At 51.7% G+C, this 285,795-nt stretch overlaps 3 protein-coding genes and 1 long non-coding RNA gene across 14 annotated transcripts; 1 reads left to right on the plus strand and 3 right to left on the minus strand.

The window, feature by feature from the left end:
* Nucleotides 1-403: 403 nt before the first annotated feature.
* On the minus strand, nt 404-24,972 carry ULK1 (unc-51 like autophagy activating kinase 1). Of its 3 annotated transcripts, none has more exons than XM_058531208.1 (28): nt 24,674-24,972; nt 24,066-24,158; nt 23,945-23,986; nt 14,973-15,005; nt 14,597-14,633; nt 13,577-13,750; nt 13,422-13,495; nt 13,037-13,138; nt 11,948-12,006; nt 11,773-11,855; nt 11,216-11,266; nt 10,781-10,869; nt 9,769-9,850; nt 8,878-8,938; nt 8,587-8,676; nt 7,898-8,023; nt 7,138-7,286; nt 6,945-7,031; nt 6,262-6,530; nt 5,407-5,600; nt 4,916-5,025; nt 4,659-4,802; nt 4,315-4,508; nt 3,903-4,075; nt 3,700-3,818; nt 3,160-3,317; nt 2,210-2,345; nt 404-2,134 (listed from the first exon to the last, which is right to left on the minus strand). In XM_058531208.1, the coding sequence occupies exons 1-28, from the start codon at nt 24,782-24,784 to the stop codon at nt 2,079-2,081; spliced, it is 3,096 nt and encodes a 1,031-aa protein (XP_058387191.1). In that variant the 5' UTR covers nt 24,785-24,972; the 3' UTR covers nt 404-2,078. The 3 variants fall into 3 exon arrangements, with proteins under 3 accessions (XP_058387191.1, XP_058387190.1, XP_058387192.1); XM_058531207.1 differs by having other exon boundaries at nt 9,769-9,922; XM_058531209.1 differs by lacking the exons at nt 14,597-14,633; nt 14,973-15,005; nt 24,066-24,158; nt 24,674-24,972 and having other exon boundaries at nt 9,769-9,922; nt 23,945-23,967.
* A 9,170-nt stretch (nt 24,973-34,142) lies between these two features.
* Nucleotides 34,143-39,088, plus strand: LOC131398635 (uncharacterized). The gene is made up of 3 exons (XR_009216950.1): nt 34,143-34,660; nt 35,253-35,317; nt 38,987-39,088. It is a non-coding gene; the product is annotated as an uncharacterized LOC131398635 (long non-coding RNA).
* Nucleotides 39,089-50,846: 11,758 nt separating this feature from the next.
* MMP17 (matrix metallopeptidase 17) lies at nt 50,847-71,604 on the minus strand. Of its 5 annotated transcripts, none has more exons than XM_058531215.1 (11): nt 67,663-69,414; nt 66,976-67,147; nt 61,469-61,601; nt 60,714-60,843; nt 59,966-60,249; nt 58,861-59,037; nt 57,570-57,669; nt 55,644-55,726; nt 55,395-55,547; nt 52,410-52,667; nt 50,847-51,822 (listed from the first exon to the last, which is right to left on the minus strand). In XM_058531215.1, the coding sequence occupies exons 3-11, from the start codon at nt 61,506-61,508 to the stop codon at nt 51,494-51,496; spliced, it is 1,554 nt and encodes a 517-aa protein (XP_058387198.1). In that variant the 5' UTR covers nt 61,509-61,601; nt 66,976-67,147; nt 67,663-69,414; the 3' UTR covers nt 50,847-51,493. The 5 variants fall into 5 exon arrangements, with proteins under 5 accessions (XP_058387198.1, XP_058387194.1, XP_058387195.1 ...); XM_058531211.1 differs by lacking the exons at nt 66,976-67,147; nt 67,663-69,414 and adding exons at nt 62,685-62,912; nt 64,903-66,200; XM_058531212.1 differs by lacking the exons at nt 66,976-67,147; nt 67,663-69,414 and adding an exon at nt 71,395-71,604.
* Nucleotides 71,605-87,670: 16,066 nt separating this feature from the next.
* SFSWAP (splicing factor SWAP) lies at nt 87,671-170,536 on the minus strand. Of its 5 annotated transcripts, none has more exons than XM_058531217.1 (19): nt 169,997-170,536; nt 167,293-167,462; nt 166,578-166,709; nt 162,199-162,284; nt 156,170-156,395; nt 154,817-154,929; nt 153,703-153,838; nt 135,149-135,389; nt 134,077-134,208; nt 133,384-133,477; nt 132,204-132,375; nt 124,174-124,404; nt 122,836-123,026; nt 106,293-106,558; nt 101,663-101,818; nt 100,182-100,307; nt 90,019-90,180; nt 88,461-88,533; nt 87,671-88,062 (listed from the first exon to the last, which is right to left on the minus strand). In XM_058531217.1, exons 1-19 carry the CDS (start codon nt 170,212-170,214, stop codon nt 87,997-87,999), a joined length of 2,991 nt encoding a protein of 996 aa, XP_058387200.1. In that variant the 5' UTR covers nt 170,215-170,536; the 3' UTR covers nt 87,671-87,996. The 5 variants fall into 5 exon arrangements, with proteins under 5 accessions (XP_058387200.1, XP_058387199.1, XP_058387204.1 ...); XM_058531216.1 differs by having other exon boundaries at nt 90,019-90,183; nt 169,997-170,535; XM_058531221.1 differs by lacking the exon at nt 169,997-170,536 and adding an exon at nt 167,859-168,446 and having other exon boundaries at nt 90,019-90,183; nt 167,340-167,462.
* Between the last annotated feature and the right edge of the window lie 115,259 nt (nt 170,537-285,795).

Below are 285,795 nucleotides of genomic sequence, written 5' to 3' on the forward strand. Positions count from 1 at the left end.
CAGCGGGGGCGGCTGGACTCAATAGGTAAGAGGAGTGGCTGTGGGCGAGGCCAGGGCAGCGGGCCCTTCGCGCTGCAGGGGTGGAAATGGCGCTGGTGCCCGGGAGGTGAGTTAAACAAGGAGTCTTCCCCTCCGGTGTACACAATCCAGACAACAGAGAGGCAGGCGTCCCCCAAGTGCCTGGGTGAGCGATTCTGCTGGGACACAGGCCGGGGGATGGACACAGCCCCAACCCACGCCTGAGCTCACAGCCTTGCCCTGGGGTCTGCTCCCCAGGCTGAGCCCGGCTGCCCCAAACTCTAGGTGCTGCTGCAGGACCCGGGGTGGGGGCAGAGGTGACAAGAAAGGAGGTGACAGAGAAGGACAGAGACAGTGACAAACCAACCATCAGTGACACCAACGCAACAATTCCAAAGGTTTATTTCCTTAAATTGCTAGTACACAATTTAACACGAACGGGGAAAATCACACGAAATTCCTTTTAAAGCAGACCAAGCCCCAAGCGCTGCCTAGTGGAGAACAGGACCAGCTGGCGGCACCCGAGCCTGGGGCCCCAGACCGACCTGGGCACACGCACACACCACACAACGAGGACGGGAAGCTACGCAAGGTCCCTCTTGCGGCGCCAGCCTCCCAGCGCCCGGGATTCCAGTCGACTGTAAAGCAATAAATACGAACACATTCTGTGCAGCGAGGAAAGAATAGTCACCGCGTGATGAGAACAGACACAAGTCACAGGGCTTTTCTAAGTCCAAGCACAGTGGTGATATTTCAAGTATTGCAGAGAAACACCCGGGCAGACCTCTGTCTGAGGTATAAAACCCTACACCCCTTGCCATGGGTGCCTGGACTCACACGGGCCTTCTCTGCACTCTTGGGGATCCACTTGAGGGGAGCAGACGGGGAGGGTCCCCATGAGCCTGGAAGGCAGGCCTCCTCACTTGACCCCCTTGATGGCGGCCAGGACCTAGAGGGGGCAGCGGGGGTTGGGGGAGGGGGGGCGGGGCACTCTGACATCAAAACCTACTGTGAAAGCTGGATGGGGGAGGTTTTTGCACAAACACTCCCCTCACCTGCCCGCCTCTGCAGGGCGGGAGGGGGCAGCAGGGGCAGAGCTGTCCTAACAGGCTGGAAGGCAGGACAACCAGCCACTGCAGACGCATAGGCACCTGATGCCACCCACCTCCCACGCCTCGGCGTCCACCAAGACGCCGAGGCCCAACCCTTCCAAACAAAACGTCCTCAATACCTTCGAGTTTTCTTTTTTGAAAAAAAGGAGGTGCAAAAAATAAGACACATTTTAGGAGTAAACTGTGAAAGGCTGCAACGTCTGCTGAGTTTAGAAAGCTCGGTGCTTTGTACTGTCCAACCCTAAAAGAACATTTAAATACGATGGCTGTGTCTCCCCGAGAGAGGGTCCCGGGTGTCAGGCACAGCACACACACGTGCACGCCCATACACGCTCACAGGGCTATTTATATATATACGTGAATATAGATATGTACACGCGCCTTGTAGTGCAACAACCAGGACTACAGTCCTGGCTCAAGTCCGCCTGCATAAAGTGCTGGGTGATTCACAAAGCTGGGTGGCTGGTCTTGGGGAAGGAGAGGGGGGGAGCCAGGAGGCCACACCTTTTCCTGGGCGGAGCCACTGGGCAGGTCTGGCAGCTTTGGCTTGAATGGGCATCACCTTCTCAGGGCCTCTGCTTGTCCTCAGTGGGGTGGGGGGAACCACGCATCCCCACTTGCCATGAAGGCAGCCGAGGGGGAGAAGTTTTGACTGCCGCCCGGGAGCCGTGCCCATCAGCAAGACCAGGGGACCGGCCTGGGTAGAGGTTCTGTGCGAGGCCTCCAGTGCCCTGAAGTCCACTGTCACGGAGCCCAGGGAACAGGGACACAGCTTGAGGCCTGGCTCTGGACGCTGGGCAGGGAGCCTCAGTCCTTTCCTGGGCACCAGTGAGCAGTACCAAGGCCACAGGATATCCCCTCCAGCCCGGCCAGCATGCCGCCCCCACCCTGCGGGATTGGCAGAGAAGGTCCAGCAGCTTGGACATGGCAGGCCGGGCCTCTGGGAGGTCAGGCACAGATACCGGTCAGCAGGGCCGAGAGTCTCCGCTCAATGCACAGCTTGCCTGCAGCAAGGGAGGGTGCCGTGAGTGGGCCGCCAGTACCCCCTCCCCGCCCACAGTGGCCCAGTGGGCACTCACACTTGGCAATGTTCTCCACGTCCGCCTGGTCCGTGAGGATCTGCTGCAGCCCCTCCATGAGCAGCAAGGCCTTGTGGTAGCGCTGAACACAGTCCTCCCGGCGGTGGAACATCTCGTCCAGGGCGGCCGACTGGACCTGCTCGGGCAAGGGTGGAGGCTGGGAGGGGGAGGACCTAGGGCTGACCGCACCGAACACCCACGTGTGGCTCTCATGTTGGGGGAGACAGATGATGGTGCAGGAGGTGTGGGGGCCGCCCGTGTGATGCAGATGCTCGTGTGGCCTTGGGTAGCCAAGGGGTTACAGATCAGACAACCGGCCAACTTAAGACAGTCAGGGCCACCGGGCAGAGCACCCCCTCGTCTGCATCGTCACTATTAGTGCTGGTGTAACTTACCAGTGGTCGCCCCTGGGGGAGGGCGGCAGGAAGAGCTTAGGGGCTTGGAAGCAGACTTTTCCCAAACACTTGTTCAGACTGTGCATTTTTACTACACAAATGAACGTTCTCAGACACAGGCACTGCCTCAGAGGCAGCACTTCTTGGACAGAAGGACTCCAAAGCAACGGAAGCAGAGTGCAGAGCAGGCCGGGGGCCCCTCGGAGTCCCCCATGCCAGCAAGCCGGGCTGCCTGCGTCCGTCTCCTCTGGAGGCCGCCCCGCCAGCTAAGAGGCTTGAAAACCAGGCCTCTCACCTTACAGCTAGGGGAACTGAGTCTCAAGAGGCGTGTGGCCAAGGATGCCCCCTGGGCTGCAGAGTGCACGCAGTGGGGCCAAAACCCAGGCAAGCTCCCAGGGCTCTGGAGGGGCCTGGACGGTCCCATCTGTTATTGTTGTCTGAGGGGCAATGAGGTGTGATTTTTCACCCTGGGAATGATGCCCCCAAATCCAGCCAAGCTTCAGCCATCAACTTCCCCCTGCCCGCACCTCGGCCCCGCCCTCCCGCCTGACATACTGTCTGCACCGCGTGGCTGAAGATGAGCTTCTCAGCAGTGACGCTCTGGATGCGGTCCAGAAGCCGCTGCTTGTCTAGGAAGAAGCGCTGCAGCCGCAAGCTCAGGCCTTGGCAGGACACCACGCTCGCCTTGTACAGCTCGTTCAGCTTCCGCACCACTGCAGGGGGTGTGCGGCCACCATCAGCTCAGCCCATCCCAAGCAGGGGCACCAACAGGACCAGCAGGCAAAAGGCCCTCAACACGTCCCTAGGGCCACCATCCGACCGACCCCATCTCCTATGTGCTCCGCTCCAGCGACACACACTGGGTCTTCCTTTCCCCAAGAGGCACCAGGGCCCTGCCACAGGGCCTTTGCACCTGCCCACCCATGGGATTCCGTCACTGCTCCCTGACCTAGGCTGGGCCTATTCCAAGTGACCTCCTCAGAAGAGCCCTGCTGTCTCTCTCCCCGTGGTCACCTGTCCCACCCTGGCTTTCTCCTGCGAGTTCACCATCTCCTGCTGCCAACGCTCCTGGGGGCACGAGCTGAGTACACTCACCCTGCTTCACGGTGGACGACAGGCAGAGCTTGCCGGCCCGGATCTGGTCAATGGCGGTCTGCAGGCCCGAGGAGAGCAGCTCGGCCACTTTCAAGTGGAGCACCAGCTGCTCTGCAAAGCTGGAAGGCAGCAGACGCGTCAGGTGGCTTGGAGGCCCCGCACCCCAGGCCGCCTCCCCGCCTGGGCCCCGCCGCTGCACCCACCCCCACTCGCGGCTCAGCAGGCTGATCTGGTCGGCCACCATGCTCTCCTGCAGCTGGTACTCGGGCCCCCCGGCCGCCTCGCTGGCGCTGCCCTTCAGAGCAGCAACCTCCAGAACGTGCTGGACAAAGACGAGCGTGAAGCGCAGGCTGTGCAGGATCTCCGTGTGCTCTTGCTGGGGGGAACCAGGGCCAGTGAGGAAGGGCCTGGGCCTCGGCTGTGGGCACTGGTCAGAGTGCTGGACTCGGGGCGGGGGGGTTGTCCACAGACCCGACAGGCCTCTGCCTGCCCCTGCTGCTGCAGAGCCCACCCCTCCACAGTCCCCCGGCCCAGCTGCACCCAGAGGCACATGTGTTCCAGCCAGGGGACAGCAGTGCCACCAGGCCCCCTGCCTGCCCCAGCGCCAGCCCTCACCTCCATGAGGGTCTCCTCGGGGAGGTCAGGGGCCTCGAAGGTCACGGCCCCCTCCAGGTTGGCAGTGACAGGGTCGGCAAAGCTGCAGCAGTGGCCAGGCGCAGGGACCTCGGGGGCGGCCTCGCTGCAGGCCCCGGGCGCCAGGTGGCGGGCGGAAGAGGAGCCAGCTGAGCTGAGGGAGCTCGAGGAGCCCACTGCAAGGAGCGGTCAGTGAGCGGCAGCCCCCCGATTCAGGACATGCTCCCACCTCCCGCGTGAACCGCAGCAGTACCTCCCAGCTACTGACCAGCTGGCATGTGCCATTTACTCGCTGCTGCCTGCACAGGCCCCGTGGCACTCCTCACCTGAGAACAGCCGGGCGCGGGGGCCCTGGGGAGGCGTGGTCCCGCTGGGGGGCGAGCCCACAGTGAACACCACAGGCGCAGGACTGCTGGCGCCCCCAGCACGGGCGCCCGAATGCAGGTTCCCTCCGAGGCCAGCAGAAGGCGCTGGTGGAGGGGCAGCAGGAAGACAGGCTCAGGGGCCTTCCCACCACCACTCCCATGGCCTCCACCCAGGGAGACCCCCGCCCAGGAAGACCCCTGCCCAGCTCCCTGCGCACCGATCTCCATTGGCTTCTCCTGCAGGCTGTCTGTGCTGCCCGAGTCGGGAACCTGCGTCCCAAACGCAGCCTTAAGGAGCAGATCAGTGAGGCGGCCGGTGCTGAGGGACCTGCAGGGTGAGGAGCAGCGATGACCTGCCCTGCGGGTCCAGAGGCCTGGGCACTAGGTCCTGGGGGCCTGGCAGTCTGATCAGGGGCTCAGCCCGGCCCGCCCACCACAACTCGACCTGCCGAAGCGCGCACTGCACGCCAGGCACATACAGCCCCTCCCAGGTGCTGGCTCCTTGGTTGTCCCGCCTACCCCGGGGCAGGTACTGTCACCTTCTGACCAGACAAGGAAGCTTGGGCTCAGAGGTCTCTGAGGGAGCGAGGTGCAGGCCAGCCTCCTGCCCAAGTCCAGGCCCGCTCCCGGAGTACTGGCGCTGGCCCCGGTCTCTCCTCCCACTCGGGAGCATGTGACAGGCAGTGCCACGGGAGTCCCACCCACTCACCTGCCGAAGGGGCCCTTGGTGTCCTCAGCGGGCCGCAGGCCGGGGCCCAGCTGCTGCCCCTGGAAGGGCCCTGCCTCCGAGAGGTCGGGCAGCGTCCGGTTCCGAGGCGGCGTCATGACCACGCCCTGCCGGGCCAGGAGGGTCAGCAAGTTCTGGGAGCTGGGGGTCTTGGGGAAGTCGAAGGTGGGCATGGCCTAGGAGGAGCAGATGGGGTGCTGAGAAGGCTGCCCCACCAGTGCCCCCACACGATGACATCAACAACCTGACAGAGCCCCACACCACAAACCCCCAAACTTCCACACCCCAGGTCTTGACAGCAAAAGCGGGGGACCTGTGCATGGCCGACTCCACTCTGTGCTGGAGAAAAGCGCTGCACGCACGTGCATGCGTACAAACACACGGCACACCTGTGTGCACCTACGCTCTCATGGCAACACCGCCAGGTAGCTACTGGTTCTGGCCCCATTTCACAGACAGGAAAACTGAGGCAAAGGGCTGAACTAGGTAATTTCGGTGGCAGCCCGGGCTTTCTGGGGCTGGGGACTGCTGGGCCAGGGTTGGGACACCTCTTCTGTCCGGGACCAGAGAGCAAATGCTTTGGCTTTTGGGGCCAGTCCCTGCAGAGGAACGGGGCCACCCCACATGTACACGGCAGACTCGTGGCACTAGCCGTCAGCCAGTGCAAGAGGTCTCGGCACTGAAGGTGGACAGAGCCATGCCGGAGCGGTTGGCCTGCCTCTGGATTTCTGGGTCCCCATCTTCTATGGCTGAGCAGGTAGGTGGGAAGGGGGTCCTCAGGACAGAGCCACCCTCTTTGGTCCAAGAGGGCACCCACCTGGAGCTTGGGCCCATTACCTTGGTGGGGGAGCCCAGGATGGGCGGCAGGGGGTTCCTCTGCAGGAAGTCGGGCAGCTTGGGCGAGCCGCGCAGGGGCCGGCAGGACTGCAGCCCGTGGGACGGCTGTGGGGGGCTGGCCTGCGGGTGACCGAACACCGCCCCCAGCGGGTCTGTGGGGGGCTTAGGCAGCTTGGGGCGGACGACGTGCAGATCGGACAGGTTGGGCGCACTGTGCAGGCGGCAGCCCAGCCCGGCAGCATGCAGAGGGTGCTCGGGCACGGAGGAGCCTGGGACAGTACAGGACGGGCCCGGTCACTGCCGTCCTGGGGCGGCCCGGCCCAGCCCACACCACCAACCGTGAGGGTGTAGAGAAGCCCTCATGGCTGCTCATTATTCCCTCTTCCCTCACGGCCACCCACCCGCTGCACCATGCATCTGAGCAGACAGGCACAGATCACACCCTGCCGCAGATCACACAGCTGGGAGAGGAGGGGGCATCTGAACCCTGCAGTCGGCCTCCATAACCTCGGCTCAACTGTGTTTACGTGGACGGTCTCACGGGTTTCCCACCGTCCTTTAACTTGTGAGAAACGGTGGTTGTGAGAACAGTAAAACAGCCCCTGCCCCAAGCATGGAGGTCAACCCGTATCCTCCAGACTCCCCAGCTCCACCCTTACGGCTGGGGCCGGGGCTGCACCCACCTGGACGAGGGGACCTGGCACCTCGCATCTCCGCTCCTTGTGGGGAGGGCGCCCTGCTCCAGCCCGGCTGCTCGGGGATGGTTCCAACTTCGAGGAAAGAGGAGTTGCCAAGGTCATGCCCGGGTGAGAGCGTGCCCTCCCTGCCCCAGCCACCCAGTCCAGAGGCTGCGGCCCCAGCGGCTTGAGGGCTCACCTTGTGGAGACGGCGTGTAGGGCCGGCCCCCTCCCAGGGAGAGCTTCCTGGCCAGGGCGGCTCCGTGCTCAGCGTGGGATGGGGGCGACGGACTGGCCCGTGCAAAGCCCAGGGGACTGGTGCTGCCCGACCTGCGGATGGCGGAGGACCTGGGACAGGGCCAGGCACAAGGAGGTAAGGCCCCCAGCCATGCCCAGTGAGGGCCACGCCCAGGCCAGATGGCTCAGCCCCTCAGTTCAAATGAGGGGCCTCACCAGGGAGCCTTCGGGAGGGTCAGACCCCTCACCCTCCTGCCTGGAGCAACAACTAGGAGGGGGGAGCCCCAGCGTTTCCCCCGGGGCGCCCTCAGGCCTGAGGTCCCTACCAGGACAACCACTAGCCCACAGGGCCTTCTGTGAACTACAGAAAAAACGCTCTCTCCTCAAGTCATTTACTTCTGTCTGCTGACACTTGCCAAAATCAATATTGGTTTTGTAAACTCAAGACACTTTACTGACCTCTACCAAAACGCTGTCACGATAAACCGAGAAGCCCAGTGTGTCTGCACAGCCAGTGGTGGCCTGAGAGCTATGCACTGCGCAGCCGGCACAACTGTGCATGCACCACGACCCGGCCCCTAAGTGGGTTCTAGAAGGTTCTCACCACAGTCCTCTAGGACATGCCTGGCCACCAGGGGGCCCCCTGCACTCACCGTGGGGTCTGGTACTGGGGCCCCCTGCACTCACCGTAGGGTCTGGCACTGGGGTGCCCCTTCACTCACCGTGGGGTCTTGTACTGGGTGGGCGACTGCAGGTTCTGTTCTATGCGCTGGTAGTTCTGTACCTGAGTGGGGACTGGGATTGGGACGGATGCACCGTATCTGCTGTTGGAGAACAGGCCAGCCCGGCTGCAGTGGGTAGAAAGAGGTTGGGGGTCACTGGAGACAGGGTGCTGGGCTGAACCCCAGGCCCAAACACGCTGGGGCAGAGGCCACCAGAGCCGCCTGCTTCCTCATCTCTGCACACGCCCAGTACTGCTGCCACGCAGGCACTGGGGACTGTTTGCACCCCACCCCAGCCACTCTCTGCCCTCAGGTGACTTCTGGTTGGGACCAGCCAGTGGGACACATGGTAGGAGGTCGGGTCGAGGATGGCAAGGCAGGGCCAGCTCCTGCCAGCTCTGGGAGCCCGTGTCCACTTGGCCCTGCAGGCTCAAGGTTGGTGATGATGCCGGGCCCTAGGAGTTCCTGCAGCTGCGCCCCCCTCGGTCTATGTCTCCTCCACCCAAGTCCCTTCTTCTGGTCCATCTATGAGGACCTTCTTCTGGTCCATCTATGAGGACCTGGTGTCCAGCCAGGCCTGAATGAAGGCAGGGTCTGTCTCAGGGCTCGGGATGCCATGACACCGAAGGAAGCCCTAACTCTGGCTCTAGGCCACTTACGGCCCCTCCCCAGCCTGGGCGCCTGCTTACCCTGAGGGGCTGGGGGAGCTACTGCAGGGTGGTGAGGGAGACGGGGTCCGGCCGTGGCTCTCCAGGCCAGCTGAGGCCACCAGCGAGCTCCTGGTGGGGACAGAGCAGATGGGCAGGGTTGCACCTTCAGTCCGAATGTGCGCAGACCACGGCCCCTCCCTAGGACCCCGTCCTGCACTGGGCACAGCAGACCTGGCCCTACCCAAGTCATCTGACCCAGGCAGAGCGAAAGAACAACCCGGAAGAGCCAGTGCTCCCTCCCCAAACACGAGGGGCCAGGCCAGGGCTTACCCACTGCACATCAAGCTGTCCGGCAAGGGCTTGGCAGCGGCTGCCTCGGCCCCCAGGTCACCTGTGGACAGGAGACAGGTGAGGCTGGGCCCAGCGCGTGGGCACTGTGGGGCCCCAGAGACCAGAGCTCTCCTGTCCCCACTTCTGTCACTTGTACTGGGAATTCCCTTTGCCTGGCTGGACCTCAGGGCTCTCAAGGGAGACCCTGGGATCCCCCTCGCCAGCCTTCAGCCAACACTAGGCCGTGTTCCACAGCTCCCAGTCAGGGCCTGACCCCTCCTCCAGGACCCCTGGGTCCCACATCTGCCCGTCCCCCTCTCCCGGGGCTCTGTCTTCCCGTTGCCCTCCTGGTGCCACCTGAGGCTGGGCAGGGGCTGTCCTCCCCTGCCGGAGCCCAGCTGACGGGCTCAGCACGAGTGACCACCATTCCCGGCACACACCAGGGCCCGCTCCAACCAGCCCAGGCCCAGGAGTCTGGACGTGCCCAGGAGCAGCAAAACCAAGTGACAAGAGTCTAGGGTCACGAGCAGAATGAGGACCCCAGGACAGGGCTTTGGAGGAGGCCAGACCAGCGCCAGCAGTCTGAGCACCTTCGCTCAGCAAATACTGAGTGGGCAGCAGCTCCGCCCTTGGAGCAGGCGCTGTGATAGGTGCTTTCAACATGCAAGGAGGGCAGATGGGCACGGGGCGGGCAGTGTAGAGGGCACGGCCTGGGCCCACAGACTGCCTGTGACCACTGGCAGGACTGGACATTGACTGTGGCCAAGCTGACCTGGTGTGGAAGCTCCTAGAAGCCCTTCCTGAAGGCCCATGGGTGGAGACAAGTCTGCGACCAGTACACATGTGGACATGGGGTCCCCCCGCCCACACACACCCTGGCAGCCCCCGGACCTGGAAACTGGGCCGGGACCATGACGAAGTCATCAGTGTCACAGGAGGAGTCCTTGCTGCTGCCGCCTGAGTCCCGGGAGCCCTGCAGGAAGCCGGCGGTGTCGGCTGGGGAGGTCAGCGTCTTCCGTAGCTGCTGCTGCATCTCCCCCAGGGACTGGGGGTCAGAGGGGGCACTGAGACTCAGCCGCAGGGCCCGCATGAGACCAGGGCCGTGGGGGCGGAGAATGGGGCTCGGCACCTCATTCTCCCCGTGAGCCACTCTTCCCCTTTCTTCTCTGAGGTGCTACACGCCAAGCCAGGCCTAGACCACACGGGGACAGTTATGGGATGGAGCCACCACGCCGCCCAGGGCAGAAGGAAGCACTCGGCTTCCACAGAACTCCTGGGGAGAGCCCCCTTCTCCATCTGTCCTGCAAGGGCCTGGACGGGGTGGTGCAGCGGGGACATGTGCAGAGGGGAAGGCTGCCGGTTGACGGCCCTGCTCTGCGCTCAGCACACGGGGTGTCTAGAACACCTGCCTCAGACGTGGGCAACGGCCATCCTCTCCACCACCAGCCCGGCCCTGGCCCCCGCCTGGCAGGATGGATGCACAGAGGGACGGGGGTTTGAGCCCTGAACCCTGACCCCCCGACCTCGTACACACCCCTGGCAGACCCCGCCCCACCCCTGCGCTGGGGTGCAGGGGGACATGCGCTGGGGGGCGGCCTCCTTGAACACAAGTCTACCGAGGCCTGTGTGTCTCCACACACCTGAGCTCAACGTGCACAAAGGCCCTGAGGGACGTGGACTGGTGGCCATCAGGTCGGCCTCTGAGGTGCAGAGGGGGCTAGGAGGGCCTTCCCCTATTTCTAACGCTTCGACATTTCACAGGCAGGCTGTGTCCATCTGCGTCTTGATCCGATCAGACAACACAACAGAAAGAAAGGCAGTGCCCTGACTGAGGTCCACACGGCTCTGAACCCCAGGGGAGGGAAGCCCAGAGCCCAGGGCCAGCCCCCAGCAGGTGACTCACCGGTGGGGAGGCCAGGTGGGAGGTGGAGCTGCTGCTGGAGCTGCTGCCGGACCCCGAGCTGGGGTACGAAGGCACGGGCACAGGCGGGGCTGGTGGAGGGGGGAGTCAGTGTGGTCGCTCTCCCTCCGGCCCTGCAGACCCCACCCCACAGCACCCGACCCCATGCTGCAGACAGCTGCTGCCTGGGCCCCTCAAGACAGAGAAACCAGGGATGGGGAGCGGAGGGGAGGGCAGCTCACCACCCCACATCCCTGCCCCCGCCCCCGCCCCTGCACACCTGCTGACCCAGTCAGCACAGCTCTCGAGTCAGCCCCGGGGGGCGATGGCCCGGGGCCACCCTGGGCTGGAGGAGGGCTGAGGAGCCAGTACCCCACCTCCCGGGTGGTCGCAGCCTGGGGTGGGGAGGGAGGAGCCCAGGACGCTCAGGGGACTCACACTTCTTCACAGTGGCGCTGGCATCAAGAAAAGGGTGATGGAAAAACTCATCTGCAGGCGGAAAGAGGGTGAGCGATGCCTCAGAGGGCTGTGACTCCAGGGGTTTTCGGGGTGAAGGAGGGCCCCCCAGATTTTCCCTAGGGCCTGTGCTCCAGCTGGCTTTGGCACCCATCCTGGCCGGCACCACGCCACGCACAGAGGGAGGAGACAGACCCCAGCTGGCGGCTCCTCCACACATCTGCCCCATCTGGCCCAGGCCAGGCCCCACCCACCTGCCTGATGGTGGTTTTCCCAGCAGTGCTTCCCAATGCAAAACCGGGGGATTTACAGCCGTGCTACCGGGAAAGGAGCTGTGGGCACCCGGGAAACCCACTCTGCCGCCTCCAGCGTGGCCCTTGGGAGCTGGGAGCAAGCAGGATGTGGAGGTGCCAGGAACACAGCTAGAAAGACCCCTGCCCCAAATCAGTGAGCTCTTCAGGACTGGATGAGTGGGGAGGGGCTTCTGGGGGTCCCGTCCCCATGCCTGTCAGGGTGGCCAAGCCAGGCCGGGTGCTCACCGAAGTCCATGCGGTCTTTGTGGTTTCGCTGCAGCAGAGCCAGGAGCAGCTGTCTCAGGGGGGCTGAGGTCTCCCGGGGGATGCTGGGGTGGGGCCAGAAGACAGTGTTGACAGGGCACCCTGGCGGGGGGATTTGCAAGGAGCAGAGGCCTGGGCCAGGGGTAGAGGCACTTACGTGGGGACCAGCGTCTTGTTCTTCTCATAGAAGAGGCGGAGGTCTTGGGGGCTGCTGGCCTGGTGGGGAGACGACGCATAAGTGCCCCACTGCTCCTTGCAGAGCCTCATCCCCTGCGGTCTCTCGGCCAGAACTGCCAGCCCGGACTCGCAGGCCCTCACACACTTCCTGGGACGGGCGCTTCCCTCGTCCTCCCACATAGGCTGTGGAGCCGTGGGGACTGCACAAGGGCAGCTAGGCAGGCTGGAAGCGGGGCAGCCAGGCCTCCGTCCACAGCCTGGCATGGGTGCACCCCGGGGTCTGGTGTGACTGGTTGCTTGCTTCTTGAAATTAATGAGTAGCCCACGTACCCCACCCCAGAAAAGGGCCCCAGAATCAGCTCGCCTCTCCCAGCGGGCATGGTACCCCATGCGGAACACCTGGCACACGTGTGTTCATTCACTTGTTCACTCACTGAGCACTGCTGTGTGCCAGGCACGGGGGTACAGCTGAGAGCGAGACAGCACCCGGCTCTCCTGGGGCTGATGTGCCCCGGGGAACAGCCCTCCACAAGCTCACGCAGGGAGGATATGATAGGCGTGGAGGGAGCGAATGGGGCCAGCCTAGGTCACCAGGCAGTCAGAGACGGCTGTGGGGCAAATGGGCAACAGCTGAGACTGCCAGCTCAGGCCATGAGGTCATTATAGGGTGCACAGGCCTGCAGTGTGGGCTCAGAGCCCTGGGCCCTCTGGACTCCCACTGCACAGTGGGCCACTGCTTTCCAAATGTGAGGCGCATCCCAGAGCTTGGGGTCCTGACACCAATTTAATGGGTCATGCCAGCATTAAAATGGGTGGGAGCGAGGCCATGAAACTCAGTTCAGACGTACACAGATGCTCCCGGAGACAGCGGGGACTCTGGCCGCAGCCCTGAAAGGACTGCCCAGCAGGGAGCTGGGAGGCCCCTTCACTCTAGTGAAGGAAGCTGCTGCAGGACTGTCATGACCAGCGGGCATGCTGGGAACCAGAGCTGAGCGCCCGGTGGAGGGTGCGATTTGGCCAGCCAGCCCAGGCCCGGCACTGGCCCACCGCTGACCTGGGGCTCACTCACCTGGAAGGGCGCCTTCCCCGTCAGACACTGGTACACGATGGTGCCGATGCTCCACAGATCTGCTTTCCCGTCGTAGTGCTGGGACATGATGACTTCAGGGGCCTGCATGTGTTAGAAATACAGGTCAGTGCAAGAATGGACAGAGGGCACACTGACCAAAGTCTGGTGTCAGCCAATCAGAACAACGCCAGCCAGGCACCAGCCAATCAGAATGGACACCAGCCAGGTACCAGCCAATCAGGACAGACACCAGCCATGTGTCACCCAATGCACAGCCGTGGCAGGAAACATCGGTACAGCCACGCAGGCGGCCACCCGAGGTGGGGCCACAGGCTGGGCTCAGCTCCGGACACGGGGCAGCAGGGGCTGGGGGCAGTCCACCTACCATGTACATGGGGGAGCCGCAGAGCGTGGCTGCCATCATGTTGCTCTGGAGGTACCGGGCGAAGCCGAAGTCGGCTGCGGGCGGACAGACGCATGAGGAGGCGGCCTCCCGGCCTCCCGGCCTCCCGGCCCCGCCCCGCCGGCCGCTGGCCTCACCGATCTTGACGCGGATGTTGTTGGGGTTGGTGCGGCGACCGCTGGGGTTGGAAAGCAGGATGTTCTGGGGCTTCAGGTCACGGTGGATGATGCCCTTGCTGTGCAGCAGCCGCATGGCGCCCGCAATCTGCTGCAGGAAGAGCCGGATGGTGTCCTCGCTCAGCGTCCGCATGGCTGCAGGGAGACAGGGCTCAGTGGGCGCAGCGCACCCAGGCCCCTGGGCAAGGGACTGCCAGCCCAACAGGACAAGGATGACGCAGACCCCGCTGGAGAGCCTCCTGCCCAGCACTGCTGCCACACCATGCCCCCCGAAAACTGCCCTGGAACCCTGCCCCCTGCCTGAAGCCCCTGCGGTCTCCAGGCCCCATCACTCACACCGCAGTGGGCCACGTGCTCCTGTTCACCCCAGCCCATCTGCTGCCAGCTCCATCTGGAATCCTCTGCCCCTCATGCCACCCAACTCCGACCTGCTGTGTCTCCTCCCCACTGCCAGCTCTGTGCTGCTGTCCAACCACCTGCGCCTTTCTGAGTTCATTACTTCTCAGGAGCTGCCTCCCCACTACTCAAGGAAAGCACCACGGCCAGCAGTTTTGCGATGACAACTCCCCGCCCCCGACCCAGGTGCCCAGCCCTCAACGCGTGAGGGGCAGTGAATACAGAGGATGCTAGCCTCCACCTGCGGCAGGGCCCTGGGGAGACCCGCTCCTCTGCGGTGAGCCAGGCCTCGCTGAGGACTCAGAGTGCTCAGGACGGGCCAGCACCTTGCAGAACAGCCAGCCAGATACCTCAGGGACCCTGCAGGTCTGAGGGGCCACATCCCAGCAGACCGCACGGGGCCCCGTTCAAGAGGAGCCCTTCCAGACCGAGGCCACCCTGCGAGGCTGTCTGTGACGGGGCTCTGCTCCCCCTTCCATCTTCCCCAGCAGGGGCCAGGGCGACAGGAGGACCCGCTGTCGCATCAGGCATGGGTCAGGGTGAGCCTGGGTGTGCAGCCAGCCCAGTCCTGGGGCGTCCACTCACTGTGCAGGTAGTCGGCCAGGTCCCCGCCGTTACAGTACTGCAAAGGACCAGTGACATCTCGGTCAGGAGCCAGGGCAGACCCTCCAGCCCTGCCCAGGTCTCCCCACCGCCCTATGCTTGGCCATCTGCTCCCTGCCCTGGGCACATGGGTGCCCTGTGTCCTCCCCGGGGTAGGTGTCCCCTGCAATCTGTGCTTAAGAGGTCAATGGCGGCACTTGTCACCGCTCGGGCACCTGCCGTGACCACCAGGGCTCCTGGTGCTGAGACCCTAAGCCCACAGACATGTGGACAACTCCTAACCCCCAGGTGACAAGGGGCCCAGGAGCCAGGAAGGCCTGGCCTCCCTGTCCTCACAGCCAGGCCTGCAGGGACTCACCTCCATGACCAGGTAAACGGAATTGGCCATTTCCTGCAGGACACAGAAGACGCAGTGAGAAGTGGAGGGGAGGGCGCCCTGCCCCTCACTCCAGCAGCCCTCTGGGAGGCCCATCTGAGCCCCAGAGTGACCTGAGCACCCAGCACCCACAGGTGCCCTCCACACACCACCTGAGCTACAGGCAGTAGAGGCCAGGGAGTATGGACATCACCTGGCCTGGAGGACCCTGGGGCCTGCGCGCCAGTGCTTAGACTGTTGGTTAGTGGCCAGGAGATGAAGACGTCTGAGAGCCCAGTGGGCTCTGCTGTTTTGTTTTGTTTTTGAGGCTATTTGCATGTGGGCTTGAGTGACAGGAGCAGCAGCCAATCAGAACACTCCATTTGCCAAGTCTGGGGAAGAGGCTGAGGTCACCAAAAGGTGTCAGGAGTCAAGCATGAACCCTGCCTCCCAAGGGCTCAGCTTGCTGTTCTATGAGGGGCAAGTCCTGGCCCAGTGCACCCACAGGGGCTGGGGGTGTCCAGGCCCCCAAGAAGGGACATGGCCAGGGTATAAGGGCCTTGCCCCTCAGGCTGCAGAAACTGCTCGGCTCCTGGCTCCAGAATCAAAGATGCCAACAAAATTATTAGTCTGTGCTGCCAGCCCAGTGCCAATCAGCAGCACCAGGCCAGCTTCTGGCTCGGCCCTCAGTCACTCATGGCCTCAGGGTGCCGCTGGCATCCTCAGCTCTGTTGAGCCCCATGAAAGTGAGATGGAGCCAGGAGCCCAGGCCAGTGCACAGACGCCCCACCGCCAACAGTCAGCGCCTGCCCGGCCCTGCGGCACCTGCAGACTCCACTGCAGCAGGGCACTTCCTCCTCAAGGCAGCTGGTGGGAGGTGCCATTGAGATCCCAGGTCACCATCGAGTAAACTGAGGCCCAAGAAGCCAAGTCAACCAGGCAGGCAGAGTCCTAACCTCTCTGCCTCCTGCCAACAGTCCCCTCAGCCCTTCCCCAGGTGGAGTCTTCCCTAACTGAGGAGAGGCTGTGCCAGCCAGGAGCAAGGACTCCAAACTCCTTCAGCACCAGCACATGGCTGGGCCTTGGAACCAGAGGACCTCCCCGGGCCCCGGCACAATGCAAAAGCCCCCATCCACAGGCAGCTCCAACTTCTAAGCTCCACGGTGCAAGGGATAAGTCTGGGAGCTGGCCCCAAAGCTCTCTCAAAGCAGTGTGGGGCCCAACGCGGGGGGGTGGGGGAGATGGCACAGGAGACGTTTCTAGGTGGCCTTTGGGGGAGGGCACCTGAGGCCTAGACACAGAGACCTGACCCCCAGCAGTGGGCCACTGCCTTCCACCCCTGCTCATGACCCAGGGATGCCCCGACCCCCACCTGGCAGGACAAAGGACCTGGCTCAGCCACCCCGCCCCCAGGAGGTCGGGGCCTGGGCTTAGACCCACACGCAGTGGACAAGGAGTGGGGACACTAAGTAGATGGGTGACACCTCGTGTTTAAATGTCAGCCCCCCGAAACAAGAGAAGCCCCCCACACCTCCAGAGCTTCACCAACAGGGGCTCTGTGTCCAGGGCAGGGACACCTCGGGCAGTGAGTTGAGGAGCGGAGTGGTGTCTCGGGGTGCAAGGCCAACACAAACCCCTTGGTGCCAGCTGGGCACGGCGACAGGCAGGCCTGCTCTGGCATGCCTCCACCCTGCATTCCCAGGCCCGTCACTCGGGGCGTGTCCCAGCAGGGACACAGAAGCTTTCCAAAGTGCCTAGCCGGCCTTGCCTGGGAGGGGCAGGCCTCGGACCCTGACTGGTCCCGGATCCCCACACAGCAGAGAGAGAGAGAGCAGAGGAGCCCGCCTCAGCCTCGCCTGCCTGCACAGCCTTCCAGGGCAGCTGCCACAGAGAGATAACACAGGGGCAGGTACCGGAGAAAACCCAGTCACATGGGACGGCTGGGCAGGCTGGGGCCAGAGGGAGACAGAGAGACCAGGATGGAGCGAGATCACGATGGGGGGAGGCAGAAGAAGCCTCTGACAGCCAGGAGGGCAGTGGGAGGCTCTCAGGCAGAGGACCCAGCAGAAGGCAGAGGGAGGTGCCAGAGATAAGGACCCAGAAAAAACCCAGGAGATCGCAACACCCACTCCCCGTGACACCCAGGCCACCTGCTCCCTTGCCTGCCGTCACCCTGACTGCGGCCACCTCTGGTGACACGCTGAGTGTGCTCCCAAATTTACTCCTCACCAGTGAGCTCTGGGGTGGGAGAGGGTGGGGGGGGGCACTACGAGCACTCTTGTCTTGAGCAGCCCAGAAAGGCTGAGCCCCCTGCCCTGGACCACACAGACAGAGGGGCTGAGCCAGGACTCAGGCCCAGGAGCCTCAAGCTCTAGCCCGTCCTCCTGGCGGTTGGCACCCTGCTCCCTGGGAGAGCCCCAAACTCACCCACGGAGCCAGGACAGGCAGGACAAAGTGACAAGGACAGATGCAGCAGGCATCCCTGCTGAGCATCCCCAGGGAGTCGCCCACCAGGACTGGCAGGCACCCCAACACCATGCGTGGGCTGTGTGGGAAAGAGCAGGCTGCAGGCTGGAGGTACGACCACTGCCCTGCCCACTTCTCCCTCCAAATGCAGGGGTGCCCCCAGAACCCACGATACCCTCCCGCAGACAGGAGGTCCCTGAGGCCTAAGTAACAACAGAGTCCCCTTGGGGCCTAGGAACCCCCAAAACCTCCACCCAGGGCATGGCCCCTGCTCCACCCCCATCCCCACACTCCAGCCAGGGTAAGCTTCCAAATGCAATATCAGGTGCCCTCCCGCCCAAGACCCCAGCCCACGGTCCCCCCAGGGCACCCCAGTCCCCACTCAGTCCTGCCGCTGGCTCATGGGTCCCAGCCCCTCCCTGCAGGAGGTCACAGCTCATTGTCACTTCCCCAGAGGCCTCCTTCCCTGAGATCCCCCTGAAGCCTTCCTGGCACCTCACGGCCCCTCAGTGAGCAGGGGAAACCAGAGGCTCTGGGATGCACGGGGCTGTGGGGGTCCAAGCTCCTCTCCTTCCTCTATCTGTCCCTCACCTGGGGCGGGGGGTCACTCAGCGTCCACCTGGACCCGGGGTCAGCCTCATCCCCAGCAGGCCCTCCCAGGCACAGAGCACAGTGGGGCTGGGGCCACATCCACTTGCCATCAGGCATTCAGGCCGGGGAGACCCAGGACACGCAGACTCAGGGTTCCCCACCACCCTGGGACAGAGGACAGCTTCAGACAGCCCCTTCGGGCTGGGGGGCCTGTCTCCCTGCCTGTGAGCTGGGCCCGTGGAGGCGCTCAGAGCGGGTCAGCCTTTGTGCGCTAACTCCCCCAGCCAGCAGGAGCCCAGACCATTCCCAGACAAGGTCAGGAAAGGTGTTGAGGGCTGGGAAGCAGAGGTTGGCTGGAGTGTGTCCTCAGCCTCCCCTCATGCCAAGGCCAAGCCAAGTCCCAGGAGCTCCCGGCAGCACTGGCACCAGCCCCGGCAGGGACAAGAAGGTGGGGCTCAACCACACTGCCAGCAGCACATCTCCCGGACCCTGGGCAGGGTGCTGTTCCAAGGAGGTGCGTGCACAGGCCCCTCCCCCCTCAGGGCCCAGTCGCCCCGTCCATCTGGGGCACGCAGTCACTGCTGGGTGTCCCCAACCCCTGTCCGGGGGAAGCTGGCTCTCTGGGCCCCCCAGGGGGGAGGGAGACGCCAGCACGGCCTTGGTGGCCACAGCTGACCTCCGCCTGCCCAGTCTGCCGGCCACCCATAACCCAGACAGCCTCAGGGTTCATTTTTGTTGGCTCCTGCAGGGGCTAACTTTGGTTTTCACAAGCTCCCCTGGGCAGTGAGCGAGGACCCAGCTCCAGGCACCAAGCCACCTCCTTGGGGGTCAGTCTAGATTCAGTGTAGACACTTCAAAGGACCAAACCAGCTCCCTGAGGGTCTTAATGACCACCCGCTCCCAAGAGGGCTCACCTCCTGGGGGAGGCAGACGGGAGCTCCTGGCTGTGTTCTTGCCCTCAGGTGGCAGGTTCTCAGGAGTCTGTTATGTTATTAACATGTACATACAAACGCGGCCAAGGCAGGAGCACGGGCCCACCAGACCCTGCGTCCTACAGTGAACACCCAGGGGCCCCCTCATCACTTGGCCCATAGTCAACCCGCAACCCTAGGACTTGGCAGGGCCGATAGATCTCAAAGCCTATGTAAGGGGAGGAAATGGGGCACAGAGAGGTGCTGCAATTCTGCTCCAGGCACACAGCCGTCAAGGGAGGGGACTCCACTGTGCAGCAGTGGAGGGAGCGATGAACCACAACCTGTGCACCTGCGGCGGACAACTAGGCACAGCCTTTAAACGGAGGAAGAAACAGAGCCATCTCTAGGTGGCGTGCCCACAGGCCCTGGGGACAGGGCTGGCCCGGGCATCAGGGCAGGTGATTGGGGCAGCCCTGCACGGGCGGCTGGGCACGTAGGAGGCCACCCCGCCCCGAGGCGCTAAGGTGCTTTGCTTAATAGGATCCCAGTTTCTACCTGGTGGGGGGGGGGGGGCAGGCAGCATTGACCTAGTTAACTCATTGGGAGCCAGCCATCCTGGCTCCAGAAGGTGGCAAAAGCCACAGCTGAGGCCAGCACAGAGCCGCCCACAGGAGCAGAGCTGCTCCTGCCCCCAGGCTGGACTCTCCTGGACAGCTCCCAGAAGGGAAGGGACACCCTCCTTCCTGAGGAGCCTCCTTCAGCTGCCCATTGTGTGCTGGCGGCATCCTGGGGGCCCGCAGCCCGGCCTGCCCCTGGCCTGCTCCAGGAAAAGCAGGGAACACTTTCAGGGCCGGGGAGCATGAGCTGGTACAACCCCTTGGAAAACAGAGAATCTACACATTCCTCCACAAAACCCACGAAGCCCTAGTTGGTGTGCAGCCCGGTGACACTGCAGATCTAACATGCACAATGCCCACGGCAGCTCTGTCCCGGGCACTGTCTCAGGATGGCCCAGGACAGGATGCCACCCACAAGCAGAGACACAGCACCCCAGCATGATGCTGAGGGCACGCGAAGACAGGCCAGATGGGCTGTGGGTGTCCAGGGCCCAGGTGCAGGAGCACCAGCCAGGAGCAAGTCCCCACAGATGGCAGGACCCAGGGTCCCTCCGGTGGGGAGGAATTTGAGGGGTGGGCTTCAGGGGCTAACCAAGTTCTACTTGTCACCTGCCTAAGAGTCACATAGGTGCCTCTTTTTTTTTTTTTTTTGAGGAAGATTGGCCCTGAGCTAACATCTGTTGCCAATCTTTCTCTGTTCTTTTTTCTCCCCAAAGCCCCCAGTACATAGTTGTATATCCTAGTTTTAGGTCCTCCTAGTTCTTCTATGTGGGACGCTGCCTCAGCATGGCTTGACGAGTGGTCAGTAGGTCTACGCACAGGATCCGAACTGGCGAACTCCAGGCCGCCGAAGTGGAATGCACAAACTTAACCGCTGCGCCACCGGGCCGGCCCAACAGGTGCCTCCTTTATCAAGCATTTTGTAATCTGCGTTTTACACTGTCTGGTATGTATATACTTCAAAATTTAAGTTAAAAAATAGATAAAACAACAATAACACAACTTTGCAGGCAGTTTCCAGAACTGCCCGGCCCCTCAGGCCTACTCACAGGCCCCTGCCTTAGAACCTGGTCCCAAGGGGCTTCCGTGCTGCCCGAATCCCACCCACCCTCAGGCCTAGCCTGGCAGCCCTGTCCTCTCAGGGAAGGGGAGCATCTTGGGCTCACGGAGCCCATCACCAAGAGCCAGGACTCTGGAACAAGCCAGGCCGAGAGCTGACACCGTCCTGGAAGGCCCCAGAGTAAGGGGAGGCCCCTCCCCTCGACTGAGGTCCCCACGCTATAACTCACAAGGAGCAGGCTCTGTCTGCCCGCCTGCCCGGGGTGAGTGAGTCACGTCCAGCTGTAGGAACCAGCTGGACAGCGTGCTGGCCTTGGGAGGGGGAGGGTGGAGGGTCACTGTCAGCAAGGCCCGTGACCATCAGCCCTCCTCCCAGGGCATGCTGGGCAGGGCTGGTCCTGGCTGCACAGTCTATACCCCGATTCCTGCGATGGCCACTGTCCCTGGACAAGAACACATCCAGACACCGCACAGCACACTGGGCTGAGACCAAGGGCCACTCTTCTACCACTCAATGGAAGGCCCGGGGCCGCCACCTCCACAAGGGTCTGGGGGCCTCAGAACAGACACAATCCAAGGGGCCCATCTCCCAGGCACCCATATTGGCTCGACAAATGTACGTATTCTGCACGGCCCCAAAACAAAACCACCTCAACAGACAAGAAACAACCTGAGGGGGAGTATTTGCAACCTATCAAGAGAGAGCTTTCCTTAACATATAAATAGCTCCTACAAATCAATAACATTTATACAGTACTTACTATGTAGTAGGCACAGATCTAAGCACTTAACATACATCGACTCAAGTTGTCATCACAACTACCCTACAACGTACGTAGGTGTATTGTTATTATCTGCCATTTTACAGGTAACACTGAGGCACCAAGAGGCAGAGTAATCAGCCCAAAGTCGCACAGGTAAGTAAATGGGGGAGCTCGCTCAGGGCCCATGCCAGTAACCACAGTGCCATCCAGCCTCAGTAAAAAAGACCAACAGGACCATGCGCCTAGGACAGGAGGTATCCCTAACACTCACATGCACATGGAGAGATGCTGAGCCTCACTCACAGCAAGTGAGAATCAAAACCATGAGAGACGCCATCTTCCACCCTCAGACGGGCCAAGATGACAAGATAACCCACCTCCTGGCCAGGACAAGGGGAGACAGGCCCTCCCGCACGCAGTGCCTCTAGGAGGCCCTGGTCCAGCCTCAGTGGACCACAATTTGGCAACTGTCCCAAACGGAAAGCATGCATTCCTCTTCCCCAGGGATTTACTTCTAGGAATCCACCCTGCAGATACACACGTGGCAAAGGTGAGTGCGAGGACAGTCACCACCACACTGCTGATGTGGCAGAATCCCAGAATAACCTCCTGTCCCTCTGCGGGGGGGTTGGCGAAGTCAGATATGGAATATGGGGCAATGGAACACCAACCAGCTGCAAATAACAACCACAGCAACAACTGCAATAGCAGCCGACACTCACACAGTGCTTACCATGACCAGTTTCAACCAAACAACTGCATGGTCTCTGTTTTACAGAGGAAGACATGGAGGCACAGAGAAGTTAAGACACTCGCCCAAGGACACACAGTTACTTTTAAGTGGCACAGCCAGGACTGGAACCAGGTCGTCTAGCTTCTGAGTCTGGGGCTCTGGACCACTGTGCTTAGAGGTGGTAACCTTGAAGAAGGAATCCGCAGGTAATTTTCTTGGGAAGAGAGGGGGGTCAATTCTGACTTATGGACTGAGATAGTTACATGGAGTGACACGGAACCTTCTCCAAGATACATGCTTAAGTGAAAAAAGCCATAGTGCAGAACAGTGGATGGATGGTGTGGCGGTGAGGAGTATGTGAGAATGTGCCCCTGTCCCCAGAGAGACGCAGAAACAACCAGCATAGATGTGGGTGCCTCTGGGGAGGATGGATCCCCACCGGACACGGGATAGGAGTTACTTTTTCCTCATCCCCTTTTGTACTATTTCATTTTTCTTTTGAACCAAATCATTATCTATTTTTAAAAGCTATTTTTCCTGGGCCCCGTGTGTGTCTCAGACAGGAGTCTAAAGACTCAGGGAACCGCCCCGCATCCCGAGGGGTGAGAGCACCAAGCCCCAGCGGAGGTGCCTGCCCCTGGAGGGGAGAGGCCACGCTGCCTCTAAGCACTTCCTCTGAGTAGGAGAAGCCTCGGGGCTGCCAGGTGTGTGGCCGGGATAGACAAGGGGAGGAGGAGGGACAAGGGAGGAGAGGGGAGGGGAGGACAGGGAGGAGGGAGTGAGGAGGAGGAGCAGGGGGGAGGGGGCTGCCCTCCTGGCCCCAGGACAGTGTCTCCTGCCTGGCTTCCAGGTATTTGCTGTCACACTGACCTGGGCCCTGCCCAAGTCACCCCATGTCATGCCACAGCCCAGCTCTGAAGGGGGAGGGAAAGGCCAGGGGAGGAGGGAGGAGGCCACCAAAACACAGACAGCCGGGCGGGAACTTCCCCTCAGTCAGGGGCTGGTCCCGTGGCCTCAGTAAACAGGTTTCAAAACCATTAGTCAGCACTTTGGCCCACAGATCTGCCGCCTCAGGTTCCCAGTCCCCAAACTGGGCATCCAGGGTCCCAGGCCCTTGCCAAGGCTGGGCGCCACGGCCCTGAGGGCTGTGGGTGGAGCCAGCCGCGGCCTAGGCCTAAGGTGGCCTCACCAGACAGGCGACTGCCTCCTCCTGGGGTGGCCAGCCCCAACTGCCAGCAAGAAGGAATCTCCCTCGGCCCCTCCCCTCCCCCCGTCTGACGCAGGGAGAGGCTGGCCAATGCCAGGCCGTGGAGCAATGTCAACAAACAATCGGCCAGCCCAGACAGGTGGACCAGGCCGGCAGAATTGCCCCGGGCCTGCTCTGGAAACAGGGCTGATGGTCAGAGCCACTGGGTCAGACACCCCTGGAGGGTCACGCTGTAGCCAGACCTCACCCGGTCAGAGTAACTCACCCTGCCCCACGGTCCACTGCTGGCGCCTGTGGCAGTCAGGCAGCAGCGAAGCTGGGAACTCGCCCCACGTGCCCAGAGGAAGCCCAGGCCCCAGGACTGGGCCCAGGACAGGGTCTCCAGGGCCCGTCAGGTCTCGGAGCTGGGCAGGCCAGACACCCATCTCCAGGTTGGGGGGCCCAGCTCCTCCCTCCGACATGAGACTGGCCCAGAACAGCCCACTGCCCACGAGGGTCTCCAGCACTGGGCTAGCCTGGGAGGCTAGCCTGGGACCCACGCCATCAGGGCCTGCGGCTGTGCTCTGGCTAGCCTGAGGGGAAGGCACCCCCTCCCCACACACCGCAGCACAGCCCCAGACTTACCTGGAAGTCATACAAAGCGACGATGTTGTCATGTTTCAACTCCTAGGACAGAAACCCAGGTTCCCGTGAGTGAGGCGGCTCGCCCCCCACACTCTCCCCCGTCCCTCCACCGCCAGCTCACCTTGAGGATCTTGATTTCTTTCCCCAGCAGCGTCTGGGACTTGGCAAGGTTCTTCTTGTTAATGCACTTGACCGCGACCTCCAGGTCGTGCTTCTGAAAACCAAGCGCCCACGTTCCTCAGGGGCCGGGAACCCCTCGAAGGCCGCCTCAGACCAGGTAAGCACCTGGCTGTCCCAGTGGTGGGGGTCGCCCGGGGGGATGAGAGGGTCCCCAGAGTGTAGGAGTGGGTTGGGGGGGTGGTTCCTGGGGGATGGGAGGCTTCCAGTAGTTGGTGGTGTGGGTCCCCGGGGGGGGGGGGGGGGGGGGGGTGAAGGTGTCTCCCCGGAGGCTGTGAGTGTCCCAAGGTGTGTGGGTCCCCGGGGGGTGACGGGTTCCAGGAGGATGAGGGGGTCCCTAGGGTGTAGGTGTCCCGGGGCCTGAGGGGTCCCAGGAGGATGAGGGGGTCCTTAGGGTGTGGATGTCCTGGGGCGTGAGGGGTCCCCCCGGGAGGATGAGGGGGTCCCCAAGGTGTGGGTGTCCCGGGGCGTGGGTCCCGGGGAGTGAGGGGTCCCCGGCGGCGGGGACGCGGGGTCCCCTCGTGGGGCTCCGTCCGGTGCGCGGCCCCTCACCTCGCGGTGGCGCCCCTTGAAGACCACGGCGAAGGCGCCGTGCCCGATCAGGTCCTTGCGCGAGAACTCGAACTTGCCCACGGCCTCCAGGCCGCCGCGGCCGGGCTCCATGGCGCGGGCGGGCGGGCTCAGGCGGCGCGGGCCGGGGGCGGCGGGCGGGCGGCGCGCGCCATCGGCAGGCCCGGCCCGCTCCCAGCCCGGGCCGCTGATCCGGCTCCGGCTCCGACCGAGATTCGGATCCCGACCCGACTCGGACTCAGGATCCGAATCGGGCTCCGGACGGGAAACAAAAGAGCCGCGACCGCCGGGCCCCAGAGCCTGAGACGCCGGCGCAGGCGCAGTGCGTGCCGGGCGGGGGCGGAGCTGGGGACGGGCCTGGCAGGGTGGGGGCGGGGCCAGGAGGGCGGGGCCTGGCTGGCGGCCGCGCTTAGTGGGTGGCGGCGCCGGCGTTGGGGCGGGGCCTGGTGAGGATGAGGCGGGGCCTGGAGGGGGCGGGGCCTGGGCCGGCGGGGGCGGGGCTGAGGTGGGTCCAGTTGGTTGGGCCGGGCCAGTAGCGGGCCCGCCCCTGCTTGGGTTGGCGAGGGACTCGAGCTGGCCGCCGGTAGCTCCCTGGCGGGTTCTCCCGCTGCAGCGTTGCCCCACGTCCGTTGTCTGCGCATCCTGGGGGTGCACGTTTACCATAGCCGTCATTAATACCTGGGACGTGGCGTGTGTGTACCCCAGAGCTGGGGACTGGATAGAATAAATTCTTAGCAAGAGCCCTTAGAAAGGGCTGTGTTAGAGGTTATGCATTTAAAACTGCATTCCATAGTAACAAATTGTCCGCCAAATTGCACCAAAACCTAGGAAATAGCCCACAAGTCCATCAGAGAGGAAAGGTGACAGAAATCATAGTGCATCCTTTCTTTCTTTCTTTTTTTTTTTTTGAGGAAGATCAGCCCTGTGCTAACATTTGCCAATCCTCCTCTTTTTTTTCCTGAGGAAGACTGGCCCTGGGCTAACATCTGTGCCTATCTTCCTCCACTTTATATGGGATGCTGCCACAGCATGGCTTGACAAGCAGTGCGTTGGTGCACACCCGGGATCCGAACTGGCGAACCCTGGGCCGCCGCAGGGGAGCACACCGCACTTAAACACTTGCGTCACAGGGTGGCCCCAGTGCATCCTTTCTATGGAGTAATACACAGCAGATTCTTAGAGACAGAATTAAACATACATGTGCTCAGATGTAAAGTGCTGCAAAGTTTATAACTAAGCAAAAGCAAGGTGCGGAACAGTGACCTAGGCTACAATTTGTCATTTTAGAAAGTCACTGGAGGGCCGGCCCCGTGGCTTAGCGGTTAAGTGCGCGCACTCCGCTGCTGGCGGCCCCGGTTCTGAACCCCGGGCGCGCACGGACGCACTGCTTCTCCGGCCATGCTGAGGCCGTGTCCCACATACAGCAACTAGAAGGATGTGCAGCTATGACATACAACTATCTACTGGGGCTTTGGGGGAAAAAATAAATAAATAAAATTATAAAAAAAAAAAAAGTCACTGGAGAGGTGTGTGTGTATACAATACCTACGTGTGTATATAGGTTTATGTACACGTATACATAGATGATACATAGTGCTATTCATATACGCATGCACAGTGTCATTATAACCACTGACCCACTGCTTACCAACTGCCAGGCAGTGGTCCTCCCATTTATTAACTCATTTATTCCTCACACTGATTCCATGAGGTACTTGCTATTATATTCCTGTTTTACAGATGAGAAAATTGAGGCCCAGAGAAGCTAGGTAATGTGACCAAAGTCACACAGCCAGCAAGAGAAAGAGCCAGGATTCTCATTCACAGGAGAAAGTGTGAAGAGTTGGCTGCTTTGGGCGAGTCAGTCCTTTTCACTGTATACCTTGAGTACTAGTGTGAATTGTGCTTATTGCATTAAAATATTGCTTTTGCAAATGCAGAATTCTAAACAGTCCTCCTCCTGGCCACCCCCAGCCTTCATTAATAGCCCTGGATGGTTGCACCAGCCTTCGAACAGGCTCTCTGCACAGGGACCTCCCTGCTGCCTTAACAGAGCGGCTCAGGGGCTGCACGGCCTGATGCTCTGCAGGGAACCGACTCAGGATCTCCTGGGAGCACTTCCCCTGCATCCAGTCCCTCCTCCAGGCCCCAGGACATGCAGGCTCCCTACTCTGGAATGGGGCCAGAGGCCATGAGAGCTGGAAGGGACAAGGAGCCTTCTGGCCCACCACCCTTGTTTTCCCAGGAAGAGCTCTCCCAGTGCCCCATGGTCAGCCATAGGATCCCGTCCCCCCTCCCCCCCACCCCCCGAAGTCCTCATCCAGTCCCTCGTTTACTCAATGAGTGTTTATTCAACACCTACTGCACCCAGGCACCTGCAGTTGCCACAGGGAGAAAGAGAAAGTCCTCTCCTTTAGGAGTTTCCGGTTCAGTGGTGGGGGTATAATTGCCCAAGATGGGCAATAATTGCACAAATGAAGGTAAAATTGCAACTGAGGAGAGGGCAAGGGCGGAGAACAGGTGGGGCCAAGGTTGCTAGAGGGAGCCCGATGCCCGGAGATACGCCAGCCTGCAGGAGCCCAGCCCAGCCCAGCCTGGGAAGGAGGTCTTCTCTCTAAGCTCAAGGAATGACCAGGCAGAAGTTAGGAGGGGCAGATGGAGATGGGATGTGCCTTTGGAAAAGATTACTGAGCCCCTAAAGGAGGAAGTGATGGGAGGCTAGGCGTGTCCAGGCCCCCACCCTGGGCTGCTTAGTTATCTCGCAGGTTCCTGCCCTCCTCTGTTTAACACTGCCAACACGCCTGTATGTACAATCAGTCCTCCTTATTCAGATTCTATATCTGCGAATTTGCCTACTCGCTAAATTTTATGTAACCCCCAGATCAGTACTCACATGCGTGGTCATTCACGAATATGTGCAGAGTGGCCAAAAACTTCAGTCGCCTGAGGTGTACATTCCCATCAGTAGATGAACCAGGCGACCCTCTGCTTGTGTCAGCTCTCCTACCGTAAACAAGTGTCTTTGTGGTCTGTTTAGCGTCACGTTTTCATTTTTGTGCTTTTTGTTGTTGATTTCACTGTTTAAAATGGCCCCTAAGCATAGAGCTGAAGTGCCATCCAGTGTCCCTATGTGCAAGAAGGCTGCCATGTGCCAACGGAGAAAATGCGTGTCAGATGCCCTTTGTTAGGCGTAAGTTATTGTGCTGTTGGCGTAGGTTCAATGTTAATGAATCAACAATATAGATTAAGTGAGGTGTCTTTAAACAGAAACACATAAAACAAGGTTATGTACCGAACAGTTGACAAAAACGTGACACAGTGTGGCAGAAACCTAACCTGTATTTCCCCTGGAGCAACAGTTCAGTATCCACTAATTCCATGTCTGCGGCTATGTTGTAGAATATAAGGACCATGGATAGCCAGAATCGACTGCACTTGCTATTTGCACACAATGCTCTTTATGGGAAGAAACTCTTACGCCCACATCAACCCTATGAGGTAGGTTCCTAGCACTCTCACTTAATGGGAGAAGAAAGTGAGGGCCAGAAAAGTGAAGTATCTTGCCCAAGGTCACACAGCTAAGAAGTGACAGCTCTAGGATTTCAACTGGCCAGTCTGGCTCCACTGGAACCACTCGCTCCTTGTCCTCCGGGAAGGAGCAAACCTCCCAAGGCAAGGACTGAGTCCTGTTCATCTCTGACCTCCATTGCTCAGCCTAAGGCCCAGGAGGCAATAAAGAAACTTGTTGAAAGGAGGTTGAATGAAGAGGAAGACCCCCCCAACACACGTGAAAAACACACCACCTTCCATGGAGATGCCACCCACCCACCCAGACAGGGCGCCAGTACTGCTGCGACCTTCAACAAAAGCAATGGTGAATGGGTGTCGTTTCTAAGAGACTGGTCGTGGCCACCCAGAGCCTTAGCCAAGAGCTCTGAGGGTTCTGTGATCAATTAGTAGTGTCTGTCACAGGGGCTGGAGGGTGTGGGGTGGTTCCTGTGCCCTAAAACAGGTGGATGGCCACATTCTTGTGTCATCATGACTTCAGTGGTGTTGAGTGTAATTTCAAAAAGTTGGAAACTAACTCTTATACAAATATGGAAAAAACCTGGGCTGGAGGATTGTTCAATTCATTAAGGAGAGAACCAGCAGGACAGTAAGGTGTTTCCTAGGTAGAATTTGAGGAATCTGTTATTTATAGAGATTTGAAAAGAAGAATGTTAGAATAAGATTGGTCGGTCAGATACAAAACAGGTTATTGTCCTCCATGACAAAACCTTAACCTTTGATGATGAAGGAGAGGAAGACTATCCTCGACCCACTCTGGGTCCTTTCTGGCTGGGCTGCAAATTAAATTGACATGAGACCGAACAGCAGGAGAAAATCAAACAAAGCTTTATAGCATATATACATGGGAGAGACCCAGGCAAAGCTGGGATACTCGACAAATGGCGGAGGTATTCACCGCAAATAGCATATTCATGTAGACAAAGGAGGCTGTTGGGGGTGGGGGAGTCAGCTATGGGAGATGACCAGAAAGCACAGTGATCAAGAGTGTGCAGGTTTAAGGCCTCACCTTCCGCACTGATAAGAGTTTCTAGAGATAAGGTCATCCCCGCTCCTTCCTGGTACAGAGAAGATATACCTTTACCAATGGAGTTTCCCTTAAACAGAACTTTGATAAGAATGGGTTTAGCAAGGACCCTCCCAGTCTATTGCTTTTAGGCAGTTTGGGGGAAGGTCAAATGTCCTTCAGAGAAAATAATCAACATAAAGAGAACATATTTTGAGGTGGCCAATTCTGATCTCCCACAATGATCTTTTCTACCTCAGAGAAATCATTTGTCCTCTGCTTGACAAAAACTTGCAAGTTAACATGGAGAAAACATTACAGACCCAAAACCTTCCATCAGTAGTCAACAGCAAGGCAAAGACAGGTGCAGACCCCTGCATCAAGGATCTGAAAACACGGTGACAAATCCAGCCCTCCACTTGGTTTTTTCTTTTTTTTAATTGTGTTAAAATACATAGCTTAAAAATTGCCATTTTGGGGCTGGCCCAGTGGCATAGTGGTTAATTTCGCGTGCTCTGCTTCGGCGGCCCAGGGTTCACAGTTTCCGATCCTGGGTGAGGACCTATGTGCCGCTTATCAAGCCATGCTGTGGCAGGTGTCCCACATATAAAATAGAGGAAGATGGGCACAGATGTTAGCCCAGGGCCAATCTTCCTCGCAAAAAGAGGAGGATTGGCAACAGATGTTAGCTTGGGGCTGATCTTCCTCACACACACACACAAAATGGTTAACATGGCAATTTTTTTTTTTTTTTTGGTGAGGAAAATGTTAACCTCCATGTTAACCATTTTTAAGCCTACAGTTCAGTGGCATTAAGTACATTCACATTGTTGTGGAACCATCACCACCATCCATCTTCAGAGCTCTTCTCATCTTCCCAAATTGAAACTCTGTCCCCATTAAACACTAACTCCCACCCTCCCTCCCCCAGCCCCTGGCATCCACCATCCTACTTTCTGACTTCACGAATTTGACAGTTCTAGCTCCCTCATATAAGTGAAATCATGCAGTATTTGTCCTTTTGTATCTGTCTTTTTTCACTTAGCATAATGTCCAAAAGATTCATCCATGTTGTAGCAGGTGTCAGAACTTCCTTTTTTAAGGCTGAATAATATTCCATTATACTGATAGACTACATTTTGTTTATCCATTCATCCATCAATGAACACTTGGGTTTTTTCCACATTTTAGCTATTGTGACTAATGCTGCTATGAACATGGGGGTGCAAATATCTCCTCAAAATCTCGCTTTCAATTCTTTTGGATATATACCCAGAAGCGGAATTGCTGGATCATGTGGTAATTCTATGTTTAATCTTTTTTTTCTTTTCTTTTTCTTCTTTTTTTTTTTTTGGTGAGGAAGATTGGCCCTGAGCTAACATTTGTGCCCATCTTCCTCTACTTTGCATATGGGATGCCGCCACAGCATGGCTTGACAAGTGGTGTGTAAGTCCACACCTGGGATCTGAACCCATGAACCCAAGGCTGCCAGAAGTGGGGCATACAAACTTAACCACTATGCCACCAGGCCGACCCTATGTTTAATCTTTTGAGGAAACTCAATACTGTTTTCCACAGCAGCTGCACCAATTTACATTCTCACTGGTGGTGCATAATTTCTTCACTTCCTCACCAGCACTTGTTGTTTTCAGGCTTTTTTTAAAATAGCCATCCTAGTGGGTGTGAAGTGGCTTCTCACCGTGGTTTTGATTTGCATTTCCCTAATGACTAGTGATGCTGAGCATCTTCGCACGTGCTTGTTGGCCATTTGTTTATCTTTTTGGAGAAATGTCTATTTAAGTTCTTTGACTCGTTTTTAACTGGGTTGTTTCAGTGTAGTTCTTTATATATTCTGGATATTAACTCCCTGTTTTGGGAAATAACGTTGATTGAAATCCAGCCACATTCACTTGCTTATTTATTGTTGGTGGCTGCTTTTAAGCTACATTTGCAGAGCTGAGCAGTGGCATAGTGGCTGTGTGGCCTGCAAAGCCATACATACCACCTGGCCCTCTACAGAACAAGTTTACTGGCCCCGGCCTCGAATTGCTAAGTAATCCTTGGGTGGGCTTGTTCAGTGATGCTCCCATACGGGTGAAAGAGCGTGCTGCTGTCCTTACCTGCAAGTTTTGGATCATTTTCCCAAACAGTGGTCGCAGATACAAGCAAAACCCTAGGATTAGTCTCCATTCCTCTCTGTATCAGCCCAGTCCACAGTGCCCACAGATGGATCCACTCCTCAAATACAACTGAAACACTGCTGGGCCTGGGGACAGTGTCGCCTCCTCCAGCCCTGACCCCTTCCCCCATGGTGGGCTGCCCAGCTGAGAGCTGAGTGGATGAACCTGCCCGAGTCCCTCCAGGCGTCGGGTGGAGCCTGGGGAGTCATCTAGTCACCTAGATTCTGTGCCTCGGTCACCTCCCCTGGAGAACGGGAGTGTTGATGCAGAGGATTCAGTAGAACAATGTGCCTGTGCCAGCCTCTCCAAAATGACCCCACACCTCCCTGCCCCAGGGTTGAGCTAATTCCAGCCCTGGGTGCTGTGAAGTGTGGGGTGATCTCATTCTGGAAAGATGTTTGTCCTCCTCTACAGGACTTAAGGCAAAGCTTTTCAGGGCCCAGGGCTGGATCTCAAGGGCTTCAGACTTTGTTTAAACAACAGAAGGGCTGGGCCCCACCTTTTGCCTGGAGCCAGTATTGGTTCTGAACTCTCCTAGAGAATTTAGAGGGAGGGGTCTGGGCGGGAATTTGCCTCCTGGCTCCCAGAAGGTTGGGGTGGTGACAGCCCAGGGGTTTGGGATTCAAAGGAGGCTCTGGGCCAGTTTCAATCCCTGGTGGCCTCTGGCCCCACCCGCCCTGGCCTGGCAGCCAGCCCCTTCCAGCCCCAAGCCCAGAGGGAAGGGCTCCCCTGTGTCCCCCTAGACACAGAAAACTGGTAGTTTTGTAACACTAAACATAAACTTACTTTCAACCCAGCAACCCTACTCCTAGGTATTCACACAAATCACAGGTGGGAGATGTTCATAACAGCTTTATTCCTAACAGCCCAGAGCCAGACACAAGCGTCCACCGACAGGTGAGCTGAGAAACAAACTGTGGTGCTGCCGCATGTTGGAACGCTCCCCCAAGCGAGGGGGCCTCTCAGCCCTTTGTGCAGAGTGGAGGACACAGACGCCAAGACCCTGCTGGAGGCGCTGCCCACGTGGGCTTCACTCATCAGCGGCACAGAAAACAGCTCAACTGGCTTGCTGCTTGTTGCCTGGGGTGGGGACTGACTGGGACGGTACAGGAGGGGACTTCGGGAGTGACAAAAATGTTCCATGCTGATGGGGGGATAGGCACGTGGGTGTATACAGTTGTCAAAACTCACTGAACTCTACTCTTAAAATGTGGCATTTAATTGTGTGTGAATTTTACCTCAACAAAGTTAATTTTAAAAAGAGGCACTGGGGCCAGCCCGGTGGCGTAGCAGTTAAGTTTGTGTGCTCTGCTTTGGCGGCCTGGGGTTCGAAGGTTCGAATCCCAGGTGTGGATCTATACACCGCTCGTCAAGCCATGCTGTGGCAGCATCCCATGGACAAAACAGAGGAAGATGGGCACAGGTGTTAGCCCAGGGCCAATCTTCCTCAGCAAAAATAAATAAATAAATAATAATAAATAGAGAAATAAATAAATAAAAGAGGCACTGACACGCTATGGCATGGATGAACCTGGAAAACATTCTGTGAAGTGAAAGAAGCCACACACAAAAGGCCACATCTTGTATGGTTCCGTTTATGTGGTGATGGGGTTCAGGGCAGGCCGCCCCAAGATGTGCCACTCTGGTATGTGGATTATTTCAAGCTGAAGACAATAAAGGCTCAGAAGACTCAGAAAGAAACTTTGACCTCTCCCTCCACTAACTGCCTAAAAGGATTTAAGATAGAAGGCCTGTCCCCAGGGCAGGCCATCACCATAGATAACTCTGGGTATCCATAGACTGGGAGGGTCCTTGCTAAGCCCATTCTTATCAAAGTTCTGTTTATCAAACATTTACATTTGTAAGGGAAATCTCCATTTGTTTTTTTGTGTGTGTGTGTGAGGAAGATCAGCCCTGAGCTAACATCCACGCTAATCCTCCTCTTTTTGCTGAGGAAGACCATCTCTGAGCTAACATCTATTGCCAATCCTCCTCCTTTTTTTTTTCCCCAAAGCCCCAGTAGATAGTTCTATGTCATAGTTGCACGTCCTTCTAGTTGCTGTATGTGGGACGCGGCCTCAGCATGGCTGGAGAAGCGGTGTGTCGATGCACACCCGGGATCTGAACCTGGGCCGCCAGTAGCGGAGCGCACACACTTAACCGCTAAGCCATGGGGCCCGCCTGGGAAATCTCCATTTGTACAGTTAGCTCCCTCTCTATACCGGGAAGAAGGGGGGATGACCTTATCTCTAGAAACTTATCAGTGCGGAAGGTGAGGCTGCATAATGACCTTACTGTGCTTTTCTGATAATCTCCCATTACTGACTCCCCCCCAACCCCAGCATCCTCCTTTGTCTTTACCTAAATCTATTTAAGAAGAGAACCTCCGCCATCTTGTCAAGTTACCCAATGTGTCTCTCCCATGTATACATGTTATAAACCTTTGTTTGATTTTCTCCTGCTATTATGTCTCATGTCAATTTAATTTGTAGCCCAGGCACAAAGGACTCCAAATGCGTAGAGAATAGTCTTCCTCCCCTTCAGTAGAATGTCCAGACTAGGCAAATCCATGGCGACAGAAAGCAGGCTGGTGGTTGGCAGGGGCTGGGGGAAGGGGGATGGGGAGTGACCACTGATGGGAAGGGGTCTCCCACCGTGCCCAAAGGTGCAGCGCTGGGGGCTGGTGGGCGTGGCCCTAAGAGGCACATCAGGTGCCGATGTCCAGTGGCGGTGAACGAGGAAGCCCTCCTTGAGGGCCTGGAGGGAGAAGGAGCAAGTGACCACTAGGTCCAGGGGCCCCGGCCTCCTCCAGCATCTTCCCAGCCCCCGGGGGCTCCAATCCTTGAACTTCAGCAGCGCTGAGTGAGGCCCAAGCTGGCCTGGAGCCTGCGGCCGGCCAGACTGGCTCCTGCAGAAGTCATTAGTGGGGTGCCCCAGAGCCTCTGCACCCTGCCGGGTGGGTGACTCAGCCCGATATGAACGGTATCCACCCCGCTGATGGATGACAGACAGTCACGAGCCTTGTAGGACATCCTAAAGGCGTGAGAAGCCCCTCCAGGCTGAGTCACCGCGGAGCCTGGGGCAGGGACCAGGGCCTGGGCTTCCTCAGGGCTCTGTCTGAGCCTCCTGGCCCCAACTCCAGAAGCTTGATATCCTGCTTTCCCAGCCTGGCAGAGCTGGTCTCCCTCTTCACTCCCAGCCTCCAGTGGCGCCCAGGTGTGTCTCCCCACGACGCTGCCTCTCGCTGTCCTATCACAACCTGCTCTCCTCTCCCTCCTCCGATTCCACCCACCACGCCCCCTGGTCCAAGCCACTGTCCTCTGTGCCTGCACCACCCCAGGACCCCATAACAGTCCTGCCGCCTCCTGCATTAGCCACGCTCCTCGTGCAGTGCCGTCCTCCTCTCTCCATCCCGCCACCCCACCAGCTCGTCCTGGCCCAGCCTCAGGTCTTTGTGCTGACAGGCTCTGGGTTAAAATGCTGGTTTCAGCCCCAAAATCACCTCCTCGAAAGGCTATCCTTGACTGCCATTCCATCCAAAGAAGCCCCTTCCCTCCAGTCACTCTCTAACGACAGGTGTCTTGGACCAGTGAGCGCAATCAGGGGTCTGTGGACTTGCATGGGAGAGACAGCCACATCTTTATTTTCCCTAACCTCTGCTCATCTGCTCCAAGGTGGTTAAGATTAACCTCACCCAAAAAGATTAGCAGCTCCCCTCGGCAGCACAGCCCCTGGGTTATTTTCCTGGTAACATATCCTTATGGGAACTCTCCTTGTTGATGTCTTATTTTCTGGCTCCCTCCACTAGTGTAGAAGCTCCAAGACGGGCAACTTGAACCTGTTATCACCTCAAAGGGACTCAGGAGACCTCCGGTACGTTGTTGTTGAGTGAATGAATGAATGAATGAATGAGGCGCAGGGGCTGGGCATCTCTAGGCATCCACCTTCCCATCCATCCCTGGAGACCCTCCCCCCGGCTGTGGGAGCATGGCCCCCTCTTCCTGCTGAAGCCCCCTCCGGGCCCATGCCCTCTTTTATAAGGGGACACACACACACACACACACACACACACACACACTCACAAAGGACAATTTACGTGGTTCACAGCAGTAGTGTTTATAAAAGTAAAAAGTGGGGCTAGCCCGGTGGTGTAGTGGTTAAGTTCACATGCTGTGCTTCTGCGGCCTGGGGTTCACAGGTTCGGATCTGGGGCGCAGGCCTATGCACTGCTCATCAAGCCATCCTATGGCAGGCGTCCCACATATAAAATAGAGGAAGATGGGCACGGATGTTAGCCCAGGGCCAGTCCTCCTTAGCAAAAAGAGGAGGATTGGCAACAGATATTAGGTCAGGGCCAATCTTCCTCACACATACACACAAAAAGTAAAAAGCTGGAAAAAACCCAAAACCTCAATTATAATATGGTTCTGCAGTGGAATATTATACAGTAGTGAAAAGGGACAACTGCCAGCTTCCTGCAACAACAAGGGTGCTTTTCACTGACATAATGCAGAGTGGGAAAAAGTGAATCCCAGAAGATGACAGAGAACGTGACACCCTTTGCACAAACATGAAAAGAATTCAAACTCGACCTTACGTTGGGATGCACACGTGGTGAACACATGGAGTATTGTCCACATGCACTAAAACAACAATCCAACGAGGGTGAGGGAAGACAAGACAAAACCCAGGACGTGGTCCCTGGGACAGGATAAGAAGCGGGGGACAGAGGCACGTGGAGGTTATTGTCGACACTCTAGTTCTTGAGTGGGTTGGTGAATTCACGGATTTTCATATTATAAATAAAACAAAATAAGTCCAGGCTGACGATGACAGCGTATGATCCTCCATGAAGTTTGGTTAGAATTTTTAAAAAGGACAATTTGTATAACCGTGTGGAGACATATTTTTATTTTCTCATACACTGGCAGCCTCCAATGATGGCAAGTCAGAGGTCACACATCGCACGGTCCATTTACATGAAACATTCAGAACAGGTAAACCCACAGAGACAGACAGGCTGGTGGTTGCCAGGGCCTGGAGGAGGAGGCAGCGTGGGGGAGGGACTGCTCACGGGTGTGGTGTTTATTTCCTGGTGATGAGACTGTTATGGAACTAGACAGAGGTGCTGGTTGTGAATGTTCTAAATGCCACCGTATTGTTCACTTTAAAAGGGATAATTTTGTGTTATGTGAATTGCACCTTAAAGAAAATAGAAAGGCCTCGAGGGGGGTTCTGGCTTGGAGAGAGGGGCCCTGAGGGGCCTGGGAAAGGACTGATAACCCCGTTCAGGCTCTGCTCTGAGTGCTCCACAGGAACTAACTGCCCCCACCACGACCCCACAGGTGGCACTATTGCTGCCCCATTTCACAGGGAGAAAGCTGAGGCCTGAGCGGCTCAGAGGCACACACTCGTACGTCTTGGAGCTCAGCTGTGAACCCAGCATCTGCATGTGACAGCCCTCCTCGAGCGAGTGAAGTGTCCTGTGACAAGCGGGGTGACCCCCCCGACACCTCACATGCCTCCACCCCAGGCTGCTTTTCCAGTCACCCTGGAGGCAGGCGGCTCAGACAGTACTCCATTTCTCTTTTTTTTCTTTTGTGAGGAAGATCAGCCTTGAGCTAACATCCATGCTAATCCTCCTCTTTTTGCTGAGGAAGACCGGCTCTGAGCTAACATCTATTGCCAATCCTCCTCCTTTTTCTCCCCCTTTTTCCCTAAAGCCCCAGTAGATAATTGTATGTCATAGTTGCACATCCTTCTAGTTGCTGTATGTGGGACGCGGCCTCAGCATGGCTGGACAAGCGGTGCGTCGGTGCGCGCCCGGGATGCGAACCTGGGCCGCCAGCAGCGGAGCGCAAGCACTTAACCACTAAGCCATGCGGCCAGCCCCCGTGTCCTCCCTCTTAAGGACACTTGTCGTTGGATTTAGGGCCCACCCTAATCACTATGACCTCAAGTTAACTAAGTACATCTGCAAAGGCCCTATTTCCAAATAAGGTCACCTTCTGAGGTTCTGGATGGACGTGAATTTTCGGGGACACTATTCAGCCCAGTACAGCACCTAATGCACGTGGGAGATGCTGGTTTCTGCCACCAGTGTCTCCCTCTTGGGTTCCATCCCCAGCCTGCAGCTGGTTTCCACCACAGCCTCTTCTGTCTCTGCAGGCCCATGGTTCTTTAAAAACCCAAGTGGGGACGAGCGGCTCCCACTGCACTCAGCGTAGGCATCCAGGTCCCTATGTTCCTGGATGGACATCGTCTGCCTCCTTTTCCTGCCTTGTGATCTTCCTGGACACATGTGGCACGCTCCTGCCCCAGGGCCTTTGCACTTGCTGTTCGCACACCAGGAGGGACCTGTCCTCCCCCAGATCTCCCTGACTCCCCCTCTCCCTTAGGTCCTGACCTCCCAACTTAGAATTGTGATTTCCCCCTGCACACCCAATGTCCCTTCCCTGTCTTATTTCCCTCTAGGGCACCTATCACAATCTAAACCTCATGTTTTACTTATTGTGGTGTTTATTGTCTCCCTCACTGGAATGAGAACTCCATGATGGGAGGGATTTTCCAGAACCTAAATTGGCACCTGCCCTCAGGAAACCCTCAGTGGGTATTTGCTGTGTGAATGGTCACATGCCTTCTCACCTCCAGACCTGATGATGTAACCATCATTATTCCCTCTACATCAGTCAGCATCCTGGCAGGAACCAGAATTCCTCTCCGGAGGGTTTCACTGGGCATTAACGAAGGGGCTCCTCACAGAGCTGTGGGCAGGGAGCTGGGGCCTTGCAAGACCTAGGTGGTGGGGGCGGGGGTGAAGGGAGAGGAGGGGAGGAAGGGAGGTGGGGCGGTGGGTGGAGGTGGCGGGGGAGGGAGGTGGGGGTGAGGGCACAGGCAGGAGCCCTGTTGTAGAACTCACAGCTGGGAAGGCAGAGGGAGTGGGGGCTAAGTGCCCCTCCCACCTCCCCCCGCCCACCCTCCCTTCTCCTACCTGTGCCTCTGATTGGCCAACCCTGGGGCAGGGGTTGGGGGGGAGGTGGGAGGCTGGGATGAGTTGGGGGGGAAGCTAGGGGCCACAATGCAGCCCGAAGAGATCAGCCTCCAGGCCCAGAGCCTGGCCCGCACATTCGCCCATTCGTTAGTCTGGGTGTGGGGGGCACAGAGAACTCGCAGGACAATCATTTCAGGGGAGAAATCAGAGGCTGGGGGATGAGACGACTCCTCTTGCCCTGGGCAGAGCTGAGGCTCAGATGGAGGCCTCGTGGCTCCCGGTCGCTGCCCTCGGCCACCCACTGCACGGCCCCCCCAGGGACCCGGGGAGCCTCCAGGCTAGGGAGCCCGTGTTGGAGGCAGATTCCCGACTCGCCCTGTGTCATGCGGCGGCAGCGCAGGCTCTCTGAGCAGCCACACCCACCACACTCAACCTCATCCCCAGGCTGTGGCCCGGTCATCAAAGTGGGTGTGTTGTCAGGGGTCAACTCTCCCAGCCTTTTTGGGCAACTGACTTTTATCCTTTTTTAATTGGTTTCCTCGCCTGTAAAGTGGGGCCACAACGCTACGGGGATATTTCCAGCTTCCCAGGTTCTGGGCATCTCGTGGGCTTGACCATCCTGCCCTTTTGTGTCAGAGCCGGCGGTCAGCAGGAGCAGCATGTACCGCTCCCGGAATGCCGGAATGCAGCTCCTCACAGCTCCTCCTGAGCTGTGTGCCCCCGGCGTGCAGGTGTCGAGACGGCCAGACGTCCTTGGAGCCTGTCCCCTGAGAGCCCCCAGGCGGCCCAACGAGCAGTTAGCTGGAGCAAGAAACAAACCTGTGTGGTTTCCAGTCGCTCAGCTTTCTGGAGCTGTGACTGCCGCGGAACCTAGCCCGTCCCGAGGGATACAGTCAGGAAATCGCGTCTCGAGGACTGAACGGGTTGGCTGATGCAAGGCTTAGAACAGCGCCCAGCACACAGCAAGCGCCCGACAAATGATTCATAGATTCCGGCGGTCACCCAACAGGAATGTTTGTGTGCGCATTTGTTCGTTCATTCATTCAGCTCCTTCATGATCTGGCTCCTGCCGGCTTTTCCCACCTGCCTGCTAACCACTCCTCCAGCGGCTCCCCTGCCCACCCACACCGGCCTCCACGCCGCCCCTCACACGCGCTGGGCCTGCGCCTCGCTCCTGCTGGGCACACTCTCCCCCTAGAACTTTGCGTGGCTGGCTCTTCGGTGCCTTTCAGGATTCCGCCCTTTTGTCCCCTCCTCTGAGCGCCGTCCCTGGCCACCTAAACCCAAGGCTGCTTGCCCAGCTGTTCTTCATCATTTCACCCTGGTCTCCTTTATTTAAAGTACCTGTCACAGGACAGTCTGTCCCCACTGGTCATCAAGTTAAAGGCATGGGGAGAAAACAGGGGATCTGTTGTAGATTAAAAGACATTTACAAATGTAACATGTGGCTCTGGATCGGGTCCTTGTTTGAGCAAATCCACTGTAGAGACGTTTGAGGGGAATGAGGGGGCACACTGACTAGGGTGGTATGAAGTGACACTAGGGCATTATTGTTAATCTTGTGAAGTGTGACAGGGATGTTGCTGTCATGTAGGAAAATGTCCTTTTTCTTTTTTTATTGAGATATGGGACATATTAAAATGTCCTCATTCCTAGGGAGAGGTACAAAGTGCTTAGGAGTAAGATGTCACGTCTGTACTTTACTGTGCAATTACTTCAGCCAAGACAACAATACATGAAGCAATAGGCAAATGCTAACAATAACTACGTGTGGGGGCTGTGTATGTGGCTGCCCATTCAACCATTTTCTCTTCTAAGCTTGAAAATTTTCACATGGGGAAAAGAAATACCACGCAAGAGAAATAAAAGAGAAAAGTACTTATTGTTGTTGGACGTTCCTATCTGTTTACTTTAAAATTCTTCCTTATTACTATTGAATACACATCAAATAACGTGTGTGGCACCTATGGACGGCATAGTTAGACAAGGAACAGCCTGACCACTTCTGAGACGAAGAAGTGCCACATGCCCGAGAATGCCCATCTCTGTCCCTTCCTTCCCATCCCGTCCTCTCAACCCTCTAATCAGAGGTTACCTGTGCCTGAATTTTGGGCTCATCATTCCTTTGCTTTAACTTTTAATTGAGGTGTGTGTACCTTACACGAAGTTAGCACGCTAATCTTAGGGCACGGGTGTGCACCTTGTGGACCCACCGCCCCACTCAACACAGAAAGCTCTCGGAGCCCCGTCACTCCCGACGCCAGAGCCGCTATCCCGGCCTCTTTCTCCACAGGTCACGGCTGCCTGTCCCTGAACTTTATGCAGACGGATCACAGAGCTCACTCTTCCTGTCTGGCTTCTCTCAGGAGGCGCTACATGTGTAAGACACACCCACGAGATCGCATCATCCTCTGGCTTTTGCAAAACCATCTTCCCATATACAGAACACGTACACGTGTTTGTCTATGCACACACGTGTGTCTAGACACTGTACCTTTCAGTTTGCTTGTTTCTGAGCTTTATGAAACAGCATCCCAGCCGGCCCCGGGGCTGAGCCGTTAAGTGCGCGCGCTCCGCTGCTGGCAGCCCGGGTTCGGATCCCGGGCGCGCACCGACGCACCGCTTCTCCGGCCATGCTGAGGCCGCGTCCCACATACAGCAACTAGAAGGATGTGCAACTATGACATACAACTATCTACTGGGGCTTTGGGGGGGGAAATAAATTAATAAAAATTATTAAAAAAAAAAAAAAAGAGCATCCCAGTGCAAAAGAAACACAACACATCAGTGTAAGAAAGCGTGGAACCCACTGGTAGAGGTAACTATATAGACACACACCTAACCCTGTGGTGGTGCTGGGGAGTCGCTTTTAATTCCAGTATAAAAATTACAAGACAAAGTATTAAAAAATAACTATAACCAATAAACATGTTAAAAGATACACACTGTGAACAGACATAAATGGTGACAGTACCATAGAATGTGTGTGTGTGAGCTAACGTGTAGGGGTTTTGTATATGGCTGGACATAAGTTATCAGCTTAAAATAGACTTTTATAACTATAAGATATTTTATGTAAGTCGAAAAGTAACCACAAAGGGTACCTCTAGAGTTACACAAAAAAAGAGAAAGGAATCAAAGCATATCAACATTTAAAAAAATCAACAAGCACAAGGAAGATAGCAAAAGAGGAGAAGAGATTACAAGATTAACAGAACGCGAGGAACTTCCAAGCAATAGTAAATCCTGCGCTCCAGGTAACGACTTTATCTAATTGGATAACAACTACGTACACGTCAATGTAAGTGGATTAAACTCCCCAATCAAAGGACACAGAGGGGCTGAACGGATTCAAAACCCAGACCCGCCTCCATGCTGCCTTCTGGAAACTCCCCTAAGACTTAAGGAGACACACAGGCTGCAAGTGAATCACTGAAGAGCATCCCCAGGGAAGCGACGGGGGTCGGCCACGCACAGCGCTGCTTCCGCGCTCCGGGCTCTCCTTCCCGCATCGTCGTCTCCCAGCTGTTCTACTGGCAGACACGCAAATTCCTTCTTATCCACAGAGGGTCGATTATCTTCCCTCCGTCCCACAGAAAAACAACAGATTTTCCTGCATTGACATGTTCATTTAAATCTTCTTTATTTAAAAAGGTGCTGTTTTTATTTTCTTTCGAACTTGCTAACATCTGCCTGGTTCCCTCCCTGAGAAAACTTTGACCACCTGTTCATTTTTACAGCTCTGTGAGTCAAGATTTTTCCTTTTTTGGATCATCTTTTATCAATAGCATTCCTTGTGTTTTGCGTCCTGCTTTTCTTATTAGATGCTGTGTTGACGAGACCCGTTCTGGGCTGTTCTGTGCAGCAACAACTCCTTCTCCCTGCTGCGAAATATCGCCCTGGGAATCTAGACCAGAACAATCCATCCTTTCTTCTGACGATGGACAGGTGGGTTATTTCCAGATTTTTGCTGTCAGGAACCAGCTGCTACAAACGTTCTCACTCAGGTCTCCTGCCATCCCCCCGAGCTTCTCTGGGGGTGTATCTAGGGGTGAGTCTGCAGAGGGGCAAAGTGTGCAAAGGTCCACCTTTACATTATCACGCCAACTTCCGTTCCAAAGGGGATGGAGAGACTTACACATCCACGGGGGCTCCCCTTGACCCCTGTCCTCCCCCTGACGTTGGCGTGTGAGAGCACGTGCCTGTGGGGGTCGAGTTCACCACTGTTCCCTGTGCCTGGAACAGCACCTGGAACAGAGTAGGCACTCCACAAACTGCAGTGAATGAACACACGGACGAGTGTCTGCTGAGTGCACGGAGCCAGCATCTCCTGAGACCTCGGACACCTCTATTCTGTGCTGGGCAGGAAGGAGAGCAAAGCTGAGGGGACCCTGAGCCCCAGACGTCTCCAGCTTGGGGTGGGGAGGAAGGATGGTGCTCCTGCCCTTCCTCAGTCCTCCCCTCCCCTCGTTCCTCTGTCCTGCCCAGCACGGGAGCACACAAGGCGCTCACAGCGGCCCCTTGGTGTGTACTGTGGATTAGGAGCGTGGAAATCAAATCTCCTGCTTGGCTGATTGGGGGTCTCTTGGAGGTGACCCGAGGCTGTGCCACGTGGCGCCTGAGGGGGATCTGGCCTTCTCACGGGGGCTGCTCACCGTGCGCATCTCAGACACGCTAGTGGTACTCTGACGAATGGTGTCCGGGGAGGATGGTCCTGGATCATCCCTGCCCCCAATGTCACCTTCCAAGTGGGGTGTGGCGTTCCAGGACTGCAGGAAGTAACACAGGCACCTGTTCTGGCCAGCCGCTCCTGAAAACGGCCTGCCTTCCAAACACAGAAGCCTCGTTCTCCGAACCCCTCGGAAGGGCACCCTCTTACTCTGCGCTAGTCCCCTTGCTGATGGGTGACGGACTCTGGCACCGGCTCCAAATCAACCTAAGACATGACTTTCACAGGGGCGGCTCCCGAGCCCCAGAGCATCCAACGTCCTGCAGGCGTCTGTTCGGCTCTGTGCTCCTGGGGGCTCTCACACCCCCTTCCACACCCCAGCCTCAGCTGGTGACCCCGAAGAACCGGGTCCAGCCCAGCCACACTGCTGAGTCCACACTTGGGCAGCCCTGCACTCACCTGGGACGGGGGGTGGGGGTACTCACCCTCTAGGACCCACCTCGGGGCCTTTGTGGGAACCCCTTCCCTCCCCTGAAGACAGCCCTGCAGGCCTGGGGTCTCAGACCCAGACGCCTCCAGGGACATGGCAGGCGCGTCTGTAGGACTACCAAGAGCGCAGGGAGTCGCACGAGCCCAGGCAAGGGCATTCAGCGCACAGACGCTTTCGAACAGCAGACGAGACCACCGGGCAGGCAGAGGGGCGTGTGGGAGGATGAGGGGCTTTGCCCTTCCAGGGCTGACCCAGGCTGGAGGAGGAAACATATCCCTGCACCTGCACCCCAACACTCATAGAGCAGAACGCCCTCCCCCGCTGTGCTCCGAGGGGTGTTCACTAGATGGGAAGCCCACTACAGTTCCTCAGTGGAGCCAGGGCTCCTGCGTATGCACCCAAAGCACTGGAACCCGGACGCAACACAAACTTGAACACGACGTCCCCGGCAGCTCTAGTTACAACAGCCAAAAGGTGGAGACAACCCAGATGTCCATTAGCAGATGGGTGGACAGACAAAGTATGGCACGGCCACACAATGGCATATTATTCAGCCATAAAAGGGAACGAAGCACTGATTCACGATACGACGTGGGCGAACCTTGAAAACACGTTACGTAAAAGAAGCCAGACACAGAATGACAACGACTGCAACATTTCCTCTGAGATGAGGTACTGAGAACAAGGAAATGCAGAGACAGAAAGAAGAGCCGTGTTTGCAAGGGGCGGGGGAGTGATGCTGAGGGTCACGGAGTTTCCTTCTGGGGAGACACACATGTTCCAGAATTGGACAGAGGCGGCGGCTGCAGAACACGGTGAATGTACTCAACATGACTAACGGTAGATCTCACGTTCTGTGCACCTGACCGCAGCACAACCGTGGCATGAAATGAAGATCTGAAGTGAAACAGAGAACAAGTAGAGCCCTGTCGGGAACGCACAACCACCGAACCCAGGCCACTCTCCACCGCACCACAAGCTGAGGGGGAGCTGGGGTGCGCCTCTCCTCCCGCTGCGAGGGGCCGGCTCAGAAAGACACAGACACTCAGTCCAGCGCTGCCCCTAATGCCCAGCTGCGCGTTTCCACCTGCAGGGACATGTGGCCTAGTGGATGCCACTTGGGCTCCAGTGTGGTGCCTGCCGCGGGGACCGTCAGGGTGTGCTTGCCCATATGTAAGATGTGCCCCTGCCAGCCACTCTCTCCCTGTCCCAGCCACGATGCAGTAAGGTGCAGTGGCGTGCGCGTGGGCCTTGGGTTCCAATCCCAGCTCTGCCTAGTGCAGCCCTGTGACCTGGGAAAGCTATCCCGACCTTTGGCCTCATTCTGTTTCCCAACCCCCCAAGTTCACTCAGCCTAAGGCCTTTGCACTGGCTGTTCCCTCTGCCTGGACGCTCCCCCCAGGCCTTTCTCCCGCCAGCTCCTTCCCACCATGCAGATTTCAGCTCAAATGTCACCTGCTCCAAGAAGCCCTCCAGGACACCTAGTCTAAAGGGCCCCGTGTGCACACTGACCCGATTCTCTGCGCTCGTCCCCATCTACAATCTCCTGCTTTCTGGATAACTTGTCCACTCCCTCTCTTCTGCCTCTGGAACAAGAGCTTATGCCCATCTGCCGGTGTCTCCGAGTCCCTGAGACTCCAGGAAAGCCCTGTCCTACAGGAGCTTGGGGTCCAGGGCTACTTGCTCTGGGGCCGCTGACAGGGTAGGCAGTGTGGGTCTCAGGGCCCAGCATCACTGATGCCACTTTTTTTTTGGGGGGGGGTGAGGAAGATTGGCCCTGGGCTAACATCCGTGCCCGTCTTTCTCTATTTTACATGTGGGACACTGCCACAGCATGGCATGACCGAGCCCTACATCGGTCCACACCCAGGATTCAAACCTGCGAATCCCAGGCAGCCAAAGCGGAGCATACGAACTTAACCACTACGCCACTGGGCCAGCCCCTGATGCCACTTCTGACTCACAGAGCACTTCCCACCTTTTCTTCCATGATTTTTGCAACACCCCACGCAGGTGAGCTCAGCAACACTCTGCATTCCATCAACTCCGACGCCATCAGTGGAAAGATCCCCCGTTAGTCTATGAGCCGCTGGAAAGGACCAAGTACTGGTGGGTTGAACTTCGACCCTCTGTCAATTTTAAGACACATCCTGATTTCATGTGAAAAAACTGACTCAGTGAAATGCAGTCACAACACTCACAAACCATCTTATCGCACCTGCGCCTTGGGGCAGTGCTCACAGAATCCCGCCCACCGGGCAGGTAGTTTATCCCCAGGTCACAGATCAGCAGTTGAGTAATTTGTCCGAGTCACACAATGAAAAAGCACAAGAGGGCCAGCCCCGTGGCTTAGCGGTTAGGTGCTCGCGTTCTGCTGCTGGCGGCCCAGGTTTGGATCCCCGGCGCACACCAACGCACGGCTTCTCTGGCCATGCTGAGGCTGCGTCCCACATACAGCAACTAGCAGGATGTGCAACTATGACACACAACTATCTACTGGGGCTTTGGGGGAAAAAAAGGAGGATTGGCAGTGGATGTTAGCTCAGAGCCGGTTTTCCTCAGCAAAAAGAGGAGGATTAGCATGGCTGCTAGCTCAGGGCTGATCTTCCTCACCCAAAAAAAAAAAAAAACAAAAAAAAAAACCACAAGAGCAGATGTAAACAATGGCCTGGCTTCTCAGACCCACCCCTAGGCCGCTGGAGAGCAGGGAGAGGCAGGCTCAGACACGTAGTGACTCGCGGGGCACCACACAGCAACGCGTGCCAAAGCCCCAAGCACTTCTCAATGGAGCCTGGAGGGGGCAGCTGGAGGCCGGAGTGGGGGTGGGCCCCGGGAGGGACAGAGTCCAGGCTGAGCAGGACAGCCATGCTGCAAGATGGCAGGCGATTGCATCAGGGTCCACACTGCTGTGGCCTGCAGCTTCCTGTGGCCTTCCTGGGTGATGCAACCCTGGCAGACGCCACCTCACGGGGCGTGCTGAGGGCCAGCCCAGGAGCTCCAGAGTCTACCTCGAACGGGAGGGACAGGTCTCAGCCCTGGCTGCCCTGAACAGACCCCAGGGGCTCCGTTCTTTCTGGGGCTCCTGTCTCGTGACAAGAACTGTGCTCCGCAGGGTGCTCACTAGACAGGAAGTGCACGACGGCTCCTCCCACGTACCTGTGCACCTGAAGAACGGGAGCCCCACTCAGCACAAACTTGTACACGTCCTGCTCTGGGACACTTGTCACGCAGTCCCAGTTGGGCTAATGCCCTGGGGAGAGCAGGGAGTGGTGCTGGGGTCGGTCTGCTTCGGTTTCCTCTCGTTTCTCCAGATGCACCAGGGTCTTGCCACTCTTTGTAGACTCAGGGTGGGCAGGCACTGCAGAGCCAGCAGGGCCCAGTTCCCAGGTGAGGATGGAGGCCGGCAGGCAGACAGCATGCCAGAGACGCCCTGGGAGCTGGGAGGACATGGCCGGGCCCTGGCTCCGGCTCATCACACGTCACACGTCACCTGGCTCAGTCCCCAGATCCCTGGAGGAATGGCTGCTCGTCATCCTTGGGATTCCAAACTGGAGCATCCAGCAGGCTGCCACCCCACAGCCACACCCCCGGGCCCAGGGCGCAGGGCGAGCCACACTAGTTGGAGCCGGACCCTCAGAGCATGACCAGCTCCCTCAGCGACCAAACGCCTGAACTTCCCAAACTCGCTGCCCCTCTCCAAGCCTGTTTCCTCATCTGGAAAATGCAAGTAACCACATTTGCAACCTTTAGGCCCACTAGGAAGATTCAAAGGAGCTTCTATCTGTAAAGCACAGAACTGGACCAATAACCGTATTATCATGACTATTCTGTAGGCTGAGAGTCCCCCAGAGCCCCAAAGCCCCCACAATCTGTCCCCAAGAAAGGTGGTGGGAGGGGGTCAGCGTGGCCAGGATCTGGGTCTGCCGGGGTCCCATCTGTGCCACCGTCTTGGTGCCGTGGCCTACTCTCCCTGTACGTCAGGGACTGAATGTCGGTGTCCCTCCAAAGTTGGTATGTTGAAGCCCCAACCCCAAGAGGATGAACTAGGAGGTGGGCTTTCAGGAGGTGATTAGAGACAGATGAGGTCATGAGGATCGTGCCCCATGACGGTATTAGCATCCTTAGAGGAAAAAGAAGAGTCTAGCACTCACTCTCCATGCCACCTGAGCACAGCCAGGAGGCGGCCACCTGCTTGCCATCAAGCGGCTCTGCTCTCATCAGGAACCGAACCTGCTGACACCTGATCTGGACTCCACCCTCCAGGACTGTGAGAAATCAGTGTCTGTGGTTTAAGCCCCATCTGCGGTATCTGTTATGGCCGCCGGAGCTAAGACCACAGGCTGTTTCCCCACCTGTAAGATGGCAGCTAGATTGGACATGTCCTGCCCGAAGTCACGGAGTGGGTGTGTTCTGTAAACTCGACACCCACACACATGGAGGTGTGTGTTTGCTCTCGAGGCTGAATCACGCTGAGGTCAGCCAGCACCTGGGCCTGCTCGCTGACCTCGCCTGAGGTCCTTGTCCTCCCTGCTGTGGCGTGAGACCTCTGACCTCCCTCTGAGGGGTCTCTCTGGGCCTGTCACCATGGCTCCAGGCCTCCCCAGGGGGCCCATAGTTTCTCCAGATAGAGCCAGCACAGCCGGGGATAAAAATAGACTTTGCCTGAAAATCCAGAGTTTCACATGACATCTCCAGGTGCTTAGGCGGTGACTCACCTTAAAATGGAAAGACTGTGTAGGATCGTTCTGTGACACTTCTGCCAGAGGTGCAGAAATGGAATCTGACCATGAGGACACTTCAGGCCGCTGACACGGAGGGGCGGTCCACAGGACAGCCAGGCCCCGACCTTCACAAGTGCCAAGGTAGTGGAGGTCAAGGAGCCCGCGGAGCCGGGCCAGGCTGGGGGACAATGAAATCAGGACAGCTGGGCGCACATGCGACCCTGGGTCGGGTCCTTCTCACAGCGGGTGATGCTGGGACAAATGCAGACACCTGAGGGGATGTGATGTGTCATTATTTCTTGATCTGACCTGGGGAGAAAGTCCTGGTTTGCAGGAAAAACATGGAAAAGCCCCCCGGCGGGGGGGGGCATCAATGTGTTCCCAAATGGTTTAGCTGAAAAAAAGGTTCCGGTTCTCTACCTCCAGCTTCCCTGTAAACGTGAGATCATCTCACAATTTGAAAACACACACGGATACAAGAAACGGGGTCAGGCACAGAGCGCCCGTGCGAACGCTCGGGCCCCTGGTGGAGGCTGCTGCTGCTGCTGCTGTTACTGCCCGTTTGTCCGTGGTAACCCGACAAGCAGAATCACCACCTCTGGGCCTCCTGTCGCCTCCCTCACCGACACAGAACTGCTGGGAAAGTTTATAAAAGTGTTTAGCTTTAACACACGGTAAGACCACCCCCCACCGTGAGAGCGCCTGGGTTCTGCAGACCTGGTCCAGGGCAGGCTCTGCCCCCGGGGCTTTGTGCCCAGGGGACCTGGGGACACTTGCTGGCCTGTTTCCCCAACTGCACAAGGGCCCAGGGCAAGCTCCCCCCGCAGGCCTGGAGAACGAAGCGGGACCACACCAGGGGCGCCCTGGATGAGAGGGAGGCAGCCTCCCTCTCCCTCCGTCCCCCTGGGAGGGACCCCCAGTCCACCATATCTGGTCTGACAAGCAAAGGCCCCTCTCGGCTCCAGGGACGAGACAGCAGACAGATGGATGTGAGATGAGGCTGAGCACAGCTCAGAGAGCACAGGGCCTGGCCAGGAGCCTGCCTTGCCATGGCTGCTCCTCCTGGATGGGCCCTGAACCTGGTGGGGTCCTGGGCCTGCCTCTGCTACCTGCCGTCAGGCAGGGGTGGAAGCATTGAGCGGTAGGAGCCTGTGCTCTCCTAAGGGAAATGGGAGCGTTTCTGTCGCTCCCTGGAGCTAGTGGGGGAAATTCGATGATAACTTCCCGATATGATGTGCAGGGAGTGAATCCCCACGCCTCACAGCCCCTACAAGCCCCCTAGGCTCGTCCCGCTCTCCTCCCCACTGTTCTCTGACCGTAGGGCCTTCTGCAGGGGCAGGCCCATCCCACCCAGGACCTTTGCACCTGCTGCCCCCTCCTCGGCTGCCCCTCGTTCTGATGGCTGCACAACCAACCCCTCCTCCCTCGGTTTCTCCTCATTCTCCGCTCAGGGTAGCCTTTCCAGAGGCCCCTGGGAAGCAGTGGTTTGCAGATTTTCCCTGCATCACACTTAGGAGTGGGGGGTGGACAGAGACAGCCAGCTTCACCCCCAGTGCTCCAACCAGCAGGCCTGGGGAGGGGCCCAGAAGCTGCTTTTCCACCAGCTCCGCGTGACACGCGAGCTGCTGGCCCGGCACCCCGCCTGGAGAACCCCTGCTCTAGAGCGGCCCCAGCAGGCGCTCTCTGCCCCACTTACGGCTGTTGCTCTCCCTCCACTGTTCTTCCTCCTCACTGAACCCCACTTTGCTGCAGGAGCTGGAGGACCCTCCCCAACCCTAGGGAGGGCGCTGATTCATTCCTCTGGCCCAGAGGTTCTCAACCCAGGTGGCCCCACCCGGGGGGCATCTGGCTGCGCAGTGCCGGACAAGGAATGTTGCCCCCCCCCATTGCACATACCCTGGAGACACACTGATACGTCACTCCTGCCAGCGAGAGCAGGCTGGCTGGGGCCTCGGGGAAAGGTCATCCCCTGATAGCGGCGGGGGTGGGGGGGACACGGCTCCCACTCCCTGCTCTCTGGGTGGGAGGGCGCGGCTGCCATCCTGGACTCAGCCAGGAGCAGAGGAGCAGAGGGATGGAGCAGCCGCCTCCCTGCATGTCTGCTGGGCGGCACTCTGGGGTGGCAGACGGTGTCCCGGGGGCCTCGCCCAGGAACGGGAACTTGTCTCATTCTGCACGTCTCGCACTGAGAGCAGGACCTGCACACACAGGTAGGCGCACCATCAATGAGCACTGGGAGAACGTGCCAGAGCCTCAATTCTGAGACCTGACCTGGCCTGACCCTGCCTGCGGGCAGGAGGCTCACGTCCCCGTTGGCCTCCGCTTGCCCATCTGTGAAATGGGTGTAACAACCCGGGGACCCGGAGCAGTCGAACAGGTGCGGACAGGAAGGTGTCAATGGAGGTGAGGAGAAGAAGTGACACGGCGCAGGCCTCCTGGATGTCCCCTCCACCCGCAGTGCATGTGAGTCTGGGGGACACCCACTCCTCGGCCCCCCAGGGGCGCATCAGGGAGCTGAGCCTGAGCCAATAGGAAGCAGGGAGAGGTCGTGTTTGTCTGAACGCATCACAAGGGGAGACTGGCTGCGCCCCAGCTCGGGGGGGGGCTCGTCTGGGTGTTGGGGGCTGCGCAAGGCAACCAGCAGCCCACAGGACCGGGGGACCAGGGTGGGCAGCAGCGTGGACGCGCGATGGGGCTGGCGATGCCGGCCGGGAGCTGTAGCTGTTCAGCTGGCCTGGCCTGGCCCGACTAAACGTCCTCCAGCCCTGCCCACCCTCGGCCCGTCAGCGAAGTTCCGTGTGGTCCAGTCGCTGGAAGGACAGCTCCCTGGCCCCAACCCCGGCCTGGATGGAGCTGCCCCAACTCACAGGCCACGGGCAGAGGAGAAAAGAAAGGGCGGTGGGTCTCCTGCGTCTGTCCCGCAGCCGGCACGGCCGACCTGCCCGAGGAGCAGCGCCCTCTGCTGGCTGCGTCCCAGGCCAGGAGGCTGGGCCAGGCGGGCTTTGCTCAGCGGCTGGTAGTGGCCGGGTCCCCAAGGCTGTGAGCGTCACTGCTCTCCAGGACCTCCTGCCCCGGGCGCTGGAGGGCGGGGGCCCTAGTCCCTGGCTTTGCGGCCCTGGGCTGTCTCGCCCGTCTGTCCCCTCGCAGGGTCTGTCCTCTCCTGGGCCGGCGCAGGCTGTCATAGCGCCAGGGCCTGGGCCACTGTCCACAGCAGACGGGGCGACAGCAGCAGCATGACGGCCAGCAGTGGGCCGGAGGCCCCGGGGGCAGGGGAGGCGAGGGAGGTGCAGGAGCAGACCTCGTAGCCGTTCTGGCGGCTCCGGTCGTGCTGTCCCGGCCGGGCGTGGGTCCCCGCCTCCCCATCCGCGCCCGCGCCCTCGGCGTCAGCCTGCGACTCTCTGCAGACCAGCCAGTCCTGGGCGGTGGACCTTGGGTACCCGGGCGCCACCTCCAGCTCGCTGTCCAGCACCCTCCAGTACTCCTTGCCGCGGAAGAAGTACGCGGCGCCTGGCGGGGGAGAAGGGGAAAGGTGGGCTGAGCTCTGGCGCCTCCACCCCGGCTGGGGAGGTTGCCGCATGGGGGTTTCAGGCTAGACAGCAGGAGGGTGAGGGAGCAAAGAGCTGCGGGCCGTGGGGAAGGTGAGGGTCGGTCTTTGTCTCAGCCCCTAGAGCCCGTCTGCGGGCACCCAGAGCGCTCAGGCCTGGGAAAGCTCAGGGGAGCCGCCTGGAGGCAGGGGCACAGCTGAGATGACCTCTCAGTTTCTTTCCTCCCTGGATATTTACGGGGGGCCTACTACGTGCCAGGCTGCTCCAGGTACCGGGGATGTTGCTTTGAAAACAGAGCAGAAGAAACTTCCCGCCCAGGGAGCTGCCCCCGTGGGGCGGGTGGTGTATTCCACGCCGTGAGGAGGGGCAGCGAGAACGTGTGCGCAGAGCCCCGCAGCAGGGGAGAAGGGGCCGTGTGGGTGTTCTGGGGCCCGTGAGGCAGGTGCAGAGGCCCCGGGTGCGTGTGAGGCCGCAGGAAGCGGATCCCCAACCCCTCTCGAGATCCCCACTCTATGGCGGGGGAGACTGAGGCTGCCCTGTCTGGCTCACCGTCTGACCAGCGCATGGCGTCGTCGAGCGTGCTGGGGATGCCCCTCCACGGGGGGCTCTGGGCGGGGTGGCCGGGGTCCATGCGCCGCATGTGCTCATCGTAGCGCCAGTACAGCTGGTCCTTAAAGAAATAAGTCTTGTCATTGTGGGCCCAGGAGAAGGCGGCATCGACGCCGCCCGGCGGGAGGCCAAAGTCGGAGACGGGCCGCGGGTATCCTTCCTCTACGTTATTGTCCTTAAACACCCAGTATCTGTCTCCTGGGGGAGAGAAAGAGCCGTGGGCCGGGGCTCTGCCCACCCCAGGGGTGGGGGCTCCAGCCCTCGATCCTCCCCAGTCAGCCACCCGATGCCATCGCCCCGCACGAAACCCCGGGGGCCTCGTGAGAATTCATTGAGCACCCACTCTGCGCCTGCACGGGGTCCTGCCACTCGGGGACCCGGGTTACAAAATGGCAACCGCTCCACAGACAGGGAAAGCAAGCCCCAGGAGAGTCACCGCCTGCGAGAAGGCACTCTGCTCTGCTCTCCTCATCCGCTTCCTCGACCCTCGGGGCCAAGAGCATCCTCACAGGCAAAGACAAGAAAGGCTTCGGTCAAGGCCTAAGCAGCGCGGGCGGGCACCCTCATCAGACTTCGCACAGGAGCCCACGCTTAGCGAGCACCCAGAACTCCAAATCCGCACGTTACACTTTCAAACAACGGTTTGATTAAGACGCCCTTTGCGTGTATCCTCCACGTCGTGCTCTGGAAACACTGTTACGCTGCACTGCTACGGAAGGAGCGGGGGAAAGAGAATTAGGTTCACGCGGGTGTCGTCACATCCTCCCCTCTGCTTGGCAATAACCAACCTTGTTACTTAGAAAACAAGCAAACAAAATGAAGTAAAACCTTTAAAAGTCCTTGCTGGACAAAGGACCGGAACAGACATTTCTCCAAGACAGACACTCAAATGGCCAATAAGCACAGGAAAAGATGCTCCACGTCACTAATCACCAGGGAAATGCATATCAAAAATACAATGAGATATCATCTCACACCCATAAGGACGGCCACTATCAAAAAACAGAAAATAGCGGCTTGCCTGTGGTGCGGTGGTTAAGTGTGAGCACTCTACTTTGGTGGCCCGGGATCCCCGGGTTCGGATCCTGGGCGCAGACCTACACACTGCTTGTCAAGCCATGCTTTGGCAGTGTCCCATATACAAAATAGAGGATTGGCACAGATGTTAGCTCAGGGCCAATCTTCCTCACCAAAACACACCCCCCAAAACACACAGAAAATAGCAAGTGTTGGTGGGAATATGAGGAAATTGTGCACTGCTGGTGGGAACGTAAACTGGTGCAGCTGCTGTGGAAAATAGTTTGGCAGTTCCTCAAAAAATTAAACAAAGAATTACCATAGGATCCAGCTTCTGGGGATATATCCAAAGGAACTGAAAGCAAGGTCTCAAAAAGATATATTTGCACACCCATGTTCACAGCAGCATTAGTCACAATAGCTCAAGTGTGGAAGCAACTCAAGTGTCTGTCAACAAATAATAAACAAAATGTGGTCCATCCACACAATGGAATATGATTCAGCCTTAAAAAGGAAGGAGATTCTGACACCTGCCACAACGTGGATGGACCTTGAAGACATTCTGCGAAGTGAAATAAGCCAGTCACAAAAGGACACTGTACGATCCCACTTACGTGAGGACCTAGAGGAGGCAAATCCACAGAGACAGAAAGTAGAAGGGCAGGTGCCAGGGACGGGGGGGGGCGGGGGGCGGACGGGGAGTTAGTGTGTAATGGGAACAGTTCCCATTTGGAAAGATCAAAAAGTGGAGATGGACGGTGGTGATGGTGGCACAACAATGTGAATGTAACTAATGCCACTGAACTGTACACTTAAAAATGGTTAAGATGGTAAGTTTTATGCTATGTGGTTTTTACCACAATTAAGAATAAAAAGAAATTTAAGAACCCTTTGCTGGAGACGGGCGACAGCTGGGGTGCCTGTGAGCTGGGGAGGGGTGAAGGCAACGACAGCTCACCTGCAGACCGCCCGTGTGAACATGACAGGGGCTGCAGGCTCTCCCCGCAGCAGGGGCGCGGGAGTGTGGGGTGACCTGACGCGGGCAGCCCGACCTGCTCAGCTGACGCTGTCACACAAAAGCGCAGACGCCCGGTGGCAGCGTGGGTCACAGCAGTAGGTGGCTTCACTCTGGGGAGTTACAGACCCTGTCACCCCAAAACACAGCTGCCTGGGCACGTGCGACCCAGGACGGCTTGCAGCCCCCAGGTGCCCACAGATGATGCAGGGCTGTCTCCTGCTGCGGGCTCGGGCGGCCCGCCTTCTCTCCAGACAGCACGCTCCCCGGGAGCAGCCTTGGCCCGGCCCAGCCCTGGGAGAAGGGATGTTGAGGGTGGAGTGACGCCCTCCTGCAGTGGACCTGCCATCCTGGACTGAGATGTGGGAGTTGGACGTGGTGTCCCAGTGCACTTAGAATAAATCCAGCTCCTTCCCACAGCCCCTCAGGGGCCGACCTGCACGTTTGTCTCGCCGCCTCGCCCCTCACTCGGCTCCAGCCTCACTGTCCTCTTGGAAGCTGTTTGCATTCAGCTGGACTGTTCCTGCCTCAGGGCCTTTGCACTGGCAGTTCCCTCACGTCTACCTGAAATGAACTTTCTCATTACTCGTGGGTGCTAATCGTGTGGCTCCCATGTGCAAGAGGGCGGGATTTTCAACTGTTTTGCACACTGTGTGTGGGCAGTGCTACCACAGGGCGGGGCACAGAGTCAGTGCTCAATAAACTCACGTTGGTCGAGCGCACAAATGAATGAGCTGTTCTCTGCTCTGTGCTCTGAGCAAACCACAGGGCAGGCCTCCATTGCAGATGCAAGCTTTAGGGGTCCAGGGAGCGCAGGCTATGGCCCCACCATCAGCGATGCTGGCAGAGTGCCAGGGAGGGGCTGCTGGAGCATCCAGGTGGGGGCTGCCCACCTTTGAAGAAGACGATCTTGTGGTCCCTGGTTCGCTCATAGACGGCGTCCACGCTGTCCAGACGCAGCGGCAGGCCCCGCCAGAAGCGGTGCATCTGCGCCGGCTGCAGAGACACCAGGTGCCGGTCCCGGGTCAGCCGCCAGAAGTACTTGCCTGGGGGGACAGGGGGGTGGGGCTACAGGTGGTGGGTCTGGGGCCCAGGGAGGGGCCGCCCTTCCAGGCACCGGCTCCTGGACCCCAGGGGGTTACCTTTGAAGAAGAAGGCCTCGCCTCGGATCTGGGCCACTGCGTCAAAGTGAGTGCTGCACCTGTGGGGCACATCCTTCCTGGGCCTGGGGGGCAGAGAGAGCCAGGTGGGCTGGGGGCAGCCCCTCCCCCAGTACCGTGGGCAGCTGGGCTTCGCACAACCTTGGGACGAGCATCCTTTTTTTTTTTTTAATTTAATTTAATTAATTTATTTTTTCCCCCAAAGCCCCAGTAGACAGTTGTATGTCATAGTTGCACATCCTTCTAGTTGCTGTATGTGGGACGCAGCCTCAGCATGGCCGGACAAGCAGTGTGTCGGTGCGCACCCGGGATCCGAACCCGGGCCGCCAGCAGCGGAGCGCGCGCACTTAACCGCTAAGCCACGAGGCCGGCCCTGGACGAGCATCCTTGAAGGAGCCCCCACGTCACTGCCCGAAGGCTCTGGGACTCACAACAGTTGTGTCGAGAGAGAAAGGGGGATTAAAACGAGTCCCTTTTCTGTGGTTGGCAAAGGAGGACACTTAGCCAGGCGGGCACTGGGCGCATTTGGACAAACAGCTCTGCACACCGCTGGTGGAGCGTGAGCGTCCGTAACATGGAGAAGCCAGCTGGGCCCCGTCCACTGAGATGCTGGATGTCCCTGGCAGGAGCCCCGATTCCGGGTCTGGAGCTCTGCCCCCAGAGGACTCACAGCAACAACATTCGTGATGACCAAAGATCAGGAACGAATTAAACGTCCCCTGGCCCGACACAGGACTTAGCCACAGAGCAGGGCACGGGCGCTGGGCAGCACGGACGCGGCTCTGAGAGAACCTGGCGTCTTCACACAGACACGGGGCCTCCCGGGCCTGAGCGCCAGAGGCACAGAGCAGAGCGGCACACAACGTCTCCCCACGTTTGTCATCTGCACACTCAGTGTGCTCACACACGTGCAGAACTTCTCCGGAAGACACACGCAGAGGTCTGCCCCTTTAGCATGTGCCCACTGGCATCTGTTACCTATTCAATAACTAAGTGACACGCAGAGCAACAATAAAGCCAGCCTTCTCGAGACCCCACAGGAAGTTCACCATGTACCATCAGCGAGAAGAGCATAAAGCCATCCCACTTTTGGAAAACCAAAACCAAACCAAACACATAAGCCTAAATATAGAGATTTTTGCTGTTTTTGTGTTTAGAGTTTGTGTGAGCCCGCAGGTGGCCAGGAGGCGTGCCAGGCTGTTAGTGTGGAGGTGGAGGAAGGGACAGGGAGGTCCTCCGCAGATTCTGTGGCACTCGGTCTGCTGAGGGGTCTCTGCCGCCTGGCGAGAGGAGGTGGGCTCTGACTGCTTTAACCAAAGGGCTCGGGGTGAGTGACTCCGCAGCTGGGTGCTAAATGGCTGGCAGCTTCCACCCGGCTCAGGACAGTGTCCCTCCCAGGACACGTGCTCTCACCCTCCAGCCTCATGCACAGGCTGAGGACGGGTGCCCGGCTCACCACCCCAGCTGAGCCCAGCCTTCGAGTCAGCCCAGCCCAGGCACCAGACCTGAGTCAGGGAGATTCCAGCCCCCAGCGAACATCCCCAGCACTGGAGCAGAGACCAGCCCCTCGCCGTGCCCTGTCCGAATACCTGACCCTCAGAATCCACGAGCCCAACGACACGGCAGTGGTTTGACCCCACTTGCCAGGGGTGCTCGTTACACAGCAGGAGACGGCTGGGGCAAAGGGTGAGAGAAAACCACACATTTGAAGTTCATCCCCTCTGCCTGGTCTCGGGCTGCGGCGAGCAAGCATCCCCGCCGCTGCTGAAGGAGCTTAAGGGAAGAAACCACCACTCGGGCTCAGCTAGCCCACAGAGCTGTGCTCCTCTCAGAAGAGCCCGGAGCCCAGGACTCGGAGCCACTGTTGGGGACAGTGCTGCACGTAGAGACAAGGGGCCCACGGCTTACGGGGTGCTGGACCGATTGTCGGGGGGCTCTGGCAGGAGGGGAGGCTCCTCAGGCTCCGGGGTATCCGGCTGTGCCGTGGGGGACACGGACTCCCGCACGCCTGTGGAGACAAGGAAGCTGCATGAAACCGAGGCACATCCGCCTCCCTCCAAATCTCACCCCACTTCCCGGAGGCCCCGGGATGGACGAGGCCACCGGGCAGACAGACACCGCGCATGCTGTGAGGTCAGGCTCCGGGCCACAGCCGCGAGCAGGACGGACTCCCGCCCCAGAGCCGAGCACCACAGCGTGAGTAAAGACACAGGTGCCTCAACGAGGTAGATGAGTATTTACACACAGCCCACAATTCCACCCCGGGTACAGACCCCACAGAATGGAAAACAGGTGTTCAAACAAAACCTTGTACGTGAATGGGCACAGCAGCATTACTCACAACAGCCGAAAGGTGGAACAACCCAAATGTCCATCAACGGATGAATGGATAAGTAAAATTATTCAGCCGTAAGGAGAAATGAATTACTGGGGCATGCTGTGACGTAGGTGAACCTTGACAACGCAATGCTCAGTGAAACAAGCCAGACACAAAAGGCCACCTAGCGTGTGATTCCATTTATAAAAACGTCCGGAACAGGCAAACCCACAGAGACTGAAAGGAGACTAGTGGTTGCCTGGTGGGGGGAATGGGGAGTGATGCTGATGGGGATGGGGTCCTTGTTGGTGGGGGGGTGATGAGAATGTTCTGGAACTAGAGAGGTGATTGTGCAACACTGTGAATGTACTGAATGTCATTGAATTGTACACTTCAAAATGGTTAAAGGGCCGGCCCAGTGGCATAGCGGTTAAGTTCACATGCTCTGCTTTGGCGGCCTGGGGTTCACAGGTTCGGATCCCGGGCTTGGACCTACACAGCGCTTGTCAAGCCATGCTGTGACAGCGTCCCATATAAAGCAGAGAAAGATGGGCACAGATGTTAGCCCAGGGCCAATCTTCCTCAGCAAAAAAATAAATAAAATGGTTAAAATGGTAAGTTTTACTACAATAAAAGTCTGCAGGTATCAAAGCTCTATGACAAGGCCAGCAGGACCCCAGGTCCCAGGGAGCCCGGGCAACAGAACTGGCTTGTTCATTCCACACACCGTGGAGCAGCTGGTGTGAGCTAGGCAGGGTCCGTGCGCACCGCGGTGAGCGAGACAGAGCCACCCTCCTCCTGTGGGGTTCTGTGCTCGAGGGCCCCGGGATTTCTGAGCTGCCCTCGGGGTGACCCACGCCTGGCTCTGGGGGGAAGACTCACCATACAACTGCCAGACGCGCACCCTGTCCTCGTAGGGGAGCCTGTAGCGCAGCGGGTCGCCGACCGGGCCCTGGTAGTAGGGCTGCATGATGGAGCTCGTGGCCGCCACGTGGCTCAGCCCGATGGCATGGCCAAACTCGTGGACGGCCACCGCGAACAGGTCCATGCCATGGGCATCTGGGGACATGAGGAGCAGTGAGGCAAGGGAGGGACGGCCAGCCCTGTCTGGGCCCGGCGCCCATAGGGGGAGGAGTGATGGACGTGCCGTCCTGGCTGTGCAGGGGGCCCCGGTCCTGGACAGATGGGTTCAGTGAGTCACTCAGGGCTCGTCTGGTTGCCACCAAGGCCCCACGGGGCCTGCAGGGGCTTCTGGGGGCCTGGTCCTTCCCTGACTGCACGTGCCACTCTCGGCGGGGTGCCGGCCTGTGCCGTACAAGCCACAGAGTAAATATTTTAGGCCTTGCCGGCTATCTGGACCCCAAGTTAGAGGGGCCGTTGCAGGCTCCCCGCACCCTACAGTGCTGAAGGGATTTCCTGGCCCCCCGGGGATGGGCCTGGGATCCCATCACAGCAGAGAGCCCACAGGTCCTACAGGGTCACTGCTGGTTTCTCAGGCCCACCGGGCTGGGCTGCCCAGGCTGGTGTGTAAACATCTCCCTGCCCAGCTTGACCCTGGGGGCCTGTGCCATCTTGGGCCAGGAGAACTTGGCAGAAGCAATGATGTACTGGGGCCTGCAGAAGCCCTGCTTCTGCTCCCCGCAGAAGCTGAGAAGCCATGAGGACAAGCCGGCTCGGTCAGTCAGAGGAGACACACGTCACGTCCCCCATTGTCCCAGACGTGTGAGCGCAGCCAAGACCAGCCCTGTGGGGTGCCCCTGCCCCGGACGGCCGGGTAAGATCGGCCTAACCTAGAACTGCCCGGCTGTTCTCATGGGCGAGACAGACACGCACGGCTTTAGGCTACGGGGGTTTGGGTTCATCAACAGGATGTGGCGGGTTTCTTCATCTCCAGGGGCCGGGGTGGCTCCCCGCTACACGGGGGGGGGTCTGTCAGTGCCCCCGGGTTACGCAGGGTCCCCACGGCTCAGCACCAGCCCCCGTGCACCTGCGGAGCGGAAGGTCCACTCCTCGTCGTCGTCGAAGTGGGCGTCCCCTGCGGTGTGGTGTTCGCCCGGGAAGAAGGCGTGGGCCACGGTGCCTCCAGGGCCGTCAAAGGGGTAGCGGTCGTTGTGGTCGGCCGTGGAGAAGTCGATCTGGATGTCGGCGGCGCTGCCGGCCACCTCGTGGAAGTCCAGGGGTGCGATGTCACTCCAGACTTTGAGGGCATAGTGCATGAGCGCGCGCACCGTGTCGCGGCCCAGGGGCGAGTCCCGCGGGAAGGTGCGGACCCTGGGGCGGCGGGGTCAGAGCCAGTGTCAGGTCACCCGGACAGGCAAAGGGCCCCCACCCCGGGCTGAGGGGGCTCCCCGGGGTGGAGCATCGGGGACCTTATTTGGAAATAGGGTTTTGCAGACGTACTTAAGGCAAGGATGGACAGGAGATCATCCTGGATTGGGGTGGACCCTAAACCCAGTGAGTGCACCCTCACAAGAGACAGAAAAAAACACGCAGACCCCCACGGAGGCGGCCACAGGAGGGCGGCAGCAGGGACTGGAGAGACGTGGCTGAGGGCTGCTGGCAGCACCAGGCTGGAGAGGCCTGGGACGGACTCTCTCTCAGAGCCTCAAAGCACGAAGCCCTGCGACACCGGGTCTGGGATCTGGCCTCCGGAACCCAGGATAAACTCCTGTCGCCTAAGCCCCTGGTTTTCAGGTGTTTGTTTTGGGAGACCCAGGAAAGCCCCACCCACCCACCTCCACGACAGGTTCCTCTTGTTCCACCGGGTCGGGGCCGGAGCCTGGCGCCTCCTTCGAGACACGGCCGCGGCCGGGAGGTCCGGGAGGGAACAGCGAGGGGTCTTCATCAGGGCCAGGGTGGCCTCATCTGTAGGGGTGGGTGGGGGTCAGAGCCAGACCCAGCTCCCATCCACCCTGACCTGGGATTGGGATTCCCTGCAGCTCCCAGAGGGCTGGCACCAAGCTCAGGTCCAGTCCCCCTCTCCCTGCGTGAGGTCCAGGGGGGATGAGCCCAGGCCTCCAGCTACACCAGGCCCCAGTGCCAGGGGGACAGACGATGCAAAGGGTCCATCAGACAGCCATGCAAAGGGTCTTTACAAAATCGGAATTTGTTGCCAACGTGTAGAATGTGGGGTGCTCAGAGAAAAGCCCCAGGTTTCCGCTCCTCTCGAAAAGCTGGGAGCCCTGGCAGATCCACCCGATAGCTGGCCTGCCTGGCCCCGTGGGCAAGGAGTTTGAGACCCTGCCCTGGAGTGTGGAGACGGCATCTGGGTGCGGCTGGCATGTACCCACCACTGCGCCCAGACCTGGGGGTGGTGAGGGTGCTGCCAGATGGACTCCACGTGGCGGGACTCCTCCGTCCCGCCCCAGGGCCGTCCCACCCCACCCCCACCCCCGTGGGCAGGCTGGAGGGGGCGCAGAGCCTCAAAGGGGAGGGGGAGACCTTAGGAGAAACCAAGCCGCCTGTCTCCCGCCGTCCCTAGAGGACTGACCCAGGAAGCCAGTGGCCTCCAGGCCTCCGAACTGCTGCATGGCAGCGACGGCCTTGGACAGCTCCTCCTGTGTCTGCAGCTGTCCTGTTGTGGGGTCCGCCGGGGGCAGGTAGCCGAACCTGCTCAGCCACTCCTGTGGGCAGAGAGCAGAGTGAGGGGCGGAGGTGGGGGGCTTGGCCCCACATAAGAGGAGTCTGCCCCCGGCCCACCACTGCCGTGGGGGCAGGCCTCTCCCAGCCCTGATCAACGCCCCAGCCTCAGCCCCCATTAGCCCACACGGCACCTCCTGTCCCTTCCTTAAGGTACTTTACAGGCGGCTGTTGGAGATGTGTCTTCCTACACCCCATGCTCCTTAGATGCAGTGAGCTTGTGCAGCACACAACCTGCACAACTGCTCCCGGCAGCCTGCCCCACCTCACACCTCCTGAGGCAGCAAAATGCCCAGGGGTGCTTAAGAAAGTGAAATTTAAAAAGCTTTGCAGGGGCCGGACCCCTGGCGTAGCGGTTAAGTGCGCGCGCTCCGCTGCTGGCGGCCCGGGGTTCGGATCCCTGGTGCGCACAGACGCACCGCTTGTCAGGCCATGCTGCGGCCGCGTCCCACACAAAACAGAGGAAGACGGGCACAGACGTTAGTCCAGAGCCGGTCTTCCTCAGCAAAAGGAGGCGGACGGGCACAGATGTTAGCTCAGGGCTGAGCTCCCTCACACACACACACTACATAAATGAATTAATTAAACAACAAACAAACAAAAAGGCCTGTAAACGTAGCCAGTGCCAAACTCAGGCCCTGGGCTGACCTGCGAGGCAGCGGTCTGGGACCCAGGCCGAGCCCCAGGCTGAGAAGGACAACGGGCTCACACTCGGCTTCAGGAACCCGGTCCTGAGCGGCACGTTCACGGCGCGTGAGAGCCCGGACTCTGCAGCCAGGCGGCCCGGGGCCAGACCCCACCTGGCCACCTCCCTGCCGTGCCCCTGGCGCAAGGCACTCAAGCCCTCCGGGCTGCTTCCCTGCCAGCGCGTGTCGGGCGGACGAGAGGCCATCATGAGCCGGCACACGGAAAACGCTCAGATCAGCACCTGACTCAGGGGGCACCGTCAGGGGACAGCTCTGCCAAAAAGCCCCCCAGCGGAGGTCCCCAGGGCCAAACAGGAAGCAGAAACGGAGGGCAACCCTTTACCACAGACACGAATGGACCCCTGCCCAAGCCCCAGTCACCTTTGCCATTCTTTGGGGGCGCCGGGGGACAGGGAGGCACCGACGCCGCCCGTGGGGGGCCCCCACAGGCTTCAATTCCTTCAACTGCCAAACGGCGCTTGTGTCCACCGCCCAGACTGTGACGATCCCACAGAAAGCACTCTGCTGTGTGTCCACAGCGCAGGGGGGACCCATGGGTGGTGGAAAGCAGGATCTCCAGGATTCCCTGAGACCTGCCCGCCTCTGGACCTGCCTTCAAGAAAGGCACCAACTTGCAGGCCTATTTTTTTTTTTTTTTTTTGGTGGACAGTAAAAAAATTATCTTGATTCATTTATGCCGCCTGCAGGGCCCCCAGAAGCTTGAGAGTTTGCAACCCTGCGTGCAGACTCCAAGCCCAGGGGATCTGCCCCACAGGGGGCCAGCGGGCGCTGGGTGGGGAGGGGTCCACCCTCCTGGAACTCCCAGGGGCCTCAATTGACCAGGAGGGGCCGCCTCGGTGATCGGTATACACCTGCAGAGAACAAGCCAGACTGCTCCCCTCCCAGGAAACACTGCTCCCTTCCCGGGGTTCTCTGCTCCTTTATCCCCTCCCCAAACCCTGACTGGCCCAGACCCTCCTCCAGCCCTGACAGGAGGCCCCCAAGAGTGTGTGCAGAACTGGCGGACCCTGGAGACCCCCTTGGGTCTGGGGGCGCCCTAAGCCTGTCCGGCAGGACTGGCAGCTGGAAATGACTTGCTCCTCAACTAACAGCGACCAAGGGAGCCTCTCAGGTGGACCCTCCTGATTGGAAGGGCAGCTTCTCCCCAGGGGCCTTGGGAGCGACCCTATGCTCAGACGAGGGGGTGTTGGCCTGGACAGGCCCGCCTCCCCACCCCGGGCTGCCCTCCCCGATATAGGATCTTGCCCGGCCCTGAGCACCCTTCTTCTGGGAGGACCCCCTTCATATCACTTCAGACGCATTAAAATGCACCCGCATCAGTCATCAAGGGGTTTACTGAGTGTGTCCCACGGTTAGTCACCGTTCTAGGCACGAGAGATGCCCAAGATAGCACACTGTGTTAAACATGAGTATTTGCGCCTATATGTTTTTTTGAAAAGCTCTACAAATATTTGATAGTTTTGAGTCTGTAGTTTTCTTTCCGAATGTCAGAAAACACACACACACGTTTTAGCAGCCCTTTGTTAACATTACAGACCTGAGCTAAAGAGCCCTGGTGCCTCATGGTTATAGCAGCCCTGCTACCCAGCACCTCAAGGCTGCCTCCTCCAGGAAGCCCTCCGGAGTTTCCTTAATCATACATGATGAGGATGCCAGCAGGTGCTTACCAGGAAAGTCCCTTACTAGAGAAGGGGCCACCCAGGCAGCTGCCTTACCCCACTCAGGCCAGTTGGGTCTGAGACACCCTGGGCTGTGACGCCATGGATAACAGCTGGGTGTCTGCACTGAGCAGCCCCTCGCTCCTGTCCTGAGCAGGGCTCCATGGAGTTCACAAAGGAGGAGCTGCTCTCTCTGGTCCCTGGGCAGCCTGGCCACAGGGCTACCGGGCTACACGTGTTTCCAGCTTTCAGAGACCTCAACAGCACCTCAGCTGGTTTTGAAATGTCTGCCAAGGTTGAAAAGCAGGAGGTTTTACCTGCAAGTCTGAGCGGCGGGCCTCCGCGTCAACGTGCAGACCATGGGGCAGAGCTGACGGCAGGTGCCACCTGGGACAGGCCCTGCTCCCCACAGTCAGCGGCCACTGTTACCCGCCCGGGCCCTGGGAGCACGGTGGTTTGCAGCCCCTGCAACCAAATCTGAGGGGCTGGCCGGGTCCCCCACCTCCTGCCAACCTGCAGGCGTGGGACCAGGGTCTGCGCTCTCCATCTCAGACATCCCACCTGCTCCTGGTGCAGATCCCCCTCTCCCCACGACATTAGCATCACAAAACCAGTCCTTTTTCCTCACAACCCCTGCCCCTGTGGCCCCTGCAGTCCTGGTGGGCTTCTGGGTCGATTACTGGACCACCAGAATGGGAGGGTGGCAACTATTCCCCAGCTCAGAAGGGGAAATCCTAAGGCGTGTGACAACAAGACAAGCCCCTGGGAGTTTAGGGGGATGCTGGCAGCCACTGGCCCTCAGGTGGACACATGGATGGACATACATGGCCTGCAGGGCATGGGGCCCCCTCCCAGCCCTGAGTCTTCAGCGGAGGCGAATGTGTTGGAACAAGAAGCCCTCATCCCTCCTGAGAAGGCACCTCAGCCCCGGAGCCTGGAGGGAGGGGGCATCTAAGACGACAAGGGCTCTCTCTCCACGTGCCAGCTCATCCAGTCTCAGGAGGATGTAGGAGAACTCCCCAAAGGCGGAAGTTCAGTTTTCTTTCCTGGTAGTTAAATTAATACATTTTCAAACATCAGAGGAGGCTAATGGGGTGAGAAAGATGGGAGTGTTGACCAGAGACACGAGAAACCAAGCTGAGAACCGTCCCCACGGCTGGGGAGGCGGGGGTCCCAGAGACAAATGCGGCCCAACCCCCGCTGAGGCCCCCGGCCCCCACCACGGTGGTACCCCGCAGACGGCCCGGGGGGCTGGGGGGGGGGGCCCAGACCACCCTCCCAGGGATCCCCAGCACGCCCCCCTCATACCTACAGAGCCTGGGGGGTCCCTCGGCATGCCGGGCGTGCGCCCACCGGGTCCTCGCTCCGCCGTTGCCAGGGCAACCGCGTCTCCAGGGCAACGAGGCTGCGCAGGCGGAGGGCGAACCTTCCAGAAGGCCGTGGGGAGGGGGCGGAGCCGCCGGGAGGGGGAGGGGGAGGGGGAGCCAAGCCCCAACCCCGCAGGAGCCACCCAACCGCGATAGTCCCGAACAGCCAAGGAGATGCTCTCTTCCTCCTCCCTAGGACCCCCACGTACTGCGCCATTACTGCAGATGGGGAAACTGAGGCCCGGCAGGGCGGGTGCGCGGCCCATCCCGCAGATGCGGTCACCCCCAACCCTTCCCACGCGGCCCCACCCTGGCTCATCACCGGGTGACACACTGTGCCCCTGTTTACAGTGAACGATCTAACGCACAGACGTACAACTCCCTTCCAGGAGATTCACAGGGAGGTGCAGCGACCCCTGGGAGCCCTCCTGATGATTCAACATCTCCGCGCTGGTCCAGCCCCCAGGGGGTCGGCGACGCTCCGCGGATGGTGGGTGCACGGCCGCCCCGCGATGCGCTTCACCACGCCGGGAAACACGAAGCGCCCGCTGTGCGCAGTGTCCCTCTAGTCCTCGCCACAGCCCCACGTGTCACGGTCGCCCCATTCACAGGTGGGGAAAAGGAGGCACGGAAGAATTAGCCCCAACGTGCGCAGGACCCGAATGAATGAAGCCAGCCGCGACCCCGCACACACGCTGTCCCCTGGCGCATCCGTGCTGCCCCGCGAGGGGCCGCCCTGGCCTGGGTCTCCGGCAGCCCTCCATCACAGTCCATCTCTAACTGGGCTCCGCCAGCCTCTGCGGGAATGGAGAGCAGGTGCCCCTAGCCTTAGCCCCACCGCACAGATGGGGAAACAGGCTCAGGCGCCACAGCAGAAGGCCGGCAGGCAGCGGCTTCAGAGCATCCCCCTGACCCAAATCACAGCATAAGCACAGCAGACCTGGGCGCCCTGGCAGGCGGCCCTCTGCACCCTGCCTGCACCTTCCCCCTCAGTCCCTCGCGCACACAGGGCACCAGGGACGGAGCTGTGGTCTGGCTCGAGTCCTTGTCTGACCTGCTGGGCCACACGGCCTCTAGAGACCCTGAAGGAAGGAGCTGGTGGGGCCTCGGGTCCCCTGCATCCCTCTTCTTCTGGGGCTGCTGGCAGCTGGGGTGATGCCCGCGCCCCAGGGTCTTCCCCAGAGGGACACCCCAGAGCCCCCTCTGACAGTCCATCGTCCATCCATCAGACACCCTGACCAGACGCTCGCTGTGCCAGGTGCTGGGGGCAGAGGAGACCTGGGGACATTTGCCCGCTGTCCATCCGGGAGCCGCCAGTCCCACGGAGAAGACCAACGATAAAGAAGTGAGCACAGAAATAAGTGACAGATGACAGTTACATCACAAATAACAGTTAAGATAAGCGATCCTAACAGCAAGGATTACTGAACGCTTTCCGTTCACTAACCTGCTCAGTGCTCCCGATGCGCCTGAGGGGAAAGCTGTGTGAGCGCAGGGTGTGCCGTCTGCCGCGGTGGTCACACAGCAGGCGCTCAGATAACTGCTGAATCAATCTTATGAGGTGGGCACTATTATCCCCATTTTACAGATGAGGAAACTGAGGCACAGAGAGGTTAGGACACTTACCCATGGTCACACAGCCAGTACGGGGCAGAGCTGGGATTCACACCCGGGCTGTCTGGCTTCAAGGCCTATTCCCTTAACTGCTGCGCCATGAGGGAAGTGAGAGACTGGGTGGAGGGGTTCCTTAACTGGGTGCTCAGGGAAGATGTCCCTGGGGGTGACATTGGGCCAAGACCTGAAAGATGAGAAGGAGCTGGCCAGGTGATGAGCCATGGGAACGGCAAGTGCAAAGGCCCTGGGGCAGGAAGCAGCCTGGGAAGTCCAGGGAGCAGAAAGGAGCTGGTGGGACTGGGGTACAGGAGGAAGGGATAGGAGAAGTAGGAGGGCCCCTGGGTAAGAGGAGGGGGTTGATTCTATGCATGTGAGGAAGCCAGGCTCTGCATCCTGCCCAGACCACTCTGTCCCATCCCTTCTGAGAGCTGGACAGTGCTCAGGAGTGACCCAGCAGGCTCTCAGCTAATGGGAGGCGGGACAGACGTGTCCGTTACCCTTCACGTGCACGGCACAGACCCTGCACCCGGAGCATCTCCACGGAAGCTCAGAGCATTAATGAAGAAGCAAATATCACGTATGCTCACAGCACCCTTGAAGTCCCGCAGGAAAGCACTGCATCCCAGAGCACCCTGCCGAACCCCCATCCTCTCCAGCCTTCTCCCCATTCCTCCCCCTTGGAACGGGAAGGCAGCTCACTTCCTGCCAGACGCTGCTGCAGCAATCCAGAGGCGGCAGCTCTCGTTGCACAGATGGGGAGACCGAGGCTTGGCACTCAGGGTACAGGCTGGTAAGCAGCAGCCTGGGATCCACACCCGAGGGCTGGTTCCAGAACCCCCACTGTGCCAAGAGCCCACATGAAAGGGAAATGACGCGTCCTAAGCCACCGGGTGGGTTGGCTCGCCCACTGAGTCCGAGTCCACACTCCCGGGCTCAGACCACAGGCGTCCAGTGCAGTCCTGCCCACACCACCCTGACGCCCACAAGAGGCCACAGAGGCTGCTCAGTCATTCTGATGCTGGCTCGGGCGCCAAAGGCCAGGGGTGCTCCAGGGCATGGCCTCGATTCTGGACAACTGGCCTCCGTGTCTCGCAGGCTGGTGGGGAGGGGTAGGATGGGTCTTAGGACCTTCACGCGGAGGGGACCTCAGAGCAGAGGGACACACAGACACTTTCCTTGCCTCTTGCCGGGTGCAGGGCGAAACCACCGCACCGGTCAAGCATTCCTGGTTCTCGGTCTTGGCTGAGGGTGTGCGGGTGGGTTTCCGGGACTGCAGCTTTGAGAGATATTCCCCAGCCAGATCCTGATCGCACGGAGGGCCCACAGGCTCGCCTGGGTGCTGGTGCTGAGGAGCAGGCACCCAGAGGCCACTGGCTGAGGGCACAGTGAGGAGGATGACTGTCACCCCTGCCACCTCCCCCATCCCCCAGGAGGGGGTCTGGCGCTCACCCATGCTCCAAGGTCCTGGCTCCCACCCGTCATCATCCGGCCCGAGGCCTCCTGGGCACTGAGGGCCCTGCCTGTTCCCGGCCGCCCTCACACACAATCTCAGCCATAGACCACCGCCACCGTCTGGGTGTCAGAGATCAAATGCCCCGCCGACAGCCGTGTGGGGCGAGGCAGTGAGAACTCACAGACTTGCCGCTGGGGGTAGAAACCTCGTGGACACTTTAGAAGACGGCTTGGCAAACCTGCCCACATGCGACGTGTTAACCCCCACGCCTGTCACCAGGCTTCCCTCTTCCAGGGCCCGATCCCCCACATCCTCACGCCTCGGAACCAGGAGGTTCTGCGGTGCTCCTCGCCACAGCAAAATATGAGCACCGGCCCGCACGTCCGCCCGGGGCCCGGGGAAAGGATGTGACACCCGTGTGATGAAATGCGGTGGGACCAGGAGCAGACACAAAGGACCAGGCAGCTCCAGAGGGTCCGGTACAGGATGTTCTCTGGGACAGATTGTGAAGGGAAGTGAAACCACAGGTGCACACCGCCGGGCACCAGGCTTCATCCCTAAAAATAAAGGACTGAACCCCCATGTGCTTTACGTGCCCAGACAACCTCCGGGAGGATCCGCAGGAAACGCGGGAGGAGCGGGGCAGACTGAGTTTCCCCTGCAGACCCTTCCGTAGGGCATTACCTACCCAGAAACAGAATAATGAAGACTCCGGCCCAGAAGGACTTGCAGCTCAGCCGACAACCCCAGGAGGCCCAGTGCCTACTCTTTCGTCCCACTCCCCCGCAGCCTGAAAGCCCACCATTTGATAGGCCCCGCAGGCCTCAATCTGGTGCTTTGTTCTCCAGCTAACACTCTCAGGGTGGGCTGGGCTGGGGGAGCCCCTCCCTGGGCCAGCCAGTGCTGGAGACCCACTGGGCACAGCTCTGTCTGGCAGAAGCTAGGTCACACTTACAAAGGGACCCTTCTCCTCGCTGGCAGCCCCAGACCTGAATATCCAGAGTCAGTGGCCGCCCCCCCCCCCCCCAGGGCCGTCTGGGGAGGGGGAGGGAAGGGAGTTCCCCCTCCTCCCCATAAATCCCTGCCTGTCTGCGCCTTCCTGCACCTCCGGGTCAGATGCTCTGAGTGTCATTTCCCTGAAGGCCACCAGAGACCGCCCTCCGCCTGCAAACCCAGGGCAGTAGGCAGGAAGGCTTTTCCCACACCAGGCGGGAGGGGTCCCCGCCTTCCCTGGGTGGGGGCCTCTCCGGTAGGGGCAGCATCCTCTGTTCTCTACCCACTGGGCCAGAGGCCAGGGCCCTGCTGTCTCTGGGGCTCCAGGCAGGGGAGCCACGTCCCCTGCCCAGTGCATCCCACAGGGTGCGGGGCCAGGTGACCCCCCTGGGTGCCAGGGAACCCAGGGGAGCAGGGAGAGGAGGCAGCCCGCAGGTCCAAGCTGGGAGAAGTGTGCCCGACTGGCTCTCTCCGGGAGGGCAGAGAGAAACTTCCGAACTGCACCAGATCTGATAAACGAACTTGGCTGGCCCACTGGGAGCTCCATCCCCTGCCCGTGCAGGCGACCCCCATTAGCCCTCTGGGCGGTGCCCCTGGGAGCTGGAAGGTGGGAGCCCTGGGTGCTACTGTCACTCACCCCAGACCTGGAGACACATGCCCTGAGAGCGTGCACCCCAGAAGGGGATCCGGGAAACCCTCAGCCACAAAGGGGCCCAGAGGAGGTGGATAAAGGCATCCCATTTTCAGGGGCAGCTTAGCCAGGAGAAAGCCTGCTGTGGGGTCCCTCAGGCGTCTAGATACACACAGAAGGGACTGTGGCCGCGCCCTCCCAGATGGCTGCCAGGGGTGGGGCAGCCGGGCAGGGGTGGCCAAAGCCTATGTCTCATCCAAGAACCTTTGGCCAAGTCCTGCCAACCACGCAGCTGCAGATGTCACCCAAGTGCCCGCACCCGAATGCCTCCGCCTGCCCAAAATCCTCCTGGAACTCTTGAGCGCCACTGGCGCTGGGAGAGAAGCACCCCCAGCACCCCTTCAGGAGACCGCCGGTGGAACGTGGGGCGGGGGCGGGAGGCCAGGCCCTTGGCCCGCGGCCCTGCATCTGAGCCGAGTGAGGGCAGCTAAGGGGAGAGAGCCTCAGAAGGAATAGGCTTAATCCACTGGCCCCCTCGCGTCCTCGCCTGGCCTCCCGAGCCTGGGGGTGGGGGCCTGGGGGCGGCGATACCCAGAAAGTCTGATCTAAATCTTCCAGGTCCAGAGGCGGCGGCTCAGAGCCTGGCGGGCTGAACGGGGGAGGGGTTGTGGGAAGAGGCCACTGCCCCGCCCCCCAGGACGGTTCCCAAGCCAGTGAGACAGCTGGTGCTGGGGGAGGGGGCACGGGGGAAGGCGGTGGGGCTGCATCTGAGCCTGGGAATGGGAGGGGGCCCATCATGCTCAGGATACGACCAAGACGGAGGCAGAGCAAAACTGGCCGCCCTAGCGGTGGAAAGGGACGGAGAACAGGGCTAAGATCCATGCCCAGTGGGCAACTGGGGGGCCGGCTCCTTGCTCTCCGACACTCAACGCAGCAAACTCGAGAACACACCAGCTGTCCCGGGCGACCACACTCCGCAGCCCCAGCTTATTCCCTGTCTGTAAGGGCGCGCCCTCCCTCCCACCACTCCCACTGGGAACGCACGCGGGGCGCACTGCCTGAGGACCCCCCTTCGGGGCCGCTCCAAGCCGGGGACGGGGGCTCTGGACAGGCGATTTCCCCCCCCTCCGCGGGCTCCTGCGGCTGCGGGGCGCTCCGAGCGCACGGAGCCGGGAAGGAACCTGGCGCCTCTGTCCCAGACCCGGGTGCGCGCGCGTCAGTGCTCAGCCTGCGCCCCAGCCTCAACTTTCCTGTCCAGGAAATGGGTCCAGGGCGCCCCAGGTTCCCGCAAGCGCCAGGCGCCCTGATGAGGTCCTGCCGCCCGTGAACCCCCATATCCCGGCCGCGCACTCACCACTCCCACGCTGAGGTCCTCGGCGCGGGGCGCGGGTGCAGCGCAGCCCCCGCGGGCCGCCAGCGCGAGCAGCAGCAGCGGCAGCGGCGGGAGCCGGAGCCGGGGGGACGGCGGGCCGGGCCCCATCGCGCTCTCAGGGCGGTCGGCGAGGCCGTGGAGATCCCGCGCCCCTGAGCCTGTGCGCCCCGGAGCCGGGCGCCCGCTCTCCTGCGCCCCGCGCCCCCGCGCCCCGCGTCCGCGCCAGCGCGCGCCGCCCCAGGCCCGACTGAGCCGGGCGCCCGCCTCCCAGCGGCGGGCGGGGCATGCTAATATATGCTAATGAACGCGGCCGCGCTCGCCGCCTTAAAGGGCCCGCGCCCCGCTGCGCCCGGGCGTGAATGCTCGGACTCCACCTCGGCAGCCCCGTGTGTCCGTTGGAGGAACGGGGCCGCGGCGGCCCGAAGGAAGGCTCTGGCCGAGTGTCCGCGGGCGGGCGCAGAGCCCGGTGGTCCGGGCTGCTCCCCGGGGAGCGGACCCCGGCTCCCCGTCCGTGCGCACGCGGACCCCGCCGAAGCCCGGATTCACGGTCACCGCTGGCGACCCGAGCGGCCGCCGCAGCGCGCCCGGCGGACGCGTGGTGGAGCCCGTGCGCCGCGGGAGAAGGGGGTGGGGGCTGGGCGGGAGTGAGCGGCGGGGCCCGGGGGTGGAGGGGGGAGGCCGTGGGGCTGGGGGTGGGTGAGAGCGTGGGGGGCGGGGGGTGAAGGTGGGTGAGAGCGTGGGGGGCGGGGGGTGGGTGGGGGGTGGGTGAGAGCGTGGGGGGCGGGGGGTGGGTGGGGGGTGGGTGAGAGCGTGGGGGGCGGGGGGTGAAGGTGGGTGAGAGCGTGGGGGGCGGGGGGTGGGTGGGGGGTGGGTGAGAGCGTGGGGGGCGGGGGGTGGGTGGGGGGTGGGTGAGAGCGTGGGGGGCGGGGGGTGAAGGTGGGTGAGAGCGTGGGGGGCGGGGGGTGGGTGGGGGGTGGGTGAGAGCGTGGGGGGCGGGGGGTGGGTGAGAGCGTGGGGGCGGGGGGTGGGTGGGGGGTGGGTGAGAGCGTGGGGGGCGGGGGTGGGTGGGGGTGGGTGAGAGTGTGGGGGCGGGGGCCGGGGGCCCCTGCCGGAGCTCGCGGAGCTGCTGGAGGAATCTGAATATGTGGGAGAGGCTGGGGCACGGGGGCTGGCACGGGCACTGTCGGGAGCACGAGTCTGGGGGGGGTTGTGGGCGCAGTTGGGGTCAGCGAGGGCGGAGGGTCTGCGGTCACCGAGGGTGTGGGCAGCAGGAGTGCTGATCGCTGACGTTTGATGGGAGGTTAGTGTGGGGCACGTGCGCAGCGCGTCCCATATATAATCCCATTCCCTTTTTACAACATCTTATGGGATCGAAACTATTTCCATTTGTCAAACGAGGAAATTGAGGTCCAGAAATATTAATTTGTGGGCGATCACACAGCCGAAGGATCTTGGGTGGGTGTGGGGGCTGGAGGTTCAAATTCAGACGCCCCCACACCTTGTATTGGGTTTCTCACTCTGCTCTCCCTCCCCCGCCCCTTCAGCCGCCAGTCACTGCTGGTGCTGTGGGGATTGAGGTCCCAATTCTACAGACAGGGAAACTGAGGGCGGGCACTTCCACTGGACCCACAGCCCCAGTCTAAGGGGAGTGGTGGCTCCTCTTCCAGCTGAGGGCTGGGTCCCCGCAGAACCCCTGCCTCGCTGTCCTGCCCAGCTGTGGTCTCTTTATCCTCCTGCTGTTGCTCTCAGAGCCTCAGGGACCCCTCTGGAGCATGGAGATTCTGCGCTTGCTTCAGAAGACAGTTATATTCACCGATTGACATCAGCGCGGTGAGGCACCCTGACATGCAGTGACCCTTCACAGGCACATCCCCGAATTTTGCTCAGGTGCGTTGTGGCAGACGCCCAGCTCAAACTGGCTCTAGTCAAGGGAAAGAAATTTATGAGCTTGTTAAACTGGGACATCCCAGAGCACACTGACCAGGCAAGGCTGGATCAAGTCGCACAAGGATGCGGTCAGAACACCGTGTCTCTCTTCATCCCTGTGTTGGCTTCGTCCTCAGGCGAGATTCCTCCAAATGGCAGCAAAGATGGCGCAGGGTAGCTGCACCTGACATCCTTCCAGCTTAGCAAGCCCAGCTGCAGACAGACTCTTTCTCAAGCCACAGCCCCGGGGCGTCTTTCATTGGATGGTACGGATGGTGCGTCCATCACTGAACTGACGGAACTGAGCCGAACTGCCTGCCCTGACAGCCGAAGAAAGGGCTTTTCTAAAGGAAACTGGGGGTGCTGAAGCCAGAGTAAAGGAGGATGGGTGGCAGGCAGGGCTGGATCAAGGGGCTCAGAAGAGACGCTGGTGCAGTCGACCCTACTGTGTAGCAGAGTTCTTCCTGCATGTGAGGGATTTGAGAGGGGACGCTGGCTGAGGGACTGTGGGGGGCGCTGTGGAGGGACTAATATGGAAGGGTGGTGAAGAGAGACGGCCTGTGACAGGGGCCCACAGACAGGCCATGGTTCTGCCCAGATAGGTCCAGATGGTGCCTGGTGAGTGGTGCGGAACCAAGGATACTTGGCTGGACGTTGGGGATGTGTCACTTCATCTTGGGGGCTGGGTGGCACCACGTGGCTGTTGTCCCTTCAAGCCTGCCACTGAATTCTGGCGTTTGAATGTGGCCACGATCCAAGTGCTGATGAGAGGCCACTTTTCACCCGTCAGATGAGCGATGTTGAAAAGCCGTATGTTGTCATGCGCCGAGGAGGGTGTGGGGAGCGGGGACCTTGGTGCTGGAGGGAGCGCCAGCTGGTGCCGCCTCCTGGGAGGCCACTGGGGAGCAGCTATTAAAATTTAAAAAGTGTGTTTTTTAGGCTCAGCGTTCTTGGTGTCTGCCCTAGAGAATCACGCCCATCTTTGCACAAGAAGGCTAATGCGGATGTAACAGTAACAAAAATCAGAAACTGCCTAAATGGCCATCGGTGGCTGACTGGCTGACCCAGCGCCATGTGTACTGTTGGTCGTGCTGGCTGTGGCCAAGGACGCAGGTGGGGGTGGGAGTTCCTCTGCACCCTGTTTGCTGGTCTGTGATTCCTGGAGTGGGGTCATGTCCCACGGGAGAAATGGGCACCTCTTCTAAGACCCACAAGGTGCTATGTGAGCTGGCGGCTGCCCTGGACTGACTGGGATGTACCCGAGAAATGGAACACCACGTTGAAGTTAGAAAGAACAGACTAGATGCTGGTGTACCCGTGGGGCTACTCAGACATATTGTTGAGTGAAAAAATTGAGGAAAAAAGCAGAAAGCAGAAAAAAACCCACAAAACTACGTATTTACATCTATCACGTGTACATACACACCAAGACATACATCTATGTCCTCTCTCCTGAGCCCCTTCATCCAGCCTTGCCTGCCGTCCACTGTCCCTTTCTCTGACTTTAGCACCTCCAATATCCTTTAGAAAAATCTCCCTTTGTCCGTGTCAGCCCAGGGGGGTTAGTGATGCTGAGCCCAGCCCCTGGAGCATGTAACCCAGGGTGGGCCAATCGATTGTTTCCATCCCCCGGCCACATGCTTGGTTCAGGGATTGACACACAACCCACATCCTCCAATGAGAGACGGCCCTGGGGCTGTGGCTTGAACTCTTCGAGTCTCTCTGCAGGTTGAGCTGGCTAAGCTGGGAGGACGTGGGCTGCAGCTTTCCTGGGCCGTTTTGTGTGTGTGCGCGCGCGCGCGCGCGCGTGTGTGTGTGTGTAAAAGCAGGGGAAATGGTCTGGAGGAAACCCACCGAAGCACCCGGTGCTGACGGCAGGCCCGAGCTCCGCCCGCGTCCCCTGGGAGCCCTGCCCACGTCCAGGCGTGACCGCTGCAGCCCTGCACACGGCCTGCTCCCAGCGCTGCCCCTCCCGCCGCGGCACCTGCTGCTCTCTGTCCCCAGGGCCTCAGGCTGTGGACATCTGTCCATCCCGGGCAGTCCTGAGCTCGAGACTAAAAGCGGGGGGATGCTCCTGGTCCTTGGAAGTGACCTATGCGGTCCATGGACACTGGCCCTCGCACCTCCTGCCCTTCCCAGTCCCACTGTCCAGTGGGGTTCTCTGCGGGAGCGTCCTCGTAAGTCACCGTCGCTGGGACCAGGACCCTCCACTTGGGGTCTGCCCAGGGGACCCGGGCAAGGACCGGTGGGGCCCAAGGCCTTCACTTCTCAGCAGTGTTTTACCTTCTTACCAGGAGCAGCTGTTCCTGGTTTGCTTGTGTAACTGAAAATTGATAAAAATGAGAGCGAGGGAAGTGTATGTGTGTGTTGGATGCGAAAGGTTGACTTGCTCAGACAGGATCCTTCTCCAAGACGGGGCCCCGCGGGGAGGTGGTGGCCCTTAGACCAGGCCCCCGAGCCTTCACTGGAGCATCGTCGTGGGGCACGGGCCTCGTGCCTGTGGGGCCGACACCGGTGGGGGAGAGATGAGTCAAGTAAGGCCAAGTGGGGGGTGATGGCCCCCAAAGATGCCCGATCCTAGTGGCTGAGTCCGTGAACGAGTTCCCGTACGCGGCCAGAGGGGCTTTGCGGAAGCGCTTCAGTTACAGACCCTGAGACAGGGGACTGCCCTGGATGGGGGACCAGGGTCGTCAAGGGTCCCTGTAAGGGGGAGGTGGGAGGAGGGAGGCTCTGAGTTGGGGGAGGAGGCCACGTGACGATGGAAGCAGAGGCTGGAGTGATGCGGCCGGGGCCGAGGGACGTGGGCGCCTCTAGGAGCTGGAAGAGGCGAGGAGCAGGTTCTCCCCGGAGCCCCGGAGGGAGCAGCGCGGCACACACTGGGCTTTCAGGCCAGCAGAACTGACTTCGGACCTCTGGACTCCAGAACTGCGAGAGGATAAGTGTGTCTTGTTTTACACCACTATGTTTGTGGTCATTGTTAAGGCAGCACAGGAAACTCACGCCTCTTGTGTCAGATGGTGCAGCATGCAGTGGGGACGCAGGGGGTCGAGAGGGTCAGGTGGCACGCGGCACTAAATGGGACGGTCAGTTTAGCAAAGGCCTGCGGGAAGAGCGGTCCTGGCAGAGGGGGCAGCCAGGATCTTATAAGACGACGAGCAAGTCGTCTTGTAAAGACACCAGTCCTACTGCACTGGGGCCTACCCCAACGACCTCATTTTACCTTAATCACCTCCTTAAAGGCCCTATTTCCAAATACAGTCACGTGCTGAGGTGCCAGGGGTTAGGACTTCAACATATGGATTTTGGGGGACATAGTTCAGCCCATAAAGGACACCCAGATGGAAGGTGAGGGGGTAGAAATCAAAGGTGAGGGGTCAGTGGGGTGAGGTCTGAGCATGTAGGGGCTTGTGTGGGCAGAGTGGCTGTGAGGACTGGGGTGCAGGACGGCTGGCTTCCACGGGCCCCACTCATTCAGCCGCCTGAGCTACAACTCTTGGTCCTGGAGCTGGTCCCTCTGCCAAGCATGTCCCCACAACCAAGCTGTGTCCCCAGGGAGAACCCCCAGCCCCTCCCCCTCCCTCACTGGAGGAGCTGAGCCAGGGCCTCCAGAGACAGCATTACAAGGAAAACCAGTTCTGGTTCAGAAGACGTGTAGTCACCTCTTGGTATTTGAAGACAAGACATTGTAACTGGTGGGATTGGCTGTAAGGCATGCAGGCTGAGTCTTGTCTTCCACCGTCTTCCATCCAGAACGAGTCTCTGCCGTCCTCACCCCCATGGTCTGTGCAGGAGGAAGAATTTCAGGCACCTCAGAGAAATCTGGCTTAAGAGGGAAAAATCAGGGACGTGGCTTCAGGCATGGCTGGTTCCAGGGGCTCTGTACTCAGACTCTCCTTTTCTGGGCTCTGCTTCCTCCATTCAGCTGCAGTTTCTTGTGAGGCGGTGGCCTGACCACTCCAGGCCTATCCTTGCCCAGAAGAGAAGTCCCTTTTCTAACATTTCAGAGAGGGGCCTGGGATTGTCTTACTTGGGTCCTGCGTTCTTCCTGAGCCCATCACCAGGCCAAGTGGAGGTGAGTTCTGATTCGCTGGCTCGGGTCTTGGGCTAAGGGTGTGTCAGCCCCACTCCCACTGCATGGGCTGAGCGGGGAATGGCCGGCACTCCAGAGGAAAATTTGGGTGCGGGTGCCAGAAGGGGTAGTTGGGGCGACACAGGCAAGACCGCGGATGCCACTGCACCCCCTCCCAGCCTTGTGCAATTACTGCGCCCCAGGCTCTAATCTTTTTTTTTTTTGTGAGGAGGACCAGCCCTGAGCTAACATCCGATGCCAATCCTCCTCTTTTTGCTGAGGAAGATCAGCTCTGAGCTAACATCCATGCCCATCCTCTTCCACTTTATATGGGACGCTGCCACAGCAGGGCTTGACAAGCAGTGCATTGGTGTGCACGTGGGATCCAAACCTGCGAACCCTGGGCTGCTGCAGTGGAGCGCGCACACTTAACCACTGCACCACCGGGCCGGCCCCTCAGGCTCTAATCTGAGGGTGTTCAGACCGAGCTCAGTGAATTCTCTTGGCCACCCCATGCGGAGGCTCTGTGCTACTCCCAATCCAGAAAGAATGGAAACTGAACACCTACGTCTGCACAGAAACCTGTGCATGAGTGTCCCTTGCAGCATTATTCATAACGACCCAAAAGTGGAAACAAGCCAAACGTCCATCGGTGGATGCATGGATAAACAAAATGTGGCATGTCCACACAATGGAATATCATTCAGCCCTGAAAAGGAATGGAGTGCCGATGCATGCTGCAGGGCGGAAGACCCTCGAAGTGGAAAGACCAGATGCAAAGGCCGCGTAGTGGATGATTCCATTTATAGGAAACAGCCAGAACAGGCAGATCCGGAGACAGTGAGTGGATTGGCGGCTGCCAGGGCCTGGGGGAGGAGGATGGGGGGTGACTGGTAGTGAGTAGCTGGTTTATTTTGGGGTGATGGAATCTTCTGGAATTCGATAGTGGTGATGGTTGCACAACTCTATGATTGTACTAAAAACCTCTGAACTGTCTACTTTAAGAGGATGAATTGTGTGTGTGAGTTACTGCTTAAAAGGAGAGAAGGAAACGCAAGGATGAGGGGTAAGGGGTGTGCCCCAGGCCGTGCGCGCCCAAGTCTGTGCTGCGTGACCCTGCTCATCGGCCCCGGCTGCGTACGGAGCAGCTGCTCGCGGCGCTCGGCGCTGTGAAGCTGACAGAGCTGAGTTAGTGTGCCACTCAGTCTAAGCCGTGCGGCGACTTCTCACGGCCCTGAGGGAGAGGGCTGCCAGCACACGGACGTGCTGCTCTACCACTGACGGCTTTTCTTTCCAGCTTACTGGGACAGCTTTTCTAGACTTAGCGAGACCCAGATCTCCATCACGGATCCCTGTCGAACGTACAATAAAGGACCTGTGTCAGTGAAACCCACTGGGGAGGTGCTCGGGAAACTTCACGCGCGGTCAGGATCTGCGCTCTGCGGCCGACGTCCCCGCGCCAGCGGAGCCCAGGGACGCGGGGTGCTCTTTCTTCAACAGTTCACGGAGCAGCCGAGCCGGGCTGAGGGGTCCGGCTCTCCCACGGCATCCGACTCAGCCTCAGAGCCAAAGCTGCTCCTTGACGGTCTCTGGGGCTTCCTTCCAAGGCCCCCGAGGCGGGGTGAATGGTGTCCCCCAAATTCACGCCCACGCAGAACCTGAGACTGTGAGCTTATTTGGAAAAGGGTTGTTGCAGATGGAATTAAAGTTAGGGATCTGGCAAGGAGACCATCCTGGGTTATCCGGGAGGGCCCTCCAGCCAGTGACGAGTGTCCCTAGAAGAGAAGGAGAGAGGCGCAGAGGGAGGAGGCCTCGGGGCGAGGAGGCAGGGAGGGAGCGATGCAGCCACGAGCCAAGAGCGCCCAGGAGCCAGAGAGGCAGGAAGAGATTCTCCCAGAGCCTCCAGGAGGAACCAGACCTGGATGCCTGCATCTCGGACTCCTGCCTCCAGAACAGAGAGGGTAAACTCCTGCCGTTTTCAGCCCCAGTTTGTGGTGGTTTGGGCCAGCCGCCTAGCATGCTGACACACCTCCTAACTGTCTCTCTGCGCCCACCCGCCTTCCTACAGGCCGTTCCCTAAGCCAGAGCCAGGGCGACCTTCCCCACATGTGAAGGGATGGTCCACCTGCCTCACACCCATAAGGGGCTTCCCGTTGCACTCGGGGGACAAATCCCAGCTCCTCACCCTGGCCCATGGGTCCTGCCCCACCCCAGCCCTGCCCAGTCCCCTCGTCCCTACCTGCTCCCCAATCCAGCCGGAGGCCCCGACCCACCTCCTCTCCCTCTGCCACTCCAGGTACATTCCTGCCTCAGGACCTTTGCACCTGCTCCTCACAGCCCCCACAGCCCCATAGCTCCCTCCCACAGGTCTCTGCCCATTTCACCTCCTTACAGGCACCTCCTCGCTCCACCCTCTCTGCAAAGCACCCCCTGCTCTCACCCCCGCACTGCCTTTGTTTCTCACCTGCCATCTGCTGTGTCCTCATCTGTTCACTCTGGTCTCCTTCAAGGCCAGGGGGCCTTGCTGTCCTGCCCGTGCCGTCTCCCTAGCAGCACTATGAGGGTCTCAAAGGATCCTCCACCTGCGAAGGGAGCTGACTCAGCCCACTCTCAGGGTGGCGAGGGGCCGAGCCCAGCATTTCCTGGTCTCTCAGCCCCTCAGCCTCCCTGCTCCATCCTTCAGCGTTGGGGGTCCCCAGCAGCTGGCTCTGGGTCGCTCTCCTCCCTCTGCACACGTCCTCCCTGGCTGACCTTCATCGCTCTAGATGCTCTGGTTCCCAGCGACATGCTGCCAGGCCTAAGGCCCCGGCCGGCCCAGCTCTGGCCTGACTCCTTTGGCCACGCCACGTCAGTGGACACCCCAGTGTGGGAGCCACAGGCCCACACACGCTCGTGTCTGGAACCGCAAGCGTGCCCTCCTCCCCACCCCCTGCCCCTGCTCCCTGACGCCACAGTGGGGTTACCATCCACCCCGCAACCCAAGCCAGAAACCTGGGTGTCGTTATTATTATTATTATTTTTTTTTTGGTGAGGAAGATTGGCCCTGAGCAAACACCTGTTGCATCAATCTTCTTCTATTTTGTGTGTTGGACGCCACCACAGCATGGCTTGACGAGCGGTGTGTAGGTCTGCACCAGGGATCGGAACCCATGAACCTCAGGCCACCAACGTGGAGCACACGAGCTTAACCACTATGCCACTGGGCCAGCCCCTGTCATTATTATTTTTGTAGAACAGCTTCATGTGTCTTTATCCTAGAAGCGCTCATTCAGAACAAGTTTGTTACAAATAATGAGAAAAGGAAATAAATCTCTCCATCTTGACTTTACTAGAGTCAACAAATATGTCCTTCGTAAATTTTCAATTCCTTAGTTTCATCTGTTTTTTGCGGAGGAAATAATCTCCTGTCAATTCACAGGACGTGTTGGATAAGCTTTGGAGCTGCCATGGGAAGCCTCATGGTGGGGTGGTGGGCCTGGCAGCGGGGACACGGTGCCCACCTGGCGCTCTGCGAACGGTGCCGCACGACCGTTTCTTACCGCGTGGGCCTGAGGCCGTGGGCACCAAGCGGAATGGCGCTCCTGTTCTTTCCCAGCTGGACTCCCGGGTCCTGGGCTCCCAGCAAGCTCGGCGAGGTTGGCCGGCGCGGGCGCCCATCCTGCAAGCCGATGGCTCGCATTCAAACAGGCATTCCTGGCTCCTGGCTTTAGAAGCCACGGTTTTTGTATTTGAGTTTTTTTTCTTTTCTTCTTCTTTTTTTTTTTTTAAATAAACTTTAAACTTTGGGACAGTTTTGCAGTTACAGAGTTCCCGTATACCCCATAGCAGTCTCCTCTCTTAGGAACGTCTCACATGACTGTGATGCATCTGTCACTCTGAGCCAACCAACAGGGACACATTATTGTTAACTAAAGTCTGCACTTTATCAGACTTCCTCAGTTTTCCCTAATGTCCCTTTTCGTCCCAGGATCCATCCAGGGACCACGTTACATTCAGGCGTCGTGTCTCAATGGGCCCCTCTGGGCCGTGGTGGTTCCCCAGACTTCCCTGTCTGATCCCTGCTCAGCGTTCTGCAGAATGTCCTCCCCTGGGTCTGTCTGGTGTTTCTCTCGTGATTCGCGCGGGGTGACGGGTGGACGGGTGACAGAGGGGCAGTGTCCTTCTCGCCCCCCCTCCCAGAGTGCCCGCTGTCGACCGACTCGTCACTGTTGGTGTTGACCTTGATCACCAGCCGAGGAGCGCTGCTCGGGCCCCTCTGTACAGCTGCTGTCCCCCCACACTGTGCTCTTTAGGAGGGAGTCACACAGTTGGGTGGGGCATCTGGCATCTGCTTGAGGGCGGAGGAGCCACATCCATTGTTGGGAATGCCTCCGCAGGGGAATGTGTCTCTTTCCCCGCATTTATTATTTACTCCATCTTCTGTACCCGCATGGACTGGGGGTATTTGTTCTATACTTTGGCTCACAGCCCGACACGATACTCTTGTTGATTGCCCCGTGCTCCAGCTCGGCCGTGGGGGCTCCTTCCATGGGCTCCTGGGTCCCTTCCAGACGGCCCCTCAGGACCGTGCGGTACCGTGAGACGCTCCCGCTCACCCGGAACCAGCCCTTTCTCCAAGGGTCCCTGGGTCCTCTTACTGGAGAGTGGAATTAGAAACCAGATCTGGGTGGGTGTGCTGGCTGCTGCTGCGGTCTCATTGGTCCGCTGAAATATGTGTGTGTACCAGCCTCCTCCGTACACGCACCCTTAAGTGTTTCCACAGCTACAGTCAGCTCAGCGTGGGCTCTCACTGACACCCCAGCTGAAATCCATCACTACGTGGACCATTCGGCTTCTCCCCTTGCAGATCTGGGACCCTGGGAGGCACTTGTGTCTCCTCTCTCTCCGTCTGTCTGTCTCTCTCTCATCAATCACCGAGCCCCGGAAGTCAGCCTCCTAAGGCCCTCTGGGACCCGCCCCTGCTCTGCGTCCCCTCTCCCCCAGGCCCACCGTTGCTCTCGGAAGAGACTGTGCCGTGGGGTCTCCCTGCTTCCAGCCCTCTTTACCCTCCCCCACAGGAGCTTTCTGAGGCACAGATGTGAGAGTTTCATCATCATCCAGCACACGCACTGAGCGCCACCCCCCCCAGCAAAGTCTCTCTGCTCAGGAAGCTGACGTGATCTGGCTTCACGCTGGGCTAGAGAGCCGCTGGCTATCGGAAGTTAGTTTCTGCTTTTGCACACTTTTTCGAGAGCTGGATGGACCCTCTCTCACCAAGGCACTGCGCCTTTTCTAAGTTAGAAAGGGCACAGCCCGGCCTGGTCTCCGCCGCGGTCGGGCCACCCACCGCACGGTCTGTCTGGGGGAGACCCAGGCAACTGGATTCTGCAATTTGAATGTCAGAATGAACGAGAAGCCGTTGGCTGTGCTTTCTCAAACCCCCAATTCAATGTGTGACTTTCCTGCTTCTCTAAACTGCCGCCACTGAGTGATCAATCAACTCGTCATTCAGGCAACTTCCTGCAGTGGGAGTGAGTTGGGGCCCATCCCTCCGTCCTTCCGAGCTGTTTGTTTCCTTTTTTTTTTTTTTTTGTGAGGAAGATCAGCCCTGAGCTAACATCCGATACCAATCCTCCTCTTTTTGCTGAGGAAGACTGGCCCTGGGCTAACATCCGTGCCCATCTTCCTCTACTTTGTATGGGATGCCACCACAGCATGGCTTGACAAGCACTGCGTCAGTGCGCGCCCGGGATCCGAACCTGCGACCTCTGGGCTGCCGAACCAGAGCTCGCACACTTAACCGCTTGTGCCACCAGGCTCGCCCCCTTCTGAGCTGTTTGTGACAGAAAGATGGTGCCGGCTGTCCTCTCCAGCGAGCTGTGGGAAGCCCGAGAAGCCCGGGGAGACCTTCCGGGTTTCCTGGACCACAGGGCGGCCACCCTGGTGCAGCCCTAGCCTGCTCGCAGGACCCAGGTTCTGGACCCGGCCCAGGGGCAGGCGTCATCCTTGACCCTCAGTTTATGGAGCGGGGTGAACTGGCTCTGGGAGGGCCAAGCAGCCTGTGCACCTTCCTTGGGCAGCAGCACCCCAATTTCCTGTGGAGGTTGGCCTGCCCCACTGGCCATGTCCACTCTCGCCCAGGGACCATGGCCGTGCTGCGCCCAGTGAAAGCCCCCGCTGGGCTTTGAATCCTGCGAGTCGAGAAAGACCGAGACGGCCTGCCGCTCATTTGCTCCACTTGCCTGGAGGTTGTCGGCTGGGCCCCTCCTGCTCCAGCATCTTCCGGAGCTGCCCAGGTCCCACTCGCCTCCCTGGCCCAGTGCCCAGTGTCCCTCCACCCCAGGGAGCCGCCCGCTGCCTCGCCATGACGCCACCTTGGGCCAAGTCAGCTGCTCAGGACCAGGGAGCTAAGGGACAGCGTGCACACCCGCAGCAGGCACGGGGCAGCGGCCAGGGCCCCGCCCTGCAGATCTGATGATGCTGGAGGGGGCGCACGAGGTGAAATCGAGGGCAATCTGGGGAGTGCGGACTTCAGTTAATCATAACGTCTCCATACTGGTCCATCCTACCGTCAGAGGTGACAGCTGGGGAAACTGGGTGCCGCAGGTGAGAACTTTTTCTACTTCATGATTTTTCTATAAACCTAAAATTGTTCTAAAAAAAGCTATTATAAAGAGAATCAAGGAGCTCTTTATGTACAGACACAAAAGTAGCTCCAAGACGTAGAAAAACATACGAGGAAGTGGGCACGGAGCATACCACTCTGTGTGCAGAGATGTATGTGTGGGGGGGACAGAGAAGGGAGAATGTACTTTCATATTTGCTTGTATTTGTAAAAAAGAACTGGAAGGATGCACAAGAAAGTAATATTTAACCGTGAATGAGCTACTTATTCAACACAAACACCCCAACATTGCTGGAAACTGTCTGTGAACCGGCGCTCAGGTTGCGTTTCCAAGCTCTTTCTCGGCAGCCCAGTCTCCCTCTGCCCAACTCTGCCCCCACCCAGTGGTTTCTCCAGTCCGTTCTCTCCCTTGCCTCTCTGTTCTGGACGAGGAGCCCTCCCCAGCAGCTCCTGTCTTGTTCCGGGAATCTGGTGGAGCAGCTGGCCCCTCGGCTCGCAGGAGGTCACGGCGAGTTTAATGATCTGGACACAGGTCACATTCAAGAACGAGCAGGGCACGCCGATCTGAGCAACACACCATCCCCAGGATCCAGAGGCATTGAAGCAAAATAGCCTTACTGAAAACAGGTGGGAATATGTTTTGGAGAAGAATTTATTAGCACATTTTAACAGCCTTAGAAATGATTCATAAAACTACTGCAAATTCATTATAAGAAAAGAATCTTTTTAAAGGGGAAAAACTATTTACACAGGGTTGATGGCAGCATCCTCATAGTGAGAACACAGGAAGTCGTCCAGTGTCTAACTAGAAGGTGGTCCATCCAGGGGGCACTCAGACCTGGGAGACAGGGGGTGGTGTGCAAAGTTACCCCTGAAATCTCTTCCATTGCCCACAAAGCACAACTTTCTGGGGTTAATGAGTGTGGTCATCAGCAGTAGTGTGGGGTGGATAATGTGTCATGTACACAGAAACGTGCATCATACACACCGAGAAAGTCCAATTTTCCAGCATTTTTAGTTGCAGGAAGTGGGAGTGTGCTGGGTTCACAAGGGGACTGTGGAAGGTGGAAGGCCGCCCCTGTCTGTTTCTGTCTGGGACCCGGCAGCTGAAACGGAAGTTATGGAGACTGCAGATGGCGGGTCTGTGCAGCCAGAGTGGGTGTGGGGCCCTGGCCTGGGTGCCTCCCTGGACATACAGCTGACCACGCAGAATTCCAAGGGACAGAGGCCAGACCGTGGGTCTCTTCTCCATTTCCTGTTGTGGTGATGGTGGTCACCAAAGTCTCACGGACCCCCAAATAAAATCCACGACACGTGTCTGTCCCGGTGAGCTCTCACCCTGCTAATGTCTGTGGAAAAGTCTGCGTTCCCTTATGAAGCCACAAATGTTGCCTTGCAGCACCGAGTCACCCTGCCGTGCTCCCAGGACACCTTGGAAGAAGGCTCCGTGAGGCCAAGTGACATCCCCGGCACACCTGGCTGCAAACCAAATGTGCAACGTGTTAGATGGGACCCTATGGCCTCCCGAGAGAAGCCCACAGTCTACTGCCAGGGGCTCTCTGTCAGCTCTTTCCCGCAGCCGCCCCCCAGGGACAGCCTGGGAGGAGGATGCGCACCGTCGATCGACACCCCCCCGCAGCGCTCGGTCAGTGGCTGTCCCGCTGCCGTCTAGCCCCAAGAAATTACTTCCCCGTCAAGACTCTCATTTCTGGTTCACAACCCATCTCCTTCAGAGGAAGTGACACAGGCAAACAATGGCCCTGCACACAAACAGCGAGGGTGTGCAGGAGCCGGGGAGGCACGCGCTGGCATCGGCATGCCCAGCCCCGTCTAAAGACAAAAACAGGAGCCGTGAGGAAGACGCAGAGCTACATGAGAAAAGCACCTTTTGCATGCTAAAAAATTATAAGCAAAGTCGAAAGAGAAGCGACAAATTGGGAGAAAATTATTCACAAAATAAATAATACGGAAAGGGCTAACTTGCTGACTACGTGGAGGGTGCTTACCACGCATAGGAAACCCAGCGCTAACCAACAGCCAAGCACAAGGCCAGCTCACAGGAAGGACACAAGTGGACCTGTAAATATAAGAGAAGCTGCTCCACCTTACTCATCATTAAAGAAATGAAACTAAAATGGGAGAACTCTTCATCGTTCTGATTCAGCAAAGATAAAAATATTTGAAATCGCACTGCACTGGCGAGGATGCAGCAAAGGCACTCAAGTCGGCTAAGAAGCCTTACTGGAAGGCAATTTTTTGCTTCAGAATTGAAAGCATACGTACCTGTGACCCAGCACTTGCACCGCTAGGGATTTACCCTGCAGACTCAGCGGTCCGTGTGTGCAAGGAGCACGTCTGCACGAGGACACGCATGCGCTGTCACTGGGGCGCCGGTGGACTACCTCCCAGTGCGTGCCCAGACAGGAGGGCAGCGCGCCCGCCCGTGAGGATGCCTGCAGCACACAGGCGCCCGGCACGTGCTCCAGGTGTCTGTTGAGTGGACGATGACGGCCATCATCAAGGACGTGGTGGGTCCCTGGTGCTGACATGCAGCTGTCTCAAAGGTAAACGCGTAGGATGAAGTGCCGAGCTGGATGTGCGGTAGCTACGCCTGTGCGGAAAGCAGGTGTGTCTAGCTGTGCGTTCACAGGTAGTGATTTGCACGAGCATACATTTGGAGGGATCCTCGGCAGCAGGGACTGTGGGCCAGAGCGGGCAAGGCGGCTTCTGGCTCTCTGCTCTGCACCCGTGCATGGCACCCTCGGCCCCTTCCTGCCCAGGCCCACCTCTTGTGGCCAGCATCCTCTGGGGCCTCCCGACTCCCCCACCTGCCTGCCCGCAAACGGTTCCCAGGGGTGTGTCTCCCCAACCACCTTGACTGGAAGGGGCTCTCAGGAAGGAGTTTACTTTATAAGACGGAAAACTTAAAAGTTCTGATTTTGGGTTTTGGTAAATTGGCAGAACTGAAAACAGACCCTGACGCTGACACAGGGGCGTTGTGTAAGTGAGCTGCACAGAACCTTCTTGCTGTGGGGATGAAGTCACGGCTCTGGACTTCACATCCCGGATAAGCCGCAAGTCCTTGTTTAGTGTTTGAAACGGCGCAGTCCAGGACCAGCATCTTACGTGCCGACCTGGGCACTGCCCGTGCTGCATGCACGACGGACAGAAAGACCTCAGCGGCCCGAGACTCAGGCGACACAGCAAACCTGCAGGGGGGTCACAAAGGGTCTTTCTGATGTGGGGACGTCAGTGGGGTGAGCTGAGTAGGGCTCCCGTGAAACGATGGCATCATTTAGCACCATCTAGCCGGGTAAACTCTGAGGATGTCATGGACGCTAAGGACAGAAATCCACTCGAAGGGCTTAGTCCAGGGGCGATGCCCAGACTGGCCTGTGGGGCCGCCTCTCCTGCTCCGCCTGGGCTGAGCGATGGCCCGGCTCCGCACCCCCAGCGCAGGGAGCACCCCCCAGCAGCACAGGGAACACCTAGCTCTGACGGCAGCCGGAGGTGGGGGGATGCTGGATGGGTGGACCCATCTGCTGTCCCATCACCATGACGTCCACGTAAGGCCGTGTATCAGAGGAAAACGACACACACACTCAGAGTGAAATGGGAAAACACACTCACAAGCCAAACAAGGAAGAAACCGCCCACAGTTGCTAGCTAGAAAAGGTGTTTTCCTCTCATTTTATTTGATAATACATTTTCACAGAAACATGATATTATTTACAAATATACAGGTAAGAGACTGCTGGTCAAAAATCTTAAACTGAGAATGTCATCAAAAATTAATTTACAAAAACCACCAATTGTCCAAGGGAGTCCCCGGGGGGAGAATCTGGACGGTGTTCTGTGACGGGTCTGTGCAGAAGGAAGCTTTGCGGTTCTTCCAGCTTCTGGAACCTCAGACACATGGAGCCCCGACCGACGCCCACAGTGGCCCACACTCAGTGGCTGGGCTGGCCCATGCAGCCGCCCGGTCTCAGGAGGCACTGGTCTGCATGTTTTTGGAAGCTGCGAGCATCGCTCTTACCTTGGCCATGAGGTCCTGTGCAGGGAGAGACATGGGGTGTCTACAGGCTTCCTGTCAGGGCCTGGGAACCAGACAATCTACGCAGTGCGGTGATTTATGAAAATGTTGGAGGAAGACTCGGGAAGAGGCTGCGTGGCTGGGAACACATCCCAGGGCAGGGCTCCGCTCCACATCCCCCCCTGCTGGGCCTCAGGTGCTGACAGGTTCAGGCCCGGGAGGAGTAGGGGGCAGCCCTGTGCCTGGGGATGGTGGGCTGGTTCCAGGTCATGGCCCAGGGCAATGCCGACACCACGGGCCCTCCAGGCGGCCAGCCCAGGACCCCTGCCCTGAGTCAGTGTCGATGAGATGAGGGGAGGGGGTGAAAACGAACCCCTTTATAAAAAAAAAGGGGAAGACAGACACTCCCATTTTACCTGAGTTATTTTGCTCTGCACAGAAGATACAATCGCTGAAGAGATCTGACCGTCTTTTTCCTGAGAAACCCCCCTAATGCAAACAAAGAGAGATCAGCAGCTTAAAAAATACTTAAAAATCTAGAGATCTTTAAAAAACATAGAAAAGTACAATGAATAACAACATAATAAACATCCTTACTCCTGACTCCTTAGAACTAAAAAATAACATTTTACTATATTTGTTTCCAGTGTCTTTAAAAAAGAAATCAACATTATAAATATATATTTTACTTTTATATTTTGTTAAAACACACATTTGAAATATTTTATAAAATGCAACCTAACTAAAAAAGAATATTTTCACATAAATATTATATAAGACACATTTTAAAAAGAGACGAAGAAATGGAAGCCCCCGAAGGCTGGAGCCACGCTCCCAGAGCTGTGACCACGAGTGGGCACTTCTGGCTGGTTTTTAGGACTCACGCATGCGTGGACATGACACAATCAATTGTCGGGGCCTGCAGGCCTTACATTCTACCTTTAAAGAAGCTATGTCTTAGATTCCAGTCTGTCTCAAGTGAGCTGTGGTCTCGGCTACTCACACGCCTGCACTTCCAATTTTGGGGGAGCCTGTGATTCACACAGATGAAAGCAGTAGGGCTACAACCGAGAATGAGTGGGCTCGATTCCCAGACGGTCCACTCCTGACCCCTGCCCAGGCTCCGGGTGGATCGGGGGGGCGGGGGTCCTGGCTTTCTGAAACTGGAACTGTCAGGCAAATGCCTCCTGACAACCACGGGTGGCCAGTCAATGGACAGCCCACGATGCCGGCATGGGGACCCGCATCTGTGCTGCTGGCCAGGCTGGCTGTGCGCCAAGCAGGGGGACCTGGACATCACCTCAGCCCGTGTGGTCGGGAAGCGACAGTTTTGCCCTGCTTTTAGTGGCTTGGAGTGAGCCATGTGTGGATGGGGAGTTCCGGGTCCCCATCACCTTGGACCCCCAGTGCCTGGCTCTCTCCCTCCGTTATGATCATGCCAGGCTCCACGGCTCCCGGTGAGGACAAAGGCGCCATCCTCGGGTGGTTTGAGAACCAGCAGTTGGAGAACGGCTGCTGTCACACTGAAACACGATTTCCCAGCTGGTCAGACAGAGGGAAGTCCTTGCCTCGGCATCTGAGAGAGGCACGTCCACACACAGGACCCTGCGTCTCGTGGGGTGGCAGCGGCCCATCCCACGCCCGCTCGCATCTCTGAGGTTGGCCCATGGACAATCACAGAGACTCAGGCCAGTCCATGACTCCCTCTGCCTGACGGGAGGTGGGGGGGTCAGCCCAGAGCAAGGGGCAAAGGCGGTGGCTTCCAGATGGTGCTCCCAAGGCCGGGCCCTAGTTCTGACCACCCTCGGTGTCTGCCCTCTGCTCATTTAGTGCCCAGCCGAAACGTGGATAAGGGTGTGGGGAGCAGGGGTCCCCAGGCCTGGGCCAGCAGTCTGCTAGCTTTCCCCCTTCCGGGCTCTCCCCCATGAGGAGCACCCTTGTGGCCCAGAAGTCAGGGTGGAGCTGGGGGGCTACCTGGAGCGCTCCTGGCTGGAGCCCCGACTCTCCACGGGAGAGATGCTGGCCGAGTGGGCCGAGTGCCGGCGTGTGGCCTGCCTGCTCGGGGATGCTGACTGAGCCCCTGCCTTGGACTTGGTCCGCGACCGCGAGCGCCTCTTCTTCTTCTTCTCATGGGGGCTTCTGGAAGGAAAGCGGTTTTAGACAAGGGCACAGCACTGGCTCTGAAGAGTTTTTGGGTAAGTGTTTTCCGAGGGACAATTTGGCGATTTCACCTTTCTATACACATTAACTCCTTTTTAAAGGAGTTAATATATATATATATATATATAAACACACATATTTATATATTACATATATACACAAATACCTGTGGGATTTAAAACATGATCAGCACGTTATCTGCATTTAAAATACCTAAGATAAGCAACCAAGTGCTGTTTATACTCTTGTTCATTTATGCTGACTTAATGAGAATTTCCAACAAGAAATGGAAAATTATTAAAATTAAGTTCTGCCTGTGCAAAACCTCAGCGTTTCCCTCTGACCCAGTCTGCAGGTGTGACTGCTGAGTGCGTCTGCATGTCCACCAGAGGCCCCGGCACTGCCCACAGGGGCCTCGGGGCAGCTGCGCCCTGCTCTCCCACCAGCCTCCTTGGCGGTCTCACGGAAGCCCTGCTGGGCTCTGACCCTGCCCGCCCTCCCCTCCCACACATTCCTCGTCAGCAACATCCCCCCGCCTCCTCCCCCTCCAGAGCCACAGCCTGCGCGTCTCCTCAGCCCACCCGCCTGCGGCCCGGACAGCCTGACTCTCCAGCTTCCCGAAGGTCCCCCTCCACTCCACACCCACCCTGTGACCCCTCTTCCCACTCCCCTAAACACATAAAAAAATACCGCAAGACAAAAAACACGTTTTCAGCTCCACTGCCCCTTGCCACTTGGTGGTAACAGTGATGTGTGGTCCAGACAGGCAGAGCCCCTTCCTCCTCTTTTTGAAATGCCCCACCCCCCGACAGACGCCGAGGTACCAGTCTGCACTTCGGTTTTAACTGAATATTTCCTGCAGGCTCTCTGCATGGATGTGTCACCGTTAATTTAATTGGCCCATCTTCTCTCCCTCCCTCCTTCCAGGCCGCGTCTTGCCACGATGCACCTACAGGATGAACCCTTGCTGTGAACTGCTGGGCCAAGGGACAGTGGAGGCCACGGCCAGACGGCCTCCCTCGGCTGCCCACAGCCTCGCTGACGAAGTGCTACCGAACTGTCCGACTTGCAGATCTGCAGGGTGAACGACAGGATCTTGCTGCAGTCTGAATCTGCGTGTCCTTCACTGCTCTGAATACGAACGTCTAGGGGTCACCACTTGCACAGCTCAGACTCCTCTCGGCTCCTTCAGGATTCTGTGTGGCTCGCAGGCCCTTCCAACCTGGGAGACACCCCAGGGCCTTTCCACATGCCCACTTACCCCCAAGACCAGTTCAACTGTCACCCTGGGTTTGGATCTCAGCCCTGCCACTTATCAGGGCTGTGTGACTTCATGCATTTCCTTGGTGCCCTCCCCGTGGTCTGCAGAGTGTGGGCTCCATGCAGGGCGCGTGCTAACCCCCATCAGTGCCGGCCCTGAGCAGCTGATGGGGGCTTAGCGTTTCAGTCCAGGGTCCCTGTGTTGTTCTTGTGCAAAGGCAGACTGGCACCAGAAGAGCAACCTGACGCTCCAGCACGGCGAGGCATGGGCTTTCTGGCTCTGCCTCCAACGAGAGGGAACTGGCCCGAAGTGGCAGCAGCGTGGTAACAAATTCAGCTGCGGTAAGGTGTCCCTGGTGAGCTGGGGCCATGGGCAGATGGTCTGACACACTGGCCAGGATAAAGAGAAGCGGTCCACTGATGGAGAGGCTGTCCTAGTGCTGGATACACAGATGTGGAAACCGCATATGACAGGCGTATTTTCTAAATTGCAAAAGTTTTGTGCAATTTTTATGTCTATACACATATGCTAGGATTTCAAATGAAGCAGCAAATAAATAAAATATTTCGTAGCATGTGACATAAGTCCAAAATGATTTAGGTTCCAAATCTGGCTAACTTTCTGTGGCTTGTTTCCTAAGTGAATTACTTAAAGGTAGGTTAGCAATCCTTGAGTGTAAATCAGGTTCAATTTTACTACAACTTGATCTCATGTGACAAGTTTCTAAGCTTTTGATTATGCAATTCATTCATTAAAAAAAAAACACTGAGGTGCACTTTACATCCAGTGAAACCTAAAGGTCTTCAGGGCTGTTTGCTGAGTTTCGGCAAGCACACACATGAAGCCCAGGTCCCTATCACAATCAGGACCACTCCATCATTCCAGAAAGTTCCCTCACTGCTTTCAGTCATCTGCACCTCCTTCCTACAAGGTTCTGATTCCTATCACATAAATTAAAATTCATATAAGCAGAATCACACAGTATTAATCCTTTGTGTCCAGTTTCCTTTGCTCAGCAAAATGTTCCTGAGATTCTTCCAAGATGCCGGCTGCATCACCAATTTGTTTCTTCTCCCTGCCAAGTAGTACAACCTACTGTCATTTGTTTATGCTTCCTCCTGTTAACAGACATCTGGGTTGTTTCCAGGTTTTGGCAACTATGAATCAAGTTGCCGTGGGGTCAGATGTTGAACTTCACCATGAATAAATACCTGGGACGAGCACAGCTGGGCCATGGAATTTCCCAAGTGGTCGCACCTCTCTACATGCCCACCAGCCACCACGTCTCCGCGTCCCAGGCGCTCGCACCCTTGCCAACACTTGGTAATGTCTGTCTTGTTTATTTTGAGCCATTTGTGTCAGTGTAAAGTAGTATCTCATTGTGGTTTTAATCTGCATTTCCTTGATAGGTGGCTAAGGATGCCAAGCATCTTTTCATATGCGTATTGGCTATTTAAATACATTCTCTCAGGAAATGTCTGTTAGGTCATCTGGCCCCTTTCTACTCGGGTTGTCTTTCTGGTATCAGCACAGGCCTTTGTCAGAGACACATATTGCAAACATTTCTCCCAGTCTTGGGCCTGCCTATTCATTTTCTTAACTGTGCTTTTGCGTGAAGTTTTAATTTCAACGAAGTCAAATTTATTACTTTTTTCCTCTTATGGGGGGGCGGGTTCTGTGTCCTAAGGAATCTCTGCCAACCCCGAGGTCATGAATATATTCTTGTTTTCTTCCAAAAGCTGAATCGTTCTAGTTTTCATGTTTAGGTCTCTGCTCCATCTTGAATTAACGTTTGTGTATGGTGTACAGGTCACTTTTTTCCATTCTGATAACCAGTTGTTCAAGCAAGTTTTGTTGAAAAGACTCTCCCTTTCTCACTGAATCGCTTTGGCATCTTTGTCAAACATCATCCGGCCACATAAGTTATGTGGGTCTTTTTCTGGACTTAATTCAGCTCCATTGCTCTGTTTGTAGGCCCTTATGCTCTGACCGCACTATCTGTGTCTCTCCCCACTCTACGGAGTATAACTGACATACAACATTGTGTAATGTAAGGTGCATAACCCCTAGTCTTGGTCACTGTAGCTTTCTAGTAAATCTTGAATTGGCGGTGAAAGTCCTCCAACTTTGTTCTTTTTCAATTGTTTTGGCTCCTCTAGGTCCTTTACAATTCCACACTAGTTACAGAGTTTCAGTTTGCCAATTCTAAGCCTGTGGGAATTGTGACGGGATTGCAGTGGACCCAGAGATCGGTTTGGGGAGAAGAGACATCTAAATAACACTGAGCCTTCCAACCATGAATGTGGCTCTCTCTCCACTTCTTTAAGTTCTTAAAATTTTTTTCTAAAATGTTTTCTGGTTTTCAGTGCAGAGAGGTCCTGCAATCATATTTTGTTACATTTATCCATAAGTAGTTTGTTTTTTTGGTACTGTTATGAATGGTCTTGTTTTTAACTTCATTTTTCGATTGTTCTAGGTTAGTATAGAGAAATAAACTTACAGATTCCTTAAGGTTTTACATAATTATGTAAAAAGACAGTTTCACGTTTTCCTCTCCAATCTTCATGCCTTTTACTTCTCTTTCTTGCCTTGTTTCTGATCTCAGGGGCAAGCGCTCAGTGTTCTCCAATAAGTGTGATGTTGGCTGTAGGTTTTTCAAAGTGGCCTTTATCAGATGGAGGAAGTTTACTTCTATTCCCACTTTGCCAAGAGTTTTTTTCCCCTTTTTTGCTGAGGAAGATTTGCCCTGAGCTAAAATCTGAGCCAGTCTTCCTCTATTTTGTATGTGGGTCCCCACCACAGCACGGCTGACGAGTGGTGCAGGGCTGCACTTGGTTGGTTAATGAACCTGGGCTGCCGAAGCAGAGCAAGCTGAACTTGACCACTAGGTCAAGGGGTGGGCCCCCCTTTTTCCTGTTTAATGAATCGGTGATGAACTGTGTCGAATGCTTTTTCTCCATCCATTGAGATGATGTGATTTTCTTCATTTCTTCAGCGAATACAGTGAATTACAATGATTGGTTTTTGAACACTGAAGAACCTTGCATTCCTGAGATAAATCCCACTTGGGCATGATGTATTACCCTTTTAATAAATTGCTGGACTCAATTAGCTAATATTTTGTTAAGGATTTTTGCATCTATGTTCTTGAGAGTATTGGTTTGTGAATACACATGCATACACGTGTGCATGTACACAGGCACCCCCATACATGCGTGTGTGAGCGCGCACACATGCACACACACACACACACTCTGTTGGTCTGCTTTAGGAATCAGAGTTATGATGGCCTCATGAGATGAGTTGGGAAGTGGTCTATCCTCTGTTTTCTTTCAAGAGTGTCTCTAAAACTGGTATTCCCCCCCACCCCCCAAAAAAACAAAACAAAACTGGTATCCCTCCATTACTGAATGTTAGAATTTACTGGTGGAAGCCGTCTGGGCCTGGAGTTTTATGGGAAGATTTCAAATTATAATTTCAATTTCTTCAGCAGATACGGGGCTATTCACATTGTCTCTTTCTTCTGCTGTCAGTTTGGTAGTTTCCTTCTTTTAAGGAATTTGTCCATTTCATCCAAACTGTAATATTAACTGGAATAAGATTTATTTCCTTATTATCCTTTTCATGTCTGTAAGGTCTTTCATTCTTGCTCAATCTTAAATAAAGATTTATCAATTTTCGATCCTTTTCAAAGGGCCATCTCTGGTTCCACTGTTGGTCTGCTTCCTGCTTCCTGTCTCCTGATGGCTCACCTTTATTAACCCCTGGCTTCTAGTTACTCTGGGTGCAATTTGTGCTTCTCTTTCTAGCTTAAGATACAAGATTTGATCATTGTTTTCAGACCATTTTCTTTTCCTACTATGAACATTTAAAGCTACTAATTTCCTTCTAAGCATAGCTGTACCCCATTATCATTCATTTCAAAATATGTTCTATGTTCTCTTTTGATTTCTTCTTTAACCTATGGGTAATCAAAAAATGTGTTAACCTCCAAATATTTGGGGACTTTCCAGATATCTTCTTATAGATTTTTTTTTTTAAAGATTTTATTTATTTATTTTTTCCCCCAAAGCCCCAGCAGATAGTTGTATGTCACAGCTGCACATCCTTCTAGTTGCTGTATGTGGGACGCGGCCTCAGCATGGCCAGAGAAGCGGTGCGTCGGTGCACGCCTGGGATCCGAACCCGGGCCGCCAGCAACGGAGCGCGTGCACTTAACTGCTAAGCCATCGGGCCGGCCCTAGATTTTTATACTTAATGCCGTGTGGTAAGGGCACATACTCTGTGTCATCTGCATCTTTTGGAACTCACTGAGACTAGTGAATGGCACAGCTGGGTGACTGTCCCACGTGTACTTCACCAGAATGTGCATTCTTCACTTGTGGGCTGCAGGGCCTCGTTGGTTAACGGTGCTGCTCACATTTTCTGTATCCACACTGTTTTGTTGTCTACCTTTAGTTCTGTCAGTTTTTGCTTCAAATATTTTAAAGCTCTTATTCAATGCACACTTTTATACTTTTTTTGGTGAAGATTAGCCCTGAGCTAACATCTGTTGCCAATTCTCCTCTTTTTGCTGAGGAAGATTGGCCTTGGGCTAACATCTGTGCCCATCTTCCTCTACTTTATCCATGGGACACCTGCCACAGCATGGCTTGATAAGCGGTGTGTAGGTCCACGCGCGGGATCTGAACTTGCGAACCCCAGGCCCGTGAAGCGGGGCCTGTGAACTTAACCACTACGCCACCGGGCTGGCTCCAGGTTTTGCTTTTTAATGCAGTCTAAAATCTCTGTCTTTTTACTAATGTTTTTAGTCCACTTATATTTAATTTAATTATTTGTATGAATGGTGTTAAGTCTATAATCTTCTTGTTTTCTATTTGTCTACTTGTTCCCCCCACAACTTTTCTGCTTTCTTTTGAATTAATAAAGTATTTTTAAGTCTCTTTCTTATACCCTCTATTGGCTTTTCAGCCACTTTTTTTTAGTGGTTGCTCTAGAGAATTATGATATGCATCCTTCAATTATAAAAGTCTATTGTGAATTAATAACACTTTACGTATAACATAAGAACTGTACAACAGTCAGGAAACATTTATCACAGACAGGAACCTATTCACTCACTCAGCAAATATGTATCCATGTGCCTAGCACAGTGCTAAGAAGTAGGAATTTAACGGCAAAAACCTCATAACTAATCATTTATTATTTACTGTAATTTTATAACTGGAAAATCCTGTTGAAGTGTGCTGTAATATGATTTGGTCAAACATTCTTATGAAAAACACTTTTACGATGTACTAAAAATACTTTTTATCAGTGTTGTTGTTTTATGTTTCCACACTGTACCAAATTTTCCTCTTAAAAATATTCAATATGCGCATATCTTGATTTCCAAATACTCCCTAAAAGGAACCAGAAATGGCAGACCCCAGGACTGGGCAGGGAAAGCACCAGCTAAGACTGGAATGTCTTGTTGTGCCAAAAAACAATAACATGCTCAAAGAACAATGGGGCCAAATGTGAGATAACGTCACCATCAAATAGAATAATAATGGCACTGGATTACTACGTAACAAATGAAAACACAAAACCCCAAACCCCAAAGTCCATAGTGATACTAAAACAAAGTGGGGGGGTCTTCTTTAGAGAAGGAAGGACAGAATTAGAAAGCCACCACCTGCCATCACCAATGTAAGAACTGACTCAGGCATGAGTGGATGATGAGACCAATGAGAGGAAAGCTGCTGGGAAGAGGACACTCACAGTCTCACAGTGCCACCCCACAGGTTACCTATTAGTTCAATGATGAAAAGGTAATATTACGTGGCAGATGCAACCTTAACCAAGGAATCAACCTCAGCATCACTGGTAATGGGCCAAACAGACACTTGTGTGTCTCCTGGTGTGAAGCAACCACCTATGCAATGTTCTTGCCAAAATACTGAACATGACCCTAGCCATGAGGACACAAGACAAATCTAGACTGTGGGATCTTCCATAATACAGCTGGCCTGCACTTGTCAAGGCTATGAAATACACACCCAAAGGAAGGACGGAGGGAAGATGGAGGAAGGAAGAAGGAAGGGAGGAAGAAGGGAGGGAGTGAGGAAGAAGGGAGGGAGGGAGAGGGAGAGAGAGAAAAAGCAGATGTGGCACATTGTTGAACTGAGCTAGAAGTTATACGCATATGAGTGTTCACTGTACTATTTTTTGACAATAAGTTTAAAATTTTCCAGTAAGTTAAAAAATTTTCAAAATCACAAGTCAATGAAAGCAGCACTCAATGACCAGCTTATAGAAATGATCCTTCAAATCTGGCAAGAGGCACTTTCCCCTGGTCTGGGGGACCTGATAGGATTAAAGAGACCCTGACATGGTAGATGAATTAGTTTACTTGCCACCACACTGAAGCAAAGACCCCTCACCCACTCTGAGTAGAAAGATGGAGGCGACACAGTCTGACTGCTGGGTTAACATAAACATAATTCAACTGCTAAGAGATCAAATTCTGGACTGACAGACAACTCTGGGTTTATAATCAGGACTACAGAATCAACCAGCAGAGGCACACACATTCACCTCTACCGGGATCCAGTGACTCCACCAGTTCACCGCTCCTCAGAGTCAGGCTCACAGGTCTATTTCCTCTCTCAGGGAGGCTAGCTCGGCACTGTAGTAAACTGAAATCTTAACTTCTTTTGTCTGACGTATTAACGTTCCAGTGATAACACAAGTTCTGACAGTTCCTAATGTAATCACCGTCTTATCCTGGGATATCTCTTGTAACGCAAAGGTTAATTTGAGGGCAAAGCAAGAACTCTTCTGTTAGGAGAGATCTTTTGCTATAAGGAATTAATTTTAGACCCTGCCCTTTACATATACCAAAGGTGATAACGACTTTCAAATGTTAAACAATTACTCGCTTAAGAAATAAAATTTAGGGGCCAGCCCGGTGGTGCAAGCGATTAAGTGCATGTGCTCCGCTGCGGCAGCCCAGGGTTCGCCAGTTCGGATCCCCGGCGTGCACTGACGCACCCCTTGGCAAGCCATGCTGTGGCGGTGTCCCATATAAAGTGGAGGAAGATGGGCATGGATGTTAGCCCAGGGCCAGTCTTCCTCAGCAAAAAAAAAAAAAAAAAAAAGAGGAGGCTTGGCAGATGTTAGCACAGGGTAGATCTTCCTTACAAAAAACAAAAAAAAGAAATAAAATTTACAATGGACTTCAATTTTCACCACATTATCCTGGAATAGTCAGGTGTGCTTAGGGTAGGACTGCGAAGGTACAAAATGTGATTTATAAACAGACAGAGTGAGTTTGCACATGAAGCCTTCACTGAAATCTACAGGCTTCAGTTCCTTTGCTGATTTTTCTGTTTTAAGAAGAGATCACATATCATCAATTAATGGAACTATCATATAACTAGCCAGAGTGCAGGAATACTTTTCTGTTAGAAACACCTCTTAGAACTGCTCCTGTTAAGGGTGTTGCTGAGAAGGCGCATCTTTGAAGCTGCTCGGCTTGTGTCTCTCGTAGACGGGCAGTATCGGGCGATTGCTGGGTGCACTTGTCTAAGAGCAGTGCTCTTCACACTTATATTCATGATCTGTCCTCTGGAAGGTTCTGGAACCCCAAGTGTCCTGACCCATACACTCTCAGCAGCACAGTATTATGAAATCTGAGGCTACAATCGCATCTTGCCTTTTCTGGGTGCCTCAATCACCAGGGCAGGGATGCTCCTTGTCTACCCCTCAGAGCCAGGGGGGCCCGTGTTAACTCCCGTGCAGGGCACAAAAATGAAGAACGCCTCATTTTCCAGGAGACTGGAAACACACAAGCCAAGTGGTGTAAAGCAGTCAGGTGGCACCACCCACACTGGAAGGAATGATTCCCAGACAGCACCCCTCAGCCGAGAGGGACACACCTGTTGGGGCATGAACGGAAGCTGCTGTCCACTGCTGTGCTCCCGGCTCAGGGTCCCAGTGGGCCCCTGAGAGGCACAGACGGCCCAACATGTCTTCTCAAGTCAGCAGTGGTGCCAGGACTTTCAGTGCGAGAGGTCAGCCACCCGCAGTGCCTCAGAGTTCTCTCCCTGGGAGGGAGAGTGGGGACCCTGGCTTGTCGGGTGTCAGAGGCCCGGACCAGAAGCGACAGCTGGGGCTGCTGCTTTAAGAGACATGGGAGCCGGCCTCCCTCACTCTCTTCAACTAAGACAGGTCTCTCCCAGCGGTCAAGGGGTCAGAAGACAGACCCTCTCCTTGCTCTTAGGCCCCATGAGGACTCTGTGGCCTGGTCACAGTCACCTGCCCCTGGGCAGCAGCAGGGATGCACTTGAGACTCGAACTTCCAATTTTCCTTGTCATTTGTCCCTTCACTTCCTTCTTCGTCAGCAGGTAAAGGGTAGGGCGCTGTGTGTGTGGGTCCAGAGGGGCAGCTAGACTTGGGGACTGGTGCTGGGTAAAATGTGACCCCAAGCAAGGCTCTGCAAGATCCCCAGTGGGACCACCCGCCTCACAACAGACGGCACCCCACTTCCAGCACAGCGGACCCCCACTACTTCTGAGTTCCAACAGTAAAGAAAAGCAGCTAAGAGGACTCAGTGTCTGCCAAAGCAGCCGTCTCCCCTGATGACAGCTCTGTTGTATAAATGTGTGCGCCAAGCCTTCAAGCTCCCTTCCAGCAGAGATTTTGTGTCTATGAAAACTCAGAGACGCCTACCTGGACCGGGTCCGCTTCCTGCTGACTCCAGGACTGTTACTCATCCGGTAGGCAGTGGGGACACTTCTTTCTTCCCTCCGTCTCTCGGGAGAGTGAGCTCTTCTCCGAGGGGACCGGGATCGTGACCTGGGGGGAGGAAGATGAGGTGTTTAGCTCTGTTGTCTGGTCGGCAGGAGGGAACCTCTACTGCTGAGGCAGCGATCAGGCCTTGTCTGAGTCTGCGGGGTGCCGGACAGGTGCCACGTCTGTCCCCTTAGAGGCTCCCCCTCGGCCTCACTAATCTACTGACACAGAACTGACTCCAGGCTCAGAGGCAGAAGTACTCCTCTCTCTCCCATTCCAGAACACTCATCACACCAACGCTAAACTTTTAACCAGTGCACAATTCATTCTGAGGCTGGAGCTATGTGTTGCTGGTCCAAATGTTCAACAGCAACTCACTCTCCACAATGCGAGGTCTGATTATGCAATTCATGGCCAACAAAGGCTGGCTGTTTCTCTCCCTTCCTCTTGCCTTTGCCCATTTCATCGCCCTAAAAAATTCTCAGCTCATGGACCTTTCTATCAGAATCAGGTAAGGAAAGGCAATGAAATTCAAGGGAGTCGTTTCTACTTGTTTTGAATCCTGGCACAGGAATAAACTAAAACGTAATGAAGTTGGAGGATTACCTGGACATTTCTCCTATTCACATGAATCCTACGGCCTCTGAGCATGAATACCAGGCTGTAGGTCTACTGGCATGAAGCCTAAATCTTTAGTCCAATTCACAACACGTCATTCTCATGATAATTTAGGCTAAATAGTTTAAGTTTATAAGATTTCTTGGATGCAAAGCCATCCATTAATATTTTATTCTTCCTCCCCACGTGCCTGGAAAAAGACTCCTTCTATTCATGCAGTGACATGATCCACACATGGCAACCAAGCCCCCATGGAGAGCCAGACTCAGAACTCAACTGACACTGGCCCCTAAAGGGGGCAAGGTCCTTTAGTGGAGGGTCCCTTAACGTTGGGTTAAGGACTCATTATTTTAGTTTTTTCTTCATTCAGTGAAATTATTGTTTTGGGAAGACCTGCAATAAGCAGGAATCTGGAAAAAAAAACAATTTCTTTTCATTCTGTTTCTATGACAACCCACTCAAAAACAATATAAAGAAGAGCAGTTTGATTCTGCCATTCACAATAAAGTCTACATTGAATCATTTTAATTAAAATAAACCCCCCAAAACAACACACACTGTTGTTCCAAAGATCAGCTTATAATCACATTCCACCCTCTTGCGTCACAGAGAAAACCCTGCGTCATTCCTGAAAAATAGCATAGCCGTGGAATGAACCTGCTCCAGGATAAACTACCATCAACTTTCGGGTCTTCTCTAGCATTACTGCTTTTTAGCTTATAAAATGGTTTCGATTTTTTTTTTCCAGACCTTTCCTAAGATTTATATAACAGATTACAAAGGTGAGGTCAGTCAGACACCTTGACATTTTACCAGGTTTTCCCTCAAAAGAGCTCCAGGAGTCAAATCTGCTCGTGGTCGAAGCTGCCTGATAATTGTCTTGCTCTGTTGCTGCTGCCACTGACGAGCTGCTCTGACAGGGCTCCGTGCTCAGTGTCTCTGGGGAGGCTGTGGGTCTGTGATATGGAGGCACACACTTCACGTTCAGAATAAAATGTGCTGGGCTGGGTGGTACTAGAACCCTGAAAAAAGCTCTGCTTAATCAAAGCTATAGCACCTATGGAACGCTTAAATGCAGAACTCTACAATAAACTCAAAATCAGGAAAATAAATTAGTTTTTAATGCCTGCAAATTCATAACTTTGAAATACAATACCATCTTGCAGTGGCTATTCATTGCAGTGAAGTGGCTGTTACCAGTAGATTTCAAGTTATCTGGGAAAAAAGCCCACCTCAGAAATGGGAGCAGTAAGCTACATCAGATCATTCTTAGGGTGTATTTTAATTAAAGAAGCTCTAATGCTTTTATTCTGTTAATTAGGCTCTTAATAATGCCACCACAACACAGTGCAAGAAACAGGAATTCCACTTTATAAGTAAATCATCTGTATAATGTGACCAGAGGCCTTCTTAAAAAGAAGATGAAACAAATTGAATTAAAAATTTTTCAAGCATAATACAATTCAGATATTTTTTATTGAATAACCATAACGGTTTGCTTTTAAATAAAGGCATAATGAGACTTTTTATCTGAACGATAGTGATATTTATAAATAGCTTCTTTTCACCAACATTGAACCATTTCATCTAACCCACTTCCTCCATTCCTGTGCATTTAGGTCTTTCATGTAACTGAACAAATGAACAGGTGACCTAGCAGCAAGGATCTGGTACTAACCAGCCTTAATAACCAAGAGGCCCCCAAGTTTTAGTTTTTCTCAAGTTTGAACTATGGACCAAACTTTACCCACAAATCCTTCCTAATTTCCTAAGGGGCAGCTGTCTCCAGCGGCTATGTCTGGGCGGGTTAGGAATGACTCCACACCAGCATGCTAACTTCACCTGCCACCTCGTGGGAATGTCCAGCCTCCTAATCCCGCCTTTAAGGAACAGGATCAGGAGATTAAATCAACCGCCTTCACTGGTTTGCTGTGTATTTTATCATGGGGAAAAAAGTAAGGAATCACAAATTTCAAACTAAAACACGACCCCAAATGTGTCTGCTCGAGTTCTTTTTGAATGTTAATATAACTATTAAAAAGAGTCATGTTAGCCCGCAGCTCCTACTTCCCAACCCTCCCCAGTGAAAGCCCTCACGGAGCTAACTTCTACGAAACCACGTGCACCCTCCACACAGAAAACCTTAAAATGATGAAATGCAATGTTCTATCTAGAGTTTCTCTCCATTTAGACATCCCTTAAACACTGACTAACCAATGAAACGAACACCAAAGTTGATCTTATCAAAAGTTTTAAAAATAAACTTAATCTTAGGCTTTAGTCCTTTAAATTTAGTTTAAAAATACCTAAACCATTAAAACCAAATTTTAATTTTAGGCAGTAAAAAAACTGCATGAGTGCTTCTTCATTCTATTAAGGTAGAGAACCTAATGTGATATAAAAATAGAAAACAACAGGAAAAAAAAGTCTTATACTTTAATCAATGTTGAATCAAAAGACACTAAATACTACCTTGTCGTAATCACTACGCTTTCTGAGAAGCAACATTCTGATTTCCAAAACTAAAGATTTTTCTATGACTAATTCACCCTTGCAGGTCCCGAATCATCTATAATTTAAACATATTGGATAAATGGCACTTCAACCATACAAACATCATGTATATTAACACAAAAATTATTTACGATATAAAAGCCTTCCTAATCTTCTTCTACATTTTAGACAGGATTTAGTAATTCATCCTATTTCAACTGTAGTCTCCTCCACCAGCAGAGATAGTAACAAGTGTGTATTTCGCTTGGAGCTGGCAGTAGTCTTCCTAAAACAATGGATTAAGTTGTGTCAGGCCCAAGAAACAAGTCTGATATGTCCTATGTAGATATTATGTCTGTAAGGGGTTATCTATCTGAAAAGACAGATAGTTAAAGAAAAAATTATGACAGTATCATAAGTAGCTTCAATATTTTGGTTAAAATTTAATTATTTTTTACACTTCAACAGTTCACATTGCTGAGAACACCAACTCTCTCATTTTATAACTGTTGCATTCTGAACCCACTTAGACCCCTGGAAGTGACTAGTGCTGGCAGAGCTTGGACTGAGCAAGCAGGTCTGCAGCTTAGAAAAACGTAGTCTTACCAAGTAAAGCACAGACGGGCTCTTCTCAGAAGGAAGCGCTGAGGCAGGACTCCACAAGGTGGAGGTGAGGACCCACCAGCTTATCTGGCTTCTGTCCTCATGGCCCCGAGACCACAGTAAGGCTGGTCTCTCTGCCTTTGACCCTGAGCTCAGAGGTGCTCTTGTTTCAAGGCGCAGCTTCGTCATGTGCTAGCTTTCAAGGCAAAACTTCATGCGCAAACACTTTGAAGGTTTTATTTCATACTATTTTTTAAATTTTATAATAAACTTGCACTTTGCCTTGACAGTTTATCTAAGCTGCAAAATCAAACACCAAAAGTCTGACTTATTGAGTGAACTTAAAAGTCAGCCGATTTAACTCAACTGAAAGTATCACGTGGATACCACCTCAGTGATTGAAATTAAAGTCGTGAGAGTTATGAAAATACTCAGCTCTGTTGTCAACTAAAATATTTTAACTGTAGATCAAATTAAGGTAAAATTGGTCATCTACCATGACAGTAGAACTCACACTCAGAAAATTTTTAACTTAATTTTTTTACCTGAAAGTTACAAACTAAGGAGTAGGATTTGCTTCTTGCACTTGTCAGCACTGAATATATAAAAATAATACAATACATTTGTATATAAAAATATGTAACTCTAAATCTATTCTAAAATAAAAAATTAAAAAGTATTAAAATAATATATAAAATAACCCTATATTATACTCAATAAAAAGCACATAAAACCTAGAAACTTAAAATACCAAGTGTTAGATGAACACTTCCAGTTCTGAACAGAACCATCTGGGAAAGTCTGTGGCCATCACATCATCTCTCCTATAACTGAGCAGATGGGACACACTTCAACACCAGAAATCCACCTCCACTGTGTCTGCTGGACACACTCGACATTAAAGCGAAACTCACTTTTCACACTAAAGAGCGGATATGAGTAGCCTTTAGAGTTACCAGGCTCCCAGAGTGGAGATTTATGAACGAATTACACCTTTTGTCTAAGCCCTGGAATAAAGGACGATTGGGAAGAATTTTACTGGGCATCTTATTACTCAGAGGGCCTGTCTAGGCCTGTATTATTTATTTCCACTACATAATGTCATAAGAAACTTTTTCAAATAAGAAATTTTAAAAAGTTTTGATATATACATAACAAATTCCTGGGGGCTTTCAAAAATCGAAAATCAAAAAAAGTCAGCAAAGTTGTTCATTTAATTGAAAAACAAGTTTGTATGTGTGTGTGTGTGTGTGTCTAGATAGAACTTCTAAAGAACCAGCAAAAATGCAGATAGCCAAAGATCACATTTATTTGTCATGGAGGCAAATCCAATTTCAGTATAGACAAGTCAGTGTAAACCCTTATCGAGCCTTTAAGGTCTGGTCTGGGTAAAACAGGGAGAGCATATTGTTTTTAGGATATATTCGGACAGGCAAACGGGTACAGGTATGCTCTTCTTTAAACATAAAAAGTACAGGGCATCTGCATTTTTCCCATGGAAAGGCAAGAACTTATACCAGTTATAGAAGAAAAACTAGACCAACAGTACAAGAGCTGTGCTAGAGAGAAACTGTGGAAAGTCCAGTCAACAGTTAGCAATAAATCAAAAGCAAGTTTTAAAACTACAAATTTGCTTTTCCGAACCTCCTATAAGCCAGTTACTTAAAAAAAAACCCCAAAAAAACCCCCGCTTTACTAAGCAGTAAATTCTGTGACCCTTAAAGGTTTTCACGTTTATTATTTCTGTTGTCTGAAATGTTAAGCTGCTTTCTCAAAAACTGGCTCCTCAGGAAGGCAGCTTTGGGTTAAACAGCGACTCTTGGTGGGAGGTTTGGAGAAACAAATTAATTGAGAAAATGGATTTGTACCATTGTGTTTCATTCTATACATGCACTTGTGGATGCTGTGCAGAAGGTGAACGTAGCTGAAGTGGTAAAGATTTCTTCTGCTTTGACATTTACACATTCAAAAGGAATTAGCATGAAAAAGTCCACTCATGCAAACGAAACAAAAGACCCCCAACCCTGTGAATTTTTCACACATTCAGCAAACGTGCTAGGCTTGCTTCCAAGACCTGTTAAAATTTAAATAAATCTATTTTTAAAAAACCTGGCAGTAGTTGATGAGCTTTAGAAAGTTAAGTAAAAAATAAAAAATATCTTGAGAAGATCTTATTTGGGTCTGCAGGATGCATCTCTATCTGAACACACAGGCAGGCCTGTGCTTACGGGGGAGCTGTGTTAGTTAATCTCTGCCCAGCTCGCTGGCTACCGGCTGAGGGAGGCTCAGTGCCCACATCAGACCCCCAGTCGCCAGGGCGCCCTGCACACCCACCTCGAGCGCCTCGCTGTCCGATAGGCACTGGGCAGACAATGCTTTGCTTTTGAGTGGGATCTAGACCTGGACTTGGATGACGAATGGTACTTGGGAGAGCGTGATCTTGTTCGAGACCGTTTTTTGTGCTTTTTCTTCTTCTTCTCTTTCTCTTCTTCTCTCGGTGGGTCTTTGCTTTTGCTTGAGGGCCCTTCTGGGGGTTTAATGTCTAAAGTTGGCAGAGGTCTGCCTCCAGGCAATAGAGGACAGGGCACAGTGCTGGCTTCCTGGGAACAGAAGCAAACATCTCGAGGTTAACTGTGAAAATACGACATTTTAAAATGTATATTTATAAAATTTCAACATTGGGGCCCTCACATCAATAATGTACCAGCATCTCTTAGAGAGGACTGCATCTCTTTCTAGGGCTCTAAAAGCATCTCCCCGGCATCTCAGGGGAAAATGACGGCTCCTTAGATACCAAGAGAATAAATGCCAATCTCTCCCGCGAAGTCTTCTTGGGCTGCGGCTCCTCACCAGCCTGTTGGGCTGCGGCGGCTGGATTTCATGAAAGGAACGTGGCATGAAGGATACTGTGTTAGGAAAAGAGCCACGCTTGCTCTTTTATAAATAATTATGACTGTTCACTGAAAAGAGATTCCTCAAACCTCCAGCATTAGGTTTTTATGAATCTCTGTACCATTCTGAAAATAATTTTTAAAGAAGGCCAAAATCAAAAGAGGCTCTTCTTTGATTTTTGTCACAAGGAAAAGACAATTTTTAAAAAAATTATGTCTATTATTCTTTTTTTTTTGTGAGGAAGATCAGCCCTGAGCTAACATCCGTGCCCATCCTCCTCCACTTTATATGGGACGCCACCACAGCACAGCTTGACAAGCGGTGCGTCGGTGCGCGTCTGGGATCCGAACCCGGGCCACCAGTAGCAGAGCGCGCGCACTTTAACTGCTGCGCCACAGGGCCGGCCCTGAAAAAAGACGTTTCTTTCTTTCTATTTTGTGTCTATGAGTTGATAGATGTTAACTAAACTTATTGTGGTTATCATTTCGAAATCTAAGCAAGTCATTATGCTGTACACCTTAAACATATACAGTGCTGTATGTCAGTTCTATCAATAAAGCTGAAGGAAAAAAAAGTCAATAATGGCAACCAAAAACAAGATAATCCCATCAGCACAAGTCAGTCTTACTCTACATATATTAATTTAGCATGGTACTGCACTTAATAAATACCCATTCATCATAAGAAAAACCTCTTCATGCAAGTATAACAGACACATGGCAGAGTGCACAGATCTTAACGCATGGCCTACGGAATTGTCACCACAGGACACCAGCACACAGACCAAGAAACCACCACCCTCGGTAGCGTGCATCACCCAGAGCAATCCCATTTCTAGGAATTTATTCTAAAGTGACATTCACCAAAGTGTGCAAAATGCACACCTAAGGAACCACGTCACGTCTCTTTATAATGACCAAGAATTACCAACCACCTGAATGACCATCAAGAGGGTACCGGTTCAATATGGCACACCAACACAGTGAAATGGGATTCAACTTTTTAAATGAGGTGGTAATCTATTTTTAACAACATTAACAACTGTCCATGCCACACTGTAAAATAAAAAAATGAGTTTACAAAAACAAAACAAAACAAAACTCCCCGAAACTCCCCACCACTGTTTTATATTTTCACCGCAGCCATCCGCCTTCAGCTCTTCCCCTCGTCCCCGGGAAAGATCGTTCCTCAAGTCACTTCAAATGTATTTTAACCACAGCCATTGAACACCACACACCTCGAGACATACTGAGAAATTCGCAACTGATCACGCTGCGCCTCAGAGGACTCAGTGGTAACGTTTACGGAAAACAACTCAAGGTGGGTGCTGCAGCCTCCGCTGACAGGAGGTGGCTCCCGCGGGACAGTCAGGGTGCCCCTCGGCACCTGTAATCCTGCAGCTGCTCCTGGGTTCCCTTCTGTCCTCTCCTTGGGTCCACTTGGACAAGGCCCACTGGATGAGGGAAAACAACACTTCATGCAAATGATGCTTTAAAGTCAGGGTTCTTTCTTTGGCTTTGAGAGGAAAAGCAATGGTACTCTGGAGGGGCAGGCATCACATGGAGATCTGATTACCCTTGAGTTAGCTGCTTTATGACCTCATAGCTATTTCTCTGCTTTCCTTTCAGGCTCCATGCTGGTACAGTCACAACAGACTATCTTCCACATCCTTCCATTCACAGTGAGCAGAGAGGTTCAAACGGAGTGTGTGCGAGAGGAAGCAGGGCTGAGCATCACTCAGGAACAATACGCCCTGTTTCCCACACAGTTTATTCCCCCGTAAGAACACTGAGGAACCAGGCACTCACTCCAGAGAAGGAAGGGTGAGAGCTCTTCCAGTATTCCTCCTCGGGTCTTCACTCCCCTCTTCCATGCTTAAGGCTCTGCCTAAACCGTCCAGGGAACCGTTTCACCATGGGACAGTTCTTATTACCAAAAAGGTCTTTCTCGTTTTAAATTCTTTCAGTGTAATAAGATTTTTCAGGTCAAATTTTAAAATAATTTGTTGTTGTTGAAACAATTCTAACATGTAAACCCTCAATAAGAAACCAATCTCTCTAAGAATACCTATTTCCACCATGGCACTAGTCACAATTTGTCCATAAGCATAGACACTAAATGATATATTTTTTAAAAATTTTTATTTATTTATTTTTCCCCCAAAGCCCCAGTAGAGAGTTGTATGTCATAGTTGCACATCCTTCTAGTTGCTGTATGTGGGACGCTGCCTCAGCATGGCTGGAGAAGCGGTGCGTCGGTGCGCGCCCAGGATCCGAACCCCGGCCGCCAGCAGCGGAGCGCGCGCACTTAACCGCTCAGCCATGGGGCCGGCCCCTAAATGATATTTTAAATTAAGAATAAAAGAAATGAAACGTAGCAAGCTTTATACCTTTAGAGGCTGAAGGAAGGGAAAAGCCGGCTAAGCATCTGACTTAATGGGGCCCCTCTCCCCAGAATGCAGTGTGTGGCCCAGCTCAGATGTGCTAGCTAATAGAGAACTCTGCTGCTGCACGGCTAGAAAAACCAGTTTTCAATGCATTTTTAAAATCCTAATAACCATGGGCTCTAAATTAGGAATATACATGGCATTAAAAAAGAGACTGAAGCTGGGGATGAAAGCTACCATTCAGAATTCCCGAGCCGGCACACGTGGGGCCTCTATGAACGCTGAGTCCGTGGTCGAGGCCCCCACTAACTAGAGGGCAGTCAGAGCTACTGCAAATTCTTCCTGAAACCAGGCCTGAGGGATTTCCCAGGGAAACAGAGAGAGCCCATCTTAGGGAGAACTGAGACAGATTTTCCATCCTCACACAAGTGGCCTGCTCTGTGATGAGTGAAGAGAAATATGGGATTGCCGTCTTCTTCTCTTAGGAAGTCCTCCTTCTTTACCTCGGCACATGAACAGAACCACTGCACTAATTAGCGTGATTATGTGCTGCATTAAAAGGAGGCGAGATGGAAAAATGCGGCCTCTGATGGACATCTGCGAAAGGAGGACAAAGAGAAGACGGATGGGGCGCTGCAGAAGGCTAGCTCGAGACAGCAGGAGAGGGCGAGTGGCAGCTCATTAGCTGAGTTTCTATTTCCACTTTTACTGCCAACCTGATGATTTTTATCTCTGAACTTTATTATTGCTTCTTTTGCCTTTATCCTGACTAATGCCTGTCATTAGTAATACCTATTCCACCATTGCGGTTAAAGTTTAGGACTCTATTCTAAGGCAAGGGGATAATCGAATCAACATTTTCAAAATATAACTTGTAATCAAATCATGGGATCTATTTATTCTAATAAAATGATTATCCTTCACCATTAAAGTAAAAATCAGCAACTATGGTGGCCTTTGCCAGGCTGAATTAAGATAATTCATTGTGATGACCTCACTTTTTTCAGCTTAAAAATACTAAGAAGATATTTAAAAACCCAGCAATTAGACGTGAGAACAAAAAAATAAAAGAGCAAATGCCACATGCCCAGTCGCAGCCACCCAACAATGGTCCCCGGGTGCGGAGTCCAGGGGCAGGCTCTGTCCGTATGAGCATGTCTCAGGGGCCCTGACAAGTTCCCCACCTCTGAAACCTGCGAGGCCATCACGCACTTAGGATCGGCAGTGCATTTCATTTTCAGATACTTCCTGACACATCCCACAACCCAGGGCACGGGCTCTCACAATAGTGGGCACCATGATGATTCGAGTTTTTCAGGGGAGGCCACAGGTTCAGGTCATGCCCCTCAAGCAGGTCACCTCCACCAGGGAGCAGCCTGTGGAGGAGCTGAGTTTAGCCCACAGCTGTGCCTCCCCCAGAGAACAAGTGCTCGCATAGACAGTCTGTGAAAATGCACCATCTAAAGAGATGTCAGGCCACGCCCGCACTGCGAAGACAGAATGGTGGTGAAGGTGGGCTGCGGGAGCTCTACGCTTAGGCTTGGGAGCTTTAACCAACCACGAGTAGAAGGGCCTGGTCCTCCCGAGGCCTAAACAGGGGTCCTCAGAGTAAGATTCTCCCTTACTTCTGTCTCGGGGTGCAGCCTAGCATTTGGGATACTAAAGGCACGGAGCACATCACTGGCCTCTCCAGCACTAAAGGTATTCCTGTGTCCACTGTTCGAGACAGGCTGGGGCAGATTCAAGCAACACCGAAGAGCAGGCTCAACTGTGGGAAGTGTTTTTCATGGATATTTATAATGACATGAGCCATGGAACTGTTTCAGGAAAACACAAGTAGGGCTGTTTAGACAAGTGCAGTGGACAACTGTTCTTTCTGCAGCCTGGCCCCCACTCCTTACTGTGCAAATACTGTGGGCGGTGGACCTTTCCGCACTCTCAACCCATGAATTCTGAATCAAGCTCCCTCCATCTGGAGCAGGAGATGGACTAGAACATTCCACCCTCCCTGGATGTCACTGAGGCAGAAGCACATGACCCAAGTGCGGCTGGCCAGGGTCAACGGGACTCAATCTCAGGACTCCCGCTTGAGCAGGGGTGAGGCCCCTCTCCTCTGCGGAGTGGGGTATGGAACGGTGCGGTGAGCCAGGGGCTGTGGGAAGCAGAGCTGGAGAATGCAGCCAGTCAGGGGAAACTGAGCCTGGAGATGAATCCTCGAGCCATTTTGTGAGCCCTAAGCGAGCTGCACTACCCTCACAACTCAGAATGTGAGCCCAGCTGGCACTACCCTCACAACTCAGAATGTGAGCCCAGCTGGTTACTGGTTTTGCTTCAGCCATTTGGAGGCAGTGGAGTAGGTTTTTAACATGTGCAATCAAAGCCCTGACTGACACAGCAATCCAGACTTTCAAACCACTGGGAAAAAAAGAATACTCAACTAGCTATTTAATCTAGACCTTGCTGCAATGATGGAAACATTCTGTATCTGCGCTGTCCACTGCAGTTAGCTACCAGCCCCACGTAGCTATTGAGCACTTGAAATGTGGCTAGTATGGTTATGGACCCAAATTTTGAATTTTACTTAATTTTTTTTTTTTTTTTTTTTTGTGAGGAGGACCAGCCCTGAGCTAACATCCAATGCCAATCCTCCTCTTTTTGCTGAGGAAGACTGGCCCTGGGCTAACATCCATGCCCATCTTCCTCTACTTTATATGGGACGCCGCCACAGCATGGCTTAACAAGCGGTGCATCGGTGCGCACCCGGGATCCGAACCGGCGAACCCCGGGCCGCCGCAGCGGAACGTGTGCACTTAACCGCTTGCGCCACCGGGCTGGCCCCTTGAATTTTACTTAATTTTAATTAAGTTAAATTTAAATTGTCATGTGTGGCTAGTGGCTACCATACTGGACGGTGCATATCTCGAAAAATAATAACTTTCAACGTAAATGCTACTTCTGGCGTAACTAGAAGAGTCTCAATTGCTCTGCCAATTTACATGGCATTTATGAATAACCTGGAAGACAAACGAAGTCATGGTTGAGTCAAAACCTCGCCCTCCCAGTCCCACACCCCCTTGTTCGGTTTGTGAAGGTGCCTGGCTGGCTGAGCTCTCTGCACACGGTGGTCGGTGAGAAGCTGCCGGACATGCCTGCAGCAGGCACGGCAACAGCTCCACAGACTGACCGGAGCCAAACGAGCAGAGCTGCCTTTTTGGGATGGAATGTTAATATTCCAGCAAAAATGATCAAAGCACAAATCATCATGGGGAAGGGGAGGACAGAGTTTGGTCTGAGTAGTGTTGGGGAGAAATCAGGGAGGAACTTTTGAAAAATCAGTCATTTATGAGAGTATTTAAAACTTACTGCCCCTCACTTTAGTAACACTGGAAAATAATATTGATCAGTCCTTTGATCACAATGAAGTATGTGCCAACAAATTAGCACACACTTGACAACTATTATTTCCCGCTGTGGGAAAATGAATTGCTCAAAAGCAGACTAACGTGTATTTTAAAACAAAATCTTATTTGTGAAGTAACACCACATTAACTATGAAATGGATAGTTACACTGAAGACTCAAGATGTTTTTATAAGTTTGAAACTTCAGACTTTGAAATGCATCCTCTAAAACTGCATTTTCAAATTTCTATCCACTGCGCGGTGAGTCCCGAGTCACCCGGTTGCCCTTCCGAAGCAATCCAATCGCCAGGATCTGACTGCTGATGCTTTCCTCAAGACACCTCTGTGATTCCTGTTCTGTCGGCCCCTCTCCCTCCCTCTAATCAGCTTGTGCCACGTGGACTGCTCTCCCTGCCATTTTGCCTCTGCCTCGACCTGTCACGTGTGCTGGCCGGGGCCATATTCTTCCTGGGGAAATGCTGCTTCTACCTCGCCAGCATCCCATGCTCTCCCTAATCTGCCCCACATTGCCATCCCAGTCGTGCCTTCTCCAAAGACCCTCTGGTGCAGGGTGGCGCTAACCCCAGCTGCCTGGGCAGGCCACCCGCTTCCACCACCTGCGGGTCTTGGGCCTTGGAACGCCCTCGCTATTCTGTCACCTCTCCCAAGTGCCCTGGTTCCTTGAGGCCCTGCCCGAGCCCCAGGTCCGCCACAAACCCCCACCTCTGAGGGAGGGGGCTGCAGGCCATGTGCCACCTCTGCCCTCCTGGAAGCCGGGGCCATCACCCATGTCGACTCAGAGCTGCCCTGTGCCCTGCAGGGCTGACCTGGTGGAAATGTTTGGGTGCGAATGCCAACCACACAAATGTGATCTTATGGTCACTGCATAAGAAATAGGCCTCTAGCCCTCATACCTGAAAAAAAAGGAAAGGGTTTACAAAGCCTTGAGCAAGGAGCTAAATAGGCAGACAAAATCAGAAAATTGCAACTATCAGAACAGATTAGCAAGCACTTAATTATAACACTAAAGATACAGGGGAGGAAAACATCAAGAATAAACAGAATCACTTCATTTTAACCACAAACTCATAACACTAAAAAGGAATAAGGTGTGACAACAATAACTTAGAAGGGGAAGAGGCAAGGGATAGAACCTGCTTAGACTAAGGAAGTTAAGAGGCTATCAGAAAATGGACTATTTCATCCACGAGATCTTTTATACAAACCTCATGGTGACCACAAAAAATCAGAACAGAGAAAAATGATAAATAATGAGGAAACCACCATAGAGAGCCACCAAACTGAACTGGCAGTCCGAAAAACACGGGATGAGAAACAAGGGAAATAGAATAACTGGAAAACAAGTGATAAAATGGCAATATTAAGCCCTCATATATCAATAATCACTCTAAATGCAAATAGATTGAATTTCCCAATTAAAAGACACAGAGTGGGGGCCAGCCCAGTGGCACAGTGGTTAAGTTCGCAAGCTCTGCTTTGGCAGCCCGGGGTTCACAGGTTTGAATCCCAGGCATGGACCAACACACTGCTCATCAAACCATGCTGTGGAGGCATCCCGCATACAAAACAGAGGAAGATGGGCACAGATGTTAGCTCAGGGCCAATCTTCCTCGCCAAAAACAAAACAAAACAAAACAAAAAACAAACCAGAGTGGCCTCATGGATTAAAAAACAAGACCCAACAATATGCTGTCTCCATGAAACACATCTCAGCTCTAAAGACAAACAACAGGCTTGGAGTGAAGGGATGGAAGATGATACTCCAAGCAAATGGCAAACAAAAGAAAGCAGGTCTTGCCATACTTATATCAGACAAAGTAGACTTCAAGACAAAAAAAACAATGAGAGACAAAGAGGGGCATATATAATAAGAGGAACACTCCACGAAGAGGACATAACACTTACAAATATGTATGCACCGGGCTGGCCTAGTGGCATAGTGGTTAAGTTCGCATGCTCCGCTTCGGCAGCCCGGGATTCACAGGTTTGAATCCCTGGAGCGGACTAACGCACTGCTCATAAAGCCATGCTGTGGCAGGCGTCCCACATATAAAGTAGAGGAAGATGGGCACAGATGTTAGCCCAGGGCCAATCCTCCTCAGCAACAGAGGAGGTGTGGTAACAGATGTTAGCTCAGGGCTAATCTTCGTCACCAAAAATAAATAAATAAGTAAATAAACAAATAAGCACCTAACACAGGAGCACCAAAGTACATAGAACAACTAATAACTGACCTAAAAGGAGATAGTAACAGCAACACAATAGTAGTAGGGGATCTTAACACCCCACTTACAACAATGGATAGATCATGAAGACGGAAAGTCAACAAGGAAATGGTGGAACTACACAAAACACTAGACCAGACAGACTTAATAGATACATACAGAACACTCCATCCAAAATCAGCAGAATACACATTCTTCTCAAGTGCACATGGAACATTCTCAAACATAGACCATATGCTGGGAAACAAGGCAAGCCTCTATAAATTTAAGAAGACTGAAATCATATCAAGCATCTTTTCTGACCATAATGCTATGAAACTAGAAATCAACTATAAGAAAAAAGCTGGGAAAGTCACAAATATGTGGAAACTAAACAACATGCTACTGAACAACTACTGGATCAATGAAGAAATCAAAGGAGAAATAAAAAAATACCTGGAGACAAATGAAAATGAAAATACATCATGTGAACCATGTGGGATGCAGCAAAAGCAGTCCTGAGAGAGCAATTCACAGCAATACAGGCCCACCTCAGCAAACAAGAAAAATCTCAAATAAGCAATCTTAAACCACACCTAACAGAACCAGAAAAAGAAGAACAGAGCCCAAATTCAGCAGAAAGAGGGAAATAATAAAAATGAGAGCAGAAATAAATGAAATTAAAGCCAAAAAGCCAGGAGAAAGGATCCCAGAAACTAAGAGCTGGTTCTTGGAGAAGATAAACAAAACTGACAAACCCTTAACCAGATTCACTAAGTAAAGAAGAAAGAAGGCTCAAATAAATAAAATTAGAAATGAAAGAGAAGAAATTACAACGGATAGCACAGAAATACAAAAGATTAGAAGAGAATACTATGAAAAACTACATGCCAAAAAATTGGACAATCTGGAAGAAATGGATAAATTCTTAGACTCATACAACCTCCCAAAACTGAACCAAGAAGAAACAGAGAATCTGAATAGACCAATCACAAGAGACAGAAACAGTAATCAAAAACCTCCCAGAAAATAAAAGTCCAGGACCAGATGGCTTCTCTGGAGAATTCTACCAAACTGTCAAAGAAGATTTAGTACCTATCCTTCTCAAACTATTCCAAAAAACTGAAGAAGATGGAACACTTCCTAACACATTCTCTGAGGCCAACATCACCCTGATCCCAAAGCCAGACAAAGACAACACAAAGGGAAATTATAGGCCAATATCGCTGATGAACATAGATGCAAAAATCCTCAACAAAATACTGGCAAATCAAATACAGCAACACATCAAAAGGATCATACACCATATCAACTGGGATTTATACCAGGGATGCAGGGATGGTTCAACATCCGCAAATCAATCAATGTGATACATCACATTAACAGAACGAGGAATGAAAACCACAGTGTCATCTCAATAGACGCAGAGAAAGCATTTGACAAGATCCAACATCCATTTATGATAAAAGCTCTCAATGAAATGGGTACAGAAGGAAAGTATCTCAACATAATCAAGGCCGTATATGACGAACCCACAGTCAACATCATACTCAACGGTGAAAAACTGAAAGCTATCCCTTTGAGAACAGGAACAAGACAAGGGTGTCCACTCTCACCACTCTCATTCAACATAGTAGTGGAGGTTTTGGCCAGAGCAATTAGGCAAGAAAAAGAAATAAAAGGTATCCGAATTGGCAAGGAAGAAGTGAAACTCTCACTGTTTGCAGACGACATGATTTTATATATAGAAAACCCTAAAGAATCCATAGGAAAACTATTAGAAATAATCAACAACTATAGCAAAATTGCAGGGTACAAAATCAACTTACAAAAATCAGTTGCATTTCTATAGTCTAATAATGAACTAACAGAAAGAGAACTCAAGAATACAATCCCATTTACAATTGCAACAAAAAGAATAAAATATCTAGGAATAAATTTAACTGAGGAGGTGAAAGACCTGTACAACGGAAACTATAAGACATTATAGAAAGAAATTGCTGGTGACATAAAGAAATGGAAAGATATTCCACACTCATGCATTGGAAAAATAAACATAGTGAAAATGTCCATACTACCTAAAGCAATCTACAGATTCAATGCAATCCCAATTAGAATTCCAATGACATTCTTCACGGAAATAGAACAAAGAATCCTAAAATTCACGTGGGCAACAAAAGATCCCGAACAGCTAAAGCAATCCTGAGAAAAAAGAACAAAGCTGAAGGCATCACAATCCCTGACTTCAAAATATACTACAAAGCTACAGTAATCAAAACAGCATGGTACTGGTACAAAAACAGACAGATCAATGGAACAGAACTGAAAGCCCAGAAATAAAATCACACCTCTGTGGACAGCTAATCTTCAACAAAGGAGCTAAGAACATACAATGGAGAAAGGAAAGTCTCTTCAATAAATGGTGCTGGGAAAACTGGACAGCCACACGCAAAAGAATGAAAGTAGAATATTAACTTTCGCCATACACAAAAATTAACTCAGAATGGATTAAAGACTTGAAGGTAAGACATGAAACCATAAAACTCCTAGAAGAAAATATAGGCAGTACAGTCTTTGACATCAGACTTAGAAGGACCTTTTCGAATACCATGTCTACTTGGGCAAGGGAGACAAAACAAAAAATAAACAAATGGGACTTCATCAGACTAAAGAGCTTCTTTCTGCAAGGCAAAGGAAACCATGAACAAAACTTTTCGGAAGGACAACCCACCAACTGGGAGAAAATATTTGCAAATCATATATCCAACACGGGGTTAATTTCCAAAATATACAAAGAACTCATACAACTCAACAACAAAAAAACAAACAATCCAATCAAAAAATGGGCACATGATATGAACAGACATTTTTCCAAAGAAGATATACAGATGGCCAATAGGCACATGGAAAAGATGTTCAACATCACTAACGATCAGGGAAATGCAAATCAAAACTACAATCAGATATCACCTTACACCTGTTAGAATGGCTATAATTTATAAGACAGGAAATAACAATGTTGGAGAGGATGTAGAGAAAAGGGAACCCTCATACACTGCTGGTGGGAATGCCATCTGGTGTAGCCACTATGGAAAACAGTACGGAGATTTCTCAAAAAAAAAAAAAAAAATTAAAAACAGAAATACCATATGACCCAGCCATTCCACTAACAGGTATTCATCCAAAGAACTGGAAATCAACAATTCAAAGAGACTTATGCCCATCAACCGTTGAATGGATAAAGACATGTGGTATATATATACAATGGAATACTACTCAGCCATAAAAAGAGACAAAATCATCCCATTTGCAACAACATGGACGGACCTTGAGGGTATTACGTTAAGTGAAATAAGCCAGACAGAGAAAGACAAACACTGTATGATTTCACTCATATGTGGAAGATAAACAAATACATAGACAAAGAACAGATCAGTGGTTACTAGAAGGGAAGGGGGGGTTGGGGGTTGGGCATAAGGGGTAAAGTGGCACATATTATGGTGAATGACAAATAATAATGTACAACTGAAATTTCACAATGTTATAAACTATTATGACCTGAATAAAATTAAAAAAAAAATACTCCAAGCAGAGAGGCAGTAAGATCTGGAAACGAAGAAAACTGAAAATAAAAGGTAGCTATATTAAAAAAAAAAAAAAAAAAAGAAACAGTCCTCTGTTTCCAAAGTGCCTTGGTATCTTGAATATTAACAGAGGCTCAACAAATACGGTTGATTTTTGTTCCCATTTCCTTTTCAAACTCTTGTTGGACCTGTAAACTCGGCAGAACCATTAATCATTAGAAAAAATTACTGTTATCTAAAAAAATATCCTGAAGTCTGTTGTTGCTATGTAAATGACTGCATGATAACTCAAAAGGGACTCAAGTCAAGACTTCTTGGGGCCGGCCCGGTGGCGCAAGTGGTTAAGTGCGTGCGCTCCGCTGCAGCAGCCCCAGGTTTGCCGGTTCGGATCCCGGGCGTGTACCGACACACCGCTTGTCAAAACCATGCTGTGGCGGTGTGCCACATAAAGTGGAGGAAGATGGGCATCGATGTTAGCCCGTGGCCAGTCTTCCTCAGCAAAAAGAGGAGGATTGGCAGATGTTAGCTCAGGGCTGATCTTCCTCACACACACACACAAAAAGACTTATTTCTCTTGGTTTGGGATTAAGAACACATACACACAAACACACACACGCCAAAAAATGGGATGGTGTATATGGATTTCTAAGTACTACTTGTGGACTTGTTTTCATATATTTTATATACTGCTTAAAAATTTAACATACTTTTGATATCTGCTCACGTCAATACACACACTTGAAGATATCATTTAAAGTTATACCTGAATATGTAAAATCACCTCTCCTAACAAATGGATCAATGGAACCGCATAGACAGGAGTGCAGAAAGAGAGCCAGTACAAATGGGAGTTTGGTAGATAACAAAGGAGGCTCTTTAAAGTAGTGGGAAAGATGGGTGACCTGGTGAATTGTGTTGTGTCTAGCTATATGCTCCTCAAACTGAAATAAATTCCAAGTGGGGCAGATTAAAATGGACAAAGAAAAAAAGTGTTTGCCATACTGGTGACAAAGAGCTAGCACGAAATAGCAGAGAGGAAGACAGACAGTGGGAGAAAAATGAGTGAAGGCTATGAAGGTGGTTCACAGGGGCGGGGGGAATAAAAATGCCATGAAACCTTTGAAAAGTTACTCAATATCACTTATTAAAAACTTGTAAATTAAACCAAACAGATACCATTTTTCCACCTATCAGACTGACAAGAATTACAGGTTGATGGTAACCAGTGTTGGCAGGGGCTGAGGAAGTAGTTATTTTCATACCCCATGGAGACAAACAAAAATTGCTATAATCTTTCGGGGCTAATTTAGCAGTATCTAAAATTAAAGAAGCAATTCCATGGTCGTGGATTTACCCCATGGATACCCTCCCTGATGTGAGTGTACAAGACGCAGGAAACAGGCTTAAGGCAGCATCACTGACAACAGTCACCCCCTGGGAGGGCTGCATCCCACCAGCAGGAGAGGGTGAGCCAGTCACGGCACAGACAGGGTTCATTTAAGGGTTGATCTATGAAAGGGCTGACAGCCACTCATCCAGTCAACATTTACCAAGTGCCATAACACACCAAGCATTACTCCGACACGGATACAAGTGACAAATCGAGATGCCAGAATAGTGTATAGGGTATGGTCCTATTATTGTAATATTTTAAACCTATACATAAATAGATTTTTTTCCCTCAAGAATACACAAGAAACAAAATGTGGTATATACATACAATGGAGTATTATTCACCTTAAAAAGGAAGGACATTCTGTGAAGAGAAATAAGCCACTCGAAGAAGGACAAATCCTGTATGATCTACTCATATGAGGTCCCTAGAGCGGTCGTATTCATAGAGACTGAGAGCAGAAGGTGGGCACCAGGGGCTGGGGGATGGGAGGGGGAGTTACTGTTTAATGGGGCCAGAGTTTCAGTCTGGGAAGATGAGAAAGTCTTGGAGATGGACGGCGGGGATGGCCACACAAACTGTGAACGTACTTAATGCCCGTAAACTGTATACTTACAAAGGGTTAAAATGGTAGGTTGTATGTATGTCTATGCTACACAAAAAAACCAAAATAAATAAAAATTGATATTTTCCTAGGAATTAAAATAAAGAGTACATACGAAGGAAAAGACTTTTATTCTTCATTTTTTACCTTTTTCTAGCATTTGAACTTTTAAAATCACATGTCTACATTGCTTTTATAAAAAGCAAAGTAAAAACAGACAGTGCCCCTTCTCTACGGCAGATACGCTGCAGGACGACAGTAACACCCGGCTGGGTTTGAGCCAGGCCTTCTGAACGGTGTCCTGTGACGCCCTGCATGCGTCTGCTTAGGCGGATCTAGGGTGCCACCAGCTCCCACCTGGGCCGACCCCCTCCTTTCCTCACCCTGGGTGCCAGGGGGTAAACCCCACCAAATCTCAAGTCCCTCCGGATGCTAAACTACTACACCTGTGCAGTGGGGCCAGACGTGCCAGCATCTGAGCAAAGTGTACACAGAACTGTCAACGAAGTCAGGGTAACCCGTCTCCAGAAGCTGCTTTAGGCTGAAGATATTTTTGAGTGTGAATCTCATTTATGACAACTGCCAATTTAATTCAAGTATTCTTGTTTCAAGGCAATTAAAGATACTTATCACCAACTGCTACTACCATTATATTTTTGTTGAAATAGTTTAGTAGCTATAATCTCTCCCATGAGATATCTGGGAAGATCAACTCAGTGATTTGAACAAGAAGCACAGACACTTATTTCTATATGTTATAGATTCAAAACACATACTTGAAAACAAGAAAGGTGGGAGATGCCACATATAGAGATAAACGGGATAAAAGCATCAGTTGCAGCCTATCTTGTGTTTATAAGGAAATAACTCGGGCAACTGTGGTGAGGCAATACAGCAGACTGGGAAAAACTGGATTAACGTTGAATGATTCTGGCTGTGACTGAGTTTTCATTAAAACACCATTTTATCTGAACATATAGATGCATCCACGTAATATACTCGGTTAAACCATCAATATACGCAGATATCCTTTAGTTAGGCCCTTCACGCACTGCACAAATGACACCAAAGCAATACAGGAAACAGCCCACTCCCACCCTCCCACGTGGCAGCTCCCCTACTTTCTCAAGTTCCCTACCCCTTGCTATATACATAACGTTTATAGCTGTAACCATACAAGTGAAGATATTTTATATCTTGCCTCTTCCCTTTTTTCTATCAAAAGCATTTTTCTCGCTGTTTCAGCAGTGCTGGTAGTCAGTTCTCGCTGCTGCATACTGCGTTCCCGATCGGCGCAGAGGTCTTTTCCATGCCCCTCTCAGCTTCTGCTGCGACTGGCTACAGGGAGGCCCTACCCCGGCAGCCACCTCCGGACGCACAGCGGCGACGAGTGGAGGTGGCGGTGTCCTGGCGGGCTGGCTCTCCAGCAGGTGCCTGGAGCACCCAGAGGGACGGCAGCAGCAACCAGCCCACCACGTTACAGCCCACAGTCGGTAAGATCTCACAACTGACTCGCACTGCTCTCCTCAGTCTAATCCAGCTATTATTTTTGAGGCCTCCTGCCAGATTTGAGAGAATTTCAGACTGATTCCTGAGGCAAGAAAGCTGATCCGAAATCTGAACTCAGAATGTTGCTTTCCACGGAACAACAAAGAAACTAAGTGGCTACATGCAACAAAAATCAGTTTTGAATAATGGCCCTAGAGTCTTAGAAATGTCCACGTAACTAAAGTAAAAAGAGTGCGGGTCTGCTTGAAATTACAGGGAGAAGACAGCCACAACAGACGCTTTAGGGACACTTGGAGAAGGCTCGGGTTCTGTTCCCAGCAGCACTGCAGGGCAGCCTCACTCTGACCTGTTTGAAGGGAGGGAAAGGGCCAGAAGGGCTAAGTTCTGGTCACACAGCTTAGGAAGGAGCTGTGAGGATTTGACCCCTCCGAAGAGAAGACGACGGTGAGCATAGCTCACTTTTCCTCTAATTAAAGTACTGATATTGCCTAGAGACCTGAGTAAGCGTCTCTGCCGCGAGCGTGAGCTGAACGGCACTCTGGCCAGGTTGCCCCAGGCCTGATGCGATCCTGCATGAGTGAAGCTCTCCTCCAGGGCCTGGGAGAGCAGCCAGAGAGCAGAGGTTCCCAACCCGGGCCCAGAGGCCTGTATGTCTGAAGCGGGACCAGTGTTTGGTGTGTCTGTGCATCTACGGGGAGTGTTCGGCAGATGCTTCCTGACCGCTGGCTATGCAGCAGAAGCAAACACTCTCTCAGAGGAGGAGAGCCGGGTCTGCTGATAGCCGTCACCAGGCTGCAGATCCGAGTGGCCGGAGGGAGCCACACGCACGTGCTCACACCAGCCGAGCCTCCCCAGAATGCTGAGGTGGACCTGCTTTAACTCACCTCTACGTTGAAGGGATTCTCCTCAACTTTTCCAACTTCGGCTTCTGGCAGAGGATTTTTTAAGGTTTGTAGAAATAAAGCCGCTTTCCTCTTTCGCTCTGCTTGGAGCTGCTTCTCCTTTGACTCCTTGGATGCCTGGGCCAGCTTCTCCCTGGCGGCGGCTGCCAGCCGGTCCTCCAGCTTTTGCTTTGCTTAAGGAATAAACAAAGAAAGAAGGGCCCTTTAGAGCAAGCAGTGTTTTATAAATATCTTATCTTAATTTTCACAGGCAGTAAAAGGGTCATGAAATATAGTGCAGTTATTTTAAAAGATAAACAGGATACCAATTTCAGGATAGGTAAACAAATCGGGCAAACCTAATTTTGAGAGAATTAGTTTATAATGTTTATTAGTATTTTTTATATTTCACTTTCAAAATCAAAGTCAGAAGGCTGAGAGGGTCCCATACCAGTGAAAGCTGGAATAATGAAAATCTCAGAAGGGCTCTCATAAACATGTGTCCAAAATACTCATACCAGGTAATGAACACTCTCTGAAGTGTTTTATTCCAAATAATCCAACACATTGTTTAGTTTACACACAGTGAGTACAGATTTAGATACACACGCACAAACACACGTTTGCTTAGGGAGAGCAACTACAGCACAGTGCAAGTTCTGATCCTAAGGCATCTTGCGGTTAAAAAAGTACCTTCTGTAGGTGCTGCTTGATCTGTTTGTGTATATACAGAAAAAGCAATTTACAAAAACCAGTTAGAATAGATAAAACCACAAACACAATCGTTAATTAACTACTTTAGTGCAGAATATAATTTATTTTGGAGTAGGAATAGAAGACTATACGATATTCCCCGCAAACGCTGCTGGCCATGTGTCAGGGGCACACGGTGGCCATACTGTGACCCAGGAAGATGAGCCGCAGCCTGGAAACCAGCTTGGGCCTGCGTCATCTTCAAGGGTCCGATGGTTCTGCTGGGAGACAGCCTCACAAAAGGGCATCTCCTAGTTCGGTACATTAACCCGAGCTGGGAACACAGGCTGAGCATTAGCCCCTAGGCTGCCATCAAAGCGCAAAGGGCCCCTCCATTAAAGCACTCTCGCCAACTAGTTTCTCTGCAAACAAATTGCCCACGGCACTGCATCTGATGCTTAATGAAGAGCAGTGCTCGTTCCTCTAACAGAACTCTCCAAATGCACAAAAACATCACAACTCCCAAATGGTTCTCATTTCCAAAGGCCGGAGATTGTAGCTGGCAGTCTCAGTATTTTTGGCTTAGTAGGTTAATCTTGTATTTATGTACTTTTTTTCTTTCAAGAAGTTTAAAACGTATTGACAAACCTTGCTTTGCTTCTAGCTCCTCCTGGGTAAGCTGAGGCCGCTTCTCCTCCACAACTACACAGGGTGGGGCCGCCGCCGGGTTAGTGTTTGCAGCACTGCTACAACTTTCTTGGCCTTCTTTGCTTTCTTCATCATCATCACTGTCATCATCTAGCTTAACACGATTTTTTTCCAGGGGAAGTAGATCATTTTCTTTGGCCTTGATTGCAAAGCTTATTGGAGCAAACGAAGCTATTGAGAAAAGGTGAAAATGGTAATACATTTTTAGGTAACTAGAAGCACAGGGTGCCCACCATTCACATGAGCATCAGCTGGTGGGAGTAACGCCTCAAGTGGAGCCACATCTTACGCAGAGGAGGTTCTAGGGGCAGCGAGCAATGCCTGCATTGTCCAAGGTGGGCTGTTTAAATGCACACTGCACGAAGGGAGGCTGGGGCTGGCTCACATGTGAGGACCACACGCAAGCCAAGCGTGACGGAGGAAAGTGCACGGTGCGGCTCCACCTCGGGCCATGTCAGGGGGGCATGCGCTGAGTGCAAGCCCTGGTCACTGCATTAGTAAATGCTCAATTCTTGTTGGTGTTTTCCTTCTTTTTCTGGGCTCAGCATATAGCTGAATTTGCACAATAAGTTAAGTAGGCATATGATGCGACTCCACTATAAAAAGGTACCTTTAAAACATCCCAACTATATAAAGTAGCCTTGTCTTATAAAGCAAAAGTTACAAAATCTGTTCCTTTATTCAGCAAACATCTGATTGGGCGCCTACTTTGTGCCAGGCATTATGTCAGACTACTCTCTACACCTATAAGAAATTTTAAACGTAGCATAACCAAAACTTAGGTGGTTCAATTTTTCTCCCCTAGAACATTTGGAAATTTTTTTTTTTAATTTTTATTTATTTATTTATTGATTTCCGCCCCCCAAAGCCCCAGTAGATAGTTGTATGTCACAGCTGCACATCCTTCTAGTTGCTGTATGTGGGACGCGGCCTCAGCATGGCTGGAGAAGCGGTGTGTTGGTGTGCGCCCGGGATCCGAACCCCAGCCGCCAGCAGCGGAGTGCGCACACTGAACCGTTAAGCCACGGGGCCGGCCCTGGAAATTTTTAATTTAAGAGAAATACAAAGGCCCTAAAGGAAACAATCTTCCCCTTACCCACCCACACTCATTCCTGAGCCCCTCTCTCCTTCAGACACCATGGTAAATGGCTGTTAACAACACCTAATCGGTTGTAATAAGATACTTTATTTTTAAAAACAGTTAAGTAGCTATTTATGAAGGATATTCAAGTAAACCACAATGAAGGGAGATTTTAAGTGCGGTGCAAACTAGCTGACTCTGAGAGAGGAATGGATTCTGGGTTAGCAAAGGCAGGTTCTAGAAGGGCTGTGACTGTGTCAGTGACCGTGCCTCCCCTCTGCCCCCTACCTTATGGGTGAGGTTACCCAGCTGACCCCTGAGGTCCTCCCACTTTTAGCACTTTACAGTTCCAAACTCACGGGTGACCTGAACCATGCAAATATCTCAGATCTTTGAAATATGATAACCTTTCGTCAGTAATCACTTCAAGCTACAGAGCACACCCCAAGATGTTAAATGTTGGGAAAGTGGTATTTTGTAAGTCAAAAGGAAAATGGAGCAAAATCAGTCTTTTTTTTTTTTTTTTTCCTTGTCGGGAAGATCAGCCCTGAGCTAACATCTGTGCCAATCCTCCTTATTTTTGCTGAGGAAGACTGGCCCTGAGCTAACATCCGTGCCCATCTTCCTTTACTTTATATGGGACGCTGCCACAGCATGGGCTGACAAGCAGTGTGTCGGTGCGTGCCCAGGATCCGAACCTGCGAACCCTGGGCTGCCAAAGCGGAGCACACGCACTTAACAACTTGTGCCACCGGGGCCGGCCCCAGTTTTTTTTTTTTTAATACATTTTTTTTTTTGAAGATTCACCCTGAGCTAACATCTGATGCCAATCTTCCTCTCTCTTTTTTTTCTCCCCAAAGCCCCAGTAGATAGTTGTATATATAATAGTTGTAGGTCCTTCTAGTTCTTCTATGTGAGCCACTGCCACAGCATGGCTACTGACAGATGAGTGGTGTGGTTCTGTGCCTGGGAACCAAACCCCGGCTGCCGAAGCGGAGCGCAGTGAACTTCAACCACTAGGCCATCAGGGCTGGCTCCAAGATCAGTCTTCGTGTTGACTATCCAACGTTATCCACCTGCACTGGACACTGGTACACCACAGCACTTCATTCATAGCAACCCCCTAAATACAAGATGTCATCACACGTGGGGTTAAAAATACACTGTGTCAGGAGAGTCGGTATTAACCATTTTCCTGTGGTTATGTTACAAACAGTCCTGATCTTCTGAAGATACATACCAAAACATTTACGCTAAAATGCTATGATGTTGGGGATTTGCTTCAAAATATTCTAGGGGTGGGCTGGACTAAGATGTATAAAACCAGGTTGCAGGGGGCGCTGGGTGTAGTGCACTTGTGTGTGGGGTGGGGTGTGCTCATTATCCCACCCTCCGTTTTTGTACATGCTTGAAATTTTCCATAAGAAAAAAAGGTTAACAATATTAACCGTTCATTGCCTATAGTAATATGGTCTCTTTAATAAACACAGTCAAGGAAACTTTTAAAAGTAGAGAAAACTTCACTTATTTGTTAATCAAAATTACTTCTTAACTTGGGGCTAAAGTATTACATCACAAAAAGAATTTTAAAACAATTATTCCCAAATCATTTCTTCTGCCAAATTAGGAAGGTGAGCAATCAACAAATACAGTACTGAAATGAAAGCTTCTGGAACACTTTCTGTCTTAGGCACAACACTTAGTGTGACACTGTAAAGCTGGCACTGACACACCTAAACACAAAGCCAAGTCGCACCATTATTCCATACACACTTGGAAGGGATCTAATACCAGAACTGACAGACAAGCACAGTCTACGTGCCTCACCTCGCTGACATGTGCAGCCCCCGGAGACAGACACTCTTAGGCTCCCCATTACAGGTGAGGAAACAGGCTCAACAGCTCAGGTACCCTCCCCAAGGCAGCTCTACTAGAAAGCAGGGGACGAGGAAGTGACTCCCTTGGTAGAATTACTCAAGGACACAACTACTGCTCTCCCTAGAACCTTATTTGCAAACCACATCACCACATAGGAAAAGCACTTCCTACAGCCTTCGCTGGTTTCCTGCTGCATTAAGGATAAAATGCAACTCTCCCCGAGGCTGGCCAGAACCTGGCCCTCTTGCCACTCCTCCTGTGTGCACTGTGCTGTGGCCACACTAGCCCCTCTTCCTCCGTCAGACACGCCCAGCCCGGCCAGCCCTCTGCCGGGAGCTGCTGTGCTCTTTCCATGCCTGGCAGATGCCTCCTCAGACAGGCCCTGTCGACCTCTCTCCTCCACACCACTCTTTACAATTCGCATTATGTCTTTGTGGTCTGCTCACCTCGACCCTGGAGAGGGCAGGACTGCAGGACCACTGTGGCTGAGGGGTGCACCCAGGCAGCTTGGGGCCAGGCTCCCAGGAGCAGATGCTCAGTAAACGCTAGTGAGTGAGGCAGCAGTCTCCAATGCTCCATTTTCCACACCAAAATGCTTCCATTTTTAAGGTAACCAGTTTTATTACTAATTTCTACCTTCAAAAGTAATAAATATTCTCTATGGGAAATCTTGAAAACACAGGTGAACAAAATGAAAGATCAACTGCAATTCAGATATGGCAAAAGATCATCAGAACACCACCAATAATCAGCTGACGGTTCCTAGCATGTATATATGCACATGTACGTACACACACACACACGAAATGGGATCATACTTTACAGCCTGCTGCTTTCACTTCATAAGCGACATCTTTCCATATAAATAGTGTAGACATGTTTCCATGTCAATACAGATCATTTTAAAAAATGGCAACAGTATTTCTTGGTATGGACATGCCAATTTAGTTCACCGTCTCCCACAACTGTTTCCCATTTTTTATTTTCGAAAGCTAACAAGGCCTGCGATGAACGCCTGGTCCAGACGCCCTGGTGAACCAGACGTTTCTAGGGGTGAGAGGGCATTTACGTTTAGAATTTGCTTCACATTGCTGGGCTGCCTCTTCTAGAGAAGCTGTACCAACTTACACTTCCAAAGACAATGTGTGAGTCCCCACTGCCCCACGGCCTCTCCCTCACGGACTGGCATTATTTTTTAACTTTATCAATTTGAGAGGCAAAAAACTGTACTTGTTAATGAGGATACACTTTAAAAAATTTACTTACTAACCAACTATGTTTCTTCTTTTGTGAACTATCTTCTCACGTCTTTTGCCTGTTTTTCTACTGCAGGGATTGTCTTTTGTTTATTGACTTATACGAGTTCTTTACGCAGTGAGGATACCAACTCTTTATCTTCTGTTGTTAGCAATCCACCACTTTGACATTTGTCTTGTAACTATTCAAGTCCTGCCTCTATCACACCTATTAATCTCTCCTTACGATTTATGGGTTCTATTCTTAGAAAGTCCTTTCCAACTCCAAGATTATAAAAAAAGTATTTTCTTCTACTTTTATGGTTTTCTTTTTCTACATGTAAATACTTAATCTATCTGGAATTATTATTCTTGTCAGATGTGATGTAGAAGTGCTATTTAATTTTTTTCAAAATGGAGACCCTGGTTTTCCAACGTCAATTACTGGTATACTAAAGGGGCTTTATCATAAAAATTTCAGGAAATATTGATGCTTTCTCAGCATCTATTGATATAGAAACACGGAAAGTTTTGTCTGTTCATCTGATAAACTATGATGGAAGATCTTCTAGTGGGATGCCATGATGGCATTTGTGGAACAAACCCCAGCTGCTCACACCTGCTATCACTGTCATTCCTAGCTGGCTTCACTCTGAGGTATCAACACCTATATTTCTCAGTGACTGTGGCCTGCGGATTGCTAAGCTTTGTGGGGGTTGGAGCACTGGGGCTCAAGAGCGTCCTAATTTTCCATCTCAGTGCTGTGGAGGCTTCAATCGTGTGGGCTGTTCTCCTTCTTGAGGGAAGCTACTGTGACCTTGGCTTTGTCCTGGCTTGCTGCCTGGTTTTACAGGTAATTCTCTGACCAATGCTTTCTAATCTTTCAGGCCTATTAATTTTACTACCTCGTCTTGAAACAATTGTAGCAATTTATATTTTCTTAGACAATTTTTATTTCCAAATTCACTCAAACTTACAGTCATATACATTATTCTTGTGTACTTTCAAAATATCTGATTTTTTTCTCATTCATTAGGTTGTGTATTTGCATTTGCTTTTTTCTATATTAAATCTACACATTGATGATAGGTTTTACTGGTCTTTTATTATTTTCTCATTGATTTCTGCTTTTGATTTTTATTGATTCCCCTTTCCTGCTTTCCTTAGATGCATTTTATAGTTTCTTCCTAGGTTCTTGAGTTGAATGCTTGTTTTGTTTTACTTTTTCTTTACCCACATATGCACATAAGGCCAAAGGTTTTCCTTTGAAGTTTTCACTGCATTTGATACTTTTTTGATAAGAAATATTTTCCCTGTCCTCACTTTCTTTGAGTATTTCGGAGCGTTGACATGTCTGTAAAAATCTTTCTGCTTCAGCATTCAGAGTACTTTTCATTCAGAATTTCAGACACATCTTCATTATCCAGCATCTAATGTTACAGATGTCAGTCTGATGTGCCAACCTGCTTTTTCTCCTCCTCGGAGGACAACCTGCCTGTTTTTCTATCGGGCTGCTTTTCCTCCATCTCTATCCTTTTCCTTGGAGATTTGAGAAACATTTTGAACTTGTCTTCTCATCCCATCTGGTTTTCAGTGCTTTCACTGTATTTTAAAATTTGGCAATCTTTTTCTAAGCAATCTTTTCCAGATGTCAGATAATCAGTTGCACTAGTCTTGTATCTTCAACTTGGTGAGAATATAAATTAGAGATCTGAGGAAATCTTTCCATTACTTAGTAACTCTGTTTCAGAGGTGCCCACATGCTCTGAGGCTCAGGCGTGCGTCCTCTGAAGACTTCTGCAGGTGCAGGGACGCTTGTCTCCTCATCCTGACAGTGAGAGGCGGCCTGTTTTTCCATCCCAGAGAGCTGGGGCACGTTTTGTCAGATATCGTGTAGCTTCAGGGATCTCGGGCTCAGCCAGCAGCAGGAGGGAAGCTGTAGGTATTATTTTATTTGCCAAGTTACAGGACAATCATGGGGGTGCGGACGGAGCTCCACTGCAGGCAGCGGCTGAGGGGGCCACTGCATCCCATCCCCATGCTGTCGGGGGGCCTGCTGTCCCCCAGATGCTCTGGCTGTTCTGGCCTTCTGCCTGATCCCCTCTATGGTTGATAGTGGGCTCCCCCAGAGGTCACTGCCATTGAGTCTTAAAGGGTTCTTCTTTTCCCTATGAACTGAATTCCAGGTGGGCTGGCTGGCCTTTCTGAACCATGGACAGCACCCCGCCTTTTTCTGGAGCAATAACTGTTTTCATTCTCTACTTGTTAGATTCCTTTGGTTATTTCAATGAGTTTCAAGGTGGCCAGGAAGGGTGAGAGATTAAACGCGTGTGCTCAGGTAACCTCCTGGAATGAGAGGCTCAGAGATGCTTTCATGCTCTTCTAAAGCACTAAATTTTCCTAGTCAAGTCATTCGTCCCCATCAATTTGGTTATTCTTGACCACCATCCTAAAAGGCATCTCTATGCAAAGCAAAGGGCTTCCTGCAATGTCCATTCTGTATCCCCTCTGCCTTTCCTCTAACTCAGGGGCTGTCGGCTCGCCCCTGCACCACCTGACAGCGCTCCCTCTTCTACTTCTATTACGGTTCTACTTCAGGCCGTCAGTTCCAAAGACCTCCAAAATGGTTTCTCTGCCTCACTCTCTTCCCAAAGTCCCCAAACTGGATAAAGTTACTCCTCTGATGTAAACCCGTGTGCGCTGCCCCTGCTGGAAGCCCAGGATCTCAAGGGCAGGGCAGAGCCCCCACCAGCTGGCCCAGGCCACCTCTCCAGGTTGTGTCCCCCCTTACCACCCACTCGAGTCTCTGCACCACTCCTCACCCCTGAGCAAGCCACGCAGCTCAGACCACGCAGCCTCTGCCTGGGACTGCACCCTTGTCTCGGGGAGTCCTGTTCAACTCGCAACACCTGCTTAAACACCCTTTCCCCCCCACGCCTTTCTCATTCCCCCAAGTGGATCTCACTCTTCTTCGAATGTTCCACCACATGGCTCTTTGTTAACGTGCCTGCATCAAATTTGTTTCCTTTCTCTTTTTTATTACACTGGCTCTTTTCATGTCTGTCTGTCCTGGTAGATGAAAAACTTCTTCCAAGAACATAAAAGGTAAGTAAATGGAGCAAGTGGAGTACTGCCTGGTAGAGACCGTCAAGAGACTTGCTTTAGCAAATAAAGAAAACTAATTTCATTGGTACAATAGTTTGCATAGAAATACAGTTTCAGAAGTCTGAGGGGGTGGGGGCTGGCCCCATGGAGTAGCGGTGAAGTGCGCGCGCTCCGATGCTGGCGGCCCGGGTTTGGATCCCGGGCGCGCACCGATGCACCGCTTGTCAGGCCATGCTGTGGCGGCGTCCCACATGAAGTGGAGAAAGTTGGACATGGATGTTAGCCCAGGGCCAGTCTTCCTCAGCAAAAAGAGGAGGACTGGCATAGATGTTAGCTCAGGGCTGATCTTCCTCACAAAACAAATAAAAAGTCCGAGGGGGTACAAACCATTATTTGAAATATTCTAAACATTTCCATTAAATTGCTAAAACAGGCTGTTAAACAAACATATACCTAAGTCGAGCTTATATCCAAATGACCCCAAAGTCCAAATTAGGAAAGTACTATGAAAGTAAGGAAGTTTTATTACAGCAACTTGAAAGAAGCAGCCAATTCTCTCCTGTCCCGTGGTTAAAGGCACCTGACCTTAAGTAATCCAGAATTTTTCGTGCTAATTTAAAGTAACATCTCTAAGGTCAAGACTGGAACTTACAGCAGTGGCGGCAGCATACCTTTCACTAGCTTCCCGTCGGTAACAGTTTTACTGGACGATGCCTCCTTCTTCCCCCCTGCGCTGCCTCTTCCTCCCACGTCGGCTGTGTCTTCAGACACACTATCCTCCCCAACGTCACTCACTTTTTCAGGAGCAGATTCTGCAGGAGCCTCTTCTGGTGCAGACACAGCCTATAGAGATTAAACGTGACTATAAACCATTCCATGAGAAATTACACAGGATTTCTCAAAAAAGATATATATATATTTCACTGGACAATAAGCATTTCTACACTACTGCCTAAGTAACACTAAACAACATACTTTCAAACTCAGATTTGCTATTTGATACAACAAAATGAAATGAGGGGTGGAAGGAGGTATTTTCCCTCCGGAAGAACATTATGCTTCTTAAAGCTCGAATATCTTGGGAACCAATGCTCACTACCTCTTCTTTGGAGACCGATGACTGAGAATACTTTTAGAATACCAAATTATGCCCATTGCCTACAGATGAGGCAATTTTCCTCAGTTTGAGCAATCAGAGATAAAAGTCTGAAGATACCCAGTGATAAGCAAGGCCCATGTCATCTCTCTACCAAAATAGGTTTTAAAAACATGTCAGGGTGTCCACATAATTGAGAAGAGGAGAGGCATGAGAAAGCATTACAAGGACAGGAAGAAATGCTTCCAACGGGCGTGTAAAAACCATGTGTGGGCATATTTGCAAGGAGGGAAGGGTGTGAGGGGAGCTGCCGGCAGGCAGCGCCTGGGAGAAAGGGCGTCCACTGTGGATGGCAGCTTCAAGCGCACATGTTACATCACATACATTTAGTGTACGTTAATACAACACAAATGTAGCGGACGGCTTCCAACAGAAGTAGTTAAAAATAAGAGCCAATCAAAGCATCAAGTGCTTGAAGACAGGATTTTTTTGTTTAGAACACGCTGGACAAATGCTCATCAATGACCTATGAATATGGGTAAAAGTTTTTAACAGATCTAAAAACAAGTTTCAACTCCGAGAGGTGGAAAAGGTTGAAGACAGCTTATGCCAGATATACATTACACCTAAAAACAAGTGTGAAATCAGCAAGCCCTTTTATACATCCTGATAACAACTAGAAAATTACTTCTGCATCCGTAAATAAGAGCTGCCACAAAAGAGCTTCACACCCTGCCCTGCCTCGACAGGCGCACCTGCGTGTTTTCACCCCCTTCTTTCTGGAGGAAGAGCTGCTTCTTAAACTCATAGTAGGCATTGTACTGGTGCCACGGCTGCAGAAACTCAAACCTACGAACAGAAAAGGAAAACACATCATTTAACGAGACACGCAGGCTGCAACAGCAACACTTGGCTCTTACTGACTACCGCTGTGACTACTTGCTGTGAGCCGAACACGTTCTAAACATTTATGACAACGAACTCTATCTCAACAACTTAACACAGTAGCTATGATTATTATATCCTACCCACTTCACAGACAAAGGAGACCAAGGCACTGCAACTGCAACGTCACGTTTTCTGTTTTCCTACCCAAGGCATGGACCAGTATTTGATTAAAAAAATAAATAAACAAAACCAAAGTATGTGTCTAAATTTCCATAGCAGATTCTTGAACAGCATGAATTCCAGCCTTTTACTTTAGGTAGCTTCAATACTCTTACTTAAAAAACAAAACAAACTACACAGGCAAAAAAACAGATAATTAAAAAAACACCACCCAACTCAAAGTAATTTAACAAGATAATTACAAGATGTATTTATCTAAAGACATAAGAAAAGGATTAAAAACATTAAAAGAAAGGAATTAGATAACTAGATTTAAAAAAAGAAGCCAAACTAAACCCCAAATACCATCTACCTAACCCATATAAAATTCTCCACCTCACCTCTGATCATTCTTGGCACGAACGCTGGTCTCAAATTTAAGGCCGTTCCTAGCCACGTATTCTGCCAGCTTGTCAATCACAGGCTGAATGTCAGGGGGCGGGGGGATGATGGCAGCCACGGGAGCAAGTGCACTGCAGAGAAGAGCTCCATCACTCACAAGGAAAAGCACCTCCTCCAGTCACTGGCAGGTGGATCAGCTCAGCACAGTGCTGGAGGGGACCTTCATTGTCTCAGTTCACACCAATACGTAAGTTACAAACACACAGGGAGGCTCTCCACCTGGATGACTTGTACTACAAAAAACTAGGGAAAGTCAATCCATTTAAACCAGGGACCAAAATATCATTGTCAATGGTGAAAATGGGGGTTTTCTTGAAAGTGAGACTTCAAGTCATGAAAACAGGTTCATTTTTTTTTCTCCTAACATTTGCCTCCAATTACAAGATACTTCTTAGAAGCAACTGAGAATAAGTCAAGTGTTGATTTTGTTATATTAAAAAAAAAAGATAGTTGGCTAGCATGATTCGTCATCCTTCATTTCATGTTTACCTTTCTTAGCATGATCAGAAAGTGGGTCATTTTTGCAGAAATATCCAAGTGTTTTGTCAAATTTCGAGAGAGCCTCTTTTCAACTTGAGACATTCCAGTGGGGTACTTGCTCACCCCACCAACAATTACCACCTCACCGCACGCTGGCCAGTGACAGGTGCTGGGGGTCTAGTCTCTGCCTTGCTGTCATCAACTTTACGAAATCCTACATTTTGCAAATAACCTCGGCTTCACTTCACACTCATTTTGCCTAGTACTCTCCAACTGAGATGTCAACACATTGGAAAGAATAGATGCTGGGATTAACGGGAGTGGGGTGGAGTGCTAACTGGGAATTAATTTTCTAAGTGGTTAGACCTCATTGTTAATAGTGTTTATGTGTGACAGTTTCTGTTGCCCTATCAACTCTGTAACTTGGGGATTTGAAAAATAAAACAGAGACCCTCTATGTAACCCATACTATAAAGACCCCCAAACCAGGAACACAGATGCGCCAGGTGACTCGCGGAAGTGAGAGCGTACCTTGTGGTGATGGTGGTGGAGGTCACCCCACCACTCGTCTCTGCTGTGGTTGGGGGTGGTGGTGGTGTGGTTCCGGGCGGTGGCGGGGCGGTGGCCGTCACTCCAGCGGAGCTGGACACGGCCACTCCGGCAGGCAGGGTGCTGTAGTAAGTGGCCACGTCCACACCTGGCGGGGGAGGCGCCAGGCAGTAGGTGCCGTCGGGCAGCATGTAGTAGCTGTAGTACATGGCGGCCACCGTCGCTGTGAAGAGACACGGTTGTGGGGAGTGAGAGCAGCAACTGACAGGCTGGGGGTGAGTCCACACTGCAGCAAGAAAGGGATACCTTCCCAAATGCAACACCATTTTAGTCCATTTTCAATCACATCGTTTTCTACATTTTTTTGATAAAAGAAAGAGCAGTCACGTAGCACGCAATTTGGAAGAGCCAGGTGACGTTCACACACTCAGGGACAATGGAAAGTGAATGGGCACAGGACACTCAAAACAGCCAAACGTGGACCTTCCTCGACAAGTTAATGTTCTCCCTAACTACAGAATGTGCAGGTTAGAAGAAAAGTCCCCTCTTTGGCAGCAACTAGCTACCCTTTTCCCACCTGCCCAGCCAAGCTGACCTATGCTGAAGAAATCAGCGGTGACTAAACACCCTTCCCTGGTTTGCCCATTTTGACAGCACCTCTCCATTCTCTAGCCTCCTTACTTTCCTCATTTAAACATTCATCTGGGAAATCATCCCATCTATAAAGCTGTGCTGCTCTTTCTAACCAGTGCAGGCCCTCACTTCCAATACATGGATGTACTGTAATTTATTTAAGAAGTCCTGATGGGCACTGAGGTCGTTTCAGGCTTTGCTATTATAAACAATGATGTATAATAGCTTACTATATATTTTGGGCACATATGCAAATATCTGTAGGACAGCAGCCCCCTGTTTTAACAATTAAAATCCTGTACGTTTATTCACCTTTTTTGGGGAAAAATATTCAAAACCAGCTAAATCACAGAAGATTCAATGATCTAATTAAGAATTTTAATTTTTAATCCTCTTGTAGATAAGCAACTGGTTCTGACTACACAGAGATTTAATTTCCTCCTCATTAGAGGATGGTGAAAAGATTTTTCTAATTAAGGAATATTATTTTGATTTTCAATTAATTCATTTTAACAAGAACACTTATAAACAGTGAAAGCTTTACATCGACCACGGTTTCCAGTAATGTATGCTACGCAGTGGGAAACAGCGGTATAGCAACTGACAATTTCTCGATGACAGCTGGATCACAGCCTTTGCATTTTGGGTTGGAATGACTGTGTAATTCCCGTGTGCTGCAGGCGTACCCACAGCTGATAACGACTTGCTCTTTATTAATTATACATGCATGAACTCCTAAGTTGTTCCTCTCCAGCTTGATGTTACACCAACCCCTGTTACATGTTAACAATATCCCACATTTTCAAAATAAGATATATAGCTCCAATATCCTCTCTACATGTTCTTCAGCACAGAAACATTCACATAACATCTCTGAAGGCAGGCAGGGGCCGAGACAGACCGTCTGATGCAGGTGGGGGCAGGGGGCTGACGGCAGGAAAGGCACATGTCCTGTCACCCCAGCACGTAGCACACAGTATCTGTCGTATGGACAAACTGATGTGACGGTTCAAATACAAGCTGTTCCTAACCAAATGAGGCATTCCAATACAAGCATACGCTTCTGTAAGACACGTTATCCTTGAAAGAATAGAATTACTGTTCCCACCCGTCCCCCTTCAGATAATCAAGCTACTGGTGTCCTTCTGCTTGCCCCCTGGGCAAAGCCACCACCACGGAGGAGGAAATGACGTGACATCGGCAAGACCAGAGTGCAGCGCCCACAGAGAACGCCCCCCAGTGCGCCCGTGTCTCTGGGAGCGGGGACGGCAGCCCTGCTACCGCCTAGTCAAAGCGCCACACCTCAAGGAAGGACGCTCCGTGTCCTGTCCTGCACAGTCAGCCTGTCGCCTAAAAACAAGCCAAAGGACATTTTAAATCGCAGCCACAACCAATGAGCCATATGAATTCATAAAAACAAAATGGTTTACAATTAAGTTTCAACTAACAGTATACATTATGCAACTGCAACTTAATGTGTTCTTTATGTAACAGCAGAGAATAAATTGTTTCAAAATTGAGTACCATCCCTTTGCAAGTACTAATATGCAGATTAACCATCAGTCTATATCACTTTCCTGAACTGTCCATCCCATTAAATTAAAACAAAGTGTTAAAAATAGCTGTGTTGGCAAAGTGGCAGATTAAGTTAACTAAGGAACTCACCCACTACAAATATCTAAAAACACTGGCAAAAACATAATGAAAAACTTAAATTGTACAGCTGAGCTCACAAGAAGAAAAGGCTCTGTCTCCAGGTGTGAAAATAAAACCAAACCCCCAAACCTGAAGCGCCTCCTAAGCCTTGAGCCATATCTTTCTCCAGACATCGGGGCGCAGGCTGTGAGCCCTGGGGTACACGGGGACCCACACCATGGGGTCTCCTCGAAGGAGAGACGCGAAACAGGAACCCCGGAGCAGATCCCTGCAGGCCGCCCTCCTCTAGTCTCTCAGCTATGCACGGTGAGTCCTCTCCAACAACACGTGAGTGCCCTTTGCAGCGCTGAGGAGGAATCTGAACGTCTCCACATAGCTCACTGACGGCAGTGAACCACCCACACCTGGAGAGAGGAGGCTGTGGCTGACCGGCACAGACATCCTGCCACAGGATACGCTGGGGAACGCTGCGCTGCGAGGCAGCCGAGAACCCAACAAAGTGGCGGCTTTAGGATTCTCTCTTCTTTCTCCCAATTCTCATTTCGTGGAAAGTCAGGGATGAAGATTTTAGGGAGAAGGTCGTTTCTGTCCTTTTCCGCAGACACTGAGGCCTGGCAGGGATGTGACAGTGACAGGGCAGCACTGCTGCCCGCCCGTGGACCTTTGGGTCCCACTATCGTGAACAGCGCTGCGCTCCCTCATTTCTGACCTTGGCACATCCTTGCAGTGTCTTCTGCCTGCCAGGAAGCCCCCCTTGTTTTACCTCCAGCACCACCCCCACCCCAGGCCGACTCAGGAGGCCCCCGTCCCGCCCTCCTTTGGGACCAAGCACGCACACCCCTGGGGCAATTCTCTACAAAATCAGGGCTGTTGGCACAGCTACTGCCCTGAGGGCTTACGACGGCAGCTCACACAGCTCCCAGTACACAGCAGGCACTCGATAAGCATTTAATGAGCAAAGCCTGCTGATGGCAAGGCCCGAGCACCTCCTAAAATACCCCGGTGCTAAGACATTCTGCGTGAACAGGAAGCCTGGCGTGCTGACATCACCCTATTACAGAGGCTCTTCAGAGACGCAGCAGTGGGGTCACACAGCTCTTGAAATTCTTGAACTGAAAATCCTTTAAAATGGCCACCAATGAGAGGACCGTGATTTCTGTATACAGCCCGCACTCAGAAACTCTCATGAACCCTAAGTTTTGAGAATCACTGGACTAGACCACGGAGAGAACAGACAGAGGTCTGAGTGCTCCAGGACCATGTCCCTTCGGCTCACCACCCTTCCTAGACAGGCACGGGGGTGCGCAGAGTTCCAAAGGGCTCCCACTGCTCCGTTTAGCACCGGGTTCCCATGACAAAACACATCTACCAGGTCTGTTGTTCTCATGATTTTATACTGAATTTTCCAAGAGGGGACTGGGCATTACAGCAACGTAAATGCTGATGTGATTTAACTAACAAACAAACAAACATCACAAGGACCAAAATGCCTACCCCAGATAAACCCGAGAGAGACATTTCAATTTCAACAGGCCCCTACATTTCCTAAAGGCACGTGCAGTCACATGGGAAAATCAAGCATAAGGCACATTCTTAAGCACTTCCTCCCCAACACTGTGTGTACTTAGAAACATACAGAGCTACACAACACAAGGGCAGATAAATCTGCCTCATTATCTTCCAAAGCCCTTCTATTCAACTGGCTTCTTGCAAAAATCAGAGCCAACTTAATGACATTTTTATGTGATCTTAATCTCACACAAATTTAACACCCAGAAGAGAATCCTAGCATTGAAAGGGTTCTTGAAGATTAGATGGCTGGTGAGCAATCCCGTCTGCATAAGAGCCAATTCAGGAAGACAAACAATATGTGTCTGCATTAAGAATGAAAATAGCTTTACTGAGTTCTGTGGAGAAAAAATAAATATATTCTTTAAAAACCGATCTGTTTTATTCATACAAGAACGTTAAGACGACGGCACCGTGTTTTTGCCATGAGCATTACGAGCTGAGCACATCTGAGAAGCAGCAAGGTGTTCTCACCTGCCCCCCAGCAGCCCACCTCTCCACCCCCAGGTCACGGCCATGCCTCCCCGCCTCCTTCCCTGGACCTCCAAACGGTCTCCATCCACACGCATCCCAGGGACTTTTCTAGTAAGTTCAATGACTTTAAATCCTATTTGTACTTGATGATCCCAGAACTCCTATCCTCAGCCAGAGCTGAACTTGTATATTAACTGCCTACTCAACATTTTCCCCATTGGGACATCTCACAAATGGTTCAAACAGATTATGTCCAGAACAGGATCTGTGAGTTTTCCCCATACCCGCTCTCTCCCGGCAGTCCTGCCCTCTTGGGGGAGTGGCCATGCCAAGCCTCCTCCCAGCGAATCAGCCAGGACTCCGTGTTTTCTCACAGACCCCACATCTGACTTCACCTGAGGCAGACTCCTCTGACTCCAGCCCTAAAGCTCCAGTGCCCCCGCCCAGACCAGACCGAGCCTCTGTACCGCCTCCTAGCCATGTCATTCCTCTATCTGAAGTCCTCCTAGCTCTCCCCTCAGGGTCCAAGCCGAGTTGTCCGTCTGTGAGGCCTACTGCACGACCCAGCCCGCCTCGCGTCCCATCACTCCCCTATCCCTCCCTCTACTCCACTCGGGAGTAGAGTAGAGGTTCAAACAGATTGGCCTGGCTCACCTGATCTTCCTCAGGCTTCTGGTGTTGGGTGGCCCTGGCTCAGACGGCCTCCCTGACTACATCACCAGCACCACTGACCTCCCTGGGACTCTTGCTGTCTCCGTGATGTTCCAAAACAGAAGGAACTTTGTTCACTGCTATTCCCGGCATAGTATGACCAAATTTTTTCAATGAATGTACAAGTTACATGCGAAAGAATGAGAACTGGAATGGCATGAAGCTTCTAAGCAAAGGCTACCAAGAGTTGGTGGCCCAGAACCTCCTAGAACCTGAGGGACAACATTCAACCCACAATTCTAGGCCCATCTAAACTACCTACTGCATGTGTGAGCAGAATTAGGGCATTTTCAGACATTCAAGAATTAAAAAAAATTGTATTCCTATGTACCCTTTCTTGGTAAGCTACTGGTGCACGTGCTTCAGCAAAATATGGGAGTAAACAAGGAAAGCAAGGTTGCAGGAGAGCAACGAAGAGAAGCTGGAGGGGAACATGGCTGCAGGCTAAGAACAGGCCACCGCAGACTGGAGCAGGGGGCAGAGAGCTCCAGAAACACAGCTACAGATGTCACAAAACGCAGACTGTGAATGCCACCACTGATACACCAGAGAAACTCGCTCTGCAGACACTTCCAGCAGCAGTAAACAGAGGCATCCCAAATCAAGACCTGCTCAGGGAGACGGCACCATGGACAAGAGCCTACGTCACTCAACGGCTCTGCAGGCGCCAAGCTAGGAAGCAGAAGCAGTTCTGTCGGATTGACTGCCCGCGGCACCTGACAGCTGGGGCTCCTCTGACACAGGTCACAGACAGGTCCCACCCTCTGCAGAGGAATCTAAACAGACGATGGATGAGTAAGCTACGCTGCACTGTTTCCTTTTAAATTCTGATTACAAAATAGAGGTTTAAGTACATTAGTTAAAGTTACAAAGTAACTAAAACAGAAACTAAACATGCAATAGGAGAAAATCTGGTGTGTGAGAGGAGGTTTAGCAGGGGCACAAGTGAGCTAAATTATCACCTGTTATAGCAGGAAGATGATAGAAAATCTAGTCTAAAGTGGATAAATCCAGATAACATGCAAGCATGTTATTTAGAGATATGGAAGTGATAATCAAAAACTCAAAGACAAAACAGTTAAAAGTAAATGCTTATGAAACAAGATTAGAAGTGGAAGGGGTGGGTCAAAGACTTTTCACAAAAAATATTTGACTAAAAAAATATATGTATTACTTTGATTAAAATAATTTTTAAAAGTCTCCTAACTATAATCAAAGAGATGATGAGTATCTTACCCTATTTATCATAGTTTGAGCTCAGGGCAAAGACTTCAGAGAAACAACATTATTCATGCTCTTTTTTAATGTGTTACTTTTTGGTTCGTCTGTCCTTTCATCTGTCCGTCCAGCCAATAATTACTCAATATGTCCTTGTGTCAGAGAGTCATCTAGGGGCTGGGGACCCAGCAGTATCCATGACAGACAAATCTTGCCCTCCTGGAGCTTCTGTACAGCAAGTAGGGGAGTAAACCACAGAGTAAACAGAGGAAGCTCAGATACTGATAGCGGCTATGAAAACACAAAACAGAACATGTGAGAAAAGGATGAAGTGGGGAAAGGACCCTTAGGTAGTACGGCCAGGGAAGGTCTGATTTGAGAAGTGAAAGCTCTGGGAGAAGAGCACTTCAGGCCAATGAGGAGTCAGTGCAAAAGCCCTGTGGTCAGTCAGATAGGCAGGAGGCTAGATATGAGCTGGGAGCAAGGTCACTCCACCAGGTGCAAGGCCCTGATTACCGGGCAGCAGCTCTTTGGGTGTGTAGCACTCCCCCTGACCCTGACCGAGAGTAGCCCCAAGCCTCATTATACCCTCATTTGCATTGTGGTTTTGACCCCCCTCCGGGGGATCACCACCATGTCGGTTCCAGAGATGCCTATGTAAGGAAAAAATCTCCCTCTCCCGACGTGGCGTGGAGACAATGCCCTGAATGGTCCACCTTCCAAGACCCTCACCTGCCCCTGGGGCCCCACCTTCAAAGGCCACCAACCACCACAACTTCGGGGCAGTTGCTCCCTTGAGCCTGCCCGCCCCTCCCCTTGGGGGTGTACTTGCACTTTGCTAACAAATCTTCCTCTTCAAAACTTCCGCTGTGTGTCCACTCTCAAATTCCTTTCTGTCTGTGGACCAAGAACCTGGGACCTCACCGCACCGATCTGACCGGTGCTGGTAACAGTCAGAACCAGTTAGCACACTTTGGGAACAGGAAGGACAGTGTGACAGAGCAGAGTGAGGTGGAGAGTGGAGGTGAGTTTCTGGAATTTAAATGAGATAGGAAGCCACTAGAAGATTCTGAGTAGAGGGGTGAAGAGATGGGATTCACTTTTTGAAGTCACGCTGGCCGCCAGAGGAAGCATGGGCTGCAGAAAGGCAGCACTGAGACCAAGAGGGGCCATAGCAGATACCAAGGCCAGACAGATGGCGGCTTAGTCCAGAGTGGATATTCTGAGGGGTGTTGGATTCGGGATAGACTCTGAACACAGTCCCCAAGGATGTGCAGTGAAATCACACATGGGTGTGAGGGAAGAGAAGACTGGGGGTGACGGACGCCGCCACCTTGGCCTGAATAACCGAGTGATGCTGGTGCCTGTTCCTGAAACGGGCATGTGGGGGAGTCGAGTCCTGCTCTGGACACACTAAGTTCAAGATCTCTGTGGCACAGCCAAGGGGCAACGGCAAGAAGGCGGGGTGGTCAGGGCTAGAGACACACATCTGTATCAGCAGGACGTAGGAACCTTCCTAAGAACACAAACGACAACATACTGTAAGAGGTGCGTTTTCAACAAAACAGCTATTCGCCATAACTTTAAAGTCTGCGGGGCTATCGTATAAAAAGGAGTAAACAAAATGAGAATGTTTATATTCAGGTAAGTTCTCTTACTAATTAATTTTGGGATAGAGCAGGGGTTGGCGAACTTTTCCCACAAAGACCCAGACAGTAAATACGTTAATCTCTGTGGACCAAGACGCAAAACTGAGGGTATCATATAGGTACTCATATGATGAGAAAAACAAATTCCTACACTTTTCTTATTGATGAAATTCAAAATATAATAAAAATAATTGAGTACAGTTTTTTGGGGGAAGGGTAATATGGTTCTACTAATGGGAGCAATAGAATTCCTTTTACGAGGGATAACATTTCACGGAATTGGGGTTCATAAAGGAATGGCTGTGAAGCCCATTCTTAGCTCCAGCTCACAGGCGGGCTGGATTCAGTCCCCAGGCCGTGGTGTGCTAACCCCTGGGAGTGTGTCACATATCTAGCATTTTCTATTTACCCCTGAGCTACAACACCTCCCCCTCTGGAGGTGTTGGAATTTTTGTTTTTGTTTTTTAAAAAGTCAACCTTTTCTAAAAAGCTGTTTGGAAACGCTCTTACAACTTAGATGGTTGATAAATTCAAAAATATTTCCAAAAGTACGGAAAATTTATAGGAGTAAAAATCTGTCCTTAATCCCATCATTATTTGGATTTTCCTTCCATTCTTTGCCCACACGTACGTGGATTTCTCAGACACAGGAGGATGGTACGCACATTCCCTAACGTGCATGTGGGATCTGGTCTCCAATTTAGGTTAATGGTCAACCAATAAATGGCCTGCTCTGTAACGTTATGCGCAGAACAAGCAACACTGTAGCAAATCTCCCAAACCACAAGTTACGTTCACTTCTTTCCAGTTCATATTCAAGCTAGACTCTAGGAGGAAGCCACCAAGCAGCAGAATTGACTGCAATTAGCGGTGGTGACCGCCTGAGTCACCACCAGGAAACCACTCACTCTGAGGCGCCACAGAATGACCTGCAGCCATGAGTTGCCACCTCCCATATATTTACTTGGTTGATAGACCAATGTCCCAACGAATTATTTTCAGGGTGAATTCACTATCTAATATAAATTCTATGGTACTACCTCTTTTGCTGAAAATAAACCTTACTAAATGTTTTATTAGTTTCTGAAGATTCAGATCCCTGAATTCAGTATTAATTGTACAGGTCCTTCAGATGACAGTACTCTACCTGGTTTGAGAATTTTCTTCTGCCTACAGTTAAAGTTATGTTTTCTTCACACTGAAGACCTTGACCCCGAGAGGTCAAATTATATAGGTTAAATATTAGGCACCAACAACACAATTCAATAATAATTGCCATTACTGAATTCTGCAGTTTCAAGGGTGAAGAAAGTGTCTAATAAACCCAGGGGATATTAAAAAGCTTTGAGGTCCTTCAGCAGTAGAATAAGAGAAAAAACAAAGCTGAAAACTTCTTTCTCTCCCTTTTCCTAAATTTCTCTTATCTACTCACTGTCTCTTTATCTCCGTTCTCAAGACTTCTGGCCTCACCTCCTGGGCTCAGATAATTTTCAAGAATTCCTACAAGATCCCTTTTGGCCACTGTTTGTTTTAGGCAGGGTACTTATCTATTAGCTCTCTATAATATATAATCTTGTACTGTGAGGGAAAAAATACAGTCAAACAAACCAAAAACTTGCCCTTCCCATCCCCCCAAATATGTAGAAGCGTTTATCATTTGGATCATCACACACTGTGTCTAAATGTTTTCAAACTGAGAAACACCTTGAGACCCTCCACGCCACAGGGAAGAATGACCAACGCTCTGTTAACGGGCTCTCGAGTGACAAAGCATGTTCCAGAAGATGAAAGCTTAACAGCTCACTGCAACTGTTTACTTCGTTGTACATCCAGAGAACCTACGGTTTAAAAAAATCCGCAAACAAGAAGACCTGTTTTGCTGTCACTAAGCTGGAATAGGAAAATCTGACCGACTTCTGCAGTGATGCGAGAGGACCACATTTGTAAAGCCGAAAAACCACCGAACGAATCAGTTTCAGACATAGGAACACGTGACTCAGGAATTTCAGCCCAGGGTTTAGAAGTGATCTCTCTCTTTTTGGCAAATAAAACTTTCCTCTAGAAAAGCCTGTCCCTAACCATTACTTAAAGTCTTCATCAGTGACCCACAAGTAACAAGTCTTGAATTTTTAATACTGTATTGAGGTTTTGGAGGCGTGTCACATAACAACAGGTTCTAGAGAGTTCTGGGTGAAGGAAGGAAGTGGTTCAAGCACGCGACCTGAACTGCGAAGTGGGGAGGAGTGTGCAGAGGTGCAGGGAGGGGCCTGGGAGGGGTGGAGGAGGAGCCCCGCCAACCTCCAGTGGGTCCTGACCTTGAGGGAGGGGCCTGTGACTGCACTGTCAGAAAGACGTCCCTGACTGGGGGAAGGACATCTGCTCCAGGGCATTTTTAGGATCTCAAGAGAGCAGAGGATGGGTCTTCCAGAGAAGGCTGCACTAGGAAGGGAGGACAAAGGACCTGAGAGCGGGCGTGAACCTTCCAGGAGAAGGTGGCCACGGTGTGTGGGATAAAGGTCGCACGGGGCTACCAGTGTGCTGAGCAGGGAGAGACGGGAAGGGCAAGGCTCAGTGGCTCTGCAGGGGCACCATCACCACGGCCAAAGGCACCGAGGGGGAATGTCGCGTGGAAATGGCAAAGAGCTGAGTGTGGAAGGAAACAGAATCCAGGCAAGTGCTTTGAGCCACAGATGAATTTGGTGAGACAGGAATTCAATCGAGCACAAAGCAAAGGAAATCAAACCACCGATGAGGTGGACAAGGATGCTGCCGAGCAGGATGAGTGCCCGGGCTTGCCCCTGCTTCTGTGCAGCCTGGAAGAGCTCAGAACGGTTTTTACATTTGTAAACGGTTGAAAACAAAAGAAAACAACAATATTCCATGATGTAAACATTCTATGGAATTCAAATTTCAGCGTCCATATATTAAGTTCTACTGGAGCCCAGCCACAGTCTCCTGTGCACAACGGTTGGGCAGCCTTCACGCTATCACAAGGGAGATGAGTCACCGAGACAGAGACTGCCTGACCTGCAAAGCCAAAAACATGTACACATTTACGTATGGACCTTTACAGAAAAAGCCTGCTGACCCCTGCTGTACAGCTTAGAAAACAAACTGAGCTTAGGACCAAAACAATACTGCTGTGGAGCCAGTAAATTTTAAACTGCAAGGAACAGAATAGACGGCTAAAATCAACCCACCAACACAGAAAACAACAGACAGAATCATGCTGAATGCCAAAGAGAAACAGAGATTACAGCAGAAGAGAAAATGACAGACATGGAAGAAAGAGATGGTCCAAAATAAGGACATTGGTATCTTTTAAGCAGAGAAGCCAACAAATGGAACAGAAAAGGTATTCAGAGGTACAACAGAAAATAATTTCCTTGAAATGAGAAGCAAATCTTCGACTGAAAGGGTACACAATATATTCCAGGAAAACAGGAATGTATGCTGATTAAGTCATTAAAATTCAGAGCAAAGAAAGAATTCTTTAAGTGTCCAGGGAGAAAGAGCAAGCCACCTATGGGGTGAGGGTGGGGAAGATGAGGCTGGCTTCTCCCTTTCACAGCCAATATCCAATTCCGGAAAACACTCAGCAATGCTCCTAAGTTCTAGGCAAGGCCGACTAAGTAAATTTTTCTCTGCCAGGTTGCTGTTTATGTCACCAGGCAACAGACAGACATTTTCAAACATGATGGATCTCAGAGAATAGCACCCAGGAGCAATTAATAAAAACCAACAAACTAACAAACCTGCACAACTAGTCGGTGGCAAAAGTCAGCCAACCCCACTTCCCCTGTGGCAGGAAGGAGCATGTTAGATTCTAGTTTACAGAGATCTCAGAGAAAGGAAACACTACCAAAGAATTTTATACCCAGACAAGCTTTCCTTTTCACACAAGAGTTGAAGGCAGGCATTTTTCAAGTATGCAAGAATTCATGAAATTGAACCCTTGTAAAAACTTGTTTATGAAATTCAAAAGACAAAGAGATGAATGAGATAACTCAAACAGTGACACCCCGATGAAAAAACTAATCCATAGAACTGACACTTATCAATGAGAATTATAGTTATAGAACAGAGCATAAATATTACCCATAAACTCTCACAATATAAACATAATATTTCTTTAAAAAATCAGGAGTTAGGGGAAGGGTGAAGGAAAGGAGGTATTTCATGAGCACTTAATTTCCTCTCGTTTCATAGTTAATAACGTCTAAGATAAATATACAGCTTTAAAACAAATCTACCATGCCAACCTCTTTAATGTTCTCCTAATTCTTAGAACTGAATTCTTGAGGCATGGAAGAAACTTTTTTGTTTGCTTTTTTGCTGAGGAAGATCCACCTTGAGTTAACATCTATCACCAATCTTCCTCTATTTTGTATGTGGGTCACCGCCACAGCATGGCTGCCAACGAGTGGTATGGATTCATGCCTGGGAACCAAATCCGGGCTACCAAAGCTGAGCGTGCCAAACTTTACCACTAGGCCATGGGGCCGGCCCCCATGGAAAAAACTTTTATCTGGAGTTCAGCAATTACTTCACTTTGATTTTTGATTGTAGGTTCTTCTGTTAAATTCAAGCAAAATTAAAAAGCTTATTTCCACTTTAACACAAATATTTCTATCTAAACATCCATATCGTTGCATAAAGATCATCTCTGTATTCTACGGATATGAGCTTTTTTTCCCTCTTTATCTACCACAGTTATCTCAGTTTTTTCCATTGTGTCAATGATGTTCACCTAATGTTAAAAACGGCTATTTAAGTCATTTTTAAAAGGGTTTGGAAGGTAAGTAAAGCACTGCAAGGTCATGATGTTGCAGGAAAAAAAAAGAGAAAATGGCAAAAACAACAGCAAAACAATATTAAAAAACTGGGATGGAAGCAAGAAAATAGCTAGTCTAGCCACATGATACAGTTTAATTTCACTTAAGCTATTTATAGAATGAAACATTTAACAAAACTGAGTTGGCATTTTCTTTTTAAAAAACTGCATGCTATAATAGTGGGCAGTATTTCAGTATTATTACTTCCTGCACAATTCATTTTATTTATTATACTCTTCTGCAAGAATTTATAGCTCAATAGCGGAAGAGACCTAAATAACAGATAAGAAAGAGCATGAAAAACAGTTCACTGTCAGGGTAACAAATGAAAGACATTGTTAGTTTTACATATCTATATTTAAGAAGCTTCTAAAAAAATTCTTTAAAATAGAAGCTTTTCTTCCTAGGCTGCCAAAATCTAGGAAAATCTCTGCTCAGTAGAAAGTAAATAACAAGGAATGACTGAGGACATCCTAAGGTGATTATTAAACACTAAGTAATATAAAAAGCCGGAGAAGCTCCGAGACTCCACCCAGCGGGCCCCCGCAGGGAGGCACCCCGCCTGTGAGGGAAAAAGCTGTTACAGGGACTGCTTCAGCCTCAACAGCACACACCGAGATTGCATATTAAAATCACAGAACTGCAAAGAATTAACTCAGGGTACTAGTTTATAGTTTCGCAATAAGCGTCACGTAGACGCGTATTTTCTTCTGCGAAGGCAAGTCGTGGAACAAAAAGCTCAAGCAGCACAAGTACACGGGGAGGAGTCACTGCTCTCGCCCTGCGCCTTGCTCCCGCAAGTCCTCTGAGTGCACCACGGTTACCAGCGTCTTCCCCGTCCCCTTAGCAAGGCTGACACAAAAGCACAGCCATTTCCCTCTGCTTCTGAATTTGACACAAACGGCCTCATACCAAACCCACTCTTCTGCACCTCGCCTTTCCCTCATGTGGTGACACGTCCTGGGCAGCGCCCCGAGAACACACGTGCCTCTGGCTCCCTCTTGTTAGCTCCAGTACCCACCGGGAGCGTGCACTAACGCTTACTCCATCAGTCCTCCGCTGAAGGACAGCGGGCATCTCAGTCTTTCGCTATTACTAAAAACCTTACTTAGGGGTCGGCCCGGTGGCGTAGCAGTTAAGTGTGTGTACTCTGCTTCAGCAGCACGGGGTTCGCAGGATCGGATCCCGGGCACCAACCAACGCACCGCTTGGTTGGTCAAGCCATGCTGTGGCAGCGTCCCATATAAAGTAGAGGAAGATGGGCACGGATGTTAGCCCAGCGCCAATTCTCCTCACCAAAAAGAGGAGGATTGGCAACGGATGTTAGCTCAGGGCTAATCTTATTTTCCTCACCAAAAAAAAAAAAAAAGAAAAAAAGAAATCCTGGGTCAAACGCATGTACATTTTGGATTCTGATCTACACTGCCAGCTTGCCCTCCACAATGGGGTACAAATCAGTAATATGTGAGTGCCTGTCAACTTTCTCCTTTGCTTATGTGACAGCTGAAATGTGGCATGTCATTGTTTCATCTGTATTTCTTTTATTTAACCTCTAAAATTATTAAGAAATTCAAACTTGTATATATGAAATAACATTTTCAACAGCCCAGAAACTGTGATTTATCCTGAAAGACTTATAATTCCAAAGAGGTCTTGTGTGTCCGCCAGTGCCTGCCCTTCTATGGGAATACAGAGCCTCATATTCTTAATACACTGGCTGCAGGCTGGTTTAAACGAAACACTGGATTTCATCTTCTCTGGAGGTTAGCTTCTCAAGCCAGCAGATACAATGCCATCTGAGTGGGTAGCAAGGGTAAACCTTAAACGAAAAGTATGGCCATTTTTACCTTTGTCAATTATTCCCACTGCAGTTCACTTTTCTACTGGACTATTAGGGTTTTTTTCCTATTTGACTGTAAAAGCTATTTGTATGTTAGACAGCTTTTTCCGCTTTCTCAACAGTTTTACTTTTTCAATTAGCTGAATATAATGTCTGTTGGCTTAAAATAGATGATTCTTTATCCATTAAAGTATCCTTACTTTCCTGAGAATTTTCACATCTGGCACTTAGATCTGGAAGTGATTTTGCTGTCGGATAAGGCGAGGCTCTAACGTGATCCGTTTTCCAAACAGCCTTTTCCCGACACCACTCTCTCCCTGCGACAGCCCTCCTGCTAGTCTTCCCGTCTCCTTTTCCAGGCCCTTATGCTCACTCTCCCCCTGAAGACTTTCCGGGTTTGTGTTGGGTCAGGGCAGGGCGGCTCCTCCTCCAGAGAAGCTGGGCCTTTTCGATTTTACCAGCTGAGTTTTTCTCTTAAACTATGTTTTCCAGTTAAACTTACTATAATTATGCATTTAATTAAAATTTCTGCAAATAGATGAAATTTGAGTGGAAAAAAAAGAACTACTGTTTCTATGAAAACGAAACTGAATCCTTTGGAAAGAGAGGATAAAAGGGTGATTGCTTAAAGAAATCTGTTGTGGAACGAGAGGAGGGAGAAGTGACTGTCGAGCCTTGAAGTAACGGAAGGTAAGCCGAGAGCTCTGCTCTCAGGGCCTGGTGCTCCCCTCACTTCACAGAATCCAGACTGCGGGCGAGAAGCTCTGCACGAGGTGCAGCTCTGGTGAGGACGCCCTGTCAAAGGCAAGGCCGTGGCCCCACATCAAAAGACGGGCCAATAGCACACGTTCATGTTTCAAGTTAAAAGACGTTTCAGGCCTCAACGTACCATTTTTAGACATGTCCTCATCACATATTTTTTAAAAGTCACCAATTATTTAAGCCCTGAGACATCTTCTACTATAACATCTCACTTTATTATCTCCCTTTATTGCGCTTCTCTTTCAAATTCTTCATATTCTTGCTCGCTATTTTTTTGGGTAACCACAGAATCTAACCACAGCTAAAAACAAGTATCTTGGAGACCTGAGTGTAGGTGTTTACATTTATCTCTGCTAGGTGTTATTCTGGTCTAAATCCAAGTTCTAGCCCATGGCTCTTCCTGGAGACTGGTTCAGTCCACCTAACCACCCAGGCCACCTCTCCCACCCTGTGACTCCTGGATCCTGGACAGGTGTTTGTCATGGTGACTCTAAAGGTCAATGCTCACGGAGGGGGCTCTCAGGAGGAACATCTGTTCTCCACCAGGCACTGCCCCCTTCCCCTCTTCAGAGCCAAGTTTCACAAGAGGTCCGTGCTCAGGTCTCCATTTCTGCACCACCCATTCACTTCCCACCCGGCTGGAGTTCAGCTTTTGTCCTCCACCCTTTAACAAAACTGCTGTCACTTCCGGTAACAATGTGTTCACTGTGAAATTGGAAGGACACTTTAGAGCCCCCTTCTCTAGCCCTAGCAGACCACTGCTGAGCATGGTCTACACGGAGAAGCTGTGCGATACCTCTCTGTCCTGCTGCCCCTCTGCCCACGACCCCTCCTGCATCCACAGTAGAGGCTGCACACGGGTGGGCACCTATGAGCAGCACCTGGCTTGCCAATGTTTTGTTGGACTGCCTTGTAATTTTACAAATTATGAATTCATTGCTGACGTTTATAAACTGTCATTCTGGATTTCCTGCTTCTCTGGAAAATCTGGAACTTGGTCCCTGCCCTCTTGCATGGCCACAATCCATTCCAATCAGCCATGGGTTCTGTCAGCACTGACTCCTCCATCTCCTCTGGGCTAGAGAGGTTAGATATTAAGGCTGGCCCTCAAAACCTAAACACCGGGCACCACCCCCAAACACCCTGTCCTACACGTGCCTGTAACTCTCGCACCGTGTGAAGGAGAAGATAGATGTCACAATAACTATTTTATTGAGGGGAAGAGTGCTGGAGCACTTCCTGTTGGGGGTCATGGGTCAGGCAGGGAACCAAGACATCACACCTATGGGCTGGATCACAGGGAACCAGGACGCACACTTGTGGACTGGCCCGCAGGGTATGCACAGAGCAAGCCTGGGATTGTCCCGTGGGCAGAGGCTGTCATGGCTCATGTTGGCCTCTGGGGCCCCTGGTGGGCCGTAGGAGGGACTGAAGTCAACGGGGCTCCAGGAGCCCTGCAGGGAGCTCCCTGGAACCTGCCCACCCCTCTGAGCCTCCACACTGCCATTGCTCTGCACAGGCCATCGTCATCCAGCAGACCATGGGATCTTGCAGTAAAACCACATGTCACAGAGCAGCCACTCTCAGCCTGCTCTACCCTCGGCTTGGTCCCGGCTGCTGTCCCAGCCCTGTAGGGTTTGCAGACATGACACACCATTATTGACCTCAGTATTCAATTGTACATTCACTAGCGAGAGGCAGAGTGAACCACCCCCAATGTCATGGTCACCTTACCCCTGAACTTCTATTCCTTTCCTACACAACAAAGTTTAAGAGCTTTAGGAATCTAGCAGATGTGCATGGATACTGCATTTAACTTACAGAAATTCAGACAGGTTTGAAAAAGGAAAGCAAGGAAGCTGGAGAGACGTTCCACCCGGTGAACTCAGATCCTGGACTGACGTAAGATGGGAGCAGAATCTCCTGGTCACTCCTGACTCCTGACTCATCTTCGTGGGTGTCTTCACGAAGATCCCCAACGAGTACGAGTACGGGCGTCAGGAGTGATTTACAGAATGCATCAGGGCTAACTGCCTATTTATGACGTTTAGGACGGGGGGTGGGGGGTGGGGGGGGGCCCTAACTACCCAGAGGCAACTGCGTGACACCAGACCTGCTCTTTGATTTGCACATCTAGAGAAATTAGATTTGACTTGATTTAATCGTTTAAAGAAATTACCTAAGTTCTTTAAGAGGTTTTTTTTAGGACACACGCAGAAGTTCACTCAAGTAATTGATTTTTAAAGTCTAGAAATGTTAATTTAGCACATCGAAATTATATATAATTGCACACTAGTGCTAGAAGGGAAGTGCAAAAGAACACTATTCACATTTTTAACAAAAGCTTGGTCCCAAATAATGAGAAGCTTACATTTTAAAAGAAAATTAAACTCAGGCTGATTTTCCAATCTCTAACTGAAAGTGACAAGCTTTACAGATGGATTCATTATATCAGATTTCCATGTGAAGTAGGCTGAACAGATAAATTCCTGTGGCTTTGCTAAAGGTTCTTCTCTCATTCAATATTTAACCTCTGAATAAAATAATTTAAAAAAGACCTGATAATGAGACCAAGGTCAAATACTTTCAAATGATTTCTTGAATAGAACTTCAAAATGTGCCTTCCATTAATAATCTTTAAGTAATTAAAAAGACAAAAGACTAGCAATCAGCGAGAGTAAACAGCAACTGTAACTAATTCTGAGATGCATATTATACACTGTCTTAAGAAAGCAACCATGGCAGACAACACTGCATGTCCACCAGTGTCCACTCTCCCCAGTCCTCTTAACAGAAGTTTGATTTTGGTTAGGGCAGCAGTGATGGGAAGACCACGTGACATGGTCCTGCTCCACGAGTTACAGGAAGTCGCCAGGCATGGCTTTTGGGGAGGTCTCTGAAGAGGGCAGAGTCGTCCAGCACCTGCTTTCTGCTGTTGCCCTTCCTCCTGGTCCTGCTGAAATGCAGAGCTGGTGCTGGAGGTGGAGCAGCTATCTTGCCAACATTAAGTGAGATGCAAAAGGATGAGGCCACACACTAAGGAAGGCTAAACAGGAAGACCCAAGGCCCCGGGCTCCTCATGGCACCACTACCAGACCCGCACCGCCTGCCTCCACACCTCTTGCGATACCCTGCTGGTTAAGCCCTGCAGCTGGCTGCAGGCTGGGAGGCGCACAGCGAGGTACTCACAGTCAGTGGTGTATTCCACCTGGGAGGGCTGCACAGCTGTGCCATCTGCTGTGGGTGGGGTGGGGGCGGGACTGTCAGCCTGGGCTTTACGGACCAGCGCCGCAAGGGGGTGATCCGGGTCCACCACCTTCAAAGGCTGCAGACAGAGACAATGCACGGTCACACTATCTGCTGTATTCTGAGACACGCAGAACACTTCTGTGGCAAAAAGGCTCAGGTCAACTTTAGAACACAGTGTCCACACATCAGGAAAACCTCAGAGCATGCACGCATGCACGTGCACACACGTGTGCGCACACAGGCAGGTCCTAACTAATTGTGGCCGAGTGCTCTAGCTAGTTCTGAGCTCCAGAGGAACTGGGTAAACGGATGGCTTCAATTATCCTAATAACCATGAAGGAAAGGAAGGAGAGATGATCAAGACTAGACTGCTACTGATAAAAATGTGAGCATCCAAATTCACTCAAAACTTGAAACTGTGTCCTTCCTTAAAGCAGCTTCTGATTTTTAATCACCAACAGCTTTTGAAGTCCAATCAATCAACAATCATTCCCTCAAAGGATCAGCCACACTGCATGACTGCTGAAATGATATGCTTAAGTCTAAGGGACTCCGTTTTTTATATCACAAATGGCGCAATGAGTGGTGTGAATTAACCACATGACAATGCTGAGTGACTCCCTTATAGGAAGGATAAGGGGAACATGAGAAGAAAAACGTTTGTGCTTTTAAGCAACATATTACGCTACCTGTGAAGGTAATAGATAATTTCAAACAGCACCGGACACCTGTAAAATCTAATCCTATTATATTGAAATCTGCATGACAAAACAATTTCCAAGTCTTAACTGACATTCTCCTTATTCTAAATATCCCAAATGGCATAATTATAATAAAATGAAAATAATATGCTCATGAATTTTATAAAATGAGAACACATAAGAAATAAGGAAGCAAATCCTTTGCACCAAGCTAAAAACAAAAATGCAAACTATACTTCAATGATGATATAAGATACAGCTATTACACAGAAGAAATGCTTAATAACTCTTCTGCAATTAAGCTGGCTGTCTTGTCACGGCATAGAAACACAGCTCAATAACGAGATAAACACCTTCATCAGCTCCTCCAGGCGGTTACACTTCTTGGAAGCAAAGAGAGACGGGTGCAGGTAACTCCCGTCTTCCTCATCATCGTCATCTTCATTGTCAGAGCTGACCCCTGACTCTGAAAGTGAAAGCACATTTCACGATTTTGGTGTATAGGGAGAGACAAGACACAAATAAGTTGTGTAAAAGCCAAGAAGCAGACAAAGACAGAGCTACATGTAGTCGTTTCTTGGTTATCTGTCCAAAAAGACCTTTGGAAAATCTTCCCTGTCATGTTGTCACGAAAGGAGCATGATTTGCCCCCCTGACAACATCCCCCCAAGAGTTCCCTAGGCTGGAGGCATTGTAGAGTTTAATTTTTATAAAAAGGCAAAAATCTGGGACTGGCCCTGTGGCGTAGTGGTTAAGTGCACGTGCTCCGCTGCTGGCGGCCCAGGTTTGGATCCCGGGAGTGCACCGACACACTGCTTGTCAGGCTGTGCTGTGGCGGTGTCCCACATAAAGCGGAGGAAGATCAGCACGGATATTAGCTTGGGGCCAGTCTTCCTCAGCAAAAAGAGAAGGATTGGCAGAAGATGTTAGCTCAGGGCTGATCTTCCTCACACACACACAAAAAAAGGCAAAAATTTTACTGATTATGAACAGTAAAACAACAGCAAAAGATATTTTTAAAAACTGCAACAAACAATCACGGAGATGATGTGATCTACAACTCATGTTTCAACCGAAGAGAAAAAAATTCAATGGCAGACTATACATACAGAGAAACTGTTGTCTCTGAATGTTATTCAAAACAGTTAACTGGCCTTTGTAGCAAGCATTCCTAATTTAGATGCTGTCATAAAAACAATAGCTTAAGGTAGAGATGAGTAAAGAGTAAAAAGAAGACAGAGTAAAAGTGGCTATTTCATGTCTGTGGACATGTATGATTCAACCCCAGAGCCTAAGCGCTAGTGCAAGGGTACTGTTGCAATAACCCATATAACCCACGGAGCACGAGTCACTGTTTTCTCTACGAAATGTGAAATAGCCAAAATAAGAGGAAACATCTCCCCCTAGATGATTATGTTCTGAGAGCACCATATTTCATTACATTTCACCCATCTATAAAAACATTAATTAAGAATCTAACATATTTTCAAGACTTATCAAGAAGAGCCTTACACTGTACTATGGTGCACCAGCAGGTTTAATGATCCTGCCTTAGTGGCAGGATTTCACAAACATTCTGGAAGTTCTAAAGTGCAGATTTCAACCATGCATCTATAAGAATGACTGTCTTTATACTTTCCCAGCGTTACCACCCCGCCCCCGCCCCAAGCCCAGAGTCTAAACAGGACAGAGACAGTGTCACATACTCTTTTTCTCCTCGTTTTTGTTTTCTGCCAGTACCGTGTATCGTCCTTCTTTCATAGCTTTCTGGATGAATTTGTAGTAGGGGTTGAGGTAGTGATCAAAGCGTAGAAAGTCAAACTGAGAGTTTCGGGCCTGCTTAGCTTTCAGCATGATTTCAAACTGTGCTCCCTGTTTGCACACGAAATTGGCTGTGCGCTCAATGATAGCATGCATTTTGGCTGTTGGTGGCTATGAGAAAACACACACATTCACGTTTTCAATTTTTCCACACGACTTAAAACATAGAAATAACGCTGGTTTTATGGTCGATTATAAGAAATAAGAGACATTTCAAGGGGCAGAGCCGAGTTTGCATAGACTCTAGCCCTGTCCCTGGTTACACGACAACTCAGTCTATTTCTGAATTTCACAGCATTTTGTGGGTAGGACTCACCTACCAAGGCAGGTCATTCCAGCTTTATACTGAACTGACGGAAGGCAATCTTTTTTGCATCAAATCAACATATTTCCATATAACAGGGGTCCTTAACCTGGGTTCTGTGTTAGGATTCAGGGGGTTGTGAATCGTTGGAAGTTGTATGCAAATTTTGCACATATACATGTATTTTTCTAGGCAGAGGGGCACACGTTTCAACAAGTTTCTCAAGGATCTAAGAATCAGTCCTCTTTCCTTTTTCTTAGCTGGGAAAACAGCCCTTTCAAACATCCGAAGAAAGCCTCATGCTCATGCCAAGTCTTTCCTTCTGTACCCAAGCTCTTCCTCACCACATTCTTCCTTCCTATTCCCCAGAAGACACGGCTCGTGGCTCCAGTTCATCGACATTCCCATTGAAAATAGAGTCCCAGACAGAAGCCCATCGGTGTGGTCTGGCCAGGAGGGTCTCACCCTGTCACTGGGTGAGTCATCCTGCTGCCTTGTTTACTACTGGGAATCAAACCCTGCCTCTTCCCGAATGTGCTACTGATCATGCGCTTAGCACCTCCTCCCCACAATGGAACTGTCAGACCCACAACTAGAAGCCACACATCTAAAATGCTTTTAATATCAATGAAGAGATTCACACTAGGAAGTTACACGCAAATAAAGTGGGAAATTATTTTCATTAAAAATGGGCGCTTAAGAATTCAAGATGCTTACTGTAATTTCAGGGCCGCATCCTTCGTAAAATAAACACCTTAATTCTCAAATTTAATTCCTGAACTAATAACGTCCTTCACACTTAAACAGGATAAATGTCTACAATTAACGTTATTTACTGATCCCAAAATAAACTACATTGCATGTTAAAGGCCCACTGTGCACCAAAGTATGGATCCTGATGCAGTTTCACTGGCTTTGGCTAAATAGGAACATTAACTTTTGAAATACTGTATTCCATATACACGTCAATTATTAATGATCATTTCAGAATAATGATCTATAAAGGAAAATATAATTTTCCCCCTCAGTAGAGGCATTCTCTGTTGACCAAACCAACCTGTTGTCTAAAACTTCTTAAAAGTAGGCCCACTTACGATATAATATTATGGCTATAGTGGTTAAAAAGTACTAATGATTATAGAAAAACAAAGCACCTTATTAACATCCTTCAAGATCTCCTACCAGAGCAAGCAAGTGGATATGAGATAAATTAAAAATGCTTGGTTTGGAAAAAGTCATTCTTTTTTTTTTTTGTGAGGAAGATCAGCCCTGAGCTAACATCCATGCCAATCCTCCTCTTTTTGCTGAGGAAGACCAGCCCTGAGCTAACATCTATTGCCAATCCTCCTCCTTTTTTTGCCCCCTTTTTCTCCCCAAGGCCCCAGCAGATAGTTGCATGTCATAGTTGCACATCTTTCTAGTTGCTGTATGTGGGACGCCGCCCAGCATGGCCGGACAAGCAGTGCGTCGGTGCACGCCCAGGATCCGAACCTGGGCCACCAGTAGCGGAGTGTGCGCACTTAACTGCTAAGCCATGGGGCCGGCCCCCCAAAAAGTCATTCTTTGCTCTCTTTAGCGTGTAAGTTTTAGAAAAATCCTTTTCTACTGAAGAATATCTTGATTATTGCTACTATAAAATGGGATCTTAAGGATATAGCCAATATATAAATATGATGTGATACAAAGAATGACTGATAAAGGGAAAAATGCTTTCCTAATTTAAATCCAATGAGAAAGCCTTTTAAGAAAGTGACTGAGCCCAAGAAGGCGGCTAACACCTCCCTGCTCCTCCAAAATCCAATTAACACGGCTCTAAAAACTCCAGAGTAGGCACTGGGAAATGGGAGAATAGTACGTGCAGGTCAGAAAACCCACACTGTGTGAGGTTTCCTTAAAGCTTTGGAAAATGCTGGAGCTCAGATCCCTGGAGTCGGGGAACAGGACAGGGCGGTCTGGGATGGGAGGTGGGGTGAATGAGCGAGGAACCCCAGGAGCAGCTACAGGCCCTTTCCTCTCCTATGATCAGGGGAGAAAAATTAAATACCTACTTCACTCAGAGCCCAAAGTAATTTTCAGATCCAGTCACAATACAATTGTAAAAACAAAACTATAGAAGTAATAGCAGGAAATATAGGAAAGCAGTTTTAACAGGGGGGGGGAAGGTCTTTTGAAACAAGATTCAAAATCCTGAAGCCATAAAGGAATGTAGTGACTCCACAAAAATTCGAGAGCAAATCATGTTTCTTTTTCCTTCCCCCTCCCACACCCTGTGGCAATATAGCACCTGAATTTTTGGTAAAAATAATGCTCTAATCAGAAAGACATTCAATGAAGCTTAACTTCAGTGGCTCAGAGCTCTGGAGCAGCAACTTGGCTGGAAATGCAGCCTTGGCCCTTACATGTCTAACTGGGGGCAGCTGCTCTGAACGGCTCTGAACCTCAGCGTCTCTCATCTGGAAATGAGACAACCACCGTATCTACTTCACAGAGGTACTGGTATTGTGAGGACTCAGTGAGAATACGAGTAAAGCACTTTGCACAGCACCTGGGACATGGTATACATTCAACAGATGGTTATCATATGTTGTTATTACTCTAACGGATGGAAATGTTGCACGTGATGGCAATTATATACTGAATTCTCCCCTTCTTCCTTTTGTGTTCAAATGAGCACATTTCCCTTAGAAATGCATTCTAACAGGGGTCTATTGAGCGGCAGCACTTTTGGCCTCACGGCTGACCCGACTGAAGCTGGAGGTGTTACAGAACAGGCAGGTCCACGCGACCCGTGCACCTGCAGACATTATCTGTGGAAACAACGTCTGGGCTCAGGACTCAACCTGTGGTGTCTCAGGTGGGAGAGAGAGACACTCTCTACCTCCCCAGCAGTGCTCCAGATGTGTGCCAGGTGTGGGGGACACTAACACACCACAACACAACACAACCAGGACAGAGCAGAGTACACCCAGAAACGGGCCCAGGTGTGTGTAGAACTCAGAATTTTGTGTGAAGAGTAACGAGCAGTGAGAAATTCTGGCGCTCTGGAAGGCACATGGTGGTGTCTCCTCAAGACTGGCACCTCCAGTGGTGTCCTCCTCGATAAACCCCAGCCCTCCCTCCTGGGTCCGTGTGTGCTGGGCCTCCAGACTCGAGCCCCTAGGGTGACCTCACAGCTTTATTTTAGCTTCTCGTAGTGACTCTTATGTGTATATTTTTGTGTTTCATGGGAAGTAAGGACTTATTTTTTCCCCAAGTCTATAACCTAGCATCATTTGTCCTGACATTGAGTTTTCGGTCCTCTGCTCCTTCCCCAGGGACCTGAATGCCCATCTTGGTCACCTCCTGAGCTCTACACATACCTGGGCCCGTTTCTGGGTGTACTCTGCTCTGTCCTGGTTGTGTTGTGTTGTGTTAGTGTCCCCCATCTCTTAGGGTCTAATCCAAAAGCCTAGTTTAAAAACCGAGAATTCTGGAAAGCACCTGCTCTCTTTACCGAGAGCCCCACCTGCCACGGCCAGCAGTCAGAGCAACTCCTGCCCACTAAAGGCAGCAACTGTCCATCTGACACAAGCCAGCAACCTCAGCATTTAGTCACCCAAAAGGAACGGATAATGCAAATACTTTTGTCTTCTACATTTTCTCCACTAACATGGACATCATAATGTATACTTTATACTACGAATTACTGCCTCCAAATCACAACAATTACGAAGAATGAAATACTGACACTAGCATAAAGGAAAAGAAAGGGCACAGCAGCGACCTAATAAGCACTCACATATGGTTTCTACATAAATAAAACTATTTCCTACCTCAGAGATCGTTTTATATACTATTGTAGGACACTCTTCAACATTAAGAGAGCAAATCACTATACACTAGGGCTTACTTTGCTCTCCAATGGGTAGCGAGTATTTTTAGGTCTGGCAGACCATTAAACAGCTTAGTGATGCTTACTTTGGCTGAGACTATAAGCCATTAAATATTTTAATGGAAAATAAACAAGGCAACAAAATATTATACCTCTATATTTGTATTTGCATAAAATTTAAAAATAATATTTCATATCAAAAATGAATAAAATTCCATATAGTCAACCTTAAATAAGAGTTTTTAGCATTAAATATAGGTAAGGGAGCAACTCATTTATAACGGGTCTCCCATGTAGAATAAATAGCATATTCTAGATCAAGTAGGAATACAATATATAACAATATGTAGAAAATATTTTAATACAAGTCTTAGGATGTCAAATCTTCAGTTACATTTTCAGTTCAAACTATAGTAAACTGATTAGTGGTGGAAACAGGGGTAAGCAAATATAGGTAGTAATTCCACTCAGCAAAATCCACAGAAATTTTTACCCATGTTTGTAAGAAAAAAGAGAAAGAGAAGGAGAGGCCATGTAAATGAGTGAGTGAAGGAAGGAACAGGGCAGAGGCAGGAACTGACAGGGCTGTTTTGATATCTCCTGTCGTCACATAAACATGAAGGACAGGAACCATCAAATCCAGGCTGAGCTGGACCAAGGTGGAAGCAAGTGAGGGTGGGGAGAGCACAAGAGACTCTTTCTGCCGGCAGTCTTCAGCATCCGCAGTATAGCCAGTGATTCAGCATGCAGGACACAAGCAAGAGTCTGGAATACCTGCTTCCATGGTGCTTGCCACCCAGTCAGGAAAATGCCAAAGAAAAAACTATACACATTGAGCACAAATATCCCTCCCAAGTATGTACATGCAACAAATGTACTTTAAACATCCCTAATAAACACAGAAAACGCCCATAAAGCATGGTGACTCCTGATGGTGTAATAGTTAACACCAGGGGTTTGAGTCCCTGCCTGCCATTTATGAGCCAAATTCTTCACTTGTCTCCATCTGTGATGTGGAGAGAGAAACAGCAGCTACCTTAGGGGTTATTAGCATTAAATGATACGTAGAAAGCCCTCAATGAGGCCTGTTATAATTTAACTTCACAGCATGTAGCTGAAATGGTGAGGTGGGATCAATGTGAATTAGAGACTCAGCTCTGCCGCTAACCAGTGGCCAAGCACTTAGACCAGGAGGAGTCCCACCCAGGCTTTCCCCATGGGTGCAAGGGCCGCCTGGAGATGCCACAGGCCCTAATCAAGACAGAGAGGAAAAGTGGGTGGAGAGGTGAGTGCCAAGCACATGTAAGGTAAAGATACACATCCTAAGTGCCCACCAAAACCACCCTAGAAAAGCCAGAGCAAAGCCACTCTCCTGAAAGCCAGGCGGCCTGGAGCAGGACTGCTTTTATGTCCCAATGTGGCTGATGGCCTACACACCACGAGTTCTGACTCAGTCTCCCCGCACTGGTTAACTGGGGATTCAACCCTATGATTTCTGAGAGAGAGCCAGCTCCTCCAGTCCCTGGTGCTCTAGTCTAGTGATTTTGCTATAATTCCTCCCTTATTCTTTAGAGGAAAACAGGCGGGGGGTGATTTTCTCTCCATTAATTCAGAAATAATTTTAAAGCATTATACACTTTTATACAGCAGTTATGATTACGATTGGGCTGTCACACAAGTAGCACCTCGTAATACACAGTGATATGACTGACAGCATTGTGAAGTAGAAACACACATACCAGCTCCACGTCAGGCGGTACATTCAGTCCTAAAGGGGCAATGAAAGGTTCCTCATTTTCCTCTAAATTTTCAGCCTCATTTTTTTCTGTATAAAAAGAAAATATAACACTTCAGAACAATGGCCAGGAAAGCCGGCACCCGCCAACAGTGCACAACCATGCGGGGAGCAGTGACTGGCATCAGCTGGTTCTTTAACTCTCCATCCATCATTATCTCTAGGAACACTTTCCAGTTCGCTGTTCTATTCCACCACGTGTAAGTACAATCACTTTACCAAATCCCAGAGGTAGGGTGGTGCGGCGGAGGAACGTGCACCTAGGGCAGATCGTAGCTAGGTCTGGGACCCCGGGCAAGTGCCTCCCCTGCTCCCTGTCTCAGTTTCCTCCTCCCACAAATGCAGCAGCAGCATCTACTCCCAGGGCCGCGAGGTGAGGTTTCGGCGAGACGACGCACGTGAGCGTCCCCACCACTACACTCCGCACTTAGCAGTTCTCCTCCTTCCCAGCCTCTCTGATCTGCGTGTGTGTTTAATTGGTATAGCTGAGATCTCCCTCCACAGGATCTCTGTGGATTCCCCAGTGTAGGGATAGCACAAAGCATAACTCAATTCCATGATAACTGATTTTCACCTTCGAACTGTAAAACCCTTGAGCATAGCTGCCAAGACGTTTCCACCCAAGCAAACTACCTCTCTTTCAGAAATAATTAGATGTATTTTTCCCATTTCCACTTATTCACGAACGATTCATTTCACAAACATTTGTCTACTATGTGTTAGACAAGGCACTACACATCACACCTTTCTGAATTCTAAGGTATCTATATATCCCCCAGTCACTCAGATGATCACCAATTAAAAAGGATATAGTGAAATGTACAAAAACAGTAGAAAATTTATAAAAGCCAACATTTTGAAGGATTTCAACATCTACATAAGTTTTTGTTTCAAAAAAGACATTAAATAAACAAACATTAAATCTTCATCAAAATAAATGTTTCCATCGTACACAATGAAGTCTCTTGAAGAGACGAACAATTTCAAAGGTCTCCTATCAAACCTGATTCTTTTGTGAAGCCACAGGAATTTTAAACAGGTTTCATCATACATAAAAACCTGGGTATTGTAGTTTGATAAGATACAGGTTGATTATAAATTCCTATTAAGTAAGAGTTACTTAACAGAGTCCCACCTGTTTCTGCTAAGCACCCCTGTTCTCTCCTAAGAACCAGAGATTTACTATGGCCTGCAAACTCCCTGTAGTCAGCAACCCCGTTGTTCAGCTCCAGTAACCAAATGGCACAGTGAAACTGGAAGATATTAGAAATGGTGGTTTGCAACACGTGAGTAGCAACTTAAAATCTCTTTGGGAATGAGGGCAAAGGAGTATGTATGAAAGCACAACTTCTACTGTATCTCCCTAAAACAAGTGATGGAAACTTTGTTCAAACAGCCTTTCCTTAGAAGTTGTTCACAAAAGTAAAGGCCTTTGAATCGAAAGTGCTGTTTGGAACAGGTGGGTCACATGGATTGGCTGTTCCTACACATATCTTTATATGCAGAAAAACGGCTTTAGTAGCACAAAACAAAAACCAATTATCGCAATACTAAATCAGATTCAAATAAATTCCAATAACATTTTCTTGTTTAAAAAAACGGATGTGTAGGGGCCGACCCGGTAGCGTTGTGGTTAAGTTTTCCTGCTCTGCTTCAGTGGCCCAGGGTTTGCAGGAAAGAATCCCGGGCGAGGACCCACACACTGCTTATCAAGCCATGCTGTGGCAGCATCCCACATACAAAACAGAGGAAGATGGGCACAGATGTTAGCTCAGGGCCAATCTTCCTCACTAAAAAGAGGAAGACTGGCAAGAGATGTTAGCTCAGGGCCACTCTTCCTCACCAAAAAAAAAAAAAAAAAAAGACACGTGTCATGATGAAAAATTATGAAAATCTAAAAGATATGAACCAGGCTGAAAACAGCATGCTACAAAAAGGAAGAGAGGAGTTAAGTTACACAGAAATAAAGGTGCCATTAAAGCGATTCTGGTTGATATCACAAGATTTTAAAATATTTGAAAATGCCTGGAAAATACATCAATTTTGAAAATCAAGGAATATTTAGACATGTTGATGACTCAGGAAAACAAAAATAAAATTATTATAGTTTTAAATTTTAAGATAATGCACCACTAAAGTAAAATTTGGTTATTAGTGGTATTGGGTACCAAACTGAATTCTACTAAATGTGTGTGTATATAGGTATACAAGCGTGTGTGTGTGTGTGTGGGGGGGATATATATCGTATTCATTTATATATATGGCATTTTATTTATATTAGCGTAAGTTAAACAAAGTCAAGCTGTATATTTTATATGAACCCAACTTCCATTAAAAAAATTAATCAGCATATAAAGCAACGTTCTGAGAATGTGATTACAGAAAGAAAAAACATTATAAAATACTAAAGAGAACTTTTTGTTAAGAGAAAGCATACTAAAACTTGGAAGAGAAACTAAGCGACACTGAAGTTCTTAAAATTCAGTAATCGTAACCAAGTTTAGTATCATTTAGCCCAATAATTAAACTGAGACAACAGTCCAACACCTAGAACAGGGGTTGGCAACCTCTTTCTGTAAAATGCTTGACAGTAAATATTTCTGGCTCTTCAGACCACATGGTCTCTGCCTCAACTCCTTAACTGCCGCTGAAGGGCAAAAGCTGCACAGACAATGTATAAACAAAGGAGCATGGCTGTGTTCCTACAAAATGTTACGAAAACACGCCAATTGGGCCTTGGGTCATAGCTTGCTGATTCCTAATCCAGAATGTCAAGAAATTACCATCATGGATTTTTCCAAAGATAGTCACTTGATCTTGCAAAGACATGTGGCCTTTATAAATTTCAATTCTGCCCTTGTGAAATGTTGACAGAGTACATTCCTTCCTTTGGATCAAAACACTACGTATTTAATGCAGATACAATGTATATGGTTTACAGATGACATAACAAAATCTGAACTATCCAGAACCCTAAAATGGATAACTTACTCTGGATAAAGGAATAAGTCTTTATTTCTTAGACCTGCAAGAACATTTCCATGTGTCTTAACTTCTGAGGTACGGTTAGGTCCAAAAGTCAATGCAAAAGGTGTTAAATACCTTAATGGGGCTTTTAACTCAAACACAGTTAAAATTACATTTGAAAAGTCTCTCTAGAAGCTGACAGAACAGAGCATCGCAGCGGTGATTCTTCTGCCCATAAAGTAATGAGGATGACAGGAAGGGCAACAAGGCAAGTGTCTGTAAGAGTTTTTGCCCCTATATCTTATTGTTTTGCTAAGATCATGCCCCTTGGTGAAGGGGACAGGAGAACCCTAGGGCAGCTGCACCATGCAGGGCAGACAGCATTCTGTACTAACATTAAGCTGCTATAATTACTTCATACTTGTTAGGAGGTTTGTTACTTACAGAGAAACCAATTAAATCCCAAATGACAGATTCAGTTAGCTCTAAAATTAAATCCCTGTATGTGATTCCAGTTTATTATTCTAAACATTTGAATGGCTTTCTCAAGTTAAATTTCTCCTTCTCTTTAAACAGAATATCCTGAATATAGTGATCCATCCTTAATGTTTCAGGCTCGTGTTATCATTATTGATAATTAATGACTGATCATTATGCAGGGCTGTAATAATGGTGCTCTCAGGATTTACCAAAATGACGAAGGATATTTGTTCCTGTACTACATGAGTCCAGATTTTTAGTAGCACTATTTTTTTATATTCAAAGTTCCCAGAGTTAATCCAGAAAAGCATAAATTTAAAACCTTTAATTTAATGTAAATATTATTTTAAAACACTGTGGTAAGTATATGTCCTAGGGCTTACCAAACCTAAGCAGGATGTCTGTGCTGTTTTCTGTTTAGTAATCACTGACTCTATAGGTGTCCCTCCACTGGACGTCTGTCATTACTTCAGCCATGGAGGGATATGAAGCAACAGGTTAGCATGCGGCCAGTTAATGCCTATCCTTGCAATGCCCCAAGAACAAATCACTTCGGATATCAATGCATATGTTATCAATCTAGAAACAAAGAATCTGGAGTGAGTAATTTCCTGTTACCTGAATCAAAGAGAAATAAATGAAAAGGCAACTGGATCCAATGCAGATAATGAAAGTCTGAATTCACTCTCTATCTCCATTAACAATTCGTTTTCTAGCTTTCAGTTGTTCTGCCCGAAGGAATATCAGTAATGTTCTCTCTCCGTGTCACAGTGGTGTTATAATTACTTAGCATCCGTAACTGTGTTCTGAAGACTTTACCATCACACATGTAGTATACTGCCCAACAATACCACCTCAGGCAGTGCCCCCTCTCACCTCTCTGTTTAGAAGGCTCCTCTTCCTCGGTTGGTTCTGACGGGTCATAATAATCACTACCATAAGTGAATCCCACTGCATTATAGCTTCCGTCTTCTGCTAGTGCTTCACTCAATCGCTTGTATTCTTCCTCTTGAATAAAAATGAGAATTTTATCAATAAAACTGGAAATTTACTGAGAAAAAAATTTTATATATTTCTAAAGTTGTAGCTATCAGTAAAGCATACAACACACTTCTTTCAACCTCTCTTTGAGGCAAAAATGCTTTTAAAAATTCACACTTCACATCTATCAATATGTACTTTTGCCAGTACATGTTTACCACAGATAGCAGAACACACGTCTTTTGTGGACAATTTCTTCCTGCTGAGAAATTTGGGGATTAAGAACTGTTTTAAAGATTGTTAAGGCAAAGACAAGAACATCAATTTTAGTTTATACGATACTGTTAAAGAAGAACAGTTAAAGAGTTTGGTTTTTGTTTTTTCAAATCCCAGTCTGCCCTCAAAAGCTGGGAAAATTCTTTGTGGCTCTATATATAAACTATCCTGAGGTCCTCTCAGAACGCAAAGACTCCTGTTTTTCCACTCCACTGGGTACTGTCAAGATAATATCAGAAAGAGTGAGTATAAAAAAATGAATGGGAGTAAATTTTTAAATACTTAAAAAATTTTAAAAAGTTTGTTGCTTAAGTAAGTTTTTCTTGAGCAGTACCTTGCCTTGCCTCCTCCTCAAGCAAGTCCGTATGCAAGGCTAAATACCTCTCTTCATCACACAGGGCATCTATTCGTGCCTCCTCTTCAGAGAGCTGGTAATCTCTGTTCCATGTGGAATACTCAGCATCGTACTCAGAAAGGTCATGCAGGTGACCGCGCCCATCATATCTGTAATATGAACACGCTGGTCAATGGAAAGAAATTAATATCTAGGTTGGTGCCTGTGTGATGTTTTATATAGATACTTACCAATTAAAATAAAGAAATAAAAATATTAAAACAAACATAAAAACGCTTCTCAGATTTATACCGAATTTGGCTAATCATCTCTCATCTACTTTTAAACTCAAGTTATCTTAACAAAGTCAATTCCTTTCTATAATATGATCAAACTTACAATTAAAGGTAAACAATCCTTTAATAGCATAAATGGTATCCACTTCACTGGTAATTCTTACCATTCATGGTTTGGTCAACCATTCAATGCCATTTGCAAAAAAAAATTTTTTTTCTGAAAAGTCAAATATCATAGTTTACATTCACACAAACCAAATACATAAATACCTATCCGTAAGAACCAAACGGTCGAAATTTCCTCGCTTCTTTCTGCTAGTCCCGAACTCTCAGGAGAGATCTTCACCAAAGAAACTTGCGTCCATTGGAGGTAAAATCTTGGCTAGGCTCGCCCCCTAGCCACTTGGCTGAGGAAATAAGTGCTGGGTTATGTGATAGAGAGACACACATACATAGGAACAGTGACATATACATGCAGTTTAAGGAGGTTCACTGGAAACAGAGCAAAACTATTAGAAGACGCAGTATAAATATTTTCTTCTGAACTTTCTACCCCCAGGAAACAATACACATGAAGACACATCCATGTCTACTTGCATGGATCAATAGGTACTTTAGCCAGATTAAGAATAAAAAGAGCACTTTCTGCTATGCTTTTAACATCAAAGATTCAACGAAGATGCTGTCAATGTGCAACCGTCAGATAATAAATGAGTGAGTTAGCAAATTTTACTTACAACACTCAGATTCAGAGTTGCAAAAACAAATGTAGAGAGACAAACAAAAGTCTGCCTAATCTTTTAATGCTGACTTTTGTAACGAGGAACGAAAGATACCAAAAAAAAAAAAAAAAAAAAAGACATTTACAAAAAAAAAAAAGCCAAAAATTCCAGGGTAGCCAAGTTATTGCATTTTATTAAATTTCAAAATTAATTTTACTTTGATGTAAACCTCCTTAACTTACAAATGTAGATCATTATTTAAAAATATTACACATATACATGTGTAGCGTTTGCTCCCCAATAGTTTTGGAAGACCTAACTCAAATCAGGTACAGAATGATATGGAAAACTGTATAAAGAGCTCAGACTTCACTGCTCACTGAACTTTAATAATAAATATCACAAGTAAGACTTTGGAAAAGCAAGCTCCCTGATAATTCACGCAACACCATTCAACAGGAACCATGGTTTAAAGGCACAGCACGTTTGAGCAGCGAGTGGAGCCATCAGATCCAGGCCTGATCTGGCAACCCTCCCCTCACAAGTCCTTGCTGTCTAGGTCTAACTCCAAAGACAAACATCAGGAGTGGAAAAAGGCCTATTTGGTCATCAATGTGTCCATTGTGGCCAGCACAGAGGTCATCCCTACAGTCATGTTCCAGAGCTTTGTAGAATCCAGTTTTAATTGTCTCAAACGATGGGCTTCCTTCTCTCGGAGAGACTATTCCACAGTTTAATGGCTGGTCACCGTTAGCTTTTCAGTCCCGGGCCCCAGAAGTGGAGTTGCCAAACTGGCAAAAACCCAAACCAATTAACAACAAAAAAACTCCGAGGAGGAGAAGGAAAGGGGGCCTGAAAACATGGGAGGGGAGGGGAGCAAACAACCTACATCATGTAATGCCATCCTTTTCAAATCAAACGTCTTGAGCAATCCCAATCCCGGGACCCCTCCGTTACCTAAAGCAAGTCTGATTTGAAAAGAACCACGTCTGCACCCCGGTTCCACCCTTCAGTTTTAAGCGGTCGTGAAACCAGCCCTAAGAACACGGTCCCTAACAGCAAGGCCAGTGTCCGCACGAGGTCAACCGGCCTCCAACTGATGAGCAACTTCACCCTTGGCCTGAATCTGTCAATCTCGCCGAATTATCACAGTGGGGAGAAGGAGCCGGGCGTGTCAAATGTCATGCCGGCAAAATGCGGGCGCTCCACAGAGGGCGCTGGGGGCGTGAAAGGTTCGAGGCTGACTCACGGGGTCCGAGAGAGGTTTCTAACCGCGGCCTCAGGGTGCGGCGCTTCGGGCTGCCCCCCCACCACACCGAGCTCGTAGGAAAGCGGCGCACGACCCCGCGGGAGCGCCGGTCAGCAGAGGCCCGGGGCTCGGGCAGCTTCCAGCGCGCGGAGTCGCCAGCTGGAACCCAGCGACAGGGGCGAGGGGTTGCCAGGGGCCGCGGGAGCAGAGACGATCCCTCCGGCGACAGACGCGGCACGCAACTCCAGCCAGTGCCTTAAGGCAGGTTTCACTGTCCCCTCCCCCAAAAGCCAGGGGACGTGGGGACAGGGGCGGGGGTCCCCCGAATCCCCGCTGGCTCCAGAAACCCCCTTTCAGTCCTGGCCATCAAGTCAACATCAGACGGAATTAAGCGGGCGAGGGAGGGGGAGGACCGACGGGTGGGGGGAGGAACCGACCTGTCGATGAGGATCTTGTGGTCCCCCATCCAGGGGATGAGGTGCTGTCCCTGTTCCTGGGCCAGGGCCCGCTCGTCATCCCGGAACAGCTTGCAGGCATAGCCGAAGACCAGCAGCTCCACTCGGTTCCCCCCACCGCCGGCGCCGCCGGGCCCGGCCTCCTCCTTCGCGCCGCTTTTCCTCTCGGCTTTGGCGCGGCCTCCGCTCGCGCCGTACATGACAGCGTCCCCGGCGTCCAGGCTGCTCCTCTTCTGCGCCGCGCCGAAGTCCCCGATGCCTCTGCCTGGCCTATCCCCTCAGTCAAAAGCGCCGCATCCCGGACCCAACCTCGGCACCGCCGCCATAGCGGGCAACAAAATGGAGCGAGCGAAACTTCCGGCGACGGGCAGCCCTACTTCCGGCGAGCAGGGTCGGCAGATTCGCTACTCCTCGGAGCCGAATGAGCCGCTAGAAAATGTTTAGGCTTCGGCCTTTCCCATTCGGAGGTGCCACCCGGTAGGGTCTGTTGGCGGCGGGGGAGAACGCATTTTTGGCGTTGGTTTTCTCAGGCGGCTGTCCAGAGCAGCGGCGAAAGCGCGTCGCCGGATCGCGCGCCGCCTGCACCGGGCGGGTCGGGGCGCCGGGCGGAAGGAGCGCGCGCGCTGCGTGGGCCGTGTGCGCGCCTCCGAGGGGCGGCTCCCGCCCGCTGTCGCCGCGGCCGGAGGCTGTGGGACTGGGGGTTCTGGCGCCAGGCCTGTGAGGCCGGGGTTTTTGGGACTGGGGGGCTGTGGGACTGTGGATCCTGAGATTGGGGGGCTGTGGGGCGGGGGGTCCTGGGGTGAGACCAAGCCCTGCCCAGGACGGGTCGCTTCGCTTTTCTGAGGCCCCAGTTTCTTCTCAGTCCCCCTGGTCACGACCCTCATCCTGCCTACCTTAGGAGGTTTCCTTGGTGGACGTCAAAGGGCTTAGTAAGTTGTGAAGTCCCTGGCGGTGAGGGGACTTAAGCATCCTGGAAACCATGTGGGAGAAAAGTGGTCGGGGGCGGTGGAGGGGACCCCCTTCTGGGAGACCAGTCACCTGGATGTGGGTGACTTTGCTGAGAAGGTTCTTCTTGGGCCTGTTTTCCCACCTGTGGTTCCATTAGGGGCTTTCCAGCCCTTCTAGCTCAGCCTGCAATTCCGGGCCAGACAGTCCGGGGCAGGTGTGCAAAGGCTCTGACTTAGGGACCAGAGCTCCCTTTCTGTGCTGGGACTGAAAACTACGGCAGCAGGATAGCCCTTCTTTCGGGGCCACGTCCCTTCTCCCTAAGACAGAGGTGCCGTCTTTCTGCTAGGAAGGTGGAAATGAGGTAACCTATATGAACGTTAATAGGTTTTTAAAAATTAAGCCACAGCAGTTCCGTCTTAACGGTCTTTGCTCTTCTGAGTTCTCTGGCTGGAGCACTCCTCTGGCTTCTCATGTGACAGGCTCCTCATCCAGGTCCTAACTCGGGCTGGGCTCTCCCGCCGGCTGCGGCTGTCCACACCGTCTAGCGTTTCCCCTTACTGGTGTGTCTTGGGAGCACTCACACCTCATGTTACATCCTATATGCAGCCCCTCACTAGGATTGGCTTCAGGAGGGCAGGGGTTTTGTTGGGTTCCGCTGAGCATCCCCAGTGCCTAGAATAGCACGGGCACATGGTGGGCCAAATGTTGATTCCTGTCTGTAGAATGAGTGGGCCGGCAGCTGAGCACCACCACGCCATTTTCCTAGCTGGCCCTGCAGGGCTGCCCTGCTGCCATCGAGGGAGTGTACCATATCTCTGTCCCTTACTTGATAAGTCTGACCTTGTTTGCCCCCCAGGCATGTGCTGGTCTTTTGGGGTGCTGGGCTTGCTTTGAGCTTTCCCTTGGGTTCAGGGAGCAGAATAAGGCTAACACTGCTAGCCAAGGGCCACTGCTGCTTTGACCTCAGAGGGCATTCTGGAAGAACAATCTTCAGACCCTGTACAGATGCTTCTTCAGCCTGGCTTGGGAGTTAGAAGACCTGGGTCACACTGCTAACTGATTTCAGTTCCAGTGGAACTTTGAGTTAGTCCTGTTCTCTTTCTGAGCCTCAGTTTTGTCATCTGTCAAATGGGGATAGGATGGTACTATCTCCTTCAGAAAGCTGTTGGAGATCTTAGAGCTGATAATTAAGGATGTCTGTTGTTCTGGCCTGAGTGTGTTTTTAGACCAAAGGAATGGGAGGATAAAGGAAGGAGGAAGCCTGATCTGAAGATGGTGGATGGATGACTGGCTGAAATGGTGTCTAAGCAGCTGGGGAGGGTGTGGGAGACAGCCAGGCCAAAGGTGGACTGAGTTCCAGGCAGAGCCTAGAGGTGACGTAAAGTAGAGCATTTTCAGGGTCGGGGAATAGTAGCAAGAATGGAGGCTGGAAAGCAGGCAGGGCAAGATCGTGGAGGTTTGGGGAGGAAGGTGGCCTGAATTCTAAGGGCAGTGGGACCATTCAGGGTACGTGTTGGGGGAAGGACTAGGAGGCGGGGAGGGGAGCCAGGTGTTGAACTAGCTCAGTGGTTTTGAACTGGATTGCAGTCAGCTGGTGGTCCTGAGATCAACTTAGGGGCTCGTAACCAGCATGAAGGGGAGAGAAGATATCCAAGAAAATATCCAAAGTTTTTCTAATGTTACGGTAACCTTGAATTTTTTCAGATAATCCTAACTTGGTCATGATATTTTATTCTTTATAGACATTGCTGGATTTGATTTGCTAACGTTTTGTCTAGGACATTTTTTGTTGTTGTTCACCAAAATACTCCATAGAAAAGAGTGAATAAGAAAGCTACTGGGCCGGCCCTGTGGCTTAGCGGTTAAGTGCGCGCGCTCCGCTACTGGCGGCCTGGGTTCGGATCCCGGGCGCGCACCGACGCACCGCTTCTCCGGCCATGCTGAGGCCGCGTCCCACATACAGCAACTAGAAGGATGTGCAACTATGACATACAACTATCTACTGGGGCTTTGGGGAGAAAAAAAAAAGGAGGAGGATTGGCAATAGATGTTAGCTCAGAGCCGGTCTTCCCCAGCACAAAGAGGAGGATTAGCAGGGATGTTAGCTCAGGGCTGATCTTCCTCACACACACACACACACAAAAGAAAGCTACAGAGTGGGAGAAGATATATCAGTTGACAAAAGTCAGCTGTCCAGAATATGTAAGGAACTTGTATGAATCAACAAGAAAAAGATTAATTAAAAAGTGGGTAAAAGATAAACAGATTTTTATTAAAAAGAAAATGTAAATGACCATAAACATGGAAGGGAGTTTAATCTTGTTAGTTACCAGGGAAATGCAGATCAAAACTGCAATGGGATACCATTGTGACACCAGAAAAATGGGCAGAAATAGAAGTCTGACATTTGTAAGAGTGGGGAAGGATGTGGGGCAATGTGCCTCCTCATAGGCTACTAATGGAGTGTAAATTGGTACAACCACTTTTTTGGTTTGTTTCATTTGTTATTATTTTTATTTATTTAGTTTGTTTATTGGTGCAACCACTTTGGAAAACTGTTTGTCAATATCTAGTGAAGTTCACTATGCTTACCCAATATCCAGCCATTCCACTTGTCCCTAATTTGAGCCCAAGTGCAGCAGGGGACCTGGACGCAAATGTTTGTAGCATCGTTAATTGAACGGCCCCAGACTGCAACAACCCAAGTGTCCGTCAACAGTAGAATGGATAGATAAATTGGAGTATATTTATATACACAATGGGATATAATACAATGAAAATGGATGAGCTGTAGCTACAAGCAGGAGCATGGGTGAATCTTGCAAACAATTTTAAGCAAAGGGAGCAAGAGAAAAGTACAAACAGTACTTTTGTGCTCTTAAAATTCCAAAGATAGGGGCCGGCCTGGTGGTGCAAGCGGTTAAGTGCTTGCGCTCCGCTTCGGTGGCCCAGGGTTCTCAGGTTTGGATCCCGGGTGCGCACCGATGCACCGCTTGTCCAGCTATGCTTTGGTGGCGTCCCATATAAAGGAGAGGAAGATGGGCACGGATGTTAGCTCAGGGCCGATCTTCCTTAGCGAAAAAAGAGGAGGATTGACATTGGATGTTAGCTCAGGGCTAGTCTTCCTCACCAAAAAAAAAAAAAAACCAATCATAAAAATCAAACAGGCGAAATTAAGCTACAATGTTTGAGATGTATACATAAGTGGTAAAAATTTAAAGAAAAGGGAAGCAACGTGAATGTGAGAGATGATTACCTGTGGTGGGGGAGGGGGAGGCAGAGGATTATAACCAGGGGAGACCACCCAAGGGTCTTCTAATATGCTGCAAACATCTATTTGTTGAGCTGAGTGGTAGTTACATGGGTGTTCATAACTGTGGAGTGCATTTTTCTTTAATGTTTTTAAAAAGTAAAAGAAAAGGGCATCTCAGGTGTAAGTTGTTACTGTGTTCTCATAAAGTAAAATGTATTCCTTATTGTGGATCATAGTAAAAAACGTTTGAGGGGCTGGCTCCGTGGCCTAGTGGTTAAGTTCGGAGCTCTGTTTCAGCGGCCCAGGTTCGGTTCCAGGGGGCAGACCTACAGCACTCTTTAGCCATGCTATGGCGGTGACCTACATACAAAATAGAGGAAGACTGGCACAGATGTTAGCTCAGGGTGAATCTTCCTCAGCAAAAACAAAAAAAAGTTTGACAGCTGCCTGTATTATCTGGAAGGTTCTTTCCTATTCTGTAATTTGAAGTGGCAGATGGCTTACATTAGTATTCTTCCCACACAGGAATACATGCCTTTTAACGCACCTGGAGTCTTCGAGTGAGGGTGGGTTTGCAGCAGTAGTGACAGATAGCAGCCGTTTTCGTTGCTGTTGATGTTGGCTCTGGCTTTGATCTCCAATTACTTCATCTGTCATGGGGGGTAAACCTAACAAGGTCCCTGCCGTGAATGGTAACTAGTCACAGGCTGTGTCGAGGGAGGCCACAGAGGAATGCCTCTGTCCTAGAATCACCTACATTGGCGGGCAGAGTCTGAAGAGATGATCTGTTTTTGGAAGTCAATAGTCATAGAAAATGGGTCTAAATGGTTTAGATTTCCAGGTCAGTCCATCTTCTCACCATTTTGTCCTTTTCAACTAAATGTGATTTGATTTTTGTACATTTGCAAGAGTTCCTATGAAAAATGCACTAAATCAGGAAAATCCTATTTTGGGCCATGGGTCCCAGTTTGCGTTCAGGGTTATGAAAAAGCGTATCAGTCAATGCATCTCTCCTGAGCACCTACTATGTGTCAGGCACTTGAGTGCATCTCACAGGACTGTGAACTCATGGGTGATAGAAAACTGTATTTGTATCTCCAGGTGGACAAAAATGAATGATGACGCCTTGTCTGTCAGTTGGGAATTTGTTCAGTGGCAAATAACACAGCAGCCCCTAACAGCGACATGGACTGGAGAATACCGTGTTTTTAGTGAGATGGATTGTCTCCTTGAATAAACTAAAGCTGCTACTGCTAACAAAGAAGGGACGAATGGGCACTGGGTGGGCCAATAGCAACAGCTGCTACATTTACATCATTCCTGCTCGTAATACATCATCAAGTGGGGGGCGTGGGAACACGTGATTACTGTGAAGGGGCATAAAATCTGAAAATGGTTAAAAATAATAGCTCATATTATCAAGCACTTTATCAACCAGGAAAAACAAAGTTAATACCCTGAACTAGTAATAAAGGCCTAGGAATTGCTGAAGACTGAACTAGGCGAGGCAACCCTGAGACCAACAACAGCCGGAACCTCCTACCACCCTTGGGGCTGGAGGAGCAGGTTGAGATGGTGCGTTCAGAGCTGGGGTGGGGTACCTGCTGGAGCTGGACGCTGTGATTGTGAAGGAGGGGCTCCCGAGAGAGCTGGAACCAGGAAGAAGATACAGATAACGCAGGAGACGAGAGGCCTTCTGAAATGGAAATACTCGGGTGTCTCCCCCGCTCCAACACCCAGACAGTGTCAACGTGGGCTGGACAGAGGCAGAAGCCAGCTGGCAAGGGAGCCTGGAGACTTAGCCTGCAGGCTGAGCCTCTTGTGACACGGAACAGAAGGGGGGCAGTGGATGTGAGGACAGGTCAGCGCCCTCCTGGGCACGTGTATCACCCATTAGTTCTCATAAGGCCCTGTTCAAATAAGACAACAGGCCCCAAATGGAGTCCTTCATGCTAAGCCCCATGTCACCAAACCAAGACTTAATTACAGTTTTGGCTCTCCCAGAAATGGAATCTTAAACCAGGCAATCAGGAATCCCCTGATCAGTGTTAGTTAGGTAATCTGCCCGAGAGACTCCTGCCATCCCTTAAAGGAAAATAACCTTGCAGTTACCCACTCACTTTTTTGCCTGGTACAACTTCCTTGTTTCTGCTCCCTTGTGCCTATAGAAGTCTTTCATTTTGTGCAGCTCCTCAGAGCTCCTTTCTGTCTAGTAGATTGGGTGCTGCCCAATTCACGAATCACTGAATAAAGCCAATAAGATCTTTAAAATTTGCTCAGTTGGATTTTGTTTTTTAACAACCCCTTCATGAAGAAGGTGCTATGTGATCTCAGTCTTCCACGAAGACGTTCATTAACTTGTCCAAGGTCACAGATCCCTGGCCGCCTGTCCCCAGAGCCTGGGCTCCTGCCCACTGAGGCAGCCGTCCTGCCGTGGCTGAGTGTGCTGTGCTCAGCGCTGAAATGAGATAGTCGGTGGTCCCTGTCATTGAGAGGCCCCGAGTTAAGTTGGGGAGACAGACATCTAAAAAATAAATCTGTTCTGTTGGAACATTTTATAAGTAGGACTTTCTTAGGAGGATGCTTTCTCGTACTGTGCAGTGTGAACACAACCCTGTCAGCCCACCTCTGCCATTATGTTCTTGATGTGAAAGCATCTCAGCTGCAGTGTGACCCAGGCTCGTCCCCTTCAACTCGGTATTTTAACAACTGTGTTTGAAGATGAAAAATACAGAGTTGTGCCAACTACAGTAATGGGTCTGTTGGTTGGTAAAGGGAATTTTGTTTTTGTTGTAAAGACAAAGATAACTCATACATTCAATCCTTAACAATTGATTCTTCATCTTCCTCCCCACCCCTCTCCTATTTTGTCATTTCCAGAAGCTTTGAAATCTCAGGAAGAGAAAGCACTCTTTCAGCAAAAGAATAATAGCAACAATAAAAACCTGAACTCCAAACAAATATCTCTTATTTTTCCTTTTTCTCTCTCACCCAGCGCTATTTTTTAGATTCAGAAACAACCACAAAAATAAAATAACAAAATAGGCAGCATAATCTCCAATTTTCTCATTTTTTTCTGGCCTATTTCATATCCCATACATCTTTTGATGTAGCCTCCCTCCTTGGTTCCTCTGAAATCCAGTTTTCAGAGTGAAAGCCCCTGAACAGTCATGGTGACTCACTTCTGGAAGCAGCTTCACATTCCTCCCCAACTTGGGCCAATGCTTGACTCACATGTGCAGCCGGCGGTCTCCCTTCCTGATAGCAGTACCCCGGACAGGGAAAGCTTTGGCCCTTGTCGTGGACTCAGCCACGTCTACCCGAGGTTGTGGTCTCCTTCATTTACCAACTGTGCGGATTCACCATTTAAAAATAGGAGAACATAGGGGCCGGCCTGGTGGCATAGTGGTTAAGTTCGAGTGCTCTACTTCAGTGGCCTGGGGTTCACAGGTTCGGATCCTGGGCGCAGACCTATGCACTGCTTATGAGGCCGTGCTGTGGTGGGCATTGGACATATAAAATAGAAGGAGATGGGCACGGATGTTAGCCTAGGACCAATTTTCCTCAGCAAAACAAAAAAAAAAAAATAGAAGAACATATATTTGACTCTGCACCAGACTGTTCCCGGTCATCATTTCACTCACCAATTGGCGTTGATTCTAGTTTAACTCTGGAGTCCCGTTCGTGAACTGTTTCATCTCAGTCGAGCTGTCATGGTAAATTTGGGACCAGACATTACCTGAGCCTGATACGCTTGCTCTGTAGGAGTTAAAAGGAAAGTGGTTACATTTGTACAGTTCATCGACGATTGATTATGGGCTCTCTCCTGTCTTCTATCGTCATGAACTTCCCCTTCATCTTTCCTGTTAGATAAGTCAGTGAATCGGTGTGCACACGTTCACTGGGAGTGTGGCCTCATATGGCCAAAGGGACTTTGCAGATGTGATTAAGTTAAGGATCTTGAGATGGGAGATTATCCCGGATGATCCAGGTGGGCCTTTATCAGAGGGCAGTGGGAACGGCTGAGTCAGGGGAGAAGGCCCTGTGAATGGGGAAGCAGATTGGTGTGATGGAGCTGGTGACCTCTGGAAGCTGAAAGAGGCAAGAAGTGGGTTCTCCCTTAGGGCCTCCAGATGGAACCAGCCCTGCCCACACCTTGCTGTGAGCCTCCTTAAGGCTCATTTTGGAGCCAGCCCTGATGGCCTAGTGGTTAAAGTTCGGTGTTCTCCTCCTCGGTGGCCTGGGTCCAGTTCCTGGGCACAGAACCATACCATCGTCTGTCAGTAGCCATGCTGTGGCGGCAGCTCACATAGAAGTACTAGCAGCACTTACAACTAGAATATATAACTATGTACTGGGGCTTTGGGGAGGGGGGAAAAACAGAGAGGAAGATTGGCAACAGATATTAGCTCAGGGCAAATTTCCCCCAGTAAAAAACTCCACAAAACTCATTTTGGACTTCTGACCTCCAGAACATAAGAAAATAAATTTGTGTTGTTTCAAGCCACTCAGTTTGTGATAATTTTTTACAGCAGCAGTAGGAAATTAATACATATGCTAACTCTATATTTAACTTTTTGAGGAACTGCCAAACTGTTTTGCAAATGGCTGCAACGTTTTACATGCCCACAAGCACTTGGTATGGTCAACTCCTGATTTTAGCCATTTAGTGGATGTGGATCTCACTGTGATTTTAGATTACATTTCCCTAATGACTAACGTTGAGCATCTTTTCATGTGCTTATTAGCCATTCAGATATATTCTTCGGGAAAGTGTCTGCTAAAATCTTTTGCGCATTTAAAAATTACAGTCTTTTCCATATATCCTGACATACTCATTTGTTTCCTTCTTAAAGGTAACTGTTACCCTGACTTTTATCATGGTAGATAAGTTTTGCCTGTTTTTTTTAATGCATTTTTTTGCATAAAAAATTTTTTGGTGAAATTTTTGTGAAATTGTGAAATTTTTGTTGTACATTATTGTTTATCAGTCACCATATAAGTGCATCCCTCCACCCCTTGTGCCCACCCCCTTACCCCCGTAGCCCCTGGTAACCACCAACAGTTCTATCTGTGCGTGCGTTGGTTTATCTTCCACATATGAGTGAAATCATGCCCTGTCTGTCTTTCTCTTTCTGGCTTATTTCACTTAACGTAATACCCTCCAGGTCCATCCATGTTGTTGCAAATGGGACGATTTTGTCTTTCTTTATGGCTGAGTAGTATTCCATGGTATATATACCACATCTTCTTTATCCATTCATCAGTCGAGGGACACTTGGGTTGCTTCCATGTCTTGGCTATAGTGAATAATACTGCGATGACCATAGGGGTGCATAAGCCTCTTTGGATTGTTGATTTCAGGTTTGTTGGGTAGATACCCAGTAGTGGGATAGCTGGATCGTAAGGTATTTCTATTTTTAATTTTTTGAGGAATCTCCATACTGTTTTCCATAGAGGCTGCACCAGTTTGCATTCCCACCGGCAGTAGATTAGGGTTCCTGTTTCTCCACAGCCTCTCCAGCATTTGTTGCTTTTTGTCTTGGTGATTATAGCCATTCTAACAGGTGTAAGATGACATCTTAGTGTGGTTTTGATTTGCATTTCCCTGATGACTAGTGGTGTTGAGCATCTTTTCATGTGCCTATTGGCCATCTGTATATCTTCTTTGGAGAAGTGTCTGTTCCTTTCCTCTGCCCATTTTTGGATTGGGTTGTTTGTTTTTTTGTTATTCAGTTGTGTGAGTTCTTTATATATTATGGAAATTAATCCCTTGTCAGATATACGGTTTGCAAATATTTTTTCCCCGCTGGTGGGTTCCCTATTCATTTTGATCCTGGTTTCATTTGCCTTGTAGAAGCTCTTTAATCTGATGAAGTCCCACTTGTTTATTTTTTTCTTTTTTTCCTTTGTCTGAGTAAACATGGGATTCAAGAAGATCCCTTTATGGCTGATGGCGAGTAGTGTACTACCTATATTTTCCTCCAGGAGTTTTATAGTTTCAGGTCTCACCTTCAGGTCTTGCATCCATTTTGAGTTAATTTTTGTGTATGGTGAAAGAAGGTGGTCTACTTTCATTCTTCTGCAAGTGGCTGTCCAGTTTTCCCAGCACCACTTATTGAAGAGACTTTCCTTTCTCCACTGTATGTCCTTAGCTCCTTTGTCAAAGATTAGCTGCCCACAGATATGAGGTTTTATTTTTGGACTTTAAATTCTGTTCCATTGTTCTGTGTGTCTGTTTTTGTACCAGTACCATGCTGTTTTAATTACTATTGCTTTGTAGTATGTTTTGAAGTCAGGGATTGTTATGCCTCCAGCCTTGTTCTTCTTTTTCAGGATTGCTTTAGCTATACGGGGTCTTTTGTTGCCCCATATGAATGTTAGTATTCTTTGTTCTATTTCTGTGAAGAATGTCCTTGGGATTCTGATTGGGATTGCATTGAATCTGTAGATTGCTTTAGGTAGTATGGACATTTTAACAATGTTTATTCTTCCAATCCAAGTGCGTGGAATATTTTTCCATTTCTTTATGTCATCATTGATTTCGCTCAATAATGTCTTATAGTTTTCATTGTATAGGTCTTTTGCTTCCTTGGTTAAATTTACTCCTAGATATTTTATTCTTTTTGTTGCAATTGTAAATGGGATTGTCTTGTTGAGTTCTCTTTCTGTTAGTTCGTTGTTGGTATATAGAAATGCAACTGATTTCTGTAAGTTCATTTTGTACCCTGCCACTTTGCTGTAGTTGTTGATTATTTCTAATAGTTTTCCAATGGATTCTTTAGGCTTTTCTATATATAAGATCATGTCATCTGCAAACAGCGAGAGTTTCACTTCTTCGTTGCCTATTTGGATTCCTTTTATCCCTTTTTCTTGTCTAATTGCTCTGGCCAGAACCTCCAGTACTGTGTTGAATAAGAGTGGTGAGAGTGGGCACCCTTGTCTTGTCCCTGTTTTCAGAGGGATGGCTTTCAGTTTTTCCCCATTGAGTATGACGTTGGCTGTGGGTTTGTCATATATGGCCTTTATTAAGTTAAGGTGCTTTCCTTCTATACCCATTTTGTTGAGAGTTTTTATCATAAATGGATGTTGGATCTTGTCAAAAGCCTTCTCTGCCTCTATTGAGATGATCATATGGTTTTTATTCCTCGTTTTGTTAATGTGGCATATCACATTGATCGATTTGTGGATGTTGAACCATCTGTGTGTCCCTGGTATACACCCTACTTGATCATGGTGTATGATCTTTTTAATGTATTGCTGTATTCTGTTTGCCAATCTTTTGTTGAGGATTTTTGCATCTATGTTCATCAGGGATATTGGTCTGTAGTTTTCCTTCTTAGTATTGTCTTTGCCTGGCTTTGGTATCAGGGTGATGTTGGCCTTGTAGAATGTGTTGGGAAGTGTTCCATCTTCCTCTATTTTTTGGAATAGTTTGATAAGGATAGGTGTTAAGTCCTCTTTGAATGTTTGGTAAAATTCTCCAGAGAAGCCATCTGGTCCTGGACTTTTATTTTTTGGGAGGTTTTTCATTACTGTTTCAATCTCTTTACTTGTGATTGGTCTATTCAGGTTCTCTATTTCTTCTTGATTCAGTTTTGGGAGGTTGTATGAGTCTAGGAATTTATCCATTTCTTCTAGATTGTCCAATTTGTTGGAATATAGTTTTTCATAGTATTCTCTTATAATCTTTTGTATTTCTGTGGTATCTGTTGTAATTTCTCCTTTTTCATTTCTAATTTTATTTATTTGAGCCTTCTTTCTGTTTTTCTTGGTGAGTCTGGCTAAGGGTTTGTCAATTTTGTTTATCTTCTCAAAGTAGTAGCTCTTTGTTTCATTGATCCTTTCTACTGTTTTTTAAATTTCAATTTCATTTATTTCTGCTCTGATTTTTATTATTTCTCTCCTTCTGCTCACTTTAGGCTTTGTTTGTTCCTCTTTTTCTAATTCTGTTAGGCGTAGTTTGAGGTTGCTTATTTGGGCTTTTTCTTATTTGTTAAGGTGGGCCTGTATTGCTATGAGTTTCCCTCTCAGGACCGCTTTTGCTGCATCCCATATGAGTTGGTATGGTGTATTTTCATTTTCATTTGTCTCCAGATATACTTTGATTTCTCCTTTAATTTCATCAATGATCCATTTGTGGTTTAGTAGCATGTTGTCGAGTCTCCACAGCTTTGTCACTTTCCTGGTTTTTTCCTTGTAGTTGATTTCTAACTTCATGGCATTATGGTCTGAAAAGATGCTTGTTATGATTTCAATCTTCTTAAATTTATATAAGCATGCCTTGTTTCCCAACATATGGTCTATTCTTGAGAATGTTCCATGCGTGCTTGAGAAGAATGTGTAATCTGCTGTGTTTGGATGGAGTGCTCTGTATATGTCTATTAAGTCCATCTCATCTAGTTTTTCATTTATGTCCATTATTTCCTTATTTATTTTCTGTCTGGATGATCTGTCCATTGATGAGAGTGGGGTGGTAAGATCCCCTACTATTATTGTGTTGTTGTTAATATCTCCTTTTAGGTTTGTTAATAGTTGCTTTATGTACCTTGGTGCTCCTGTATTGGGTGCATATATATTTAAAAGTGATATGTCTTCTTGGTGGAGTGTCCCTTTTATCATTATATATTGCTCCTCTTTGTCTCTCATTACCTGTTTTATCTTGAAGTCAACTTTGTCTGATATAAGTATGGCAACACCTGCTTTCTTTTGTTTCTCATTAGCTTGGAGTATTGTCTTCCATCCTTTCACTCTGAGCCTGTGTTTGTCTTTAGAGCTGAGATGTGTTTCCTGGAGGCAGCATATTGTTGGGTCTTGTTTTTTAATCCATCCCACTACTCTGTGTCTTTTGATTGGAGAGTTCAGTCCATTTACATTTAGGGTAATTACTGACATATGGGGGCTTGTTGTTGTTATTTTATCACTCTTTTTCTGGTTCTTTTTTTTTTTTAATAATTTTATTTTTTTCCCCCCAAAGCCCCAGTAGATAGCTGTATGTCACAGCTGCACATCCTTCTAGTTGCTGTATGTGGGACGCGGCCTCAGCATGGCCGGAGAAGCGGTGCGTCAGTGCGTACCTGGGATCCGAACGCGGGCCACCAGTAGCAGAGTGCGCACACTTAACCACTAAGCCACGGGGCCGGCCCTCCAGTTCTTTTACATTTCTTTTGTTTCTCGTCCCATGTGTTTCAGACTACCAGTGCAGTTTGGTAGTTCTGTATGGGGGTTCTCTTAGTTTTCTCTTTCTTTATTGTGTGTGATTCTGTTCTGATTATTTGGTTAGTGGTTACCACGAGGTTTGTATAAAAAATCTCGTGGATGTGATAGTCCATTTTTTGATGGCCTCTTATTCCCTTAGACTAAGTCAATTCGATCCCTTTCCTCTTCCCCTTCTATGTTATTGTTGTCACATCTTATTCCTTCTTGTGTTGTGAGTTCGTGTTTAACATGATGAGGTTATATTTATGCTTGGTGCTTACCTTCCCTTGATCTTTGGTTTTATAATTAAGTGTTTGCTAATCTATTTTGATAGAGGACTGCAATTTTTCTGGTTTTGTTGACCTATTTTCCTCCTCATTCAAGACTTCAAATCCCCTTTCTCTTTTTTTCCTCAGGGATGAGGGCCTTCTTGAGCACTTCTTGTAGTGGGGGTCTTGTGGCAATGAACTCCCTTAGCTTTTGTTTATCTGGGATACTTATTATTTCTCCATCATGTCTGAAGGATATTTTTGCTGGATAGAGTATCCTTGGCTGAAAGTTTTTGTCCTTTAGAAGTTTGAGTATATCGTTCCACTCTCTCCTGGCCTATAAAGTTTCTGTTGAGAAATTGGCTGAGAACCTGATAGAAATTCCTTTGTATATTATGTTTTTTTGTCTAGCTGCCCTTAATATCTTTTCTTTGTTGTTGACTTTTGCCAGATTTACTACTATATGCCTTGGAGAGGGTCTTTTTGTGTTGATATATTTAGGAGATCTATTGATTTCATTCACTGGTGTTTCCAGCTCCTTCCCCAGGTTTGAGAAGTTCTCAGCTATTATTTCTTTGAACACATTCTCTGTTCCTTTTTCCCTCTCTTCTCCCTCTGGAATACCTATAATCCTTATGTTGGATTTCCTAATTGAGTCGGATATTTCTCAGAGAGTTTCTTCATTTCTTTTTAGTCTTAGTTCTCTTTCCTCCTCCATCTGGATCATTTCTGCATTGCTGTCCTCAATATGGCTAATTCTTTCCTCCATATTGTCAGTTCTGGGCTTAAGGCTTCCAGATTTGTCTTTATCTCCTCTACTGTGTTTTTCATCTCTAAGATTTCTGATTTTTTTTTTTTATAGTTTCAATCTCTTTTGTGAAGAAACTCTTGATTTCACTGAATTGTCTGTCTGTGTTTTCTTGTATTTCATTAAGCTTCTTTATGATGGCTAGTTTGAATTCTCTGTCATTAAGGTTATACATTTGTGTGCTTTCCAGGTTGACTTCTGGGTGCTTGTCATTTTCCTCTTCGTCTGGAGATTTAATATATTTTTGCATGGTGCCTGTCAGTGTTGGCTTACTTTTCCTCATAGTGAAAATATATGGTCGCAGTTTTCTCTTGCTGCTGCTGGGTGGGGGTCAAGGGCTGTGTATTCTGGCCAGCCTCAATCCGTGGGCACTCTTGTTGGCCCCTGGCTGATCTGTGGTGTGGCTGAGTGGAGGCTCCTGGTGGGGAAGCGTGGAAACAGCTGGAGCACAGCTAGGCTGAAGCAGCTGGGGCTCAGGTGCGGGTGGGTTGAAGCAGCTGCAGCTGAAGCGCCGCTGGGCAAAAGAAGCCGGAACTGGAGTGCACTGGGCCAGAGAAGCCGGAACTGGGCTGCGCTGGGCTGGAGAAGTCGGAACTGGGGTGTGCTGGCACAAAGAAGCTGGAACTGGAGTGCGCTGGGCCGGAGAAGCTGGAACTGGAGTGCGCTGGGCCGGAGAAGCTGGAACTGGAGTGTGCTGGGCTGAAGTTGCTGGCGCCAAGTCAGCTGTAGCCTGGGCACAGGCCAAGCCAAAGCAGCTGGAGCCTGGGGGGAGGGGGTGGTGGTCAAGGCAAAGGAGCTGGGGACGGGGCACGTTCCAGCCAAAAGAGCTGGGGCCGTGGCACAGTGGAGCCGGGGAAGCTGGGGCCGTGGCTTGGTCCAGCTGGAGCAGCTGCGGCTGTGGTGAGGTGGGGACTAAGCTGCCGCTGCCTCTGGAGCGGGGGTGCAGGCTCGCCCCGCTGCTGATTGGGCTGGGCCCCTGGGCCGCTGCCTCTGGGGCCGGGTCGGGGAGGGGCGCTTACTTTTGCCTCCCTGATCTCAGAGGTTTCTCGCCTCACTGCTGCTCTCTGCTCTCCTGAGGGGCTAGCTTATTGAAACTACCCTTGCAACAGTTCCACTCCCTCCACAGGGGGATCCCCTTGGGCTGTGAGGGGTCTTGGGGAGCGCCATTTTTCATGTGGCGAGCTGCCCCTCCCCCTCCTCTGAGAGCAGCATGGTCCCAGTCTCTGGGTCACAGTCTTTGGGGAAGGAAGGGAGCTCCTCTTACCTCCTTCCACTTACTCTGGAGATTCTAGCACCTCCGTCCTTGGGTGTACAGCTGCCTGGGTGCCTCAGACGTCCCCTGTGTTGTGTGAATAGCTTCTGTTGGAACATGAATGTCTTTTCTGTTGTGTCTTAGAGGGGGAGAGTTCAATGGGGGAAGCTCACTCCGCCATGATGCTGACATCACTCCTCAAGTTTTGCCTGTTTGTATACGTTAGATAAATGGATTATATAGTATATACTCTTCTCTATCTGGTGTCTCACTCATTATGTTTTTGAGAGTCATCCATGTTGTCATGTGTTATTTCTAGCTTATTCATTCCCACTGCTGAATAATATCCCATTGTGATAATATCACCATTTCTTGATGCAGTCTTCTGTTTATGGGCGTTGGAGTAACTTCACTTTGGGGCTGTTTCAGATAGTGATGCTATGACCATGCGTACGTGTGCTTTTTGGTGCCCGTGGTTACACGTTTTTGCACTGGTGTCTAGCCAGGGGTGGATTGATGGGTTATGGTGAGCATGTGTTCAGCTGCAGTAGATACTGCCAAATCTGTCCATGGGGGGTGTGCCGACCTGGACTAGCCTGTTTCGTCATCAGGCACTTCCCAATGACCTGTGGGAGCCACACCCACGTGACCCTGTTGCTGATCAGTGCGGCCAACGTTGTCATCTGAGCTGTGGAGGCACAGGCGAGTGTCGAGATTGGAAACCAGGACCAGGGATGGGGGAGACCAAGGGTCGGTGTAGAGACATGTTAGTAAACCTCTATTTAGTGCCTGCTCTGTGCCCAGCACTGCTGCAGGAAGCATCTGGCCTCACGTGCTGTTGGAAATTTTTTTTTTTTTAATAATTTTATTTATTTATTTTTTCCCCCCAAAGCCCCAGCAGATAGTTGTATGTCATAGCTGCACATCCTTCTAGTTGCTGTATGTGGGACGCAGCCTCAGCATGGCTGGAGAAGCAGTGCGTCAGTGCGCGCCCGGGATCCGAACCTGGGCTGCCAGCAGTGGAGCGTGCGCACTTAACCGCTAAGCCACAGGGCCGGCCCTGCTGTTGGAAATTTAATCTAGGGGCACGTATGGTCATTTCATGTGTGGGCGCACACTGCTGTTTTGTGAAGCAGTGTTTAGTATTTTCTGCCGTTGCCAAGTTACATCCTTTGCCGGCTGTCAAAAGAGCCTGAAAAGAACCAAGTTGAAACCGTGGCCTCAAACTGCACTTATTCAGGGGCATCCTCCAATGACCCTGGCCTGCACCCAAGACTCTTCTCCAAATCAGAGGCAGAATTAAAGTGGGACACCACTCTCTTTCCCTAAGACGCCGAGCCCCACTGGAGCGGTTTCCTTCCACAAGGAACAGGTGGTCTTGGCAACTGAGTTATCGCCTCGCTGACCTCCCCTGCATGAAATCTCCATTTCTAAGCCTCAGAATCCTTACCTCCTAAAAACAACCTGATTCTTTAAGAGTCCCCAAATAGTCCTTTGCTCTCAATCAGGAGTATTAAATGCAGTTGCCTACAGGGGCAGGCATGTACTGCAAATGAGGACGAGGATGCCACAGCGCTGCAAGGGGACACTCACTGTGCCCTGCAGGAGCTGAATATCTGGATTTTTATGGGCACTCCCCCTACCCTTTATTTTAAGTCAGAATAAACAGGGCAAATAAAACACCTTTCCCTCAGGCCACCACTTCGTAATCTCTGCTTGTAAAGAGATTTGAACCAGCAGAATAATATGTCAATGAAGGGGCTCTGACGGGAGACCGGGGAGCTCGGCACTCCTCAGACCTGGGGAAAGCTTGGGCATCTGCTTCCGCACCCGACCCCTCGGATGTCCCCGAGAAGGGTGCCTTTGTAGGAGTGCACTGCTGTGGGGACGGCAGTGTTCCACCTGCCCCCCACCCCACCACGGGCTGCATCCACACAGTGAGAGAAGTGTACTCCCCAAAGGCCCCTTCTGTGGATAATGGGTCCACTGCCCACTGCAGCTTGTCCACATTCAAATGCATGGCTTTCTCTGAATTGAGATCTTCGATTCATCTGAAACTCACCCAAATGCTCGGCATTATGGGCACTGTCGTTCCCTTCCTCCCCTGGCAGAGCTACGCAGTCACACAATTAGGGTAGCTCGTGGGAACAGTTACAGTCCCTCTAACTGCCGGACACGATCCAACAGATGCATTCATCCAGAGAGCACTAATCGGGCCGCCACGGGCATGGATGCTCTCAGTCCTACTCTGCCTCCTGATTCCAACTTCCCAGAGCCTGGGGGCGGGGCGGGTCCCTGGGGATGGTCGTCCTCCTGCCCGGGAGCCTGGGAGCCAGCTGTGCTGTGATGGTGGCACTCAGCCTCCCGACCTCGGGTGGGAAACAGTTGGGGTGGGGAGGGAGGGCTCGCCAGCAATGCAGCCTCGAGGCTTCAAGTACTGGAACCAGACGCAAAAGGGAGGGGTGCAGTCCCTGCAGGGCCGGCTCTGTGGGGTTGGAGGCGGCTGATTAGCGTAGAAATGCTGGCTGGTAGACGGTGTTCCCTGTGCCCAGGGAAATGCTTTGTTCCCAGAGCGCCCGGGTGAGTTACTCTGTCAATGTGCTGGATGAACCTTGTCTCTGGGGCTCTCACAGCCCTGCTCACGTCCCTGGAAACCTAAGCCAGTCTCATCCGAGCGAGTGGCGTGTCACTGGGACAAAACCCACGTGATTGCCCCTGGTCAATGTCCCCGAGTGCCTGGGCTCCACCAGCCTCCAGGTCAGAATCCCCAGGCACCTCACGTGTAAATAAATGAAAATTCGTGGATTCAGGGGACCTGTGCAGCCTCTGAAAAAGGTTTGCAGAATTTTGTGGACGTGGACATGGGTGGATGTTGGAGCAGAAACATCTACCTGCAGACATCTCTCCTGCCGCCTGCGGTCTGTGTTCAGTCTGCAATGGGTCAAGTTTAGTCCACAGAGGGCTTTTTAAAAATCTGAAGCCATATTTAAATATTTGGAAACTTCTCTCGAAGAATTGAAATATCTGGACCTTTGGGCGTGGTGACTCTGTCCCTGTGGACTCAAGGTGTCCCCCCCCCTTCCTTCCCTCCACTCAGCCTGCCAGGCGTTAACCCCTCAGTCACCAGGTCCTGAGTGACCCGTGGGGGAGCCTGGGAGAGGGCCAGCTGCAGGGCACTTGGGGGGCGGGGGCCACTACCTATACCAACTGTTAGAGACTCATTCTGCGTATTTCAACACTGTAATAGTCGTCACAGCTCAAAGCCACATGTCGGGGAAGGGAGAGGAGGGCGGCAGCCACGTCCCAAGGCCCCCCACAGCTGCTTCTCCCATGGCCTCTCTCAGCGGGTCCGATACGGTCACATGGATGTGCCCCTGTGGACGTCACTAGAGCAGACGCCTGCCGTTTCTTCTTCTCGCTCTTTCCACATCTCTCTGGCGTTGGTTCCATGTCTCTTTGCAGAGGAAAGAAAGAGGAAAATGCAAAAATCACCCCCTGCCCAGACGCCCCACACTGGGCTGGAGAGTAGGGGTCCTGTCAGGTCCACCCTGAACCTCGCAGAAACAATCCTGATGCTGTTTTCTCTCTCCCTGTCTCTGTCTATATCTCTCTGTCTCTGTCTCTCTGTGTTTCTCTGTCTCTTTCTTTGTCTCTGTCTCTGTCTCTATTTCTCTGTCTCTGTCTCTCTCTGTCTCTCTCTTGTAGAATTAGTTACTGAGCTGACAGGGCCAAGAGTGATCATTAAAAGCCCATCATCTCAAAGAGACGCTTTGTGCCCAAATGGGGTTTGAAATTGCACACGATCAGCGTGTCATGTCCCCAACAAAGGCGGCTGGAAACTCCCAAATGCCCTGTCTGTCTCTCCAGTGAAAACGGTTCTGACTCCCCATCACACAACTCCTCCAGGGCCTGGAGATCTTGGCCATTTCCATGCAGATGGGGCTAAACCTCTGTCTTGGAACATTCTCGTAGAAGAGAATTACTCTACTCGTGTCTCCATCACTCAGATCGCTCTGTTATCTGAGGTGACCACTGTCATTTATTGTGGACTGAGGCCGTCACTTTGCCAGGATTTCATGGTAAAGTGTAATCATGAAAACCTCGGGATAATTCAGCTCAAACTCCCGCCCCCGTGGCAGAGGTGCTGGGAGCCAGTGGGTTAACCAGGAGGAAGGTCCTCTCTGCACAAGGCCCACGCCCTGGCTCTAGGGGGGCAGAGCAGCCCCCAAGCCTGGGGACCCGAGTTCTCACAGGGTCAATGTGTCTGCTGAGCCCCAGCCCGGGCTGTGAGCTTCTGTCGGCTGAGACCTCTCCTTCACTGCTGCGTCTGTCCTCACGTCCCTCTGCTGAGATGCCCACCTCTGCCCTGTGCTGGGTGTAACTGGGGTGGCAGGGCTCATGGACCTGGCTCAGAGGGAGCCCCCAGCCTGTCCGTTCAATGCCCCCTGTAGGGTGCCAAGACTTTCTCATCTGTCCCCACCACCATCCCTTGGGCTATCTAGGACCCTGCCCTCCATTCTGGGATTCACAGGCTCCCAGGGCCATGGGACATGGATGGTCCACATGGGGTGATTTGTGGGGGCTGGGCGAACCCTCAGGACCCAGATGGGCATCACTCAGCTGGTGACCAATGGGGGACTCGGTGCCTGCTGTTGGTGGACGGTCCCAGGGGGTGGTGACAGAAGGAAGAGTGCTCTGCCCCTCACCCTGGGTGATGCATGGGGTCACCTGAATGAGACTGGACAGTTGTTGGAACTGACCCACTCCCTGGCTCTCTGGTGCCCGAGGTGGGTGGTTTCACTCATGGGGGCTCCCCTGACCTCAGACTCTTCCTCTGACAACTCAGCCAGAGCCCTGCTAGCATCTCCAGTGCCTTTGTGCAAATCGGAAAAGGCACCTGCTCCAGGGGACACCTGGATACCTGCCGTGTGGACCTCGGGCTCCTCCTCAGCCCCCTCCTGCCCCCTTCTGGGATCTCTGAGCAGTGCACAACCAGCACCACCAGGCAGGGCAGCCCTGATGCAGCCCTGGTGAGATGGGTTGAAGCAGCTTTAACGTTAAAATGTGTTTACCCAGCACTTCCTTCTAGAAATTCATCCCAGGGAAATAATCAGCGGTGTGTGCCAAGATTTATGATCATAGCAGTGTTGTTTATAATGGTGGAGAAATTGGAGACAATCTAAATGTTTAAAAATAGGGATCCATTAAATAAATTATTGTGCAATATTCTCACAGCATTCCAAGCAGGCATTAAAAATAACGCTGTAATGTGGACAAGGACGTCTGTGCAAGGATATTTGTTGAAGGCTTATTTATTGTGACAAAAGACTGAGATAAATGTCTGCTGATAGGGAACCGCTGAAATGGATTGTAGGGCATCTGTACCACGGGGCACTGCAGCCAGTAACGGTAACGAGGCGCTGTCGTCGTAACAGTTTGGAAGAACCTTTGAGATATTCGTTCATTGAAAAAAGGAAGGTTGTGTAATAGAAAAAATGTATGTAAGTGTGGTACCATTTGTGGAAAAACTGTACATATAGACGTACATATGTATGTATCAACTTGCTCACTGCAGACTGCCTCTGATGAGGCCAGCAGGAGACTTTGTGGCCAAAGTAACAAAGAAGAAACTCTCCCCAGGACCCCATTTTATACTCTACACTTTTAACCATTGCGTGAGCCTTAATTTGGGGAGGAAGTCAACAAAACGTCACCTGCCATGCAAATATATTACATATATATATGGGATGAGGGCGTCTTGATGGCCTTGGGTATGTGATCAGCCCTGTCAGGCCTGGGGGTCTCTCACATCAATGTCTAACTTCACGCTGGAAATGGAATTCAAGGGTCAGAGGTTTGCACTTTTGATTCCACACCCCCAGTGCCCACCCTGTATAGATTCATACAATTTTAATAAGCTTTTGATTTTAGAATAGCTTTAGATTTACAGAATTATTGCAGCAATGGTACAGATGGTTCCCTTATACTCTAAACCCAGCTTCTGCAATTATCGACCTCTTACATCTGTCACCATTAACAAACCAACAGGGACACATTATTGTTAACTAAAGTCTGCACTTTATCAGACTTCCTCAGTTTTCCCTAATGTCTCTTTTCGTCCCAGGATCCATCCAGGGACCACGTTACATTCAGGCGTTGTGTCTCATGGTCCGTGGTGGTTCCCCAGACTTCCCTGTCTGATCCCTGCTCAGCGTTCTGCAGAATGTCCTCCCCTGGGTCTGTCTGGTGTTTCTCTCGTGATTCGCGCGGGGTGACGGGTGGACGGGTGACAGAGGGGCAGTGTCCTTCTCGCCCCCCCTCCCAGAGTGCCCGCTGTCGACCGACTCGTCACTGTTGGTGTTGACCTTGATCACCAGCCGAGGAGCGCTGCTCGGGCCCCTCTGTACAGCTGCTGTCCCCCCACACTGTGCTCTTTAGGAGGGAGTCACACAGTTGGGTGGGGCGTCTGGCTCCACCCGCTTGAGGGCGGAGGAGCCGCATCCAGTGTTGGGAATTCTTCTGCCCTGGGGAGTTGAATACCCTCCACCACTTATTTAGCTGTTCAATATCGGTGTAAATTCATGGCTGTTTTTTCACACTGTGAGTTATAGGCAACGCTATTTTGTTGCTCAAATTGTTCCAGTGCAGCCATGGGGGCTCTTTCAGGCGGTCCGTCTGTCCTGTCCTGTCATTGTGTGTGCGTGTGTGTGTGTGCACAGCTGTGTGTGTTCACACGTCCTGCATCTCTGGCACCACCAGGTGCTCCAGGCTCACCTTGCGTGCTTCCTCCCCAGGCCTGGAGTCATCATTTCTCCAGGAGCCCTGGTCACTTATCCACACGGACCAACGGACCCACAACGTCCAGTCCCGCCTTCCCGCCCTGTGAGGGAAGTGGCGCATCAGTGACCTCAGGGTCAGAAAGCCTGAGGCCAAGCCCCGCTCCATCCCCTGTGAGCGTGGGCCTCAGTTTCCTCCTTGTGGGAGTGAGGTCAGGGATTCAGGGGGAGGAGCAGCGCCCCTGCTGCTGGGGCTCAAATAGAAATTAGATCAGCTTCTAGGAGATAAAATGCTCATTGGATCTCGCCCCCTGAGTTTGGGGTTGGGCCTCTCCCTCCTAGGAGTTCCCTCCACAGCCAGCATGTCCTGACTCCTGGTCACCTCCTGGGGTCCCGGCTCATGCTTCCTCTCTCTCCTCTTGTGCACTCCTGCCGTGTCAGCCCACAGGGGCCATCCTTGGGTCCTGGGGATCCATCATGTGAGTCCCGCCCCCATTCCTCCCGGAGGTGTCTCAGGTCTTGTCCACCTTCCATCCTCTCTCACTGTGGGCTCCTGATGAGAGCTGCCCCACGTCCTGGAGACACCGAGAGGGTGCGTTGGCTAGCTAACATGTTCCCAGGTCTGGAGCCACTGCAAGTGGAGATGTGGACAATTCCAGGGGCATAAACTAGGCTTTTGGTGTCCCAAGCACGCGCAGAGGGAAGCTGTGCTTCCGTGACACCTGGCAGGTCTTGGGAGGGACACAGGGCCTTTTCTTGAGCAAACTCAGTTACTGGGCACAGGCCAAGGGGAGAGCTTCCTCCTGGAGAGATGTCTCTTCTCTCGCCCTCCCCACAAGCCAACATTGAGAAAACTCCTCTTCCCATCCCCACAATGGCCCCTCAGCCCTCACCTGGCAGGATCCCCAGAGAACGCCTGCCCAATCTGTGCATGTGTGCTGGGCGTTCAGGGAACGGGGACATTTCAGGAGGGGGATTTGTGGCCACATTGCCCATAGTCATTTCTCTCCTTATCACTCAGCAAGGATTCCATCCTGAGGGAAGGAAGCACATCCCCTAAGGACCTGACTTCAGAGGCAGGGAAGGAAAATGTTCAGGTCCAGCAAGCAGGATGGAGATTCTGTGATGGCTTGGTTACACTGGGCCTGCCTCCCATCTGGGTTCAGTTCCAAGGACAGAGCCATTTTCCGTAAGTGATCAGTTTTTTCTGTGACATTTCCTTGATTGTGTGTCAATATTTCCTCAGTTGGGCACATTTCAAGCTCTATTTGAAGTGCAATAGAGGTGAATATGGCGTCCGTGTTTACAAGGCAGAGCTGACCATGAGGGCGCACCCACTGCGCCCTCTCCATGTTCCCCTTTCCAGGGAGGGGAGGGGAGCCCCATCTGAACGACCCCTCATTCAGTGATGCAGCTGGCGGTGTTTGATGAAACCAGCAGATCTAACAATTGCTGTTGCTGTCGTTTCATGTTCGCACACAATGACCCTCCTGCTCTCTGCTCAACCGGTCTACCCAAAAGCCCCTGCAGGCGCCATGCAGCTCATCTCCCAGGAGATTGAGCCCAGTTGTGCTGGTGAAGGCTCCTTCGTGGGAAGCACCAGGAATGGGCATGGGCTCCCTAAAGCAGAAATTAACTTACAGGAAGGACATTGGACGGGCCTGGTCATCAGGGACCCGAGGCCCCTCTCCCACCCCTGGGTTGTGGTATTGTCACCATTGAGGGAGCTCCTGGGGCACCAGCTGTTAATCTGTTTCATAACCAGCAGGATAGAGGAGGTGGCACAGGGTCCTCCCATTAAAGACTCTTCCTGGAGAACCCACTCTTCACTGAAGAAACTTCCCGCCTACAGCTCCACCCGGGACTTGGTGTACGGCCTGCTGGGCTGCAAGGGAGGTGGGGGCTTGCAATCCTTTACCTGGGGCACAGCTGCCTCCAATAAAGTCAGGGTTCTCTCGCAGGGAAGAGGAGTACAAGGATGTCTGGTGAGCCAACAGCTCATAGCAGTGTCAGAGCCACCAGTGGATCCAGGTTCCATCCAGCTGTTCTTACCCGTGGTGCTGAAACACACCAGTGTTACTGTCGTTTTGTGCGGCCTTGCAACCAATATTTTATAAACGGCAAAGTGTCAAAGTTTGGGAAATTTTTAGTTTTTAACAAATAAAGGGATTTGCTGGAGTAACTGACATTTGGTAACTTCGTTCTCACTCGCTGCATTCTCACGTGCTGTCCCGTGGTGGTGGTGGAGGTGTTGGGGTTGTAGCCCATGTGACAGACACTCATCATCCGTGGATGAATAATCCAGTAAGTGGGGAGCATGTCAGCTGGCCTGGTTCCTGTGGAAAGCACCAGAAACCCCGACTCTCCTCAGTGTGTAAAGGGAATCTGTTGGCTCCTGTGACAAAGGAATTGATGGATGTTAGCTGGCTTTAGGTGTGGCTGCATTCGGGTCTCTGAAGTCACCGTCAGGAATTCCTTCTCTCCATCTTAGCTTTGCCCTCCTCTGTGTGGGCTTCAACCTGAGGCCCCACTCTGTGTTCTGGCAGCCCTGGGATCCTCTCCAGCTGTGACCTCATCAGTGCGGGACCTCCAACCTCACATGCTATTGAGAAAGAGCACACGACTTCCCCAATAGCCCCTGCAACAGCCCTGATATGACTGATTGGTCCAGACAACGTCACATGCCCAAACCTCAAGTAATGCTGTGGCCAAGGATGCTGTGTGTTTATTATGTGGACCCAGGTCACATGATTCCCACATAGAAAAAGGCAAGGGTCCCACCTAGAGCACAGGGACTGACAGAAGGGAGGGGTCAACCCGCAAATGGAAAGCCATCACTGGGAGAAGGGGGAGGGGCGCTGGTGAGGAGAACCCGAAATGTCCAGTGTGGAGACTGACCTTTACTGAAGGTCCTCTGGCGTTCAGGAAATGCTGTTTCTACAGTCATGTGCCGCGTCACGACGTTTCGGTCAATGATGGACCGCGCATATAACGGTGGTCCCATTATTAGTACTATACAGCCTGGGCGTGTAGTAGGCTGCACCTTCTAGATTTGTCTAAGTACGCTCTACGACGTTCCTGCGATGACGAAATCACCTGACGATGCATTTCTCAGAACGTGTCCCTGTAGTTCAACGACACATGACTGTACTTACTCCCCTGCAAACCTTTCTGGGTTTGTCAGGTTCTAGATGAGCCCCAGGAAGTTGTGCGTTTTGCATTTGAACAGCATCCATCACGTGAACGCTGTGGAAAGAGGTGGAAAGCCCTGGTCTATTTCATGCCTGAGTGACAAATGAAGTCTTAGTCCCCAGGGACTTCAGCTGTAGAGGATGACTCCGAGGCTGGACTGGACTCCTGATGCAGCTCCGTCTGTCCTGTCACTCAGGACCCAAACCCCCGAGGTGCAGACGTGCAGGCCCTGATTCCTCTTGCAGCGTGCTCGCTGCGATTCACTGCCCAGGATTAACGCTGAAGCCGTTTTCCTTCTCGTGCAGAGAGACCGAGTCAGAAAGGTCCTTCCCAGACACCAGCCCAGGCGGCTGTGCTCCCACAGCAGTGACGGCCGCTCCCGGGTCGGCGCCTGTCTCTGGGGGCAGGAAACAAAAGCCCGAATCTCAGCTGGAGCCAGAGGGACAGAGCCTGGGATTCGGGAAGTGTGGCCCCACCGTCTCCATGTGCTGGGAGTTCCGGGAGAGGGCGGGCAGGACTCCTGCCTCTGGGGCACAAGGAGGTGAAGAACACAGGCTCAGAGGTCCCACAGATCTGAGCTGGAATTCAGCCCTCGCAGCCGCGTGACTTGGAGCAATGTCACCCTCAGACTCTTGTCTGTAAAATGGAGACAGTCGTCATATCCACAGCGTTGAGCTGTGAGGAGTAAGTGAATAATCTCTAAGTGCTGGATATTCTCTGTCTCTCTCACCTCCTACTCCTCTTCGGAGCCCCTCCTTCCTGGTTCATCTCCCAGCACTGGCTTCTCCAGTCCCAATACTCAGCTCATTCTAGAACAAGGCTGATGCGCCTCCTCCAAAGAGTCATCTGGTCAACCAGACTCAGGCCCTCGGACCCCACCCCAGCTGGGTGTCCCACACCCCGTGCTGCACCTTAATTGAGCAGGTAATATGTGCCGACACTGCTCTAGGCAGTAGGAAAACGTCAGTGAAGAACACAGGACACCCCGCCCTCACCTAGCGTGCCCTCTAGTGAGCTCACGCACAGACCTCCTGACAGCTTTGTGAATGCTGGGAGAGCAGAGAGGGCGTTTATCACCCTCGGTTTCTCCCTCTGGACCCACTCAGGCCCTGGGGGAGGGACCTGGCTCCTTGAGCTGGAATTGAAGCAGAAGGAGGGTCAGAAGATACTGTCACGGGCCGGCCTCGTTCTGAAACAGTGTGCTTTGATCTGCAGGTTCTGTCCCCAGAGCCAGAGACTTCTCAGAGGTTATTGGACCACCCAGCGGTGGTCTCCAGCCTGATGGGAATGAGTCCGTGGCCTCACTCTGAGATCAACAAGCTGGCTCACCCCTGAATCCCTGTGGAGGGAGGGATGCTGATGTGTCTCCAGGAGCCCTCAGATTCCCCCGAATGGCGCAGCTCGTGGATCTGTGACATTGTCTCACCTGTGGGTCCAAGCACTGTAGCCCATGGCAAGCTCATCTGCTTCTGGACCTAGAAGACTTTACCCGCCCTCTCCTCCCCGGGACCCCTAGGCAGACCCCAGGGCCCTGCACCTCTGTCTGCCCAGAGGGCCTGGCAGGACCGGTCTGGGGTCCATTTCCCTGTGCAGCCTGTCACAGTCAGAGCCACGAGACTCATGTCATTCTGTGGTGTTCATGTCATTCATTTTATCAGTAGATAAAATCCTGCCAAAGAGTGTGTGCCCATGTGAGTGTGAGAGTGTGAATGGGTGTGTTTGTGTGTTCACGTGTACCTGTCGACACAATAGCCCAATTCAAGCATTTTCATTGACTCGAGGATGAGTAATAATAATGACACACACCTAGGTGCTGGACTAAGCATAGGTGGGTAGAAAGACAGATACGTAGGTGGATGGATAGATGGTGGATGGATAGATAGATTATAGAAAGACTCATTTAACTCTCTCAACAACTGACATGTTCATAGAAGCATGTTCACAGAAGAAACAAACAAACAAATGTGTGCGATAGATAACAATTTCATAGATAAATAAGGTGTGGTGTGTGTGAATTGTGCACAGCAGAGAAAATCCGTGTTCGATGCACTCTTTAACACAGACGACACTCACAAGCATGAGTTGAACACAATCAGCAAATCACAGAGGATGGCGAGCTGGAGGATTTCCTCGTGTGAAGGTGCAAAGACTGACAACGACACACAGTGTGTTCAGGACGCAGGACTAGGGACTAGGGCCTACGGTGTAGATGAAGAGGGAGAGAGACAGGACACTGAGGAGAGGGTGACCTCAGAGGGAGGGACTGCGGTGGGAGGACTCAGGAGGGGCCACCGGGTCCTGATGATGCTTGGGGTCTGAGGCCCCAGTGTGGGCACCCAGGCCCCAGTGCCGTGTGAACGTAACCCGCACCCTCGGCTCAGGCTACCCCTTCGTCTTCACCCTGCCTGCCCCACGGTGGTGGCAGTGACACAGACGGGGGCACGGAGCTCGGGCCTGGGCTCCTTCCTCCCCCAACCTGTGCTCCTCTCTGTTCTCTTGTCACCCGTCCAGGACTGTTGGCTGCAGCGTTCAAAGTGGTTTGACCCTGATCCTCCAGGGCGATAACGTTACTAGATTAACCTAAACCCACAAGTCCCCCCTACGCCAGTGGAGACGTGTGTAGGGGCTGCTATGGCACCGACACCATGGTCCCGAGCGCCCAGTGACTGATCCACGTGTGTGTCTGTGGAGGAGAGTGGACAGCATCAGCGTCAGGCGTGCAGGACACCCATGCGATGTGGACCTCTGCCCCGGTTTTATCCCATCCCCTTCCTGGGGACTCCTAGTGCCCCCAACCTCCTCTCCACCTGCGCCCAGAGCCCAGGGCCGGGTGTGCACTGCAGGGTCTCGTCGTCCCCTCTCCCAGGAGCCCTGCCTGCAAGCTCACATCTGTCTGTCCACACGGGAACCTGCCTGCACCCCCTCCTGACCCTGAGAGGGCTTCCACGTGGTGGGGGGCAGGAGAAAGCGGAGGAGACCTCCCGCGTCTCCCCCAGCCCTCCAGAGCCTCGCTCACCTGAGGCCGGCTGGTCCCCTCAGTGTCCAGAGCACCTGCCTCTGTCCAGCTGAGGCCCCACCCCTCCCCCTCCCTTCTCCTCCTCCTTCCTGGACTGGAAGCACCTGTGACTCTTCACGAAGTGGAAGGATGGGGAGGGGGCGGAGGCGAGTCTAGAGAGTGCTGGAGGGTTATGTTCCTGCTCCTGCTCCCTCTGTCTGGTCGTCGAGATGAAATGTCCACTTGCACTTCACCCTCTGCCCGACGAGTCCTGGGCTCCGGCTCTCTCCTGTGCTGCGGGGTGCAGGAAGTCAGATCTGGTTAGAGCCCACCTGGTCCATCCCCCATCCCACCCCAATCAGCAGATGGGCAGTGAGAGTCCGAGAGAAAGTGCTGCCTGAGGTTTCCTCATCAGAAAGGGAGCTCCTGGGTCTAAGTCCAGGGCTCCTTCTGCTCCTTCTGTGATGGACGTGTGTGTGCATGTAGGTGTGTGTGTATGTATACTCATGTGTGCACACCCATGTGTTTGTGTGCACATGTGCACGTGTCTGTGCATGCACCAGCCCAGCATCTCCTGGGGAAGCTCATCCCCATCCTCAGTCTGTTCATTCTTGGGGGCAGCCCCCACCCCCGAGCTCTAGCGGTGGGCATGTAGGCAAGCCTGGTCACTGGGGATGCTGCATTTCCCTGGCCACAGTGAACGGCTCAGTGATGAACACAAGCTGGACAGTGAGGGTCGCCTCGCCTGCTGGAACCCCCAGGAGAGGGGAGAGGGGTGCTTTCTCTTTCAGAAGCCATGGGCTCTGAGAACTATGTAACCTGAAGGTGCTGGATGCCCCCATGTGCTACCACTGGGAACAGCTGCCTAGTAATGTCAGGAGAGAGAGAGAGACAGAAAGAGACAGAGAGAGACAGAGAGGGAGACAGAGAGAGAAGGGAGATCTAGTAGCCGTGGGTCAAGCCCTGGACCCAGCTGCGTCCATTGCCTTCAGCACATGAATGGCCCATACACTAAGCTGACAAATTCCTTTACCCTTTTTGATTTAAACTGTATTAAATTCAATTTCTTTCTTTTAATATTTAATGAAGTTCTAACTCAAACGATTCTAAGCCTTATCAGATGAATCAGATGTGAGATTAGTGATTTTGTTCTTCCAAGAATGCCTCTGGCTTAGGTGACATGGATAAGAAAATCCTTCTGCTTATCTGCCCTGATTCCATCTCATGTTCTTTGATTGGCAAAAGCCACGAATTTGGCCCAGGAAGGGCTGACATTGGAAGGGAACAGAGTTGGCTTTAACCAAGCCATCCTGAACCAAACGCTTCTTCCCTGTGCTCTCCTTGTACTTTCTGATGTTTCCATCATTTTTTAAGGAGCACACATGATTCATTTGCTGAAGATGCACAGTCTCCCAGTCTGAGCAAAGACCAGTAATAACGCTGACGGGAGCTACCGTGTGCTGGCAGATACGTGCCCCGCGCAGAGCACTTCCTACGCAGCGTCTCATTCAGGGGGCGCCAGAGTCGGCCCACTCAGAATCTGCCCCTGCTTTCTAAGTTTGCAAACCGCATGTGAGAAGGTCTCCCTGTGGAGCCCTCAGGGAATCAGGAGGGTCTGCCTGCAGGGCCGGCTGAGGGGTGACGGGAAGAGAGAAGGATCTGAAGAAGAGGCGTTCCTTGTCCCTGCTGCCACCTACAAGCTGAGTGACAGACTGGGGGGCCGGGAGGGCTTGGCCCACGGGGCCCGAGGAGAGCTTTCCTTCCTAGTGTTGATCTCAGCTCCTTTTCCCTGGGCTCAGATAAAACTTATTTTTTTGTTGTTTAATGTTAAAAACAGTACAGCATCAGGGGTTTTTGGGTACAAGTCACAGAATCGCATCTCCAGCTGGCTTAGTCAAAAAAGAGCATGTAGGGGCTGGCCCGGTGGCGTTGTGGTTAAGTTCGTGTGCTCTGCTCAGTGGCCCGGGGTTCGCAGGTTCAGATCCCGGGCATGGACCTGTGCACCGCTTGTCAAGCCATGCTGTGGCGGCGTCCTACATAAAGTAGAGGAAGATGGGCACAAATGTTAGCCTAGGGCCCATGCAAAAAGAGGAAGATTGGCAATAGATGTTAGCTCAGGGCCGATCTTCCTCACGGAAAAAAACAAAAACAAAAGAGCAAGTATTGCGTCTGGTAATGAACAAGCTCGTGGGCGGAGCGGCCTGGGGGTGATGAAGGCCCAGACAGCAGTGCGAGGCCGTCCTCCTGTCTCTGTCCACAGGCGGGCTCCTTGCCGTGAGGGAGAGCTGGCCGCTGCAGCTCCAGCTGGTGTCCTGGTAGCTCCCAGTCCAGCAGAAAGTGGAGCGTCTATGTGACGAGAGTTCCAGCAGATGTCCCCAAATGGGGTCTCGTTGCTCTGACTTGGGTCCTGTGTCCAGCCCTGAACCAATGATGGTGGCCAGGGTATGAGACGTGTGCACGGCTGGGCCGGGGCCACCTGTCGGCCCTGCCTCTGAAAGTGGGTGGGAGTCAGCACCCCTGAGCCAGGGAACGGGATGATGAAGGAGTGGTTCTCACAGGAAAATCGGGGGCTGTCATAGGAGGAGAGGTGACGCCAGCAGGGAATATGACAGATGTCCACTGTGTGCATCAAACTGGCCGGAGCCCAACACCAAGGGAATGGGGCTGGGGGACATCCGAGGATTCCCAGCAGGGTCAGCAGAGCTGAGTCAGGGGAGTGGCACCAGCAGGGTGCCAGGAGCTGTGGGGACACCTGGGGAACAGTCCTGGCCCTGGAGCTCACAGTCTACCTGGCAGGGGGGAGGGGGCAGAGAGGAGGTAGGCCAGCTGGGCAGAGGGGCTGGGGAGTTCCTCGCATCCAGAGCCATCCTTGGAGAAGCCCTTTGGGGCGGTCCATAGGAATTTTCAGTTCCCACAATGGTGCATCCAGCAGCCTGGCTGAACCTGCCCCCTAAAAAGAGACGCCAGGGCCTGAGAGTCCTTCACGGAGGCTGCTCCTTCAATTAATCCAATAGCTCACCCTGGATCCAGCTCACAACGAGCTCTGTTCTTTATGAGTTTAATCCAACATCGCACCACAATTGTGAGTGATCATTAACAGAGAATAGTGGGGCAGGAAAATTACAGGCTGGGGAGTTCCTGCAGAATAATTTGCGAATCAAGAATGTACACAGAATAATAAAACGAATATGTGTTATAATTTCAAAAATGAAGGTGTAGGCAAGCTGTAATTGCAGGTGCTAATGGGAACTTGCAATGTGGTCCGTTTCTCCATCAAGTAGGGAGAAATCTCGAGAGGAGAGGCTCTGGATCTCGGCTGCATCTGGAACAGAGAGAGAGATGCTCATGTGAAGGGCACCCTGGAGACATGTGCAGAGCACAGTCCTTGTGCTGACCTGGGGCAGGGACGTGCACGGCTTCCAGCTCTTTAAGGAAATGGTTTTTGTTTTTGTTTTTTTTTTTTGGTGAGGAAGATTAGCCCTGAGCTAACAACCGATGCCAATCCTCCTCTTTTTGCTGAGGAAGATTGGACCTTGGCCAACATCTGTGCCCATCTTCCTCTACTTTACATGGGACGCCACCACTGCATGGCTTGACAAGCGGTGTGTACGTCTGCGCCCGGGATCCGAACCTGCAAACCCCGGACTGCCAAAGCAGAGTGCGGGAATTTAACTGCTATGCCTCTGGGCTGGCCCCCTGGAAAGAGTTTTGATCTCACAATTTCTGAACAGGTGCAAACCAACCCCAAGGAGCCGTGTTCTGTCTCCTTCTCTCCAGGACGCAGCTGCTGGGGGAGAGGCAGGAGGACAGCGGGCACGCCCTCCTCCCTGTCCTTCCCTCCCTCGCGCCTCCTTTCAACAGAGCAGTAGCAGACCCACAGTCAATGATCGTGATAATCATAGCGGTAATTATTTAATTTAGGGGGACAGTGCAGCACAAGAGTTGGGGGCTGCAACAGATTTCTGAGATTCCATCCCGGCCCCCCTGGCTCCTGGTCAACTGGGGCCAGTTCCTTCACTTCACTGCTTCTGTCACCTCCCCCGTAGTAGGGTAGGGAGGGTAGCAATGCCGGCGATCAGAGTGAGCCCTCAGTGAGAAGACACCAGAAAACCCCCTACCCTGCTCAGAGCAGGAGCCTCAGCGATGAGCTGCTCCCGTCACTGGTCCTGACACTGCCGACCCGATGGGGCGGCTCCACCCAGCCCACTTCACGGGCCCTTACAGGGTCCTTTGAAAGTTTTAGTCAGTTGCCAACTGTTAAGAATTGGATATTCCACATAAAATCTGGGTCTCCAACTTCCCTTGGAGAAGCAGAAGTCCCAGCAGCCCTGGGCCCACGTTCCTACCTGCTGAGCTGAGGCGAGGTCGGAGGTGCACGCCCCAGTTGTTTACACGCTGGAACGTCTGCCCTGCCTGTGCATATTTGATGTTGTGACCCCGATCTGGTCTGTTGGCCCTGCTCTCCCCTCCCTCAGCCAGAGCCAAGCTCTGCAGGGACCCTGCTTATGTGGGGGTGTCACAAACCACAGGTCCCCTCTGCTGTGTAAACATAAACACACCCTCCTGCATGCACACAGATGCACACATACACTCAAACACACACCTGCACATATACATATGCATATGCACACACATAGACCATGCCCACACCAGACACACACATGCATACATAGACCCTGGCATGCATGCATAACAGTTACATATGCATGTACAGGCACACTTGCATGCACACACCGTCTTACACATGCACACGTTCACATATATGTTTACACACACATACTTGCACACACAACCCATCTCTGCCCATGCAAACTCACATTCACACAAGTCCACACACGTGCATGCATACACACACAGCACACACATGTGCAGGCACACACACTCACAAGTATAGACATGCATGCATACACACACCCACATTCCACATACACACATACTCACAGGAGCAGAGGCACACACTGCACTCACATAGGTCACACTTGCACACATACAAGAGTCAGAGACAGAGACAGAGAGATGGAAGGAAGAAGGAAGACAGTTGAAATGTGTGGGTAACTTACTCCCCTCCCCACTCTGCTGACACCTCATATCCCACCTGCAACCAGCAGCATGCTGGTAATGTTGAACAGCTGGCTCTCTGAAAAACTGGCATGTATGTATGCACACACATTTACACATTTATTTTGAGTTTTACTGACATAAAGGACGTGTAGTGCATATTTTTCAAATAACAAAATATACAATGCCCTTTATCGTGAATTCCATATTGTCAGCTGGTTCTCACAGAATATTTTCATTGATTTTTGCTGAGCTATCATATCCATAATCAACCTGTATGTGCTGGTGATTGATTTATTGCCTCTCTGCTCCAAATTTATCCTGTTTTGCCTGCTCCATGGAAATGGATCTGGGCCCTTAAATATTTCCCCTTTTCCAGCTGGACAGTGCTAAGCTTTGTCGGCAGAAGGCACTGAGGAGACACTGCAGGAGGAAGGTTGTGCTCCCTGGCTTCCGAGAGCCGCTCGTGTAGAGCAGGGGACTTCTCGGTGGTGGCGGCTCCTCCAGTGCCCGGCTCCTTGTATCGGCTGCTCTCACATTCTTTAGAGTTCTCTTCACTCCTTAATAGTCAAGCCCTCATTACTCCAATCCTCTTATACTTAACAAATCTTTAAATGAAACTTTCCCTGTTCAAACCACTGCATAGTTTCTCTCTCCTGATTGCAAGCTGACTGATGGTTGCAAATCAAGCGTGATTTGATAAGATCAGACAACGAATGAATGCTGATTACTGTCTGATTCAGCAAGAGTCACGGATTTGGCAATGAGTGCAGCTCTGATGTGAATGTTGGTTGGTATTTTCATTTACGTGAATGTAAGAAAGATAACATAACGCGCCATCCAGTAAATAATGAAATGAAAGCTCTGCATCAGAACTTCACTCCTTCACCATTAAAGGAAGCAACCTCTTCGCTTAATTGTTTCTTTGCTTAAACGGTTTTCAAACACTGGAAGAACATGTCCTCATTTTTTCAGTGCTATTTGCAACGTGTTGGCTACAGACACAACACGTTTAACCCTAATCTGCATTATTAACACTTTTCTCCTTCACTTTCTTAAGTCAAGAGAATGAACAAAACAATAAATCAGGCCCCGACTGAACTGTCTGAGAGGTTCCACGGAGTAAGTATCCTCACATGGCTGATTTCAAGCAGTCAGCGTGGTGTCACTGCACAGACTGGGGAGATGTGCACAGACACCTCCTCCATACACACGCCCCAGACAGTGACGACCTCGAGAGCAGAGATCATGGGAAAATGTAGCAGTTACCAAGAGACAGTTTGAATATTTATTGCCTTTGTTTTCAATATAATTTATTTAATTGGAAGTTTATATAATGTAATTTATAATAATGGCTGTGTTTAACAACCAGTTGGCAAAATTCCTGAAAACTTAACAGTGGGCTCTCATGAGCCGGCGCGCCACTGCCGCAGCCCTCGTCAGCGAGTGTAGGACGGGTGTGGATCCGCTCTCCCTCCTTCCTCCCGGCTTCCACAAGCCTCTCTTGGTGCGAGCATCTGCTCACGCTGACTCTAATGTTTAAAATCTGTCTTCTTTGCCCACATGAACCCTAAATCTAAAGCAGTGACATCTTCTGTGACTCAACCAGATGTGCGATTGTTCTGACACCCATGAGTACTGGCCGGGGTGGACAGTGAGGGAGACACTCATTGTCATAATGCTTTGTGAGCACCTAAGTTGAACTTGCACTGACTTTACTCCTGTTTGCTGGACCCGCCTCTTCTGTAAGCAACACCAGCCCCATCCCCACCCCAGGGGCTCAGAGCACCTGAGACTCAGGAGCGGGAGTGGTGGCGGGGAGGGGACAATGGGAGGAAACATCCTGCCCCCAGGGAGGTAGGGTCCCAGCCACCGTCTCTGGGTCCCCTCAATGGGGGAAAGTCGGCCATGTTCACACCTCAAACTCAACTCAGACACCCCAGTCACACTTCCTACTTTACTGGGATTTAAATGAATGCATTTTCCAGAATTGCCATAATTTTGATCATAGAATGTGACAGATGGAGAAGACGCTAGTCTAATCCTCTCTTTTATTAATAAAGAAAATAAATCAGGGAGACCAGAGAGGTGGTGGTGAGGGGCCGGCATCTCTCACGGAGTCCGTGGTGAGAATGAGGCCCTGAGGCCAGCCTCCCTGGGAGGGCAGACCCTGCCCGGGCTCTTCCAGCAAATGGACGACCCAGGGCCTGGCTGTGTGTGGGGGGCCTGCCGGGTCCCTGTGCCAGAAGAGTGTTTGTGGACATCAAACACCATTGTGCTCCCGACTGACCTCAGAATCTCAGCCTAAACGGTCAGGCAGGGCACACGCGGCTGCCTGGTTTGGCATCTCTGTATGATCTCTGCAATGCAGGAACAGAGCCCAGCCAGCTGCCAGGTCTCACCTCTCTACGTGTCAGTGGAGACAGGACGTCACACAGGCTGAGGGGCCAGCACATGAGGGGACAAGCTGCCAGTTCAGACCTGATTATGCTGGAATCCAGGGGGGCAGGAGAGGCCCAGGTGAGGAGCCCCCCATCCTCCGCCTCCTGGGGGTCCTCTGCAGGGATGGGAAAGCCCAGGGGCCTGACGCCCAGAGGCAGGCGGCGGAGAGGATGGAGTCCCGACAACCAGGAACCTGGGACGGCTGGGGGAAGGCTCCGGGCCAGGAGTCCTGAAGAGACAAGGGTGAAGGTGCCGAAGCCCCCGAGGGCGATCCTGAGGGAGCAGGAGCTTCCCTGACCCGCAGAGCTCACGTGCCAGTGAACAGACAGGTCAGCAGACATTCACCACAGCGAACAAACACAGATGTGAGGGCGTGAGGTGACTGGGGTGTGGCCGAGAGGGCGGGGCCTGATTTCCACGGAGGGCCAGGAAGACCCCTCTGAGAGATGGACTTGGGCAGAGCGGGATGGTGTGAGAGGGAGAGCCATGTAAGGACTCGGAGAAGAGCCTTCCCAGGAGAGGGCATGGCAGGTGCAAAGGCCCTGAGGTGGGGACAGCACGGAACATCCAGCTGGAGAGGAGGGAGGGGTGGGAGAAGGGAAGTAAATTTGGTGTATAAGAAGGGTCTTTGCGTAGCTTTGAAGACCAGGCTCAAGTACTAATTTTGTGTGAGGAACATTGAGGGGCTTCGAGCAGGGAAGTGACATGATCTGTTTTATCTTTGACACCATCACTCTCCCAGCCCACCCCTTGTCATGCCAAATCCAGCACAGTGGATTCAGGCCCCTCTGACTGCTTCTGCGCTGGGACTGGATGGGAGGAGGAGAGTTATTTCTGTCTGTCTCTCGGAGTGTTCGTTTAATCACAGCTGAGACGTCCCCACTGGCCATGTGGTGGGGAGGCTCCCACCTCCCTCCCTCCAACGCCGCGTCTGGGGTGGGCTCCGCCATCTTCCCTTTGATTAGTTACCGATGGTTCACTGCGATGGGATTCCACGCTGTGCGGGTTCAGTCAGCCTGCTGATGAGAAGGAAGGCGGGCGCCCCCCGGCCCCTCAGAGTCCTCGTGTCAGGGTGACTGCCTTCATCAGCCTGTGTTCACACAGGAGGGGCCCTCCGGTCCTGCGAGGCCGGGGTGGGGGGGCAGTCAACAGGGAACCAAGGCCTCCAGGTGGGAGGTCCTGGCCATCTCACAGCTGGCCTCTCTCGGGGTCTGGAGGGGCTGTTGGGATTTCTGCATTACTATTCCTCAGGGATACTGTTCTGCAGTTTTCTGCAGTATCTTTGTGTGATTTTGATAACAGGGTAGCACTGACCTCATAGAATGAGTCTGGAAGTCTTCTCTCCTTTTTAATTTTTTGGAAGAGTTTGAGAAAGATTGGTGTTAATTCTTTAACTTTTTGATGGCATTCACCGGTGAAGCCATCTTCTGCTGGGCTTTTCTTTGTTGGGAGGCCTCTGGTGAATGACCAGCTTCCTTACTAGTGATGGGTCTGCTCAGATTTTTAATTTCTTCATGATTCTTTGTGGGTTGCACGTTTCTAGAAATTTATCCATTTCTTCTGGGGTTTCCAATTTGTGGGTGTATAATTGTTCAAGCAAGTCTGTTACGATCCTTTTTATTTCCATGGCATCGATACTAATATCTCCTCTTTGCATTCTGATTTTTGAGTATTTTCTCTTGTTTTCTTAGGCTAGTTAATGCTTTGTCAATTTTGGTGATCTTGAAAAAAACTTCAGTTTCATCGATTTTTTTCTGTTCTCTATTTTGTTTATTTCTTCTCTAATCTTGGATATTTCTTCCTTCTGCTAACTTTGAGTTTATTTTGGTCTTTTTCTAGTTCCTTGAGGTGTAAAGTTAGATTGTTGATTTGAGAGCTCTCTTTTCAAATGTCAGCATTGACTGCTATAAACTTCCGTCTTAGCGCTGCTTTCGTGGGATCTCACAAGTCCGGGTATAGAGTGTTTCACTTTCATTTCTCTCAAGATTTTTTCTAATTTCCATTGTGATTTCTTCTTTGACCCATTGGTTCTTTAAGAGTATTGTTTAATTTTCATCTATTTGTGAATTCCTCATTTTTCTTTGCTATTGATTTCTAGTTTCATTCCATTTGGGTCAGAAAAGATAGTGGATATGACCTTAGTCTTCCTAAGTTTGCTAAGACTTGTTTTGGGGTCTACCACGTGATCTCTCCTAGAGAACCCCCCGAGCACTTGAGAAGAATGTGTGTTCGCTCCCCCTGCACTCTTTTGGTTTCCATTTGTGTGGAATCTGTTTCCAGCCTTTCACTTTGAGCCCGTGTGTGTCTTTGTATCTTAACGGGTGTCCTGTGGGCAGCATGTGGTTGGATCTGGTTTGTCTATGCAGATAACAGACAGATGCACTGGGGAGGCCAGTGCACCCACACTGACAGTTGTCACCGACAGGGAGGCCTTCCTGTTGCCATTCTGCTCATGTTTTCCAACTTTAGTCATTTCTCCCTCTTTTCCTCTCTTGTGCCTTCCTTTGTGTTCTGCTGATTTATCGTGGTGACATGTTTGATTCCTTCTCATTTTCTATGGTGCATCCTCCATAGTTATTTTCTTTGTGGTTTGCAAGGGGATTGCACAAAGCACCTTATAGATGTAACAATCTATTTTAAACTGATAACAATGTAACTTCAGTCACATACAAAAGCTCTATTCCTTCACACCCCCAACACTTTATAGTATCAATATCACAATGACTTTTTTTGTATTCTGTATCCATCCGCAGTTAGAGTGGTCTCATAAAGGCTCTGTGGACCGTGTACTGCTGTCAAGTTGATTTTCCTGTGGAGGACCGAGGTCGGGGTCTTCCTATTCTGCTGTCTTGCTCTCATCTCTGGAGGTTTTAGTGCTCAGCCAGGATCACCCTCTGTGACAGCCCTGAACACTCTGGACTTCTCTCCTGCTGCCTGGGCAGCCCCATGAGAAAGTGTGCAGGAAAGAGTTACCCCAGCAGGCCTGAGACTACGATACTTGGAAAGGCTGCGGCAAGCTTGTCCCTTGAAGAGGGTCTGGGAGTTTGGCTGCAGACAGTTCCCTACACTGATATCAATCTTTCCTCACTGTAAGAGGGGCTTACTGCGTCTAAACTGCTTGTGCAAACAGCACAGTTGATGCTGGACACCTGCTTTCCTTGCGGAGCCTGGAATTTGGGTGCGTGCCAGCAGAGGGTGCCTCCCTGACCAGCCCCCACCTGAAACCTCTGGGCACCGAGTCTCAGATGAGCTTCCCTGGTAGACAACATTTCACACGTGTTGTCGCAACTTGCTGAGGAATTAAGAGCATCCTGTGTGACTCCTCGGGAAGAGGACCCTAGAAGCTTGCACCTGGTATCCTCTGGACTTGAAGGGTATCCCGGCCCCTGGCTCTGCTCAATCCTCCCGGTCCCTCCAGCCCTGGAGTGGCAGGAGCTTCCTGCTGTTTGCAAACCCAGGGTGCCCCATCCCCCGTGCTCTCAGCGACCTCACATCTTTATAAGCAGTGTCCTTACTGATTTCTGTTTTCAGCTCCCTGGCGGGCTTCCACCTCCCTCACTGGCTCCTCACCAGTCAGTCAGTAGCTGTCATTCCTCTACCATAAAAACGTCCCTCTCGGAGCCCTGCACCCCAGGAGGCAGGGGGCGCGGACCCAGCAGGGACAGAGGGACTGGGGCCCCCCAGGTCCTGCACTGACCAGGAGCCCGTGTGTCCATTTCGCTCCGCGGCCAGATGTCGTTCATTGTCTCTGAGAAGCAGACCGCCCGGCCCCTCCTGAGCCTGTATAATTTATTTACCTTCACACACGCACAGAATGTTAACGTGACTTCTTATCTCCAGCTCAGCGAGCAGGACACAGACGCTCAGGTGGAAAGCGGCTGCTGCAAACGCAGCCCGGGGTCTGAGGACAGGGGCCTGCAGACAGACAGACAGACAGACAGCCCGGGTGAGAAGCCCGACTCCACGTCCTCCCGGCCGTGTGGCCCTGAGTTCAGTCACAATTCCGGCCCTGCTGCTCACCTGGGAGCTGGGATGGAGCTGGTGTCTCCTAATTTGCTGACCCCCCTCCACTCCCATCATCCCTTGGGGAAGCCCCCTCCCTCATCTCGGGCCCTGTGGACACGACACCCCCAGACCTGCTGCCAGGCTCCAAGGGTGACTCCAGGGACCCTTCGCTGGGAGGGCAGAGGTGGAGGTGTCACCAAGTGTATGATCCTTAAACAAGGAAGATAAACTGAGGCTGCTCGGGAGGGTCCAGAGTCGCAGGGTCACGGGGCGGAAATGAAGTGACCAGGACCCGATCCCACCAGATGGACTGGAGGCGGAGAGCGCTCCCTCCGTCTCATTAGGAAACCTGTCCCGGCCTCAGACGTCACCGCTCCTCACCCGCCAGGGCTGCTCGGAAATTTAATATTCAACACAAAACATTATGTTTACAGAAGTCAAACCCTTTTTCAAAGCTTGACTTTTCATTAGCGGCTCCCAGCACCCCTGCGGTTGTTCCCGTGAGGACCAGACGCGGCTTCACGGGACGGCCTGACAGGGCTCTGGCCGCGGTGCCCAGACGCGGCTTCTCATGAACAGAGGGCCAAACCGGAAGCTGCATGGGGGGGTCTCCCCGGAGCAGCCCGGGACCCCGAGTCTAGCTGGGGCAGCACAGGAAGCTGTGACCACAGCCCAGGGCTCTCCTAGTGACATGGGACAGGGCAGAGGGAAGGCGGGAGGGAGAAATCATTCCTCTAGTCGTTCATTCATTTGTCCATGCAATCATTCATTCATTCATTCAACACATATTTATTGAGTCTCTACCTCGTGCCAGGCAGTTTTATGCACTTGAAGCACAAACTTGAATAAAACAGAGCAAACTCCCAGCCTCATGGAGGTTATATCTATGTAGGGGAGACAGACATTCCTTAAATAAAACATTCAATGTCAGCTGGTGATTAGAGCTCTGGGTGAGAATAAAGGAGCAGGAAGAGGCAGAGGAGGAGGAGGCAGGGCTGCCAGGTGCAGTTGTCCAGGTTGTGCACTGCCCAACTGGCAGCACAGTTCACATCACAGTGGAACCGGGGTCCACACCAGGCAGCTCTGCCCCCCACACCCAGCTCCTAACCAGGCACCACACATCTCAGCCCCCATACCGATTCTAGGCCCTCTGGACCCAGACAGGAACTGGGGGACTGCAGGTGCCTGGAGATGAGTAATAGGGAGGGGTAGGGACCATGGAGAACTGGAGAGGGTTCCCCTCCTAAGGGCAGTGACCCTCTCGTTACACAAACAAGCCTGTAAGAGCCCAGCCCCTCTCCAGGGGCTCCTTCAGCCCTGCACCCGAGAGCAGCCCCTGGTAAAGGCCGGATCTCGGGGGCACAGGGGCCGCTGAGCCGGGACATTTGCTCTGGAGGGCGGGTGTCTCAGTTTCAGAAGTGTCCTGCTGAGAAAAGTGAGGACTCAGGGCCGCTCTCAGCGCGGGGTGTGCATCTGAAGGACGCAGCTCTCCTGGCAGCTGGTGGGCGGAAGGTCCCGCCGGGACAGGACGCCCCCGCCCCGCACGGCACAGCGGGGCTGAGGCTGGGGTGAAAGCAGCACGCCCGGCGGGAGGGGCCCCCAGCCGTCCGTCGGGGCTCAGTCAGAGGCAGCGAGGGCTTGTGCGGGGAAGGAGGGTCCGAGGAGACAGAGGGACGGGGCCCGCCGGCCGTGTCGGGTGCAGGGGTGTCCACCGCGGGCTCGGACGGTGGTGGCGAGGCCGCAGGGGATGGTGTCACGAGCGCAGGTGGCGGATGGAGCTGCATCTAGACGCCCGTGGGCACCTCCACGTCCTCTGTGCGAGGGTCACACACGGCTGGACGACAGCTCTCGGGACTCGGGGACGAGGAGGGAGAGCGACTCACGGGGACGTGGGTGAGCCCGTCTCCCACCTAATCCTCCGGGGCGTCTCGAAAACGCGGTTCACCACGGGACAGGCGGCTGCACAGTCGGGTTTCTCCGGCTGCGCCTGAAGGTCGGTTCAGTTCACACCCTTGGAAATGACGTCCGCGCTCTACTTGTGATACGTTGTGAAAATCGATGGAAATAATCTGGATTTACGGTGCAAACCAAAAGGGTTGTCGGTTCCCCTCCTCCTCTGCTGCCCTGGCGTCCGAGTGGGTGACGGGCTGTGTACCTGACGTCCCCTCCACAACCCACGGTCGCCCTGAGTGCGTGGCCCACGTTCCTTCACTCGACAAACACTTGCTGTTGCAGCACCCACTGTGTGCCGTGCGCCTACTGTGTGCCGGGCGCTGTTCTGTGCTGGAGCGCCCGTCCGAGGACACGGAGAGACAGTGTGAGTGACCCCTAGACACGCTAGGTGGATCCGCAGTGTGAGGTGCTACAAAGTAAGGAGCAGTCAACGCACAGGGAGTGACTGGGCACAGGGAGAGGGTCTCTGTCCAGGGTGGTCTGGAGGCTCCTGGACCCAGACCTGCCTAGTCAGGAGGAGCCAGCTCACCACAGGCAGGAAGAGCGCTCCAGGCAGAAGGAACAGCACGTGCAAAGGCCCCGAGGCACGGAGACCCGGCATCTCAGGGTCAGGAGGAGGCCAGTGTGGCTGGGACGAGGTGGGAGGAGGTAGGAGAGGCAGTGTGTCCTGACTTGCAGGTCTCGGGGTACGGCGAGCAGGAAGGAGCTTATTCTCCACTGTTTTACCTATTTAACACATTATTAAGTTTCCTGCAAGGCACGGGGCACAGAGCTGGCGATCACATTGAAAGGACACACAGCACTTGGATCTGAGCGCAGCAGCGGCGCTGGAGGGCTCACAGTGTAACCACGACGTGGATTAGCAGCTGTGACAGTGACGACACTGTACCTTGTCAGGAGAGACCGCAGGGATCCTGGGCAGCCGGGTGCGGAGGGTGGTGCCCGTCCCGCGAGCAGCAGCAGCGGGAGGTAAGCAGGGCTCGGGTGAGTGTAACACCTGAGTCATCACGATACTCGTTTGCGCACCTGGTTGTCGTAGGAAATTCTGACCTGTCATCTTTTTCTCCGCGATGGGACACTGTCTCTGTTCCAATCTGATAATGGGCTTCAACGGGCTCATGTTTATTGTCATTATAAAAGAAAACACGGTTTACTTGTCCCAAACTACTGAGTTTGAAAGGTCCCCGAGGTGGTGAGCTGGCGGCCGGCAGTGACAGCCCACAGCTCCCAGGTCACGAGGTGACGAGAGCTGGCCTGGTCCTGAGGTCCCACCGTGAAGACCGCCCGAAGCGGACGGGCCCCTGCAGAAGGATGGGACCACCTGCCCCTGCAGAAGCGGTCTTGTGTGCGGAGGACGAGCCCTGCCCTGGTCGGGCCCGAGTCTCGGGGTTGAGTGGACACGAAGAGCAAGGCCCCCTGAGCTGAGGGGTCAGAGAGCAGCACTGGAAGGGGCCCCTCTGCTGGCTGCCTGAGGAGCAGACGCCCGCCAGGACCCCCACCCGCGAGCGCCATCCTGTGTCTGCGCCCCTGGCCCTCCTCACTCAGCCTGGCTTCCCCTCTGCCCCTCCCACGGACCCCCAGCTGGACGCTCTCCGCCGCGACTTTGCCCACACCCTGAGGCTGGGAACAGTCCTGCCCCCGCATCCCTCCCAACTCCTGGTCTTGTGGTTCACATCAGGAGCAGATTCCCCAACAGAGAGCTCAGACACGGGTGGCCCAGGAAATGCGAGTGAGGGTCTGTGGTGGAAGATTTATTTGGCAACTGGGCTGGGCTACGGTGCCCAGAGATTTGGTCTGGACGCTTCTGTGAGGGTGGTTCTGGTTGAGACTGACATTTAAATCAGTGGACTTGGAGTAAAGCCGATTGCCCTCCCTCATGTGGTGGGCCTCGTCCAATCAGAGGAAGGCCTGGAGAGAACCAAAGGCTGACCTCCCCTAGGTCAAGGGGGAATTCTGTGGCAGACGCCTTCGGACTGGAACTGCACCATCGGCTCTCCTGGGTCTGCAGCCTGCCGGCCAGCCCTGCCAAGTTTGGACACTCCAGCCTCCACCCTCGCTGGACCAATTCCTCACGGTAAGTCTCTTTGCATATACCCGGCCGTCCTCCCGGTTCTGCTCCCCTGAGAGCACTGACTGCACGGGCTCTGAGCGGGCACCACTGGACCGGCTCTTGGGACGACCCTGGAACCATGTGGGGCCTGGGAAGTGAGGGGAAGGCCTGGCTGTACCCGGGTTGGGGGACTCAAACGGGGAGGCTGGGGCAGCCCCTCCCTGATTCTCCCAGGACACGTCTCCGCAGCGTGAGTCTCCCTCTCGTTCATCAACACCTCGAATTCTTCCTACCTTTTCTGCGCTGGCTGCTCCGTGAATTAATGAGTTTGTCTGTGAGTCACGGAATTCCAGCAAAGCTCTGAAATCCAATCAGTCCACCGAGGGCACCCTCAGGGCGTTCGGTGCTGAGTGTCCCGCCCGATGTCACAGGATGAAGGTGCCTGGGCATCTCAAGGGGAAGGTGGGCTTTCCCCTGGTTAGAGGAGAAAGGGCTGTGATTTTGTGTCACTGCGTGTGGGCAGAGAATGTTTCTGGAGCTTGCGATATTTTGACAAAAATTCGTTTGCAAAAATTTATGAGCCTGAGCAACACATTCGTTTTCGTGACACAGAATGAAATAAGGCAGGCATTTCCCAAGTTTCTCCGTTTAGTTCATTGGGCACCGTGTGCATTACTCCTCAGCTTGTCAAAATGTTTTAATTCATGAATTTGTTTTTTAAAAGTGTGTGATTGGCAGGAAGCGGAGGAGGGTGCCCCTCCTGAGAATAACTATGGCGATTATTTCAACGTGTCCTTGGGCGAACAACATGGGGACAGGGAGGCCCCAGGACGGAGGGTGGGGCAGGGAGGTGCCGTCCCGGACAGGGGGCCCCCAGCTCCTCTGCTCACTGTGTCCAGAGACCTGGGCTCAGCGCTGCCCTGGGCTCACAGGGCCCTCAGAGAACGGGGTGTCCATGGAAGGGGGAGGGGCAGCCTGGTCAGGGGCCCCAAGGGCCCCCCAACCTCCTGCAGGAATCCTGTCTGGGGACCCGCAGTCCTGGGGCCCCATGGAGGCCTCGGCGTGAGGAGTGGAGGCTGGAGGGGCCTGGAGATGTCCCCCAGCGCCATGTTCCTAGAGCCCCCAGTCACGCCTGTCCGCAGGTCCCTCGGCCTCCTTGGGGGTCACACCAGCCCCCAACAACCTGGAGGAGCCCCCACCACAGCCAGCAGAGTGGGCCTCTGAGAAGTGGGGTCTCCAGGGACACGATTCAGGTATGGACTGGCTGACCCTCTCAGGGAGCCCGGCCCAGGCCTGGCGCTGAGGATGGGCCCGGGGACAGGGACACGGGCCCCCACATGGGCTCTCAGGCTGGGAGCCGAGGGACGATCTGGGGGGCCCAGGGCACAATGAAAATGCAGAGCCCCTGTTCAAAATCAGGAAAAGGTGCTGTTAGAGGCGCTAAAGTACGAGCTTCTTTCTCCTTCTGTGGTTTCTCTGGACTTGTCATGGGTTTCATTTGTTCTTTAATGTTCTAGGTAAATAAAAATTAAATGTTTAAGTTGTTAGCATGAACTTGACCATTCATTTTTATATTCACAACAATAGTTTAAACGCAAATATGAACATTTAACTCCTAAGAGAAACCACCAAAATGACACAGGTCACATTGTGTGGCTCTCTAGAGGGTGCCTGGCGGCGGCCAGAGAGACAGACAGCAGCCAGCCCCCGGGAAGGTGCGAGGAGGGACCCCAGGCATGGAAACAGGGGCACTTGGGGCACAGGGACACTTGCAGGGCGAGTGCAGCCCTCACAGGGGACAGGCACACTGGCTCTGAAGGCCAGAACGCTCCATCATCCTCTCCAGGGACCATGGGAGCCCCTGTCCTCATCCTCCTCCCCCAGACCCGCAGGGAGCCCGCCTCACAGCTGCTCAGCCAGGCTTGCTAATGAGCCCGTGGGGGAGCACACCCCTCACGGTCAGGACACACGCCCTGCCTCCCTGCGTGTCTCAGGCTTTAGAGGAAGGGGTGTTCACCCCACGGAGACAGAGGCCCAGGAGGGACAGGGGAAAGGCGGCTGCTGCCTCAGTTCCCTGGAGCGACCCCGGACGCTGGGACTCCCCAAGATCCACACGTGTCCAGCGGCCGCTCCCCTAGACCCGGACCCCGCCTGCAGTGGGCTCAGTGAGGGCAGCTCAGAGCAGAGAGGCCACCGCCCAGAGAACAGCTCTGTCTGCAGGGCTCCCTCCAATGCCAAGTCTCCGACCTTCACAGCAGCCTGGTGTGCCTACGGATCTTCAGAGATCTCCCCGAGCGCCCCTCCCGCCTTGACTCCACCCGGGGAGGAGCTCCCCTGAGCCCAGCAGGGACGGCCTCCTCCCACCTCTGGGCGAGGATCAGCCTGTCACAAACACCTCCAGCTGAAATCCGCCTCCCGGGAAAAGTGTTCAAACGGAGACTCTGTCAGGAAAGTGTTTCATGTAGACTTTCTTCTCCTGGTGGGTGTCTGCTTCACACAGCCTTGTCCTGAACTCAGTTTAGTGGAGAATTCTCCGCGGGCTGCTGGAGAGAGCAGAGGGGAGAGTTAGGTGAGAAAACTAATTTCAGAGAGACTGTGATTGACCGTAGCCTCTGCGTGAGACCGTCCACCAGCCACAAGCGGAAAGACCGAGGGCGAGGGGAGGGATGTCGGCCTGTGTCTGACAGACAGCGGCTGGCGTGCATGATCGTAGGCACTTCCACAGATCAACAATAGCAGAGAAACCCGGACAGAAAGGTGGGCAGCGTCAGGAATAGGCACTCACAGAAATATGACAAAATCCGATTGAACACAAGAACAGATGCCCCCGCTCACTGAGCAGCCGGGCGCTGAGTGCAGCAGGTCTGCGACATCTCTGCCCTCCCAATCCACACCGACATGCTCTGGAGTGTGGACGCAGCCGGGGGACACCAGCCCCCACTCCCTCACTGTGGCAGCTCCAACGCCTCCTGTGGAAACTCCCCAGGAGGTGGGCACATCAGAGGCCTCACTCACAAAGAGATCCAGCACCTGCCCTCTGATGTCCGTCCCCGACCCCCTTACCAAGCACAATGCGAGAGCCACTAACCACGGTGCTACTGCAGGAAACAGGGTTCGTGATGTTAGTGAGCCATCCCAGGATGCCAGGCACAGCGGGGCCCTCAGTACAGAGTGGGAGACCCACCCATGTCCGCCTCCTTGCCTGAGGCACGTTCATGCTCCCCTGCTGAGGAGAAGCCAGGAAGGGAGGTTTTCTAAAAGGGAGCTCAGCTCCTGCCTTATAAAGAGGGATCTAGGACAGGAGGGACAGCTGCTGGAGGGGGAAAGCTCCATGTCATCAAGAACATGAGATATTAATAATAATGATGATAGTAATAATAGGCACAGGCTATGCTCCAAGCCCTGCCATGACCTCACTAAATCTCCTCCTCTTCCTTGCAGGAGGCCCCATCATCACCATCATCATCATCACCACCATCACCATCACCATCCCCATCATCATCATCACCATCCTCACTGCCACCACCACCATCACCATCACCACCACCATCATCCTCATCAACATCATCACCACCACCATCATCCCCATCAACATCATCACCATCATCACCATCACCACCACCATCATCATCACCACCACCATCATCCGCATCATCATCATCATCATCACCACCACCATCACATCACCACCATCATCATCCCCATCACCATCACCACCATCATCACCATCACCATCACCATCATCATCACCACCACCATCATCCCCAACATCATCATCACCATCATCATCACCACCACCACCACCATCATCCCCATCAACATCATCACCATCATTACCATCACCACCACCATCATCCCCATCATCGTGATCACCACCATCGTCAGCCCTCTTTCACATCTGAGGAAGCCCAGCCACAGGGAGCTAAGTGGTCTCCACATGATAAAGTAATTAAATTGCTCCGAAGCTCACAAAATCCCCTTTTTCCCTGGGTTCTCCTGGGCCAATATGAGCAGTGGTGACCCCCAGCTGACCTGGCCTCACTCAGACAATGGAGGGGAGGAATAGGAGGGGGGCTCACCTCTATCCTTTCAGGGTGTGACCCAGAAGGGGGGGCTCCCTTGAACTCTGCTCACAGTGCATTGGCCAGAACTGGTCACATGGACACTGAGGCTGCGAAGGAAGCTGGGGAATGTAGTCCTTGCTCTGGGCAGCCATATGCCCTGATCCCACTCAGGGATCTAATTCACAGAAGGGGCCGATGTGGAGGGAGGAGCCTGCATTTCTAACAAGCTCCTGGTGATGCTCCTGCTCCTGGTCTATGGGCCCCAGTCTGAGTAGCAAAGCTTTAGGGGCTCAAACACACCCGTGTCCTTTCCCTGTGAGTGACATCTGCTCAAGGCCATGGGAGGTTCCCATTCGGTCCTGTAACTCATCAGCACTCAGGGTGCATTCTGCTGAGCCTCCTGATTGACCCCGGAGGACAGACCTGTGAGTTTTCCTCAGCTAATCAGTTCAGCGTTTCCTGCAGCAGATTCTCCCTAGAGCGCATCCCCGGGGGGCCTGGGGCCTCTGTTTGTTTCCCAAGCCTTGATCTGATGCATGTAATGAGAGCCCAGAGCTGGCTTATGAGAGGGTAACTTCTCTTGTCGATATCAAACACACGCAGGGCATCGCCAAGCCTGCTCATTACCATTCCAAATGTGTTCCGAGATGGGAAACTAGAAATCTACAATCCTCACCAATCTCTCTCTTTGTCTCAAACGTCAGAGGGGAGTAAATTTGAGTCCCAGGACGGGCATGAGAAGACACTGAGTCCCAGAATGAGGGGAGAGGACCCCTGGGGCATCCTGGGCAGAGAAGCCTGTAACTGCGAAGTGCAGACACTACGGGGATGGTGGGGTCACAGAGAGCCACGCTGCAGCCCCGTGGGCATTGACACACTCTCCTCAGGGACCTGGAGCTGCGTCCTCATGGCCTCCAGCCCCGCATCCCTCCACCCATCCCGGCAGTCAGATGTGAGCTGACCCCCGTGAGGAGGAGAGAGCCCATAAACCCTAATTCCACAGGGGTCAGCACTCTGCAAACCTGCTGACGTCTCAGGTCACTTCCCCTGGGCTGCTCTGGCCAAGTCAGGGAAGGACAGCGAGACTTTCGTGGGATTCGACTCTCCACATGGCAGTTACCTCCTTGAAGGACTTACAGACCCGTGACCCGGCCTCCCTGCATCATAGAGGTGGGCAGCTTCCCTGTGCCCGAGGCTGCATGCCCCTTCCCCCCGCAGTCACACTATTCCACACACCGTTTACAACAAAGGGGTCCACCCAGATCCCCTGCCAGGGGCTTCTGAGGCTCAGCCAGGTGAACCGTATGCATCCAGACCCCCCTTCATTTAACCAAATCTCCACTGGAAAACATTTAATTCTACTTTTTCCCTCCGAGCTCATGAGTTCAGTCAACCCTGCAGTGGATATTCTAACTCTGGCCCCTGCTGTCCGTGCGTGAGCGTCTCTCCAGGGTCGGTTCTGAGAAGCGGAGCTGGAGGGGCCCAGGGCCTGTGGACTTTTGTTCTGATAGATACACCCAGATTGCTGTCTGCAAAAGGCTATTCAAACTCACATTCTCACAAACGGAATGTAAGACTCCTGTTTCCTCACATCGTTGCTAATATTTGATATTATCAGTACTTCTAATTTTTGCCAATCAGCTTGGGGCATGAGAGACGCTCCCCACGACCCTCCCTATTCTACTCTTTGCCCAAGCCTGACAAACAGCCCAGTACATCCAGTGACCAGCACACAATCCTACAAATTTATTCCCAGATAACCTGAAAAACAGCCATAAAGTCTTCAGGAATTAGACGCAACTAAATGATTTTCTTCCCACAAACTCAAGGATGAGACACATAAGGACCAATGAGAACTAATCATCTTCTACAACGTGTCCATTGACTATTAAAAATTAATTCACCCAAGTTACACTGTTAGCTCTTGGGGACACGTCTACACCACCTTCTGTGGCTGTAAGTATCAGCTAGTCCTGGAGTCAACCCTGGTCAGAGAAGGACAAAAGCCGGCTTTGAAGCCTGAGGCTGCTTGAGGTTTCTGAGGCTCCTGCACAGACAGACAGACACAGCACATAGTCAGACTGCTGGTCTACCACACAGTCCTCTCTCAGATTAGGTGTCCAGTTGTGTAGGCAGAAGCCGGGCTCGGGCTTGGCTCCTCCAGGGACCTCTGTCTCCTGACCCACTTCCCTGGGGTGGAGGGACAAGCAAGGCAGCCTGGGAGTGTGACACCAGGACAGACACTCAGCTGGATGCACTGCTCTGTGCTGGGTCCATGAGAGGTGTCTGTTCTGACTGGTCCATGCTCCACTCTGAGTGGTCCACAGTCCATTCTGACCGTTCAATGCTCTGTTGACTATCATCCCAGTCGGAGCCAACCCACTGGCATGGATAGAGCTGGGAAATTCTCCCCACCCCATTGCCGCTCTGCACCCCATTCCCTAGTGATTATTAATTTCTAGTCAAGGATTCTGTACCCTTAAGTACATTCTAGGCCCGATCAATTGTCTCTACCTGAGAAAAAGTCAGGAAAAGATTGGGGAATATGACGGGAATGGATCAAGTCAGTGTTTATTTTAACCCCAAAGTTTCTCTTAATTTACAGATTTTTCAGCGCCAGATGCCTGGCCATCTGCATGAAGCATGCTCTCCTGGAAATGAATCCCTGGGCCTCCAAAGTGGCCCGTTCTTTATTGTGAGTGAGGGCCATATCACTGCTGCTCGAACATTCCCTTAGCAGTTAGCATCCAGAGAAAGAAGATTACTTGCTTCTGGAATCTACTATCGTTAAGATGGCAATAGTCCCCAAAGCAATCTACAAGTTCAACACAATCCCTATCAAATTTTCAACTGCCTTTTTGTAGAAGTAGACAAGCTGATTCTAAAATTCATATGGAAACGCACATGGGTGATGGTGAGTCTGGACGGAGACTTCCTGGGGAGTTCCGATTTGGTACCTGGGGGCAGTGGGAGTGTTAGGGATAGAGAAGTCTTGAGGTCAGAGTGGGCCTGAGCATGAGCACAGGCTGTGGATGGGGACATGCAGGGTAGTGGGAAGCACCATCAGCAGGAGCAGAAATGGGAGGGGACGGGTCACGTGACTTGGGGTGGGGCCATGTGAGCAGGAGTCACTGTGAGAGGGGTTGGGGCCACCAGGAGAGGAGGTGGGGCCAAACAAGAGGGGGCGGGTTCACATGAGACGGCATGTCACCATCATGCGGCATGGCCCGATGAGGGTGAGTGGGGCCTCCATGGTCAATTCTCACAGTTTGTTCCTGCGGGGAGGATTCCTACTTATGTCGAAGAGCTTTCTCTCCTGCTGGCAGGTCCTATTATGGTGTCTCCAGCCATATCACGGTGACCACTCCCTGTGTCCCTTGACCACATCACAGTGACCCCAGCACCACCAGGATGTGTAATGGTCAGTGTGAGCAGCAGGCAGAGTGGCCACCTGTGTGTGAAATGACAGATCTCGCATCTTCAGGATGGTCCAGAGGCTTATTTGGGGCAGAGGGAGGAGCAGGCAGAGGCCACGATTAAAGGTTCTATAGCACATCCATGGACGCGGCTCTCCCCGGGCGGTCCTGCCCCAACCTCTAACCGGTGAGAATGAACTCAGAGCGGCCTCGCCCTGGCCCATGCCTGCCTCCTCCCTGCGTCTCCCTGCTCTGCTCCAGGCTCGCCTCCCCTCTGTCCCCGTCCCTCTGTTCTCTGAGAGGCGCAGCTGGAAATGCCCATTGTGGGCACAGGCGCGGGTATGGTCCAGCCTGTGTCAGCGCATTTTCCACTGAGAACTTGGTGACGAGGTGTTACCTGGCCAGGGGGACGATTTGAAAACTCTTTCTGTCCAATTTTGAGGCAGGCTGTTCTAATTCCAGATCCTCATGTAACTTCACAGTTATTTTTCCTTGTTTTTGGCCTGAAACATCAAAGCAATTTCCTCTCTGCGTGTCTCCCTCACTGGCCTGGCAGGTTTACAGCCTGAATATAAGCCATGAGCGTGGGAATCAGGAGCCTGCAGGCTCCATCCCTCTCAAACAGGGCTTGTGAGGTTTAAGAGACGAGAGAGAACCTGGGAATCCACGGAGGATGACACTTTAGATTGAATTCCTTGCCGTCGCCAGACCCACCACTGGGTCCCAGAGTCCCACACTGACAGTGAAGACAGAGACTCCAGGTCCCTGGAGTAGTGTGAACACCACGGTCCCGAGGCCTCCAGCCTGGAGGCTTCAGTGGGCATCTCTGGCCCTGGTCCCTGGTGGCCATGGCCGTGCCGACGTGTCCCCCACAAGCCCCGCTCCCGCGTGTCTCCTGGCCGCGCTCAGTGCATATGGAGGGAGAGGCAGGTCGGGAGGTTGGGGCCCCTTCTAGGACTGAGGCCCAGCCGTCCCCTGGAGATGAGGAGGGGCCTGTCAGCACTGCACGGGCGTCTGTGTCGCGTGGTCAGGATGTGTCCATGGATGGAGCAGACCCGACTCAAGCCCAAAGGGGCCTCTGTTGGCTCATGGGCCTGGCAGGGCCAGGGGAGGTGGAGAGTCAGGCAGCATCAGGAGGGGAGGTGTAGGGGGCCTCCCCATCGTCCCCCTGGCCAGGTGTAGGGGGCTATACGTCAGGGCCTTTGGGTGCCCTCGGATGACTTGATTGACGCATTGGAAGAAGGGTGCCTGAGCTTTCAGAAGTAGCCTGGGCTGAATGGGACGTTGCAAGGGTGTGAGTGCACGTCCTCAGTGCCCCAGGCTCGGCCCACCTCTCCACCACACATGTACGTTGTACAAGAGACCGTGTTCATTCTTGGGAACATTCTGGGCTTCTATTTTGGGGATGTGATGCCGCACTTATTTGGTCAGTTTGGGGCTTTCTTATCCCACCCCTGCTGTCCAGATGCCCAGAGCCCACTCCTCGTCTGGGTGGACCATGAGTGTTCCGAGCCTTGGAAGGGGGGCTGTCCACCTAGGCTGTGCTGGATTCGAGAGCTGAGATGAGTGTCCACAGTGTGCCCAATTCAGGGGCACATTTGAGCTGGGGGACAGAGAAGACTTGTGCTGGAGGCTGCTCTCCACTGCAGCTCCATGAGGGAAGCAGGGAGGAGGAGGGCAGGGAACGAGGACGCTGCATCTGCACTGCTCGCTGACTGTGGGGGAGGAACTCTCCTGGTCTCCGTCCTCGTCATCTCTGCTGCCCTCCCGGCCTGTGGGGGCTTTGGTGGAGATGGGAGGGGCAGGACAACTGTCTCTGAAGTGCAACTCTGACTCTTTCTGTCACTGCCCCCCCACGGTTTCTGAGGTTAATAGTTGCCATTTTCAGTTGTTTCCCTCTCTGAGCGTGGAGGTGGGAATGGGGGACACCCCCAGAGTGCAATGGGAGGAATTTATGAGCAAAGATGGGCATAATTACACCCCAAGTAATACTCAGAATACCACGCTGCCCTGAGCTGTAATGAAGCTCTGCGCGTGGCTTTCCTTGGAAAAGGGGAACCCAGTGACCATCAGGTCCTGGGGCCCTCGTGGGCTGTGTGGAGAGGCAGCACCAGGCTCCGGGCCATGTCAGGGGTCAAAAGGAACAGTGTTCACCTCCCACTGGTGCTGGGCTTCACATTTGTTTTTCTCGAACAACTGTAAGGCCTGGCCCCTGGACTCTGTCCCTTCCTGACAGCACTTGGCTGGAGCTGAGCAGCTCATGTCACCAACGCGGCCCCTGTAGGATCCTGAGCCTGCAGGCCTGATGTAGGCTCTCTGCAAATGGGGTGCTGGGCTGGGTTCTCGCAGGCCTGAAGCCTCCATCTATCCTCCTGTCAGCTTTCCCGTCATTAATCTCCGCAGGGGCTCACGAGCCGCCTCCTTCTTTCTGATGGGTTGGCGTTGGCTTTGGGCCTAAGTGAAGACAGCCTGCAGGTAGCCGGGCTCTCAGCCTTCAGTTGTTAATTACGGAGGAGCTGCAGGCTGCCCCAGGGCCTGGTGAGGTCACGCTGTGTGCAGAGCCGCTCAGAGAGATTGTCATCCTGGTGTTGCTCCGACCCTCACATGGCCTGAGGCTGGTGGGAGTGGTGCCCAGTGAGCACCGTCCCCTGACTTCCCTTCAGACGCCAGGCCCTGTGTGAGGACGTGTGTGGTGAGCGGAGGTGGATGACAAATATCCCTGTCCTCTGGGAGTCCGTGAAGAAGCCAGGAGAGGACATCTGTGATAAGCACCTGAGAGTTTCAATACCAAAAGAGTGGACATGAACCTCAGATCACACAGAAATGGAAGACATGGATCTGCTTTATTTTTTCTGTGATGCTACCTAATTTCTTTTAGGAGCTGATGTTAAGCTGGGAGGTGGAACTTATCACAGTCAATTCTGGATCCCCTCAGGAAGATTGATTACACAGCGCCCAGATGTCTGGAGGTGCACCAGTCAGAACAGGCTGTGTTGTGCTGCAGTAACAAATAGCCCCCAAAATCTCAGTGCCTTGAAATAACCAATGCTTTGTGTTTTTTGTTCAAATTTCTTGTCTTTCATGGGAATTCAGATGACTCCACTCAGCGTAGCAAAAACTCAATGAGGAAAGTACAGTCTGATCCCTCGGAAAAGTTTCCATTTTCAAAAGAGAGAGAAAGCTTGAACTCCAAAAAGTATATTTCATGAAGATGGGGCCAGGATTCTGAAATTTTATGCTAACACTCTTGTTAGTTACCTCACAGTTTAGAAGCTGATAACAGAGAAAAAGGAGGTGGGGATTTGAGTTGGTTAATAATAGAAATTATTATAGGTTATAGGTTATGGGTTATTCATAGTATTTCCAGAGCTTGTAGCTGGGGCTGTGCTGTGTGCATGGAATCCTGGAGCATCCACATGAGGGAGTCCATGGGTTATGTTCCCCAAGAGCGAGGCCTCGGGGATGGCAGCTTCCTCACAGAGAGAAAAACTTGTGGTCTCTGCTCTGCACCTGCTCAGGCACCCGGAACCAGTCTCCTCACCTTGCACTACGACTGCAGATGCACATCAGCTCTAGATTCTGTGCTGGGATTTCGGAGCCCTTCACTGCAGGCGGAGCAGAGGGAGAGGCTGCTGTGCTCAGGGTGCTGCATTAGATGTAGACCTTGGAGGATGCACCACTTTCTGAGCAACTAGAAGTGGGATGTTTCCAAAAATAAAGTCAGATTCTCAAGTCAAGACCCTCAAAACTCACGTGTACGTCTAGAAGGGGAGGAAGTCGTGTTTCCAACATCTGTTCTCCAGAACAAACTCCCCAGACAACAAGGGTGGAAATGCTGCGTCTCCACCTCCCTGTTTGAGCTTCATAAACACATTAGCTCATAAAGGCCTCCAAGCTACACACTGTCCTTGGGAAGATAAAGAGAAAGCTGCCCTGTGGTCAGGTCAGAGTTTCCAAAGGTGCTTTTGAATATAAGGCCCTTTCTTCTCAGAACGGCAGAAAGCTCTGGGAAATGCGGATCCAGAGCAAGTTTTAAAAACTTTATTCTTAGTATTAGAGCTTTCTTCCAACTCCCAATCCCCAAACAGACTCTGACATGGCATTGAAAAATATCAGGCAGATTATTTTGTCTTAATTCAATCTCAAGTGGCAGAAACACAGCTCAAAGCAGCTGTTGCAAAAACTAGGATTTACTGCTCATGTAACAAAAACATCTAGGGTGATGGCTTCAGGCATGACTCGATCTAGGAGCTCAAGTGACATTATCCAGATTTTGTCTTCCTTTTTCCATCTTGCAGATCTGACTTCTCCATTTGTGCCTTGGCTCTCCCCATGTGGTACCAAGATAGTTGCCTGGATCTGAGTCTCACTAATATCTGCATCTTCTCAGAGAGCTCAGCATTCTGCTTTCTCAACAGTTTCAATGAAAAATCTAGGACTGAATCTCGGTCCACCCAGGGCGTCATGTCTATCCTTGGGTCAGTCTCTGGCAGGGGATTTAATGATGCAGTTAGCTGAGACTGGGTCACACAGCCATCCTAGATCAGGAGATGAACCAGATAACCTGATCATACAGAATAATGAGGGATGATGGCTGACCAAGGAAAATGCAGGTTCGGTTACCAGAAGAAGGTGGACTGCATGCAGATCCAGCAACACCAACAAATACCCATCATCCTTCAAGTTCTTGTTTGCTCCCCCCACCCCCGCCCCCACAATCCATGGCTCCAAACCAGCTTATTTCTCTCTTCCCATCACTGCAGGGCCACACCTTTCCCAGGTCATCCATTTTCACATGGAACATTTCACTTCTTTATCCCTAAGTGGGGTGTATGTGTGTGTGTGCATGTGTGAGCGTGTGTGATATGTATTTAACTAGACTCTAAGCTCTTGGGAGAGCTGTATCTTATCTCACATGTGCTCTGTGACCCCAGCCCTTAGATTAACCCCTTACCAGGTAGCTGGTTTACAAATATTTTCTCCCATTACATAGGTTGCCTTTGCACTTTGTGGATCGTTTCTTTTGCTGTGCAGAAGCTTTTTAGTTTGATGTGGTCCCACTTGTTGATTTTTGATTTTGTTGCTTATGCTTTAGGTTTATATCCAAAAAATCATTGCCAAGACCCAAGTCAAGGAGCTTTTTCCTGTGTTTTCTTCTGGAAATTTGATGGTTTAATGTCTTACATTTAGGTTTTTAATCCATTTGGAGCTAATTTTTGTGAGTGGTGTAAGATAGGGGTCTATTTTCATTCTTTTACATGTGAATATTCAATTTTCCCAGCACCATTTATTGAAGAGACTGTCTTTGCTCCATTGAGTGTTCTCGGCTCCCTCATCAAATATTAGTTGACTGTATATGCACGGATTCTGTTCCATTGGTCTATGTGTCTGTTTTTATGCTGGTACCATACTGTTTTGATTACTATAGTTTTATAATATAGCTTGAAATCAGAAAGTGTGATGCCTCCAGGTTTGTTCTTCTTTTCAGGATTGCTTTGGCTATCCAGGGTCTTTTGTATTTTTAGTATTTTTTCTACTTTTGTAAAAAATGCCACTGGAATCTTCATAGGCTTTGGGTATATGGACATTTTAACAATATTAATTCTTCCAACACATGAACATGGGATATCTTTCTATCTATCTGTGTCTTCTTCAATTTCTTTCAGCAGTGTTTTGTAGTCTTCAGTGTAGAGACCTTTCACCTCCTTGGTTAAATTTATTCCTAAGCATTTTATTGTTTTGCTGCTATTTTTAAGTGGAATTATTTTCTTTATTCCTTTTTTCTGATAATTTGTTAATGTATAGAAATACTACTATTTTTTTATGTTAAATTTGTATCCTGCAACTTTACTGAATTCATTGATTAGATATAGAAATTTTTTGGAGGAGTCTTTACGATTTTTTATATATAAAATCATGTCATCTGCAAATAGAGACAATTTTACTTCTTCCTTTCCAATCCTGATGCCTTTTATTTCTCTATCTTGCCTGATTGCTCTAGCTGGGACTTCCAGTACTGTGTTGAACAGGAGCGTTGAGAGGGGGCACCTTGTCTTGTTTCTGATCGTAAAGGAAAAGCTTTCAGTCTTTCACCATTGAGTATGATGTTAGCTATGGGCCTGTCATATATGGCCTTTATTATGTTGAGGTACATTCTTTCTATACCTATGTTTTAAGAGTTTCTTATCATGAATGGATATTGAATTTTGTCAAATGCTTTTTCTGCATCTATTGAGATGATCATGACTTTTTATTTCATTCTATTATTGTGATGTATCACATTGCTTGATTTGTGTATATTGAACCATCCTTGCATCCCAGGGATAACTCCCAGTTGATAATGGTGAGTGATTTTTTTAATGTGCTGCTGAATTCAGTTTGCTAGTATTTTATTGAGAATTTTTGCATCTGTGTTCATCAAGGATATCGGCCTGTAGTTTTCTTTTCTTGTAGTGTGATGGTCCATATTTTTGATCATCTGATTGAGAGGGTGCTCATCGCTGGACCCACTTTGCACTTGCAGATGGTGACAAAGCTCTAGCAAGGTCCATGGTGGACATGTGGCCTGAGTCATACACATCAAGGGTTATAGTAAATGGGCTATAAAAAGTACATAATTATCCTCAAACAGGATCTGTGTCCTTTTCCCTCTAAATATATTTGAACATTATAAGCTTTTAATTAAAACTAGGGCAGGTGTCACTCTGCCCTAAGACAATGCATAAGAACTGAGACAAGGGAGATGGTGCTAAGAGGATTTGGGTGTTTATGATGCAAGGTAATTGCAAAGCTGTTCCATAATATGCTTTTTGTTCTTGAAACTTGAAATTGACTCTGATGTCTTTTCAAAGACTTAATGCATTTTTTATTCACACAGAGCCTTCTTTCTCAGTTCTCTATGCTCTGCCAAGAACACTGGGGATAGTGACATTCTAGAAACAGAGCTGAGGGTGAGCTTGGGCAGAGCTCCTATAATGAAAGGGTGCAGCTCCCAAGACTGTCCCATGGTGGGCAGCACTGGGGGCACTTTAAGTCTGGGTGCAGAGGGTGAGGGGTCCTGGTCCTGTCACGGCTGAGCTGTGAAAGTCATGGAGGTTTACAGAAGTGGCTTTCACTTCCCAAGGAACCTGAGTCCAAGGCTGAGCTGCACCCACAGTCATGGTCTCTGCAGGGACGGGTCAGGCTTCTATGGCTCCAAGCTGCAGACCTGGACTCTGGCCAATGTCAAGCACCAGAAAACTTGGAAGCACTTGGAAATGTAATAGATTTTCACTCAGAACTTAAGAATTTCCCCCCTTTTCTGATACCCTGTGCACACCGTGTGAAGGAGAGGGGAGGGAGGGAGCTTGGCTCAGAGTGGCCTCACAGCAAACTTCCATTAAACAGCCTCTTCGCCCCATCCTGGGTGACAGTTCCCTTTGGGGACCTGGCACATGACATCACCTCCCAGGGACAGCTTCCTCCACCGCCTGCCTTGGCAAGTTACTGCAGCTTCCTGAGTGCTGACCCACATCAGGGAGAGCAACCCCAGGTCACTTTAAAGGTGAAGAATGGAAAACGTTCCCAGGAGAGAAAGTCCCAGTGCAGCATCACTCTCCTCGTTTCACTACAACCTCCTCGTGAGCGTCCCCGGGCTCGTCCTTCCTCTGAGCTGTCAGCAGTGGATGCAGTAGATGGGAGTGTGCCCTCATCTAACACCAGCTCATCCCTACTCCTGGAGACGCCCACGGCCTCCAACCATCTGGGGGCCTTTCTATGTCATAGCTTGGCAGGTACAACATGCCAATCAAGTCCTACTTCCGATAACGGGAGGGCACTTGTACGGGTCTTGGCAGCAGGATGTAACCTGGGAAGATTTATGAAGTAAGTCAACAAGGAACTTCCACATAAGCTCTTTTTTTATCTAAGAGATAAAGGATTCACTGCAAAATATTTACTGCATCTGTGAAGCTGGAAGAGAAATGGACTGAGGAGGATTATTTTGTTTAAACACTTGATGTTCTTTGCGGAAGATTGAAGGATAATGATTTTGAATGTGGTGTGCTGTACAAAGGAGCAGACTGCCATTCTCTACCCCGCCTCTGCACTCCCTGGTTTTCAAAAATGTTGTCTAGCCCAGAGCATCTGACTCTCAGGTTAGAAAGGATTATTGAGCCCACATCTGGTCCTTTTCCAATTTTATGTCTGATGTCAGCCTGTGTACGCGTCACAGGTGCAATGCCCCTGTAGGTAACCTACGTGCGTGTGTTCTGGGGGTGGTGTCTGTTACCTGTGTGAACTGCCTTAGCCTTACCTGTCTGGTTCCTGTGTAAATTGCCTGTGCCTATGACTTACGGGCTGCCAACGTGCAGTAGCCATGCATGTCCACATGTGTAATGCTGTGTGTCACCTACGTGTGTGCCATATATAAGCTGTTTGTCTGAGATTTATGTGCTACTTGTGTATGTTCCCAGCGAGTGTGTTATCTGTTTGGGCTTCCTGTATAACTGCTGCCCACATGTTGTCTGTGGATATACTACCTGTAGGCTACATTGATGCTGCTGTATGTTACCTGACCACATACTCCCCAGTGCTACCTGCATGTACACCTCCTGCATGTGTGTGTGGTCTCTACGTGGGCACTATGTGGCTGCAGTTCTTTTATTGTTTTCTTCGTGTTACGTTGTGCACTGACTGCCTGTCATCTGTTTGTGTGCAGCCTACATGTGCACACACTTGGGTAGGGGGTGGGCTGCTCATGTGTGTTGCTGTTAGAGCTGGGCTGCTTCTGTGCATTGTGTGCATTACCTGTGTTCATGCTGCCTCTGTGTTACCTCAATACAACAGCATCTTGTGTGATTTGTGGGTGTTACCTGTGTGCTGGTGTCACACGAGTGTCTTGTGTCCTGTCCTTGTGTGTCATCTGTGTATGAGTGCTGCTGGTGTGTGCTATTTCTGTGCACTGCATCCATACGGCCTGTGTGTGCCACCTCCACATGACCTGTGCCCGCCGCTCCGTGTGTGAACATTGTCACCCGCTCCGAGTGACCCTCATGTGAGCTGCTGGTGGGTGACTCACACGTACCATCTGTATGTGTTGGTTCGTGTGGTGCTGCCCGTGTGACATCTGTGTCACCCGTGTTCATGGCACCTGGACGTTACCGTGGGTGATACTTACTGCGTCACACGTGTCACTGACCCGATCACCACCTCCCTGCTGTGGCGGGTTCCTCAGACGGGCTCCCCGTGACCGCTGTCATGGGCGCTCACCCCGTCACCCCCCCCCCACGCGGTGTGAGGGCAGGAGAGGCGGAGACGCGGGGGCTCTGGGGCACCGTCCTCGAGCTTCGTCCCAGGTCTGTGGGGACCGGGAGAGCCGCCTGTCGTCCCCACCGCGGCCGCCCTCCTCGCCTCCCGACGCCCCTTCTTCTGTGGTCGGGCCCTCGGCGGGGGCTGGTCTCAAGGCCGAGCCGCTCCCCTCCGACAGGGACAGCAGAGCCCGGCTCCGCAGGGAGGAGCTCGCGGTGAGGACAGGCCCTCGGCCGCCCGGCCGTGCAGACGGCCGCGTCCGCCCTGTGGGGACCCGGCAGCGGTGGGCAGGTCTGGCCCCCGGATCCAGGGCCCCAGTGACGTCACAGACTCCGGTTTTCATCTCAGATCTTCCGCCTCAGCCGTCAGCCTTCACGAACAGGCCCCATCTGTGTCGTCCGACACCTTCAGGCCCCGCCACGATCACAAGATGGCGGCGGAGCCCCGTCCTCACCTCCTCTCAGAGCCAAGGCTTTCCTGTCAGCCCGGGCTAGTCCTGAGGCTCACTCTGATTGGACTGGATGAGGTCATGTGACCTCCCTGAACCAATCACCGCAGTCAGGACACAGCCAGTGGGAAGTGCAAGAGCCTTTCCTGTTGGCCAGGGGCAAGTCCTGATGCTCACTCTGATTGGACTGGATGAGGTCATGTGACATACCTGAACCAATCACTGCAGCCAAGGCAGGGCTTCTCTTGACTTGAATGGGGTCAGAGGGAACCCTGGAGCCTCGGGACCCTGGCAGGGATCCCAGGTATGAATGTGGGGTGGTGGCGGGTTCCCCGATGAACCTGGGGGCTCCTAGTAGAAGAGGTGGATGCTGGAGGCCACCCACAGGTGTCCTCCAGTGTCTGGGTCAGTGCCCCCAAGGCCCCCAGCTGCCCGTACGCGGGGACCCTGAAGGGAGGAGAGGAGGGGACGTGGCCTCGGGCCTTTCCTCCTCACTTCTGGTCCTGGACGTGCGGCTTCCAGACCCCCTGACCTCAGGCAGAGCCTGGGACCCGCTGGGAAAGGCCACCTGGACAGCCCTAGCCAGAGCTCGGCCACCCCACCCCTTGTCCTGCAGATTCCCACAGCCCAGCCATGGGCCAGCGCCTCTCCGGGTCCACCTGTGATGTGCTCCTTAAGATGGTGCTTTCGTAGTTTGAAGGTTGAGGCTGAGTGTATCAGTGTGAAGATATGGGGTTTGTGTGTTGATTGAGTATAAAACATACTGAGCTCAGGAAGGTCTGGAGGCTCTAATGGAATTTGAATTTTTAACCTGATTCGTGCACTCGGAAGCTGATGAATCATCCACAGATGTTCCGAGGTATCAGAGAGCTGCAGACTACGGAGGTGTGTGTTGGAGTGCAACTCAGTCCTGGGTTTCTCCACTCGATTTGGAAACCATAAATGCTGCCTAACGAAATGCAAAGCTCTAGAGTCAGAATGAGAGAATCTGGTGGGACGTCTCCTAGAAGGAAAGCCTGAGATGAGGTCACAACCGCCCCACAGTCCTGGGTCCATGTGAGGTGAGGACACTCCAGTGGTGACAGGTCTGTCCTTAAGTGGAGAAAGGGCCCAGACCCCATGACCCTGCGGTCTGCCCTCATGCTGCTGGGGAGAATCCACCTCAGCAGCTGAGGAGCAGGAACCCGACAGGGCACAGGCTGAGCCCTGCACGGCACTCAGCCTACCTCCAGAAATGTCTGAGGCTCGACCTTCCCTGAGCTCCTCTTCCCCTGCAAGGCTGCCCTCACCTGAGACCCCGGGGAAGCCCTCCCAGACCCCCATCTGCCCCTGATGCCCTCTCCTCTATGCCCCACAGTGCAGGGCGGAGCCCAGGAGAGAACTTTCATTCCCGGGTCTTGGAGTTGGTTTCACCACCTGGGATAATGGGGTTGCTGACTCGAGGTGTCATGAGTCACTTCTGACCAGAGCATCTGACTTCCTGTTGAGCTCCCCCTGCACCCCCTCCTCCCTGTGGCGTGGTGACTGGCAGGATCAGCGTGGGTCCTGGAGGGACACAGGTAAGGTAAGGAGGCACAGGTAAGAAAGCCACTGAGATGTGGGAATGGGATGTGACAGTTGCAGACCTGTGTGCATTAGTCACAGCAGCTCTCGTCACAGAACAGGAGTCTTGGACGGCAGACGAAGGTGCCTTCACAACCGCACTGAGGTCAGATGTCTACCGCCCAGGGTCAGCTGTCTACCGCCCAGGGTCAGCTGTTGCCCTGTTATCCTGCATTCCAGGGCTCAGAGCCGGAACCGCATTTCCTCCAACATCCTCTTCTGCAAGGGTTAGGGCTTCTTTCTTATTCGCATCTGGTACATCTCTTTTATTAGTGCTAATGTGTTTACTCTTCACATCATTTACAATCTTAATGATCATAAATCTTATTCATGTATTTATTTGTGCTTCAGTGTCCTCTCCATTTCAGAGATGTGGAATTTCAGTCTAGTTTCGTTGTCCATTTATTTCTCCCCTGGGCTCTCAGGGGGATTTCTTTTACGGTTTTTAAAAACTAATGAACAAATGTTCTAGGGCATTTCTCCTGAGTGCTTTCATGTCTGAGTGGAGAGTTCACTGTTTATAAACGCGATCTGCGGCTCAGAGAGGGTGCTGGTCCACACGGTAGACCTGTAGTCAGGTCAGTAAGGCTGGGTGGGGGGTACACAGCTATATGATTCAGTTAAATGCTCAGAAAAATAAATATTAAAATATTTATCAGCACTGTATCAACCTAAGAAAGGATACTCATATTTAAAGGCATACATGGTAGAAATAAGTTTAGAAAAGATTGAATAAAACAAATATTCAGAATCACTTTGAACTTCACACAGAACCACTCTATGTCTGCCACTGGTCTGTTTCCACTGATCATGAGGATGGTGCACACTCCCCACCTGGAGTGATCACATGAAAACTCGTCCTTCAGATCCTGGGGAACAGGCCTAGGGTTGATGTGTGGAAATAACCAACCCTGGTGAGAGCTCGCTGTGTGTCAGGAGCACCAGGTGCTCACCCATGGGATCTCTGCCCTCACCCCAGCCTATGAGACAGGAAGGACATTATCCCTCATCTATATGGGGAAACTTAGACCCGGCATTGGCCATGGTCTTGCATTTAATGGGGATATAGGATGGGTCTGTACTGACACATATCAGAAGGACACTGTGATCAGTGTGGTACACGCAGACTTGAGAAGGGGGAGACGGGGAGGGGCCTCCACCATGGGGAAGATGAGGATGGTGTTCAATGGGTGTGATTCATCCACCACCAAGGGCTGTGGGGTCACTGCTACAACCTCCTGGACCTTGATGAAGATGAAGCCTCATCCATCATCCAACTGCTCTTCATTGAGTGCCTGCCATGTGCAGGCAATGGATTCTTAGATATGACACCCAAAGCATGAGTGACAAAGGAAAATATAAATTGGATTTCATCAAAATTTAAAACATTTGTGCTTCAAAAAACATTATCAAGAAAGTGAAGAGACAATCTGCAGAACAGAGAAAATGTCTGCAAACCACCTATCTGTTAGGCATCTGGTATTCACAATATATGAAGACATCTTGAAACTCATCACAAAATAGCAAACAACCCAATTAAAAAATGGGCAAGGGACCTGAATAGATATTTTTCCAAAAAAAGATGTCCACATGGATAGCAAGTAGATGAAAAGATGCTCAACATCATTAGTAATTAGTGAAATGCAAATCAAAACCATAATGAGATACCACTTCACATCCAGAAGGAACTGTTGGCAAGAATATGGAGAAACTGGGACTCTCATACATTGCTGGTGGAAATGTAAAATGGTTCAGCGGCTGTGGAAAACAGTTTGGCGATTCTTCAAAAAGTTAAACATAGAATTACCATATGATCCAGCAATTCCAAAACAGGTATACACCCAAAAGAATTGAAACAGGTACTCAAACAAATCCTTGAATATGAATATTCATAGCAGCAATATGACTGCATAACGAAAAGGTGGAAACAGCCCAATGTCCATCAAAGAATGAAAGGATAAACAAATTGTGGTATGTCCATACATTGCCATATAATTCACCCTTACAAAGTAATGAAGCACTGATCCATGCTACAATGAGGATGAACTTTCAAAACCTATACTAAGTGAATGAATCCAGACGCAAAAGGTCACATATGCTGTATCCCTTTTGCATGAAATGTCCAGAATAGGTAAATCCATAGAGACAGAATGCCGGTTGGTGTTTGCAGATGGAGGTGGGGAGGAATGGTGAGAAACTGCCTGATGGGTAGGTGGTTTTATTTTGGAGTGATTAAAATGTTTTGGGACTAGCTAGAGATGGTAGTTGCACAGTGTATTAAATGCCATTGAATTATTCAGTTTACAATGGTTGATTTTATGTTATGTGAATATCACCTCAGAAGATTGAGCAGTTTTGTATAACATTTTGATTTCTGGGTTTTCTTGAACAGTCAGGGCTCTGGTAACCTTGGGCCCCATTTCCACATGGGCTCTTGCTGAGCAGTGAACACCTCCTCCTGGAGTCATGGTGTCACCAGCTCACCCAGTCCCCCAGGATACAGTGGACCCATTGTGTCCTATACTCACCTGCTCTAGTGTGTCCTGAGGATTCCAACTTTGCATCAATTCATATTCCCTGAGCAAGCATTTGAAAACTGAGACTGTTCTTGACCTTGAGAAGGTTTGACTTTCAAATCAGATGAGGTACACAGACAGGCAATTCAACAAATCACAGCATAACATCAAGTGCAGGGAAAGGGAGCGAGGCGGATTTCAATTCAAGTCCATGATGGTGTTGTAGGCAGAGTAATGGTCCCCAGAGATCTCCACACCCTAATCCCCAAAACCTGTGACGATGTTACCTTATGTGGGAGAAGGGGCTTTGCAGGTGTGATTAAATTAAGGACCTTGAGATGGACAGAGTGTTCTGGGTTACCCAGGTGAGTCAGTCTATTCACAAGAGTCCTTAAAATAGGATAACCTTTCCTAGTTGGGTCAGAGAGACAGAAGAAAAAGGAGGAGAGATTTGAAGCATGAGAGGGACTCGACTGCCATTGCTGGCTCTGAAGATGGAGCAAGGAACCGTGAGCCAAGGCAGACACGTGGCCTCTAGAAGGTGGCAAGGCCCTCAGCTTCCAACCAGAAAGAAACAGAGATCTCAGTCCTACAACCACAAGGAGCTAAATTCTGCCAACAACCCACATGAGCGAGGAAGCAGATCCTCCCCTGGAGCCTCCAGAGAGAAACGCAGCCTGCGGATACCCTGATTTTAGCCCAGTGAGACCCACATCAGCCTTCTGACCTACAGAACTACGAGATAATGAATTCGTGTTGTTTAAGCCACTAAGTTTGTGGTCATTTGTTAGGTCAGCGGTAGGATTCTAATACAGAAGGTTATGTTTCTGGAAGTAAGAAAAAGCTGACCTCCAGCTGGCACAGACTGGAAGGCTGCTCCACCTGAGGCTGGGTGTGCGCAAGGTGTTGGGGGCGGGGCTGACTTGGGATGGTGAATAGAAATAAGATGTGTGAGAAGGGGGAGTGCAGCTGCCCCGGGAGAGAGCGCGGACAGTGCGCACCAGTGTCCGGAGAGGTGGGGCGGGGGAGTCCGCCTCCAACCCCCGCACCATGAACCAGAATCTCGAGAGTTTATTAGCGACTTAGCGCCAGCGCTGCTCTTTGCTTAGCAAACGTGGCAAAGAATCAACAGATCAGCCTCTTAGAAATGGTGAGGGAAGGGAATAGGTTTAGAAAATGTGTGATGTTCTGAAGTGATTTTATTTCTAAAAGGTTGTCATGTTTGTGCTTTTTGTGTCCTGTGAAAAAGATACAGCTAAAGATTTGTTTTGTTAAGAAACCTAGTCTTTATGTTCTGTTCTTTTCACACACTTTCTAACGGTTCTCAGGCAGGGGTCATTTTTTCTTTCACTGGCAGGTCTGAACCACACACCATTACTTATCTTGTAGTCAGGGAATTTCTCTCCACTTCTGTGTCATCACCAGCTGTACCAGCTCTGCTGCTGATCCCAGAATGTCCTCTGTGACTGTGGCAATGACGGCTCCCTCTAAAGACCCACAGCGAGTCCTCGGCATGATGCTGAGCCTGTGTCGGAGCGATGGGCATGAGGAGGACTCGGCTCAATGGACCCGGGACGTCAGCCCCTCCCAGATTTCCCACGTTCACTCTTTCTACTGATGTTCACTGACTGTGTGTTGTGGCCAGGCCCTCCCTGGGTGCTGCGTGTGAGCTGCAGTGGGATGATCAAGTCCTGCAGGTCAATGGATGTTTCAGAGATTTGAGGAGGCAGAGGCAGCAAGGGGCAAAGAGATAAGTCTGCACCGTCTGAATTCCAGGAGGGCGGTTATTTCGACTTTGCCCCAAACATGAATCAGATTTCCAGAAAATGGCTGCCTTCTCACCAGTGTGACAAAGCTCTTCAGTGTCCTGTATTTGAGGGCCCCACTGCTGGCATCTCCCTGAGTCTGGGAGGTGTGGGTCTGTGAGAAGCCACAGTGCTCTCCTGTGGGCTGGAGGAGACGGACCTTCCTGACAGATCAGCGGTCTCAGAGCCCAGGGGGGCTGGATGGTGGTAGGTGGGAGGGTAAGTGTGAGGTGCACCCAGAAACTGGTGAGGGAGACGCCCTGCCGTGAGGCTGCTGGAGGATTCCTGGAGGGATGTGCCATTGCATTTGGGGGCAGTTAAGTGTGCCTTGTATGAGCGAGTGTGAGAAAGAGGACACTGGCTGACGTAGGAGGCTGAGTGAACACTGGGGAAGGCTGAGCAATTTCCATGCTCCCTCAGGTATAAATTAAAAATCATCTCCAGTGAGTTGCCTGAAGACGACAAGCTTCTTTCCAGATGACAAGCTGGAGAAAGGAGATGAAGAAATGAAAGGGACGCTCTTTACACATTAATCACCCATAGGCACGTGTGAAAGGCAAGATTGTATGGAATCAGAAAATCAATTTTAATCTAAAAGAAAAAATAATACAAGGGTAGTTCCAGTTCCTGTTACTCTCCTAAAGTCTAGGCTGAAGCATTAGGACTGAGGAGATATGAAACATGGGTTGAAGCAGCCAGCAAAGGAACAAAAACGTGCATTTAACATGAAGAAATATTTGAGCCCAGGGTCCTAGTTATGAGAAATATAAAAGTATGTGATAAAGGCCTTTAAATCTAGTGCTTCATTCACAAATGTCCTGAAACATTTGGCATGATAAATTTCAAAATTTTCTCTGCACCCTTTACTGCAGAGCCCACTTGTGAAGGTGAAGTTAACAACCCAGCATGTACTGAGCCCCTGCTGAGTGACAGGCCCTGGGCTGAGGGCCTTGGGTGGATTATCTCATTCCGTCCTCTCCCAGCGAGGGAGGGCCTGCGATCATCCACACTAACCAGTGAGGAAACTGAGGCACAGAGAGGTTACAGAGTTGGCAAAAGGCCACATATCCAGACGGGGTGGAGCCGGGGTTCCCGCGTAAGTGTGTTCCACTCTGAGCTGGGCCCTCAGCACCCAGGATGGTGTGGTGGTGCCACAATACATAGGGGCCACGAAAATGACAATGTGGTGGAGCCGTACATTATACAGGGTTTAGGTCTAAACTGAGTTCCTTTAAAAATCACAAGTCCAGTATTGGAACAGATTAGAGTTTTTTGTTTTTGTTTTTTCTCTGTTGAGCATAAGATGAAATAAATGCCCTGTCTGTAGGGCCATTTTGAGTGAAAAACACAATTTTATACACTGGATCACCTCAGAATGGTGAGATACTCACCCTAGGAGACAGATGAGGGGACATCAGATCCCCATCCCCCCAACTCCTCTGCATCTGGGGCGTGGACTCCTTGAGGGGAATGACCCAAATGGTTTAAGTAGTTCCCCCTCCCCTGCCCCACCCCCTGTTGTTGAGTGTATAGATCTGCATTTAATACCTCGATGAGTGTGTGCCAGGATCTCACTGTGCACGGTATCATGACTTAGAAGAAGCCCTCTGGGTCGATATCCACATGGTGAACTCCCATGGTGACTTGCCCTGCGCTCTGCCCATGCTGACCACGTGCTGCGTCAGCCCCTCTCCTGTCCCAGCCACTCTGCTCCTGCTGGGGGAGGTGATGGCTGACCAGGACCAGTGTGTCTGTGCCCAAACCTGCTTATGCTGGTTGTATCTGTTAATGAATTTAGGCGCTTTAATAAATCATCATAAGTCAGTGAGGCAACACGGCAAATTAGGTTGTTCTTTCTGTGAAACCTGAATTGGAAGCTTTAGGCTTACTTAATAAAGAGAGATGCAAAAAAAACCCTTTTGAATTAAGTATGGTTGGTGCAACTATAGAGAACTGGGTAAAAACCTTGGAGGATTTTGTACTGAAATGGTAGGTTTTGTTTTATTGTTTGTTGAAAAACAAACAAAAAACAACAAAACCCCAATTCCTAAGAACTAGACTGTGGCTGTGTTGATGTAATGGAAAGTACATGAATATCCAGTCATCAAATTTATACTCAAAACATTAGCAAACAATTTACATGCTTTATGTTGAAATAATATTTTCAAGAGGTACAGATCTTATTTTTATCAGGATTCCCCACCTTTCCCAACTTTATTCAGATAACCACACCAACCAAGAGATGTCATCTCTGATACGAAGCTCATAGGCAGGAAAGCCAAAGAGAGCCTGACTTTGGGAACTGAGATTTCTCTCTTATGCTTTGATGCGCAGCTCCCTCAACTCAACACTGGGTGACCTCTGACTCCTCCCTCATCGAGACAGCTCTGCCCTCACCTTCTCCCCATCCCCCATCCCTGGCTTCCATCCCTCTGCTCCCACCTGATTCCAAACTCACTTTCTATTCGCCTGGATGACACACTGGCCTCCTGCTCTGCCCTTCCACCTCTCCCGTCTGTTCCATCCTCCACGTCCTGAGACACGGCCACCACGTTTAGTGTCCACAGTGAGGGAACGAGTGGCGGAGTGGATAAATGCAGAGAGCACTTGGAGCCCCTGGCATGGACACTGCACCAGGTGTTCACAGGGGTGTCTCTTCATCTCTTTACGTCTGTCCCCTTGTGCCATACGAGGGAGGGAGGGAGCCGGCTCCATGCCCACTGCACACATCCAGCCAGAGCCCCAGTGTACTTCCTGGGGACAAACCAGCTCAGGCATCCCCAGTTCACCCAGGAGACTAGAGGATGGCCCTGCTGTCCCTGAGAGAGACCAGGATGCTGGCCTCCACTCTGCTCAGCCATGATCCCCACGGGCTCCTCATCTGACCGATGGGCTACAGCTGAGGGACTGCAACCCGCTGGGCTGGGCTGGGTTGGGCTCTGCCTTCCTTCCCTGAAGAGCCGGCTGGGTCCCCAAGCATGGGGAACTGACTTGTCAGAAAACGCAGAACGGCCTTTCCCTCACCCTCCAACTCTCCGAGAGGTTCATCAAGAAAACAGCCCCATTTTCTAAACCTCTAACCTGAGACAGACAGATCTTGACCCTGGGGCATCCTTGCCACTCTCGGCATCTGCATGGCCTCCAGCGTCCGTGTTGGCCTAAGAGTCAGGCCCTTTAAATTCCTTCTATTTTTTTTTTCTTTCTCCCCAAAGCCCCAGTAGATAGTTGTATGTCATAGCTGCACATCCTTCTAGTTGCTGTATGTGGGACGCGGCCTCAGCATGGCCGGACAAGCAGCGTGTCGGTGCACGCCCGGGATCCGAACCCCGGGCCGCCAGCAGCGGAGTGCGTGCACTTAACCGCTAAGCCACGGGGCCGGTGCGGAGTCAGGCCCTTTAATTTAAAGATGCCATTTATGTGAAAGTTCAGCATTGTGCCCTCGACATCCAATGCTTCTTTACATGCTGGTGGCGAGGAGAACTGTGACCAGCTGTCAGAGAAAGCACTTCAGCTAGACCTTGTGGAGAACTGGCACACACAGCCCTGCACAGAGGCTCACACACCACAAATACCTTCACAAAGTGGATCAGTTTTATCCCCAGAACGTTCCTTCCGGAGGAGCCCTGCGTCTGTTGGGAACATGCCCTGGAGTGTCCATGGCCGGGATCTGCTGGGTCACGGGGTCTGGGTACTGGAAGAGCTGCTCTGCTGAACTGGGAAGACATTTTATCACCTTGCGTTGAAGTGGCGAGAGCAGTGGTGAGCCGTCTTTGCCATGTTCTCAGGGCCTTGGGTTTGGGTGGGATGTTCTGGAATGACTAGGGCTGGGAGGTGCCCCTTAGGGGGTGGTCAGAGAAAGCCTCCCCAAGGGGGTGGCCATTGGGGCAATGCCTGGCTGGAGATGAGGGAGAGAATGTTCCAGAGCCCGTGGTGGGGCTGGGCCTGGTGTGTAAGAGAAGGCAGGCGCTTTGGGGCTGGGGGGAAGGGGACTGTGCACGACGAGGTGCACAGGGAGGCCCTGCGGGTCTTGTCCCTGTGGTCCGGCTCTGGGAGAAGCTGGCGGGGACATCTCACGTCCTCTGACTGTCCTTGAGAACCCCCTTCCCACGCGGACGCCTCCCTCACCGTGAACATCACCGTCCATGGCAGAAACCGGACGTTGGTTTCCCAGCCTCCCTTGCAGCCGGGCCCAGTCATGTGACCCAGGCCGACCAATGGGAGGCCTCCCGTGAGCCTCCTTTCAGGAAGAGAGTCGGGAGGAAGATGGCGCTGGGTGGAAGCTGTGAGTCGTTGCAACGGAGGAGACCCGGGCTTCTGGGGGAGCAGGGTGGTGCGTTGACGTCCCCTTCCGGCGGCCAGTGGGCTTGTGGCGTCGCGGTGAGTGGCATTCCCGGGAGAAGCCCTGCTGTGGGCGGGCACTTGATCCCCCACAAGCCGCTGAGCCCGTCTCTGCCCCCGAGGGGCCTGAGGGCGTCCTGGCATCCACACCGCACCCAGGGGGCGGCCTTCCCTGCAGCGTGTTGGAGATGCCCCCGCTTGGACCCTCCAGACCTGCGAGCACAGCCCGCTCTCTCACAGGCCCCGGTGGTGTGTGTGCACACTGACATCCGGAAGCAGCTGTCACGTGCTCTTTATCCGTCCTGTCCTGACAATTTAGAACCTGGAGACGGAGAAGCCGAGGGAGTGACTAACCAGGGCGAGAGGTGACCTTCCGCTGTCCGTCCTTCCCCTGGAGTCCAGAGGGGTTTGGTGTGGAACAAACGCTAGGGGCTTTTTAGCTGGGGCTGGTGGGGACCCGCATGAACCCCGGGCCAGAGTGCTGGTGGTGCACGCCTTTGCCCTCCACATACTGTGACCCCAGGTTGGTGACACAGCTGTGCCATTTGTGCATCAGCAGGGGTTTTTGACATATAGACGTTGGGGACATCGGCTTCTGTCCACGATCAGCTGTAAACACTATACCGAGACAAGTCTATCCCACTAGTCGATTAAAGGGAAGAAAATCAGATTGGAGAGACAGTCATTGTGCAGTATATTGTACTTCAAATTATAATTCTATGAAATATTAATGTCTAGACTAAAAGAATCAAAATTGAATTTTGATTACTTTACATTTCCTGTTGTGCTTATGAGGAATGCTGTTTTTCTAAAGGCACTCTGTCTCAAGCATTGACAGTGGTTTTTTTCTGATGTTGCATCTGGAACTGAGCAGCAACATCAGGGGCTTCTAGAAGTCTCTGGGAGTCTCAGGGTTTGTCCTGGAGGGCGATTCTGGAGGGACATAATATCCATCCTGGGCTGTTTGCTTTCATCACTGTTATTGTTATCACCATCATCATCACTATTGGCATTGTCATCACCATCATCTTGGTCATCACTGTTCTCATCATCACAGCCGTCACTGAATCTGGTGCTCACCGTGTCCCAGGCACTGCTCTGAGTGCTCTCAATCTGTTACTCCTTTGCCGTCATCACAAGTCTGTCAGGTAGTATCATCACCATCCCCATTTTAATGATGAAGAAGTTGAGGCGCAGAGAGGTTGAGAGACTCACCTAATGTTGCACAGGTAGTGAGCTGCAGAGCCTGGACTCACACCAGCAGCCTGGCCCCAAGTCCATGCTCTAGCCACTCTCTGTATTGCACAACAAGCCCTGATCTCCCTGGACAGTCTCTGCTCCCTGTCATTAGGATTGTGTCCTCACCTTGGCTGTCTCCATAATGCCCCCCGCCCCCAGGCCTGGCTCACACATGCCCATCCTCCAGGCCCCCTTCTGGTCCACCTCTTCATGAAACCCCTTCTAGCACCTTCTGTCTGCAGCTCCAGGCCCTGATGGTGGCTTTAAGGCACAGGGTCAGGGAGGAGTAGGAGGTGTTTATCACCTGAAATTCCTGGTCTCTCAACGTCCTCCCATCGTGGCCCACGGAAACTGCATCACTGAGGTGTCACTCTGGTTTGACATGCATCCACTGCTCCCCCCAGGCTGGAGTCCCTGGCTCTGGATGTGAGCCTGTGATGTGTGGGCACCTGAGGGATATTGACTTTGAGTGAATGAGATTGAAGCAGAGAGATCCTTTCTTCCCCTACAGGGCAAGTGTGCTGACACCTCTTAACAAAGGGAACTCACTGTTCATCTGTTCTCCCTGCTGGAGACAACTTTATCTTTTCTTACAGAGAATCTGGCCTCTAAACCTACCGAGTTTCCCTGCTCTAGCGAGATCAGGACATGGAATCAGAACAGCCTGTTTAATACTCTGGCTGGGCTTCCCCTCTGACAGCTGCAGGAGCAAAGCCAGCCTCCCAGGGAGCACGTCCCCTCCCTGGGCAGCCTGGGCAGGAGTGGCCTCTGCCGTGGTCCCCTCTGAGACCCCAGCCCCAGGATGTATACCCTGTACCTCCCCTGGCCAGTGTGCAGACGAGAAGAACCAGAATATCTATGGTCACTCTGTGCCAGCCATGTTTGTGAGAGTTTTTTTTTTTTGTTTTGGTTTGTTTTGGTGAGGAGATCAGCCCTGTGCTAACATCTGCCAATCCTCCTCTTTTTTTTGCTGAGGAAGACTGGCCCTGGGCTAACATCTGTGCCCATCTTCCTCCATTTTATATGGGACGCCGCCACAGCACGGCTTGACAAGCAGTGCGTCGGTGCGCACCTGGGATCCGAGCCTGCGAACCCCAGGCCGCCGCAGTGGAGCGCGTGCACTTAACCGCTTGCACCACTGGGCTGGCCCCTGTGAGAGTTTTAATGACAGGACCAGCTCACTCAATCCTCATCCTAGATGAGGAAACTGAGGCAGAGAGTGGTTCATTCGCTTGTCCAAGAACACACTTGGTGAGTGACGGGACTAGGGTTGTCATCATCATTATCTTCTCCATCATCACCGTCACCATCATCATCACAGTCACGTCTCCCTCTTCCTTTTTACTTAATGAGCATCTTTCTTTTTTATATGTCATTGATTTCTTTGAGAAAGAATAAATATTCAGAATATTTACTTTATAAGTAAATAGAATGAGAAGACTAGTAATTCACATTTACTAGTAATATTTTGGTAGCACTGCTTCTTTGTCTTGCAAAGATATGTAAAACATTTTTTTTCACCAAACATGGGATAATACTGTACGTGGTATTTCATAACCAGCTTCTTCCCCTGGACGATACATCGTAACATTTCACACCCACTAATGTCCTTCTACACGAACTTCGTGGTATGGAGCCCTCGTTTCACCAAACATGGGATAATACTGTACGTGGTATTTCATAACCAGCTTCTTCCCCTGGACGATACATCGTAACATTTCACACCCACTGATGTCCTTCTACACGAACTTCGTGGTATGGAGCCCTCGCAGGTGTTACCAGCCAGCCTCTCCCACCTGTCCTCATCGCTGCTCAGTGGGACAAGCCTCTGTCCCCCCATCTGCCTCTTTCCATCTGAGTCCCACTATTTCTTGGTCATCAGCTCCTGGCCTGCCTCTTCCCACTCACATGTTCTCTGAGGTCCCCATCTCACATGATTCGTGCTCATCAGTGATCCCGCTCACCCCCTTGTCACACATTTCCTGAGGAACCATGCACTCCAGGGTACTAGGGACCAGGGACAAGCCCAGTGGACATTTCTTGAACACTGACAGGCACCAGGAATTTATTCATCTGATTTCCTTAATTGAATCACAGCCCTGTGAGGTGTGTTCTATCACGTCCCCGATTTAGACAGGGGAATGTGAGGTGCAAGTTGCACAGTGAGCAAGTGAAGAAGCCAGATTTCACTCCATCCCATCTGAACTCAGAGCTGAGCCCCAACCCTCCTGCTAGTCCATGGTCCCTGCCTGTGAGGAGCTCACCCTGTGTCAGGGGACCCTTTCCCTCCCTGTCCTGTGTCCTGAGAAAGGCCAGGCAGAGCCCAAGTGCTCTGTGCAGCTAGAACCTCTTTGGTTGCAAGTGAAGAAAACCCAGCTCTAACTGGCTTTAGACAAAATAGAGGATTTCAGATTCAAGCTACTACAGTCTGGGGCTAGAGCTGGCCTCTGCAAGGCAGGATTCAGACCCAATAATGCTATCAGGGCCCAGTTTCTCTCTCTCCATCTCACTGTCTCATTTCTTCTTCTGGGTCAGCTCCATTCTCAGACAGGCCTCCCCTCGTGGATGCAGAATGGCTGCAGCATCTCCAGCCCTCACACTCTCTCAGCTTCTACTTCAATGGGAGGTCACCTGTCTTGGTCCTGGTTTTGCACCAATGAAATGTGAGAGGGAGTGATGGATGTTTCTTCTGAATAGAAGCTTTAGGAGCCAGTGTGTCATTCGCCACATTCTCTCTTTGCCCTGCCACAGTGAGCAGCAGTGTTTCAGATAGAAGCTGCCTCATTAGCCTGGGTCCTGGAGTGACGATGATGTACAGCAAATCCACAGCCAAGACAGAATGAGCAGAGAGCCTGAGCAGAGAACAAGCCTCTATTTTAGTAAACTGCTGAGACCTGGGAGTTGTTTGTTACTGCACATAACCAGCTCACCCTGACAGATCCACCAGCCCACAAACGTGGCGTGTCTGCCGAGGGTCTGGACCTGGGCATCTCTGTGTCTGGTTGTCCCCGCTCGTGGAGGAGCCGCGTCCACATGAGGCCCCAGTGGAAACCTGTTGACTGTTGGTGCCAGTGAACTGTCCACGTCGCTCCTGTTGGTCTGGTCTCTGGGTGCTTCCTTTTTCCGGTACAGTCTCTCTCGCTTGCCCTCCTGGCTCCAGCCTGGAGCGCCCAGCGAGGCTCCACAGCTGGTCGGGAGCTGGCGAGGAGCTCCAGCTCACCCTGCTGAGCCGTGGAGAGGAGTCTGGTCTCCATCATTCTCCTCGGGCCCTCTGACTTGGAGTGAGATGAGATCTGCCCCGGGTCACGTAGCTGGGGCCTCACCTCACAGGGACACGGGAAGGAAACAAATGCCCATGACCAGTTTTCACGTTTTGTTTTTCTCTACGATTCTGGGAAAAACAGGGCCCTGGTGGTCAGAATGTCCCCTGAAGTCAGGAAGGGCCAGGGCTCCGATTTCACCTTTGTTCAGCTGCAGACCCCTTTGGAGTCCCATCAATAGGAGGTGTCGCCCCCACAGAACAGCCTCTCCTCACTCCCACAGGACGCGGTCCCTGTGGGGGAAGGACCGTGTCATCACTGGAGCTCCTGCCACTCAGCCTGGAACACGCCTCCCCACGCAGCGTGGCCTGTTTCCCTCTACCCTACTCTACGGGGCCTTCGGTTCTGGAAATTAGTTCAGTGAATGTGTTGACACCTGTGCTATACGTATGCGCCATACGTATGTAGATGTACACTCACTGGAGTATTGTTAGCAGCAGGTTACGACCAGCAGCCACAGAGTGTGCCGGACAGGGGGCAGGTACATGCCGTGTATGCATCTGCTCACAGGGACCCGGTGGCTGTTGTAGAAACGAGGCTCCTCCGTGCCTTGTCCCCGGGGATTGGGAAGATGCTCCGAGCTTGGCCAGCTGGGTCCTTGCTCCAGGACTTGGGGGCTCAAGTGAGGGAGGTGGAGCTGGAGGGGTCACGTGTGGTCAGTGGGGTGCGTGGGTGCTTGGGCGTGACCTCTGCGGGGTCCCTGCTGCCAGGCCTCCTGGGAATGACCTGGTTTCTAGGTTCCCAGCAGTTCTGTGAACCCCAGGAGCTGAGGATAGTTTCCGTTTGTCCTTAAGACAGAGTCATTGTCTGTGGTGGCCCCTGGACACTGGATCTGATCCGGCCCACGTTACTCTGAACTGGAAGGATGCACGTGTGTCTCCCTGGCTGTGCAGCTAGACTCCAGGCTCTCAGATGGCACGTCACCTCCTATGGGGCGTGGGAGCCCCGCGGATGCCCAGACCCAGCTGCAGGGCTGACTGCATGGAATCACCTCCCTCCGTCCACGTTGTTGGTCTGAGGTGGTGGATGACAGGAATGACAGTGACGGCAGGGACACACAGAGCGGGAACTCTGCCCTTGCTCAGAGCTCACTGAGAACGATTGCAAAGAGCAGAAGCAATTGCACTGGCTGACCTGGAGGTCGAGCATTAACACAGACAGAAGGGGCCTGATGGCAGACGTTGGGATGGGGATGCCACCACCTGCTCAGAGCCGGGTTCGATCTAGTCCACCTGCCTGTGTCCAGGTCTGGGCAGTGGAGGGTGATGCGTGAGAGGTGGAAATGGGATGTCGTTGGGGATCGGTTGCTGAGAAGGATGGTTCCTGCCCAGAGGAGCCTTTGTCTGGGAGGCGGTGGCGGCTGAGTTGCTCTGTGGGTTGATTCGCTGTCTACTTAAAATTAACTATAAACCATGCCTGCTGCATCCTGTACATGTTGGTTCCAGTGGGTTTGCTGCTCATTTCTGCGTTAGAAAGAGCGGGACCTCAGGAGAAACCCGATGAGCAAAGTTGAGCAGGTGCGGCTCAGGGAACACACTCGTCTTCACCGTGTGTTCGGGTGTCTGCTAATCTTATAAAACAGTTTGTCCCTTGACGGTCCGTTAGTGCAGGAAGGAGTGAGCTCACCAGGACGGAAGGAGCCAGCTTGGGTGGACGGAGGATGAAATCAGGGACAAACAAGGTGACGCTGTGGTGACAGTTCCCACTCGAGGCCACATGACATTTCACTGGTGTGGCTCTGAGGTCCAGCTCACCCACGGTTCTCCTGTGCTCAGGTGACCGGGTGACAAAGCTCAGCACGGCCTCCTGTCCCTCTAACCCCTGGCCAGGTTCCTCCCTAACTCACGTCCGTGCTCTGTGTGCACCACCTTCTGGGTCTTTGATTCTGTAAAGCCCAGGCCCTCTAGACCCCGTCCTCTCGTGTCCAGGATGACATTCGGTGTTTATCACCTGGAATAGAATGGATGCTCACACCCACACGTGAGCAGCAGTCCTGGACTCATCTGGGCGTGGCCTCTGACCAAACTCCCCCTGATGCCGCCCCAGGGCCGTCCTGCCCCAGTCTGCACATCCTGCAGGTGTGGGAGCTCCCTGGTCATGACAGCCATGCCCCCGACCCAATATTAAGGGAGAGCTAAGTGAAGGAGAGCCGGTGCTGGCAAGGGGCTGGGCCTCGACTGGATCTGGGAAGCTGACCGTGCTGGCGACACGGCCCATGGGCACTGGCCGTGGGTGGGAATCACGATGATCATCCCAGACAGGCCGGGCTCCTGGGGCTTGATGTGGAATCACGCTGCTGTTTGGAGGCAGCCCAGGGCAGAAGGGAGCAGGTGGAACTTCCCCCTGAGACCAGAAGGAAATTGCAGGGGCAGGGAACTTTGACGCTTTATCAATATCCTGTTTGTTCATCTTCAACCTATGGGTTCTTCCCCAGTTGATAATCCTGATCTAGATCAATAATTCAGTTCCACCGAGGCTGTACAACGACGACTCAAATTCTACCAGCCCCTCCCCCCTTGTGGCTGTCACTCTCCTGTGAAGGACAGGCCCCATGGGAAGGCAGGGCGAAGGCTTCGTCCCGTCTCTTTCATCATCAATTTTCAAAGGCATGAGTGGTCCTGGTTATAACACACTGACACAAAGAACATCCTGAGAATGACTGGCAAAATTAGACTACACTTTGGGTATTAGATAGGATTAGGAAATTATTTTTTCTTTTGAAGTGTGATAATGTTATTCTCTCTGTGTAGGAAAATGTTCCTTTTTTGTTATACATGCAGTCACATTAAAACAAAGAACTTACCATTAATCCCTCAAAAACATAATGAAAATATAGTTGCTTCAAACACAGGATAATTGCAGACATTTTATATGCACACGTGCACACACCCACATGTACACACCCACATGTGAACACACATGCACACACACTAACTCACAGACTAGTGTGGGCGCACAGCTTAGAATGGGGCAGGATTTTGAATGTCTGTAAGGAAACTCCTGCCCCTTCAGTCCTGTCTGCGTGTCCTATAACGGTGATTCAGCAGCATTTGGGGACAAGAGTGGAAGTTTAGGGGTTGAACTCTGACAGGTTGTGTGGTTGATTTCAGTTCTTCCCCTTTCGTGTGTCCACACCTGTTCCCGTGACCTTGGATTTGAACACGTGACTTGCTTTGGCCGATAGAGGGAGGCAGAAGGGCCAGTGAGGCAATTCCAAGTTAGGACTGAAGCGGCCTCGGAAGTTCCCTGTGCTCTCTTACACCTCTGCTCTTGTCATGAGAAAAATATGCCTGGGCCGGCCTTGGGATGAGAGGCACATGGAACAGAGACTTCACAGCCACGTTCAGCCCAGACCTGGCAAGGCCACTGCTGACCCATGAGTGAGCCCCATGAGACCAGTGGAACCACCCAGTGAAGTCAGCCTAGATAAGCAGACCCTCAGCAGACCTGCAGGCCTGTGAGAACAAATGGCTGTTGTTTTAGGCCACTAAGTTTTGGGGTGATTTGTTATGCAGCGTTCTTGTGGCAATGCTGACTGATACAGTGTCCCCTTCCCAATCTGGGCACCCAGGAATGTTGGGTCTTCCTGTCCTACAAGTGCATGGGCTCCTCCTTCCACTGACACAGCATCCTGAGAGCAGTTGCAGGAGGCTCTTCTCTATTGAATTCGTTGAAGTTACCAGGCATTTACAGACTCAACTGCTTCTTAGACACTTAAGAGGTAATTTACAACTCACATAATAAACACATAATTCTTGCTTATGAAGGTTTGATGACTGCATTATGGGAAAAATCTATCTTTGCTTGGAAGTTAGTAGGAAAAAATATTGTTCCCAAACAAGCCTCCTGAACAGTGGTGTGCGAAGCGTTTACTCACAACGAGTGATCAGATTGTAATAAGCTTTTGTGTTCAGAGAACAGGGCACGTCTGGAGAACCGTCCTCAGTGGGATGGTCTGAGGAAGCTGTTAACACATGGGCTGTGTGGGAAGTAATCCCACTCCTGGAGAAGAGATTCCTAATCATCAGAAGCAGCACTGGACTTGGAGACTTGGGGGCCCCCACGTGGCAGAGACTGTGGCGTGTTGTGAAGAACCGATAAAAATACTTTCTGCTTATATTGGTCATCATAGGAGGGCAGAGACAAGACCAAGTGGATCAAGAATCACCATGTCTGCCCCCTGGGTGGGGCAGTGGGAGCCATGACTTGGAGTCCAGCCGAGGACAAAGGCAGGTCTGGGCTGTGAGTGCTGCAGAGGGCACCCCACCCCCCATGCCTGGCGGCCCCAGACCCACTCACTGCTGTGTCCTGGAGGAGATTAGATAACTTTTCAGAAGTATTCTTTCCTGTCCCCTCTCCCACCACATGGGCAGAGCGTGCCCTGTGACTCTTGACGTGGGGCAAAGCCATGCGATGTGTTTTGGCCCATTGCAGACGATGCCACCACAGTCTTGGAAAGCTCTCCCACGATTAGACGTGAGAAGAGCCTGCTGGCCAGCCTGCCAGTCCAGGAGGACGAGAGACGCGTGGAGCTGACCCCAGGCCTGCAGGCTGAAGAGGGGCTGCCCGTCGGAGCCTCACCTGGCCTCGCCGCCTCCATCCCACCTCCGATGGGTGAGCCCAGCCGAGATCAGCTGAGTTCAGGCAGCGGATGCCCCTCCAGCTGCGTCTTGCCTGCGGCACTGCCGAGAGGGCCACCTACTCCAAGAGTTGTGACTGCAGCATCAGGTGACAGGTCCCAGGCCTGGGGCTCCATCCAGCTCCGCGTATGTTACGAGCACGCAGGTAGATTGGACGGCACGTCAAAATCCATTCCAGCACTTACGACCTCTGTGCCTTGAGAGGTACCCACCTCTCTGTTCTCACCCTCCTCATCTGTAAATAATAATCATCCCTCACAGGGTGGTGGTGAAGAGTAAGTGTCTGAATGTATGTAGAGCTGGGGGGACAGCGCTCGCATGCAGTCACTAGTCAGCGTTGGCTGCAGTAGCTTCAGTCCGTACTGGCGATCCTGCAGGGCCAGGTGAGAATTTGGGCCTCGTCTCACAGACCAGCCTTTCCCCCAACATCTCTCACAAACTCAACAGGATAACAAAAGTATTCTTTGATCAAACATTTGAGAATCACAGGATTAAACCACGTCGATCAAATTCTTTCCTGAGGACCCTGTCAGTGCCTTTCCCGTGGTGAGGAGTCTGGTCCAGGAGGGGCGGGCTCGTCGGGGACTCGTGCTGGGCTTTGCAGAGCATTTCTTATGGCAGGAAAAGAGTGAAATAAACCTGGAAACCCTGCCCTGTGTCCTCCTGTGACTGCGTTAGCTGCCTCCCCTCGAGTCCCTGTGAAGGAAGTTACGTCCAATTGACAAAACGGGGAAAGAGAAACACTCACTTTCTGAGCACAGGAGCCCGACAGGGCCGCTGCTTTATTTGCCTTTGATAACAGGTCAGAAGTCAGTTAGCTCTAGTTAGTCAAGTATTTATAGACCCCCCCGACCCTGCCCCTACCCTGCAGCAGTGACGCTGTGACTTTGTAAAGTCTTTGCACCAGCCCAGAGCTCCTCCTTCAGACTGAGGAACTGTCAGTGCTGAGCCAGAAGTCACCTCCTTTGAAAACCTGGACCAGCCGCCGCCCTGGCGGGGAGAAAGCCCTGAGTGACAGCTCTGCAGCATGATTCATATAAAATAAAATCTCCCCAAATGAAATAAAACAAATCTCCCTTCCACAAGGTTTTCTCTGGGGGTGGACACTTAGCTGAAACCTACAATTTAAAACTGAATCTATGGATGATGAGTTCTGCTAGTCCTGCTTCCAGAGAGCCTAGGCCTGGAAAGTTCTCTCAGCCGCACTCGGGGTCCGTGCAGAAGTCACCCCTGCACTGAGGATGTTGTGCCTCCGACAGCCATCTCCAGAGGCCGAACATCTCTACCATAAAGGACCCCCCTTGGCGCTGAGACCAGCATACCAGGAGAAAGTGAGTGGTCAGCCACCCCCAAATGCTCATCCCAAGCGTCTTCACAGAGAGAGCGCCAGTCCAGAAAGGCAGTGCCGAACGAGGGCTGGGTTCAGCTGTCGCAGGCTGGAGTTGTTGGCACTCGACTTTTCTGAGAAATTCCCTGAATTTCCCACTTTGCTTTTATTTCCTGTTTTCCACAACTTTATTGAGTTACTATTGACATAAAATAAAAGGCACATACTGAAAGTTTGGGACACGTGTATCCACGTGAAACCATCACCACAGTCAAAACAATGAGCATCTTCATCACCCCCAAATTTCCTCCTTCCCTTTTGTCACCCCTGCCTCCCGCCTCCCAGCTACTGCTCTGCCTGCTCTCGCTGTAACCTAGTTCCATTGTCTAGAATTGTATATAAATGGAATCCTACTGTTTATACTCATTTTCTGTGGCTTCTTTTACTCAAAATAACTGTTTTGACATCATCCATGTAGTGTTGTGCACCAGTAGTTCATTCTTTTCACTGCTGAGTAGTTCCCTGTATGGATGGACCACATTTGTTCATCCGTTCTTCTGATGATGGACATTTGGGTTATTTCCAGTTTCCCCTCATTACAAATAAAGCTGCCCTGCACATTTGTGCACATGTTGTTGTGTAGACATTTGCTTTCTTTTTCCTTGGGTGAGAATCTAGGAATGGACTGACTGGGTCCTATGTCTGTGTGTGTTTAACTTTTTAAGAAACTGCTATATTGTTTTCTGAAATTGTAGTATCGTTTCACACTATCACTAGCAGTGCCAAGGGTTCTGGTTGATTCACAACCTCAATAACACTCTGTTCGGTCAGTCTCTTAAATTTTGGCCATTTTAAGGTGTTCTTTAACACCTTTTTGGGGTATAATTTGCATACCATAATATTGACTTGTTTAAGTGTACAATTCAATAATTTTTAGTAAATTTAAAGTTTCACACCATCACCATGATGCAATTTTAGAACATCCCTGTCAGCCCAAGAAGATCCCCTTTGCAGTCACACTCAGTTCTCACCCCCAGCCTCAAGCAACCACTACCTACTATCTGTGTCTCTGGCTCTGCCTTTCCTGGGCGTTCCACATGAATGGAGTTGTATCCTCTGTGGTCTTTTGTATCTGGCTTCTTGCACTCAGCGTAATGTTTTGGCAGTTTATCTAAGTTGTGGCATACATCAGTGCTTTGTTCCTTTTTATTGCCAGATAGTTTGCCAGTGTATACATATAACACATTTTGTCTATTGATTCACCATTTGATACTATTTTAATTGTTCTGGGGTTTTGGCTATCATGCATAGCACTGCTGTGAGCATTTGTGTACAAGTCTTCATGTGGATGTATGTTGTCATTTATCTTGGCTAGATGCCTGGGAATGGAATTGCTAAGTCATATTGTAAATTTATATCTTTTTTTTTTGTGCGTGAGGAGATCAGCCCTGTGCTAACATCTGCCAATCCTCTTTTTTTGCTGAGGAAGACTGGCCCTGGGCTAACATCCATGCCCATCTTCCTCCACCTTTATGCGACGCCGCCACAGCATGGCTTGCTAAGCAGTGCATTGGTGTGCGCCTGGAATCCGAACCGGCGAACCCCAAGCCGCCGCAGCGGAGCGCAAGCACTCAACCGCTTGTGCCACCAGGCCGGCCCCTATATCTGTTTTTTTAAAAAACTGACAGACTATGCTAAGGTCTGAATGCTTGTGTCTCTCAAAACTCTTATGTTGAGATCCATACACCAAGGTGATTGTATCAGGAGGTGGGGCCTTTGAGAGGTGCTTAGGTCATGAGGGTGGAATCCTCATGAATGGGGTTAGTGCCCTTATAAAAGAGACCCCAGAGAGCTCCCTTCCTTTCCACCATGTGAGGACACAGCGAAGATGGCCTCTATGAACCAGGAAGCAGGCTCTCAGCAGACAGTGAATCTGCTGGTACCCTGATCTTGGACTTCCAGCCTCCAGCACTATAAGAAGTCAATTTCTGTTGTTTAAAAGCCGCTCAACTAGTCCATGGTATTTTGTTATAGCAGCCCAAATGGACTACGACAGACTGTTTTCCAGAGTGGCTGGGCCGTTTTCCATTCCCACCAGCAGTGCATGGGGATTGAAGTTATTCCACATACTTTTCTCTTTTTATCCTACAGTTTTATTGAGATATAACTGCCCTATACCTTTGTGTTAGTTTAAGGTGTACAACATAGTGCTTTCATAAATGTATATATTGTGAAATGTTTGCCACAATAAGGTTAGTTAACATCCATCAGCTCACAAAGTGACCAGTGGTTTTATTCTTGTGATGAGAACTTTTAAGTTCTATTCTCTTAGCAGCTTTCAAATATGCAATACTGTGTTGTGTGCGTGGTCACCAGGCTGTACAGTAGATCCCTGCCATAGACTTTTCAGCATTTGTTATAATCTGTCTTTTTGTTTATTTTCGTTCTAAGAAGTGTGAAGTTGAGTTGAAGTTGTATCACACTTAAACTTTAATTTTATTTTTCTAATGATTAGTGATGTTGATATTAATAATGATATTAATGATATTGAGAATCTTATCCTGAACTCATCATGTATATATAACACATATACATATTTGTTGTTGTAATGTCTGTTCAAATCTGTTATAGTTTATTGAATTGTTTGTTTTAACTGTTGACTTTTGGGAGTTCTTTGGATATTCTGGATACCAATACTTTGTCACTTATGTGATTTGTAAATATTTTCTCCTAGCCTGTCGTGTGTCGTTTTATTCCATTAATATTTTCTATTGCAGAACAAAAGCATTAATTTTGGTGAAGTCCGATTTATGGTTATTTTTTAAAGATCATGCTTTTGGTTTCATATCTAATAACTCTTTGCCTAAACCATGGGCATGAATAATTTCTCCTACACTTTCTTCTAAAAACTTTATAGTTTTTATGTTTGATTTATGAACAACTTTTGGTTTATTTTTGTACCAGGTGTGAGGTTTCCATTGATTTTTTTTTTTTTTTTACATGTGAATGTCCAATCTTGCCAACAGCGTTAGTTGAAAAGACTAGACTTATTCCACTGAATTACTCTCTCAGCTTTGTAAAAAGTCAGTTTCCATAGCATTGTGAGTCTATTTCTGGATTGTATATTCTGTTCCGTTGATGTGTGTTTCTACCTCTTCATCAGTACCACACTGTCTTGGTGACTGTGACTTTATGAGAATTCTTAAAATTGAGTAGAGCAGGTCCTCCAACTTTTTTCTCTCTCAAAATTGTTCTGGATGTTCTAATTCATTTGCCTTTTCAAGTAAATTTTAGAGTCAGCTTGTCACTATCTGCAAAATAAATCCTGCTTTCATTTTTATTGTAGTGCATTATACATAGAGTAGTCCCCCCTTATCTGCATGGAATACATTCCAAGACCCCAGTGGATGCCTGAAACCGCGGACAGTACTGAACCCTGTATAGACTATGTTTTTTCCTATACAGTAATGCGTTATTTAGCAAAGCAGATACATTCTGAGAAATGCTTCATTAGGTGATTTTGTTGTTGTGCGACCATCATAGAGTGTACTCACACAAACCTGGATGGTATAGCTACTACACACCTAGGCTGTATGGCACTAACCTTATGGCACCACCATCATATATGTGGTCTATCGTTGACTGAAACGTCTTATGTGACACATGACTGTACATACCTGCCTATGATAAAGTTTAATTTATAAATTAGGCACAGTAAGAGATTAACAACAATAACTAATAATAAAACAGAATAATTATAACAATATACTGTAATAAAAGTTATGTGAATGTGGTCTGTCTCTCTCTCAAAATATCTTGTACTGTACTCATCCTTCTTCTTGTGATAATGTGAGATGATACAATGCCCACGTGATGAGATGAAGTGAAGGGAATGATGTAGGCATTGTGACATATCGTTAGGCTACTATTGACCTTCTGACGATGCGTCAGAAAGCAGATCATCTGATAGCTAAGATGGCTAACAAGTGACTACTGGGCGGGTAGCCTATATATCATGGATCTGCTGGACAAATGGATGATTCACATGCTGAGCGGGACGGAGTGGGATGGCACAAGATTTTATCACACTACTCAGAACAGTTTGAAGTTTAAAACTTATGAATTGTTTATTTCTGGAATATTCCATTTAATATTATTGGACAGCAGTTGACCTCGGGTAACTGAAACCTCAGAAAGCCAAACCTTGGATAATGGGGGACTACTATATTGATTATTTAGGGGAAGAATTGGTATCCTAACTCCTGAGTCCTCAAGTACATGAGTGTGGAATGTCTCTGTTTATTTAGATCTTCTTTGACTTGCTTTATCAGTGCTTTGTAGTGCTCAGAGTACAGATCCTGTACGTGTTTTATGACCTGTTGTAAATTGTATAATGACTGCTGCAAATTTTGTGGTTCAGGTTTTCATTTCTTGTATGTAGAAATGTGACTCACTTTTGTCTGCTGACCTTGTATTCTAAAACCATGCCAGACTCACTTATTAGTTACCATAGGGTATTTTCTTTTTTATTTATTTTTTATGAATTTGTTGAGATTTTCTTCATACAGGGTCATGTTGTCTACAAATAGAGACAATTGTTTTTCTTTCATTTCAACATATATGATTTTTATGACTTTTTCTCGACCAGTGCCCCCACTAGAACGTCCAGACGTGTTGAGTAGGACTGGGAAGACTGGGCACCCTCGCCGTGCTCCAGTCTTGCAGGGAATCTTCACTCTTCCACTATCATGCATGACTTAGCTCTGTGCGTGTGCGTGCGTGTGCGTGTGTGTGTGTGTGTGATGGCCTCTATCCAGTTAAGGAAGTTCCCTCTAATCCTTGTTAGCTGAGAGATTTTACCATGTAAGTGTATCGAATTTTGTCAAATGTTCTTTCTCTGTTTTTTGACATAATCGTGTGTTTTGTTTGTTTAGTGTGTTAAGATGATGAATGTTATCGATTGCATTTTGAATATTGAACCAGCCACATATGCCTGGGATAAGCTACATTTCTGTGTGTAATGCTAAATTTTCATGATTCTGTTTTTTAAAAATATTTAGGTGATGATGTTTGTGTCTCTGTACATAAGGGATACTGTTCTGTAGTTTTCTTGTATTGTGGTTGCAGGATTTTGCTTTCAGGTTAGAAATGCTGGCCTCTCAAATCAGTTGCTAAATGTTTTCTTCTCTTCTGTTTTCTGCAAGGGATTGTGCACAATTGACGTGTTTTCCTTAAATACTTGGTGATTTTCCTCACCGTGAAGTCTGCTTTGATGGTGATACAGGTCCTCTCTCTGCCGTGCCACTGGGGTCTGCACAGTGTATCTCTCTTCATCATTTACTTTGATCTTTCCTACAGTGACATATTTAAAGTGGGTTCTTGTAGACAGCATATAGTTTTTACATGTGTTTGTTTGTTGTTTTATTTTTTTAAAATATTTGACAACAGTTGACTAGTGTGTCTGGACCAGGGTTCCCAAACTTTTCTTCTGGAAAGGGACAGATGGTAAGCAGTTTTCCCCCTGTGGGCTGTACAGTCTCTGTAGCATCTCTTCCCCTCTGTGGTGTCAGCACAAAGGCACCACAGACAATATGGAAACAGATGGTAATGTCTGTTCCAATAAAACTTCATTTACAAAAGCAGGCGTGGGCTGAATTTGGCCCATAGGCTGTAGTTTGTCAAACCCTATTTTAGATTATTTATACTTAATGTAATTATTCATGTTTGGATTATATCTAACCATTTATTATATTTTTCTCTATTTGCTCCCTCTGTTATTAATTCTTCTGTTTCCCTTTTCTGGCCTCCTTTTGTATCATTTTATATTTTTAGTATTCTATTTCAATTTATCTGTTTTTTAGTATTTCAATTTATCTGTTGATTTTTTAATATATCCCTTGTATAGTTATTTGTGTGTGTGTGTGGTTGCCTTAGGGGTTAAAAGGTACATACTTAACTTTTCACAATCTACCTGACACTGGTATTTTGATTTCACGTGGACTGTAGAGACATCAGTGCAGTCTAGGACCCTCTGCCTTCCCACGTTTACATTATAGCTGTCCTGTGGACTACGTCTACGTACGTTATAGCCCATTGGACAGTCTTACATTAACTGTCATACGTATCTACTGAAAGCCTGACACGTTGTATTGGGTAGTAGGAATGGAGGTGAACAGGCCTTTCCATGAGGTTTTCTGTTAATTGGGTCGGAGTTGGGCTCTGAGTAAGGTTGGCTGTGGCTCTGTAGGTGCCAGAGGCTCCAGGTTCCCCTGGTGCCCTGTCTGGTGTCCTCAGGCTTCCCCAGCACCCCTCTCCAGGGCAGCTGTCCTGTGGCTCTTTCTGCTTAATCCACAGTTACTGCACCAGAGCCCTGTGGGGTGCTGCCGGTGTGGGGAGGGAAGGCTTTACCGTCTTAGGTTGAGTCTGTCTTAGTGGCCTGGGTCCCTGGGCCGTGACCTCACAGGTCACAGGGTCCCCTTCACAGGGACCTCACAGAGGGACAGATTCCTTTCCCCTCTTAGATACAAAGAGATATAAAGACTGGAGGGGCCGCTCTGGGGAGGAGTCCCCTTCTCCATGCTGGGACGAGGCTGCAGAAGTGTGCTCCGGCCCGCTCCTGCCGGGGGAGCAGGCCTTCCCCTGGAGAGGCTCTGGGCGTATTTCACAGAGATTGCTCTCCCCTCCCTCTGTCCTGGATCTTCACCATGAGAGCCGGGCGGGATTCCTGGAGGGAAAACCCACGAGTGTGGGAGCCCTAAAACTCCCCACCAGGGGTTTCTCACCCTCATGTAGTCCCCACTCAGGCTCGGCCACGCGTCAGAATCACCACGTCTGTCCCTGCCAGCTGTGTCCCTCGCGCCTCTGTGCCGGGCGAGCAGATCTTGGCTGTGACCTTGGTGTCCTCCATCTCTCCAGGTTTTGAGGTGGTGGTTTGTCCTGCAGCCTCACTTCTCTGATGCATTTAAACAAAGTTGATTTTTAGTTTGTTTGTTTTTTTCTTGTTTTACAGATGGAAATGAAAGCTTCCAAGCTCTATAATGTCAGAGCTGAAATCAGAGTCTCCTGTTTGTTTTAAAGAACTGTTTCAAAGAACTGAGGAGGAGAAAAATAGCCTATTCCGTGTCCCCAGATAGTTACCATTTCTGCTGCCCCTCCTTCATTTATGAAGGTCTGAGTTTTCCTCTGATCTATTTTCCCTGCTGTCTGAGGAGCTTCTGTAACTTTTCTTTCATGGCAGGTCTGCTGGCGATGCCTTCTCTTGGTTTTCCTGCTTCCGAGAACGTCTCTCTATCACCTTTATTGAAGGCTGTTTTCACTGGATACAGAATTCTGGCTGACTGTTTCTCTGAGCAGGGAACAGACTGTTGCTCTGCTATCTCTTAGTTTTACGTTTTCTAATGAGAACTGTGTGGACATTCAAACTGGGCATATTTTTACCCACAAAGAACAGAGAACTAGAGAAAGCAGAGAGGACAGAGCATGAGGGAGGGGTGGTCACTGCCTCTCCCCCGAGAGGGGCAGAGGTGAGGAGGAGGGGAGAATGGGTATGTGCAGAGGTGGGGAGAGGGGAGTGTGTGGCTGCTCCCTGTGTGCTCTGCAAAGCCAGCCTCTGAGCCCCTCACGGAGCAGAACAGACAGCTCTCCTTCTGGGGGCTCATTTGTCTGAACAGCCTCTGCCTGGCACCCTTCAGTCCTGTGTCCCTTCGAGCTCACACCCCACATTCCCTGAATGGCTGGGATGACATCAGATGTGGCCCAAGACCCCAGCCTGAGCTGGGGGGACACAGCCAGGCTGGCTCAGTCAGCAGGGCTGGGGGTGGCACTGGGGATCTGGCAGGAGGACTGAGAAAGTCCATTCCTCTAATTAATGGGCCCAAGCAGCCAACACACAGAGGCCCCATGTCTCTTATTATCCTTGGACAGAATCGTCCTTGTGGACCCAACTCTAGGAACAGGCACTGCAGGGACAACGGGGAGCCTTGGATTTAGATCCACAAAGGTCTCCATGAGGGATGAGGATGAAAGGAACAGACTGAGGCTCAGTTAATAGAAAAACCACAGTCAACCATGCTGCTGGATTGTCTAGTCCACAAACTTGGGCGTGCCAACATGCACATTTCTTTATTTTCCCACTACTGGACTCATTTTTTATCTTGAGCCAATGTTATGACTGAGGCAAAAAATGTAATTTAGTAAATTGTAAGGAAACTAAGACAAGATCAAAGTAATGTGGCAGAAGGGGGTGTGAGTAGGCGCTTTGCAGAAATAACAAGAACGAGTTAATTATATGTATATATATATCCTGGTGTGGTCCCTCATCAGGAGTCTGGGCCCCAGGGAGCCTGCTGGGTGTTCTCCGAAGCAGGAGGTGTGTTCTCTCCACTTCTGGAGCCCGAGGAGGGGACACTGCCCAGGCTCTGCCCTGGTGCTGCAATGCATGGTTTCAGTTGCATTTGAAATTGAGTTGAAATTGGTATCTCCCCTGCTGAGAGGAGAGTTGACAACTCCTAGGGGGAAGATGGGGGACAATGGGGCCTCATCCCTGCAGCCTGAAAACCCCTCCTGGGCCCCCAACCCTGTCTCCCTCCTGAATCCAGCCAGCTGTATCGGGATATTCATGGGCAGGGAAGGTGTAGAGGAACTTTCCAGAGCCTCTCACAGCCCTATGATGGAAGTGGGTGCAGCCTTGAGACAGGTCGTAGAGGTCAGCATGCACGGTGCACACCCCACTGCTGGGGGTCCTGCTAAGGGGCAGGCTTGGGACCCAGGGACGCTCATTACATCTCAGTGTGATGTCAGCGCATCAGGGGATCCTGAGGGACCAGCACAGGGAACTGTCCAGTGAACTGGAGGACCAGGCTCGATGGATGCCTGGCGGCAGTAAGATGGTCGCCAGATCTGGGGTATTTATAAGCAGTGCTCTCTGCAGAGTACTAAGGGAGGGGCGGGCGAGGAAATGTTGTTTATAATATGGTCCCATTTAGGCATAAATGAGGTTGCATGTGTTACACGCGTTAATGTGTGCTTCTTTTATTTTTATTTATTTATTTTTTTTTTGAGGAAGATCAGCCCTGAGCTAACATCAGTGCTAATCCTCCTCGTTTTTGCTGAGGAAGACCGGCTCTGAGCTAACATCCATCGCCAATCCTCCTCCCTTTTTTTTCCCCAAAGCCCCAGTAGATAGTTGTATGTCACAGTTGCACATCCTTCTACTTGCTATATGTGGGACGTGGCCTCAGCATGGCCGGAGAAGCGGTGTGTCGGTGCGCGCCCGGGATCCGCGCCCGGGATCCGAACCCCGGCCTCCAGTAGCTGAGCGCGTGCACTTAACTGCTAAGCCACGGGGCCAGCCCCAATGTGTGCCTCTTTTAGACAAAGGTGAAAAATGGAAAAGATGCAGTATTAATTGTTAACATGATTTGTCTCGGATGATAGAATTGTGGGCACTTAGACTTCCTTTTTCTTTGACTCAGGATTTTCAGGTCCCCTTTCCCTGGCATTAATGTGCATCACTCATGCGGCTAAACAGATGGGAGGCTTTTAACAATTGGCTTTCTTTCCTGGCACCTTCCTCCCTGGCACATCTCTCAGTGAGAATGGCCCCGGGTTTCCCATCTTTGTGAAATGCGTGTACATCTCTTACCAGCGCAGCAGAGATGACGAAAAAGTCAATCAAAACAGCAGTTAGACTGGACAACAGGCATCTAATCACAATTTGAATTTCAGAATGTGTCAGTAGTTTTCTCTGTGCACAAACTTTAGTTGTCTATGTTTTCCTCCATGGACTGAAATAATCTAAGATTGAATAATGCCTAGATAATTTGTCCTTGCCCTCAGAGTAAATTAATTCTATTTTTTATTAATGATTTCATTCCAGGAGAATTATGTTTTAAAAATGTCTGACTTAAGGGGCCAGCCCCGTGGCTTAGCGGTTAAGTGTGCGCGCTCCGCTACTGGCTTCCCGGTTCGGATCCTGGGCGCGCACCGAGGCACCGCTTCTCCAGCCATGCTGAGGCTGTGTCCCACATACAGCAACTAGAAGGATGTGCAACTATGACATACAACTATCTACTGGGGCTTTGGGGGGGAAAAAAAGGAGGAGGATTGGCAATAGATGTTAGCTCAGAGCTGGTCTTCCTCAGCAAAAAGAGGAGGATTAGCATGGATGTTAGCTCAGGGCTGATCTTCCTCACAAAAAAAAAAAAATAAATAAATAAAATAAAACTGTTTAAAAAAAAATGTCTGACTTGGGCAAAAGTTGGGTTTCCTGATTCACACAGACGGATGGAGGCGTGTGGGGAAGAGCAGAGGGGTATTCGGGGGGTGCATGGAGCATGCGGCAGGGGGCAGCCTCTCTGAGAGCACAAATCCCCAAGACCACTTCTCCCCCCTCCAGCCCCCATCCCCCACAGACACAAGCACGTGCACCCACAGAGCAGCCCAAGTGACTCGTCCACCCAGCGTGTTCCTGAACCGTGGTGACAGGGCAGGGTCCCAGGAAGTAACCCCTTCATGGAATTAAAGATAAATCTAGACAGATTAGTGAAATCCAATTTAATGATCTTTTCTCTTCAAAAGGGAAACTCAAGGTTTAGGCAACACTTGGAGGAAACTCCTTTTCATGATAAATTAAATAAACCACTTGTATTTCTCCATTATTAACACGACTCCACGGAAACCTGCTCTCTGCGTCTGTGCTCCTGTTAATGAGCGCTGTCAGGAATGCTCTTTGCTGCTTCCTGCTCAGGGCACTGCCCTCCCTTTCTCTCGGCCCCTTCACCCCCTCCAGCCCCTGGTCATCTGTCCAGGCCTGGCTGACACTGGGGGCGGATGGGAACAGGTCTGTGCTCTGCGATTTTGTGAGAACACCGTTGTCCCTTTGTATCCATGGGCATCTCTCGTCCTTCTTCACGTCCTGTCATTGATGGTGAAATGGAACTTAAGGTACACACTGGGTTCTTTCTGCAAGAACACAATAAAAAGACCCAAACAAACAAGGACGTGTGATGTTATATTGTAGCTGGGTGAGAGCTGTTACAGTGGGTGAAATGTCCCGTTAAGGATGTAATCGCATTTTCATTGTGTTGAAGGAGGGAAAGTGATAGGAGCCACGATCTTTGCATTTAATCTCCTAAAATTTCCTTCCCACAGTGGTAGGGCGTACCAGGCGGGGCAGCTGCTGGACTTGAGACACCCATATATGAGGCAGAAAATCTGCCCCTGGGGTGCGTGAGTGAGAACCACATTCAGGGCACTTCAGCGCTGGGCAGGGGGAGGCCCCTCGAGGTCTCAGTCCCCACCCTCTGGCAGCCTCTGTCCAGGGCTCAAACCCACCTCTGTGTGTGGCGTGCTGACCTGCGGTGGTTACGTTAATTGAGCACCAACTTCCGAAGATGTGTTAAACAGAAAGAGGTGAACTCACAGAGGAGAGCATTGCAGACTCGTAGGCCTGCATCCAGCCGTGGACGAGAAAGGCGCAGTTGGCTCGGGTTAGGATTTGGTGTAAGTCAGGACATGTGGAAGGGGAGATTCCTTGCTAGTGTTGGTCCTGGGCCCCCAGTCAGAGAAGTTAGCCCGAGTCCACATCTGCTCCCATATCTCAGTCGGGCATGCCAGAGCTGCATTAGCCAAGAGGGCTGGCAGTCACCTCCTGAGAGAACCCTGCCTGGAAAACCGAGCTCCGTGGTGTTCCAGTGCCCGGGGAGTCGGTGCTGGCCCCACTGAAGCTTAGTTGTCAGTTGTTAGACAGACAAGATCACACGCGAACTTAACTGGATAATTCAGGCAATTCGAGGAAAAAGGGTGCTGTTTGTCCTAATATTACTAAGTGGAAGAACATTCATGTCATTAACTCTCTTAGAGTGTCCCATCCCCAGGACTGGGCAGGGCCTCCAGCAATTAGGGAGATTCTTCGTCATGATGAAGTCTCCATCTCCCCAGGTGTGAGTGTCTCAGGATCCCCCAGGCAAACCCCATTCACACCCCAGGCCCTCCGAGGTCATGCCTGTCCACAAACAGTTTCTGCAGGGTGGATAAAATGTCGTATTTTAATGACATAATCATCTGTCTTGATTATTTAATTACTAAAAACACCATAATTATACACTTGGAGCCTGAAATCATTTATTAGAGAGGCCCTGTTTTGTCATTTGGACCCTGATCTATGATGGTGAGCCTTACGCAACCTTATGCAACACGCAGAGAAGGCAATTTGAAATGGACGAAGACGGACCCTCAGCAGCCTGGGTACTAGCAGTTGTTCAGTAGTAAAAAAGAAGTTTGGAGCCCCGGTGAGATCTTCAAATTATGAAAGCTAACAAATTAAATAATTAAAAAGTAGCTTGGAAATACACTCTACAAACTGCTGATTTGCCACTGAGTGTTTCAAAGTCACTAACTCTGCAAGAGATTATGAAATGCTCTGGTGGTGTTCACAGACAAGGGATGGGATTTTTTTTAAACATTTAGAAACAGTTATGTGTGCTTGTGTGTGTGTGTTCACGTGTGCTTGTATATATGTGTGTGTATGAGTGTGTGTGCTTGTGGTGTGTGTGAGTGTGTGCTTGTGTATGTATCTGTGTTAGTGTTAACTCCTTTAGTTAAAACTACTCTACGTGAAGGTCCTGTGTACGATTGTACATCATTTAAAAGTCGTCCTCTGGGGAGGTTGGGTGTGTATTTGGAAACCTCCCTCTGGAAGGAAGCTCTACATCAGAAGCAGGTTTGAAATCCTACAGTCCGGCTCCGTAAGTCGGGGCGCTGGAGCATTAGGAGTGACAAATGATAGAAGAATGGAAAGGTAAATCCCTCTTATTGAGGGAAGTCTGGAGAAAGGAGGAGACTTCGTGGGGGGATGGGGTAGGACCCTGCCTGTGCTGGGGGCCGGCTCTGCCTGTGAGATCTGCTGCTGCTGGGTAGGGACCTCACCTTGGGGGCGGAAGCCCTCTCTCCTTGGCCCCTGCTACCTGTTGCCCCCTTCCCCACCCGGTGGGCAACACCTCCCCCAGCCCCACACACAGGGGCTGTGGATGGAGGACCTGACTTGAGGAAGTCAGGGGCTCTGCCACTTGGGGATGCTGGGGACCCAGGCTGCCCTGGGGTGTCTCCTGTTCTCCCTGCTGCCACACATTCCCTGTTCTCTGCTTCCAGTACAGAGAGGGGACCTTGTGTCCTTGGTGATGGAGATGCCTGCCCCATCCTGCTTTAGAGAAGGTCCATCCTTGTCCCCCAGAGCTGGCTTTCCAGGGGCATCCTGTTTACACACAGATGGTCACTGTGAAGGAGAGAGTGTTACCGGATACATACCCAGGTTCTTTACCCGCCTCACAAAGGGGGCCAAATAAAACTAGAATACCAGGCTTATGGCAAGGAAACAGTTTTTATTTCAGGTGACATCAGCCAGGAGACGAGAGCTCTCAAGTTTGTCCCGTCTCCCCGAAAGATGGGAGGCAAGGGGTTTTAAAGGTTGTGAGGGAGAGCATGTGCTGGGGTTTAGGTAGGGGAGGGGGAGCATGTGCTGGGGTTTTAGGTGGGGGGGAGCATGTGCTGGGGTTTTAGGTAGGGGAGGGGGAGCATGTGCTGGGGTTTTAGGTAAGGGAGGGGGAGCCTGTGGCCGTGCTGGTTGGCACCTTCCCATCAACTTGCATTGGACCTTGAAGACTGAATTTCTTTCCCTTGACTGTCTGCGCTTTTCTGGTTAGTTTTCATCTTCAGCCTGCGGTGGCCTTGTGAGGCTGAATCTTGATGTCTGGACCTTGATTTGCTGGGAAAGACAGCTCACTCATGTACTAAGGAGGGACAGAAAGACCTGGTTAGTTGTAAACAACAGTTGATTATGCTGAATATGCACAGCTGCAGTTAGCAAAGCTTATCTCAAAGTTTTTGCTCTCTTCTTCTAGCCCAGGGGAGATTTTTTAACCTCTTTATGTTCAATTTCAAGAGAAGATAATGATTGCATCACCTGAGGACCTAGATCCAGCCACGCCTGAGAATAATGCCCTGCGCTTTTCAGGTACATGAGCCAATAAACCCCTTTTTTCTTAAGCCAGTTGGAAATTGGTTCTGTCCCCGACAAAGAGAGTCCTAACTGGCAACCCATCTCTCTGCCTCCGACCCCAGCTGCAGTCCGTTGAGCTTGAGAGAATTTGAGAAGGGAAGTAAGTGGGCTGTGGAGAGTCAGGTTCTGAGGCTGTGGCCATTGCAGCCCCTTCTGGCCACATCAACGGGCTGATATTTTGGAAACACCATTTCCACCAAAACCGTTCTAGCATCCTGGTGCCCGCTGCACCCACAACCTGAATTCCACTCCCCAGAACTTCTGTTCTACTCCAGTGAGCCGGCGAGCTGTGCCCTCACACGTCTCTGCCTTCCCCGCCCCCGTCCATCTGCCGTCTGTGCTCAGCCTGACCCCACATCTTCTCTGTATTGGAATCGCCCTCCTCCTGGCTGTACTTCCCCTTGAAGGTAGGAGCTCCCTTCCATGTCCTTGATTTCTTGCTCCCAGCAGAGCCCTGGGGTCCCTCATAAACGTTCATCAGCAGTGGTGCACCCGATAACCACTCACTCACCACCATAAACGCACAGGTTGCTACAGAATTATAAAGGGAATGGGAGTGTTTATATGGGCAAAAGACAGATTAGGAATCGTTCTCATCCTCATGGTTTGGAACGCATCATTGCAGTGATCTAATTAGACTTATATTTCAAGCAGAGGCCACACTTCAAAAAATAAAATGAAAGTAATTCTGCTAGAGGAGGAAATGGATGGTTTTTTCATGTAAAGTTTCCACCCTGTGCTTCCTGGCAAGGATTCCAAAGCTTGTTGTCCTAACTGGAGAAGCCCCAGAAAGGATAACCTGGAGGAGAAGTCACGGATTCCTTGGTGTCACTCCTGACAGGTCTCAGTCTTCCGACATGCTGTGAGCATCCCAGCCTATGGCTCTGATGGATGTGGGTGGGAGGGGACAGGGTCTCAGGAGGGGCTGGGACGGCTGTACCGACCCAGTGGGAGTGACGTCGGGCAGGGGGAGTGATAAGCTCAGACCCTCCTGTCCCCCATCCTGAGACCCACGCAGCAGGGCACCCTCTGGGCAGCTCTGCCATTAACCCCTCGCTGAGACCCACCGCTGCATAGGAGGTGGAAGGCAGACGCAGCCAATCCTATGCAGACTCCAGAACCTTCCAGAATGTCTGTCCTCAATGTCCTTTGTCATGATCCAGATTCCCCAGCCAGCCCCACACACGGGTCTACAGCAGAAGAAAATTACCCGTGAGAAAGCAGCAGCACCAGACCCTGTATGTTCGTTCATTTTGTTGATCATTTAACTGCAAACTCAATGTGTTTTTCCGGGGATGGGGACTGAGCTGACACTATTGATAGTTTATTACGTGACCTTTAGCACCAATCATTTATTCCACTGTGGTTGTTCACTTGGATTTATTTTCACAGCTAGTGTAAAGTCTCTCATTTATGTGTCTGAGGGACTCTGAAACTTAGTTAATTGGTCACTGTAATTGGCCTCCTCAACATGTCAAGAACAGTGCGTGATCTAACTCAGGACACAGAGAGCAGGACTTCTTCACTGTAATTTTGATTTGTAGTTTTTTTGAAGGTTAAGAACAAATTTTAAGAGGCGTTTGACCTAAGATACCCAACTTTTATGACAAATTATTTGAGAACATAACATCTGAACTTTAAAGTTTAGCAAGAAAAAAGCTAATATTCACTTTTCACTTTGACTTGGGCTCCGAGCTATCCTGGAGACATTGGTCCGATTTCTGTTAAATGAACAACATCTTTCTTTTTCTCCAGTTCTGAGGTTTCCAGCTCTCAGATGAGACTAGGACCAGCCCCCGAGAGACGCTGAATCCTCTGGGCACCTCCTGCCCCAGGACCATGGACAGTGCAGACACTTGCCTCCCCTCCCGTGGGCACTGGGGGCGTCCACTTCCTGGAAATTACCTTTGCAGGGAAAGCCCCCGGCCCTGCCTGCAGGAGCCCGTGCTGGAGGCCAGACTGCCCTGGGTACTGGAGGGGCGCTGCCCTGAGGACTGATTTGTGTTACAAACTAGAACTCTGAAATGTCAATGAATTCTGCCAGGAGACCAGGTGACACCAGACCCAGAAAGAAATTGCCCACGGCCTCAGATCAGGGCCTGGCCCTGTGGCCTCGGCTAGCCCAGGACAGACACCTCAGCACAGTGGCTCCTGCATTAAAGGCCACCTGGGCCCAGCTGAGCCAGACACAGACGAGGAAGGAAACCCCAGGCCTGCCCCGGGAGCGAGAGGCCAGGTGGCCGAGCGAGAGTGAAGGGGGCTGTGCAGGTCCCAGGGGAGAAGATGGAGCCCTGAATCCAGGAAGCAAAGAGGCCTCTATCCTCCCCCTGCCCCACCCTGGGTGACCTTGGACCAGTCCTGTTCTGGGCTCAGTGTTCTCAGCTGTCATGTGACCCTGCACTGGATCTGTGGTGCGGCACAGCAGGTGCCCCGTGAGCCCTCACCCACCCCAGCCAGGCCCCCCACAGAGCTCACTCTGACCTCCGGGTGCGAGACAACAGAGAGCAGCCGCTCTGAGCTCTCGGCAACCAGGGGGCTCCTGCAGGAACAGGGCACGGAAGCCCTGCAAGGCCAGCTGGGCCGGCGTCACCCAGACAGCAGCAACAGCAGGCTGAGGATGGGGGGAGGTGGTGTTGCCCAGCAGGTCACCGGGCACCCAGGAGGGGCAGGGGCCAGAGGCCTGAGTGCCGGGGGCTGGAGCCCTGGAGACCACACCGCCAGAACGGCCGCAGAAGGCCGAGCGAGGAGAACGACCCCTCCTTCTGTCCTCCTGTCTCCCGCCTCTGCCTTCTACTGGCCAACCTGGGCAGAAGCCAGCTGACGTGGGAGGACACAGCAAGGGCAGCCCCCTGGACACAGGTCAGGGGAGGCAGAGGGGACTGAGCGCAGATAGAACAGACTGGAGCCAGGCGCGGGCCCTGACTGCCTGGAGTCTCCACGTGCTTGAGGCCTCGCTTTCTCACAGCTGTCTTTAGTGACTTTAAAAATCACCGTCTAACTGCCACCGAGTCAGCGCATTAACTGGAAATGATGAACAGGCTACCCCCGAGGCTCCCCTGCCTCACCCACCCCAAGGGTTCACCAGGCCCCAGGAACTTGGGGCCCCAGGTCAGCAGGACTGGGAGCCACTCAGAGGCCGTGATCTCTGGCCCCTCGGCCACAGGCTGATCCCAGAGCCGTGGAGCACATTCCTGAAAAGGGACAAGCCATGAAAGGCCAGCAGAGGTGGGGCGGGCTGTGAGGAGTGGGCTCAGTCTGGAAGGGTGTGGAGGGAGGGGTCCCAAGAGGGGACGGGCAGCTGTGGGCAGGACACTGGTCAGGGGCAGCCCAGGTCTCAGAGAGGGTCCGGGCCTCTGCCCACACATTGGCTGGACCTGGGACGGCCTGGAGGCCCTGGGTGCGGTGGGCTTCGTGGTCACCCCACGCATTTCCTCTGACAGCAGCCTCTCCTGTTCCAGGAGGACCCACCCCAACTCTGAGACCTGATCGGGGGGCCTCCTCCCTCGCTGGATGCTGGGGCAGTCACGTGACCCCATGCTGGTTCCTGGTGTGGTCCCCTGACCTGTGGTGGCCACATTGACTCACGGGACCTAAATGGGACCAGGAGACACTCGCCAAGAAAGTCCCTGCAGCGGGGTCTCCCCATTCAGAGGACTCGGCCCAGGGGTCAAGGAAACAAAGGGGTGCAGAACCCATGGCAAGAAATCAGATTCCAGCAGCTGCGTGCAACCGCCGCTGGGGGTTGGAATCGTTCCCCCTGCACTTGCAATGTGAACCCTCAGCCTCAGGGCCCTGAAACCCAGCTGAGGGGTGTTGGTGCCACTGCAGCTGAGTGATTTCTGATCCGTACAGTCAGTCCTAGATGGCACTCCATTCGTCGTCTCTCCCCGGCAAGAAGGAGGAAATAAAGGGAAATGTCCCCACAACAAGTGGCGCACCTCCCACTGACCCTGGTTCCACAGACGGGGCCGCAGGGACCCTCCCAGGGCGCGTGAGATGCGTGTGGTCCAGTCCTCAGGGTGAGAAGCGCAGGCAGGTTCTGGCGGAGCTGCTGGGTCCGTTCCACCCCCTTTGGGATTCCAGAAGAGACTCACGGGCCAACACCAGAGAGGACACTGTCCACCAACTGCACGTGACTTGGGGACAAGCAGCATTTCTGACCTCAAGGGAGCTCCTGGCTAAGAGGTTTCCACAGGCCCCAGGGTCCCGGCAGAGGACAGGGTTTTCTGAGCAGAGAATGTTCCTGAGGACCGGAAGCTCAGCTCACAGGCGTCCCTCGAGGGACAACGATTCAGATGTGTGTGTTCAGCCAGCCAGCCAGCCAGCCAGCCATTTAATTCATTATTCCCCATGTATTTACCTCCAGCTGATGCTACTGATAGACACTGTGAGGGGGGCACTCGGGGGGAACTGCACATGAGTGGGGACAGTTCAGAGCGGGGCCCTGGGTCCAAACCTCGTGGTCTGAGCCCCGCTCACCACTCACCACTGTGTTACCTGGGACAGGTTACTTGCCGTCTCAGTGTCCTGGTCTGTAACCGAAGACAGTGATAAACCTGCCCCGTGGGGGTGTGAGGTTGATGGGGCTGTGTGGACGGTGCTGAGGCCAGTGCCTGGCCCGCGGCCACCCCAGTGCCCGGGGCTTTCTCCACAGACCTGCCTGGTCAGTTGCCGCGTTCCTGTCTTCATGGTGACGTGACCTGCGCCCCCGCCGGGGCGGAGGCTGCGACAGCGTCCCGTTGGACCTGTTCTTTGTGGCCGTCCTGAGAGTGACCGACTTGTGTTCTCACCACACCCACATTTAATTCATAAAGATTCAAACATATGGGTTTTGCCAGAAAAAAATGAGAGAACTAATTCAAAATGAACTGTAAAATTAAATTAAAACACATGTACTATGTATTATACGCTGTTCATTTCACTATGTATTTTGCATCTCAGTACATTTGCATCTATTGTGCATGCATTTTGCAAAGCCATTGGCCATTGTGTTTTATGGGTGATTTACGAGACTTCTAAAGGCAGTTTTGACCAAGTACCCTCCGTGCCCACGTCAGGACACAGCCCGCATGTGATGTGTGAATCCACCACATAAATGAGGATCCATTCATATCTCGGTGTGAACAGAAAGATATAAATTAGATTCTCAGTCAGCTCTCCCTCACCCGTGGTGGCAGGACCCCACCAGCACCCGAGTCCCCCGAAATGTGCCTGCCTTTTGCTTTCTTCCCAAGCGCATGTGTCTGAGTTCGTAACTTAAACGTGGGTGTGTGACGATCCCGCACAGCAATAGCAAGACCGCTGTAGTCGTCCAGGTAGGAGAGGACAGAGGCCTGGCCCAGGACGGCAGCAGGGGACCTGGGGAGAGTGGACCAGGCTGGTGTGGACCAGACCTCGCTGATGGGATGGGGGGGTGGTGAGGGAGTGGGGGGACGACCCCTCCAGGCCATCATTGTCCCCTCCCAGCCAGGAGTGAAGGAATGTACTGGATGGATAGCCCTGCTCCATCCTCCGTCCTCTGGATGACCAGATGCTTCCCACCACCAGCTCCTGTCCCCCCACTTCCCTGGCAGCCCCCAGGCTCATTAGCACGAGAAGTGTCCACTTTCCCGTTGACCAGGATGGAGGCCGCATGAGCTGCTGGCCACGGTGCTGGGTGGGATCGCTCACAGTTGGGACGCCTCTGCCCCGGGGCCCGGGTGTCAACTCCTCTTGCTTCTTGGATCCTGAAGCAGGGGCCACCCCCATGTCTGTTCCTTTCTTACAAATATTCTCCTCTCTGCAGGCAAGGCTGGCTCACTGCAGGAAACCTCCCAGGGTGGAGGGTCCAGCTGGACCCAGACCCTGCTCCCAGCCTGGGAGGTCACTTCCAGCTCTAAAATCTCATTGACCCACCACCCATTCACCCCAAAGGTATTTAATGAGGAGCTACTGTGTGCGAGGCCATGGGATGGGTGGTCCCTGCGCCCAAGGACCTGCGTCTAGAGGGGAGAGTATTAACCCAATGTTGCCTTGTCAGCTGTGCTGAGTGACATGAAGGAGGGGACAGCCCAGGGGAGATGACCTGGGGGACACCAGGTGAGGGGCACTTCCCTGTGGAGGAGGCTGGAGCTGAGACAGGAGGGGTGAGTGGGAGCCCACCAGGACAGTGGGGAGCCTTGTGGGCAGAGGGGCAGGAGGTCAGGGCCTGGGTGGGGGGCGTGGCGTCCTGGGGACTAACAAGGTCCAGTGAGGCCCAGCTGCAGCCAGTGCGGGGAGTGGGGGAGATGTGTCCCAGGTGGGGACAGACCCCCAGGGCCCTGCTGGCCTTTGTGTGTGGGCGGGGCTTCCACTGACTCATCCCCACTACCCCACTCTGCTCTGTGAAGTGGACTGGGGTCTGCAAACATGTTCCTGGGCCCCTGGAGCAGGACCCTGCCAGGTCCTGACAACAGGGGCACTGGTAGGGACCTGACGTGAGAGGGGCCTCTGAACCAGGGGGTCCCTCCAGCTCCCCCAGCTCCCTGCAGAGCCCCCTCCTCCGGGTCCAGCCCTGGGCGGCTGCCCCTCCCCCATAGCCCTAGCCCCCCAGGGGGTCCTTCCACTGCAGGTGGTGGGTGGTGGGCAGTGGTCCAGCCCAGTCCTGTGCCCAGTGTGCTCCTGGGCTCTGCTCACCCCCCGTTGCTCCTCCAGACCCGGGAGGTGCTGCAGAGCTGCGTCCTGCAATCGCTCATCTCTGCGCGTCAGCCTCCTGTTTGCTCCTCTGGACCCGTGTCCTCCCTCTGTCCTTCCAGCTCTGCCACCATTGGTGTGACCACGTCTCCACCCCTCTGTCTAGACGCTGCCCTTACCCCATTTGAGGTTGGGTGCAGTGGAAGCCACAGAAGGGAGTTTAAGTGAGGAAATGACTTTCTTCAATTCAGAGTTTTGTAAAGACGACTCCGGCCACCGAGTGGAGAATGGGGGTGGGGTGGGGTGGGGTGGGGCAGTTAGGGGGCTGCAGCTCTTCTTTCATCACCTGACAAGGACGGGGTGGCTTGGGAAGGACAGATGGACAACAGCGGACACACTCATTGAAGGTTAGGTCAGGAAACCCAGAGCCCTGGGAGGGGAGTTCCACCAGGCCCATTACACAGAAGGAGAAACTGAGGTTCAGAGAGACAGTCACTCCCTCAGCATCACCCGCCCTGGTCACCGGGAGATGGAACCGCCTCCGGTCCGGTCCGCACCTGCCGACCACAAGCCTCCTCTCAAGGCCACCCCCGCAGATGGCGCCTCATTATCTTGACTCTCCCTGTTTGAGGCAAAATGAAACAAAAACGAGAAATGCAGAAAAAATTGCTGACACACTGGCCTGGCTTCACCCTCCATCCGTCATTTTTACTGTTTCCACAGAATTGTCTCTGTGCACAGAATGTCAATGTCCTGATGTTCCAGAAAGCTTCCCTGTGAAGTCCGGGGCAGGGCTGGGGGCGATGGAGAGGGAGCTCTGGGGACCCCCATCCCTGCAGGCTCCTCCCCAGGGAGGGGGACAGGAGGACTCCGCTCTTCCTCAGGTGGACGGGAGGCAGGACAGCCTGGGGACGTGGCAACTAGACAGGGAGCGAATGCCCGGTGTCCCAGAGCTGCCCACCCACCTGCCTGTGGAGGGTCTGGGTTTGCATCAGTGAAGGGGCTTCAGACCCCCTGCTCAGGCCTGTGCAGACCCCGTGGAAGCTCTAGACTGCACCCCACAGAGAAAATGCCATCACACCCATTGCCAGGCCACTTGTGCGCACCGCAGGTGTGCTGTGTGCTGAGGTGGGGCAGGGCCAGGTGGGAGCCTGGGGGCGGGGGCCAGGCCGGAGGGGCGGGGCTAAATCAGAGGGGAGGGACCATGCCAGAGGGGCGGGGCTAGATCGGAGAGGTGGAGTCGGGCTGGAGGGGCGGGGCTCACGCTGTCTTTAATGGGGAGCAGGACAAAGTGATGTCCACCTTGGATGGGTCTCCAAGGGTCTCAGCCCCTCTTTCACTGCTTCCATTTTCATCATCTTCTTTATTGACCTCAAGAGAAATGGGGTGAATTTATCACATGCACAGTCCATGACACATTGTGTATATCATTTGTCTGCCCGTGGATTCCATGTGCTTTTATTTCTTTACTCCCCTTTAATCCCATTCCTCATCCTGTTCCACTCCTGCTCTTAGGAAATCATAAAACTGTGTTTAATAGTATCTTTTTTATTTTTACTGAATTTTTATCTAATTTATTTGAGTGTTTATTGAGACTATTTCCTAAGATTTCATTCTTAGGAAATTCTTGAACTGTGTTTAATGATTGTCTTTTTATTTGAATGTGTTCTTGCAAAACTTCCATTGCTGTCTTGTGGGCATACATTTTAAACATAAATTGATGGCATTGTGTTATGTATTTCATTCTGTTTATGACAGTTTTTATTTTTACAAATGATTATGTTTAGATCATGTGCTCATATTGCTAAGTACACAGTAGCTCCATTGTTTTCCACGGCCGCATTATGCTCCCAGGCGCGCATCCTCCACATTGTCCCTCTCCAGTCTCCCAGGACGGTCCCCACGCCCACGCTCAGAGAGCAGCCTCTTACGTGTCCCTTATGGACCCGTGAGAGCATCTCCCTGGGCGTGTGCTCGGGGTGGAACCCCTGGTCCGAGATATGTGTGTCCTTGATTGGACTAAACAGTGCCGGGTTCCCCTCCAGGATGGCGGCTCCATCTGCCCTCCCACCTGCAGGGCACGGTGTCCCCGTGTCCCCGTCTCCCTGGCAACACTGGCAGCAGCCAGCTCCCTAATCACTGCCCGACTATTAGGTGTAAATGGATTTCACCTTGTTGTTTTCATTTGCATGTCTCATGACCAACAGTTTTGAGCAGCTGGGCTTATGTTTGTTAGTATTTTGAGGTTTCCTTCCCTGAAGATTATCTGTTAATATTCCTTTGTCCATTGTTGGGAAACTGTCTTTTTCTTCTTGATTACAGAGTTACATTGTATGTTCTAGGTGTTCATTGTTGGCCAGTTTTAAACATTACAGATATATTCTCCCCTCTGTCAGCTGTCTGTTAATTTTGTCCACGATCTCATTCATTAACGGACATCCTTAGTTCTGATGTCACAAAATTAATCGTTTTTGTGATCTAGTTTATATTTTTTAATTGGTTGAAAAAATAAGTTACAGCCACAAGTTCACAAATATCCTATATATTCTCCTATTTTATTTCCTTTCCAATTTTGGTTTTTAACCATCCTGATCCCCCTCGTTTGTGGCGTCGGGTGGGGATTCAGTCTCACTTCCCTGTGCACACGGCTGGTTGGCCCGGCCCCACCTTCTGACAGTCCCTCCTCTGTCACTGTTTGTGGAGCGATGTCATTGTCATCCTCACAACCTTCAGGTGAACATGTGACTTAGTTTGTTGGTTCTGCTGAAATGTGCCAGTTCTTGTTGACTGTCTCCCTTGGGGGAAACAAACCCAAACCACACAGGACGATGGAAACACGTCATCACCCCTGGCTCAGACGCTCCTGCTTTCACGGGGCTGCGCTGGAGGGGGCCGGCTTCTGGAGTCCAGCAGGCCTGCTGCATAGACCTAGGCCCAGAGGTGACGGTCAGGAGGCTCTTGGGAGGGACCGGGAGTCAGGGCCCGAGGGCATCAAGCCAGGCAAAGTGTGGTCTCCCATGGTCCTCAGACTGTGGCCTCAGTGCGACTGTGTGGAGGATGGAGTGTCATCATGTCTTGGGCTGTCCTGAAGGAGGGTCGGCATCTGGGGTCAGACCGCCACAGCGGACCTGGGTTATGGGGCTCCCTGGGCGTGTGCAGAGTCCTGTGGTAAGTGTTTAACAACTGGCTTGGGTCGGGGGTAGGGGAGCGTTCATAGCGTTTGCCAGTTTTCTGTGGTGGAGATATTTTCACTGTGACTCATTTTTAGCTACCACCTGGCTCCTAAAACTCCTGAAAATTTACAGTGTAGAAATAAGCTCTGACAGCTGGCAGGTGGGCTCCAGCACCTACCGGCCCCAGGCCCCCCTAGTTCCCTGGATGGGGCAGAGTGCAGGGGCTGGTGAGAGGGGGACACAGAGGAGGAGGCCTGGGAACAGGAGGGACCCTGGGGTCTGAGCTCCAGCTCCTCCCCTGGCCCTGTGCCCTCAGGGGGATCAGCCACCGGGGCTGCTCATGTGGCTTCTGAGAGCAGAGTGTGGACGCTCAGGGTTGTGAGCCAGTGCTTACACTGCTGGCTGCTGAAAGAGGCTGTGCTGGGAGGATTCACACAGGGAACCGGGTGCTCTGCAGATCAGGGCGTTCCACTGCAGGGCTGGTTGTCACACCTCACAGCTCCTCACTGCGGTTCCCTCCTCCTGAGCCTCAGCTTCCCCTTCTGTCAGTGGGGAAGAGGACTGGCCCCCACCCAGGAGACTGAGGGGATTAAATGGGATTACACAACAAAGCTCCCAGCTCCGTGCCTGAAAGCTGCATGTAAGCGCATTTACGGCCGTGATGACCCCACCCTGTTGTGGGGTATTAGGATTGGCCACCTCACAGTATGTCTCTTTACCTCGATTATATTCAAGAACAAAATACTCTGAAAGAAACTTTGACCTCCCCCCCACTAACTGCCTAAAAGAAATTTAAGATAGAAGGCCTGTCCACAGGACAGCCCATCACCATAGATAACTCTGGGCATCAGTAGACTGGGAGGGTCCTTGCTAAGCCCATTCTTATCGAAGTTCTGTTTACCAAACATTCGCTTTTCCTCCTCCATGTGAATTGCCTTCCTCCCCTTTGAAGTCCCAAACCACTACCCCCAACATCCTCCTTTGTCTTTAGCTGAAGATGATATTTAAGGTGAGAGCCTCTGCCATTTTGGTGAGTTACCCAGTTTCCTGGTTTCTTCCATGTATACATGTTACAAAGCTTTGTTTGATTTTCTCCTGTTATTTTGTCTTGTGTCATTTTAATTCATAGCCCAGCCAGAAGGACCCAGAGTGGGTAGAGGATATGTCTTCCTCCCCTACACGTTCCTGGTGCTGAGATGTACCAGCCATGGCCCCCCAGCCTGGGGAGAGGGGAGGGACCCCCGTTCACAGGGACCCGCAGGGCCCGAGCCGGATTCAAGCCCAGCCCTCTCTGGCTCTGAAGCAGCCCTGCAGACTTGCGGACCTCGGCGTCCAGGCCGCTGAGACCCGGGGGTGAGGCGTGCAGGCGTCCCCGCAGCGCCTGCTCCCTCTGCGCAGGGGGACATGGACATGGGGAGGCCGCTCGGGCCCTGTGGGAAGGGCAGCTGCTCCTCACACCCCCGAGGTAAAGGGCCGTCTTCCCGGAGCTGCCGTCGGGGCGCAGAGCAGGAGGAGGAAGGAAACGAGGGACGGGCTCTGCCTCACCCTCAGGGATCCAGCCGTGCTCCAGCCCCGACCCCACCACGTGCTCCCCGCAGACCCCAGGGTCCCACACACCTGCCAGCAGAGACCCGGGCTGTGAGGACACCCCGGCCAGGGAGCACTAGTTCTAGTGCAGAGGCCTCTGCTTTAACGGGGAAACCCCTGCACATGCAGGTCAGGGTCCAGCGTACCCGTCTAAACAGGCAGCTGACACTTCAGAGGACATGAAGGGACAGCTCAGGTCACTCCAGGTAGAGTTGCCAGTGAATAAAGATCCAGGATGCCAGTTCAGTTCTAATTCCAGGTGAATAACAAGCAGTGTTCGCTCTCTCTAGGCCACATGCGGGTGTGCCCTAAACACGTGGGGCCAAGAGGAGGAGGATGGGCCTGTGGACGGGGCCACCCCTCGTGATGCTCCCTGAGCCCTGAATGCAGACCTGCTCATGAGTGTCCTCCCTCCCTGACCGGGGCGCAGGCAGGGGACAGGCTGACCAACCAGGTGCTCTCTCACTTGACTTTGACCTTGGGCAGTGTGGTCGAGTCTCCAGAGGGGGCCACCAAAACTCCCTTTCTCCCCGTGTCCACGTGCCACCCTGCTCCCCCATCAAGGGGTGGAGTCTGTCTCCTTCCCTTGGGTTGACCTGAAACTTTCTGTGGCCAAGAGGACGCAGAGGAAGAGAATTGCAGGGACGGTCATGCCTGGAACTTAGGGGCACGGGCAGCCTCCACTTCCTCCCTCCTGGAGGCCTGCTGCCATGTAAGAAGGACAACTGTGCGCAGACCGCCATGCCTGGGGGAGCCCAGCGGGCACATGGAGAAGCCACTGGAGAAGCCGGTGGAGGGGGCACACAGGAGCTTTCCGGAACCTCCCAGCTCAGCCTGCCACCAGCTGGATGCCAAGGCCATGAGAGCAGAGGAACCCCCACCTGGGCCCTGCCTGATCTGACCCCAGCATTGTGGGAAATAATGAAACTCTCATGTTTTACGCCATAACATTTTTGGATGGATTGTTGTGCATCAAGAGGTAACTGAGTCAGGGAGGGGGGCACAGACTGGAGAGGCTGGAGTCTAATCAGCCGGGAGGAGCCCCCGACACAGCTGTCCATCTGTCCCTGGACCCAGGTCCCTGCCCGCCCCCTGCAGTTGTAAATTACAGCTCCCGTTAGTGCAGCCTGACCCTGTGCCTTCCCCTCTTCTTCACTAGGTTCCTTATTCCCTCCTGGCAGGTTCCTTTGATTCCTATTCAGCTTTAATGAGTCCTCCTAATAGTGGTGGTGACATGCAGAAACTAATTTCTCCACCTGACTCGCATGGTTTTCATCTTTGATTCCTCCGTATCCCCAGGACACCTCCAGGCATGTTGCTGTCCTAATTCATCATCTGTGATTTTACAAAGGGATGGCCCACCGTGGGGGCACTTCTGTGTCACACCTCTCACAGCAGAGGCCACTGAGATGTCTTCCCACTTCCCCTCCTGTGTCTACGCTGACCAGCTGCCCCTCCCTTGTTCCCCTGGTGTTTCTACACTATTCATGGGTACCTCTCTTTTTGTCTGTTAGCTACACAGACCTAGGATGTCTCCCTAGTTCCCCTGCTGTGTCTACACTGGCCTGAGGGGTCTACCTAAGTCCCTTCGTTTGTCTATACTGACCTACGATGTTTCCTTAAACCCCTGTTGGGTCTACAATGACCTAACTTTATTCCCTAGTTCCTGGAGTGTCTACACTAAACAGGGATGTCTTCCTGGTTCCCATGTTGTGAGAAAATTGACTGGGATGTCTCCTTTTTCATCTGCCGTGTCTCCAGCTTCCTAGGGCACCTCCATAATTCCCCTGGTGTGTCTACACTGACAAGGTTTATCTCCCTATTTCCCCTGGCATATCTAGAATGACCTAGGATGTCTTCTTCATCTTCCTGGGGTGTCTACACAGGCCTGGGATATCACCCTACACCTTCTGGTTTGTCTATACTAACCTAGAATGTCCCCCTAGAATGTTGGAATAAAGTAACCAGGAATACATCCCTAGTTCCCTGGTGTATCTACAGTGACCAGCAATGTCTCCCTAGTTTCCTGGTGTGTCTACAACGAACTGGGATTTCCCTCTACATCCCAAGGGTGTGTTTACTGACCCAGGATTTTTCCTTCATTCTCCATTGTGTCTACACTGACCTTGGTTATATACATATTTTCTCTAACAGGGCTACACAGACCTGTTCCCCAAGTGGGTTAACACTGACCAGGGTTGTCTCCTCAGTTCCCCTCTGTGTCTACACTGACCAAGGGTACCTCGTTAACTCCCTTGTATGTGTACACTGCCTGGGCATGGCTCTGGAGTTCCTCTGCTGTGTGTACACTGGTCTGGAATGTCTCCTGAGTTTCCTGGTGTGTCTGCGGAGACTTGTCTGTCTCCCTGGCTCCAGAGCACATCTGTACTCATCTGCAGTGTCTCCTTAGTCACGGCTGTGTCAACAGTGACCTGGGATGTGTGCCTAGTTCCCATGGCCTGTCTACACTGACCAGAGTATCTTCTTAGTTACCTTGGTGTGTCTTCAGTGAACTGGGGTGTCTCCACTGCTCCCCTGATGTGTCTACACCTCCCCGGGATGTTTCCCTAGTCCCCTGGTGTGCCTGAGTTCCCCTGCTGGGTCTACACTGACCTGGGGTATCTCGCTGGTTCCTTTGGTGTTTTCATACTGCTGAGATGTACCTGTAGTCCCCCTGACGTGTCTACACTGTATGTCTACTTATTGTCCCAGGTGTTTCCACACTGTCCTGGGATGTCCCTGTAGTTCTACTTGTGTGTTTACACTGATCTCAGATGTTTCCTTAATTCTCTTTCTGTGTCTACAGTTTTCTAGGGTATCTCTTTCATACCACTGTTGGGTCTACACTGGCCTAGGATGTCTCCTTAGGACCTCTGCTGTGTCTACACTGACCCTAGTTGTCTCCCTCCTTCCCGCATTTTTACTGACCTAGGATGGCTCCCTACTTCCCCACGTGTGTCCACACGGACCTGGTGGTCTCCCCAGTCACCGTGTTGTGTCTACACTGAGCCTGCGGTCTCCCCGGCACCCTTGGCCTGCACTGGCCACGTGAGTGCAGTCAAGTTTCATTACAGACACAGCCTGGAGCAGGTGCTCAGAGTCCTCTCCGCCCCTAACACCCTGTGCTCAGGCAGGAGCACCTGCTCCAGGTCCTGAGGCATCAAGTCAGGACTCCTTCCTGCCCGCGAGTCTATTTCAGACAAAACCTGTTGGGGCCGGCCCGGTGGCGTGGTGGTGAAGTTCGCATGCTCTGCTTCGGCAGCCCGGGGTTCACAGGTTTGGATCCCGGGCGCGGACCTACGCACTGCTCATCAAGCCATGCTGAGGTGGTGTCCCACACAGAGCGACTAGAAGGATGTACAACTATGACATACAACTATCTACTGGGGCTTTGGGGAGAAAAAGGAAAAAAGGAAGAAGATTGGCAACAGATGTTAGCTCAGGGTCAATCTTCCTCAAAAAAAAAAATAAATAAATCCAAGCTTTTTTTTAAAAAAAAAAACCTCTTACTTCAGCAAGCTTAACAAGCTGCCCTGCTCCCGCATTGAGCCCTCTAGACGATGTTGACTCTTCTGCTCTCAACTCAGCCTGTTGATGGAGCATGAGGCTGCCTGAGCCAGCAGCACTGATGGTGGAGGCACTGAGCTGTGGGAGGGGACAGAGCCCTTCTTCTAGAACCTGAAGAACAATCCTCTTTCCCCATGAAGGAACCTCTGTGCCCAGGGCCAGGTGAACCCCAGACACCAAGCCCAAGTTGAAGAGGAGTGACTCAGGGCCAACGGTCACAGTGAAAGGCCTGCTCGTGTCTCAGACACCCTCCCTGCATCTCAGGCCGCAGCCAGGAGGGATTCAGGACCTTCCACAGTCACAGCCTCTGAGGACCCCAGGTGAGGTCCGCCAGGTGAGGCCCCCATGAGCTGTCGGGGGTCTGAACCCAAGGGCTTGGCCAGTGGGGCATGCCTGGGCTGGGGTCCAACGGGCAGGGAGGCTGCAGTGTCACCTGCTCTGCCCTCAGACTGTCTCTGCCTGTGCACGGGGCTGCCCGGGCTCCAGAGAGTGGAGTCTGGACCTTCTCCTGCACCAACTGTCAGAAGGATGCCTGGGTCCCCACGGCGCCCTGTCCTCTGTCTCCTCGTGCACTCGGGGCTGACTGTGGGGCAGGAAGCACATTCCATCCATGTCAGCACCTGCTGGAGCCACCAGGTGAGTGGCTCTGCAGTAACTGCGCCCTGAGTGTGTCTGAGTCTCCAGGGGCCGTCCACACCTGCTGTGTCACCTGCAGCTCAGCTCAGGAGGAGGGACAGGTGTCTTTCCTCTTCTCTGGGGCTGTGACTGCAGGTCTGAGCTGCAGAAGGAGGAGTGTGTGAACGTCAGGCAGGAACAACTGAGCGCCTGTGGGAGAGGCTCAGAGGTTTCCAGAATGCAAAGCAGGCCCCCACCTCAGAGCAGAGCCTGAGGTTGGAACCACAGGGTGATGGGCTTCCTGACCCTGAGCCCTGAGGGGGCTCCAGTGAAGGAGCAGCAGGGCCCAGAGTCAGGGGGGATTCAGTCCTTAATTGCAGGATGAATGCTGATGCAGAGCTGGAGGCTGTGAGCCTGGAACAGCTAATACAGCATCTGAAAGAACCTTCCTGCACCTCTAATGGCTCCCTTCTGAGCTGTCAAAATGGGGCCCTGACCCCTGATCCGAGTGGGCTGTGGGGCATCTGCTCCGCCCTGAGGCTGCAGTAGGGGAGAGGGGGGAGGTCTGGGGGAGAGGCCGCAGCTGGAGCAGGAGGCCTGGACACCCACCTGCTCTGGGCCTGAGGGGCTGCGGGAGCTGGGCAGCTGGGCGAGGGGCAGGGGCTCAGCTGGAGGAGAGGAGACCCAGGCCGAGGAAGGGCAGGAGCCCGGGGTGGGGGCGGGCCAGGCTGTCTGCAGAGCTGGGCTGAGGGCGAGAGCTGAGGGGCTGAGCTGGGCCAGCAGGGAAGGGGCTTCTCACAGTCCCAGGAAGGGGCTGCTTCACGGGGGTGAGCTCCCTGCCACTGGAGGGGCTCAAGCAGAGGTGGGGTGACTGAGGTGCACTCAGGGGGCTCCCTCTTCGGGAGAGGTTGGACCTGACCAGGGTTCCCCTCAGGTCCTCTGATGGTCGGTGTCTACAGTGGCATCTGGGAAGACGGAACACGCAGGCTCTGGCCGTCCCTGCAGAGTCTGACTCAGGGTCTGGGTGGGGCCTGAGGACCCTCCTGCCTCTGCAGCTGCTCCCAGGCGGAGGATTGTGGTTCCTGGGGTCTGAGGGCCCCAGGCCTGGACTGGCCGTGCGTCTGCTCCGTGCAGGCGCAGCTCCGGGAGGGCCGGGGTCTCCCCCTGGATTCTCCACTGGACCCCAGTGCCTGGCACAGCTCCCAGCTCCAGGGGGTCCTCACGGGGTGTGTGTTGACACAGTGAAGGAACAGGGAGGTCAGCACCCCTTCCCCTCTCCCAGCCCTGGGCTGTGAGACCAGGAGCCCTAACCCGGGGCCCTGACAGTCCAGCCTGTGGAGATGAGCCCTGGACGGCGACAACCCAGGGCAGGAAGCCCCTGGGAGGAAGCAGCATTCGGAGAATCTGGCCCCCAGCCCATGCTGTCGTCCCTCAGGAGGGGTCTTCCCACTGTGACAACTAAAGACACACTGTGAGTCACCCCGTCCCTGGACAGTTGGCAGATGGTCGGTGTTTTGAAACAAACTCACATTAGGAGCAGGTGTCAGTGTGGTGCTGTGTTTGGTGACTGACTGTGGGGCACAAGGTTCGTTTCCAATTTAAGACTCAGGTTGACCCTGAGCCCCCAGTCCCCGTGTGCACACATCGGGGGCAGGAGGGAGGAGGAAGCTGGGAGCCCTGTCCATAGGGCTGCCCCCTCTCAGCATCAATCCTCCGTCAGGACGGGGTCTGGGGGTGGTATTCGGGGGGGCAGGCGCTCAGGTTGGAGCAGGGCCCCCGCCCAGGAAGCTGACACTGCTCCCCGTGTGGGCCAGCGGGAAAGATGCAGAGATGGTGGACAAGGTCCAGGCCTCTGGAGGGGCCCCAGCACAGCCCTGCCGCCCCCGCCCGGAGCAGGGCCAGCTGCTGGTCAGTCCCTCCACTCAGGGGACACTGTGCTGGATCCCCGGATTCCCACAGGAAGTGATCCCAGACCCGCTCCCGGCTGGTCCTGGTGACGTCAGCGCAGTCTCAGAGGAGGGACGAACCCTGGGCTCAGTCGACCAGGCCAGGGTTTCTCCTCTTGGTAATTTGTCCATCAGGGTGAGAGCAGCGAGCCTGGGGGACGGGGTCCTTCTGAATGAGATTCCCAGAACCCTCGGGGCCTGACTGAGCCCCAGGCAGGCAATGACCCTGACCCCACAAAGCTCAGGCCCTTGAGCTTTGTGCCCCAGGAGCTGACTCTACCAGGGGGTGACAGCCACTCCACCTGCCTGCTGCCCAGGGGCCCTGAGGGGGGACACCTGCAGTTTCAGACAAGACCCCAGGGGGCTGAGTAATCTTAATTTGAATAATCCAGTAGGAAGCATGGAAAGCAAGGTGGAGATATTCTGCTTAAGGACAACACATTTAAAGACCTGTGAATTATTTATTCCTTTAATTTCCCCTCAAATGCAACGCTAAGTCTCTATTATTAGATTTTTAAGGAATATTAGTTTCTAAAGTGAAATACACAGGTTTCTGATTTTCTACTGAAAGGCCAGGGGAGGGAGGGAGGCTGCATTCCTCAGGCTCTAAAAGCCTGACTTCTGGGGATGCGTCCTAGGTACTCCAAAGCCCCCTGCGCAGGACCACCTGCTCTGTCAGCGTCTTCAGGGTCTTCCGAGAAAGGAGCAGCCCATCCCCTCCGCTGGGGAGGAGCAGGAAGGGGAACCGGGCGCAGGTGAGGGTGGTAAAGATGCCCCATGTGTCGAGTGTGGTTCCACGGGGCCGGTCTGCCAAGCAGAGGGCTCAGCTCTGAGGCCTGTGGTGGGGGGTGGGGCATGTAGGGGTGCAGCAGGCTGGGTGCAGGCTGAGGGTGGGCAGAGGGTTCCAGCCCTTCTGCACTGGTCTGAGCTATCTTCCCCCCTTTGCCTCCCATGCACCCTTCCCTGCACTGTCTGAGAGGCTGACCTCCATGGACAAGGTGTCATGTCCTGTGTGTCCCCCCCCCCCCGGCTTCTGTTGGGTTTGGACACTGGGGGCACCAGCAGATCAGAGGGGATGAGGAGAGGGAGGAGGGCGTTTGTTCTGTCCCCTCTCTGCTCGGGGCTCTAGGCTCAGGCAGGGCCCCCTCCACCACTCCTGCTCTCCCCCCAGGGCCAGCTCTGCTGACATGAAGCCCAAGGACATGGGGGCCAAGGACTTGAGAAGTGCTCCCTAGAAACCACAGGGGGGAGGGGTGACAGGAGGGGGGACTACTTCAGATGGGGTTGGGGGGCCAAAGGGCTGTGTTAATTCAGCCCAAACTGGTACCAGGGAGGCGGAGAGGCCCCTCTGCCCACAGCCGCCTCCTGGGGGAGGAAGAGGTGCTGTGGAGACTGGCGGTCAGCTTTTCCTCTGGACTTCCAGGGAGTGACCTATGACGGCCGGACAAAGGGACGCTGAGAGCGCTGCTTCAGTCTCCTGATTAAATAGCAGTCCTGGTTGGACAGGCTTGACTGTGGCCTCTACACTTGCTAATCCTCCTTTAAACAAGGAGAGAGGGGTCTGAGCCTCAGAGCCCTTGGCCAGTATTTGACTAGCATTTCATAACAGGGCTATTTGGAGGCATTTCCATGTATTTATCTAAGTAAAAAATAAATCATTATTTTAAAATACTTGATTTTTTTAGAGCAGTTTTAGATCCACAGCAAAATTGAGGGGAAGATACAGAGATTTCCTATAAACCCTCTGCCTCCTCACACGCACAGCCTCCCCCATCAACATCCCCACCAGATGGTGCATTTGTCACAACTGATGAACCTACAGGGCCACGTCATCACCACCCAGAGTCCCCAGTTGACTCACGGTTCACTCTCCTATTGGACATTCTAAGGGTTTGGACAAATGTATAATGACATGTACCCATCATTATGTGTCATACACTTTCACTGCCCTAAAAACCCCGTGTGCTCCTCCTGTCCCTCTGCG

Source organism: Diceros bicornis, chromosome 35, assembly GCF_020826845.1.
Source record: "Diceros bicornis minor isolate mBicDic1 chromosome 35, mDicBic1.mat.cur, whole genome shotgun sequence".
NCBI classification, from domain to species: Eukaryota; Metazoa; Chordata; class Mammalia; order Perissodactyla; family Rhinocerotidae; genus Diceros; species Diceros bicornis.

Excerpts from the sequence above, each read along its gene's own strand:
- ULK1 (XM_058531207.1), bottom strand. The coding sequence starts at position 24,784 with ATGGAGCCCGGCCGCGGCGGCCTGGAGGCCGTGGGCAAGTTCGAGTTC. Across the intron at positions 14,634-14,972 it reads CCGTTTACCTGGTCATGGAG|TACTGTAACGGCGGGGACCT; the intron begins GTGAGTCCCTGC and ends GGTCCTTTGCAG. Across the intron at positions 11,856-11,947 it reads AACAAGACGCTGGTCCCCAC|CATCCCCCGGGAGACCTCAG; the intron begins GTAAGTGCCTCT and ends GCCCCACCCCAG.
- MMP17 (XM_058531211.1), bottom strand. The coding sequence starts at position 62,858 with ATGGGTCCCCCCTGCGCTGTGGACACACAGCAGAGTGCTTTCTGTGGG. Across the intron at positions 60,844-61,468 it reads GGAGGCCACTGGCTTCCTGG|ATGAGGCCACCCTGGCCCTG; the intron begins GTCAGTCCTCTA and ends CCACCCCTACAG. Across the intron at positions 59,038-59,965 it reads GTGGACCTTCCGCTCCGCAG|ATGCCCATGGCATGGACCTG; the intron begins GTGCACGGGGGC and ends TCATGTCCCCAG.
- SFSWAP (XM_058531216.1), bottom strand. The coding sequence starts at position 170,214 with ATGTACGGCGCGAGCGGAGGCCGCGCCAAAGCCGAGAGGAAAAGCGGC. Across the intron at positions 153,839-154,816 it reads GCCTGGAGGAGCTGATGAAG|CCTTTGAAGGTGGTGGACCC; the intron begins GTGTTTATCTCG and ends CTCTGTCTGCAG. Across the intron at positions 88,534-90,018 it reads TCCAGCCAGGAGCGCTCCAG|GGGGGTTTCTCAGGAAAAAG; the intron begins GTAGCCCCCCAG and ends TGTTTGCATTAG.